Source organism: Phyllostomus discolor, chromosome 3 (assembly GCF_004126475.2).
Source record: "Phyllostomus discolor isolate MPI-MPIP mPhyDis1 chromosome 3, mPhyDis1.pri.v3, whole genome shotgun sequence".
NCBI classification, from domain to species: Eukaryota; Metazoa; Chordata; class Mammalia; order Chiroptera; family Phyllostomidae; genus Phyllostomus; species Phyllostomus discolor.
Genome location: NC_040905.2, coordinates 125,556,768 through 125,845,125, shown reverse-complemented (window position 1 = coordinate 125,845,125; position 288,358 = coordinate 125,556,768). Strand labels below are relative to the sequence as shown.

At 38.8% G+C, this 288,358-nt stretch overlaps 2 protein-coding genes and 2 pseudogenes across 2 annotated transcripts; 2 read left to right on the top strand and 2 right to left on the bottom strand.

The window, feature by feature from the left end:
• Nucleotides 1-148,927: 148,927 nt before the first annotated feature.
• On the bottom strand, nucleotides 148,928-273,872 carry LOC114508265 (tRNA-uridine aminocarboxypropyltransferase 2). Its single transcript, XM_028526244.2, has 6 exons — nucleotides 273,550-273,872; nucleotides 218,061-218,151; nucleotides 205,475-205,569; nucleotides 203,135-203,327; nucleotides 157,786-157,914; nucleotides 148,928-149,208 (listed from the first exon to the last, which is right to left on the bottom strand). The coding sequence occupies exons 1-6, from the start codon at nucleotides 273,762-273,764 to the stop codon at nucleotides 149,038-149,040; spliced, it is 894 nt and encodes a 297-aa protein (XP_028382045.1). The 5' UTR covers nucleotides 273,765-273,872; the 3' UTR covers nucleotides 148,928-149,037.
• Nucleotides 181,561-182,063, top strand: LOC114508281 (60S ribosomal protein L27-like). The gene has a single exon (XM_036021405.1). It carries the CDS (start codon nucleotides 181,623-181,625, stop codon nucleotides 182,031-182,033), a length of 411 nt encoding a protein of 136 aa, XP_035877298.1. The 5' UTR covers nucleotides 181,561-181,622; the 3' UTR covers nucleotides 182,034-182,063.
• On the top strand, nucleotides 206,163-207,825 carry LOC114502750 (annotated as a pseudogene).
• On the bottom strand, nucleotides 232,047-234,114 carry LOC114502816 (annotated as a pseudogene).
• Nucleotides 273,873-288,358: the final 14,486 nt, after the last annotated feature.

Below are 288,358 nucleotides of genomic sequence, written 5' to 3'. Positions count from 1 at the left end.
ACATGTGTACCTGGCTTCCATGGACTGGTGAGCTCAGTGGGACAATTAATTAAAGATGATCGATATGCCTAGGGTACATATCTGTGCATCACTTTTACCACGTGAAATACTGGCATGCCTTTTTTTTTCCTGCTTCTCAGGGTAAAGGAATAGTAGGATTAATTATAAGAGTACTCAGAAAATAAAGCTCCATGTCAATGCGTCACCGAGGAAAACTCTCTGGGCTTGGCCATTTTTTGCATAGACTCCCATCCCAAGACTTCTTCTTGAATCATCTTGATTCAAAACAGCTGTAGCTGACATTTCTCAACATTTCTGAGGGAAGGGAAAAATTGCTATTCCACCAGAGGCTTAGCTAAGGACCAGCCAGCATTGGCTGATGTACTTCCCAGCTGCTCAGTCCTTTCATCTTAAATGCACTCTGATGCTTACATTGGACAGAGCTTTCCATTTTGCATTTTTCTCTGAGAGCTACTCAGTGCTGCTGGTAAATTTAATTTATAGCTGGCTGGTTTGGTCAATTAGAAAAAAAAAGCTTCATGCTCGAAGATTATGTAAGCCATAGAGCACTACAAAGTAAGCATCTCCCAGATTCCACAGTCAACCCAGGGAAATATGACAACTGTCCTTAAAATGCTTGAAAGTATTTTATGCTGTGAACTTTAAGTTTGGGATATATGTCATGGTAGTCTTCCTGCTGTTCAAGTAGGTAGAGACACAGTGCTACCCAATCCATAATATGGTCTTATTATGGAAATGGCTCTGGTGTCTTCAACAGAGTGAACCATTCTGAATCATTTTCTCCTTGTGATGCAAAAGATACTTGCAGCTTTAATGCTGTCTTGGCTGCCTGTGGGAACCCTTTTAAGACTAGCCATTTGATTTTACACTAATGAGATTAAACCCAGCAGGGGCAGATATTTTTCCTTTTTAATTTTCATTCCTGTTACTTAATTGTCATTGCATGCACATTATGATACTAGAAAAAACATCCTGTAGCAACCTGTTCAATACAAATAACTCAGGCAGATGCAACCAGCTATATCCATGGTGACCTTCTTGACTCTCTCAGTACTCACACATTAAGGAAGATGGCCCAGAACACTTAACTCTGTTTGCTGAATGTGTCAGAGATGTACTTTCTCCTTTACTTTTCCCACAAAAAAGGACATTTACTCAGGTCCATGTGTTTTTCCATAACAGGAGTTGTTTCCTCAGCATCTGTATAAGTGATATATAGCTTGGGGTGCTGAGTGGGTACTGGTTCCTGGTGTTTGTACAGGCTGACTGCCCTGTGGCACCAGTGTTGTAGACAAAGATGTTCTCCATCGGCTCCCAAAGCCCTATCTTAGTAAATATTCTCAGTAGAGGAGAAATGTTGAACCGTAGGAGAGGCCATCAAAACAGGTAACCCACATGAAAACTTCCTTCTTGAGCACCAGTTTTCTGTATGAAAACCAACCTTCTCTTCTGAAAAAAGGTACTATTTTTCAGGGACATTCAGAGGATAAGTTCCTTCTCTCTAATGGGCCACAGTAATTTTAATCTTTCAGTACCTTTCCTGGATTGAAGATCCCAGGATCAGTTTCTTAATCCACTGATGTCCAGCTAAGAGCATCATCGCATGGTGATAACCATGAGGTTTCCTTCAAAATACTGTAAGTCATCCTTTCTTCCAAAATATGTCAAGTGACAATCATTTTAAACTCCACATCCCATGAAACAAATGGGGTGATTCTACAATGTGTCCTATAAGTTTCCATACCTGTGACATACAGGACATTAACATGATATTGTTCATTTTGCCACTGAAAGAAAGGTGCAAAGGAAGGCTCACTCCACATCATAGGAAGCAACTTGGAATTTCCTCTTATAAATGCATTTACTTATTTTTATTTCCACTGTTACCACCATGACCAAGCACCCACCTATAATTCAGTACCAGGATAATAATCATCCTCACTTTTAAAATTCTTGACCCTTTGCTGTTCATTTCAGTAGCTAGATTGCTGTTTTAGAAACATAAGTTAGATCAATTCACTCTAATATTTGTGACCTTTCAGTGGCTTCCCAATTGTACTTTAGCAAAACAAACAGAAAACCAAACTCGACCCAAACCCAAACCCATATCCATTAAATCCTTACCACAGCATGCAGGGCCCTGTGTGAGCTGGAATCTGGCTCTTGCCTAGTGAGATGCAGACATCTCTTGTTTGGATTATTGCAATAGCCACCTCTTCACTGGCTTCATTTCACTCTTAGATGAAAATATCATCAACATCTCTCCATGGCTGTGTATTGTCTGCTGTGACTCTCCAGCCTCATCTTTTACTGCACTTCTCTTTGTACCTGAGATCCAGCCACAACCTATTTTCATCCCCCAGCACTGAATGTTTGCCTGGCCTAGGATTCTGTAGCTGCTTGTGACTTCATCTGGAACATTCTTTCCTCTATTCTTACTCACCCTTTATCTTGTCAGCAGCTTAAGTGGTAGTTCTCAAGAGCAGCCATCCTGAATCTCAAGGTCACATGATGTGCTTTGTCATATGGGCTTATAGGACTGTGGTCCCTTCCTATTTACCACTGTCTTCAAACCTCCATCTGTAAAGTGACCCTGGTCTTCTACTTTCTGCATGAGAAAATCTAATTTTGTTTTCAAACATGAGTAAGAAATCTTTAAGAAATATCATGAAAAAGTTAAGAGCCTATTATACTTAATTTAGGTGTACAACATATTCAAAACCACATTATGTAAAATAGTGTGAATTTACAGACAAGCTTTTTTTCCTTTCATGTTTTTCCATGCTCTTCACATTCATCTTTGACATTGTGTCTTCATCTCCACTGAAACCATTTTTTGAATTCTCTAATGTAGTTTTTGTAAGACATATCCCCTTCATTTCTCTCTAAGTTGTTTGAGGTACAGCTCTTTTGAATCATGCTTAATTCTATCATTGGAACTGTATCCCAAGACACTAGAATCAATTTGTGTAACATTAGGACATATTTTAAATTTTATTTGTCCTGTGAGTATATGTTTATGATTGCCATACCCTAATCACTCATTGTATCACTTTAAAGGTGATCTTTGAAAGGCTTGTTTACAATGACATCCAACATTTGCAATTGTTATGTCATCCCCTCCAGAAAAATTACTAAATCTTAATTAAATTCTGTTCCTTCACTACCAATTATGTCCATTCTAGAATTTGCTGAATGACAATTTAGTGAACAACCAATTTGCTTAATCTGTTTCTTTTTACTAATTTTAATCAACAGGCTTTTATTTTGTCTTCCTAAAAGCATTTTAAGAAAGATGAAACTGATCTCTGCTTCAGTTCCCTGTTACTTGTGTTGTGGAAAATCCACCCACACTCGGCGAGATAACGAAGCACAAACCTTATTATGCACATGGGCTCAAGGGGGGTTAATTCCCAAATTCTGAGCACAGATCTTCACTCTCCCGGGGTTTAAATAGTCCTGGGCTTCCTGCTTACATGGCAAAGCAAGGTTACAGAAGCTAAATGCAGAAGTTAGGTCTAGCTACCTTATAGGGGAGACAAAAGAGAAAACGCAGGAGGAAATTTGCAGAAGCTACAAGCACAGGAGCTTATCATGGGAGTTAGTATACGACCTTGAGATAACTGGCCATTGCCTTGGTGACGACTGGTCAGCTTCTACAGTCCTGTGTGAAATTTTGCAAGTGTTACAGTTACAGAGGAACTTTTGGAGTTTTTCTTTTCCTGCCACACTTGAACTACACACTTTGCTAACTTAGTATCCACTTTCCCTTCCCCACACAGTGTTTTCTGAATAGAACCTTCATTTTCTTTAAGTATCCTTCCCTCTTTCCCAGCCATGGGACCCTAGGAGACTGCCTCTGAATCCACTTTGTCTATATTAGCTTGTATTGTGGCAGGAAACAAAAAACTCCAGAAGTTCCTCTGTAACTATAATACTTGCAAAATTTCACACAGGACTGTAGAAGCTGACCAGTTGTAACCAAGGCAATGGCTGGTTATCTCAAGGCCACTGACCTTGCTCCTGCTTCTGAATGCTTGCTTTCAGCAGCTGGTTCCCCCTCCCTTTCTGCCTGTGTAACTGGTATATAAAAAGGACTCCAAACCCAGCTTTTTTGGCTCAGGATTTGGGAATTAACCCCCCTTGAGCCCACGCATGTAATAAAGTTTGTGATTCATTATCTCCGTGAGTGTGGGTGGATTTTCCACAACATTTTGATGCATTGGCCAGGAAATCCCTCATGCGAGCAGGCATTTTGCCTCGGGTGAAGGTGACTGGGGAAGTTGGCGTGGGAGCCCTGCCGCAGGGGAGGAGCACGTGCCCTGGTGATTCCCCGACTGCTTTAACACCCAGGAGGAGGAGAGAGACTAACCACCAACTGTTGGAGGTGCCAATCAGGAATCGGTGAGCCCCGGGGACCGAACCCGAGACCGGGGGGCCTAATCACCCCCCAACTGGAAAATTCAGGAGTCTGGGCCAAGACCCAGACCATCAGACTCCTTCTCGGGGGAGAACTGTGTGACTGACTGTGTGTGTGAATGTATCCACAACTCCATGAGCTGGCCAGGCTTACAGAGTCTGATTGGGCCCTCACCTGCGGCAGGAGTGTGAAAGATCCCCTTTTCCTTTGTTTGTCTGTGTCAGTTGGGAGAATTCATCATGGGTTGGGGGTGGTTTCTGACACAGTACTATATTGCATGTATGTGGGTGCGCCACCATTTTGGGTAAAATGGAGGACGAGCCATGTGAGTGCCCCAGCCCCAGGGTGGAGGTGCGTGGTTGTCGTCATCTTGGATGATGGGTCATGTGAGAGCCCCTCCATCTTGGAACTGGGCAAGGTGCCAGGCTAAGGGCTCTCTCTCCAGACTGCATCAGTCTGGTTCTCTGTGTAACTGGTTCTGATAAGAATGGCTCTGAAGGACATGTACTGAAGTTTAAGAAAAACATCTGGCCTGTAGGGTGTTTGCAGGGTCTGAGCTTCAGAAAACTGCAGAATGTCCCTGCAATCTAGAGAATTTTAGTGGAAGGTACCTGCAGTGCCAGGGACTTTTGTCTGTCCTTCCCAGAGTGGGAAAGAAACCAGGATTAAAAGAATAATGGTTAAATCTGAATGAGTAAAATTATGTATAAAGAATGTAAAGTTTTAAACCTAGAGTAAAAGAAACCTCAGCTATTTGTTTTCTGGTTTTGTGGGAAAAGAGCAGTGTTGTTTCTGATCAAAAACCCTCTGTACTTAAAATCCGTTTAAGGTTGCCTGTAACCAGCTGGGGAGGATGCCTTTGCCACTCGGGACCCAGAAAGGGTCATTTGGGGCTGATGAGTGCTTCAGCCAGAGGCAAAGCAGCATGTCTCTGCCAAAAGACCGGGCCTGAACGAGTATGTCTCTGTGCAAGAGAATGCCCCTACCTGTGTACTGTTCTGGAAACTCTGTGTTTTGGATTTTGCTCTGCATCTGCTCTGAAAAGGAAATTAAGGATTCCAGGGAAGGTTAAAACTTCATATTCTGTAGAAAAGTAAATTTTATATATATATACATATATATATATATATATGTATATATATGAAGAAGGTCTGTGGGAAACTATAAAGATAAATGGAAAAATGAAATTTTTAAAAGGAATTATGTGGTGTTAGTTAATAATAAAAGGTATAAGACATGGAAATACACTTTTGGTGGATATCAGAAAATGTATGAAAAAATAAAAGGGTTGTAAATGTTGCATAAGTCTGTGGAAGTAAAGGTTTTAAAAAGCCCGGTGGATATCAGAAGGGAAAATATTTTCCTTCAGGCTTTGTATTTTTCTCCCTACCTGATCCCTCCAGAATTTGGCATTCTTAAGGAGTAAGTGAAAACATATGGTTTCTTTGCATAAGACCAATAAGACCAATAGTTAATAGTGGTTTTGTTAACCAAGACTTTGACTGGAACGTCACATCTGATGGAGGAATGTATGGGTTCTGGTTGTCACCAGAAAGCCCTGAGGAACTGGGATTGACTTGTGAAGCTAGCGTAAGCCCACGGAAAAGCCTGGTACTTTGGTTGGTTGTGCAGTTCATGTCAGTCTTTCCAGGAAAGGAACGAAGGTTGCTTTCATGAAAGATGGCCAAAATGAACCTGTGGGCACAATGAAAACCTCAAGGATCTGAGTAAAACAACTGGTACAGGCTAAGCCAGATGGCGGATGTGTGGCTCTGCTTCTGTGTCCTGAGGGGCGGACTGAGAGGTCAATCTGAAGGTTCCCTGTGTGAGTTCCAGCAAAGCAGAATTAAAGATCATAAGTAATCCAGGCTGCTCTTGGTGTGTTTATGCAAACAAACAGTCAAAATGAAAAACAGAACTCAAAGTAGTTAATAACAGTGAGGGTGATCTTAAGGAGAAAAATTATGGTTCAAGGAAAACCACTGTGCTCAGTATTAAACATCAGAATAGCGCAGCTATCTTAAAAGTTTGTTTTCATTTGAGGTTAAAACTGGTTTTGTAATATCATCAAAAATGTACAATTTAAAGGTATAAAGGACCTGTCAAATTGCCATTGCTGAATGTCATTGCAGGAAAGACCTCACAACTGAATGCCTTCCCAAAAGACAGTCTCACAGGCACAGAGACTGGTTTGGGGACTATTGTGTAAATTAACCTGTGTGTTTTTCTGTTTTCATAGGACATATGCCTATGACTTCATTACCTGAGTGATTGGTTGCAATATAGGCCTCACTTAAGGAGCCCATTTTTCATCATCGCCCCCTGGAGCTCAATGGTTTGGCTAAACTAAGTGGTTGGGTTAGTAAGCAGTTTGGGCGATCTGTGGGCTTCACTTTAAAACTGATTTTCCCTTTTCTGTCTTAATGGCTTGAACAGGAAAGGTTTCGATATCTGAAAGGAGGGAAATCATAATATATTCCCCTCAGCCTGAGTAAGTATAATGGACCACAAAAGCTTTGGATAGGTGTAGCATGCCTTGTACACCTTCCTCCAGATAAGCCATACCTAAGCCCCTGCCTTTGTCATTTAATGGTTATGATTTAATTGTGCCTTCCAACTCTTTCCAAATCTGTCACCTCCAGAATATAACCAGGGTGCCAATGGTCCAGTAATGCCAGCCTTTGGACACCGAGCCTGCAACTTCCTGGCAACAGCCAACTGACCAGGATTCTGTAAGGCCCTTCCCCTTACAGGAAGGACTCCCTCTGTGCTGCACCCCCTTTCAGGGCACCCCAGACCCACGGGTAGGTAGAACTACGTCCATTTCCAGCCGGAAGCAGTTACAAGAAGATGAGACCTTCGTCCATTGTCCTTTGAAAGAATTTAAAGTGGGTATATATCTAAAATGAAAAACTGTTACAAAGTGCAGCCAAGAGGGGGGACCCCAAGTGGGCATTTGGGACGGGGTCCATAACTCAAAGTGTCCAGGAAATTTTAAGATGTCTTCACCCCTCCCCCCACAGGTGCGAGTTGGGGAGGGACACACAGAGCAAAATATGCGGGGCTGTTTTCTACAGCAACAGCTTTGCAGCTGACCCATGGCGGTGTCATTTAGCATACCTATAGCCTTCGGCTGGTTACTTGGATATGCTTAATGGCTGTGGCCATCCTCTGGGCCAGGGAGATAAAGAAAGACTCCCTTGCCCAGGATGTGACTGGGAGGCAGGTCCCCTGAATGGGAGCTTAAAAAAGATTGGCTTCATAACGTGGGGCCACACCTGCCCAGAACCATGATAGCAGCCAGACGGGAGCGGGTACCAGCCTGTCCAGGATCTGTGGGCTATCTACAAAGCAGCCAACAGCTGCCACCCAATGGTCCCGAACCTGTACACCCTCCTAAGACAGCTTCCCCCAACAGCAACATGGTTTACCTGCCTTGATCTGAAGGATGCCTTCTCCTGCATTCCTGTGGCACCTTCCAGCCAACCCATTTTGCCTTTGAATGGAAAAATCCACGCACAGCAGTCAAGAATCAGTTGACCTAGACTAAACTGCCCCAGGGGTTTAAGAACTCCCCAACCCTATTTGGGGAAGCCCTAGCAGGAGACCCCTCGCTAAGGGGGGATGGACCTGACGATTCTGCAGTACATGGACGACCTCCTCCTGGGGGCCCCATCCCAGGAACGGTGCCAGGAGGGAACACACATGCTGCTGAAATGCCTGGCTGAATTAAGGAAAGAACACCAGAAGCACATCCCCGAACACACTCCTGCTCTTCATATCGAGTTGCAGAGGGCACGTGCTGTGTATCTGAAATGCCCCTACAGCCATCTGCGCAGTCCTCTGTCATGGCCCTTCACGGTGCTCTGTCTGGTTCGCCTGCCCCAGTGGCCTGCAAGCTCCCTTAGGGCTCCAGCAATGTCACCAGGTGCAGAGCTCAGCAACCAGGCTTGCTGGAGGTACTCACAGTGTGATCAGGGGCGAGGACAGAAAATGGCAGAGTTGCCAATGCCCTCCAGAACCTTGTCTAATTTCTGAGAAAAATGCTTGTTCTCCTGAGGAAAAGCCAGCCTGCACCCTGCAGCTATGGAACTCGGCCCTACTACCAGGCTTTGAAGGGTCCGGGCATTAAGAGAAAGCCTTCCAAAATATTAAGAGGTGCCTCAGTAATGTTCCTGCCCTTGGGCTGTCAAAGCCAGGGTGGCCTTTTAATCTGTATACCCACAAGAGAGACAAGGTAGCCCTTGGGTCCTGACCCAGCCTGTCGGACCATGGCAACACCCGGTGGCTCACCTGTCTAAGCAGTTGGACCATGACGCCACTGGCTGGCCACCTTGTCTGAGGGCACTCACTGCTGCCATAACCGTCTTGCAAGGGGCATAAGTGGCTATTGAACCCCAGGCTGACTCAATACCAGGGCATCCTCCAAGGAAACCCGAGGGTGCATGTTAAGACCATGAAACAAATCAATCCAGCCACCTACTTACCGGCAGAACTTAGAAAGCTGGACCGTGATTATCTTAGAGTAACTGAAGAGGTCCATGTCAGCTGGCCAGACCTCCAGGACCAGCCCCTGGCCCAACCTGATGTTGATGTCACCCACTACGTGGATGGAAGCAGCTATATGGTTGAGGGCAGGAAAGTCACTGAGTATGCAGACCAGAAAACTGGACTGCCCTGGACAAACTTACTGGTGCAGGAATCACCCCTTGGATCTACTACAGCCAGGCCAAGACAGCAGCAGATCCCGAAAACCTGAGGACTAGGCCTGTGCCAAAAAACCCACACTAAGACACTGAAGGATGCCAACCAGTAAAAAAGACACCAAGGAATAGACTGTTGTTCCGCAGGGTACCTGACTTTAATTGGCACGTCGCAGAAGCATTGACAATTAGACTAGTGACTGTGGCCCCTGAGGAATGGAATCCATGCAAAGCGGGTCACCCTAGAAATAGTTTGTCTCTGTTTAATCTCTGTATTTGGATTTATTGTATGCTTTGCTTAACAAATGCGGCCCCTGTCTCAGCCCCAGCCTGCAAATGTAATACCTCCAGGCATAAGATTATGCTCAGAGATAAAGTGGCCTCTTACTATCTCTCAGGGTCAGCTTTCAGCTCCTCCACTGACATGCCATTGGGTTGCGTTCAGTCACAGCAATCCCTCTGCACTTGGGGAGGGAAGGTATACCGGACTGGAGTAACATCCAGGACCATGAAGTACCAGACCCGGAGGTGTCAGGCATATAGGACCCTGCATCCTCCGGACCTTAGTCCAACACCTAGGGGTACAGTGACTCATAGGACAGCTGCCACAGTGCTAGCCCTCCATGGTACCAACACCAGTATCAGCAGTTGTAACCCTCCCAAGGACCTCAGCCTTATAACCAGGTATTAGTGATGTTAAAAGGAATAAAACACCTTATAGCATCAAAGGGGGGAATGTGGCAGGAAAAGAAAAACTCCAGAAGTTCCTCTGTAACTGTAACACTTGCAAAATTTCACACAGGACTGTAGAAGCTGACCAGTTGTAACCAAGGTAACGGCTGGTTATCTCAAGGCCACTGACCTTGCTCCTGCTTCTGAATCCTTGCTTTCAGCAGCTGGTTCCCCCTCCCTTTCTGCCTGTGTAACTGGTATATAAAAAGGACTCCAAACCCAGCTTTTTTGGCTCAGGATTTGGGAATTAACCCCCCTTGAGCCCCCACGCATGGTAAAGTTTGTGCTTCGTTATCTCTGTGTGGGTGGATTTTCCACAACGTTATAAGATAAAGTGAGCCCAGGTACATGTCAAGAAAGAGAAACTAGAAAGAGTTTTACAGTTTTGTTAGACTTGCAAACAAAACTGTACTGTGAACAGTTTTTTTTTTTCTTGGGAGGGGGGCGAGTAGAGAGCACAGTGTACATTCAGGGGAAGACTCCAGGTATTTCAGAAGCCAGAGACAGGGAACAGGACTTCATACCAGTGCCTTTACTTTGGTTTCCATAGGAGTTAATAGGAAAGGTAGGGCAGGCAGTCTTAGGTTTGAAAGGGGTGCCCCCATGATATGATTTGGGGCTATCTGAAGTTTCCAAATGTTTTGGGAAGAGCCAGGGTTTATCTGTGGACTAGTTAGTAACCATTTTGTAGATGGCAAGCATTGATTTACAGAAATTAAAAGAATGGTTAATATAATCCCCACTTTAAGTGTGAGTCTAAGCCATATATAGCACTCCCCTGGTGTTGTATAACACAGTTTTCAGAGTCCCACCTTAAACTGAGAAAAACTCAGAGAATATGACCTGGCCATCTGAGGCTATGCAGATTTGCAGACTTCACACTGGATGCCAGTATGGAATACTGAGACCCAGGTGAGCCAAATTACATCTCAGCAGGCCAATGTAGGCAGAGAATTTTCATAAACAAGATGCCCCATTCCTCCTTATGCCAGCAGACCACACACAGACCACAGATCACCTATAAAAAGAAAAGAAGGAGTAGGAGGAGTGGGAAGGGATAGGGACAGCATGTTTATCCAAATGAGTCTGTGGGTGGGGGAGTGGGAATAATCCTCTAGGACTGACACAATTCGTTTGAATTGACATGATCAGGTTTCCACCACAAAGGTCTAAAAGCTAAATTGAGATATTCACAGATATAAAAGCAAGAGTGTCAAATTCATCCCTCTTTTGTAGCAAATATTGTATTTCAAACTCTTCAAATGGTATTTTATGCAAAAGTTCATAGCCACATTTCTCCTTTGTAAGTTCAATATTTCAGTTGGCTCTACCTATATGTTGGCCTGCTCACTGTTTTTTTAGTATATTACCTCTTGTGGGTAAGCCTACTGTGAGTTGTGTTACATTAGGTATATTGGTTTGCATGTAGTAAGTAGAAGTTGACTAAAGATGGCTTTTCAAAGGGTTTAATTTTATACCAGATTATTTGACATAAAAATACCAAGGTAAAATTACTAGACTAAATGGCCACACTATTTTAACCTCTAAGCAGATGTTACAGTTGATCTGCCAGTCACCTTACAGATATAGATGCTTGCAAGTCCTTCTTCTATTCCCTCTTTTCTCTCTCTCATACCTAGATGTAGTGTGACAGTACTGTTTACATCACATACTACTTTCCCAATTTTTACATTGTCACTTAAAATTTTACATTATATATTTAATTCTTTCTTTTTGTTAATTTTTAAAATTTTTTCACACTTTTTATTGTTGTTCAAGCACAGTTGTATCCATTGCCCCACCAGCACTCCCCCCACCCCAGCCATCCCCACTTCCCACCCCTGATCCTATCCCCCTTTGATTTTTTCCATGTGTCCTTTATATATGTTCCTGAAAACCCTCACCCTTTTCCCATTCTTTATTTGCTCCCACCTCCCTTTTGGTTATTGTTAGTTTGTTTTTAATTTCAATGTCTCTGGTTATATTTTACATGTTGTAAAGGATGTAATTTTCAGTATTTGGTAAATATTGACAAAATAAAGCTTTTAGATGGTCTTTTAAATAAATTCAACTAATATGAATTTCATAGTAATTTGGTTCCCACAATTATCATTTTCAACAAAGAATAAAGATGCTTTCTTATTTTTTATTTTTATTTTTAGACTCTTCTCTATATATTTTCCTCTTATTTTTTAATGATTTTTCAAGTACATTTGTCTCCAGTTTCCCACCACCACTCTTGCCCTACCAGCCCACCCTTACCTCCCACCCTCGATCCTAACACCCCTTGGATTTGTCCATGGGTCCTTTATACATATTCCTTGATGACCCTTCCCCTTCTTTTCTACATTATCCTCCTTACCTCTCCTTTCTGGTTACAATCAGTTTGTTCTTTATTTCAATATATTTGTTTACAGTTTGCTTGCTTGTTTGTTTTGTTGGTTAGGTTCCAGTTATAGGTGAAATCATACAGTATTTGCCTTTAACCACCTGGCTTATTTCCCTTAGCATAATGCTCTCCAGATCCATCCATGCAGTTGTGAAGAGTAAGAGCTCTCACTTTTTTTTTTGTTGCATAGCATTCCATTGTGTAAATGTACCATAGTTTTTTAATCCACTCATTTACTTGTGGGCACTTGGGTTGCTTCCAATACTTGGCTATTACAAATTGTGCTGTTATTAATATTGGGGTGCATAAGTACTTTTGAGTTGATGCTTCAGGATTCTTAGGGTATAATCCCAGCAGTGGAATTACTGGGTCAAAAGGCAGTTCCATTTTTAGTTTTCTGAGGAAATTCTGTACTTTTTTCCTTAGAAGAGTGGCTGCACAAGTCTGCATTCCCACCAATAGTATACCAGGGTTCCCTTTTCTCCACAACCTCACCAGCATGTCTTGTTGATTTGTTTATGATGGCAATTACGACCAGTGTAAAGTGATATCTCATTGTGGTTTTAATTTGCAACTCTCTGATGGCTAATGATGCTGACCATCCTCTCATATGTCTCTGGGCCCTCTGTATTTTCTCTTTGGAGAAGTGTCTGTTTTGGTCCTTTGCCCATTTTTTAACTTGATTGTTTGGCTTCATGGAGTGGGCTTCTGTGAATTCTTTACGTATTTTGGAGACCAAACCCTTATCTGAGGTATCATTTGCAAATATATTTTACCATATGGTTGGTTCCATTTTCATTTTGCTGATGTTTTCCTTAGCTGTGCTGTAGCTTTTTATTTTGATGACATACCATTTGTTGACTGTTTCCTTTATGACCCATGCTCTAGAAAATGTATCAGTGAAAATACTGCTTTGTGGAATATTTGAGATTAACTTGCCTATGTTCTCCTTTAGGACTTTTATGGTGTCACAACTTATATTTAAGTCTTTTATCGATCTTGAGTTTATTGTTTTTAATTTTTTACTCTTACTTTATGAATATTTATTTTTTCTTCTTAAAAATGTACAAAAAATAAAACAATTGTATTTGCAGTTTATAGATTATCCCTCTCCAATTTACAAAACTATTAAGTTACATTAGCCTTTTTTTTTATAATGACACTTTTTTTTAACATTTTATTTATTTATTTTTAGGGAGGGAAGGGGTGGGAGAGAGAGAGAGAGAGACATCAATGTGCAGTTGCTGGGGGTTATGGCCTGCAACCCAGGAATGTACCCTAGCTGGGTATCGAACCTAGGACACTTTGGTTCCCAGCCCGTGCTCAATCCACTGAGCTACACCAGCCAGGGATTTAGCCTTTTTTTTTAATACAAGAGCAAATTGTCCATCTATCAATCTCCCTTGCTTACCTTTAAGAAAGTGCTGTTCATAAAATTTGTCACCCTCTGTTTTTGTTGCATTTTATGATTTTAAATAAAAAGGAAAAATAAATTTGTGTCACACTTTCTAAGTCTGTGGCATGGGATGTGCCTTATATAGGAAAACATGCAGCTACCACATAGTTTTTAGTTTATTTTGGTATAAATTGGTGGTCAAGTTTCATTTTTTTGCATGTAGCAGTCCAGGTCTCCCAACACGATCTGTTGAAGAGGTTATTTTTACTCTATTTTGTGCTTTTGCCCCCTTTGTCAAATATTAATTGAACAAGGAGATTTAAGTTTATTTCTGGGTTCTCTATTCTTTTCCATTGATCAGTGTCTGTTCTTATTCCAGTACCAGATGAGTTTGATATCATGGCCTTATAATATAGCTTGATGTGAGGTAGTGTGATCCCTCCAACTTTGTTCTTCTTTCTCAAAAGTCCCATAGCTATTTGGGGTTGTTAATGGTTCCATATAAATTTTTTGAAATGTTTGTTCTATATCTCTGAAATTTGTCATTAGTATTTTAATAGGGATTGCATTGAATCTATAAATTGCTTTGGGTTGTATGGACATTTTAATGATATTAATTCTTCATATCCATGAACACAGTTATTACTTCCATTTATTTGTGTCTTAATTTCTTTCTTCAGTGTTGTGTAGTTTTCTTTGTAAAGGTCTTTTACCTCCTTGGTTAGATTTATTCCTAAGTACTGTATTTTTATTGTTGCTATATCAAATGAGATATTTTTTCTGGTTTCTCTTTCTGATACTTCATTGCTCATATGCAAAAATGGCTTTCATTTCTGAATATTGACTTTGCATCCTGCTGTTTTGCCAAATTCACTTTTTAGGGTGAGTAGTTTTTTGGTGGAGTCTAGGATTTCCTGTGTACACTATCACGTCATCTGCAAACAATGACAGTTTTGCTTCTTCCTTTCCAATTTGGATGCCTTTTATTTCTTTTTCTTGTCTGATTGCTGTGGCTAGGATTTCCAATACTATGTTTAATGCAGGTAATGAAGTGGACAGCCTTGTCTTGTTGCTAATTTAGTGGGAAAGCTTTCAGTTTCTGCCCATTGAGTATAACATTGGCTGTATGTTTCTCATACATGGCCTTTATTATGTTGAAGTATGTTGCCTGTATCCCCAGTTTCCTGAGTGTTTTTATCATAAATGGTTGCTGTACCTTATCAACTGCTATTTCCACATCTATTGATATGATCATGAGGTTTTTGTTTTTCCTTTTGTTTATGTGGTGTATTATGTTTATTGATTTGGGAATATTGTACCATCCCTGCATCCCTGAGATGAATCCTGGTTTATTATGGTGTATAATCTTTTTAATGTATTGCTAAATGCAACTTGCCAATATTTTGTTGAGAAATTTAGTGTCAAAGTTCATCAGTTATATTGGCTTGTATCTTTCTTTGTTGTGTTTTTATCTAGTTTTGGGATTAGAATCATGCTGGCCCCATAAAAAATGTTTGGGAATCTTCCCTCATCTTGGATATTTTGGAATAGTCTGAGGATAGGAGCTTCCCTCCCTACATATTTTGTAAAATTCCCCTAGAAAACCATCCAGTCCCGGACTTTTGTTTGCTGGGAGGTTTTTTTTATTACTGCTTCAATATCACCAGCTGTTATTGGTCTCTTCAGACTTTCTGTTTCTTCCTCATTCAGTTTCAAAAGATTATATTTTTTAGAAATTTGTCTATTTCACCCAGGTTTTTAAACTTCTTGGCACATAGTTCTCTGTAGTAATTTTCTATAATCCTTTGTATTTCTGTGGCGTCAGTTGTAATCTCTACTCCTTCATTTCTGATTTTATTTACTTGGGTTCTCTCTCTCACTCTCTGTCTCCCTCCCTCCCTCCCTCCCTTCCTCCCTTTCTCTTTTGTCTTCTTAAAGGCTTGCCAATTTCACTTATCTTTTCAAAGAGTCAGTTCCTGGATTTATTGATGTTTTGAATTATTCTTTCAGTCTCTATCTTGTTTAATTTTGCTCTGATCTTGGTTATTTTGTTCCTTCCACTTGCTCTGGGCTTTGTTTTTTGTTTCTCCAATTCTTGTAGATGTAACATTAGGTTGTTTATTTGAAATATTTATATCTTTCTAGGTAGGTTTGTATCACTAGGAACTTCCCTGTAGGGACTGCCTTCATTGTGTCTCATATGTTTTGAAAGGTTATTTGTTCATTTTCATTTGTTTTCAGAAACTTTTTTATTTCTTTGTTGATCTTGTTGTTTACCCACTCATTCTTTAATAGCATGCTATTCAATCTCCATGAATTAGAGTGTTTTTCAGTTTTCCTTGAGGTTGGTTTCTAGTTTTGGGGCCCTGTGGTCTGAGAAAGTGCTTGATATTATTTCATTTTTCTTGAATTTATTGAGTTTTGTTTTGTGTGCTATCATGTGATCTATCTTTGAAAATATTCCATGTGCTTTTGAAAATAATATGCACTTTGCTTCTTTGGGATGAAAGGTTCTATGTGTATCATTTAAGTCCATTTGATCTAGGTCATTGTTCAATGCCAAATGTCCTTTTCCATATTTTGTTTGGAAGATTTATCCATTTTTGACAGTGGGGTGTTAAAATCCCCTAGTATAAGTGCATTACTGTCTTTATCTTTCTTGAAGTACTTCAAGATTCATGGTGCTTCCATGTTGGGTGCATATATGTTTATGTTTATGTCTCCCTGATTCTTCCATTGAGTGCCCTTCAATGTCTCTTTTAATTGTCTTTGTTTTGAAGTCTATTTAGCTGATGTAAGTATTTCTACTGTGTTTTTTTTTTTCTTGTTCATTTGCTTGGGATATTTTTTTCCCACCCTTCACTTTCAGTATGTGTAGGTCTTTTGTTCTGAGCTGGGTTTCTTGTAGGCAGCATATATGTGGGTCATGTTTTCTTATCCATTCAGCTACCTTATGTCCTTTGATTGAAGTGTTTAACATTATTATTGATAGGTACTTATTCATTTTTCTCCCTTCATACCTGCATTACTCTCTCTCTCTCTCACTCTTTTTCTTCCTTTTCTTAAAGAAGTCCCTTTAGCGTATATTGTGGCGCAGGTTTGTTGAAGGTGTATTCTTTCCATCTCTTTTGTCTGGGAGACTTCTTATTTCACCTTACATTTTGAGAGCTTTGCTGGGTAGAGTAGTCTTGGTTGTAGGCCTTTGCTTTTTATTACTGGGAATATTTCTTGCCATTCCCTTCTAGCTTGTAATTTGCCTGTTGAGAAATCAGCTGCTAGCCTTATTGGAGCTCCCTTATATATTAATTCCTCTTTATCCCTTGTTGCCTTTAAGATATTCTCCTTGTCTTTAAAAATTTGGCATTTTAATTATGAGGTGTCTTAGAGTAGACCTCTTTAGTTCATCTTGATCATGACCCTTGGTGCTTCCTGAACTTGTGTGGCTTTCCTCCTCTCCATGTTAGGGAAGTTTTCTGTCATTATCTTTTTCAAACAGGGTTTCTATCCCTTGCTCATTTATCTCTTTCTGGTATTCCTATGGTTCAAATGTTGTTGCTTTTCATGTTATTTTGCAGTTCCCTTAATCTATCTTTATATTTTTTGTTTTAGTCTTTTTTTTTGTGCAGCTGCAATGCCTAGGCATTTCTTTGAACCTGGTCTTCCAGTTCACTAATTCTGTCCTCTGCTTCATCCAGCCTAATTATAATCCTTTCTAATGTATGCTTTATTTCAGATGTTGTATTCTTCATTTCTTCTTGGTTTTGTTAATAAATTCTATTTCCTTTTTCATGCTGTTGTAGTTCTCGCTCAGTTCCTTATAGTTTTCAGTGAGTTCCTTGGACATCCTTATAGCCATTCTTTTGAATTCTATATCTGATAGTTTACTTGGTTCCATTTCATTCATCTCTTTTACTGGGTGGTCTTCCATTCCTTTCAATTCTGGGTTGTTCCTTTGTCTCCTTATTTTAGGTGACTCTTTTTGTTTGTTTCTACAATTGTAGATGCTCTGCTTTGCCAGCTGTCTTTGTCAAGTCAACTATTGAGGTAGGAATTTGTAGGACTCTGAGGTGCAGCCTCTTTTATCTTGTTGTCTGGATGCTGTAGGGTTGCTTTTTCTTCCACTTGTGTGGGCTTTTTTTTTTTGGCTCCTTTGTTGGTGGATTCTCCCCTCTGGCAGGTTTATTGATATTCACCACTCCCACCTTGTCTTGTATGCTTATACCATTGTTAGTTAATAAAGCAGTATTAGCAGACCACCAAATGTATGCCTGCAAAATGAACACCCCCTACTATGTTAGCAGTCTATGACACAATAGAACTAAGATTAATAAATATGAAGAGGGATTGTGCATATAATATGAAATGACAAAGGGAATATGCAATGACTCTAAGAGGTGAAAATGTTATGTGGTAAGAGGGAACAGAATTGATAATAGTTGGGGTAAAACTGAAGTGTAGAAAGAGAGAGAACAAAATTTACGATGTAAGTATAACATGAAACGGCTATGGGAACAGTGTGGGGAGATGGGAGGAGAGTATACTATGAGGTCTGGAATGAAATTGAAAGGTACTGGATCAAGCAGAACAAAACTGCAGAAAACCCACAGCAGGGTTGATAGTAATGACAGTTGAATGAAATTCATGTAAGTAGAATGGGGATAAGAATATTGTAGAAAAGTGAAAAGTGAATATGAGATGTCTACAGTAATGAAAAATGATTTTGAGAGGTTGGGGGAAGGAAACTAGTAAGAGAATGGAGTGAAGCCCAGGTTGAGAGAAGGGAAAAAAAGACAGGGAAATAAAGAAGAAAGAAAAAGAAAAAAAGGGAGAGGAAAAAATGAGATAAAATTTTTTACTCAACTGTACAGGGGCAGAGTGAAGGCAAAATGGAGTAAGACAGCAGGAGAGTATTTTATGGTATTTAAAATACTAACAAGTAGTGAACAAACAGGAGATCCTTTAGAGAAGTGCAGCAATAACTGTGGTATTTCACCCAAGTAGTCACTTTTTATAAAAGATTAAAAAGAGATAAAAGTCTTATTAGAATGGAAAAAGAATGTGAGCTATCTAGAAAGTTAGATAGATGGAAGAGACATAGTGAGAGTAAGGTATAGAAACTTGGCATAGTGTGTGATAGAATAAAGTTAACCACAACAGTAATAAAGCTCAGGAGGATGACTAAATGGATTAAGACCAGGGTAGGGTGCTGTGTGGGATTTGGAATAACAATAGTATGATAAGAAATATATCATCTGCATAGAAAGAATAAAATGTAAAAATCCAAGAGTAGTGTATTATTGGAATACAAGTGAAATGAGAGAAAAATTAAAATGAAATACGAAATGAAGAATAAAAAAACAAATGAAATGATGAAATCCAACGAACAAAATGAAAAAAAAAACTAATTAAACAGAAAGAAGAGAAAAAACATGCAAGTTCTGAAGGATAGCAAAGTGAAATTTGCTATCCTTCAGAACTGTTGGTGTTCACCTTCTGGCTTCCTTCTGGATGTCTCTGCTTTTCTCACAGCTCTAGAGTATTGTCTTACTCTGTGGAGGGTGGGAGGTTGGAGAAAGCTTCATCCTGACTTTAGAAATGCCAAGTAGGTTTTGTGATCTTCCAGGATCCTGCAGAAGGGGTCTGGGCTCTGTTTTCTTTCCTTTCCAGTGCTTCCACAAGAATGGGAATTGGTCTGGGCTACAATAATTACAGGTGCCCAGTTTCCAGCCCATGCTCTCAGAGAACTCTGCAGCCTGCACTCTCCACTCTATTTCTCTGTGCCAGGATGGTGCCAACAATCCACCTCATTTTGTATCTCTTTGATCAGTCTGTGAAGTGCACTAATTGGGAGCACACCATACCCCCCACCTTAGTTGCCCTTGGTATTGCATGCCCACAAGTCCCTGCAGGGCAGCTTGGTTTTCCTATTGGCTGTTCACTCTGTTCTTTGGAAGTATCTCTGGGCATTGCTACATTTTTGAGCCCCTGCTGTCCCCCTTTGATCAATCCATGAGGCACCCAAATTGCACTCCCACTCTTTCCTCTTTGCTGTTCCAGCCACATGAGGACCCTCTGTGCACTAGGTTTCTGTGCACATGAGGTCCTTGCACAGTAGCTGAGAACCCCTTTTGAGAGAAGATCCCTTGGGTGAAGTCTGCCATTCCTAACAAGTGCCCAGCTTTCCACACAGGCCAACTCTCTGAGCAGTCAAGAGCCTATCTGGGTCATGGCCAGTAGTGGACCAGTAGTCCAGTAGTGGTCCATTTCTTCTCCCAGCTCCAGGTGTAACCCATCTCCCCAATTACTCTGGTACTGTTCCAGCCAGTGACCACCATCCCAGCAGGGGTATGCCACCAGCTGTGTGTCTCTTCCTGCCTCTTTATCCCACCCCCCAGTGACTTTTAAGCACTCAGGTTCCTCTTGGCATGGGTTTGTGACTTTCTGGCTCAGTGAGGGGAGAGAGCCACTAAATTACAATCACTGACCTGGCTTTCCTCCAATGCTCCTGTGGTAGCTATGTAAGCCTCAGTCTCCAGCACAAGGCCCAGGGACATTCCTGTGGGCCTACAAAATCCCCTTACTGTCCTTTCTTAAGCATCCTCTGCAACCTTTGGCTTCCAAACTTCATGTCAGCTGGGATTCTGTTGGCTGTTCACTCTGTTCTTTGGAAGGTCAGCTAGGTGTTCCAGTTTGGTGCATGAGCAAGTGGATTCAGCTCCCACCTACTTTGCCATCTTCCCCTCGTCAAGAAGCTCTTTTTTAAGAGTAGGAAATCTTGCATCATTTCTTTTTGTCCTAGAAATTATATTTCTATTTCATTTTCTACACAGAAATGTATTCTAATGTAACATGTTATTATTTGTGAAAGTCTTTTGCCTCATCATACTTCTCTAGAACAAAAACAACTATATAAATTTAAATTTAAAAATTTTTCTGTCACCTTAAATCTCTTAAGTGTGAATATGTTCCATCTATCATTACAATTATAATTGTATCATTACAATTATAATGCATATTCAGTGGATCAAACAACATGCATTTTTACAAATTACAGTCAATTATTGCATACAAAATTAAAATTTTTATTGGGGATGCATTTCATAATGAAATGAATTGAGGGAGATTGTTAAAATGCCTTGCTTAAGAATATACAATGGGGGTAAAGAAAACCTATTAAATAAGTGGTGTTGGAGAAATTGGACTGGTATATGCAAAAAATGAAACTAGACCACATTTTCACACTATACACAAGAATGAACTCTTAAATGTAAGACTCTAAACCATAAACTCATAGAAGAAAACACAGGTAGTAAAATGTCTGACACATTCATAGCAATATTTTTTTCTGACATGTATCTTGGGCAAGGAAAGCTAAATAAATAAATAAATAAATAAATGCATCAAACTAAAAAGTTTTTGAACAGCCAAAGAAATTATCAACAAAACAAAAAGACAACCTACAGAATTAAAAAAAAAAAACAATTTTCCAATGATACATCTGATAACGGGGTAATATTCAAACTTTATAAAGAACTCATACAACTCAACACCCCACACCCCAAAACCAAACAATCCAATTAAAAAAAGGGCAGAGGTCCTGAATAATCAGAGGACCTGTACATTCTCCAAAGAGGATAGACAGATGGTCAATAGACATATGAAAAGATTCTCAATGTCACTAATCTTGAGAGAAGTGCAAATTAAAACCATGGTGAGATATCACCTCACAACTGTCAGATGACTTTCATCAATGAATCAACAAACAACAAATGTTGGTGAGGATGTGGAGAAAGGGGAACCCTTGTGCACTATTTCTGGGAATGCAGACTGGTGCATCCACTGTAGAAAATAGTATGGAGGGTCCACAAAAAATTGAACATATAACTGCATTAAGACCCAAATGATTCCACTTTGGGGGTCTAGATTCTTTTCTTTCACGTTTCTTATTGTTGTTCAAGTACAGTTGTCTCCATCACCCCACCACTGCTCCCCCCTCCCCAGCCATCCCCACTTCCCACCCTTGACCCTACCCCCCTTTGGTTTTGTCCCTGTGGTTTTCAGGGACATGTATGGGGATATATTCAAAGAAGCTCAAAACACTAAATGAAAAGAATATATGTACCCCTGTGTTCATTGCAGCATTATTTACAAGATTTGGAAGCAACCTAGTGCCAATAAGTGGATAAAGAAGTGGTGGTACATATATAAAGTGGAGTATTACTTGGTCATAAAAAGAATGAAATCTTAACATTTGCAAGAGCATGGATATATCTAAAGAGTATTATGCTAAGTGAAATAAATCAGTCAGAGAAAACCAAATACTATATGATTTTACTTATATATAGAATCAAAAAAACAAAAGCAAACAAAATTGAAACAGACTCATAGACACAGGGAACAGACTGATGATTGCCAGAGGGGAGGGAGTTTTGGGGACTAAGTGAAAAAAGATGAATAGATTAGGAAATACAAGTAGGTAGTTACAAAATAGTCCTGAGATGTAAAGTGCAGCTAGAGAATAAAGTCAATAACATTATAATAACTATGAGATTTGTCTGGAAAAGGTATAGCTATTGTTAATATAACAAGAATGGCTTGTGTGACATCGATGTTACCTTGCAGGCAAAGAGAGTGGACTGGAATGTGCATACCTGAGCAATGATGACTTCACTGTACTAGTCAGTAGGGGTAGTAGACACCATTGAGTGAGCATGGGTTCTGTATGGCTGTCACATTCAAAATGAATAAACAAGTAGAGCAATGAATCTGCATCAAATTTTGCATTAAGCTTAAACAATCCACTTCTGGCCAAGATGGAGGCATAGGTAGACACACTGTGTCTTCTCACAGAACCAAAAGAAGGACAACAACAAATTCAAAAACAAAAAAACAACCAGAACTGACAGAAAATCACTGTATGAAAGTCCGACAACCAAGGAGTTAAAGAAGAAACATTCATCCAGACTGGTAGTAGGGGTGGAGACAGGCAGCTGGGCAGAGAGGACTCATGGCAAGGTGGCGGGTGGCAGACCAGGTGGTCCCACATTCAGGTGTGGATAAACCAGGAGGAACAACTGGGGAGTGAGATAGATCATGCTACTCAGGGTTCCAGTATTGTAAATAAAGCCTCAAAGCCTCTGACCGAAAACTGTGGGGGTTGAGGCAGCAGGAGAAACTCCCAGCCTCACAGGAGTGTTAGTTGGAGAGGTCCACAGGGTCCTCGAAGGTATACAAACCCACCCAGCCAGGAACCAGCACAAGAAGGGCCCAATGTGACTGTGGGTAGTGGAGGAAGAGACTAAAATCCAGCAGAGAGCAGAGCAAGCAGCACTGTTCCCTCTCTGACCCCTCCCCCACATACAGCATCACAATGCAGTGTTGTGGGTTGCCCCACCTGGTGAATGCCTAAGGCTCCACCCCTGACTACAAAACAGCCATGCTGAGACAAAAAAAAAAAAAATGGCCCAAATGAAAGAACACATCAAGTCTCCAGAAAAAATACAACTAAGCGATGAAGAGATAGCCAGTCTATCAGATGCACAGTTCAAAACACTGGTAATCAGGATGCTCACAGAATTGGTTCAATATGGCCACAAATTAGAGGAAAAAATGAAGGTTGTGAAAAATGAAGTAAAGAAAAATGTAATAATGGAGAACTTCCCGAATCTGGCAAAGGAAATAGACTTTCAGGAAGCCCAGGAAGCTTACATAGTCCCAAAGAAGTTGCACCCAAGGAAGTACACACCAAGGCACATCATAATTACATTAGACAAGATTAAAGATAAGGAGAGAATCTTAAAAGCAGCAAGAGAAGAGGGCACAGTTACCTACAAAGGAGTTCCCACTAGACTATCAGCTGATTTCTCAAAGTCAGCCTTCTTACAGGCAAGAAGGGCCTGGGAGGAAGTATTAGAAGTGATGAAAGGCAGGGACCTACATCCAAAATTACTCTATCCAGCAAAGCTTTCATTTAGAATGGAAGCGCAGATAAAGTACTTCTCAGATAAGGTCAAATTAAAAGATTCATCTTCACCCAGCCCTTTTAATACAAAATGTTAAGGGGACTTATTTAAGAAAAATAAGATAAAAAATATGAATGGTAAAATTACAACAAACTCACAGCTATTAACAACCATACCTGAAAAAAATTAAGCAAACAACTAGAACAGGAACAGAATCACAGAAATGGAAATCACATGGAGGGTTATCAGTGGGAGAGTGGGAGGGGGAGAGAGCGGTAAAATGTACAGAGAATAAGTAGCATAAATGGTAGGTAGAAAATAGACAGAGGGATTAAGAATAGTATAAGAAATGCAGGCTAAAGAACTTACATGTATGATCCATGGACATGAACTAAAGATGGGGAATGCAGGTGGGAAGGGGTATACAGGGTGGAGGGAAATAAAGGGGGGGAATGGGGCAACCATAAAAGCATAAATAATAAACTATTTTTTTAAAAAAAAGGCTTGAACATTCCTCTGTGAAAACTATTTGGATGGTTTAGAAGGCCACAGCTATGGGCAACTGGTGATCCGCAGCTTCATTACCATGTCATGCCTGCTCATGCATCACATCTTGTGCAGATGCTTTTTGTTGTTGTTGTTATTTTTGTTTTGTTCTGTTTTGTTTTAAAACATGAAATCACCCAGGTGACTCAGCCCCTCTACAGCCCAGATTTTTTTTTCCAAATGAAGTTTTCCAAATTTTCCAAATCAAAATTTCCTAATCAGATCTGGTTTCCCAAAACTAAAATCACCTTTGAAAAAGAAGAGATTTTAGAACGTTAATGAAATTCAGGAGAATATTATGGGGCAGCTGATGGTGGCTGGAAGAACTATGTGAGGTCCCAAGATGCCTACTTTGACAGGGATTGGAACATCATTGTCCTCTGTACAGTGTTTCTTATATCTTGTATCTTCAATAAATATCTGTATTTTGCACATTACGTGGCTGAGTACCTTCTGGACACACCTTGTATGTATGGGGCCAGACAGGTACTGGAAATATTGAGGGGAACACTTTGTAAAATATGATTGTCTAACCACTGTGCTGCACACCTGAAACTAATAAAAATAATATTGAATGTAAACTATAATTGAAAAATAATTTTTACAAAAGAAAAAATTAACTTTAAAATGTTTTGCTTAAAAGTGTTCATCTTGTTCCTTTGTTTAGATACACAGTTTGGCCACTTAGGAAAATGAACAAAGGTAGGATTTGCCATAGATATTTTTCTTTTAAGTAACTTTTAATTGTATTGTGAAAGGGGTGAGGACTGTTATGACCTCAGGTACTGTCTTAAGAAGATCAGTTTTAGAAATTTGTACATAGGGAAGCTGAGGATCTACACATTAGCCTCACATGTTTTAGAATGTCTTTGTATTATCCTCAGGAGTATCTATACCCTGCTTTGTACACCACTGTCATTCAGTTCAGCATGGGAATTGGGAAAGAGGTGTATTTCAGCAAAATATCATCCCATTTGTCAAGCTAACACTCAGGGAGAGGGGGCTGCAGAACAATCTTGTAGCCCACTCTGCAGCCTTGGGGTGCTCACTCTGGCAGTTAGGTACCTGAAATAAAATGGCAATTCTACCCTGGCTGAAAGAAGAAACTCATATATTTTTAACATAAAAAAATCTGAAAAACAAGTTAAACATGATACATCACAAGTCCTTGAAAAACAACCAATATTTTCAGGTTCTAGAGAATTAGAATTCAATGAATACTGAAACTGAACTTATTTTTAATAATTTATAGATATTTGTTGTGATACACAGCAACTACATTATTATGAAGGGTAAGATAATCTCAGAAATAACAAGATCTTCTGAGGTCCAAATGAACAAATACCAGACCAGGTATTAAAAGAGAATATGAAATGAGTTATTATAGAAGTCATGAATACCTCTGGGGAAGGTTTCTTCCCCCCCCCCCCCAGGTTAGGTCATATACAAGCCAAGTGGATATGTCAAATATGAGAAAAATAATAGTCTTTTTAAAAAATTACTTTATTGTATTACTGAAATAGAAGACAAACTGACAGTGACCAGAGGGGAGAGAAGAGGGAATTTCAGGGGACAATGGGAAGGGTTTACAGGAACAAATTTAAAGGACACATGGACAAAAACTAGGGGGAGGGTGGTAATGGGAGGGAAGTGGGGAGGATTGGGTGGGTGGGCTGGAATGGGAGTAAAAGGGAGAAAACTGTACTTGAACAATGATTAAAATTAAAAAAAAATACTTTATTGTTGTTGAATTACAGTTGTCTGCATTTTCTCTCCACCACTGCCCCCAACCCCAGCCAAACCCACCTCCCTCCCTTGATTGCACCCTCCCCCTTGGCTTTGTCCATGTGTCCTTTATGGTAGTTCCTGACAACCCTGAAAAAATAATAGTCTTAATAGAATGGCAAAACTGAACCACTTTGATGGAATTGGATCAAGGGAAAGCAGAAGGAACACATTTGTACAGGGTGAAGTATTGTCCTGGTGTTCAGTGTCTCATGAAATTTAGCTTTCAAAATGGGCTCAATTTAATTTTGAGAATACCCATTTGAAATGAAAAAAATAATATGAAAAGGAATAATAATAGTACTGGGTTGGATGAGCTGCAGACAATCTGGGGTTTTATTAAGGTTTGGTGGCAAGCTTGGGTTGACCTGTCCCTTTCCAGTTCCCTGGGCAGGTCAGGTGTCCCTACTTGTGACTTTGACAATGACAGACCACTATTCCAGAACTCATCTGCCAGGTCCCAATCACAGGACTCTTTTCCTGATAACTTTGTTACTGGGCAAACAATTATATAACAGCAAAAATTGCCAGTGATCTTCTGCTTTCACCTTGGTTTTTGGCAGGTGTGATATCCTATTTTAATATAGGAAGTGTTATAGGGTGTGAGGTTTTGGACGCTTCAGCAAATTTTTTTGAGGGCAAGTGTAAGAGTTTTTCCTATATACTTATTTATGCTCTGGCTTCCTGATGATGCACCTTTATTGAAAAGATGTAAACACCTCTGATTCTGTTTATTTATTTTCTGATATCTCTGGTAGGTGTTTATTTATTTTTGCCTCTAAGGAAGATAGTTGTTTTGAGGCTGTTTGTTTATTTACTTATTTACTTATGTATGTATGTATGTATTTTTTTAGAGGGGAAGGGAGGGAGAAAGAGAGGGAGAGAAACATCAATGTCTGGTTGCCTCTCATGTGCCCCCTACCAGGGACCTGGCCCACAACTCAGGCGTGTGCCCTGACTGGGAATTGAGCTGGTGACCCCTTGGTTCACACACCAGCCCTCAATCCACTGAGCCACACCAGCCAGGGCTTAAGACTTTTATTTTCTATCTTTGGGGTCCTGTGACAGTTTTAGATGATATCATTAAGTAGTTGGAAGGAGAAATAGGTCATGGTTCACATTTAAAATGACATACTTAAAAATATTGTAATTGTATGTAATAATTTATGCACTTTTAAAAATCTTGAACCAATATATATGAAAATAGTTTAAAATTCAGAAGTTAACAATCAAGGGGAAGTGGGTTATATTTTTCTAATATCATATTTTATAGAATCCAAGGCTCTTATTGGCAATGCCATAAATATTAAATGAAAATATCATTGATCCAAATACTATTTACTCTTTAATTCCATGCCTATTTTAGCTACATGCATATAAATATATAGTGTCATCATATTTATATCCAAAGTAATTATGAAAGTCATAGATATATGACCTGAATTACTCCCCTCAAAATTTTGCATATTTACACCAACAAATCACCTCAAGCAATAGTCATTAGAACATTTCAGTTGCGCGTGCCATAAGTACAGATCTAAATTTTGAGGTACGCCAAGAAAACATACAGGGAATGGGTAAAAAGGGTGGTGGAGATGGGAGAGCTCAATATTTAGTAAAATGCCAGTTGGAATTAAGTAACCTTTCCTATAAATCAGAAAGAAAGTTGTTGGTTGAATACTTTCTCATTTTCAGCATGTGTAAGCAGCAGAAAAATGAGGCAAAGTATTCACTGAAGCAAAACATTACATTTAATGCAGTTTGTTCTCACCATTGTCTTTCTTCTCCAAGAAGCTATTACTAAAGATAAATCAGGCAAGTGTCCAGTACATCCTGTTCCTTCATGGGCAGTTCCTGTTAGCAGCAACTTTATTTTCCTACCTGAAGCAGTCTTGCCCTTCCAAGACACAGGAGTTAGATAAGGTGAGTGCATGCTGAGTTAGCTCCCCTAATAAGGAAAATGATGTTTTGCAATATTAAACACAAAAAGTGCTTGGGTCACATTATTCCAGAGTATGGTTGTGAGATACTTTTAAATGTCTCTAAACAAACTGCAAAGTGTCAGTGTTCTACTGTATCTGGAAATACTGTGTATTGGTTTGGAGTCATAGGAACTCTTCTAATATACTCAGAAGTCCCAATAATCCTGGTCATCCAGCAAAATGTCAGCAATCCCAATAACCATAAAACAACTGCCCTAAATGTCAAAATTCCCTCTTTGTTCTCAGAAAGAAAAAAATTCATTCTAATTTACTGCTCATTTTCATCTGTCCCACCCTACCCATTCCAGCTTATTTCTTCTGACATCCAATTTGTTTCTGTACCAATCAAGTTGACCTCTTTTCTGGGCAGTTCACTTGTTATGCTCTTCCCAACTCTGCTCCTTCTTCATACCTCCCTTCTCACTGACTTCCTCAGTGTCATTCAGTTCAGGATGTAAAAGGAGAATAAAAGTCCTAGAGAGTTAAGGGTGAATCTTACCGAAAGAGGACAGTAATGAGGTGTCATGGTAAAAGCCCAAATCAGATTTTTCACTTATCTTCCTTTGGTTCTGCCTTTGAAATCATGTCTTTGCATCCTGTAGCCCTGCTTTGGCAATTCATAACTAGAAAGAGTGTCTGAATGACACGCTCTTTCTAAAGATGTTTATACCTAGGGCAGTCACCTTGCCTGTGTTTTTATGTCCTTAATTTTTTAATAATATTTAGTAAGAGCATTCATGTCCCAAGCTGAGCAAGATGCTCCCCAGTACAAGAAAATTAAACATCAAGCTTGCCTCCTAGAAACTCTCTTATCTCATTCATGTCAATATGCTATTAGGGCAAAATCAGGGAGGGTATTCAGGGACCCTGACTGTGGTCTGGGTAACATGTGGAGGTCTGAGTGCTGTACTTAGCATATGGGGATGTGTGGCAGGAGGACATTATAGTTGCTGCCCTGCATGTGGAAAACCCCACTCTGCCCCCACTTCAGCTGCTGCTGGCAGGATTTCTAGGATTGCACGGATTCCACTTACTCTTTGGCTATCTTTGTCTATGGACAAGCACATAGGACTTAAGTTTCTGCACCATGTGTTTTGGCAATTGATTAATATAATTGTGAATTCCCTTCTAGATAAGGAATTGGCAGAAACTTATAATAGGATTGTGTTAAAAGAATACCATTGCTAACATTTGGTGATGTTTTCTGACATGTTGTAACTTGTTTGCATTATCTCATTTAATCTTCATGATGACAGAAGAAAAAGATGTGTTACAGAGAAGGTGAGTGATTTGCTCAAGATCACTTGACCACTGAGAAGTGAGGCTGGGATCTCTCTAACAGATCAACCTAACCCCATAGCCCATGCTCAGACCCATTGAGCCCTCTTCCTAGTGTATTTGGTGGTTGGAATTAGTTTAATGACTCAAGCATGTCAGGGTCAATACCTCTGTCAGTTTCCTGAGCTTTTGCTCCAGGGTGGCTGCTGTAGTTTAAACTATCACATTATACCTTCAATAAGAGGAAATAGGGGAAGGTTGTTCTTATGAGACCTCCAGGCAGGTCTCCTTGGCTAGAGCACAGCCACATGGCTATCTCTAGTTATAGAGGAATTTGGGATAGTATTTAGCTTTGTAAACTTTACAGTTAAAAAGGCATGAGCAGTGGTTTGGGCTTGATTGTAGGGTGAAACAGTTGACAGTGTCTTTCATTATCCCTGATTTTGTGGAAGTCTCTATTACTTGGCTTTGGGGCAGGTGCCAGGAAAAGGACATTCTCTTTCCATGAACATTACTATTCCCTGTGAAAGACTGAAGGATGTCCCCTATATATACCTAGGTCCTCATGTCAGGAGCCTATCCTTGAATCCTTGTAGTCCTTACATGGATAAAAGACTTTGAAGATGTGATCAAGTTAAGGATCCTGAGATAGGGAGATTACCTGGATAAACCACATGGGACCTAAACGTAATCACAAGTGTTCACCTAAGGGGGGCAGAGGAAGATTTGACTGGATAGACAAAGATAATGTGATGACTGAAGCAAAATGATATGCTTTTGGTCTTGAAGATGAAAGATAGACCATAAAGACAAGAAATGCAGCTCAAAAAGCTAGAAAAGACAGGGCAGCAGATCCTCCCCTGGAGCCTCTGAAAGGAGAGTGGATTTGCTGGCACTCTGATTTTGGCCCCATAAATCTGATACGAGGCTTCTGACCTCAAGAACTATAAGAGAGTATATGTGTGTTGTTGGAAGCTACCAAATTTGTGGTAATTTGTTCTAGTAGCCTCTGTGTGTGTTGATGTGTGTTTGTGTGTGTGTGAGAGAGAGAGAGAGAGAGAGAGGAAGAGAACAGGCAAAGTGATGTAGGGCTGGACACAACTAATGGAAGTTCTCTGCATGGGTTGTTTGTGTCTTTGTTCATAGTAATGATCCTTAGTAATTAAAGCTGGAAAAACAGGGGGGAAATCCCATTAGATTTTGTTAGACACTGGATGCTATCCTGTGACATCGGTAATGGTGAGGTCTAAAATAATAGGACTCAGAACTCCTTCAAAAGCAAGAAATTTCATATGTAAGTAGAAGGTATTTGTTATGTAAGTAAGATTGCTTTTCATACCCACCTTGGCTCAAGTAAGGCATCCATTTGACATCAGGGAAATATTATGATTGTGCAGTCAGTTGTCAAAATAAGATTTTTTCCCTCTCAGTTTTGCTGAGGTCTTAAAGGCTGGGAACAAAACAACAGAACCCACATTTCAAAATGAGTGCCAGATCTCTCATGAGGGACTGGCATAGGAAGTGGCTGAAAATCCATCCCATAACCTTACCTGGAAAATACTGAAAGGATTGGGGCCAAAATGGAGAAAATGCCTTTGAAAAAAAGACCATCAGAGAGCTGTGGTTTTCCCCTCTTTCTATATTGCCCTCATCCCAAGCTAAGAGAGAGAGACTGTAAGAAGTCCACTTGTGGAATGGATTTCTCCTGTGGAATTTGTAGGGGCATAAAGGACAGATGTCTGACACAATTCAGAGGAGGCAGCTGGATCTCTGTGTCTGGCAGTAATGACACACATGGGAGCTATTTCACCCTCTTTCAATAGCAGAACAAAAATGTACAAGTTTTTGCAGGGGACATGTGGATCTATGATGATGTTGGTAGAGGGTAGCTGATTTAGACTCGGTCCAGGAAGCCCACTGAGGTGTGACAATACATGAGAGTCTATATGAGGAGTCTGTTGGAGGCCCAGGAGTGGGAGGAGGCATCACCACCATCCAGGTGACTCCATTAGAGATCACCAAAAGGGAGCCTCCGCATTGCCCTCCAAATGTTTCAGGAGATGAGGAGCTGGAGTAATGCTTGCCAAATGCCAAATCGCAAAATAACCAGTCATGCTAAGACTTTGTCCTTTTTGTAATGTCTTTCTGTCTTGAGGCCAATCCTGGAGGCAGGAGGAATGGAAGTACAAAGTTAAGAAACTGAAAGGCAGCCCACCAGACTCCTCCCTCTGTCTTATGTTTCTAGGCCTAAAACAGTAACATGCTAGAGAAGGAAAGAGACTCTAAATTAGATAAGAGTTTGTGGTTTTTATTTTCATGTTTGACTGGGTAATTATTTCCAAAATGAAACTGTTCTTGTGCCTAAAACAAATTAAAAAAAAAAAATCAAGGAATCTGCCGGATATTTCATCCAAGAGGCAGAAAAGAATGAGTCTACAGATAAGGTTTGAAAGGGTAGAAAATGTAAAAACCAGTTGTTTTCTGCTTTACTCAATGGCGTGTGGCTTGTTCCATTAAATGGCTATAGCTGTTGCTGTCCAATTTCTGATACAGGCATACCTCATTTATTGTGCTTTGTTTCATTGAGCTTCACAGATATTGTGTTTTTAACAAATTGAAGGCAAGACTTTCCACCAGCAAAAAAGATTATGACTCTCCTTATTTAGATACTTGCATTATTGCAGTGGCCTGGAATGAAACCAGCAATATCTCTGAGGTGTGCCTGTGTACCAATGCATAGTAGCTATAGATGAGGCCCTAGGTAATCTTTTAAAACATGTTTAGCCAGTCTTAGGAAAGGTGGAACTTTCTTCCTCACAATAACTCAAGGTTAGAGTGGATCAAAGCCTTATTTGGGGATATTCTCCCTCACTAAGCCCCTCATCCATATTTGGCTTCTCTCCTTGTTCATGTTTACTGGAATGTGGGCTTAAGGCCTTAGAGTGTTTTGCCTCTGATTCCAATAGCATTCTCAAGGGTAAATTCTGTAAACATTGCTTCTGTTCTGCCTTCTACTTTAACCCCATTTTTCTCTTTTCATCCTCAAATCTCTCTTCCAGTTGTTGCCTGAAGTGTTTTTAGATATAAGAGCAAGGACTGCAGTAAGAAGTAGAAGTGGGTTAGGCACCATAGTCAAATATACAGCCTGTTGTTATGGGGGCTATTGCCGAAATAAAGAAGGGATGATGTAGGGTGAAATTCAGGAAGCAGTCTGACTAAAATTTTGGGATCCATTTTTGTCTCGGACTGTGAGTGCATTTCAGGAAAAGACTAGCTTCCCTATTTTCAAGCTGTACTTTTTAGAGGGAAAACATTGAGTCAGCGAGTCATTTCTGGAATACACTGAAACATGCATTTGTAGGCTCAGAACTGTGCCATGAATTGACCCTGACTTAATGTAGTTCAACAATGCTTATTGAAGCAATCACCCTTAAGAGGATGCACTAGCAATGCTGAAAAGCTGAGGGTTGCGTGGATTTCAACTTTTTCTCATCACTCGCCACAAACTCATTTGCTTTCTTTTTCTGAGAATCTCCTCATGCTATTCAGACAAGGTGACAACCATGTCCAAAGAAGCTCTGTTAAGCCAATTGACCTCAGGCATGTGGTTGAAGATTTTAGAGGAAAGCTATGAGTGATGAGAAATCATTTTCTTAGCTCAACAAAGCTTTCCAGTGACCAAATAACTGAGTTATTCCTTTAAAAGAGTCATGAAGTTAACCTAGTAGCTCTAGCTCCCCTTCTACCTATATGAGACCCTAGCAAGTTACTTATAAATCATGTGAGCTACAATTTCACAGCTTTCTGACTTATTTCATGTTGGTGGACAGTCAGTGTGGACACATGGATGATTTTAATCTTACTACGGGCCTGGCTTTATGATGTCATAGTCAAGCCTTGGTGTCCAAGATGGCCTTGGCATCTGAAGACACACCATGGTTTCAGCACTTCTGTTATTCTGCTTCTCACTGCCAAAAATCAACCGGAACTGCACGCAGATTGCTTAGTCAAAGAAATAGAGCTAAGAATACTTTCTTTGGGAATTAAAAAAACAGATTTTGGACTTCTTGTTTCTAAGTATTTAATATGTCCATTCAAAATTTCAATATTTGTATTAATTCTTAAAAAGAATGATATACTTGTCGAACCAAGATGATGGCAGAGTAGCTGGCAGCCCTGTTCACATCCACTTGCTCCAAGACATGGACAGGACTAGCAGTCAAAACAGAGTTGAGAGCAAGTGAGAAAATCTGTGAGTAAGCTCATACAAGGACAAGTATGTGGGGAGTGTGCTGAAGTGAGCAAGAAGTGACCTGGGAGCCAGTGGCCCAGGCTTTCTAAGTGAACTGGCAGCCCAACCTAGCCCAGCACTTCTGGCTGCACAAAGTCATGGCAGTGTTAGCAGACCAGCTCAGTAGCCATGAGCTCCTTAATCTGAGAGAGAGAACTGCTGGGAGGTGCTGGAAGGTGTGGGTCACAGAAGCAGTGCTGCACGAGCAGGCCAGCTGGAGACTGGAGGGCTCTAAAGGGAGCAGGTTTTCTATCATAGCCCTGTGTTATAATATAGCTGCAGGGCTCTTCCCTTCTGGGGAAAGATCCAAAGAGAAACTTTATCTAAAGCTGGCTGAGGCCCTGAAAGGTGGTGGCCAGCCCTGATAATAAGAGGTTGTGTGATTTTTGGAAAGGGAAGGCATGTGGAGAACAGGTCCCCCACCGACTGGTGCTACAGCATGGAGATAACACAGAAACTCTTTCAAAAAGGGAGCCGAGGTGTGACCTAGACTCAGTGAGGACCCGGGACTCACACACCTGTGTGCTGGCACAGCAGCTTTGCTAACCAAAAACTCAGAAGGCTATATAGTACACTGAAGGAACAGTAGGACCTGACCCAGCACAGCTCGCAAGCATGGGGCTGATCAGAGCGGAGAGTTTGGACCTGAACCTCCTGCAAGAGAATGGCAGGCTTGGGACTGGAATGCAAGAACTGAACTCCTGAGATTTACTGCAGCCAGCCAGATCCCCTCACAGACGGGTGAGCCTAACCCCCCACCTGCAGCATTACAGTCTCTGCACATCAGCGAGTCCAGGTTCAGGAGTTTCCTTCTTCATACATTTCTGCAGGAAAAAAGAGAAAACCCTCTGCAAGACACTACAAGCCACTCAATTCCTTGGGCCCTGATCTACTAAACCCAACAGAGCAGAGAGAGTACAGACAGGCACAACAAAGCACTATCTTCTTTTGCATAGGTTCTTTCTTGTTCCATTTTTTTCTCCTTGTGTTTTCCTTTTTTTTAATTGTTGTTCAAGTACACTTGTCTCCATATTCCCACCACCACTTTATTCTGCCCCACCCATCTCCACTTGCACCCTCAACCCTATGCCCCTTTCGCCTAGTCCATAGGTCTTATTCTAATTATTGTTGTTCAGTTACACTTGTCTACATTTTTCCCCACCACACCCCTCATCCCCGCCATCCACACCGCCTCCCCTGTTTCCACCTTCTTTTGGTTTTGTCCATGTGTCCTTTACAGTTGTTCCTGAAAATGCTTCCCCATTCCTCCCCTTATAACCTCCCAACTCCCCTCTTGTTACTGTCTGATTGATTTTTGTTTTTTTGGTTTTTGTTTTGAGAGGCAACAATCACTTATTTCAGATCAAAAAAAGCCTAGCTTTTGGGGAAGCATGGATTCTGGGAGAAGCCCAAATACTGTACTGATTAGGAAACAAAGACAAGAGGTATCATGAGAAAGGGAAGGAGAGCAATTATATAAATAGAAGGAAAGTATTCCTATTGGTGCAAACTAACATAGTGACACTAATTCTAAAGAATGTTTTTGTAATTTTCAGTCCAATGGTCATCAGTCCATTGATCATAATATCTGCTTTGCAAATGGCTGTTTGTGACACAATGTTACTTTAGTCCATGCCCAAGGGTTATTTTGCCCTGTTTTAACATTCCAAGGTTTGAGGCATAAGACATGCAAGGCAGTCTTGGCCTGGCAGTTTCAGCTCTATTTTAAAGTAGCTTTGTTCATATTATATTTTTATAGCATGTAGGGCTTTATAGCCCAGATGAGCTTGAACTATGTGTCAGGCAGTCACCATGAATTATTTATCCTTCACAACAGCCCTGCAAAAGAAAATTTATTATTCCAACTTTATAAACAAAGAAACTGAGGCTCAAAAGTTGACATTACTTGCTTATAATACAACCACTAAAAAGTGAATGCAGGCTTCAAACTTAAGTCTATCCAATTCCAAAGCTTGATCTCTTTTATATATGCTAGACTGCTTTTTGAGTGTCATTATTTACCAGCCCCCTTCCCATTCACCACAGAAATGTCTCTAGTCTATTTCACATAATTTATTTTTCTTTTTTCCCATAAATAATTTTATTGTTGTTGGATTATAGTTATCTGCATTTTCTTCCCACCACTCACCCCTTACCCAATCCAAACCAACCTCCCTCCCCTGCTTCCACCCTCCCACTTGGCTTTGTCTATATGTCCTTTACAGTTGTTCCTGAAAATGCTTCCCTCTTCCCCGCTTTATGCCCTCCCAACTCCCCTCAGCTTACTGTCAGATTTTTCTTAATTTCAATGTCTCTGGTTATATTTTGCTTGCTTCTTTGTTTTGTTGATGAGGTTCCAGTTAAAAATGAGATCATATAGTATTTGTCCCTCACCACCTGCCTTATTTCACTTAGCATAGCACTCTCCAGGTCCATCCATGCTGTCCCAAAGGGTAGGAGCTTCATCTTTCTTTCTGCTGCATACAATTCCACTGTCTAAATATACCATAGTTTTTTAATTCATTCATTTACTGATGGGCACCTAGGTTGCTTCCAACATGGCTATTGTAAATTGTGCTGCTATGAACATTGGGGTGCATAGGTTCTTATGGATTGTTGTTTCATGGTTCTTAGGATATAATCCTAACAGTGGAATTGCTGGGTCAAAAGGCAGTTCCATTTTTAATTTTCTGAGTAAATTCCATACTGTTTTTCACAGTGGCTACATCAACCTGCATTCCCACCAACAGTGTACAGGGGTTGTCTTTTCTCCACATTCTCTCCAACACGTTTTGTTTGTTGATTTGTTTATGATGGCCATTCTGACCAGTGTGAAGTGGTATCTCATTGTGGTTTTAATGTGTATTTCTCTGATGCCTAGTGATGCTGAACATCTTTTCATATGTCACTGGTCCCTCTGTATGACCTCTTTGGAGAAGTGTCTGTTCAGGTCTTTTGTCCATTTTCTAATTGGGTTGTTTATCTTCCTGGTGTAGAGACATGTGTGTTCTTTATGCATTTTGGAGATCAAACTCTTTTCTGAGGTATCATTGGCAAAAATGTTTTCCAATACAGTTGGTTCTCTTTTTGTTTTAATGCTGTTTTCTTTAGTCATGCAGAAGCTTTTTAATTTGATGAAGTACCATTTGTTTATTCTTTCCTTTATCTCCCTTCCTCTAGGGGACATATCAGTAAAAATGTTGCCACGTGAAACATTTGAGATTTTCCTGCCTATTGGTGAAAATCACATGTGATTTTCCTTTCCTATAGGACTTTAATAGTGTCACAGGTTATATTTAAACCTCGTATCTACCTTGAATTATTTTTGTATATGGTGTAAGTTGGTGCTCAAGTTTCTTTTTCCTTTTCTCTTTCTCTCTCTCTCTTTTTTTTTTTTTTTTTTTTGCATGTGCCTGTCCAGTTCTCCCAACAACATTTATTGAAGAGGCTACTTTTACTCCATTTTATGTTGCTGCCCCCTTGGTCAAATATTAATTGACCATAGAAACTGGGGTTTATTTCTGGGCTATCTGTTCTGTTCCATTGATCTCTGTGTTTTTATGCCAGTACCAGGCTGTTTTGATTACAGTGGCCTTGTAGTACAGTTTTGTATCAGGTATTGTGATCCTTCCTACTTTCTTTTTCTTTCTCAAAATTCTAGCAGATATTTAGGGTTGCTTTTGTTTCCATATAAATTTTTGAAGTGTTTGTTCTATGTCTGTTAAATATGCCATTGGTACTTTAATAGGTATTGCATTGAATGTGTAAATTGCTTTGAGTAGTATGAAAATTTTGACGATGTTAATTCTTCCAATCCATTAACATGGTATATGTTTCCATCTGTTTGTGTCTTCCTTGATTTCTTTCTTCAGTGTTGTATAGTTTTCTGCATACAGGTCTTTTACATCCTTGGTTAGATTTATTCCTAGGTATTTTATTTTTCTTTTTGCTATCTCAAATGGGATTTTTTTCTTGATTTCTGCTTATGCTGTATCATTGTTGGTATACAACAATGCCTTTGATTTCTGGATATTGATTTTGTATCCCACTATTTTGCCAAATTTATTTATTAGGCTGCACAGTTTTTGGTGGAGTCTATAGGACTTTCTATGTACATTATCATGTCATCTGCAAACAATGACAGTTTTGTTTCCTGCTTTCCAATTTTGATACATTTTATTTCCTTTTCTTGCCTGATCACTGTGGCTAAAACTTCAAATACTATGTTGAATAAAAGTGGTGAAATCAGACATCCTTGTCTTCTTCCTGGTCATAGGGGAAAAGGCTTAAATTTTTGCACATTGAGTATGATGTTCACTGTAGGTCTCTCATATATGGTCTTTATCATGTTCAGGAATGCTCCCTCTATTCCCACTTTGCAGAGTGTTTTTATCATAAATTGGTGGTGTGCCTTATCAAATGCTTTTTCTGCATCTATTGATATGATCATGTGGTTTTTGTCTTTGCTTTTGTTTATGTGATGTATTACATTTACTGATTTGCAAATATTGTGCCATCCTTGCATTCTTGGGGTGAATCCCACTTGGTCACGGTGTATGATCTTTTTAATGTATTGTCGTATGCAGTTTGCCAGTATTTTGTTGAGGATTTTAGCGTCAATGTTCATCAGCAATATTGGCCTGAAGTTTTGTTTCTTTCTTGTGTCTTTATCTCATTTTGGGATTAGGATGACATTGGCTCCATAAAAACAGTTTGGGAGTCTTCCATCTTCTTGGAATTTTTGGAATAGTCTGTGAAGGATAGGGGTTAGCTCTTCCTTAAATGCTGTGTAGAATTCTCCTGTGAAACCATGTGGTCAAGGGCTTTTCTGTGTCAGGAGTTCTTTTATTACAGTTTCAATTTCATCTGCTGTTATTGGTCTTCAGACTTTCTGCTTCTTCATTGAGTTTTGGAAGATGATATTTTTCTAGAAATTGTCCATTTCACCTATGTTTTCAAATTTCTTGGCATACAGTTCTTTGTAGCAATTTCTTACAATCCTTTGTATTTCTGTGGTATCTGTTGTAATCTCTCCTCTTTTATTTCTGATTGTGTTTATTTGGGTATTCTCTCTTTTTTTCTTCATGAGCCTGCTTGAAGGCTTGTAGATTTTGTTTATCTTCTCAAACAACCAGCTCCTGTATTTATTGATACTTAGAATTGTGCTTTTAGTCTCTATGTCATTTAATTCTGCTCTAATCTTGCTTATTTCCTTCCTTCTGTTTTCTCTGGGCTGTCTCTGGTGTTGTTCCTTGAGTTCTTGTAGTTGTAGGGTTAGGTTGTTTGTTTGAAATGTTTCTTTCTTAGGTAGGCCTGCATCACTATGAACTTCCCTCTCAGGACTGCCTTTGCTGTGTCCCATAAGTTATGGGTTCTTGTGAGTTCATTTTTATTTATTTCCAGAAACTTTTTGACTTCTTCCCTAATTTCATTCTTGACCCATTCATTGTTTAATAGTATGCTATTTAATCTCCATGATTTTGAGTGTTTTGGGTTTTTTTTTCCTTGGGGTTTGTTTCTAGTTTCACTCCCTTGTGGTCTGAGAAAATGCTTGGTATGATTTCAATTTTCTTGAAATCATTGAGGCTTGTTTTGTGTCCTATCATGTGGTCTATCTTTGAAAATATTCCATGTGCATTCAAAAGGAATATGTATTTAGCTTTTTTGGAATGAAGTGCTCTGTATATATCAGTTAAATTCATTTCATCTATGGCATTATTCAATGCCGCAATATCTTTGTTGATACTGTGTTTGGAAGATCTACCTATTTTTGACAGTGAGGTGTTCAAATCCTCTACTATAACTGCCAATATCTTTCTTGCAGTCCTCCAAGATTTTCTGTATGTATTTGGGTGCTCCTATGTTGGGTTCATATATATTCACAATGTTTATGTCTTCTTGGTGGATTCTTCCCTTGAGTATTATGAAGTGACCTTCTAGGTCTCTCTTTATGGCCCCTTTTTTCAAGTCTATTTTTCCTTATATGAGTATTACTACCCTGATTTTTTTTTCCCTGTACATTTGCTTAGAAAAATTGTTTGCAGCCCTTCACTTTCAGTCTGTTTATGTCTTTTGTCCTGAGGTGGGTCTCCTGTAGGCAGCATATGTGTGGTTGATGATTTCTTATCCATTCAGTTATTCTATGTCTTTTGATTGGAGCATTTAATCCATTTATGTTTAAGGTTACTCTTGATAGGTACTTATTCATTGCCCTTTTTCTGCCTCTGTTCCTCTCTCCCTCTCTTTTCCTTCCTTTCCTTAAAGCAGTCCCTTTAGCATATCTTGCAGAGCTAGTTTGGTGGAGGTGTATTCTTCGAGGCTTCTTTTGTCTGGGAAGCTTCTTATTTGGCCTTCTATCTTGATTGAGAGCCTTGCTGGGTAAAGTAGGCTTGATTGCTGACCTCTGGTTCTCATTACTTGGAATATTTCTTGCCATTCTCCTCTGGCTTGGAGCATTTCCATTGGGAAGTCATCTGCTAACCTTAAATGGGGCTCCCTTACATGTTACTTGCTGTTTCTCACTTTCTGCCTTTAAGATTCTGTCTTTGTCTTGGTATTTTGCTATTTTAATTATGATGTGTCTTCACGTGGGCCTCTTTGGGTTCCTCTTGATTGTGGCTCTCTTTGTTTTCTGGATTTGTGTGACTTTTTTCCTCATCAAATTAGGGAAGTTTTCCATCATTACTTTTTCAAATAGGTTTTCTATCCCTTGCACTTCTTCTTCTCCTTTTTGTGTCCTTAATATCCTAATATGGATATTATTATGTTTCGTATTGTCTTGCATTTCTCTTAATCCCTCTTCATTCATTCTAAGCATCTTTTCCTCTTCTTGCTCTTTCTGGGTGTTTTTTTCTGCTTTGTCTTCTAGCTTGCTGATTCGATCTTCTCCTTCATCAGTTTTGCTTTTGATTCCTTCTACTGTGTTCTTCAGTTCAGAAATTTTATTCTTCATTTCCTCTTGGACTTTGTTATAAGTTTCCATTTACTTTTTTTCCCCTAAATTTTATTTTAATCATTGTTCAAGTACAGTTTTTTCCCTTTTCCTCCCATTCTAGCCCACCCACCCATTCCTCCCCACTTCCCTCCCATTACCACCATTCCCCTACTTTTTGTCTATGTGTCCTTTAAATTTGTTCCCGTAAACCCTTCCCATTTCCCCCTGAAACTCCCTTTTCTCTCCCCTCTGGTCACTGTGAGCCTGTCTTCTACTTCAGTGTCTTTGACTGTATTTTGCTTGTTTCTTTGTTTTGTTGATTAGGTTTCTGTTAAAAGTGAGATCATATGGTGTTTGTCTTTCACTGCCTGGCTTATTTCACTTAGCATAATGCTTTCCAGCTCCATTCATGCTGTTGCAAAGAGTAGGAGCTCCTTCTTTTTTTCTGCTGCATAGAATTCCATTGTGTAAATGTACCATAGTTTTTTGATCCATTCATTTACTGATGGACACCTAGGTTGCTTCCAACACTTGGCTGTTGTAAACTGCAGTGCTATGAACATCGGGATGCAAAGGTTCTTTTGTATTGGCGTTTTAGTGTTCTTAGGATATAATCCCAGCAGTGGAATTACTGGGTCAAAAGGCAGATACAATTTTAGTTTTCTGAGGAATTTCCAACTGTTTTCCATAGTGCTTGTACCAGTCTGCAGTCCCACCAACAGTGCACTAGGTCTCCTTTTCTCCACAACCTCTTCAACACGTGTTTGTTTATGATGGCTATTCTGACTGGTGTGAAGTTGTGTCTTGTTTTGTTTTTAATTTGCATTTCTCTGATACAGTGATACTGAACATTGTTTCATATGTCTTTGGATTCTCTGTATGTCCTCCTTGGTGTAGTGTCTGTTTGGGTCCTTTGGCCATTTTTTAATTGTGTTGCTTGTCTTCTTAAAGTGAAGTTGTGTAAGTTCTTTATATATGTTGGAGATTAAACCCTTATCCGAGGTATCATTGGCAAATATGTTTTCCCATACAGTTGGTTCTCTTTTTATTTTAATACTGTTTTCTTTAGCTGTGCAGAAGCTTTTTATTTTGTTGAGGTCCCATTTGTTTATTCTTTTGTTTATGTCCCTTGCTCTGGGGGACATGTTAGTAAAAAAGTTTCTGCATTAAATATCTGAGACTTTCCTACCTATGTTCTCCTGTAGAACATTAATGGTGTCACAGTTTACATTTAAGTCTTTTATCCACCTTGAATTTATTTTGATATAACGTGTAAGTAGGTGCTCTAGTTTCATTTTTTGCACGTAGCTGTGCAGTTCTCCCAACACCATTCGTTGAGGAGGCTATTGTTACTCCATTTTATGTTGCTGCCTCCTTTGTCAAATATTAGTTGACCATAGAGACTTGGGTTTATTTCTGGGCTCCCTGTTCTGTTCCATTGGTCCATATGCCTGTTTTTATGCCAGTACTAGGCTGTTTTGATTACAGTGGCCTTGTAGTATAGTTTAGTGTTAGGTATTGTGATCCCTCCTACTTTACTCTTCTTTCTCAAAATTGCAACAGCTATTCAGAGTCATTTATGGTTCCATATAAAATTTTGAAGTGTTTTTTGTATGTCTGTGAAATAAGCCTTTGGTACTTTAATAGGTATTCCATTGAATGTGTAAATTGCTTTGGGTAATATGGACATTTTGATGATATTAATTCTTCCAATCCATGAACACGGTATATGTTTCCATTTGTTTGTGTCTGTCTTGATTTCTTTCATCAGTGCTATGTAGTTTTCTGCATACAGGTCTTTTACCTCTCTGGTTAGGTTTATTCCCACTTTTTTTTTTTTTTTTTTTTGCCATTTCAAATGGGATTTTTTTTCTTGATTTCTGCTTCTGCTGTTTTATTGGTGGTGTACAGAAATGCCTTTGATTTCTGCATATTGACTTTATATCCCGCTTTTTGGCCAAATTCATTTACCAGGTCAATTAGCTTTTTGCCCGAGTCTATAGGATTTTCTATGTACATTATCATGTCATCTGCAAACAGTGACAGTATTGTTCCCTCCTTTCTGATTTGGATGCCTTTTATTTCTTTTTCTTTTCTCATCACTGTGGTTAAAACTTCCAATACTATATTGAATAGAAGTGGTGAAAGTGGATAGCCTCGTCTTGTTCCTGATCTTAGTGGAAAAGGTTTTAGTTTTTGCCAATTGAGTATGATATTGGCTGTAGGTCTCTCGTATGTGGCCTTTATTATATTGAGGAATGCTCCCTCTATTTCCACTTTGCTGAGTGTTTTTATCATAAATGGGTGCTGTACCTTATCAAATGCTTTTTCTGCATCTATTGATATGATCATGTGTTTTTGTCTTTGCTTTTGTTTATGTGATGTATTACATTTACTGATTTGTGAATATTGTGCCATCCTGGCATTCTTGGGATGACTCCCACTTGGTCATGGTGTATGATCTTTTTAATGTATTGTTGTATGCAGTTTGCCAGTATTTTGTTGAGGATTTTAGCATCAATGTTCATCGGCAATATTGGCCTGAAGTTTTGTTTCTTTCTTGTGTTTTTATCTCCTTTTGGGATTAGTATGACATTGGCCCCATAAAAACAGTTTGGGAGTCTCCCATCTTCTTGGAATTCCTGGAATAGTCTGTGAAGGATAGGGGTTAGCTCTTCCTTAAATGCTGTGTAGAATTCTCCTGTGAAACCATGTGGTCCAGGGTTTTTGTGTGTTGGGAGTTTTTTGGTTACTGCTTCAATATCATTTGCTGTTATTGCTCTGTTCAGGCTTTCTGCTTCTTCACTGAGGTTTGGAAAATTACATTTTTCTAGAAATTTGTCCATTTCACCTATGTTTTCAAATTTCTTGGCATACAGTTCTTTGTAGCAATTTCTTACAATCCCTTGTATTTCTGTGGTGTCAGTTCTAATCTCTCTTTCATTTCTGATTGTGTTTATTTAGGTATTCTCTGTATTTTTCTGGATGGGTCTGCTTGAGGGCTTGTTGATTTTGTTTATCTTTTCAAAGAACCAGCTTTTGGATTCATTGATCCTTAGAATTGTGCTTTTAGTCTCTATGTCATTTAATTCTGCTCTGATCTTGCTTATTTCCTTCCTTCTGCTTGCTCTAGGCTGTCTTTGTTGTTGTTCCTCAAGTTCTTGTAGATGTAGAGTTAGGTTGTTTGTTTGAAATGTTTCTAACTTTTTTAGGTGGGCCTGTATCACTATGAACTGCCCTCTCAGGACTGCCTTTGTTGTGTCCCATAAGTTTTGGGTTGTTGTGAGTTTTGATTTCTTCCTTACTTTCATTCTTGACCCATTCATTGTTTAATAGCATGCTATTTAATCTCCATGATTTTGAGTGTTTTGGGTTTTTTTTTCCTTGGGATTTGTTTCTAGTTTCACTCCCTTGTGGTCTGAGAAAATGCTTTGCATGATTTCAATTTTCATGAAATTGTTGAGGCTTATTTTGTGTCCTTTCATGTCATCTATGTTTGAAATTGTTCCATGTACATTTGCAAAGAATGTGTATTTAGATTCTTTGGAATGGAGGGCTCTGTATATATCGGTTCAGCCCATTTCATCTAGGGTATTATTCAATGGCACGGTATCTTTGTTGAGATTTTGTGTGGAAGATCTGTCCATTTTTGACAGTGGGGTGTTAAAATCCACACTATTATTGTGTTGCTGTCAATATCTTTATTGGAGTCTTCTAAGAGTTTCTTTATGTATTTGGGTGCTCCTATATTGGGTGCATATATGTTTACAATGTTTATATCTTCTTGGTGGATTCTTCCCTTGAGTATTATGAAGTGACCTTCTGGGTCTCTCTTTATGGACCTCTTTTGAAAGTCTATTTTGTCTGATATGAGTATTGCTACCCTGGCTTTTTTTCCCTGTCTGTTTGCTTGGAAAATTTGTTTGTAGTCTTTCACTTTCAGTCTGTGTCGGTCTTTTATCCTGAGGTGTGTATCCTGTAGGGAGCATATGTGTGGCTCATCATTTGTTATCCATTGAACTATTCTGTGTCTTTTGACTGGAACATTTAATTCATTTACGTTTAAGGTTATTATTGATATGTACTTATTCATTGCCATTTTCATACCTGTGTTCCTCTGTTTCTCTTTTCCTTCCTTTTTTTAAAGCAGTTCCTTTAGCATCTCTTGTAGAGCTGGTTTGGTGGAGGTGTATTCTTTTAGACTTCTCTTTTCTGGGAAGTTCCTTATTTGGCCTTCTATCTTGATTGAGAATCTTGGTGGGTAAAGTAGGCTTGGTTGCTGACCTCTGGTGCTCATTACTTGGAATATTTCTTGCCATTCTCTTCTGGCTTGGAGTGTTTCCATTGAGAAGTAAGCTATTAGCCTTGTTGGCACTCCCTTGTATGTTACTTCCTTTTTCTCCCTTGCTGCCTTTAATGTTCTCTCTTTGTCTTGAAATTTTGCCATTTTAATTATGATGTGTCTTGATGTTGGCTTCTTTGGGTTCCTCTTGATTGGGAGTCTCTGTGTTTCTTGGATTTGTGTGACTTTTTCTCTCATCTAATTAGGGAAGTTTTCCATCAACTTTTTCAAATAGGTTTTCTATCCCTTGCTCTTTTTCTCCTTCTGGTATCCCTATTATATGGGTATTGTTACATTTCATATTGTCTTGCATTTCTCTTAATCCCTCTTCATTCTTTCTGAGCCTCTTTTCCTTTTCTTGCTCTTTCTGGGTGCTTTCTTCTACTTTTTCCTCTAGCTTGCTGATCCGATCTTCTGCTTCATCAATCCTGCTTTTCATTCCTTCTACTGTGTTCTTCAGTTCAGAAATTGTATTCTTCATTTCCTCTTGGCCCCTGTTGATAGTTTCTATTTTCTTTTTCATATTGATATATTTTGCAGTGAGTTTGTTGTAGCTTCCCTGTAGTTTCTGGTAGCTTATTGTGAGTTCATGGAGCTTCCTGATAATCATTGTTTTCAACTCAATATCTGATAGTTCAGTTGCTTCTATTTTATTTAGCATTCTTTCTGAGGCTTTTCCCTTTCCTTTTATTTGGGGATTGTTTCTTTGTCTTCCCATTGTTTGTGAGACTCTTCTTGTTAGCCTCTGTTTCTTAAACTGATCTGTTCCTGTTCACTGGGTTCATGGTGTGAACTTCTGTTGTAGAATATCTGTGAGATTCAGTGGTGCAGTCTCCTTCGGGTATCCTGGTGTTCACAGTACCCCCCTGCTCTTTTGTGATCAGTCGGAGGAGTAAGGCAAATGGTTTAAGACAGCAAGACATTATTGTATGATATTTACAGTACCAGCCAGTAGAGAAGAGATGGGAGATCCTTTGGCTATGTATAGTGTTAAATGTGATCTTCCACCCTACTAGCCATGTTTTAGAAAGGATGGAAAGAAGATAAACCTCTTATTGGGGAGGTAAGGATTGTTAGTTGGTTCTAGAAAGTTGTGAGGCTATGAGAGGTCAGATTCTGAGGTACGGTGGGAATAAAGAATAGTAAATAGGAGTAGTGTGTAAAAGAATAGAGATAACCCCTACAATAACAGAATTCAGGTAATTGCGAAGTGGGCTGAGATCTGGGAGGGGTGTTGTGTAGTATTTACAATTGTATAAAATAGGTCTTATTTACAGTAATATTAAAACAATAATCATGTGGCAAAATCTATGAGATCTAGATAAGAAGAATAAGGAGTATAGAACCTTGAGTGATATACTAATGGAACACCAATGAAGAACAGTACATTATCAACACACTGTGAATGAGATAATGGGGAACCTATCAAACGACAGTATAACCAGCCAAGCAAAGAAGATTATACAGAAACAAAAAGAATACCAAAATACTATTAAAATAATAAATGTCAGAAAAGAGAGAAAAAGATAACACAAATTTGTAGTAACTTGCAGGCTCAAAAATAAAAGCAGAAGATGGAATGCAGGAGAGATAAATTTGGAGTGGAACTAACAGCACTAGGATGAATGGAAGAGAAACATAAGGAAGTGAGAGATATAAAATTAATAAAAATTAAAAATAAAGTTACTTTAAAAAAAGGTAAAATCAAACAATCAAATAACAACAGCCAAAAAAAAAAACCCCCAAAAAACAAAACAAAACAACCCTCTAGTTGGTTTCTAAGTGGCCAAACCAGTTTTTCTGCTGTTTCTGGATTCAGCAGGCTGATGAGCTATTGGAATGCTTTTCACCCTTCCCAGTCAGAACTCAGTCAGTCTCTGGAGTACTGTCCCCATGGCTGATCAGATGCTTAGGGTTCAGGGTGTAAGCTCTGGGGATCTCAAAGGGTTGCGTCCTTCCTCCAACTTCACCACAACGGACTCTATGTTCCCACCAAGCACCCACCTCTCCTCCTGGTTCATAATGCAAGCTCCAGGGATCCAAGGCATTGTGCTCTTCCCTGAATTTCCCCGCTGCGGGCTCCAGGAGCCCAAGAAGCACTCCGTCTTTTCTGGATTCACAGTGTGAGAGTCAGGAATCCTGAAGGTGCACGCACTTCCCCAAGTTCTCTGCCGCAGGCTTCAGAAACCCAAGAACACCCATGCCCTTCTCTTGTTCAGGGATGTGGGGTTTGTGTTTTCCACAAAATCATACTCTCACCAGGTTTGGGGTATGAGCGCAAGGCCAAGCTGCCCTTGGTCGTGCAGGCTGGGTCACTTACTCTTCCCAGGGCTATGCCTGGGTGCTCGCAGCCCCTGTGAGATTGTCCCTCAGTCTCACTCCCCTCTCTGTGAGTTCAAGCAACAATGCCTCCCCCAGGCTGCTCCATCCTTGTTGTCTGGGGAGGGAGCAGTGACTCAGCTCTCCTGGGTGCCCTGAGGCAGACTCAGGAGCACCAGGCCTGGGGGCTGCAACCTCCCTGGTCCCTGCACTGATCCCTGGGCCCTTATTATCCTTAAGCAGTCTCCTTACCGCCTGGTTTTTCAACATCCGCTATAATTTTTGATGTCCTATTTTCATAAATGGTGCGATATCATTGGCCCCTTGCTCTGTTCCTCCTCAGATCAGCCAGTTTCTCTCCCATGCACTGGGGAAAGGGATTACGCTCCCTACAACAATGCTGCCATCTTAGAGTGTACCTATTTCCTTTTTCATGCTGATATAGTTTGCAGTGAGTTCATTGTAGTTTCCCTGTTGTTTCTGGTAATTCTCTATTCCTTTATGCACACTGTCCCCAGAGCTAGCCTGGTGCCTCTCCCCGGCACCTTGGGTTTGTGATCCAGGTCTTCCTCAGAGCACACTTCCCCCAGAGTTACTGCTGTGGGCTGGGGTGCGGGCACTCGCACAGTCAGCCAGGCTGCCTTGGTCCCACAGGTTCGGCATGCACCCTTACCAGTGCTATGGGGGTGCGCAGGGCCTTCCGATCAACCTTACCTGTAACCTCAGGATAGCTGCCCAGCTGGGTTGGGGGTGCCTGGAGAGGCTGCTGCAGGAGAATCCCCCAAACAGTATCTCTCTTTTCACTTTTTCTTTTTGAGAAATTCTTCCTACTCAAGCCTGCCACTCCATACAGTGGCCTAGCCTCTCACACAACCCAATTCCCCAGCCAGACCAGGGACTATCAGGGTCAGGGCCCATCACTGTGAAACTCTCAATTCTCTTCAACCCTGGCATCCACAGACCCTGTGGGTGCTCACAGCCCCTGTGTGTTTGTCACTTAGTCTTCATTCCCCTCTCTGCAACTTCAAGCAACCAGGTCTCTTCCAGTGCTGCTCAAACCTTGTGTGGCCAGGGAGGGAACAGTTGCCCCAGCTCTCTCCAAAGGACCCTGTGGCAGACCTAGTGAGCATTGGGCCTGGAGCTGCAGCTGCCCTGCTTCCCTAGCTGATCCCTGGGTCTTTATTGTCCTGAAGCACTCTCCTTACTGTCTGGTTTTTCGGTGTCTGCTACAATTTTTGGTTTCTTATTTTCATGTATGTGTGGTACTGTTGGCTGTTTGCTCTGTTCCTCCATAGATTGGGTAAGTTTTCCTCCCGTGTGTAAGGAGAAGTGGAATCTGCTCTCTCCTACCTTGCCACCATCTTCCTCCTTAGTAGCCTCTGCAATTTTGAGAAAGAAGAACAAAATAGGAGGGATCACAATACCTGATATCAAACTGTATTACAAAGTCATGATAATCACAACAGTCTGTTACTGGCAAAAGAACAGACATATAGATAAAAGGAACAGAATAGAAAGCTCAGAAATAAACATATGTCTTAATGGTCAACTAATATTTGACAAAGGGGGCAGGAACATAAAATGAAAAAACAATACCCTCTTCATTAAACGCCATTGGGAGTTGGACAGGTGCATGGGGAAAAAAAATGAAACTAAACCAGCAACTTAGACCACACACCAAAATAACCTCAAGATGGATAAAATACTTAATGTAAATCATGACACCATAAAAGTCCTAGAGGAAAACATAGGCAGAAAAATTTCAGATATCCCACACAGCAATATTTTCACCAAATAACTCCTATGGCAAGGGATATAAAGGAAAGAATAAAGAAATAGGACTCCATCAAAATAAAAAGACTCTGCATGGCTGAAGAAAACATCAACAAAATGAAAAGAGAACCAACCATATGGGAGAACATATTTGCCAATAACACCTTGGACAAGCGTTTGATCTCCAAAATGTATATAAAATCTCATATGGCACAATTCTAGGAAGACAAACAATCCAATAAAAATGGGCAAAAGACCTCAACAGACACTTCTCCGAGGAGGATATACAGAGAACCCAGAGATATATGAAAGAATGCTCAGCATCACTAGCCATCAGAGAGATGCAAATTAAAACCACAATGAGATCCCACTCTACCAGTCTACCAGTGAGAATGGCCATCATAAACAAATCAACAAACAAGTCCTGGCGAGGTTGTGGAGAAAAGGGAACCCTAGTACACTCTCGGTGGAAATGCAGACTGCTGCAGCCACTGTGGAAAACAGTATGGAAGTTCCTCAAAAAAAAAAAACTAAACTAAAAATGGAACTACCTTATGATCCAGTAATCCCATGGCTGCCATTATACCCTAAATATCCTGAAATACCAATTCAAAAGACCTATGCACCCCTATGTTCATTGCAGTTATTTCCAATAGCCAAGTGCTAGAAGTAACCTAAGTGCCCATCAGTAAATGAATGGATGAATGGATCAAAAAACTGCAGTACCTTTATACAATGGAATACTGTACAGCAGAGAGAAAGAAGGAACTCCTACTCATTGAGACAGCATGGATGGAACTGGAGAGTATTATGCTAAACAAAATAAGCCATGAGGCAAAACATAAATACCATATGACCTCAACTATAAGTGGAACCTAATGAACAAAACAAACAAATGAGAAAAATAGAACCAGAGGCATGGAAAGAAGGAAAAAACTGACAGTGACCAAAGGGGAGAAGGGAGGGTGACAATGGGGCAAAGAAGGGGAAGGCTCTAGTAAAGGAACATGTATAAATGACCCATGAACATGGACAACAGGGTGGGGATTAATAGTGGTAGCAGGGGGTGGGTGGAGCATGGGAGAGCAATGGAGGAAAAATTGGGACAACTGTAAGTGAACAACAATAAAAAAATTATATAATTAGATTCAACTCATTATGCTTAGTTCAGCTATCAGGCTATGTGTATTAATGTACCTTTGTTGTCCTCAAACATTATTTTGGGTGTAGATGGGTAAAGGAGATTATTTGGCTTCTTCCTTTCTATTAAAAAAAGATTTTATTTATTTATTTGTGGAGAGAGGGAAAGGTAGGGAGAAAGAGGGAGAGAGAAACATCAATGTGCAAGAGAAACATCAATAGGTTGCCTCTTGCACACCTACAACTGGGGAACTGTCACACAGCCCAGGTATGTGCCCCAACAGGGAATCAAACCAGTGATCTTTCAGCTCACAGGCCAGCATTCAGTCCACTGAGCTGCACCAGCTGGGGCTGCCTTCTTTCTTATGTTGGATTTCATGGCATGTGGCAAAACAGATAAAACATTACTCCTTTTTTAAAGGAGAGTTGGGGATAAGACATACGAATAAGAAAGAGTTATATGATACATAAATAAGGTTTTTCACAAATAAACATAAGGCTCTCAAGTGTGGAGGATGCAGGTGAGGACTGGGTGGTATGTAAGTAGGTGAGATGTTCTTTATAGCCTGTATCAGTACATATGGTAGAGCATTTGTCTGTGAGGCTTTGGTATCTGTGGTCTGTGGCTCATTTCAGTCTAGAAATCTCTGTACATTATTCTTCATGGCCTCTGGATGAGAGAAGGAGCTTCGTCTGCATGTTCCATATTTCCTTGTACTTCCCAAGGGAAGTTAATATATATATGATTCCTTATTCATTTACAGGTATGCATTACATAATGATGTTTTGGTCAAGGACAGAATGCATATACAATAGTAGTTCCATAAGATTATAATGGAGCTAAAATATTCCTATTGCCTAGTCATGTCTTAGCCATCCTAACATCATAGGACAACACAATATTTGTGTGTTTATGGTGATGCTGGTGTAAATAAACATATCATGCTGCCAGCTGTATAACATTATAGCACATACAAAATGTACATTGCATAATACTTTATAATGGTAATAAACAACTACTCACTATACTTTTAGTTGTTATTCTAAAGAGTAATCTTTTTTAAAAATTATCTTTATTTAGAGTCATGTATACAGAGCAATCTTTGCACTTACAAAAGTTTGCTGTAAAAAAGTAGGCCGTGTTACACAGGCAGCCTCATACATCTTATGCTTACTGAATCTCCTGGTTGCACCTTTTTTTCTTGTGCTTGATTTAATTTCGTGGTGGTTTTTTTTTTATTATGGCCCCTAAGCATACACACTTCATTGCTTATGTTGCCAGTAAGAGACCATGTCAAGTAATTGACCAGGAAACAAAATTAAAATTAAGGACTAAAAAGGTGAAAAACAATCAGTAGTGGTTCTAATACTCTCCAGTCAATAATGTCCTATTCCACCACAGCTATGATCTTGAAGAACCAAGAAGAAATTGTTGAAGCTGTTAAAGGATTTTCTGAAGACTAACAAAAATTCAGGAAGGGAAGCAGACTAACAAAAATTCAAGAAGGACATATATCTGACCTGGAAAACCTTCCAATGATTTGGATTGAAGACCAGGCACAGAAGTGTATCCCTCACAGCACCATGATGATCATGGGCAGAGCAACATTTTGTTTGTGATGTTGAAAGAGTAGGCTAGACCTGACTATGGTATTGAATTTACTGCTAGCTCTGGATGATCCAAACTATTCAAAAATTGTTATTCATTATATAATGTGAAAGTGAGCAGGGAGTCTGTAAGAGACCAGCTGAACTGAAGGCAGCTGAAGAATTTTTGGAAAGTCTAGATGACCTAATTGTGGAGGGAAATTACTTCCCAGAGAAAATATTCAGCATGGACAAAACTTCCCTATTCTGGAAATGGATGCCTAAAAGGACTTTCATCCATAAGGAAGCAAGTTGTGGCGAGGTTTTTAAGGACAAGGTAATTTTGCTTGGGAGCAATACTGCTGGTTACAAATTGAAACCCTTTGCCATCTGGCAAAGTGAGAACAAAAAGATCTTCAAGAACATCAATAACCACAAGCTGCAATAAGAAGTCATGGATGACCCGGCTCCTCTTCCAAGATGTCCTCCTGAATTACTGTGCTAGTGAAATGGAGAAGTACTGTTTGGAAAATAACATACCTTTGTTTATTGTTGATAATGCTCCCAGACATCCTCCTTTAATTGGTGATTTTCATCCCATTATTAAAGTGGTGTTTCTCTTTCCAAACACCATCTCTTTGATCCAAACAATGGACCCAGGAGTTATAACAGCTTTTACAGCTTACTACCTGAGGAACACATTTGCCAAGGCTATTGCTACAACTGATGATGACACTGAGAAGGCATGTGAAACTGTAGAAGAATTATAACATCTATGACTGCATCCAGAACCTTGCTTGGGCCTTGGGTGGTGACTCCATGGAGTGTATGAATGGCATCCAGAATAAGACACTAAAGAAATTCATCCATGACTTCAAAGGATTTGCCAAAGATGAGAAGTTTGCAAAAATCAAAAAACCTGTGGTTGAAATGGCAAACAACTTTACCCTGAGTGTCAGTGAGGATCACACTGAGGAGCTCCTAGAGGTGGCTCCTAATAAAATAACTAATAAGAAGTTGTTGGAATTGGAATACACAGCTGAAAAGACAAGAGAATAGGAAACTGAAGAACCATCAAGAAAATTCAGTGAAGAGTTTATCAGAAGCTTGTGCAGCTCTCAAAAAGCTTCATTAAAAGTTTGAAAAATGAAGGAAAACACTGAAAAGTTTTCATTAGTAGAAAGTAATGTTCTTCCTTTATATGTTTTGGAGATCAAACCCTTGTCTGAGGTACAGTTTCCAAATATATTTCCCATACAATTGGAACACTTTTCATCTTGTTGATGTTTTCTTTATACATGCAGAAGCTTTTCATTTGATGAAATCCCATTTGTTTATTTTTTCCTTTATGTCCCTTGTTCTGGGGAACATTTTGGTGAAAACAATTCCGCATGGAATATCTGAAATTTTCCTCCCTATGTACTCCTCTAGGGCTTTTATGTTGTCACAACTTATATTTAAATCTTTTATCTATCTTGAGTTTATTTTGGTGTCTGGTGTAAGTTGGTGGTAGAGTTTCATTTTTTTTACATGTAGCTGTCCTGATCTCCCATCACCATTTGTAAAAGAGGCTACTGTTACTTCATTGTTGTCCTTCTGTCCCCTTTGTCAAATACTAATTGACCATAGAGACTTGGGTTTATTTCTGGGCTCTCTATTCTCTTCCATTGATGTATCTGTCTGTTCTTATGCCAGTAACAGACTGTTCTGATTTCCATAGCCTTGTAATATAACTAGATATTAGGTATTATGAATCCTCTTACTTTGTTCTTTTTTTCTCATAATTACTGCAACTATTTTAGGATCATTTAAAGCTCCATATAAATTTTTGTAGTATTTGTTCTATATCTGTGAAATATGCCATTGGTACTTTAATAGGGATTGTGTTGAATCTATAAACTGCTTTGTGCAGTATGGATATTTTTAATTTAATGTATTCTATTGATTATGCTATTACAGTTGTCCCATTTTCCCTCCTTTATTCCCCTTCACCCAGCACACCCGCATTCCCCCACTTTAGTTAATGACCATGGGTCATACATATAAGTTCTTTGGTTTCTACATTTCCTATACTCTTCTTAATTGCCTGACCCCTGACTATTTTCTACCTACCATTTATTCTACTTATTTTCTGTACCTTTTCCCCCTCTCCCACTGCCATTCCCCCAATAATAACTCTCCATGTGATCTCCATTTCTGTGATTCAGTTCCTGTTCTAGTTGTCTGCTTAGTTTGTTTTGTTTTTGTTTTTGTTTTCGTTTTAGGCTTGGTTGTTAATGACTGTGATTTTGTTGTCATTTTACTGTTCGTATTTTTTATCTTCTTTTTCTTAGATGAGTCCCTTTAACATTTCATATAATAAGGGCTGGGTGATGAAGAACTTCTGTAACTTGACATTATCTGGGAAGCACTTTATCTGCCCTTCCATTCTAAATGATAGCTTTGCTGGAAAGAGTAATTTTGGATATAGGTCTTTGCCTTTCATGATTTCTAATACAGTTGTCCCTTGCTATATTGCAGTTCACTTATTACAGCTTCACTATATCATGGGTTTTTTTAAAAATATATATCTAATGCTGTATCACAGAGTTTTCACTATATTGTGGGATTTTGTAGTATATAGTAGGTATTTATATAATATTTATTATTTTAATTATCTTTGCCTAAAAGTTTTAAAATATAAAAATATTAAAAATGTTAATTCAAACATATTAAAAGAATATTAAGTCAAAATAAAATACAATATGCATTTTATCAGTGGACGAATACCATACTGTACACAATGGAAATGCAGTATGCCACTACCGCTTGCACAAGTTTGCCAGAGTGAGATTGTACACAGCACACTATTGACTGATGGAATGGAAGGCGATCAACCACAGCACTGTGTTCTGTATACTGGGCACTGATTGGCTTAGCAACCATAGAAGCAGTCTGTTTACTCTCCCACACTGCGCACATACATTCAGCATCTCTCCTTGTCCACTTCACAACAACATCTGATTGCTGTGTGTAGTGTTGCTCTGCACTGTTGTATTTTTGTGAAATTTTCATAAAAGTTTGAGTTTATTTCAAGCCCTACAATGCCCAAATGTTCTGTACCTTCTAAGGCTTCTGGCAGTGAACCCAAGTGCCAGAGGAATATTCTTACCATCAAAGAAAAGGTGGAACTACTCGACATGTTAAAGGAAGGCAAAAGCTACGCAGCTGTAGGCCACCATTATGGAATCAACAATTCTACTGTTTGCTACATAATGAAAGACAAAAAGAATATTACGTCTACGGCAACAATGACTTTTAACAAGACTACAAAGAGGGGGGTCACTTCCCACAATAAGGCCATTGTGAGGATGGAGTCTGCATTGGCCTTGTGGATAAATGACTACAGGAAGAATATCTCGCTGGATACCAACATCATCCATATGAAGGCCAAGAAACTTTATGATAGTTTTGTGGAAAGCACAGATATTCACAACACTGACAAGGATGAAGACAAGGACAATCATGCAGAAGTAGGACCGTAGAGTGCTTCTCCCACCAGACCAAACCCATTCAGCACCAGCAAGGGCTGGTTTGTCAAATTTCAGAGATGCTTCAGACTCAAGAGCATTTCTCTGCATAGAGAAGCTGCCTCTGCAGATAAAAAGCAGCGCCAGCAACTCCCCACATCTAGGTTCATCACTTGGACGAAGAGATCAGTTATGCCTACGCCTTTAGTGGAAATAGAAGTTACGGCCCAGGGCAAAGATACTGTACCACCTGATGAAGCGCCTGATAAAGTGGTGCCTTCAGAAGAGCTGGAATGCTCTTCTTGGCTATGCAGTATATTCATCTCATCATCATCACCTTTATCGGCATCAGTACTGCACAGCTACATAATTCATGATCTTCATCATTCAAGTTGTAGTATACTTCACTGGTGAGTACCCATATAGAATTTTATGTTAAAATTACATACGTTTAGAAGTGTAGAAAGTGTTTAAGAGCATATGAAGTGTTTATAAGAGTGTGGGAAAGGGGGACTTCCGGCAAGATGGAGGAATAGGTGGACGCACCGTATCTCCTCGTACAACCAAGATTAGAAAAACAATAATTTACAACAATAATTTACTATCAGAATAACACCCAGATCCGGCAGAGGATTTATCTGAATGGAAGTTGGGCAGCCAAGAAGTTGAAGTAGACGCGTTCATCCGGACTGGTAGGAGAAGACGAGCTGGCGGGCGCGGGGCTGGCTCGGGTGGGCGGCGCGTGGAGGTCGGGGGAAGGTTTGGCGCAAAATCGGCGCAAAAGCCATCTGGGGGCGCAAGAAGGCAGCGGTGATCCCTGAGTACGCAAGCTGTGGCTGGCAGACCCAGAGGGGTAGCAATTGTGGACCAGGGCAGAACTCACGGCCCAGAAGCCCAGACAAGGGTCTGAGTCCAGGAGAACGGAACTATCGCCAACTATCGCCATTGTTTTCTCCCATCCCGCTCCCGCCCCCACCCCACCCCCACATATAATGTCACAATCTAGCGACCGGGGTGCCCAGCCCCAGTGAGCACCTAAGGCTCCGCCCCCCACCATAACAAGAGCAACCAGACCGGGGGAGGGCGGGGGGGGGAAAGGAGAGAAAGGGGGAAAAAAATATGTTTTCAACAGAGCAGATCAGTCCCCCAGGACTCATCCTTTTGAGCGACCAAGAATTAGCCAATCTATCAGATGCGCAGTTCAAAACACTGGTGATCAGAAAGCTCACGGAACTGGTGGATTTTGGACGAAATTTAGATGAAAGAATGCAGATTACCATAAAACAGATGCAGGAAGACACGTGGAGGAGAGCCAATAGTGAAAGGAAGGAATATGAGTCCCAAAATAATACGGTGGACCAGAAGGAAGATAGAATCAACCAAGCAGGAAAGCATGATGAAATAAGAATACAAAAAATTGAGGAAAAGATTAAGAGCATCCAAGACACCTTTAAACGTTCCAATATCCGAATTATAGGGGTACCAGAATCGGAAGGGGAAAAGCAACAGATTGAGCACGTATTTGAACAAATAATAAAGGAGAACTTCCCCAATCTGGCAAAGGGAACAGTCTTCCAAGAAATCCAAGAATCTCAGAGAGCCCCAAAGAAGTTGGACCCAAGAAGAAACACACCAAGGCACATCATAACTACATTAGCCAAGGTAAAAACGAAGGAGAGAATCCTAGAAGCAGCAAGAGGTAAGGGGACAGTAACCTACAAAGGAGTTCCCATCAGACTGTCAGCTGATTTCTCCAAAGAGACCTTACAGGCAAGAAGGGGCTGGAAAGAAATATTCCAAGTCATGAAAGACAAGGACCTACATCCCAGATTGCTCTATCCAGCAAAGCTCTCATTTAGAATGGAAGGGCAGATAAAGTGCTTCTCAGATAAGGTCAAGTTAAAGGAGTTCATCATCACCAAGCCCTTATTTTATGAAATGCTAAAGGGACTTATCTAAGAAAAGAAGATAAAGAAAAGACATGTATAGTAAAAGGACAGCAAACTCACAAATATTAACAACCACACCTAAAGCAAAACTAATAGAAACTAAGTACACAATTAGAACAGGAACAGAACCACAGAAATGGAGGGCACATGGAGGGTTAGCAGCAGGGGGGTGGGAGGAGGAGAGAGGGGGAAAAGGTATAGAGAATAAGTAGCATAGAATGTAGGTTGAAAATAGATAGGGGGAGGGCAAGAATAGTACGGGAAATGTAGAAACTAAAGAACTCATAAGTATGACACATGGACATGAACTAAAGGGGGGAAATGTGGGTGGGAGGGGGGTACAGGGGGGAGGGGAGAGAAGGGGGAAAATGGGACAACTGTAATAGCATAATCAATAAATATATTTTTTTAAAAAGTGTGGGAAAAGTTAATAAGACAGTGGGAAAGGTTTATAGGAGTGTGGGAAGGGTTTATAAAGCCTTAATAAAATAAATATAATGCTGCTACTTCACAAATTTTCACCTATCGCAGGAGTCTCTGGAATGTAACTCCCATGATAGGTGAGGGATTACTGTACTTCTTCCAGCCCCTTCTTGACTGTAAGGTCTCTTTTGAGAAATCAGCTGAGAGTCTTATGGGCACTCCTTTGCAGGTAACTGTCTCCTTTTCCCTTGCTGCTTTTAATCCTTATTAAGATTCTCTCCTTATCTTTAATCTTGGCTAATGTAATTATGATGTGCCTTGGTGTGTTCCTCTTTGGGTCCAACTTCTTTGGGACTCTCTGAGCTTCCTGAAAGTCTATTTCCTTTGCCAGATTGGGGAAGTTGTCCTTCATTATTTATTCAAATAAGTTCGATTTCTTGCTCTTCCTCTTCTCCTTCTGGCAGTCTTATAATTCGGATGTTAGAATGTTTAAAGATGTCCTGGGGATTCCTAAGCCTGTCCTCATTATTTTGAATTCTTGTTTCTTCATTCTGTTCTGGTTGAATGTTTCATTCTTCCTTCTAGTCCACGCTGTTGATTCGAGTCCCGGTTTCCCTCCTGTCACCATTGGTTCTGCATATATTTTCTTTTATTTCACTTAGCATAGCCTTCAGTTTTTTCTCTAATTTGTGACCAAATTCAACCAATTCTGTGAGCATCCTGACTACCAGTGTTTTGAACTGTGCATCTGATAGGTTGGCTATCTCTTTGTCACTTAGCTGTATTTTTCCCAGAACTTTGATCTGTTCTTTCATTTGTGCCATTCTTTTTTGTAGTAAGGGGTGGAGCTTTAGGTTTCAACTGGGCGGGGCAAGCTATATTGCTGCCTTGTGACACTGTATGTGGGGGAGAGGCCCAAGAGGGAACAATGCCACTTGTTCCTCTCCCTGACAATTTTCAGTCAATTCCGCACTACCTGCAATCAAACTGGGCCCTTCTGGTGCTAATTCCTGAGTGGGTGGGTTTGTGTACATTCAAGGACCCTGTGGATCTTTCCAACAAACTCTCCTGTGAGGCTAGAAGTTTCTCCTGCTGCCACCTCAACCCCCACAGGTGTTTTTAGTCAGAAGCTTTGAGGCTTTATTTCCCTGTGCTGGAACCCTGGGTTACACAGTCTGTCTCCCTCTCCAGTTGCTCCTTCTGGTTTATCTGCATGCGAATGTATGACCGCCCACTCCACCAGTCACTGCCTTGCCCTGTTCACCAGCAGCCACCTTGCCATGAGGTCTTTCCACCTGGCTGTCCATCTCTGCCTCTTCTACCAGTCTGGGTGAATGTTTCTTCTTCAACTTCTTTGTTGTCAGACTTCCCTACTGTTCAATTTTCTGTCAGTTCTGGTTGGGTTTTTTTGTTTGTTTGTTTTTAAATTTGTTGTTGTTCTTCTTTTGGTTGTGTGAGGATGCACAATGTGTCAACCTTCGCTTCTATCGTGGCTGGAAGTCCAAGTATAAATATTTTAATGAGGTTAATTCTTCCAATTCATGAACATGATACATGCTTCTATTTGTTTGTGTCTTCCTTAATTTCTTTCTTCAGTGTTGTGTAGTTTTATGAGTACAGGTCTTTTACATCCTCAGTTAGGTTTATTCCTAGGTATTTTATTTTTTTTGTTGCTATATCAAATGGCATTTTTTTCCTGATTTCTATTTCTGATATTTCATTGTTGGTGTACAAAAATGCCTTTGATTTCTGAATACTGAGTTTGTATCTCACTGTTTTGCCAAATTCAGTTACTAGGTCAAGTAGCTTTTCCATCGAGTCTATAGTATTTTCTATGTACACTATCATGTCATCTGAAAACAATGACAGTTTTATTTCCTCCTTTCTAATATGGGTACCTTTTATTTCTTTTTCTTGTCTGATTTCTGTGGCTAGGACTTCCAATACTATGTTGAATAGAACTGGTGAAAGCAGACATCCTTGTCTTGTTCTTGACCTTACTTTGAAAGCTTTTAGTTTTTGCCAATTCAGTATGATGTTGGCTGTAGGTTTCTCATATATGGCCCTTTTTATGTTGAGGAATGCTCCCTCTATTCCATTTTGCTGAGTGTTTTTTATCATAAATGAGTGCTGTACCTTATCAAATGCTTTTCAGCATATACTGATATGATCATGTGATTTTTGTCTTTCCTTTTGTTTGTGATGTATTACATTTACTGATTTGCAAATATTGTACCATCCTTGCATCCCTGTGATGAATCCCACTTGATTGTGGTGTATGATCTTGTCAATTTATTGCTGGATGTGGTTTGCCAATATTTCATTGAGGATTTTAGCATCTATGTTCATTATCTATATTTTCCTGTATTTTTTTCTTTGTTGGTCTTTATCTGGTTGTGGGATGAGAATAATGTTGGCTTCATAAAAAGTGTTTGGGAGTCTTCCTTCTTCTTGGACTTTTTGGAATAGTCTCTGAAGGATAGGGGTTAGCTCTTCCTTAAAAGCTCTGTAAAATTCTCCCATGAAACTACGGTCCAAGGCTTTTGTGTGCCAGGAGATTTTAGTTTATTGCTTCAATTCTATCAGCTGTTATAAGTCTCTTCAGGCTTTCTGTTTCTTCATTCAGTTTTGGATGTTTTTTCTTTTCAGAAATTTGTCCATTCCACCAGGTGTTAAGTTTTCTGGCTTAGTAGTTCTTCATAGTAGTTTCTTACAATCCTTTATATTTCTGTGATATTGGGTGTAATTGGTTCTTTTTTTATTTTATTTATTGGGAGTCATCTCCTTGTTTTCTTGATATCCTGGTTCAAGGCTTGTCGATTTTGTTTACATTTTTTAATATCCAGCTCCTGGATTTATTGGTCCTTTGAATTGTTTTTTTAGTCTGCATGTCATATAATTCTGCTGTGACCTTGGTTATTTCATATCTTCTACTCTGTCTGGGCTTTATTTGTTGTTCTCTAACTCTTATAAGATGAAGGGTTGGTTTTGCTGTTTATTTGAAATGTTTCTATCTTTTTTAGGTAGGCCTGTATTGCTGTGAACTTCTCTCTCAGGACTGCCTTTGCTTTGTTGAATAAGTTTTGGACTATTGTGAGTTCATTTTCACTTGTTTCCAGGAACTTTTGATTTTTTCCTTGATCCCATTCTTAACTCATTCATTGTTTAATAGCATGGTATTCAATATCCATGAATTTGAGTCTTTCTGAATATTTTTTCTTGAGGTTGGTTTCTCATTTCAGGCTCTTGTGATTGGAGAAAATGCTTAATATGATTTCAAGTTTCTTGAATTTGTTGAGGCTTGTTTTGCATTTTAACATGTATTTTATCTTTGAAAATGTTCCACAGTCATTTGAAAAGAATGTTTATTTTGCTTCTTTGGGATGAAAAGTTTATACACACACAGACATACACACACATCAGTTAAGTCCTTTTAATCTAGGGCATTATTCAATGCCGCAACATCCTTGTTGAAATTTCATTTGCAAAATCTGTCCATTGTTGACAGTGGGGTGTTAAAATCCCCTAGTATAACTGCTTTGCTGTCTATATCTTTCTTGAAGCCCTCCAAGGTTTTCCTTATATATTTGGGTGCTCCTATGTTGAGTGCATATATGTTTATAATATTTATGTCTTTTTGATGGATTCTTCCCTTCAGTATTATGAAGTGTCCTTCTATGTCTCTTTCTTTGGTCTTTGTTTTGAAGTCTATTTTGTCTGATATAACTATGGAGATACCAGCCTGTTTTTGCTGTTGATTTGCTTGGAATATTTTTTCCAACCCTTCACTTTCAGTCTGCGTAGGTCTTTTGTTCTGAGGCGGGTCTCTTATAGATAGCCGCCTAAGTGCAGGTCATGTTTTCTTATCCACTCAGCTACTCTCTGTCTTTTGATTGGAGCATTTAGTTAATTTACATTTAAGGTTATTATTGATAGGTACTTATCCATTGGCATTTTACTTTCTTGTACCTGTGTTCCTCTCACTTTTTTTCTTTCTTGAAGCAGTCCCTTTAGCATATCTTTCACTGCGAGTGTGGTGGAGGTATATTTTTTCAGCCTTCTTTTGTCTGGGAAACTCCTTATTTTACCTTCCATTTTAATTGAGAGCCTTGCTGGTTAGAGCAGTCTTGTTTGCAGGCCTTTGTTTTTCATTACTTGGAATATTTCTTGCCATTCCCTTCTGGCTTGTAGTGTTTCCATTGAGAAGTCAGCTGCTGACCTTATCAGGGCTCCTTTGTATGTTGTTTTCTCTTTCTGGGCTGCTGCCTTTAAAGTCTCTCTTTATCTTGGAATTTTGCCATTTTAAATATGGTGTGTGTTAAAGTGGGTCTCTGGGTTCTTCTTTATTGGGACCCTCTCTGATTCTAGGATTTTTGTGACTCTTTTTCTGAACAAATTTGGAAGTTTTCCATCATTACTCAGTCAAACAGTTTTTCTATACCTTGCTCTTCTTCTTCTCCTTCTGGTATCTCTACTATATGGATATTATTATGTTTCAAGCTGTCCTGTTGTTCCCTCAACCCTCTTCATTCTTTTTTAGTCTTTTTTCTATTTCTTGCTCTTTCTGGGGGTTTTTTTCTACCTTGTCTTCCAGCTCACTAATTCGATCCTCTGCTTCATCTAGCCTGCTTTTGATTCCTCCTACTTTGTTCTTTAATTCAGAAATTGTATTCTTCATTTCTTCTTGGCTCTTGTTGAAAATTTCTATGTCCTTTTTCATGCTGGTGTACTTCACAATAAGTTCCTTGTAGGTTCCATGTAGTTTTTGGTAATTCTAAGTGAGCTCATTGGGCTTCCTTATAATCAGTGTTACAACCTCAAATCTGATAGTTGACTTGTCTCTATTTCATTTAACACTCTTTCTGAGAATTTCCCCTTTCCTTTCATTTGTGGTTTGTGTGTCTTCCTATTATTTGTGAGACTCTTCTTGTTTCCTCTGCTTCTTAAATTAATATGTTTTGACACCCAAGTGTGGTGTAAACTTCTTTGGTAGAACTGTGAGATTCAGTAGTGCAGTCTCCTTCATCTCCTGAACTTGATGCTCTTACAATGCTCTTTATGCCATTTATGTTGGCTCTCTGGATGTAATTGAATTTTTATTGTAATTGGGCCTTTCTTTGGTGATTCCTTCCCTCCACTTTGTTCGTTGAGGGCCACTCTTCCCACCACATCTTGTATACTGTTGTGCTGGTGCTGCCAGAACAAAATCACAAAGCCCCGGGAAAAAACACACACATCAGCAAAAATATCTCCCTGCTGCAATCCCACTAGCAACAGCTAATGGACCAGTATTAATTAGAGTGTAAAGAGATTGACTATTATAAGAAATGAGAGAAATAAACTACAGTATAAAATCTAGTGACTTAATATGCACAAGCTAGCTAGACAAGAAATGAATGCTAAAAAGCTATACAGGAAAAAATATCATTAATCATGGAGAAGACCACACTTGATTTCATCTTGGTAGCCTTTATTATTTACCACTATTTTTCTTTTCTGGATCTGCCTCTGGTGATATCAGATGTTGACTCCATCTGACCTTAGGCAGCCTGATCTGAGACTGCCAGGGATCTACCATCTGTGGCTCTCTCCTTCAGTTGTTAATCTAGTCACTCTGAACTCAGCAGTCAGACTTAAGTACCACAGAGCCCAGGCAGAGTCTCTCCTAGTGTCAGGGCTCTTATTTCCCATCAGGCTGCTGCTGCCCTGAGGATAGTGGTGTTCCTGAGAAGAATAGCACCTGCCACATTGGGCATGCCTCAGCACTGGGATCCCAGCATCTATTCTCTCAACTTTATCCCAAAAGCTTCCTTCCCCAGTCTCTCCTTAGGCATCTCTAGCCCTCTCTGTCCCCACCTTTTCAAGAGCCATGGGTAAGTAAAAGCAAATGAAAATTGTTCATTGGCCCTTTAAACAGCTCTTTGCATCTCCAGCCACCCATCTCTTGCAGAGAACGACCCTCTGTTTCTCACTGCAGGTTTTTATCTGTGTACTTTTGGGCTCTGGTATTCTGGGCTGAGTATCACAGGTTAGGATTTGGAGCCCATTCTTTTCATGGGATCCAACCAGCCACTTAATTACCCTTCTGGCACTGCCACCTATGGTGCCAGCCAAACCTCTCAAGTCTACACTGCATTCCCTACCAGTCAGATAGTGCTGAAGCTGATTCTTCTGTCTGCCTGAATTTATAAGGCTTGTCTCTTGCTTTTGTTCAGTTGTTTGTTCTGGATGACTTCTCCACAATTTAGTTGGTATTCCAGATTTTTCTGGGTAGGACGTTAGTGTGGCTTCCATTCATTCCTCCACCATTTTCTCTTCTAGCATTCTTTATCCCATGCCTTCTGTTTCCTGTTGGCTTCCATTGCCTCATTGCTTCTGCTTATTCTCTGTGAATCTCATAGTATATCTCTTTTGGTTTCCCCCATTCAGACATCCTGGGAAGGAGGATCTTATTGTATCTGTCTGTCACTACCCAGTGAAGTATGCTTTTGATGTGCAGAATGCTTGACATAAAGTCCTCTCTCAGTAAGCAGGCCAGTCTATTGATGACTATTATGGCAGGGAGAAAAAACATGCCTGAATAGTGACCTGTTACCCCCATTTGAGAAGTATTTGCCCTTAGTCACCTATTAATATCCTGGTCTGTAAATATGTACCAGTATATGAACATCCAGTCATCAGGGACACTGTTCAAAACTACAAGTGTCCTCTCCATTATTGAGGTAAACCGCCAAATGATACCTACTTGGTGAATCAATATGGTGAAGAAATGCTAGCTGTGGACCACTCACTAGGAGCTGACTATAAGACATTTTAAGAGGAAAATAAATGCTGGCATCATTGGACAATATCCAGATAAGCTGAAAGGAGAACAAGTTAGGATAAGGCAAGTTTGAAATATTCAATTATGGCCAGTGTGTGACCCTTAAAGTGAAGCTCCATATAGCTTAGCTCAAGCCTATTTACATATCTGAAATTTTATGCATCTACAACAAAAATTTAATTTTTATTAAGTTCATTGACATATGTAAGGTCCTCATTTCACATCAGGAAAGTTGAACGTTTAAAATAAACCAATTGCATTTCTCTTGTTTTTTCAAAGACTTTATTTATTTATTTATTTATTTATTTATTTATTTATACACAGAGGGGAAGGGAGGAAGAAAGGGAAAGAAACATCAATGTGTGGTTTGTTTTCACACGCCCCCCACCAGGGACCTGGCCCACAACCCAGGTGTGTGCCCTGACTGGGAATCAAACTGGCAACCCTTTGGTTCATAGGCTGGTGCTCAATCCACCAAGCCACACCAGCCAGGGCCCAGTTACATTTCTAAACTCCAGACCTATTTATTTGCTCCTGGACCCATCCCTGTCTCCACCGTTATCATTATCACTTGCACGTTTTCTCCCATGGTTTTATTTAAACATTTTTAATAGAGTCACAGTAAAATAGAACATAATAGAACACTTGTAGGGAGAGATTGCTTTGTCCTAAATGAGCTTTGAGGATATACAGAAACAAAAGTGACCTTAACCCCTTGTTGACCCAGCCCTCTGGCTCTGCCCAGGCAGTAATTGCTCATTATTCACTTCTCTGTGACAGTCACATCTGCCTTTCTAAAGCATCTAGAACACTCCACTGTGGTGTAAATGGGATTTTCTCTAGAGAAGTCAGCTCTTTTTATGACATTCTCCTCCCAAAACTTGGGTCTCCAGTTCTGGGAAGGAAAAGAGTTAAAGGCTGTGGCCATGAACTCTTTGATCTTGGTACTACCTCAGGACCAAGTGACTGTGACTGGACAACCTGGGAAATATAAAAGGTGGATGTCTACCAGGATTACTTGCATATTAGAAATTAAGAACTGAAAATCCTTGTTAGGTTTTTAGCAGAGACAGACAGATACATTCTGGGAAGGATGAGGAAAGAGGATCTTTATTCTTTTATGAAATATTTATTGATTACTTTTTATATGTCTATTATCATCTTTCTTTTTACTGTTTTCCCTTCAAGTGACTTTGCCTTTTCCATTAAATTCCTGAGTTATCTAAAACTATAGAAGTTAACTTCGAGTGGCTGCCACCTTCTGCTCCACCAATTAGTTACCACCTAATTGCTTCTCTTCTGAGAGAATAAAGAAGAATACTAAGTCATCCCCTTTGCCATACCCGTTTGTGTCTGCAGGAGCATATTAGAAAGCAATTGCTAAGGGAGAGTTTGATGTCTGGCTAATAGCATAGCTTCACAGTGTGATGGGGGAAGTTAATTGACCCATCCAGATAGGTTACAGAAATAAGAAGTGCATTTCAGAGCTCCAGACAGTTTTGAGCACCAGATTCATTTTAGAGAGAGTAAAATATTTTGAAATTATACAGTGACTTCTATTAAAGTGATAATAGCTGGAACCAACTTGACAAATCAAGGACTTTTATGAGAATGATAAACTGTATACTTCCTATGAAACCCAACCAGATGCATATCATAGGGATTATACCAAAAGCACTTAATACTGTCAAGTCAACACGCAGCCTAGGAGACATTTTATAAACAGATGAACATAAGTTCAGCAAAACCCAGCAGGGCATATTGATAGATAGGCTAGATGTGAATATATCTGAGGTCTGAGCAATTTTACTAACCAACTTGTCCCCTGAGAGCAAGGGGACAAAAGTTCCTACCAACTGGTGAGCCTACTCATTGCTTGGAGAGTACTTTATTGACTGTAATTGCTGGGATATTTTGGTATTTTCTTCTCATAAGCTTTAACAATAATACCCATGAATCTGAACCTCATGGCTGGTAAAATGTTCTTCGGCCTTAACAATAAGCATTTCAGCTTTGCTTTAGCACTTGTTTTCTGGCAATGACATGGCCTTGATGCCCTGCAGTATCTATCTTACAGCCCAAGAACACTATCAGCATCATATTTCCATTTCCTTGAACATTTTCTCTTTAAATACTTCTCACTGGAAATGAGCCATTTTGAGTAGATTACACCACATCAACATCTTTCTGTGGGCACCATAAACAATTTTGTCAGTGTATGTCTAGGTTCGGTCCCTTGTTATTTTCTTTTCTTATGGCAGAGATGTACACCAGCCTGGTGTCTTACTGGTGTTTGTGTATAATTCTTTAATCAGTGACCACTTCATTTTATTTTTCCTTACCTTTACCGAAAAAAAAAGTCATTTAATCATGTCCAATGGTATGAAATCTATTTCTCAAATGTGAGCCAAAACACATTAACTGATCACAGAGCTCAGAGAATTCCCTGAGTAGCTCCCCAAGGACACTCAACACCAAGGGCAATGGGACCAAGCTCTCAAGATGAAGTGCAGATGCAGATGTTCTTATCTCTCTCTGTGGCTAAATAACAAGGCCATTATTTATAGTGCCCTCTCTGCTCACCACCTCTGTTAGCTTTCTTTTTTTCAATTTGTATCTTGGCCTGTATTGTGCCCCTCTCATGAAGCACATACCGTTATGATTTTAAAATAATGGGAAGAAGGCTATGGCACTGCTCCTTAGTGATATGACTCTCAAACTCTCTACAGATTGCCAAATAAGTGAAATGTTTTGACAGAGAGAAATATGTGTTGTCACCAGTGCTTTACGCATCATTTAGAAAGGAAAGTGAAACTGTATTTCAGCGGGGTTCAGATGCTGATGACTAGAACGGGACCCTCAAAATAAATGACTACAGACGATTTTGTTTTCATTTATGCCTCATTCTTCTCTAATGAAATGCCCAATTACAATATAGCTAATGTGCATTAAAGAAAGGCTTAAGGAAGATTCTGGGAAGGAGCAGTGACAGGAGTAATTCCTCATCACAGAGAAATCATAGTACCATTGTGAAGAAATGGTCTGCATTGTGGCCTCCAGTGTCCCATGTGGAGATTTTAAAGGAGACTAAAAATAAATATAATATTTTTAATTTACAGAGAGGAAGAGAGGGAGAATACAGGAGAAGAGAGTGAAAAAGAGATTTGGATTATTTGTAATACATCAAACAGACAGTAGCTAGAAATAGGGGGAAAAATCCCCAATAGAGTGATCCATTTAGGACAACTTGTGAATTTATCGCTGGTATTAAGTGGTGTATAGAACTGTGCAGCTGTGTGTTGTCTCCTAGCAAAATGAGGTTCTTTCTGTTTCCCTGGCAGGTGTGTTCCTGTCAAGAGCTTGTTTGAATTGAGAACATGAGTAGTTCCCAGAGTCCTGCTGACCCTTATCTTCATATTCAAGTCTGCACTGGGGAAGCTCTTGTCTATTTTCTTCCTTAGAAAACATCCTTGATAAGAGAAAATGTTGACAATTTGCTTTTCCTGAGACTCACAAAGAACACATTTATTTTTGTCAATCTCCTTTCATGTGCTGTGCAGGAGAAAGGAAAAGGGATATTGCTTTGGGGAATAACATTGACTTTCAGCATGCATTTAACAACCAATGTTTTCTTGAGCACATACCATGTGCTTAATTGGGAAAGGATAAGGGTTGAACTTTCTATAACTCACTCTAAGGGTTCTGGAATTAGGCAGATCTGAGTCTGAACACTGACTCCAACACCTGTTGCCTATGATATTGGTTGGCATGGTGTATTTTAAGCTCTCTGAGTGTTCATTTCTCTGCATTGTTAAATAAGGATAATGATAACTACTTTATGGGTTGTTGGGGTGAGTAAATGAGATGCCATGAATGCAGTATCTAGTGCAATCCTGGCACAAATGAGTCTTCTTAGAATGTCAGCTAGCTTCCCACATATTTTATGCTATGCTGCATACCCTGTCAGCTGTACTGATACCTGTCACAAACCTGCCTGTACCTCACATGTGACCTACAGGCATTATGGTAACTTCAACTGTGTCATAGCTCTGCAATATAAAGAAGTCCAACCCAGGGAAGTGACCATGTAATAGTGAGCATAGTTTTCTGCTAACTAAGTTTCCAAAGCTTATAAGGCCACATGGTTCTTGTCCTCGTCAAAGAATGATCACACAGGGAAGGTGTAGTAGAGGCTGGCCTATTCACCAATATTCTGACATTCCTCCCTCCAGGAGCATGGCAGTGTTATATTCCTCCATCACCTTTGGAGTTGGGCACACCATGTGATTTGTTGTCACTTCCAAAAGATTTAGAAGATTCCATTCTCACTGCCACCATCATAGTGGAAACAAAGGTTGAAATGGGGCTTGTGTAAGCCTAGGCCCATAAAATACTATAACGAACAGGATTCCTTTGATAATCTATGTTAAAAAAATTCCATGAGCAAGAAATTAACTCTTGTATCACACCACTGAGACATATGGTTATTCATAATAGGCTTAGACTAATAGAGGAGATTGTACACATATTCCACTAATTCTGCCTTTTCTCAAAATGTTTCAATGATCCTCCTGATAGAATTGCTTTCAGAGGCAGCATATGACAACTACAGTGTTAGTGTAAAGTCATCTTTGCTCTCTGACCTATGACAGTATTGCCTGGCTTGATCCTTGACTTTCCTGCATTTTATTCATTGGACTCAACTCTGCATCTGCTACAAAGAATTGATTGAACACCACTGAGCCTATTGGAGTAAATGTGCCCCTCAGAAGAAGTGGCAGGGGTGGGTGTGGGATTTGGAGGCAGTTCATCCAAGGGCAAACAATAAGAATATGTCTTGTTTACAAAAAATTTAAAAGTAATAGAACCACTAATACACAATCTACTTTTTATTATCACCACAAATACTCAATTCCTAACAACATATGGAACAAATACTCCTCCCCCACTCCGAGCTTCCCCCTTTGTTATGCAACTTCTTTGAAAGAAATTACAAAGAGGAGCTTTCAGAACTTTTGAACGGCAAAAATATGATTGGGATGTGTTGTTTTCACTAAGGTAAATGTTTCCAAAGAGATAACATTCATTTGGAATATTTACTTAAAAGAATAAAGAGAGGTCATTCTACTTTATAGTTGTCCTTTGTATATTAATTTACATGCGGGCTTATAAATTTATATCTAGTCATATGTGCATTTTCCTAAATCCTAGGCTTCTTTCGTTCTTAGGTATCACAGGGTCTGACCAGTACTGGACACATAATCGGGCCCCATGACTCAAACTAGGTTAGCAGCAAAATAGTAAATTTCTTTTTTTAATCTGTCATATGTATAAGGGAAAGCTCTGGCTCACTATTTTGAGGGGTCAAGTTGTTGATGATGAGAAACGCCAAAAGTCTGCTGTTTGAAGAGAGATAAGTTCCAGCTGCTGGTGCTGACAGAGATCTGAGGCTTATACACACATGACACAGAGCCCACACACACCAGAGTTAAGGAAAATCAGGAGAGTCTGCCTCCCCTGTGCCTATACATATGCCCAGATTGCTCTTCAGCAATTCTCACTGTTTCTTTTACATTCTTTACACCACCTATTGTTTGCATGCAATTAATCTCAAGAAGGAGGATGGGAAAATTTAAAAAATTAACTTGTCTCAGGAAGTATATTCTAAGTGAGAATCCTTATTGCAGATAGAATTCTATACGAGGTAAGAAAGGAAACAGGAACTGGAGAACAATTCAAATGTTGGCTAACTCCAGACTTCAGTTTTGTAAAATATGAATGGATATAACAGTTGCATAGAGAGTCGTTGGGATCAGTCCAAGGCAGTCAATAATCATAGGCAGTTGCTGGATACCAGGTGATAGGGAGTTAGGCCTTGTGAAAATATTAACCTCTTGAACTCTCTTTTATGAAAAAGTTATGATGGTAAGAACTGGGTTTGGGGAAGCCTTGGTGTCAGGAGTGTTTTTACCATTTTGAATGCCCACTTTAACATTTTTCTGGGTGAGGGTCTAAGTTTGAATGGAGCATGTATAGCCTCTGGCGTGATCGGACACCACCCACCCTCCAAGGAACCTTCCAGATGGAGAGTGGCCTTGGATATACCATCTTGTGAAGTAGAGCAGGTCTCTAGGGATGAATGGATTTTATTTGGAACTTTAAGATATGGCCCAGGTTCTGGGAGAATGAGGCTGGGTAGGAGGGAAACAACAATTGTTTTCATTTCTTCTTTTTCCAGGAAAGTGTAAGGCCATTTTTGAACTCCTAGGATGAGATGGCAGAGTGCAGAGAAGCTGGAAAATATCCACATTTCTCTATTTCAAGCTCTCTACATCAGGGTTTGTCATTAAGAATTTAGTTGAATGATGTGCAGGTGCTTTTGCATTTGTAGACTTGACATGAAATCCAAATGAAAGAGGTACCTAAATGTTTGGCTTCATTTTGCTTCCTGAGAATAACTGCTAGATTTTTTCACTACCCTTTCTGGAAAGAACAACTGGATGACCAACCCTAAACTGATACTGAATAAAGTAGGTATACCTGTCAGAATGTCTGAGTTTTAAAAAATAATTATTGCAGTAGAAAACATGGTGTATATATGTCTCTTGTATTTCTGATAATATACTTTGGCAGATAAGTGAATTTAGGGACCATTGTTACCACCTTTCTCCTTATAGGGAGTCTATGTAATTTGTAACATGATCTTTTTTGCTCTTGTCCATTTGCCATTTGTTACTCAGAGAATAAAAAGAATACAAGTCTAAGCATGACTTTGGGCAAGTTGCCCAACAGTTTTAAGGCTGACATCTATGAAATGTCAAGGTTTGCCCAGGCTGGCGTAGCTCAGTGGATTGAGTGCGGGCTGCAAACCAAAGTGTCGCAGGTTCGATTCCCAGTCAGGGTACATGCCTGGGTTACAGGCCATAACCCCCAGCAACTGCACATTGATGTTCCTCTCTCTCTCTCTTTCTCCCTCCCTTCCCTCTCTAAAAAATAAATAAAATCTTTAAAAAGAAAAGAAATGTCAAGGTTTGACCCAGGGACTTCTGAGGTCTCAGCTAGCACTAGAAGTCTTTGAGCTGGACATAGGCAGTTGAAAGTAAAGCTACATGTGCACCTGGCAACATTCCCTTTTCATCAATTATAATTCTTTATGTTTGAGAAATGCTGCTTCATAGATGCAGACCTTAGAGTAGTTTTATCTCTAACGTAAGGTTTTAGACTTTGCAAAAAAACCTTTTTGGATAAAATGGAATAATTAAAAACATTATCAAAACATTATTTTTAGGTTTGCTCATTATTTCACAAACCCCATTCCCTTTGTCTCTTCTTCATCAAAGAATTTAGGCAGTTTATTTCTCTGGCTTTCAACAAACTTCTTTTTTCCTTCTTATTCAAAATAAGCTGTTTCCTTTTTCCTGGATGGATGAAAGATTGTGTGTCCTGCTCTTCCTGATATCAACCCAAAAATGGTATTACAGTTCACATCACTCCAGATTGTCAATTTCAAAAGATAGTTTAGAGAAAAAGCAAGTTTCAGTTTTCCTCTTCAGATCTCTCCAATATACACAGTCTGTGTACTATTTCAGAAAACCCATTCAAAAGTAGACTATTTACATCCCTGATCTGGCGCTGAATCAAGAAGTGACATATAATGTATTCTGTTTATTATGCATAATTTTTCTGCTGATACTGGAACCATCAAATATTGGGAAATTTATAGCAAGAGAGGTCCAGCCATCATGGCTGTAGTGAAACACAAAGTGATATTATTCCTCTCCAGCTCTGGCCTGTTATGATCAGACAGTGAGTAATATATTTGTCAAAGTCAAAATAACCTTTGCTTTACAAAACACACTTGTCCTTGATTGCTAAAATAAAAATGCATAAGCAGCTTCTCTCTTGGTAATAGAATAGAGGTGGAGTTGATGTAAGTTTAGAGTATTTTTTAATTTGCAAATAGTGGTGTGCTCAGTTAAGTTTTAATTCACCAATTATGTGTATATCACACTGGAGGATTTGCAAAACTTTTAGAGTTTATTTATACAGTTTAAATACATATCATACTTAAGATGTACATATACATACTTAAAATATGCATATTTATTATATATTTTTTTCCTTTTGAGTTGAAACAAAGGCCAATAGTTCTATTTCTACATTCTAGTTCCCAGCAGTTAAGAGGGTGGGTGCTAGAGGCAGAAGAATGTGAGTCTCTGACTACCTTTATGACACAGGCATACATCTCTTTACTCCTTGTAACAGTGTAATAATAATAGCACCTACCTCAAAAAAGGTTAATCAGGATTAAATGAGACTGCATGTATGCAAAAATGCTAATTATGGTGCCTAATAAAAAGTGAGGTAAGAACTTGAAAAACATTTATCATTATTACTATTGCCCCTCCTTCCATTTGTGTTAAAAAAAACAGTAGTCCATAGAAAACACATACTGTCAAGTCCTTTATATAGAAGAGATAGGAAGGAAATGTTATTCTCACTTTACAAATATACTCGTGTATGTGTGTGTGTGTGTGTGTGTGTACATAATAGATATATTTTGCCATGTATAATGTGCCATACATAATGTGCACTTTTCGACCCAAACTTTTGAGGGAAAAGTAAGGATGTGTATTATACATGGGCATAATGATTACATACCATGGGTATAATAAGGCCATGTATAATGTACACAAAAACATAGGTGTGCATGATACATGGCAGAATATGGTATATATACTTAAATGTATGTATGTATGCAATGAAACTAGATGGTCCTTGGGAGGCATATAGTTTTGAGAACCTGTCTGGGATGACTCAGAAAGCACAGGAAAGCAGTTAAAATAATTCTTACTTAATAAAGTACTTTTTTGCTGTACTTGCTACCTTGAGGAATACCCTCCCTCTTAAAAAGGTGCCATGGTTTAGAGTCAGTCTAATCTATGTAGTGACCATCTGAGCATTTAAAGGTAGGAATTTTGTTTGCAAACAGATTCTGCAATGTGACAGTAATCCTTGTGCCTATGGAGTGGCAGAGTGGCCAAATGTAAATGACAAAACACAATTAGAAAATGTCAAGGAACATTTATAAAGGACCCATGGGCAAAGACAATGGGACAGTGGGGCGATAATTGAATGTGGGAGTGGGTAGGACAGGGGAAGAGTAATGGGGGGAAATGGGGACAACCATAATTGAACCACAATAAAAAAGAGATAGAAAGAAAGCATACTCTGGTGCTATTCTGAGAAGGACAGGAAGAATCTATGGAATTTGGTCACTTCCTGAGACCTGGGAATAACATTAATTGAAAAACATCCTTTGAGCAGTAAAGTCAGGGTGACAGTGTTTGCTTTCTTGGGTTGTTAGATGGTGAACTGAAAAAATGGACTCGAGAACATAACTACCAGGAAATAAAATGACTGGTCATCTAATTACAGAAGAGTTGGTCTGAGAGTCTTTTGTTTTAATTTTGCTACTTTCTCTGGTGTCACCATAGAACTCAGTTTAGGCAAATTAAATGTTGGTGGGCTATAATTCCATATCAAGAGTCCATTCAAAATTCATAAGAAAAAACAGAAAGGCAAGAAGTGAAAATGATAGCGAGATAGGTGGGAGCAAAGTCCATTACCCTCTGTGCACAGGTGTAACACCTACCCGATCTTCTGAGGAACAGAGTGAACAGCCAATGGTATTCCAGCATATATGAAGGTTGTAGGCCAAAATTGTAGAGGACATTGAAAAATCAAATGGTAAGGAGATTGCTTTGGGATGATAAGGTCCCCAGGACCAGGGCAGCTGCAGCCCCAGGCCCCGAGCCTTCAGGGCCACCTGTAGGATTCTTGGAAGAGAGCTAGGTCGATGGATTCCCCCCCCTCCCCTGTCAAACAGGGAGGTTATAGCAGCACCAGGATGAAACTGGATGCTTGAAGTCACTGGGGCAAATAAAGATGAAGTGGCAAATGCACAGAGGCAGTGTTCACCAGCTGAGACTGTGGATGCTGGCTGGGTCATTACCAGAGAAATTGGGCAGCCAGGTGATGCCTGGAGAAGGAAGAAGAGTTAGGCCGTAATGGACCGTGACCCATATAGTCTCCAGTCTGGTTGGAAAGTAGGGCTGTGTGAGAGGCTGGGTGCTTGTTAGAAGAAGCAGGCTTGAACAGGAGGAATTTGTTAAAAACAAACAAAAAAGGCTCTGGGTGGCTGTTTAGGGAATTCTCCCAAAGCAGCTCCCCTGCCTACCCCTGGCTGCTACCCTGCCATGACCAGTGTGGAGTAGAGATACCTGAGTGGGGGCAATGGGAGATTAGAAAAGACACAATACAGTTTAAGGAAAAGTGGGGACCAGGTGGGACATTGTCCTCTGATGGAGAGACAATGAGCCCTGAACACGGTCTCCACATTTATTTTTTAGGGGTTTAGATAGAGCTCAAGGACATTTTTCAAACTTAGGGAGATACTGCAGGCACAGATTGTTCCATTCCCAGGCTATCTAACTGATACATATGTCTTCTGCAAAAGTTACAGCGCATATAGTTGAAACTTGCAGTTAATCTATCTCCTGTTCAACCCTAGTGGTACCGGCTGTCATCAGTTGCTGGGTTGTTGCACCTTGCAGATGCAAGCAGTCAAGTGTAGCTTTGTTAAGCACTCAACCTTAGCTATAATGACAGCTTTCACCGTCTCCCACACACCCCTACATCTTCTGAGGCCTGAGATGCAGGCCTGCCCCTGACACCATGGACCAGGTCACAACATAACCCCTAACCTCCCCCAGCCACAGCAGCGGAGAAAACCTGCCCTTGCTGGGGCTCCAGTGGATTGCGCCGGACCCCGCCTCCACCAAAGTTGTGCCCCCAACCCCTACCGCAGCAGCAGAGGTCACATGCCCACATCTCCAGCCCCAGCAGCCGGACATCACAGCCCACAGTTGTGGCTCTGCCCCGGCCGCCGCAACAGCGGAGACCACCCCAGAGGTGCACGCAGGATCTCGTCACCACCACTGCTGCTTCCCCGTCCCTGCCTCAGCAGTAAAGACCACGTTACCATGCCTGTTGCCCTAGAAACACATGCCAGCACCCACCACCATAGCCATCACAGCACACCTGCCCTGCAGGCCAGACTGGCATGCTCTGAGGAAGGAGACACCACCTACAGAGGAGAGCAGCAGGGCTCAAGGGAGTTAGCAGTTCCTAGAAAGGCTTAACTCAGTGGGGGAGCCGAACTACTCTGAAGAGACTTTGAGAATGCCTAGCACCTAGGACAACAAAGAGTGGGAAGCAGGTGTGTGACTTGCCCCTAATTGGTGCACCTCAAGGACAGCACAACTGGTGGACTGAAGGTTTCTCCTGGTGCAGAAGGGAACTGGGGACCCTATGGTGAACTGAGAAATTCGACTGGAGGCTGAGCAACTGTGAACAGTGTGGCCCAAACCTTGCCCCCATCAGTGTAAAACCGCAGGATGGAGTAAAGTAAAACCCAACTCCCCTTAACCTGGTGCAGCCAGGGTGACCAGCAGAGCTCCCTTGGCTGGTTTAAAGTCAGCAGGAGGCTTTTTTTTCTCTCTTTCTTTTTTTTTTCTTTTTGCCACAAATCAGACAATAAATAAGACCTAGAGCTGTGAAACACCAGAATCAGACCCAAAGAGGAATCATCCCAACAACTGAGAAACTGAGTCAAATTTCACTTTGCTATTCCAGAGAACTTGCAAGTTATAGTTTATTTGTATTATCATTATTTGTTCATTATTTCTCCTTTTATTTTATTAGTATTTTTATTTCTCTTCTTGCTTTTTGGTTTTCTTTGTTTTGTTTGTTTAATTGCATTGTTTCACTGATTTTCCTTGTTCTTTCTTTCATAGAATATTTTTAATTTTCCTACTTTCACTTCGCTTGTTTTTTTTTGTTTTTTTTTTTTATTTTAATCATTGTTCAAGTACATTTTTCTCCCCCCTACTACACTTCACTTGTTTTCCAATAGCACACTACCCTAGGTCGTGTACTTCCTATTTTTGTTATTCAGGTCACATAGATTCTGTCATATGATTGTTGTTCCAGTATAATTGTAAATAATTGTTCCAAACAATTGCAAATACTACAAAGCGCCCTTCTGGATCTTAGCACAGGTCACTGTCTGCTGGAACTTTATTACTGTTGTGGTTAATTCTATTCTCCTGCACACTATGCCTATTTTCTGTCCTTTACTCTCACTATATCTCATAACCTGACCCCCCCCAAGTTCACTGTTTTCTGGATTCAACTCACAATCCTTCCCCCCTCTAACAAGAGTCTTATCTCTTTTCCACCTTTTCTAAAAAGTGGCTAGTTGGATGAAATATCATGGTTAGCAATACACTTATCCAAAGGATCTCCTATGTCTTCTGTAGGTATTGGTACTTTAAATCCCATAGAATACACTCCCACTGACTGAGTCCACTTTGCCTTCCCCTTCCAATTACTCACATAAAAGAGTACACGGGAGCTGTGAACACCAGTATACCTGCTGGAAGAAGGAACCCACCAACAAAGGAACCACCAATAGATAATAACAGGAGAAGGTGAAGGAGTGAGTGGAAGCCACACTACCTCAACCCAGGACAAATCTGGAAGTACAACTAAATGGTGGAGAAATTTCCCAGAACAATAACAAGAGAGAACCCTCAAAACTTTGGACAGACACAAAAACCAATTTCAACACAACTGTCTGAACCTGTACAAAGCATACAAGATGTGGTGGGTGGAGTGACCCTCAGTTAACCAGCTGGAGGGGAGGACCCACCAAAGAAAGACCCAACAACAATAAAAACCCAAAGAAATCCAAAGAGCCAACATAAACACCACACCAAAAGCAGTAAGTTCAGGAGATCAAGGAGACTGCACAATTATATCTCACAGGTCTCCTATCATAGAAATTCACACCACAAAACTAGGAAGTGAGAGCAGATCAATTTAAGAAGCTGAGGCTAAAGAGAAGAGTCTCACAAATAATGAGAAGACAAGAAACAGACCCCAGATGAAAGGAAAGGAGGAAGTCTCAGAACAAAGGCTAAATGAAATAGTGGCAAGTCAACTATCACAAACTGAGTTCAAAGAAATGGTTATCAGGAAGCTCAATGAGCTCACAGAGAATTGCCAAAAGCTATAGGGAAACATCTAGGAACTCACCGCAAACTATATCAATATGAGAAAGGAAATAGAAACTATCAACAATGGCCAAGAGGAAATGAATACAATTTCTAAATTGAAGAACACAGTAGAAGGAATCAAAAGCAGGCTAGATGAAGCAGAGGATCACATGAGCAAGCAGAAGGACAAGGAAGAAAAAAAAACACCCAGAAAGAGCAAGAAAAGGAAAAGAGACTCAGAAGAACAAAGAGTTGTTAAGGGAACTGCAGGACAACATGAACCATAATAATATCTGTATAATAGGGATACCAGAGGGAGGACAGGAAGAGCAAGGGATAGAAAACTTGTTTGAAAAACTAATGACGGAAAACTTCCCTAATTTCATGAGAGAAAAAGTCACACAAATCTAGGAAAAACAGAGGTCCAATCAAGAGGAACACAAAGAGGCCCACCTCAAGACACATCATAATTAAAATGACAAAATTCCAAGACAAAGAGAGAATCTTACAGGTAGCAAGGGAGAAATGGGACATAACATACAAGGGAGCCCCAATCAAACTAGCAGCTGACTTCTCAATGGAAAAGCTCCAAGCTGGAAAGGAATGCCAAGGAATATTCCCAATAATGAGAACCAAAGGCCTGCCACCAAGACTACTTTATCCAGCAAGGCTCTCTATTGAATGGAAGGCCAAATAAGGAGTTTCCCAAAGAAAAGAAACCCAAAGAATACGCCTCCAGACCATCCCTGCAAGAGATGCTAAAGGGTCTGCTTTAAAATAAAGGGAAAAAAGAGTGTGAGAGAGAACACAGGTACTAAAAAATGGCAATGAATAAGTACCTATCAATAATAATCTTAAATGTAATTGTATCAAACACTCCAATCAAAAGACATAGACTAGCTGAATGGATAAGAAAACATGATCCACACATATGCTGCCTACAAAAGACCCACCTAAGAACAACAGTCTTACACATACTGAAAGTGAAAGACTACAAAAAAATATTCAAAGCAAATAAAATGGGGAAAAAGATGGTGTAGCAATACTTATATCAGACAAAATAGACTTCAAAAAGAAACTATATAAAGAGACCCAGAAGGTCACTTCATTACACTGAAGGGAAAAAAAACCATCAAGAAGACATAAATATTGTAATTATACATGCACCAAACATAGGAGCACCAAAATACATAAAGAAAATCTTGGAGGACTTGAAGAAGGATATTGACAGCAAAACAACTTGTTTCTGGGTTTTTAACACCCCATTTTCAAAAATGGATAGATATGCCAAACAAAATATCAAAAAAGATATTGCAACATTGAACAATATCCTAGATCAAATGGAATTAACTGATAGATATACAGAGAGCCTTTCACCCCAAGGATTCAAAATACACATTCTTTTAAAATACACATGGAACATTTTCAAAGATAGACCATATGGAAAGACATAAAACAAGCCTTAACAAACTCAAGAAAACTGAAATGATATCAAGCATTTTTTCTGAATGCAAGGGACTGAAACAAGAAACCAACCTAAAGGAAAAATATCAAAAACACTTAAATTCATGAAGATTGAATAGTGTGCTATTAAACAATGAATAGGTCAGGAATGAGATCAAAGAAAAAAATCAAAAATTTTCTTGAAACAAATGAAAATGTTCTCACAACAACACAAAACTTATGGAACAGAGGGAAGGCAGTCCTGAGAGGAAAGTTCACAGTGACACAGGCCTACCTAGAAAAATAGAAACATTAGGAAAAAAAACATAGATCCACACTTTAAGAAGTGGAGGAACAAAAACAAAGACAGCCCAGAGCAAGTAGAAGGAATTAAATAACCAAGATCAGAACAAAATTGAATAATGAGAGACTAAAAGCCCAATTCTAAGTATCAATAAAGCCAGGAGCTAGGTCTTGGAAAAGATAAAAAAAAATTGACAAGCACTTAAGCAGACTCATCAAGAAAAAAAAAGAGAGAGGACCAAAATAAACACAATTAGAAAAGAAAGAGGAGAGATTACAACTGATACCTCAGAAATATGAAAAATTGTGAGAAATTACTCTGAAGAACTCTATGCCAAAAAAATTGAAAACCTCGGTGAAATGGACATATTTCTAAAAATATAATCTTCCAAAACTGAATGGAGAAGAAGCAGAAAGCCTGAACAGACCAATAACAGCTGACAAAATTGAAGCAGTAATCAAAAAATCCCAACAAACTAAAGCCCTGCATGGCATGGTTTCACAGGAAAATTCTATAAAATAGTGAAGGAAGAGCTCATCCCTATCCTTCACAGACTGTGCCAAAAAATCCAAGATGGAAGACTCCCAAACTCTTTTTATAAAGTCAATATCATTCTTATCCCACAGCCAGATAAACACCCAACAAAAAAAGAAAACTTCAGGCCAGTACTGCTGATGAACACAGATGCTAAAATCCTCAACAAAATATTGGTAAACAACATCCAGCAATACATTAAAATGATCATACATCATGATCAAGCGGGATTCACCCCAGGGATGTAAGGATTGTACAATATTCACAAGTCAATAAATGTAATGCATCACATAAACAAAAGGAAAGACAAAATCCTCATGATCATATCAACAGATGCCAAAAAGCATTTGATAAGATGCAGGACCTATTTATGAGAAAAACACTCAGCAAAGTGCTAACAGAGGAGCATTCCTCAGCATAATAAAGGCCATAGATGAGACACCTATACCCATATTATTCTCAATGGGCAAAATCTAAAAGCTTTCCCATAAATTCAGGAACAAGACAAAGATGTCCACTTTCACCATTCTTATTCAACATAGCATTGGAAGTTCTATCCACAGGAATATGACAAGAAAAAGAAATAAACGCCATCCAAATTGGAAAGGAGGAAGCAAAACTGTCATTGTTTGCAGATGACATGAGAGTATACATAGAAAATCCTATAAAGTCCACCAGGAAACTGTTCAACCTAATAAATGAATTTGACAAAACAGCAGTACAAAAAAATCAATATTCAGAAATTGAAGGCACCTTTGTACAACAATAATGAAATCTCAGATAAATCAGGAAAAAAATCTCATTTGATATAGCAAGAAGAAAAATAAAGTACCTAGGAATAAACCTAACCAAGGCTGTAAAAGACCTGTACTAAGAAAACTACACAACACTAAAGAAAGTAATTAAGGAAGACAAAACAAATGGAAGCATGTGTCATACTCATGAGTTGGAAGAATTAACATCATCAAAAATGGCTATATTATCCAAGACAATTTATAGATCAATGCAATCCTTTATTACAGTACCAAGGACATATATCACAGATATGAAACAAACATTTCAAAAATTTATATGAAAGCATAAGCCACCTTGAATATCTGCATCAATTTTGAGAAAGAACAGGGTAGGAAGGATCACAATACATGATATCAAACTGTATTACAAGGCCACTGTAATCAGAATAGCCTGGCACTGGCACAAGAACAGACACATATACCATTGGAACAGAATAGAGAGCCCAGAAATAAACTCAAGTCTCTACAGTAAATTAATAATCAACAGAGGGGGCAGAAATACAAAATGGAATAAAAGTAACCTCTTCAACAAATGGCAGGAGATATGAACAGCTACATGCAAAAGAATGGAAGTCAATCGCCAACTTACACCATACAAAAAAATAAATTCAGGGTTGATAAAAGAGTTCAATATAATTTGTGACACCTTAAAAATCCTAGAGGAAAAAAACAGGCACAAAAATCTCAGACATTCCTTGCAGCAATATTTTCACCAAGATGTTCCCTGGAGCAATAGACATAAAGGAAAGAATAAACAAATGGGACCTGGTCAAATTAAAAAGCTTCTGCACAGCTAAAGAAAGCAGCATTAAATGAACTGGGAACCAACAGTACTGGAAAACATATTTGCCAATGATACCTCAGACAAGATTTTGATCTCCAAAATATATATAGAACTCACATGACTCCATTCCAGGAAGACAAACAACCCAATTAAAAAATGGGCAAATGTCTTGAACAGACACTTCTCCAAAGAGGACATACAAGAGCCCAGAAACCTAGGAGAAGATACTCACCATTACTAGCCATCAGAGAGATGCAAATTAAAACCACAATGAGATCCCACTTCCCATCAGTGAGAAGGGGCATCATAAACAAATCAACAAACAACAGGTGTTGGAGAAAATGTGGAGAAAAGGGAATCCTAGTGCACTGTTTGTAGAAATGCAGACTTGAGCACCCACTGCCTTTCCTCATTGGAGGAATGATGCAATTCCTCGAATTTCCTCAGAAAACAAAAAATGGAACTGCCTTTTGACCTGAAAATTATTGGGAACCGCCCTGACTGGTATCAGGAGCTGAAACCCCTGCCTAGGCTCAGGCTAAGGGAACGCCCTTGGAACCGTAAGCCAGCAAGGAGACAAAAGCTTATCTCCCTGGCAGGAATGCTGCTTCTGCTGCTTTATTCATAACTGAACCCCAAAAAGCTTGGTCGGTTAGCCAAAAACAGGTAAGATTCCCCAAGGGGGGAATGACCTAAGACAGGCACGATCACTTTGGGAAGCCCCCCCAAAAGAAGGACTTGGGGGGCTGCAGCAAAAGGGGGTGATGGACCCTCACTCCTCGGCTTTGACATAGCCTGAGTTCTCATCGTCTGGGAGAAAATCTCCTTATCTCTTGGTTGCCTTAGTTCCCTTGCTCCACCTAAGCCTGAAACAATGACACAGGGTGGTGCAGCTCTGTGCTGAAAAGGGCAGATTCCCAGGGTGATCAGGCCTAAGAAAGAATATGTAAATTACTGTGAAACTTTCTTTGTTTAGAATGCTCTCAGTTGAATGAGAAGGGTCCAAGGAGGAAGTTAGTTTGTTCCTCAAAGTCTTACAGCTCTTTTACCCTGGCTCAAAATAGACCCTCAGACCTCCTTGTTTTCTATGGTTCCTTACTTCCCCCTAATGAGTACTGAGTACTTTACCTGAATTATTATGCAAAATGAGCCTAATAAAAGCAGGTATGGATGGTAAATCTGCGGGCTCCCCACTAGGGGGGGTGGCCATTCCGTCCCTACTTCTCCACAGAAACTGGTCTGTCTCTGTGCGTGTTTTTTCTCACATGTTTTCGGCAAGCCATCTGCAGCGTTCCGTTCCATGGTCACTGCTGGCCAGTGACCCATGCAACAGCAAATTTCACTTTTGGGATTATAGCTGAGTTGGGGAAGCAACCTAAGTGCCCATCAGTAAATGAATAGATTAAAAAGCTATGTGGCATTTACACAATGGAATTCTATGCAGCAGAAAGAAAGAAGGAGCAACTACCCCTAGTGACAGCATGGATGGAACTGGAAAGCATTATGCTAAGTGAAATATTCCTTGTGGTGAGGTACAAATACCATATGAGTTCACCTCTAAGTGGAATCTAATCAACGAAACAAACAACCAAGCAAAATATAATCATAGACATTGAAATTAGGACAAACGAACATTAATCAGAGGAGAGGTGGGAGAGGGTAATGGGGAGGAAGGTTGGAAGAATTTTCAGGAACAACTATAAAAGACACATGAACAAAACCAAAGCAGATGGAAGCAGGGGAGGGAGGTGGAGATGGCTGGTGTGGCAGGGAGTGCTGTCGGGTAAATGCAGACAACTGTACTTGAACAACAATAAAATAATTTTAAAAAAAACAAAAGCAATGAACTCTGGCATTTTGATATCTTCGCCACCTTGTACAAAGAGTACAGTTACTACAAACAATAGATAGACAAAAACATTAGTGAGGGGGAATCTTTGGTGAATAAGGGCTTCTACACATAACAAACAGGTAATCTAGAAAGCCTCACAAAAACCTAAAGCAGAATGCATGCTTGAAAACCAAACAACACACAAAAGTAAGTTGTTTTACTATACACTAGCCATAAACAATCAAAATTAAGAAAACAATATCATTTATACTATCATCCAAAATAAAACACTTATGAATAAATTTAACCAAAGGGGAATAAGACTCGTACATTGAAAACCACAAAACATTGTTGAAAGTAATTCAAGAAGACAAGAAAGAACTCTGCTATGTTGCCAAACAATATATGTGACAAATAGTTATATACATATATATGTGTAGTATGTATATAAAATACCTAAAATTTACCTTTTACCATAGACTGTAAACCTGAGAAACAACTATACCTCACGGTATATATTTGCCAAAATTAGTGAAATAAATGTCTAAAATCAGTGAAAAAAACAGAATTAGAACTATCGGTATGAATTAATAATTCAGAGAAAATAAGAAAAAAAGAAAAACTTTTGTTTCTCCTGGAGCTGATAAATAAAAGAGGCTAGAAACAATAACAACAAAATAGCACATCTAGTGCTCAGACTTGTTTTCTAAATGCTCTTCACCATTAAAAGTCTATAAGGAATCTTAGATCAATCATTTATTCCAAAGATGAAGTGGGAAATTACAAGATGACTCTGGAACATCTTGAGCTAAAATGTGAGGAAGTGCTCAAAAAATACAGAGAAATCACAAAGGTTACAAGAGACAGTTAGAAGTGGCTCTCTATAGACAAAGTGATTCAGGCAAGAATCATCAAGGAATATTAAAAACCCTTGATATAGGTTTGTGTGTGAACAGTATATTTCACAACTCACATGAGAGGGGCACTGAGAGTGTCCTTCTCAGGTAACTGGGGAAGATGTGCAACTGGATGCTACAGGACATCTGCTATATTAGGCCACTCTATGAAGCCTGGGAGATGAAGCAACCCTACTTAATACATGGAAATAAACAAGGAGGCAGCCTAAATGAGGAGACAAAGAAAGTCTCGAATGAAAAATAGAACAAAACTCCAAACAACAAAATGGAGACAAGCAATCTACCAGATGCAGAGTTCAAAAAACTGGTTGTAAGGATGTACAATGAAACTAGGGAGAGAATAACTGAAATTAGTGAGAACTATTTCAATAAACAGATAGTAAACATAAAAACAGAGATAAAAAACATTTTAAAAACAGTCAGAAATGAAGAGTACATATACATCCATATATTCATTGCATCATTATTCACAACACCCAAGACATGGAGACAACCCAAGTGTCCATCAACAGATGAATGAATAAAGAAGCATTGTGTATAAACAATGGAATATGACTCAGCCATAAAAAAAGAATGAAATCTTGTCATCTGTAGCAACATGGGTGGACCTAGAGGGTATTGTGCTGAGTGAAGTAAAGTAGACAGAGGAAGAAAACGCCAAAGATTTTACCTATATGTGCAATCTGAAAAACAAAATAAATTAACAAGCAGAACAGAAATAAACAAATCATAAGACAAACAATGGAAAACTCTATTTGAAATGAAATAAAAGTTTGTTTTGCATTTTTATCTTTTTTCCCTCCTTTCTTTTGACTAAGTAGAATGGATAGAATCTGTTTATGATTCACATCTCTCTCTCTTTCTCCCTATCTCTCCCACACACACACCAAAAACACAAAACAAAAGTCTTATCCAAATCCACTGAAAATTTTCTATTCAAGATACACATGTATTGCATAAAAAGTGCTTGGTATTCACAAGAACCAAAAAGAAGAACCATGATACCTATAAATAGGTGAAGAAAGCTTTCTTGGGAAAGACCATAAAATCTTGGAGGCCATAAACTCAGGAAATGGATTCCAGAATAAAAGTGTTATTGCTATGAAAGCCCAGAGCACAGGCTAAATATGTGTGAGGCTGAATAAATAAAGTTTTTTGTCCTGAACGGTAAAGGTAAAGTACAGTTGGTGCATTCTCTTCTGGGTTCATTCACCTCCACCTCTTCCTCCAACCTTTAGCTAATTTTTTACTTTTTTGAGTGTGACTTGCAATTAACAGAGAAATTACTTTTTACAAAATATTTTTATTTAATGGTTGTTCAAGTACAGTTTTCTCAATTCTACCTCTCCACTCCCTTCACTGCAGCCATTCGCACTTCCCACCCTTGATCCTACCCCCTTTTGGTTTTCTCCATGTGTCCTTTATAGATGTTGCTGAAATCCTCCCCCCACTTTTTCTCCCATTATCCCCTCCCACTTTGCCACTCGTTACTGGCAGTTTGTTCTTACTTTAAAAGTCTCTGATTATATTGTGCTTGCTTGTTTGTATTGTTGATAAAGCTCCACTTATAGGTGAGATCATATGGTATTTGTCTTTCACCACCTGGCTTATTTCCCTTAGCATAATGCTCTCCAGTTTCATCCATGCTGTCACAAACGGTGGGACCTCCTTTTTTCTTCCTGCTGCATAGTATTCCATTGTGTAAATGTACCATATTTTTTTGAACCCTTCATTTACTGATGGGCAGTTATGTCAGTTCTAGCACTTGGCTTTTGTAAATTATGCTGCTATGAACATTGGGGTCCTTAGATACTATAACGTGGTATTTCACATTTCTTAGGGGATAATCCCAAAAATGGAATTTTCAGGTCAAAAGGCAGTCCCATCTTTTACTTTTCTGAGGAAATTCCATACTGATTTTCACAGTGGCTGCTCAAGTCTGCATTCCCACCAACAGTCCACTAGGGTTCCCATTTCTCCACATCCCCTCTAACACCTGTTATTTGTCGAATTGTTTATGATGTTCTTTCTCACTGGTATAAAGTGATATCTCATGGTGGTTTTAGTTTGTATCTCACTAATGGGTAGTGAAGCTGAGCATCTTTTCGTATGCCTCTGGGCCTTCTGTATGTCCTCCTTGGAGAAATGTCTGTTTCAGGTCCTTTGCCCATTTTTCAACTGAATTGTTGTCTTCCTGGAGTGGAATTGTGTGAGTTCTTTATATATTCTGGAGGTCAATCCCTTCTCTATGGTATCATTGATAAATATGTTTTCCCACAATGGGGGTTCCCATTTCATTTTAATGCTGTTTTCTTTAGTTGCAAAGAAGCTTTTTAATTTGATGAGGTCCCATTTGTTTATTCTTTCCTTTATGTACTTTGCTTTAGGGGACATCTCAGTGAAAATATTGCTGCATGGAATATCTGAGATTTTCTGGCCTATGTTCTTATGTAGGTCTTTTATGGTGTCATGACTAATATTTAAGTCTTTTTACCCACCTCAAATTTATTTTTATGTATAGTGAAAGTTGGTGGTCAGGTTTCTTTCTTTCTTTCTTTCTTTCTTTTTCTTCTTCTTTTTTTTTTTTTTTTTTTTTTTTTTTTGCATGTAGCTGTCCAGGTCTCCCAACACCATTTATTGAAGAGGCTATTTTTACTCCATGTTATGCTTCTGCCCCCTTTGTCAAATATTTATTGACCATAGAGACTTGGGTTTATTTCTCAGCTCTTTATTCTTTTCCATTGTTCTCTGTGTCTTTTCTTATGCTAGGACCAGGTGGTTTTTTTTTACAGTGGCCTTGTAATACAGTTTGATATTATATATAGTGATCCCTCCTACTTTTTTCTTCTCAGACTTGCTGCAGCTATTTGGGATTGTTTATAGTTCACATAAATTTTTGAAGTGTTTGTTCTATATCTGTGAAATATGTCATTGGTCCTTTAATAGGGATTGCATTGAATTTATGAATTGCTTTGAGCAGTATGGCCATTCTGATGATGTTAATTCTTCCAATCCATAAACATGGTATATGCTTCCATTTGTGTTTCCCTTAATTTCTTTCTTCAGTGTTGTGTAGTTTTCTGAGTACAGGTCTTTTACATCCTTGGTCAGGTTTATTCCTAGGTACATTATTTTTCTTGTTGCTCTATCAAATGGGATTTTTTTTCCTGATTTCTGTCTCTGGTATTTTACTGTTGGTGTACAAAATGCCTTTGATTTCTGAATATTGACTTTGCATCCTCGTGTTTTGCCAAAATCAACTATTAGTATGAGTAGTTTGTTAATCAAATCTACATGATTTTCTATGTATACTGTCATGTCCCCTGCAAACAATGACAGTTTACTTCCTCCTTTCCAATTTGGATGGCTTTTATTTGTTTTGGTTTTGGTTTTGTTTTTTTTTGTCTGATTGCTGTGACTAGGACTTCCACTACTATGTTCAATAGGAGTGGTGAAAGCAGACATCCTTGCCTTGTTCCTGATCTTACTGGGAAAGCTCTAAGTTTTTGTGCTTTGAGTATGATTTTGGCTATAGCTCTCTTATATATGGCCTTTATTATTTTGAGGAATGTTCCCTCTATTCCCACTTTGCTGAGTGTTTTTACCATAAATGGGAGCTGTACCTTATCAAATGCCTTTTCTGCATCTATTGATAAAATCATCTGATTTTTGTTTTTCCTTTTGTATATGTGATGTATTACATTTGTTGACTTGGGAATACTGTACCACCCATGCATCCCTGGGATGAATCCCACCTGGTCATGGTGCATGATCTTTAAACTATTGCTGGATACACTTTACCAATATTTCTTTGAGGATTTTAACATCTATGTTTATCAGCAATATTAGCATGTAATTTCATTGCTTTGTTCTGCTTTTATCTAGATTTGGGATTAAGATGATGCTTCCTTCATAAAAAGAGTTTGGGAGTCTTCCATCTTCTTGGATTTTTTTGAAATAGTCTCTGAAGGATAGGGGTTTGCTCTTCCTTAAATGTTTTGTAAAATTCTCCTGTGAAACTATGCAATCCAGGGCCTTTTTTGTGATGGAAGGTTTTAAGTTACTGCTTCAATTTCATCAGCTGGTAATTGTTCATGCTTTCTGTTTCTTCTTTATTCAGTTTTTTAATATTATTTTTCTATAAATTTGTCCCTTTCACCTAGGCTTTCAAATTTCTTGGCATATAGTTCTTTGTAGTAATTTTTTTTTTACAATCCTTTGCATTTCTGTGCTATCAGTGGTACTCTCTCTTCTTTCATTTTTTATTTTTTTTATTTGAGTCCTCTCTATTTTTTTTGATGAGTCTGCTTAAAGGCTTGTCTATTTTGTTTATCTTTTCAAATAACCAGCTTCTGGATTATTGATCCTTAGAATTGTTCTTTTAGTTTTGCTTTCATTTAATTCTGATCTGGTCTTGGCTATTTCCTTCCATCTATTTCCTTTGGGCTGTCTTTGTCCTTGTTCCTTCAGTTCTTGTAGATGTAGGTTTAGGTTGTTTATTTGAAATGTTTCTATGTGTTTTAGGTAGGCTTGTATCACTATGAACTTTTCTCTCAGGACTGCCTTTACTGTGTCCCATAGGTTTTGTGATGCCCCCTCTGACCAGTGGTGTCCAACATGTTGTGGATGCCAAGAACAAATTCACACGGACTGTAGAAATCCTGTGCAGAAAAAGGGATGGAATGGCCACTCTCTTAGTGAGAGAACACCCCAACCCTTGCCTGGATAGGCTTTTTATTGCTTTCTAGTAACATACATTAAAGAAGGGTTTCATTCATTATGCTCAGGTTTGTTTTACATGATTACCTTTTACAGATAACAAGGGAAAGTATGTTGCTGATTACTTCTTACAGATAACAAAGAAAAAATGCTGCAAATGCAAGGGAATGATAAAAGTGATCCATCTGGTTACACTCTGTCCTCAGGTGGATTACCACAGACTTTAGGAAGCTATTTTAAGATATGCAGTAAACATTTGCTGCTTCAATTCAGGATGAGGGAGTTTTAGCAAAAGCAAGCCTCAAAGCAGCCTAGCTAAAATGCAGGCCTGATTTCCCATGGGAAAGCTGATCTGTGGGCCTGGCTCCTGTGTGCCGCCTAGCACATGCTGGTTTTCCAAATCAGGGCTGAGCTACATTTGCCACTGCCATACTGATCAATTTCCTATAATTCCACCCTTGTTTTAGGACTGCTACAGTGGTGGATCCCACTAAGCTTGCTACTTGCTGGTCTCATATGACCCTTGGAAAATAATTTGCAAATGCATCCAAGTACACAAAGCTTTATTAGAATCAGTAAGCAACCAGAGGCTCCAAAGACCCACACTCTCAGGTTAAGCCCATCAAACCAGTTTTGTGGGTTTAGCCACTGAGAATGGAACTGCCTTTTGACCTGCCTTTATCACAGAAGGTTTGATAAACCTCCTGCTTGGTCAAGGGTTGAATATCCTGTAACTGCTGATGCAGCTCTAGCTGCAATTTATCAACTTGTCCCTTTATATTGAAAGAAAAAGCCCCTCTTAGGTGAAGTTGAATATTGCTCCAGGAGTTCTGGCTGGAGTTCCACTGAAGTGGAATGATTTACAGCTTGGAAAATCCAGTATCATAGGTCAGCTGTTGGCAGGTCACTAATGCATCCTGGTTCTCACTGACCCAGTCAAGTGCTGATTCAACCACAGAAAGGTGAGTCAGGATCTCTTGATTAATTGGGGCCTGTTGAAGCATTTCTAAAGTAGTATTAGTTAAGAGAACATCAACAGTATGAGCAGTTTGAACTGAGTTAATGAGAACAGCGGTTTATGTGGCAGCAGAAGCTGCAACAACTATAGCAGAGACAGTAAATGCAATTAGGATGCTGACAAACCATCGGACTAATAAGGAGGACAGTGCATTGTTAAGCACTATTATGCCATTGGGATCCTCCTATTCTCTGGTTACATCAACTGGCACCCACACTTGAGTTTGTCTTCTAACTATATAAATCATAGTGAGGCTTAACTGAGTAATAATGAGATGGTTAAGGCAGCTAGCATATATAGAGCCTGCAGGGACATGCAAAGAATTTTTTTGCTAATTTATTAAATACCTGGGCTGTCCCTGGGGTTGCTAAAAACAGGCAGGGGTGAGAAGTACAAACCATGACCCAATCTTGTTCTGGAGGGTCAATCTAGTAGAAACATTCCAGAACACCTTTAGGGTCACAACCAATTTTTATATACAGATGCTTCCCAGTAATAAAGGGCAAGCCCATTTTCTAAGAGTTATAATGCCATGAGCTAGTGTAGTTAGGAGAAAAAATTCTGAGAATAGGTGCCCCAGTGCCCAGCTCCTCCCACCACATATTAGTATATAGTTGTTGAGGCGGAGCTGGAATTATTGTTCTGTCAGACTTAGCTAATATTCTTCAGCGAGCTCCCCAATTCTCTACTACAAAAAGACTTTTGGGGAGAAAAGCAATAGTGGCATTTAGTCCTTGACATAAAGACCAGAGGACTGAGTCTTTATGGCTAGTGTCTAAGGTACAGGGAGGAACCACAGGGGGATTGAAAGTATGGCAAACTCCCTCATGGGTATACAGGCCAACCATGGATACCATGGAAAGCTGATAGTAATCACTGCATTGCTCCTTGTTTGCAGCATAATGTTGTTCTTTCAAAGGAAAGCACAAAGTGTTAAGAAGGACAGAAAAACAAACTGGTAAATACTTAGCAACATAAACACTATTTTTTGACACTGGTATTCAGTGTTTGTTTTCTTCTAGTGGGCCATCAGGGGACATCCACACTCCTCCAGTCCACAGAGTATCATTAGTGAAAAAGTGAGGTTCAACATTCCACCAGGTATGTAGCTTATATGCTGGTGGATCAGTAATGTGGCCCCAATAGATATAAGAGGAATTAACCTCATTAGCTATGCCTTGCCCCCATAGGAAAAGTATAATGGCAATTAAAAGCAAAGTTTTAGCCAAATTGGCTGACAGCACTGCTAGGTAAATGATAAACCTGCTTTCTGGGGTGTCTTCTATCCTCATTTCAGCAAGAATTTCCTCAGCTTGAGCATTAAGAGTCTTGATGTCCCCCATGTAGTGGGGGCATGCCTAAGGGGAATATTATGGGACATTAGGGGGTTGTTGCCCTCTGCAGGACCTGTCTGAGCCTCAGCTCCTGCCATTGGAGCAGGCACCCCTTCCTCCATTCCTGGTCCCAGACCCATGTGTGATGCCGTGGATGTCCCATTTCCTTCTCGTTGTTCAGTGTTAGCTGAGCCACCTGCCCTGCTAGTTGATCAGTTCTCACCTCCAGATAGCAGAGTTTGATGTCTATCCCACTCATGGTTAGGCTTTACAGTTTTTGCTGGTAGCCAGACAGGACCTGCGGGAATGGAAAAACATGCATACTCTGTTCCCCATGTTAAGAGATCTACAGGGCCCTGCCAAGAGCCATCTCCCAACAGATCTCTTTTTAAAGCTTGTGGGTAAGCCCTGGCTGGCATAGCTCAGTGGATTGAGTGAGGGCTGCAAACCAAAGTGTCGCAGGTTCAATTCCCAGTCACGGTACATGCCTGGGTTACAGGCCATGACCCCCAGCAACTGCACATTGATGTTTCTCTCTCTCTCTTTCTCCCTCCCTTCCCTCTCTAAAAATAAATAAATAAAATCTTTAAAAAAACTTGAGGGTAAGGCAGTTTTGACTATTTGTCTGAAAATGCTTCTCAATTGGAGTACAGAATAATTCATCACAATTTAGAAAATTATAGGTAAACATGGCTAACATAGTTGAATTTGGGGGGAGCACTCATGACCCCCCCTTTTATGTTTTTTAAGATTTTTAAAAGTATGATGAGCCAATTCTACAATTTTCTGACTGGTTAGATTGCAAGGTATTCCTGTTTTATGCTGGATATTCCAATGCTGAAGGAAAACCTGAGTAGAATAGGCAAGGTATCCAGGGCCATTATCAGTTTTAATTTGCTAAGGCTGTCCTAAATGACTAAAGACGTCAAGCCAATGGGCTTGCATATTTCTTGGGAATTCTCCTGTTAAAGCAGATGCATGTTGGGTGCCAAAATAAGTATCAATAGAAATATGAATATATTTGAATTTTCCAAAGGGAGAGTAATGAGTGACATCCATTTGCCAAATTATTTGAGAATAATAATTCTCAGTTAGTTCTCGAGGATTAACTTCCATAGATGGAGGTGCCTCAATGAGGACTTGGCAGTAAGATCATTCTTTAATAATTTGCTTAGCTTGGGAGTGAGGAATGTTAAATTGGTTTTGGAGTGTCTGGCTGTTTTGATTAAAAAACTGATGAGAAGCTGTTTCTTGCTGGAAGGCAATAAAGACACTAACTAAGGCATCTGCCTTATTGTTACCATCAACCAGGGGGGCCAGGCAGGCCTGAATGGGATCAAATATGAGTAAAGAAGGGGGGGGGGGGTTCTAGCTTGTCAAGGAGGGGCTATAAGGTCAAAAATAAGTTAAGTAAATTGGGGTCAATAGAAGTCTTAATTAATGCCTGATCTAGATGCAGAAGAGTATAAACAGTATATCTTGAGTCACAGACTACATTCAAAGCTTCCTGAAGCCATTGCTGCAGGGCCATGATTGCAGCGAAAAGCTTGGCCTTTTGAGTAGAGGAATGCCCTGAGGATACAAAATTTCTCCAGTTTACCCTCTTGCCAGGCAACAGCAGCTTGTCTGGTTTTTCCAGACCCATCAACATATACAGTTCCCACCCTAGTTATTGGTGTTGGGATGACTTTTTCTGCTAGCCTTATTTGAAGGAGTGGAAAGTTTTGAAGCAGTCTGTCTGAAGGCAGATTAATTTCTAGTCCTCCTACAAAGTCAGCTATGGCACACTGAAATTCTAAAGATCAAGCTGTTAATTGTTGTAAATAAACCTGAATTAAGGGGACATGAATAAAGGAAGGGTCATATCTAAATAACTGCTGCTGGGAACCTCCCTGCCTGGTATCAGAAGCTGTAACCCCCACCACGGCTAAGGCTGAGGGAATGACCTTGGACCATAAGCCAGCAAGGAAACAAAAACTTATGTCTCTGGCAGAAGCACTCCTTCTGCTACTTCATTCATAACTGATCCCCAATGCTTGGTCGGTTAGCCAATGATGGGTAAGATTCCCCAAGGGGGGAATGACCTAAGACAGGCATGATCATGTTGGAGGCCCCCAAGTAAGGACTTTGGGGGCTACAGCAAAAGGAGGTGATGGACCCTCACCCCTCGGCTTTGACATAGCCTGAGTTCTCATCATCTAGGAGAAAATCTCCTTATCTCTTGGTTGCCTTAGTTCCCTTGCTCCACCTAAGCTTGAAACAATGACAGGGTGGTACAGCTCTGTACTGGAAAGGGCGGGTCACCCAAGTGATGAGGCCTAAGAAAGAATATGTAAAATCCTGTGAAACCTGCTTTGTTTAGAATGCTCTCAGTTGAATGATGAGGGTCCAAGGAAGAGGTAAGTTTGTTCCTCAAAGTTTTACAGCTCTTTGACCCTGACTCAGAATAGGCCCTCAGACTTCCTTGTTATCTATTGTTTGATCCTTACTTCCTAAAAATTTGTAATGAGCTTTACCTGAATTCTTATGCAAATGAAACCAATAAAAAGCCTCTCTGGCGGGGGAATGGCACACTCCCCACTAGAGAGAGTGGCCATTCTATTCCTATTTCCCCACAAGACCTGGTTGTCTCTGTGTATGTTTTTCTAAAGTGTTGACAAGCCATCTGCAGCATTCCGCAGTCACTGCTGGTCGGTGGTCACATCAAACGGCTATGTTTGCTCATGTCCCTTTAAAATAAGATGGCACAATGCAGTTATATAGGCGGTAATAGTGCGTTGTGGCTTATGAGAGAAGAAAAGTCACTCTATCATAGCTAACTGGGGTGACGGCTATCATATAAGATCTATTCAGGTACCTAAGGTTGGGAAGTAGAAAAGCCGGACAGGAGACTGTGGATCAATTCCAGCTAGTTGTCACTGCTGAATGTGTGGATTTACTATAGTTAATACTTGTAGAGTCTCTGGGGATAATTTTCTGGGGTAATTAATATCAGGTTCCCCTTTAAGAGTGTTAAATAAATGAGTTAATTGTTGGGTAGGTATTCTAAGGCTGGGTCACATCCAGTTGATTGCTCCCAGGAGTTGTTGGGGGTGATTAAGAGTCACATCCTTGGGTGGATTAATTTGAAAGACTTGAGGCTGAATTGTCATATTAAAAAGAATATAGCCCAAATATTTCCAAGGCTCTGAATGCTGGATTTTTTCTGGAGCAATTTATTAGTGTAGCAGAGGCCACAGAGTTTTTAAGAAAGAAGGTAGTTTTTGCTAGAACATCTTGTGAGGGAGCTGCAATCAGGATGTCATTTATGTAATGATAAATAACACTTTGGGAAAATAAATTTCTTACTGGCTGAAAGGCTGGATGAACAAAATGCTGGCAAATAGTGGGACTATTTAACATCTCTTGAAGATGAAATCTCTCCAGGTTGTAAAATCTCTAAAGGTTGTGAAATGTTAAACACAGGGCCTGAAAAAGCAAATTTCAACAACAATCAACCCCCCCCTCAAAAAAAAGGGGCAGGGAGAAGATGGTGGTGAGGTAGGTGGGAGTAGAGCCCAGTCCTCCCCATGCCCAGCTGGAACACCTGGCCAATCTTCTGAGGAACAGAGTGAAGAGCCAATGGAAACCCAGCCTATATGCAGTTTGGAGACAAAAAATTGCAGAGGACATTGAAAAACAGATGGTGAGGAAATTGTGCTGGGATGATAAGGTCCCTGGGATCTGCACGGGGACCAAGGTTGCTGCAGCCCCCAGCCCTGAGCCTGCTGAAGGATATGGAAAGGAGAGTCAGAGCACCATCACACTTCCCTACCAGAACAGTGAGGGCAGCCCAGTACCAGAAAGGACCTAGATTCTGGAAGTCACTAGGGGGAATAGAGATGGAGTAGGACACACACAGAGGCAGTACACATCCACTGGGACTGTGGACGCTGGCACCACAGAAATTTGGGTGCCAGGTGACACCTGGAGATAGGAGGAGTTGGGCCACATCAGACCTTGACTCGGATAGTGTCTGGACTGGTTGGAAAGTTGGCCTGTGTGAAAAGTCAAGTACTTGTTAATAACTGCAGGCAGCTGCTTTGTAAGGAACTCTCAGCAGAAGCTGGCATGCCCCAAGGGAGATTTCAGCTGTTCTCACCGAGAGACTTTGTAGTTGAGCAGAACCACACATGCCCAGCTTGTCTTGGTCTCACACCCGAGATTAATCATGCTGGCCAACTGGAGGCTGAGTGGCTAATTTGAGCCTGGCAGCTCATGCAGGACCTGAGCTTGTGGATGCCAGGGAATTGTGACTCAGACCAGGTCCCCATCCTCTCAAAACCATTGGAAGGGAGAAAAGTGAAGCCCAGGCCCCTTTTCCTGTGACTTCTAGGAAGACCAGCAGAACTCACTGAATATTAAAGTAATCAGGAAGTTTATTTGTTTTTCTTTTTGGATCCTCTCTCATTTTTTTTTCTTCCCCCAAATGAAACAATAAGACTTGGAGTTACAAAGGGTCCAGAGACAGATAGAAGGGGGAGCACAAGGATAATCCCAAAATCTGAGAAACTGAGACCAATATCACTTCACTATCCCATACAGCTGGCATTTTATTCTGTATGTGTATTATTATTATCTTTTCATTATTTTTAGCACCTTTATCTTATTAGTACTTTTTCATTTCTCTTCCTTATGTTTAGGTTCCCTCATTTTATCTCCCTGTTTAATCGCATTGTTTGACTGATTTTCCTTATTCTCTCTTTACTGTATTTTAATTTTCTTTCTTTCACTTCACCTGTGTTCCAATAACACACAACTCTTGATCAGGTACTTTCTATTCTGGTTATGCATATTATATATTTCTTGTCATATGACTGTTATTCCAGTACTACTGTAAATAATCGTTGTTCCATACACTTGTACATACTACACAGCTCCCTCCCTGATTTTAGCCCACTTCAATTCAATCCAGAGCATTATTATTATTGTAGTTAATTCTACCGTTTTTCACACTACACATACTTTCTATACTTTACTCTCACTATATCTCATCATCTAACCTTGCACAACTGCTCTGTTTTCTGGATTTAGCTCACAATCATCCACCCCTCTAGCAAGAGTCTTATCTCTCTTTTACCTTTTATAAATAAGTGGCTAGTTGGGATAGGAGGAAGATGGCATTAGGGTAGGAAGGAGCAGATTCCACTTTTCCATACACACAGGAGAAAATCCTAGCCGGTCTAAGGAGTAAAAGAGCAAACAACCAACAGTACCTCAGCATATATGAAAATAAGAGACCAAAAATTATAGCGAAACCGAAAAACCAGATGGTAAGGATAGTGCTCCAGGACAATAAGGTCCCAGGGACCAGTGAGGGATCCAGGGGGGCTACAGCCTCAGGCCCAGCGCCCACTGCCGGCTTTGCCACAGAGTCCCTGGGAGAGAGCTGCAGCAACTGCTTCCTCCCCAGCCAAACAAGGTTTGAGCAGCACCAGGAAAAACCGGTTGCTAGCAAACACACAGGGACTGTGAGCACCCACAGAGTCTGTGGATACCAGCAGAGTTGAGAGTTGCACAATGCATAACCCCAATAGTCACCAGTCTGGCTGGAGAATTGGGCTGTGGGAGAGGCCAGGCCACTGCATGGAGTGGCAGGATTGAGTAGGAGGAATTTCTCAAAAAGAAAAAGTGAAAAGACAGACACTGTTTAGGGAATACTCCTGCAGCAATCACTCCAGCCTCCCCACCACCCAGCCAGGCAGTGAGTGATTCCACAGTTGCGCAGAAGGTTATGTGGAAGACCCTGCACACCTCATAGCACTAGGAAGGGTGAGGCAGCCTGGCCAAGCACGCACCCCAACCCACAGTGATAACCTGGAGGAAAGGCCTGGATCCCACACCCAAGGTGCTGGGGAGAGGTGCCAGGATAGCTCCCCAGAGAGTGCATGTGGCTGACTAAGGGCAGATCTGGAAGGAAGAAAAGCCATACCAATGGCCCCTCAGCCTGCTGCAGCCAGCAAGACCAGAAAAACCAGTTTGGCCACTTTGAAACCAAGAGGCTTTTTAATTTTATTCTATTTTTATTTTTGTAATCATTTTTTTAAATTTTTATTATTTTTTTCTCTTTCAATTCCTTGTAACTCTCTTTCCTTCTTTCTTGTTTTATTCCTTCTTCCTTTCTTTCCAATTTTATCTCTTCTTCCTTCCTCTGTCTGCCTTTAAAAAAAATACCTACAAGTGAGACAAAAAAAAAAAAAAAAAAACAAAGCACTGAAACTGTGAAAAGACCAGAGTTGGACCTAAAGAAGGAGCATCACAACTGCAACAGTGACACAAATTTCACTCTGCTATTACAGAAAACCTGCAAGTTATTGCATATTTGTATTATTATTTTTTCCATTATTCTTACATCTTTTATTTTAATAGTATTTTTTTATTCCTCTTCTTTCTGTATACCCTGCTTTGCTAGGATGGTTATATTGTATCATTTGACACAGTTTCCCCTGATATCTCTTTTATAGTGTATTGCTAATTTACTCTCCTTCACTTCACTTGTGTTCCATTAGCACACTGCTGAAGGTCCTATACTCCCTGTTCTTGTTATCTCGATCACATACATTCTGTCATATGCTTGTTGCTCTAATGTTATTGTAAATAATAGCTGTTCCACACAATTGTAAATACTTCACAACACCCCTCCCAGATCTTAGCCCACTTCACAATTTCCTGAACTCTATTACTGTAGTGGTTAACTCTATTCTCTCACATACTACACCTATTTACTATCCTTTACTCTCACCTTACCTCAGAATCTGACCTCCCACAACCTCACTGCTTTCTAGATCCAACTTACAATCCTTCCCTCCCCAACAAGAGTCTTATCTTCTTTCCATCCTTTCTAAAAAGTGGCTAGTTAGGTGGAAGATCACAGTTAACACTATATATAGCCAAAGGATCTCCTATCTCTTCTCTACTGGCTGCTACGGTAAATACCATAAAATACCCTCTTGCTGTCTTAAACAATTTTGCCTTCTCCCTCCAACTGATCACAAAAAAAGAGTAGTTGGGGTGACTTCTGGCAAGATGGAGGAATAGGTGGACGCACCGTACCTCCTCGCACAACCAAGAATAGAACAACAATAATTTACAGGCATAATTTCACTCAGAACTGTCAGAGGATTTATCTGAATGGAAGTCAGACAGCCAAGAAGTTGAAGTAGACCCATACATCCAGACTGGTAGGGGACGACGAGCCGGGCAGGCGCGGGGCTGGCGCGGGTCGGCGGCGCGTGGAGGACGGGGGAAATTTGGCGCAAAATGGGCGCGACAGCCAACTGGGGCGCAAGAACGCAGTGGTGATCCCTGAGTACGCAAGCTGTGGCTGGGGGAACCAGTGGGGCAGCGATTGTGGACCAGGGTAGAGCTCATGGCCCAGGATCCCAGGCAAGGAAGTGTCTGAGCTCAGGAGAACGGAACTGCCGTCACCGTTCCCTCTCCTCCCCGCTCCCGCCCCTGCCCCCACCCCCACATATAACGTCACAATCTAGCAACTGGGGTGCCCAGCCCAGGTGAACACCTAAGGCTCCACCCCCCACTGTAACAAGAGCGAACACACCGGAAAAGAAAGAAAATAATAATAACAATAATAATAGGAGAGACAGGGAAAGACATAAGACATATTTCCAGCAGAACAGATCAGTCCCCCAGGACTCATCCTTTTGAGCGACCAAGAATTAGCCAATCTATCAGATGCACAGTTCAAAACACTGGTGATCAGAAAGCTCATGGAACTGATTGATTTTGGGCGCAATTTAACTGAAAGGATGCAGGTTACCATAAAAGAGATGCAGGAAGATACGCAGAGGAGTACCAATAGTGAAAGGAAGGAATCTGAGTCTCAAAACAATACAGTGGACCAGAAGGAAGATAGAATCAACCAAGCAGGAAAGCATGATGAAATAAGAATTCAAAAAATTGAGGAAAAGCTTAAGACCATCGAGGACACCTTGAAACGTTCCAACATCCGAATTATAGGGGTACCAGAAGGGGAGGAGCAACAAGTGGAAAAGTTATTTGAACAAATAATAAAGGAGAACTTCCCCAATCTGGCAAAGGGAACAGTCTTCCAAGAAATCCAAGAAGCTCAGAGAGCCCCAAAGAAGTTGGACCCAAGAAGAAACACACCAAGGCACATCATAATTACATTAGCCAAGGTAAAAATGAAGGAGAGAATCCTAGAAGCAGCAAGAGATAAGGGGGCAGTCACCTACAAAGGAGTTCCCATCAGACTGTCAGCTGATTTCTCCAAAGAGACCTTACAGGCAAGAAGGGGCTGAAAAGAAATCTTCCAAGTCATGAAAGACAAGGACCTACATCCCAGATTGCTCTATCCAGCAAAGCTCCCATTTAGAATGGAAGGGAAGATAAAGTGCTTTCCAGATAAGGTCAAATTAAAGGAGTTCATCATCACCAAGCCCTTATTTTATGAAATGCTAAAGGGACTTATCTAAGAAAAGAAGATAAAGAAAAGACATGTATAGTAAAAGGACAGCAAACTCACAATTATTAACAGCCACACCTAAAGCAAAACCAAAAGAAACTCGGTAAACAACTAGAACAGGAACAGAACCACAGAAATGGAGGGCACATGGAGGGCTAGCAGTAGGCGGGTGGGAGGAGGAGAGAGGGGGAAAAGGTATAGAGAATAAGTAGCATAGAATGTAGGTTGAAAATAGATAGGGGGAGGGCAAGAATAGTATGGGAAATGTAGAAGCTAAAGAACTCACAAGTATGACATATGGACATGAACTAAAGGGGGGGGCGTGGGTGGGAGAGGGGGTACAGGGTGGAGGGGAGTGAAGGGGGAAATGGGACAACTGTAATAGCATAATCAATAAAATATATTTAAAAAAAAAGATTAGTTGGAAGTGGTGACCACCAGGATACCCACTGGAAGAGGAAACCCAACAACAAGGGAACCACTAACAGATAACAACAGAAGAAGGTGAAGGAAGGAGTGGCAACCACACAAACCTCAATCCAGGACCTATCTGGAAATACAACTAAATAGTGGAGACACTACCCAGTACAAACACTTGAACAAGAGCAAGAGAGAATCCTCAAAACCTGTACACATGGAAGAACCAGATTCAACAAAACCTACCCTCACCAGCACAACAAAATACAAAAGGTGGTAGACAGAGTGACCCTCACTTAACCAGCTGGTGAGAAGGACCCACCAAAGAAAGGCCCAACAACAATAAAAACCCAAAGACAAACACAGAGGCAAGTTAAATGACAGCCCAAGAACAATGAGCTCAGGAGATCAATGAGTCTGCACCACTGAATCTCACAGGTATTCTACCACAGAAGTTCACACCATAAACCCAGAGAATCAAAACAGATAAATTTAAGAAGCTGAAGCTAGCAAGAAGAGCCTCATAAACAATGGGAAGACCAAGAAACAATCCCCAAGTAAAAGAAAAGGAGGAAACCTCACAAAGAATGCTAAATGAAATAGAAGCAACTCAACTATCAGATACTGAGTTCAAACCAGTGATTATCAGGAAGCTCAATGAGCTCATAGTGAATTAACAGAAACTACAGGGAAGCTACAATGAACTCACTGCAAACTACATCGACATGAAAAAGGAAACAGAAATTATCAATAAGGGCCAAGTGGAAATAAAGAATACAATTTCTGAACTGAAGAACAAAGTAGAAGGAATAAAAAATGGATTGATGAGGCAGAAGATTGGATCAATGAGCTAGAAACACCCAGAAAGAAACACCCAGAAAGAGCAAGAAAAGGAAAAGAGGCTCAGAAAGAATAAAGAGGGATTAAGAGAAGTGCATGATAATATAAAATGTAATAATATCCATATAATAGGGGTGACAGAAGGAGAAGAAGAAGAGCAAGGGATAGAAAAACTATTTGAAAAAGTAACGATGGAAAACTTCCCTAATTTGATGAGAGAAAAAGTAACACAAATCCAGGAAGCACAGAGAGTCCCAATCAAGAGGAACCCAAAGACACCCACTTTAAAACATATCATAATTAAAATGGCAAAATACCAAGAAAAAGAGAGAATCTTAAAAGCACCAAGGGAGAAACAGGAAGTAACATACAAGGGGGCCCTGATAAGACTAGCAGACATCTTCTCAATGGAAACAAAACAAGCCAGAAGACAATTACAAGAAATATTCCAAGTAATGAGAACCAGGGACACACAACCAAGGCTACTTTACCCAGCAAGGCTCTCAATCAAGATAGAAAGCCAAATAAGGAGCTTCCCAGACAAAAGAAGTCTAAAAGAATACATCTGCACCAAACCAGCTCTGCAGGAGATGCTAAAGGGACTACTTTAAGGAAAGGAAGGAAAAGAGAGGGGGCGGGGGGACACAGGTATGAAAATGGCAATGAATAAGTACATATCAATAATAACCTTAAAAGTAAATGGATTGAATGCTCCAATCAAAAGACATAGAATAGCTGAATGGATAAGAAATCATGACCCACACACATGCTGCCTACAAGAGACCCACCTCAGAACAAAAGACCTACACAGACTGAAAGTAAAGGGCTGGAAACAAATATTTGAAGAAAATGGACAGAAAAAAAAAGAAGGTTAGCAATACTCCTATCAGACAAAACAGACTCCAAAAAATGGAACATAAAAAGAAACCCAGAAGGTCACTTCATAATACTCAAGAGAAGAATCCATCAAAAGACATAAACATTGTAAAATATACATACAGCCAACAAGGGAGCACCCAAATACATACAGAAAATCTTGGAGGACTGCAAGAAAGGTATTGACAGCAATGCAATTATAGTAGGGGATTTCAACATCTCACTCTCAAAAATGGATATGTCTTTCAAGCAAAATATCAACAAAGATATTGCAGCATTTAGCAATGTGCTAGATCAAACAAACTTAACTGATATATAGAGAGTCTTTCATCCAAAAGAAGCAAAATACACATTCTCTTCAAATGCACATGGAACATTTTCAAAGATAGACCACACGATAGGAGACAAAACAGCCCTCAACAAATGCAAGAAAACTGAAATCATATCAAGCATTTTCTCTGAGCACAAGAGACTGAAACTAGAAACCAACCTCAAGGAAAATCCTCAAAAACACTCAAACTCATGGATATTGAATATCATGCTATTAAACATGGAAGGAAGAAATCAAAACGTTTCTAGAAACAAATGAAAATGAACTCACAACAACCCAAAACTTATGGGACACAGGAAAAGCTGACCTGAGAGGAAACTTCATAGTGATACAGGCCTACCTAACAATGATGTAAATATTTCAAATAAACAACCTAACCATACACCTATAAGAACTCAAACAACAACAGAGACAGCCCAGAGCAAGTAGAAGGAAGGCAATAACCAAGATCAGAGCAGAATTAAATGACATAGAGACTAAAAGCACAATTCTAAGGATGAATAAATCCAGGAGCTGGTACTTTGAAAAGATAAACAAAATAGACAAGCCTTTAAGTAGGTTCATCGAGAGAGAGAGAGAGAGAGAGAGAGAACCCAAATAAACACCATCAGAAGTGAAAGAGGAGATATTAAAACTGATACCATGGAAATACAAAGGATTGTAAGAAATTATGATGAAGAACTATATGTCAAGAAATTTGAAAACCTAGGTGAAATGGATAAATTTCTGAAAAAATATAATCTTCCAAAACTCACTGAAGAAACAGAAAGCCTGATCAGAACAATAACAGCTGATGAGATTGAGGCAGTAATCAAACAACTCCCAACATTCAAAAGCTCTGGACTGGATGGTTTCACAGGAGAACTCTACAAAGCATTTAAGGAAGAGCTAATCTCTATCCTTCACAGACTATTCCAAAAAATCCAAAAAGACAGAAGACTCTTTTTATTAATCCAGCATCATTCTAATCCCAGAACCTGATATGACACAACAAAGAAAGAAAACCTCAGGCCAATACCACTGATGAACATAGAAGCTAAAATCCTCAACAGAATATTGGCAAACTGCATCTAACAATACATTAAAAAGATCATACACCATGACCAAGTGGGATTCATCCTCAGAATGCAAGGATGGTACAATAATCACAAGTCAGTAACTGTAATACATCACATACAAAACCAGAAAGACAAAAATCACCTGATCATATCAATAAATGCAGAAAAAGCATTTGATACAGTACAGCACCCATTTATGATAAAAACACTCAGCAAAGTGGGAAAACAGGGAACATTCCTCAATATAATAAAGGCCATATATGAGAGACCTACAGCCAACATCATATCCAATGGGCAAAAACTGAAAGGTTTCCCATTATGATCAGGAACAAGACAAGGATGTCCACTTTCATCACTTCTACTCCACATAGTATTAGAAGTCCTAGCCACAGCAATAAAACAAGAAAAAGAAATCAAAGACATACAATTTGGAAGAGAGGAAACAAAACAGCCATTATTTCCAGATGACATGAGAGTGTACATAGAAAATTCTATAGAATCCACCAAAAACTGCTCTACCTAATAAATAAATTGTGCAAAACAGTGGGATACAAAAATCAATATCCAGAATTCAAAGGCACTTTTGTATACCAACCATGAAATATCAAAAACAGAAATCAGGGGGAAAATCCCATTGATATAGCAGCAACAAAAATAAAATACTTAGGAATAAACTTAACCAAGGAGGAAAAATACCTTTACTCAGAAATCTACACAACACTGAAGAAAAAAGTTAAGGAAGACACAAATAGAAACATTTACTGTGTTCAGTGTTGTTCAAACTGAACACTCCAACTCCTGTGTTGTTCAAACTGAATGCCTATGTCAAGGTGAACTAAATTTCACCAAAAATTTTGGCATAATTCATGCCTAGGAATGAAAAATGAGTATTATATTTGAATTACTGAGATAATTTATACTTTGTCCACTTGCAGTAACATATTTTTAACATGTGTTTTTCATCTTTGATAGCCATTAAATCTAAGTATTGAGTCAATTCAACTTAGAACTCAAGCACTCAATATTATATCACTATTATAACCAAGATTAAAATAAGATTATCTCACAAAAAGCAAAAGAATTTATATCAAATGAACATAATAAAATATCACTTTCATTTAAAAAACTATATATATCACTGAACTTGTAAAGCAATATCTGACAGAATAAGAAACTTAAAAGCAAATATAGCTGGCCCTTGAATAACATGGCTGTGAACAGTGCAGGTAGACATATATACAGATTTTTTTCTCCTGTGTGTAGGAGGAAGTGGAATCTGCTCCCTCCTACCCCATCGCCATCTTCCTCTCTCAGTCTTTTTTCAATACATACCTGTACTGTTTTCAGTTCACACTTGTGAGTCCATGAATGCAGAGGGCCAACTTGCATGCATTGATCAGAGACATTTTATACCAGGAATTTGAGAATCCATTATTTTTGTATCTACATGGTGTCCTGGAACTAATACACCCCCCCCCCACGGGGACACAAAGGGAAATTTTAAGTTTGGGGAAGTCAAGAGTTATATGTGGATTTTTGACTCCTCAAGAAGTCAGTGCCTCCAACTCCTGTGTTGTTCAAAGATCAACTGTGCCTAATACAAGACCTGAACTTGGCACATATATCTTCATATCATATAGCATTTCTGTGGAAAAAATTAAGTAAGGAAATAAGCTTGTATAATAGGTTTTTAAAAGAATAATTTAGGCTAGTGAACATTTACTATCCTGGTATTTTTAGTTCCACAATGACACAGACTTTTACCACAACTGTGATAGCCATTATCATAGAAAATCTATGCACATAGATCAGTCACAAAATTCTCCCAACCAATGGGCTTTATCCAAGGAACATTAGGTATCCTAGGGTGCTAAGTTAACTCTGTAAAACTGAATTCAAATTTTACGTGATATTACTATGCCATCCCCTTGGTGAAAATTTCTTAGCTGGCTCAAAACCCGTATCTGCACATTTTTCAAAATATCTGAATGTGCAGTGATAATAATTTTGCATCCTGAGCATGTGGTCTTATCATTCATTGAGAAGAGAGGCCCTATTTGTGGCAGTCACTGTACCCCAACAGTAATTTCTCCTATCCTCCTTAATAACGGACCCCAATGTTTTTCAGGTAATCATACATCCAGTCCCATGGAATGAGCAATGATCCATGTGAAATCAATCAGGGAAGCCACATTGCTCTTGACCAGTGATTGGCCTACAAGTAAGTATGTGCCCTACTTCTGACCAAAAAAAATAAAAAGACAGTATTTTCTTCCATGATACTGGGGAAAGTGCAAGGACAAAGCTCTCTCAGCCTGTATCCTCCATTCCTATTTTTGTGTGGAGATATGCTGCCTAGAACTGTGGCAGCCAGCTTGCAAATATGAGGTGACATGCCTGAGGGGAAAAAAAAAAACAAGGCACAGAGCTTTCGATGCAGACAGATGAAAGGGCCTGGGTCCTTGATGATATCACTGAGTCACTGGACCTATGCTAAGATGGTTTATCTCCATACTTTTTAGTAAGTGAATAACAAAAGTCCTCATGGTTTATAGCCATAAAGTAGGGTTATTTGATAAGTGCTTCCCAAAGCATCCTAACTGACTCATTTCAACAATTCTTAGATGCTTAGACAAGGATGTTTTAAATTTTTTACCTGTCCTGCTTTTCATCTATTTTCTCTAATCCAACCATTTCTTCTTTTCAACTTTCCTAATGGCCTAGATCACATGACCTATCATTTAACCATATGCTTATTAATATTTTCAACTTCTTTGTACAATTCTCCTTCTGCTGCATGTGCCCAGCAAAACCTCATCCTGGATCAATCATCCACATTGTCCTTCCATATCATGATTCATGAATATTATCAGCATAAGTCATGGAATCAGCAGATTAGTGTCACCATGAATTCATAGACTGTATCCTCACTCAGGTTCTTAGAAATAACATACAATCTTCTGTATCTCTAATTAGTTCCTCTCCCAACAACTGTTTCAAGATTTCATCAACTAATTCCTCTCCATAAATGTGCACCTCATTTTCTCAGAAGCCGATCACAGAGTTACTTAAATTCACTCTCATCATTTTCTTTACTTGTTGTAGTCATTAAGTTGTTCACCAAATACCCCAGCTATTCAGCTTCCTAGCACTTTTTAAGATCACACTCTGATTCCCCTAGTACTTGGAGAGTGGTTTACTAGTTCTTACCAATACTTTGTGTGGAAAAATGACACATGTTTCTCTGGGGTCAGAGAATTTAATTGCCAATGGGAGACCTGCCAGAGTTCTCTTCACCTCGGCATATAAACTAACAATTTTTGAGTTCCATCAAAGTTATTACAATGAGCAAAGAAAGGTAGAAATGTAATATGAGTGAGCATTAAGCCTTTTTTAAAATTGACTTAAGATTTTAGAGTTGTTTTTTATTGCAGCGTAGTCTAGCCTATTCTCAGTGATATGTCATTTCTTCTACATCACAAAATCTGCTCTCTCTCTCCTGTCATTTTAGATACATCCCTCCATCTGGCTGTCTCCCCAGCAAACTTGTTCCATTGATCATCTTCTCTTTCTTTTTCTATTTTCAACATATCCTTCATTACATTCAAGAAAAAAATCTAAAATTACTCCTATATTTTCAATCTTTTAAAAATGCCCTTTATCAAGTTTACATATTGATGCTTCCTTTAGCTTCCATATTTATTCTTTCTATGATATGCCAATTCCCACTGGCCTGCCTGAAATAATCTTTACTCACTGTGTTCACTTGTATAGCTCCCATTTACTTTTCATTCCATTAAAATCTGATTGCCACTCTGTACCATTCTACTCAAAGCATGCTTTCCAAAATTATGTACAATTCAGTAGCTCAGTTAAACAAATCCTATACTTGACATGCTAATCAATTTACCTACTGAAAAAACTCCCCTTATGACTTAAAATAGCCTGTACACACCTTTCAGAATGAACCTGCTATGCCATAGCCTGCTGTGTCAAGTAGACTGGATGATGTCTCTACCATGAGATCCCTCCAGGCAACTCCCCAACCCAGTCACAATGATTAGCCATAAGACAACTGATCTGAAGACAGCCAACCTATAGGATGGGCTAAAATTTGTGATTTGTGTGTACAGGCAGTAAAAGAAGTTTCACTATGTTTTCTCATGAATGTGGACTAAGATCAAAGAATACTTGGCAGTTGGTGAAGAGGCAATGGACCTAGGAGGTCACTGTGGTCATATATAAGAAGTCACAGAGAAAGGTGTTGGCTGAGAACAGATAACTAAGCAGCTGCTCAGAGATGGCCACTGGGAGAGGGAAGGAAGGTATGGCTTTGGTTCCTGGTGGCTTTCCAGATCTCAGCAGCCAGTCCTTTTGTTGTCCAGTTGTGTTTGAATTTTTATTTTTATTTTTTATTGGTGTTCAAGTACAGTTTTCTGCCTTTCCTCCCTACCTCTTCCCGTTACCCCAGCCCTCTCACCTCCCTCCCCCATTTCCACCCCCTTGTTATTGTCCATATGTCCTTTATAATTGTTCCTGTAAACCCTTCACCTTTTTCTCCCATTATCCCCTCCTCTCTCTGTTCTGATCACTGTCAGCCTGTTCTCAATATCAATGTCTTTGGCTATACTTTGCTTGCTTGTTCATTTTGTTGATTAGGTTCCTGTTAATGGTGAGATCATATGGTATTTGTCTTTCATTGCCTGGATTATTTCACTGAGCATAATGCTCTCCACTTCCATCCATGCTGTCGCAAAGGGTAGAAGCTGTGTTTGGATTTTTATTTTCCAATTTATATAAAATTCAAATAAATTATCCTTAAAATAAATCCCAATTACTATAGCTTGAGTGGATTTCTTCCTTGCAAAATATCCTTTTAAGTGCTTATTATATTTTACCTCCTGAAAACATTTTACACTATGGCTCAGTTCCTCTTTTTTTGAAAGTTTCTTACTCCCAGATTCTCTGACTGGATGGAGGCTCCCTCTGCTTTGTCTCCTACCTCTCATTTCTCCTCAGACTCCTTTGAGAGCTCCACTCCATCTACCAATCCTTTAAATGTTGAGGGTGCCTGAGGTCTTTTCATTGGTCTCAGCCTATTCTCCCCAGGAGCCCCTCTACTTATTCCCATGTCTTCAACTTCACTCTAACTGGAAAGTCTCAGGACTTGCTTTTATTCTGTACAAGTAAATGCATTTTTTTTGGAATGCCACATTTGCATTTACTAAAATAATCACTCAGTTACCAGTCATTTGATTTCACATTTTTTCATTTTGAAGGTAGCTTGTAATATTTTAGGGAAGTCCATGAACACATTCTCAACACTGTAATACATTAATGTGTAATGACAACTCTTCAACAAACATCTCATAAAAACACTTCAGTAGAAGAATCTAGGGATTAATATAATATAATTTGGCCAAATCTTTTGTTTAAGTTTGTTCAAAGCATTCTGGTTATATGCCAAAATATAATTTCAATTTTTATGAGGAAGAGATTATAAATCAAGGTAATGACTGCAGTCAATGAGTTGAAGAAAACAATTGCTACATATACAGAGATGTACAAAAGTAGGTTTGCATTTATTCATATTGAAAAAGACATGCAGGTTATGATTATTACAATAGCTTTATTAACTGTATTTCATGTGCCCACAAGTGTGAACCTACTTTTGCCCTATCTTGTATGTAAGATTAATATGACAAGAAGAGTGTTAAGAATGAATAAAATGATCTTGTTTAAAAATATCATAAAGTATCATAGAACTTTAAAGAAATTTAAGGTCATAATATCCCATTGTCTCATTTCATAGATGAATTAGAGAGTTAAGCAGTGGCCTTGGCAGTCCCCTGGATCTGTATCTTGCTTCAACAGTGTTTGGATGGAACAGAACCAAGATACCCTTCTTCCAGCCACCAAGCACCCTCCAATCTCTTTTTCAGTCACCACCTTCAGAACTACCTTAGCCATCCGTAGCCTCTGAGACAAGCCAACACCATTTTTTTAAACTTAACTCCTTATTGCTGAACTACCATGAGCTCCCATGTCAGTCCAAATTATCCAGTGAGGTGGAAGCCACTATCAACCACATGGTCAACCTGCATCTGTGGGCCTCCTATACCTACCTCTCTTTGGGTTTTTATTTCAGCCATGATAATGTGGCTCTGAAGGGCATGGGTTACTTCTGTGATCTGGCTGAGGTGAAGTACAAGGGTGCCAAATGTCTCTTAAAGATGCAAAACTAGTACATCAGGCTACTCTCTCTTCCAGAACATGCTGAAGCCTTCCTAAGATGAGTGGGGTGACACTCAGGATACCAGGGAAGCTACCGTGGCCATGGAGAACCTGAACCAGGACCTTTTGGGTCTTCATGCCTTAGATTCTGCATGCAAAGACCCTCAATTCTGTGACTTCCTGGAGAACCACTTCATAGATGAGGAGGTGAAACTCATCAAGAAGATGGGCAACCACCTAACTAACCTCTACAGGTTGGCCAGGTCTGCAGGCTAGGGTGGGTGAATATCTCTTTGAAAGTCTCATCCTCAAGCACAAGTAGGAGCATTTGGAATCCAGAATCCTTTGAGGGGTTCCTTTGCACTCATCTTGTATGTGGTTTTTGCCTGACGCCCTCCCTGAAACCACTAGACATCTTTTTAACCACTCTGGAACCTTCTCCTATGTATTGAATCAATTGGAAACAAAGTTTTTTGTGTGTGCACGCACACACACACACACACACACGCACACAAAGAACTGGAGAACCAGAGAACCCATGATTTGCCCAAATGACACAGTTACCTCATGGCAGAGTTAGATAGTCATTAAGATCACCTGACTCCTTGCCAGTACGCTATGATTAATCAACTGCTCTCAAACACGTAAAGAGCAAAGTGGCAAGACAAACTTTGAGGACTGAAGAAGACCTATACAGGAGGTCATTTATCCTCTCAATAGAACTGCCCTCTGTTACAGCAGTTTCTTCTCCTTAGCTACAGCACATGGTAGAGAGGAAGCAGATGTTCTGAGAGCAGGGGTATGAGAAAGTCTAAGTAACACCTCTCTTTGATGAGATTGGGAGGACCAAAACTACTCTCTCTAGAGTAGTTAAGACAACTGCAGAGATGTAACAAAGTTTTGATCTAACAGCTTGAGGTTCCAGAGTCATGAAATCACCCCCAGGAAGAGAAATAGAGTGAGGCTTTAATTAGGTTCTGCAATACAAGGCTGGGTATGAAATATATTAAAATTATTTTTAAAATGATAACAGACAAAGGACACATGGACAAAGCCAAAGGGGTAAGTTCAAGTGTGGGAGGCAAGGATGGGTGGGGCAAGGGGCTGAGGTGGGGTGAAAATGGAGAAAATTATACTTGAACAACAATAAAAACTTTAATAAAATTGTGACTTTATTGTGACAAAATTGTGACAAAAATATTTAAAACAGTAATTTTTTGATATCAGTAAAATACTAATTTGCCAGTTAATAAAAAAGTGAGCCTCTGGAAGAAATGGTGACAGATAAAAGGTTAGTGAAAAATACATAAAATTATTCCATCAGAATATTGCTCTAAAATTATGTATTTAAATATATTGAGGCTATATTTTTCAATGTTTCCTATGTTCAACTGGTTTTTAAAAGGTATATGAATGAATATGTATGTGTGCATATGTAAGAGTATATATATGTATTTGGGGGTATATATTATATATGTGTGTGTATTTTATTTATTTATTTACTGATTGAAAGAGAGGGTGAAGGGAAACTAATGCTGGAGCTGGACAGAAAACCTCACCTGAACTGGGCAAAAGTAAAATCCTGTGGCTCAAACACCAGGCATCTGCCATTTGTGATAGCATGTCCAAATTGTGAATTTAGTTTTTTTAAAGGATAAAATGAATCTTTTAAAAGCACATGAAATATTTTAAAGTTATGAAATACTATATACTTTTTATATATGTAGTTATATATACCGATATACATATAACCTATATTGTCTTATTATATATGGGTATATTTATATATGCTATATACAACTATAAGTGCCTATAGTCACACACTATACAATGTATAGTTAATGGACACACACACAGTGACGAGAAAACAAAATCTGTGGGTTCTAATTGAACTTTTCATATATTATGGCAAGAGAAAACATTCTGATTTCTCAGTGAATGACAAAAACAAAACCAAACAAAAGGTGAGGGAGCCATTTGCTGCAGCTTTGATTCAGTGACTACATTGAATCCAAAAGTACAGAACCATTTTGAATGCTGACTCTGTGCAGCCAGTCTATGTCAAATCATTTATATCCTGAGATACCACACCTAGGATAAACTCAACATCTCTAGAACAGCAGTGTCACGGCCAGAGCATGGCACGTATTTTAGCAGCTAATTTTTTACCTTTTAGGTATGAATTAAAATGCATTTCAATTTCTTAGGCCTTCCCTTTCAGAACCATCTGCTGAGCCCAACACTCCAAATCCACCAGATCCATCTTCTTGGGAGCTGCTAAGCCATCCTCATGCTGAACAGACACTGATCTATATTAAAGCCAATTCACAAGATAATCTTAGCCTACCAGATGACAGTCTTCTCAATCTGTACACATTTCAGGAAGTCTTCTGTAAAAGGAAAAATTTCAAAGGTCAACAGAAATTAATCTTTTTCCTTGGAGTTGGGCACTAATTCCAAGTTCACTATGGTCCTTAGCCTCAAGAAAGTAAAAAATCCATTCATCTGCCATATTTTTAATGTCTTTACCTCTTGTCAGTGTGCTGATATGTTTATAGCTACAAAATGTTTGGGATCAGATGTCTTCTCCTCAAATCTGCTACTTTTGGCACTGTTTTCAGTAATACCTATGGGTATCATTTTGAACAATTTCAGGAATTCTCTATGTAAGTGAAAGGGACCCCCATCCCATGGAGCTCAGGGATGAAATGAGTTGGCCTGGACACAGTCTGTGTGGCAGGAAAGAGGGTGGCTATTCCCTCTAGTGGAGAAAGCCCTGAGTCCTTCTCCAAAATGGCTTTTCTTGGGATCAGTATGTGTAGGGGTATGCAGTGTGCATGCATAGCTCATCAAACAATGTCCAAAGGCAATAGTTATAGAAAACAGGTATTATCTATAGATAACAATTAAAGAAACACAGAGATCTGCCTCAGGTCAGGGTCTGTTAGACCTGCTGATGTCAGAGGGTCATGAGATTAGGAGTTCACTCCCTGGTATTTTGAACTTAAACATCTGGTTTATACCAACAGGGCTCTACCAAGCAAATTGACCTTCATAAAGTACAAGGCATTGTTCAGGCCTGATTTCCCATGAAAATTTTTGGTGCGAGCATTGGGTCATGCCTGCCTCCTGCATTCCTGGTTTTCCAGTCAAGTCTTACAGGCCTCTTTCAGGGCCTAGCTTGCATGGGGCTACAGTCTCTGATACCACAAAAAGTAGTCCCCAATATGTAAGGTTACAAAAGGCTATTATCTTAAAATACACTGGAATGCATTCTCATTTGGTACATTTTTTGAATACAGGCAGACTCCCTCTTTCCCTATGTTTAATGTGTCCAGGAAACAAAAGAATGTTGTGTCTCTTCACTCTGAGATGCCTACCAAATCACTCCCTAGCACACTGTACTTTGTAATGTATTGTGTTTATTGTCTATCCACCAGCTAGAAGGTAAGCTCCAAGAAGGGCAAGGATTTGTCTTTGCTCTCTAATTAATCCCAGTGTCCTGTAACAGTGCCTCGCACAAAATATAAGTTCAATTTATTTGTTGAGCTTATTAAGTAATTACTGTCCTGCTAAAAAAGCTTAACCTAAATGCTTTGGAAGTTGACATATTGAAAAGAGATGTACATTTTTAATGAAGAAATATATTGTGTGTTTTGAAGAAAAACTAAAAGGAAATCATGCACATTCTATCCGTTCATAATGTTATGAATAATTCCATGAAAGATAAGAAACATAGCATTTCTTTGTTTTCCAAAATAAATAAAATCTGGTTAAATACCCACAAAAAAGGGTTTTTTTGAGAAATAAAATAAAACCCATCTTCTTGGATTACTTCCCCCTCCATTTTTTCAAATAAGATATATAGAGCAATGGAGTTCAGAAAAAATGGGATAGGGGCTGCTATTCTATTTTGGTCCCTGATGTATGGTAAGAAAAATGGCTCTACCTATAAATCTTTCTCAATCTCATGCTCAGTCATGGGAACCCTCACTGAAGCTCCCAAGACTTTTCATCTAGTGCCCTGTCTACAGGGGCACCTATATGACCATCTCCAGATGAATTTCCTGTAGCCACAGAGGCTTTGCTTTTCAGTGAGATCAGATTCACCCCCACTACTAACTGAAACTGTAAACCCCAATTTCTTTTCCAGTCCTCAAGTATCCATCCAATATCTCAGAATTCCTTTCATTTTTCTCTTAAATTTATTCCCTTCCCATTCCTCAGAAAAAGTTATTTGTACCTGTTTTTCTATCTCTCACTTTGTTTCATGTCTTATCCTTACAGACAGATAGACCCCAGGCCTTATAAACACAAAAAGACCTAGTTTGTCTTTCTCAGAGAATAAAAAAAGCTCAGGCTTTAGAGCATTCCTATTGTGATAGAGTGGGGGCATTCAGCTTAGATTGGGTTCATCTGCTTTGACATAAACCCCAAAACGACAATGACCTTGTAAAATCAAATTTTTATTTTTACTTTACCTCCCTTAAAAGAAGTTCTGAGCCCACAAAGCTGACATGGAGGCCTCAATCCTAACACTTAACCAGCTGTAATGTACCATCGCATGATCTAAGATGACTGCTCAGACATTAACCATATGGTATTAAGAGGGTAAATGGTGCATGTCAGATATGTTTTAAGATTCTCCAGTATTGTCATAATCTTTCCTTGTATCTCATTAGCCAGTATATAGTTACACAGTCAGACTGATTATGCAGGAATCTGGAAAACGTTGTCTTTATCCCGTATGGCCAGATTTGAAGTACATCATTTTATGAGATAGGGGAAGGTGAGAGGTGAGTAAAGAGGACTTGTAAATTTGAAAAAAAAAAAAATAGAATAGGTTTAAAAAGTCACTGAGGAGTGTGAGAATGAGGAACAAAAAACATAGCAGAGATGCCAGGCAGGACTGAGAGCCCAACTGGAAGCACCTTTTACATTCCTAAATATTACCCCAAGAAGGTATTTTGGGCCAGGAAATACCTTTGTATTCATCTATGTGTAAACAAATAGTGGGTGCTTGACATATTCTCATGGTTTGTTTACTTTCAGGCTTCAGTACCAAGGATACCTATGTGTCTCTTAACTTACTACTCTGTTTCTTAGGAACTCTGTGAGTTCTATAACATTTAAATCAATTGTTAGAAATGTTGTGCTCAATTTGTAACCCACTTATGACGAGGTGTCCAGGCACTTTGACACTTATGGTATATATTTAGGTAAAGCATTACTCTGATTTTATCTTCTTAATATATTTGTGTTTTCCCTTTTCTCCAATTTTCTCCTTTTTTATCACATATTGCTGGGTAAATACATTTAAGCCACTTTAAGTTCCTTTTGTGGAATGAGGTAAGATACAAATGATAAGTCAACAATAAGACCAAAGTGTCACTGGGAAGTTAATTTAAAAATACAATGACTAATATAGATATAGATATGTAAGTGTATAGAAACAGATATAGATACATATGTATAGGTAGATATAGATATAGTAATGTTTGTTGACAATTCCTGTGGAAACAAGGAATGTAAAACCTAGCTGAGCTTGTACTTTAGTGAATAGTAAGAATTAAGCATTTTGTAGAAAAGGAAGACATTTATCTATTTATTGGCTTAAACTTTTTCACAAAACTAGAATATCTTTATTCATTTTTCTTTACACTATAAGCAAGAAAAATTATAATCCAAGGTGATTTTATAAAATGGTGAATGTAAGGAAATAGAATTTTTGTTTCTTGTAGTAAGTTTGTCACTATTATAAGAACTAGGGGAAATATTTAAAATAATAGTCTCCAAAACTGCTCTTAGGAAAACAAGTACTTTAAACTCAAGCTTCTTCTATGACAAAATTTCCTTATTTTCAGTGTACTTCAGAATAAGTAATACCAGTGCTTTCTTGACTTTGATTTTAAATTATCTAAAAGAGAATCAGGATGGTGTAATGTTTAAGACTGTAGATGCAGGCTGGATTGGGAGTAAAAGGGGGAAAACTGTACTTGAACAATGATTAAAATAAAATTTAAAAAAAAAAGACTGTAGATGCAAATCTCTATTTGACCTTTCTCTTCCCTTGTGATCTCATGAAAGACCCTAATCATGTTTTACATCTAGATCATTATGAGGCTTCAATGAGATACTATATGGGAAACGCATAGAACAATACATGGTATATAATAAGCATTTCTCAAGTATTAATTGTTTCTATTATTGTTGTGGTTGCCATTATTGTTTTCATTTGTCACAATCTCCATTATCTGAAAGATGTAGAAACTGTCTTTGCTGGCATTTCTCCCAAGTGCCACCAGAAGCTTAACATACTGCAGGTAACTAATTTAATGTAAGTGATAATGACTGAGGTTGGCCCTTTGGCTTTAGGAACATCCTATCTGCATTATCAATGCAGCAAAGCATACCTTCCTTTATATTCAAAAAGCTAAACAAAAAAAAATTAATGATCCCAAGTTCATGTAAAGGAGAGTCAGACTGGACTAGGAGCCAGATGGCCTTAGAAGCATCCAAGCAGGAGTGAGAAGACCCCATTCCCTAACCTGTTTCATACTTTTGTGTCAGCACCAGTGACACAAAAAGGCATATTTTCACTAGGCCTCCTCTGCCTGCAGCCCAGGTCTCTGAGCCCTAAGGTGGTTTCCAGGAACCTTCAAACAAACTTCTAAATGCCAAAATGTTCCCCCCAATGAAGGCCTGTCATGTGGGAATCATTCAGACTTGTTGGCAATTTAAAAGCAAATGTTAAATGAAAATTGTCATCAAACTGAATTCCTCTACTCTTCAGTTCTGCCACTCCATAACCAATGACTTTTTCAAGTTCCTAACACTTTCTGAGGTCATTTCCTTAGCTGTAAAGTGGGGGTAATTAATTAGAGAAGACTTGTTTATGCCTGACCAGTGATAAAGCATCTGGGTTACCTTGGCCTGATGGTCTTTAGCAGACACCTCCCACATCACAGTGTCTTCTGGTCCAGGACCCAAATCATCTTAGAAATTCTCACCCTGGCTGGCGTAGCTCAGTGGATTGAGTGTGGGCTGGGAACCAAAGTGTCCCAGGTTCGATTCCCAGCCAGGGTACATGCCTGGGTTGCAGGCCATAACCCCCAGCAACTGTACATTGATGTTTCTCTCTCTCTCTCTCTCTATCTCCCTCCCTTCCCTCTCTAAAAATAAATAAATAAAATTAAAAAAAAAAGAAATTCTCATATATCACCCAGAGTCATATGTCACAATAGCAACCATTAATATATTCCTTGTATTATCAATAGTCAAATGTTTCTGATATCAATTCTCTTGTTACTCCTTCCAGGAGTCTGAATTCCCAATCTTCAGCTATAGCAGAGGGCTTTAGGGGAATTCAAGGAAAAAGCAAAAGCACTGGTGGGTGATAAGGCTACATGGTTCTGGTCAATTTTTTATACTACCTACAATAAAAGCATGGAGGAGGGGGGAATCCTTTCACTGAGGCACACTACAATTTTTAAGAATTTGATTAGTAATTACCCTGGGAATAAAAGTATATTACAAGTAGTGAGGACAGTGAAAAACTCTTGGGCTTTTTAAAATTTATTATGATAAAGTATTATGATTCTTTCTTTTTTCTTTCTCCCTCTCTCTCTCTTTGTCTGTCCTTCCTTCCTTCCTTCCTTCCTTCCTTCCTTCCTCCCTCCCTCCCTCCCTCCCTCCCTCTCCCTCTTCTCTCTCTCTCTCTCTTTCTCTCCTTTCCTGCCCACCGTAGCCACTTTATTGACAGCCATTACATCACAGTGGACTAAAATCCCTAAGTCTTTTTCTCATTAATTGCCAATACTCAGGTCTTCTCAGTTGAGTTTGAGATCCTGGAGTCATATATATTATATTATACTTGTTAACATTCTTGTCCATACCCCCCTCACCGCTATGATGGGAGGGAATTTTATTTTTTATTTTGGGAGGTTTCTAGTTGTTTATTTATTTTTTAATTTAAATTATATGTTTTACTAAAAATGGAACTGTCTCTTGACCCAACAATTCCCACTGCTGGGATTATATCCTAAGAATCCTGAAGCACCAATTCAAAAGAACCTATGCACCCCAATGTTCATAGCAGCATGATTTACAATAGCCACGTGCTGAAAGCAAACTAAGAGCCCATCAGTAAATTAATGGATCAGAAAACTATGGTACATTTACATGATAGAATACTACATAACAAAAAGAAAGAAGGAGCTCCTACCCATTGTGACAACTTGGATGGGTCTGGAGAGCATTACGCTAAGTGAAATAAGCCAGGCAGTGAAAGGCAAATACTATATGATCTCACCTATAAGTGGAACCTAGTCAACAAAACAAATAAGCAAGCAAAATATAACTAGAGACACTTAATTTAAGAACAATCTGACAGTAACCAGAGGGGAGGTGGGAGGGGATAATGCAGGGAAAAGGGGGAAGGGTTTTCAGGAACTTGTATAAAGACACATGGACAAAACCAAAGGGAGGTAGGATCAAGGGTGGGAAGTGGGGATGACTGGGGTGGGGGAAGTAGTGGGGAAAAAATGGAGACAACTGTACTTAAACAACAATAAAAAAGAATCAATGAAAAAAAGAAAGAAAAGTATATCCCTGTCATACTTGTTGCAGCTGTCATAGAGACTGACACCTTAGTAACACGTTTTACTTAAAAAGTATTTGTATGCAGACAAAAGAAAACAAACAGACCAAGGGGAGGTAGGATCAAGGGTGGGAAGTGGGAATGGCTGGAGTGGGAGGGAGTGGGAGGGGGAAAGTGCAGACAACTGTACTTGAACAACAAAAAAATGTGAAAATAAATAAATTATATGTTTTATTGTTGTTCAAGTACAGTTGTACCCATCCCTCCCCCACAATACTCTCCCCCTGCCTTACCCACCCCCACCTCCCACATTCAATCCCCCACCCCATTATCTTTGTCCATGGGTCTTTTATACATGTTCCATGATGACCCTTCCCTTATTTCCCCCCATTATCCTCCTCCCTGCTCCCCTCTGGTCACTGTCAATTTGTTCTTCATTTCTATGTCTCTTGTTCTATTTTGCTCACTTGTTAGTTTTGTTGTTTGGGTTCCACTTATAGGCAAAATTATATGGTATTAGCAGAGCAATTTATGATAGCCAAGTGCTGGAAACAGCTTAAGTGTCCATCATTAAGTGAGTGGATAAAAAAAACTGTAGTACACTTACACAATGGAATACTACATAACAGAAAGAAAGGAGGAAATGTTGCTCTTCGTGACAGCATGGATGGAACTGGAGAGCATTATGCTAAGTGAAATAAGCCAGACAGTGAAAGATAAATTATATTTTATTGTTTATGCTATTACAGTTGTCCCAAATTTTCCATCTTTGACCTCCTCCACCCAGTCTGCAGCCAGATCCCTCAGCCAATCCCCACACCATTGTCCATGTCCATAGGTCATGCATATATGTTCTCTGGCTTCTCTATTCCCTGTGCTGTACTTTACATCCCCATGACTATTCTGTAACTACCAATTTGTATTTCTTAATTCCTACACCTTTTTCACCTGATCCCAAAACCCCTCCTATATAACACCCATCAAATATTTTCTGTATTTTTAATTCCATCTCTGTTCTGCTTGTTTATTTCGTTTTTTAAATTCAGTTATTGATATTTGTTTTTTAAATTCAGTATTGATTACCATCTTATTGCCCATAATTGTGATCTTCTTCTTAAAGAAGACTTTTTAACATTTAATATGATAATGGTTTCGTAATGATAAACTGCTCTAGCTTTACTTTATCTGGGAAGCAGTTTATCTGCCCTTCCATTCTAAATGATAGCTTTGCTGGATAGAGTAATCTAGGTTGTAGGTCCTTGCTTTTCATCACTTTTACTACTTCTTACCAATCCCTTCCAGCCTGCAGTTTCTTTTGAGAAATAACCTGACAGTCTTAGGGAAACTTCTTTGTAGGTAACTCTTTGCTTTTCTCTTGTTGTTTTTAAAATGCTTCCTTTATCTTAAGCCTTTGGCATTTTAATTATGATGTGCCTTGGTATGGTTCTCTTTACATTCATCTTGTTAAGAACCCTCTGTGATTCCTGGACTTGTACACCTATTTCTGTCACCAAATTATAGAAGTTTTCTTTCATTATTTTTTCAAATAGATTTCCAATCTCTTGCACTTTCTCTTTTCCTTCTGGTACCCCTATGATTCCATTGTTGGTACATCTGAAGTAGTCCCAGAGGCTCCTTAAATTGTCCTCATTTTGGGGGTCATTTTTTCTTCTGGTTGATCTGATTGGGTGTTTTTCCTTCCTTATATTTTAAATCTCTTATTTGATTCTTGGCTCCATCACCTCTACTGTTGACTCCCTGTAAATTGTTCTTCATTTCAGTTTGTGTATCTTTTATTTCTGACTGGATCTTTTTCATGGTTTTCATCCTATTTTTTATGTTGTTTAGGTCCCCACTAAGTTCACTGAACATCCTTATAACCGGTGTTTTGAATTCTGCATCTAGCAGACCACTTGTCTCCATTTTGTTTAGTTCTCCCTCTGGAATTTTGCTCTATTCCTTCATTTGGGCCATGCTTCTTTGTCTCCTCATTTTAGCAGCCTCCCTGTATTTCTTTCTACATATTAGGTAGAGCTGCTAGACTCCCGGCTACAGAAAGTAACCTAATGTAGCAAGTAAGGACTTGCACTAACTACTGACCATCAGCCTCCAACAACCACAGAGGATCATCTCTGCAAGGACCCAGTCTACAAAACAGGGCTTACTTGAACAGTGCTCTGGTGCCTATGAGTCCACCTCTTGAGTGTGTCACCTGTAGAGGTGGTTGAGTAGTGGTACTCTGACATGGTCTGTAGCTGTCCACTGGGCACACAAGTTCTGGGGCCTCCCAGGAGGTATAGGCCAAATTCAGCCACCCTTGCCTTCTTTCTGGGGCCACACAAATAAGCTACAAAGCAATCTACAGTTGGCTGTTACTTGTGATAGTCTTGGAGCTGCCCAAGCAAGTCCAAGCTGTAAACCAAGGCTGGCTGCTGCTAGTGCCGGCCCTAGGACCACTTAGTCATGGGGCATGTTGAGGTCAGATGGTGTCTGTTTAAGAGGATTTAGGAAGATCTGAAGCATGAGTCAAGACAAGCCATTTATTTGGAAAAGCTACTTGAAACAGCCTGGGTGGGCCCAAACTTTGGGTGGGGAGGAGCCTCAGGGAATCACCAGGACAGGGCAAACAGTGTGAGTCAGGTTCATGAAATTCATATATGGTGCCTGCCTGCTGGCTCTGTGGCTCTGTAGGGGGAGGGTTAAGAAAAAGAAACAATGACCTCTGCCAGCCCTTCTATCTGGGAGAAATCTGCTCCTCAGCTCTCACCCTGATGCTGAACAATTCAATTCCTCTCCATATGTATCTGATGCCTTTCAAGCTGCTACACTTGTGCTGGAGATCAGAGGGAGTGAGTCTGAGTAGGTCTGTGTGTGGGCCCTTTAACAGGAACTGCCTGAGAATCTAGCAATTTGTCTTCCACAGTCTCATTCTCTGCTGGTTTTTGCAATCAGAAGTTCACTTATCTTCCTGGCACTGGAACCCTGGGCTGCAGGGCCTGGTGTGGGCTTGGGATCCCTCGATCTTGAGATATCCTTTCCGATTTTTTATCTGCCACACGTGGGTATGAGTCCAGCCCATTCAGTGTCTCTGCCCCTCAACCAGTCTGGATATAGTTTCTTCTTTTATTCTGTAGTTGTAGGACTTCCATTCAGCCTGATTTCTGAAGGCCCTAAATGATGGTGGTTCTGTAGTTTAATTGTAATTTTGATATGGTTGTATGAGGAGGTAAGTCATGTTTACCTACCCCTCCATCTTGAATCCCCCCCTCACTGTGATTGTTTCTGACCAACAAAGCCCTGGAAAACTACAAACACAATCAATTTCTAGGCAGGTATTTTTCCCCATCTTTGTTGTTGAGCATTGCTGAGCATGAGTGATTTCTGAACTTGAATGGTATATCAGCACTGAAACACAAGCTAATGCATTTTACTTTTACATAATTAACTTAGGAAAGCTAAATTCCTCTTTAAATTTGTCAGGGTTTCTTGTCCCAAGTTTGGTAAAACTCTCATAATAGTTTGAGAAAATGAAAAAAACTCTCATAATAGTTTGGGGTTAGTAAAAGTTTGGAGAATGCCAAATGTCTTATTATTTATGTTATCCTTTATTTTTAAAATTATTTTTTTAGACAGGAGAAGGGAGAGAGAGAAAGAGAGGGAGAGAAACATCAATGAATGGTTGTCTCTTGCATACCCGCTACTAGGGACCTGACCTGCAACCCAGGCTTGTGCTCTGACTGAGAATCCAACCAGTGAATCTTTTGTTCTCAGGCAGGTGCTCAATCCACTGAGCCACACCAGCCAGGGCATATCATCCTTTATTTTATAAGGTGAAAGATAACATCTTTGTGTTGTCTAATAACAATTTAGGTAAGAAGTGGGTGTGCTCTCTCCCTATAGTTTTCCTCAGTCCATTGGCTTTGTGCAAAGGACTTTGAGAGTTGAGGAGATGGCAGAGCCACAAGACAAGAGGAGCCTAAGGCCTTAAATTACCACCTGAAGGAAAGTCATTTGCCTATATACAAGAAAAACCTACTGTATTACACAACTGAAATATTGTGGCTTATTTGTTTGCTGTAGCTGTTACTGTAACCAATACAAAAGTTAAATTCCTAGTGTAAATACTCAAACACAGTTACCGATCTTTCCCTAACACACCTACAATTTAGAATGAGATATAAGGGAATGGTACAAAAGGGAGAATGTTAAGATATTCCCAAGCAAGCTGTCATGTATGATTATTCTGCTGACAGAATCATTCTGCTGACAAATCATTCTCCGTTATTTTGCCCACACATCTGAGAACTAGGATTAAATTCCCAGATGTAATAGTGGGTTTTTAAAAAAAAGGACGAACAGGTAATTATGACTGCTCTCAGGAAGAGGAGTGATACAGCCTGCTCCCCACAACAGTCCAACTGAGAATTCCCTTCTTGAACCCAAATATATTTTCCCTCAATCTTTCCTAACATCCAAAAATGCTTCCAGGAAATCTGTATCCTAGAAGTACACCAGAGCAATTTTTTTCAAAACATTGGAAGCAGTTCAATTTTAGCCTGTGTTTCAATTTGTTTAAATTTATCATGAGGGGTAATTTTTTAACACACCTACACTTAGAAATCACAACATCCATCCCTTTGTTTGCTTTGCATCATTTTACTCTTCATTTCCAACCATTTTTTAAGCCAGAACTATGAGAACCCTCTGAACATCTTCTTCTCATTAGAAAATTTCTTCAGTGCCTTGTCTTATGAATTTTCTAGACTTCTCTCCAGACTCTGAACTTCAAGGAATCATATTTAGAAATTACAGAATTAGAACAAGACACTGATTGAACCAGCCCTATCCTTCCAAAACTTACATCTTGAACATATTTGACCAGTTTTCAATCAGCTAAAATGTGGTTTCTTCATATTCAGCAATAAAAACTTTATGTAAAATAGAATTCTTGTTCATTTGAAAAAGGATTTAACCCACTGAAGAATTCAGGATGAGATAAATGTAAAGCTTGGCTGTTGATTATTCCTGGGATTTTTTGTTTCATTTTGTTTTTTTCCATGAAAGGATAAGATACAGCTTTATGTGTATAGGAGAATATTACTCAATTTACTGTAAATTCCTGAATGTTTTATACTTACAAGCAGGTCATCATAAAGGATATAACCTATATATGAAAAATCTATTTACATAATTTCCTGGAAAAGGAAAGGATGTCATCAATAACAGAGGTAAAAATTACTAACTGTACCATAGGCTTCCTTTCATTTACATAGGTAACATTACAACAGCTTTTTTTCTATTTCCCTCTGCTAAATGTAAATGCAGTTTAACAAGTATATTGAGTGTCTATATGAAAGGTTATGGATATTCAAAAATGAGTAAGTCATGTTCTCAGCCTTCAAGGGGCTTCTGGTCCAGATATTAAATGAAAAGGAATTAGATTTAGAATGATGGAAAAGTTCTGGAAAGGAAGAGTGGCATGGCTTCACAATAGTATCAATGTATTGTTCTTTTAAAATATATATATTTATTTATGCTATTATAGCTGTCCCACATTCCCTCTTTATTCCCCTCCACCCTGTAACACCCCTCCCACCAGGACTCCCCCCTTAGTTCATGTCCATGTTTTGTACATGTAAGTTCTTTGGCTTCTACATATCCTCTACTATTCTTACCCTCCACTGTCTATTTTCTACCTACTATTTATGCTTTTTGTTCCCTGTTCCTTCCCCAGCATTTTCCCCTCTGCCAGTCCCTGCTTATAACCCTCCATGTAATCTCCATTTCTGTGATTCTGTTCCTGTTCTAGTTGTTTGCTTTGTTCATTTTTTTAGGTTCTGTTATTAATAGTTGTGAGTTTGTAGTCATTTAACTGTTCACATTTTTTTATCTTCTTTTTCTTAGATAAGTCCCTTTAACATTTCATATAATAAGGATTTGGTGATGATGAACTCCTTTAACTTGGCCTTATCTGGGAAGCACTTTATCTGCCCTTCCATTCTAAATGATAACTTTGCTGGATAGAGTAATCTTGGATGTAGGTCCTTGCCTTTCATAACTTGGAATACTTCTTTCCAGCCCCTTGCCTGTAAGGTTTATTCTGAGAAATCAGCTGATAGTCATGGGAACTCCTTTGTAGGTAACTGTTTCCTTATCTCTTCCTGCTTTTCAGATTCTCTAGTCCTTAAGTTTGGGTGATGTAATTATGATGTGCTTTGGTGGGTGTTTTCTTGGGTCCAGCTTCTTTGGAAATGTCTGAGCTTCCTGGACTTTCTGAAAGTCTATTTTCTTTCCCAAATTGGGGTCTCCTTCATTATGTTTTCAAATAAGTTTTCAGTTTCTTGCTCTTCCTCTTCTCCTTCTGGCACCCCTATGATTCAGACGTTGGAATGTTTAAAGTTGTCCCAGAGGTTCCTAAGCCTCTCCTCATTTTTTTGAATTCTTATTTTTTCATTCAGTTTTGGTCGAATGTTTATTTCTTCCTTCTGGTCCAAACCATTGATTTGAGTCCCAGTTTCCTTCCAGTCACTCTTGCTTCCCTGTGCATTTTCCTTTATTTCACTTTTCATAGCATTCACATTTTCCTCTATTTTGCAACCATACTCAACCATTTCTGTGAGCATCCTGATTACCAGTGTTTTGAACTATAGATCTGATAAGTTGGCTATCTCTTCATCACTTAGTTGTATTTTTTCTGGAGCTTTGATCTGTTCTTTCACTTGGGCCATATTTTTTAGTCTCAGCACACCTGTTATGTAGTAAGGGGTGGAGCCTTATGTATTCCCCAGGGCAGGGCAACAAACACTACTGTATTGTGGTGCTGTGGGGGAGGGATCAGAAAGAGAACAATTTCACTTGCTCAGCTCTCTGCTGGCTTTCAGTCACTTCTGCCACTACCCTACCCCCGGAAGGGTCCAATTTGCTTATCAGCTGATTCCCAGGTGGATAGTTTTTTGTACATTCTAGGACCCTGTGGATCTCTCCACTAAACTCTCCCATGAAGTTGGGAGTTTCTCCTATTGCCACAATTCCCACAGGTTATTGTAACCAGAGGTTTTGAGGCTTTCTTTTCCTTCACTGGAACCCTAGGTTGCACAGTCTATCTCACTCCCCAGTTTTACATGCAAATGTAGGACTGCCCAGTCCACTAGCTACCTCCTTGCCAACCTCGGTCCACCAGCTACCACCTCTCCCACCCAGTCCTCCAGCTGCTGCCTTGCTGTGCATCCTCTCTACCCTGGATTCCCATCTCTGTCCTTTCTACCAGTCTGAATGAATGTTTCTTCTTTAAGTCCTTGCTTGTCAAACTTCCGTACAGTTTGATTTTCTGGAAGTTTTGGTTACTTTTTGTTTTTAAATTTTTTGGCCTTCTTCTGGTTGTGTGAGGAGGCAAAGTCTATCTACCTACACCTCTGTCATGACCAGAAATCCTGTAATTCCCATACAGCTCAATTTTATGGTGTTGTGTGTTATTAGTTTTGAGATCTGGTTGTAATTCTTTCTATGGTTGTGCAAGGATGCAAAGCATGTCTACCTACATCTCCATCTTGACCAGAGGTCTTGAAATTCTTAATAATTTTTTCAACAAGATGTCCCACCTTATCATTATATACAAGGCTCAGGAAATTATGTAAGTCACCAGTCCTCCAGAGCTTGTGTGAAGGGAAGAAAAAGGAGCAATTCTCAAGAAGACAGAGTTTAAGACATTTCTCAAATTGTGAGAAGCCAAAAGGAACCCAGAGAGAGAATTCTTTCATGGAAAGGAGCAAAGATGTCCTGTCAGACTGAGAGACCAAAGATGAGGTTTCATGAGTGTGTATGTGTGCGTGTGTAGGATATGAAGCTGGTCATGAACGGGGACACCATACACAGGTCATAAGCTCAGAATGCCTTCCCTGAGGGAGTAAAAGACAACTTCTGAGTTAACTAAAACTTTGACCTCTGTAAAGTCTTTCTTACAATACTCAAGGAAGACCTTTATATATTGACATGAGAGCAACTCATGAGGGTCTGATGGAGGCTGAGGGGACAAGCACTGGGATAGGCTACTTTGCTTTGTCCCTTTCTTTTTGTGTCCCACTGGAGAAAAGTACTGGTACCAACATCTCTATTACCTCACATGCTAGGCTAGCAGGAGGGCTTACTGAAATAACAGTCTCCCACAGTGCAGGAAGCAACAAAGAAGCTCTGAACTTGGCCTATAAGACCACAGGATCCAAGGCCCCAGTGTTACATTGCAAAAGAGACTATGTCATTATGTCATAATTATTTTATCTTTTGGTACTACTTGAAGTTTTTATCATGTATATACAAAACTGACTTATTGAGGACTGTTAACTCATTAGGATATAAACCTGATTTTTTTTGCCAATATCTATTCCTAGATGTCTTATATAAGTGATGTCTTCCTTAATCTCATCTTAACCCAATTCCATAAGTTTTCATACATTCTAACTTATACAAACAATATCTTTTCATTTTCTAAGACCCAGCACCATTAAAAAAAAACTACAGTATTACATTTGATTCAAATCTCTTCTCTCTATCTACACTTCCCACACCAAGCATAGACCACAGCTTTGTCTGGATTGACTTGAAGTGGAGGGGTGGGTCACACAGTCCAACTGTTTCTTCTCTCCTCTGCACTTCCTCTACCCACTACTGCTTCCTTTCCTGTCAGGATGGGGCTAAAGTAGCAGATAAAACAACAAAAATTACCACTCTGACTGGGCCAGTCACAGTGCTGCTTGAGGTTGGTGGTTATGCTGTTCTGGCTCATTGTGTCTGTACTCTACATAGCTAGCATGGATGGTGGCTCCAGCATGGTCCACAAGTAAACAGTTCACTGCCCCCATCTAATTCTCCCCAGTTCTCTGAAAAAGCAGACAACCAAAATAAAAATAAAAGTGACAGTCACCCTTTTCACTGGTTTGTCTTTTTTTTTTTAAACAGGAATTCATTTGGGACCCCTACTTGACCTTGAGAAAAGAAAGGATGTCCTCCACAGATGTGTGAGTGGGGAATAGCCTGTCATCTTGCATTGACTGTGTGGAGGGATGGTGGTTGGTATAGAGCTTGTTTCTGATTTTTTTTCTTTATCATACCTGAGAGGAGAGAGCTGAACCACCTGTTGGCTTTGCTCTCAGTCAGGAATGTAGGATTTAGAATCATTCTAGGACAATTTTGAAGTCTGTGTTACTGTCTCTTGTATTACCTTTATTCATAATATTACATGACCTGTGCAGTGATAATTGAGTTATAATTAGAGGACATTTTCATAACACAGTGGAGGGCACTTCATCAAGCCTACAAAGAAGGATCAAGAGCAGTTTGTTAGAGGAAAGGATATCTTTCCTATGTCATAATAGGAAAGCAAAAATTATCCTGATGGAAATATAGAGATGAAGCAAGGTTTCTCAACCTTGGCATTATTGCCATTTATGCCAGATAATTTTTATGCCATTCTTTTTTTGTGGGAAGCTGTTTGTGTGACCCTGGTCTCCACCAACTAGATAATAGTATCACCCCTCCCCAAATTATGACAACAAAAAAATCTCCAGACATCAAAAAGCATCTCTCAGAGAGGCAAATTGTCTCTGGTTGAAAACCACTGGTGTACATTTTTATAGGTAGATTGGAAATCATAGCCAAAATCTCAAGGTATGAAAGAGCATGACATTTCTGAAAACTGCACATAGTTCCCTATTTCTGAAATATGGAGAACAATCCAGAGAATGGTGGGAGGCAGAGATGGAGAAGCAGGAAAGCCAGGGACAAAGCCTTGTACAGCCTGTAGAGATGAATGAATGTCACCTTTAGTAGTGATGAGCCTCAGAAAGAGAACAACATAGGGTGTGTTCCAGACAGATGGAAAGAGAAGACAAGAAGAATGAGACTTTAGGCGCCTTGATAACACAGGAGCTATGTCAGAAGTGAAGACATCATGTGATGAAAAGCACCTGAAGGAGGAGGGGCAAGAGGAAAAGGAACAGGTCAGAATGTGTGTAGGAAGCCTGCGTGGGTCTCCCTGCAGCAGATGATAAGAACACACAGAAGGATAGGTGATCCCATTCCAGAACTGGGAAGAAGACAAAAACTTTGCATGTGTTGAATTGTGGGTGCCTTCTTTTTCCTCTTGTTGGTTAATTTAAGAGCTTAGCCTATGGAAATCTATCTCATTTTGACAGTTTTCTGGTGTTTCCAAAGATGAAATGCTCTGATGTCAAGCAGCTGGGATGCTTATATTTTTATCCTTCTTACCATCTTAGGCAACTTATTAAACACACAGTGTATCACAAACAACACAGTTGTGCTTTGTCAATAGTTTAAAATCCCTCATTTCAAATACCACTGTGAAATTACTCCAACATTGGCCCATTTACCAGAGAAAACTTGTCATGGCTTCGATGTTTTCTCTAGTAAACTACTAAAAAGAAAACACAGGAGAGGCGAAAGTACTATAAGGAAAAGAGACCTCCTAACAAAGAATTCAATACAAATGATTTTGCCCCAGGTTGGTACTTTATCTTAGAAGAGAATATTACTACAACTTGATTGGATGCATTATGAATGAACTCCAATGGAAACATTTATGAAAAAAGAAAACTATGTTGCAACAGTATGCATGCACAAAGCAATGTTTGTTTCAGAACTGATTAGCAAACATCATCAGCATATTTAATGTAATATACGGAGTGAATATTGTAAGATTTGACACCTAAATCAATGTTCATGGTAAGCAACCTAGGAAGTCTTTTTTAAAATTATTTTATGGTTGTTCAAATACCGTTGTTTGCAATTACCCCTCACCACTACCCCTCACCCCAGCCACCCCACCTCCCTCCCCTGCTTCCACCCCTCCTTAGTTGTGTCGATATGTCCTTTGTAGATGTTCCTCAAATCCCCCTTCCCCTCCATTGTCCCCTCCCACCTTTCCTTTGGTTTCTGTTAGATTGTTCTTAATTTCAATGTCTCTGGTTATATTTTGCTTGCTAGTTTGTTTTGTTGATTAGGTTCCACTTAAAGGGGAGGGACAAATACCATATGATCTCAACCTAGGAAGTTAAGCTCCCTTTATGAGCCACTTTTCAGTTCATTTGGCCCAGATCATTTAAACAGAGAAGTAGCAGCTGAACTACACAGAAAACTCCTGAGAAACAGTAGCTAAAAGAGGGGAGGACACCTATAAAATTCAGCTCTGGTGACAGAAACCTCAATGCAGGAGATGGAGAAAATGGTGGTGAGGTAGGTGGGAGTAGAGCCCAGTTCTCCCTGTGCCCAGCTGGATCACCTAGCCAATCTTCTGAGGAATATAGTGAACAGTCAACAGAATCCCAGTTTATATGGAGTTTGGAGGCCAAACATTGTAGAAGACATTGAAAAACAGACAATGAGGAGATTGTACAGGGATGGTAAGGTCCCTGGACAGGAACTAAAGCTGCTGCAGCCCCCAGCCCAGTGCCTACTGCAGGATATGGGGAGGAGAGGTAGATCACCAGCTCTCTGTCCTACTGAGCAGGGAGGGCAGCTCAGCACCAGGAGGGACCAGGAAGCTGGAAGTCACTGTGGGGAACAGAGATGAAATGGGAGACATAGAGGCAGTACATATCCACTGGGACTGTTGATGCCAGCACCACAGAAATTGAAGTGCCAGGTGACAACCGGAGAAGGGAGGAGTTGGGCCAGTCACACCCTGACTCAGAGAGTCTCTGGGCTGGTTGGAAATTTGGGCTGTGTGAAAAGCTTCAGCACTTATTAAGAACAGTCACTGCTTTTAAGGAACTCGTGAGCAGTGGCTGGCTCATCCCAAGGGTGATTTGAGTTTTGAATGCCCAGATACTCAATGGCTAAGTGGAACTGTGTACCTGACCTTGTCTCACGCTGTATGCCTAGAGGCTGATTGGAGCCTTGCCTGAGACTGGGTGGCTGAGTGAAATGGCAGACCTAAGACTGACTCACGCTGTATGTCCAAAGACTAAGTGGATGATTTGAGCCTAGCAGCTCATGCAGGACCTAGGCTGGAGACTGGGAAACTGTGAATATTACAGCCCAGACCTGGTCCCCATCCTCCCAAAGCCATATGAAGTAAGAAAAGTGAAGCCCAGCCCCGCTCTTCCTGTGGCATCCAGGAAGACAAGCAGAACTTACTATACAGGTTTAAAGTCAGCAGGAGGCTAATTGTTATTTTTTTCTTTCTTTTTTGTTCCTCCTTTTTTTCTTTTCTTCCCTCAAGTGAGACAATAAGACCTGGAGTTACAAAGAGTCCAGAGACAGATTCAAAGGGGGAGCACAAGGCTATCACCTGAAATTGTGAAACTGAGACAAATGTCACTTTGCTATCCCTAAGGGCTGGCATTTTATGCTGTATGTCTATCACTATTTTTTCATTATTTTAACCACTTTTATCTTATTAGTGTTTTTTTTATTTCTCTTCCTTATGTTTAGTTTTCCTCATTTTATTTCTCTGTTCAATCGCATTGTTTGACTGGTTTTCCTTATTCTCTCTTTACTGTATTTTAATTTTCCTTCTTTTACTTCACCCATGTTCCAATACCACACAACTCTTCATCATATACTTTCTATTCTGGTTATCCAAATCATATATTTCTTGTCATATCATTGTTGTTCCAGTACTACTGTAAATGATTATTGTTCCATACACTTGTACACACTACACAGCATCTCTCCCTGATCTTAGCCCACTTCACTTTAATCCTCATTGTTGTGGTTAACTATGTTCTCTCTCACACTATGCCTACTTTCTATCCTTTAATCTCACTGTATCTCATCATCTAACCTTGCACAACTGCTCTGTTTTCTGGATTTAGCTCACAATTATCCTCCCCTCTAACAAGAGTCTTATCTCTCTTTCACCTTTAATATAAAGTGGTTAGTTGGATCAAATATCACAGATAATGTTATACTTATCCATAGAATCTCCTCTCTCTTCTCTACTTGCTGGTACTTCAAATCCTATAAAATAATCTCCCACTATCTTGATCCATTTTGCCTACCCCATACCATTGATCACATACAAGAATAGGTGGGAGCTGCAAACATCAGTATACCTGCTAGAGGAGAAAAACTACCAACAAAGGAACAACCAAAAGGCAAAAACCCAAGTACAACAAGAGAGCCCCACAAATAGAAGAAAGGGAAAACCTACAGCATCCAGACAAGGACGTCAAAGAGACCAACACCACTGAACCCCACAGAATTCCTACCATAGAAGTTCACCCTACAAAGACATCCAGTAAACCAAAACATCAGGAAGCACAAAAACAAACAATAAAGTCACCAAAAATGGGGAGACAAAAAAAGAACATGCAATCAAAAGGAATGGAAGACTTCCCACTAAAACAGCTAAACGAAATGGAGGTAACCAAACAATTAGATATAAAATTCAAATTAATAGTTATAAAGATACTCAGGAAATTCACTGACAACAAGGAACTGAGAACTACATCAGCATGAAAAAGGAAATAGAAACTATAAACAAAAACCAGGAAGAAATGAACAATAAAATCTTAGAAATAAAAAACATACTAGAAGGAATTCCAAGCAGGCTGGATGAAGGAGGGGATTGAATCAGCGAGTTGGAGGACAAGGTAGAAAAAAAAAACCACTCAGATAGAGCATGAAAAGGAAAAGAGACTCAAAAACAATGAATACATGGTAAGGGACCTGCAAGACAATGTGAAACAAGATAACATCTGTATAATAGAGATACCAGACAAAGAAGAAGAAGAGCAAGTGGTAGAAAACCTGTTTTTAAAAATGATGGAAAACTTCCTTAATTTGATGAGAGAAAAAGTCACAGAAATTCAGGAAACACAGAGAGTCCCAGTTAGGAGGAACCCAAAGAGGCCCACTATAAGACACATCATAATTAAAAGAGCAAAATTCCAAGACAAAGATGAAATATTAAAGTCAGCAAGGGAAAAACAAAAAGTAACATACAAGGGAGCCCCCACAAGACTAGCAGCTGACTTCTCAATGGAAATGCTCCAAGCCAGAAGACAATGGCAAGAAATATTCCAAGTAATGAAAACTACCGGCCTGAAACCAAGACTACTTTACCCAGAAAGGCTCTCAATTAAGATGGAATGCCAAGTAAGGAGCTTCCCAGACAAAAGAAGTCTAAAAGAATACACCTACAGCAAACCACCTCTGCAAGAGAGCTCTGCAAGGGACTTCTTTAATAAAACAAAGGAAAAGAATCAGAGAGAGAACAGAGGTATGAAAAAATGGCAATGAATACGTTCCTATCAATAATAACCTTAAACATAAAAGGATTAAATGCATCAATCAAAAGACACAGAATAGCTGAAAAGATAAGAAATCATGACTCACACATATGTTGCCTACAAGACACCCACCTCAGAACAAAAGACCTACACAGACTGAAAATGAAGAGCTGGAAACAAATTTTCCAAGCAAATGGACAAGGAAAAAAACCCAAGGTAGCAACACTCATATCAGACAAAATGGCCTTCAAAACAAGGGTCATAAAGAGACCCAGAAGGTAGTTTATAATACTCACAGAAAGAATTCACCCAGAAGACATAAACGTTGTAAATATATATGCACCCAACATAGGAGCACCCAAATACACTAAAGAAAATCTTGGAGGACTTCAAGAAATATATTGACAGTAACATAATTGTAGTAGGGGATTTCATCACCCCATGTCAAAAATGGATAAATCTTCCAAACAAAATATCAACAAAGATATTGTGGCATTGAAAAATGCCCTAAACCAAATAGACTTAACTAACACAAAAGAAGAAAATACATATTCTTTTCATGGAACATTTTCAGATAGACCATATGATAGGACAAAAAATAGCCCTCAAAAATGCAAGAAAATTGAAATCATATCAAGCATTTTCTCTGACCACAAGAGACTGACACTAGAAAGCAAACTGAAGGAAAAAAACAAACAAACACTCAAACTCATGGAGATTGAACAGCATGGTATTAAATAATGAATGGGTCAAGAATGAGATCAAAGAAGAGTTCAAAAAGTTTCTGTAAACAAACAAAACTGAACTCACAACAACCCAAAACTTTTGGGAAACAGTGAAAGCAGTCTTGAGAGGTAAGTTCATAATGATATAGGCCTACTTAAAAAAGATAGGAACATTTCAAGTAAAAAACCCAACCCTATATCTACATGAACTGGAAAAATAACAACAAAAACAGCCCAAAGCAAGCAGAAGGAAGGAAATAACCAAGATCAGAGCAGAATTAAGTGACATAGAAACTAAAAGCACAATTCTAAGGATCAATAAATCCAGGAGCTGGTTCTTTGAAAAGATAAACAAAATTGACAAGCCATTAAGTTGACTCCTCAAGAAAAAAAAAAGAGAGGACACAAAAAATACACAATCAGAAATGAAAGTAGAGAGATTACAAATGGCGCTACAAAAATACAGAGGATTGTAAGAAATTACAATGAAGAACTATATGCCAAGAAATTTGAAAACCTGGGTGAAATGGGCTAATTTCTAGAAAAATATAATATTCCAAAATTGAGTGAAGGAGAAGCAGAAAGCTTGAGCAGACCAATAACAGCTGACTGAAGTGAGGCAGTAATTAAAAAACTCCCAGCAAACAAAATCCCTGGACTAGACAGATTCGTAGAATTTTACAAAGCATTTAAGGATGTGCTAACCCCTATCCTTCACAGATTCTTCCAAAACATTAAAAAAGATAGAAGACTCCCAAATTCCTTTTATGAAGCCAGCATCATCATATTCCCAAAACCTGATAAAGACACAACAAAGAAAGAAAACTTGAAGCCAATATTGCTGATAAACATAGACACTAAAATCCTCCAAAAAAAATATTGGCAAACAGCACCGAGCAACACAAAAAAAGATCATACACCATGATAAAGTGAGATTCATCCCATAGATGCAAGGGTGGTATAATATTCACAGATCAATAAATGTAACATATCACATAAACAAAAAAATCACATGATCATATCCATACATGCGAAAAAAGCATTTGTTAAGGTACTGCACTCATTTATGATAAAAAACACTTACCAAACTGGGATTAGAGGGGGCATTCCTCAACATAATAAAGTCTGTATATGCAAGATCTACAGCCGACCTCATACTCAATGGGTAAAACTTAGAGATTTCCCACTGAGGTCAGAAACAAGACAAGAATGCCCACTTTCATCACTCCTATTCAACATACTATTGGAAGTCCTAGCCATAGCAATCAGACAAGAAAAAGAAATAAAAGGCATCCAAACTGGAAAGAAAGAAGCAAAACTGTCATTGTTTGCAGATGACAAGACAGTGTATGTAGACAATCTGATAAAATCCACCAAAAATTACTCGATCTAATATGTGAATTGGGCAAAACAGCAGGATACAAAGTCAATATTCAGAAATCAAAGGCATTTTGTACACAAACAATTAAATATCAGAAACAGATCAAGAAAAAATTGCATTTGATATAGCAACAAGAAAAAGAATGTACCTAGGAATAAACCTGACCAAGGAGGTAAAAGACCTGTACTCAGAAAACTACACAACATTGAAGAAAAAAAATTAAGGAACACACAAACAAATGGAAGCATGTACCATGCCCATGGATGGAAGAATTAACATCATCAAATTGTCCATACTACCCAAAGTAATTTATAGATTCAATGAATTCCCATTTAAAGTGCCAATGACATATTTCACAGATATAAAACAAACATTTCAAAAATTTATATAGAACCATAAATGACCTCAAATAGCTGCAGTAATTTTGAGAAAGAAGACCAAAGTAGAACAGATCACAGTACATGACATCAAACTGTATTACAAGGCCACATTAATCAAAACAGCCTGGTACTGGCATAAGAATGGACACATATCAATGGAACAGAATACAGAGGCCAGAAATAAACCCAAGTCTCTATGATGAATTAATATTTGACAAGGGGAACAGCAGCATTAAATGAAGCAAAAATAGCCTCTTCAACAAATGGTTTTGGGAGATCTGGACAGCTACATGCAAAAAAATGAAACTCAACCACCTCACTTATAGCATGCACAAAAATAAATTCAAGGTGGATAAAATACTTAGATATAAGTTGTGACACCATAAAAGTCCTGGAGGAAAACATAGGCAGTAAAATCTCAGATATTCCATACATCAACATCTTCACTGATATGTCCCCTAAAGCAAGGGACATAAAGGGAAATATACACAAAGGGACCTCATCTAAACAAAAAGCTTCTGCATGGCCAAAGAAAATAGCATTAAAATAAAAAGAGAACCAACTATATGGGGAAACATATTTGCCAATGATACCTCAGACAAGGGTTTGATCTCCAAAATATATAAAGAACTCACATGACTCTACTCTAAGAGGACAAGCATCCCAATTAAAAAAGTGGGCAAAGGACTTGAACAGACACTTCTACAAGGAGGACATAAGGATGGCCAAGAGACATATGAAAAGATGTTCAGTATTGCTAGCCACTAGAGAAATAAAAATTAAAACCACAATGAGATACCACTTCATACTGGTCAGAATGGCCATCATAAAGCAACAAACAAGTGTTGGGGAGGTTGTGGAGAAAAGGGAAGCCTAGTGGACAGTTGGTGGGATTGCAGACCAGTGCCACCACTACAGAAAACAGTATGGAATTTCCTCAGAAAACTAAAAATGGAACTGCCTTTTGACCCAGCAATTCCACTGCTAGGATTATATCCTAAGAACCCTGAAACACCAATCCAAAAGGACCTATGCACCCCAATGTTCATAGCAGCACAATTTACAATAGCCAAGTGTTGGAAGCAACCTAGATGCCCATTAGTAAATGAATGGATAAAAAAACTATGGTACATTTACATGATGGAATACTACACAGCAGAAAGAATGAAGGAGTTCCTACTCTTTGTGACAGCATGGATGGAACTGAAGAGCATTATGCTAAGTGAAATAAGCCAGGAGGTGAGGAACAAATGCCATATGATCGCACCTTTAATTGGAACCTAATCAGCAAAATGCACAAGCAAGCAAAGTAGAGCCAAAGACATTGAAATTGAGAACAGGCTGGCAGTAACCAGAGGGGAGAGAGGAGGCAATAATGGGAAAAAAAGGGTGAAGGGTTTACAGGAACAATTTTAAAGCACACACGGACAATAACAAGTGGGGGTGGAAACAGAAGAGGAGGTCGGGGGTTTGGGATGGTGAGGAGGGGTGGGGAGAAAAGGCAGAAAACTGCTTGAACAATTATACAAATATATATATACATAAAAGAAATTTTAAAAAAAGAAATCTCAATGAAAATTCAAAGTCTGGCATATGTGACTACAATAGTGCTCCCAAATAACACAAAAAGTTATTTGCATTGCCTCTTAAGCATATTTTTTGCAAGTTTATATTACAAGAATGTAAAAAGAATTCCATTTCCTACTTGAGGTATTCTTTCCCAATATCTTGCTGGTCCTAGTGAAGATCTGGAGACTGTCCAAACAACACATAATAATGTGAGGGGAGGAAGGAGGTGGAATGAGAAAGAGGCAGGGAGGTCAAGAGTTATTTGCATCTCTCTCTATCCCACACTTGTTTAACAGGCTATAATCAATATCACTACTGATTTGGTTTCAGCTAATGACATGAACACTAGGAAAGTGGATTTCCGGATAACTATTATGATGGGGAAGGAGAAGGATGCAATTTATTCAACTTCCCTTGGTCAATAACATCTGCATTTCATTCTTTGTTGCCCATTGCAAAGTGCTTCACTTCTCTATGTAATATAGTTCTTATCAGTCAAGTGGGAATCATGCAGCCATCACCATTCTGTGAGTAGAGCCTATCTCTGATGCCTAATTTGACTGCTTTAGAAATACTTCTAGAGCTGTTCCTCTCAAAGTGTAGCCCACAGACCAGCAGCATCAATATCATCCAGAAGTTTGTTAGATATTCTGAATGACAAGCTCTACCCTAGATTTACTAAATGCATCAAAATCTGCATTTTAACAAGGTATTTAAGTGAAGTGGATGGCTTGTTGCCCTCTCAGTAGCACTGCCCTAGAACCACACTACTGATCAACAACCTGCCTGGTCCCTAGTCTACTACTAGATTAAATACACACTTTGGGTAAAAGCATTTAAAACTTTCATAGTTATTTGACATTGTACCCCATTCAAAGCACATGAATGTGAACTCATATCCTTCAAAAGCAATGGACCAATGTGGGTTCTCAGCACTTGTATGGGGAATGACATGCAATAAAAGCTTCTACTAGTCATGGACAACAGAACTCCACACCATCATAAGTTCTGAAACAGAAAAGAAAGAATAGTTCTTTGACGGAGTCTGAAAAGTACTGCTGTAGAGCACAGGCCAGGAAACTTTTTCTATAAAGGGCCAGATGGATAATATCTTAAGTTCTGTATGTTAAAAAGTCTCTGTAGCAACTACTTGACTGTCATTATAAAGCAAAAGCAGCACTGTATGATGTGTAAGCAAATGAGTATGGCTGTATTCCAATAAAACTTCATTTACCAAAACAGGAGGAGATGCAGATTTGACCCACAGGCTGTCCTGTGCCAACTCTTATATTAGCGGATGACTGTTGGTCAGACATGATGCCATCAGGTTATGCTGAATCCACTTGACCCACAACTCTTGCTTTTAAGACTTGAGGAGGAGATGGAACAAATGGCCACTGTCTCCTATTTTTGTCAGTGATTTTCTCTACTTGCAGTGGCCAGAGAAACAGAAACTGCTCCTCCCCTTTTGTTCTTATAATACAGCAAAATCTGTGAGAACAAGGCCAAACATATCTAGACAACCCTCAGCTATACCCTAGGAAAACAAGAGAATCAAAGGAAATGTCTGTATCAGAGAAGGAAAAGCTATGTGCCCTTCCTCCAGTTCAGGAGTCTACAACAATGGCCCATTGAGAAATACCACTGAATGGCATTTCCCAAATCAGTCTGCCATCTGTTTTTGTAAGTAAGGTGTTATTGAAATAAAGCCATGCCCACTATATTACATATTGTCTGGCTGCTTTCAAGCTGCAATGGCAGACTAGAGTAGCTGCAAATGAGACCTTAAGACTCACAAAGCCTAAAATATTTACTATTTGGATATTTGCAGAAAATTTTGCAACCTCTGCTGTACTTCCTCCCATGACTGGCAGGCCCTTGTTCCAGGGGATAAGAGGACAGGTTTCTATGTTGCCATCAGTAGGACTGACCCCTCTACTTTGGAAGATCTTCTTCTGCTGATCAAGGTGCTCACAGTCATGGAGACTTCTTGCTGTATTTCTCCCAAGTTTCTTGGTGGCTTCCAAGTTCCTTTTAAGTAAGTTCTTATACTATTATAAGTATGTAGACAGAGTTGCTCATTCGTGAAGTTGTCTATTATGGAAAGGCAGCATTAACTTGGTGCCTTTTACATTAAACTCATAAAAAGAATGTTAAAAGCCTTGAGCACAAAATTTGACAGGATGGACAATAACCACCTTACATCTACACTCCTAGAACATTCCCTAAATGAGAAAACCATTGCTAAGCAAATGGATTTTCTTACTTCCCAGAGAACTGGGGACTGTTTTTGTCAAAATTTCAAAGAATAGAAAGCACCATAAATACATGAAGCAAACAAACTTCAACAAACAAAACCTTACAGCCTTTGAACTCACTGTAAGTAATTCTCCTAACAAAGCAGAAAAGTAGGCTGCAGTGCCGTGAGTAAAGGCAGAAATCCACAAAAAAGCTTCTTTGTAACAGTGTTAACAAAACACTGTTGTTTCACTTTTAGTCAGTTGGAAAGAAGAAACTGCTGCATCAGTTACCTGGTGTTCTCCAGTGGCACCGTATAAATACTACTAGTGCCATCTTCTGGTTATCTGTTTCAATTGCATGTCACCTGTCACATGCTGGCCTCATTTTTCCAAGCCAGTGAGGAATGCGTCATTGTAGAATCATGAGGCCCCTAAGGAAAAGGATCTGCAGAGGTCTCTATAGATCTTTACATATTATAAGATCCTAGACCAAGTTGCCTTTTTATTGACTTTTAATGTTGGAAATACTTCTTCGAAACCATAGTTTGGCCACATTGCAAAGACCAGACTACTTCTATCACTAATTTTTGGCCCCAAAAGCTTGAGAATTCTCTGTCAGCAAGAGAAATACCACTGTACTACTAGGCTTCCACTCACAGCTATCTCCAGGCCCCAAAGATAGCCAGGCAAAGGGCAGTCCTTGGAGAAGACAGAAGTACATTACTATTTGAACCCACATTCCCCTCATAAGGAAAGACACTCTCTGAGGCTCTGGACCAAGTTTCTTTAGCCAGGCTGCCATATTCCCTATAAGTATATTTTAGGGGTCAATGATTGGTAGGTAAAGTAGTTGCCCTTCTGTTTTGCAATTCTTGCTACAGAAGTTACATGAAGTAAACAGAAAGCACACAGACCTGCTGGACAAAGCCCACCTACACCACTGTAAGAACAGAATTGGGCCTGCTCCTCATAGACAGGAGCTTCCTGCCTTGCCTATCTTCATCCCAACCACATTGTGGACAGAGAACAGAGCATGACCTGGCCAAAAGGTTTATAGGCAATCAGGAAAGAAAGACTTAAAACATGACAGGGGGCAGGGATTGGGGTAGGACCCAGTGGGGAATACACAAGGGTGTGGAAAGTCAGTTTCCTCTCTCTCCCTTGACAGACATATGGGCCAGACTTGCCTGTGCTAAATAAATTATTTTGCTTCTGAATTGAGAAACATTTGACTTCCTAAAAGTAAAACTATTAGAGGCTTTCTCTTAATCCATGTTACATATCCTCAGAGTTGATATCAATAAGCCACAAAGGGAGCTTCTACCACTCCTCCCTGGACCGATTAATGATGGCAAATATATAGGGCCAGTGTGTCCCAGCATTCCAAGTGGGGGCAGGGGGCAGGGAATGTTCACAAGGATCTTCTGGGCCCTGACAAGAAGTGGAAGAAACACATCCCTCTGAAGAAAAAAGGCGTTTGTCTAAAAAAAAATTGGTTGCATTGGGGGGAAATGTCATACATAACAGTCAATGGTAAAGGAAACAAGCTGACATCTCTTCTGAATGTTAGAAAAACTTAGTGTACAGAAGATATTATGATTTAGAATTATAGCTGTCATTTATTGATGGACAGTTTTTCTTTATCCAGGCATTTACACTCGTTTTATTTTGTATCAAATATTTTATTGTTGTTCTATTAAGTTGTCCCAAATTTTCCCTTTGCTCTCTCTCCTCTACCCATCCCACCCCCCACTCCCACAGCCAATACCCACCCTGTTGTCCATGTTCATGGGTCATTTATACATGTTCCTCAACTAGAACTCTCTCCTCCTTTCCCCATTAATACTCTTACCCCTCCCCTCTGGTCACTGTAAGTTTGTTTCTTATTTTTATGTCTTCAATTCTATTTTGCTCATTTGTTTGTTTTGTTCTTTAGTTCTTCTTATATGTGAGATCATACAGTATTTGTCTTCTACCGCCTGCCTTATTTCACTTAGCATAATAGTCTCCAGTTCCATCCATTGTGTCAGGAAAGGTGGAAGTTCATTCTTTGTTTCTACTATGTAGTATTCCAGAGACTTTTGATCCACTCACCTACTGATGAACACTTGGGCTGTTTCTAGAACCTGGTTATTGTAAATAATGCTACTATGAACATAAGGATGCACATGTTCTTTTGAACTTGTGTTTCAGGATTTTTAGGGTATAATCCCAGTAGTGGAATTGCTGGGTCAAAAGGCAATTCCATTTTTAGTTTTTTGATGATGAACTCATAGTTTTCCACAGTGGCTCCACCAGTCTGCATTCCCACCAACAGTGTACTAGTTTCCTTGTCTCCACAAACTGGACAGCACTTGCTTTTTGTTGACTTGTTTATCATGGCCATTTTGACAGTGTGAGATAGTATCTCATTGTGATTTTAATTTTTATTTCTCTGATGACTAGTGATGTTGAGCACTTTCATATGGATACAGGCCCTCTGTATGTCCTCTTTGAAGTGTCCATTCAGGTCCTTTGCCCATGTTTTAATTGGATTGTCATTCTGATGTAGAGTCGTATGAATTCTTTATCTATTTTGGAGGTCAAATCCTTGTTTGAGGTATCAATGACAAATGTGTTTTCCTATATGGTCAGTTCCCTTATTATTTTAATGATGGTTTCTTTAGCTGTGCAGTAGCTTTTTAATTTGATGTAGTCCAATTTGTTTATATTTTCCTTTATTTCCCTTGCCCTAGGAGATGTATTGAAAATATACAGTACATGAGATATCTGAAATTTTACTTCCTGTGTTTTCCTCTACAACATTTATGGAGTCATGACTTATATTTAAGTATTTTTTTCCCCTCTTGAGTTTAGTTAGGTGTATGATGTAACCTGGTGGTCTAGTTTCACTTTTTTGTATGTAGCTGTCCAGATATCCTAACACCATTTATTGAAGAGGCCATTTTTCACCATTATAAGCTCATGCCCTCTTTGTCTATTATTAACTATACTGATAGGGGTTTATTTTTGGGCTCTCTATTCCATTCCATTGCTCTATGTGTCTGTTTTTATGCCAGTACAAGACTGTTTTGACTACAGTGGCCTTATAATATAGTTAGATAACAGGTATTGTGACCCCTCCTACTTTGTTCTTTCCCAAAATTGCTAAGGATATTTGGGGTTGTTTATGGTTCCATAACAGTTTTTGAAATATTTTTCTATATCTGTGATATATATCATTGGTATTTTCAACTGGATTGCACTGAATCTATAGAATTCTTTAGGTATTATGGACATCATGATGACATTAATTCTTCCAATCCACGAACACAGTATATGCTTCCATTTATTTGTGTCTTCCTTCTTTCTTTAGTGTTGTATACTTTTCTAAATAAAAGTCTTTTACCTCCTTGGCTAGGTTTATTCCTAGATACTTTATTTCTCTTGTTGCTATAGCAAATGGGATTTTTTTTTCCTGATTTCTGTTTCTGATATTTCTTCATTGGTGTACAAAAATGCCTTTGATTTCTGAATATTGACTTTGTGTCTTGCTGCTTTGCCAAATTCATTTAAGTAGGTTGAGTTGTTTTTTGGTGGAGCCTATAGGGTTTTCTATGTACACTATCATGCTATCTGCAAACAATGACAGTTTTACTTCCTCTTTTCCAATTTGATGCCTTTATTTATTTATCTTGGCTGATTGCTGTGGCTAGGACTTCCAATACTATATTGAATAGAAGTAATGAAAGCAGATATCCTTGTCTTGTTCCTGATCCTAGTGGGAGAGCTCTTAGTTTTACCCATTGAGTATGATGTTGGTTGTAGGTCTCTCATTCACGGCCTTTATTATGTTGAGGGATGCTTCCTCTACTCACATTTTGCAGAGTGTTTTTATCATAAATGGGTGCTGTACCTTATCAAATGCTTTTTCAGTATCTATTGATACAATCATGTGATTTTTGTCTTTCATTTTGTTTGTGATGTACTACATGTATTGACTTATGAATATTTTACTATTATTACATCCTTGGGAATGAATCCCACTTGATCACAATGTACGATCTCTTTAATGTATTGCTGGATTTGGTTTGCCAATATTTTGTTGAGGAATTTAGCATTTAGGTTCATCAGCGATATTGACCTGAAGTTTTCTTTCCTTGTTGTGTCTGTATCTGGTTTAGAATTAGGATGCTGGCTTCATAAAAACAGTTTGGGAGTCTTCCCTCTTTTTGGATTTTTCAGAAGAGTCTGGCAAGGATAAAGGTTTTAACTCTTCCTTATTTCTGTGTAAATTTTCTCCTGTGGAATGGTCCTATCCAGGGCTTTTGTGAGCCAGGAGTTTTTGATTACTGCTTCAGTTTCATCAGCTGTTATTGGTCTGTTCAGGCTTTCTGCTTCTCCATTGGGTTTTGGAGGGTTATATTTTTCAAGAAATTTTTCCATTTAACAGAGGTTTTCAAATTTCTTGACACATACTTCTTCATAGTAATTTCTTACAATCCTTTGTATTTCTGTAGTATCAGTTGTAATCTCTCCTCTTTCATTTCTGATTGTGTTTATTTGGGTCCTCTGTTTTTTCTTTTTTTTATTAAGATTTTATTTATTTATTTATTTTTAGAGAGGGGACAGGAAGGAGATAGAGACAGAAACATCAATGTGGTGTTGCCTCCCATGTGCCCCCTACTGGGGATCTGGCCTGCAACCCAGGCATGTGTCCTAGACTGGGAATCACACCTGTGACACTGTGATTCACAGGCCACCACTCAATCGACTGACTAACATGAGCAAGGGCATTCTCTTTTTCTTGATGAGTCTGCTTAAAGGCTAATTGATTTTGTTTATCTTTTCAAACAACCAACTCCTGGATTTATTGATCCTTAGAATTGTGCTTTTAGTCTCTATGTCATTTAATTCTGCTCTGATCTTGGTTATTTCCTTCTTTCTACTCGCTCTGGGCTGTCTTTGTTGTTGTTCTTCCAGTTCTTGTAGGTGTAGAGGTAGGTTGTTTATTTGAAATGTTTCTATCTTTTCTAAGTAGGCCTGTATAACAATGAAGTTTCCTCTCAGGTCAGCTTTCACTGTGTCCCATAAGTTTTGGATTGTTGTGAGTTCATTTTCATTTGTTTCCAGAAACTTTTTGAACTCTTCTTTGATCTCATTCTTGATTCATTCATTGTTTAATAACATGCTATTCCATCTCCATATTTTGAGTGTTTTTGAGTTATCTCCTTCAGGTTGTTTCTAGTTCCAGCCCTTTGTGGTCAGAGAAAATGCTTGGTATGATTTCAATTTTCTTGAATTTGTTCAGGCTTGCTTTGTGTCCTATCATGTGGTCTATCTTTGTAAACATTTCATGTGCATTTGAAAAGAATGTGTATTTTGTTTCTTTGAGATGAAAGGCTCTATATATATATTAGTTAAGTCCATTTGGTCTAGGACATTGTTCAATGCCACAATATCTTTGTTGATATCTTGTTTGGAAGATCTATCCATTTTTGACAGTGGGGTGTTAAAATCCTCTACTATTACTGTGTTGCTGTCGATATATTTCTTGTAGTCCTCCAAGATTTTATGTATTTGGGTGCCCCAAACATGGGTGCATATATATTTACAATGTTTATGTCTTCTTGATGGATTCTTCACTAAAGTATTATGAAGTGACCTTCTGGATCTCTTTTTATGGCCTTTGTTTTAAAGTCTATTTTGCCTGATATGAGTATTGCTACCTGGCTTTTTTTCCCCCCTGTCCATTTGCTTGGAAAATTTGTTTCCAGCCCTTCATTTTCACTCTGTGTAGGTCTTTTGTTCTGAGGTGGGTCTCTTGTAGGCACCATATGTGTGGATCATAATTTCATATCCACTCAGCTATTCTGTGTCTTTTCATTGGAGCATTTAATCCATTTTCATTTAGGTTTCTTATTGATAGGTATTTATTCATTACCATTTTACTTCCTTCATACCTGTGTTCCACTCTCTCTTACTCTTTTTCTTCCTTTTCTTAAAGGAGTTCCATTAGCATCTCCTGCACTGCTGCTTTGGTGCAAGTGTATTCTTTCAGCACTCTTTTCTCTGGGAAACTCCTTATTTCCCCACCCATTATAATTGAGAGCCCTTCTGGGTAAAGTAGCCTTGGTTGCGGGCCTCTGGTTTTAATTACTTGAAATATTTCTTGCCAATCCGCTCTGGCCTGGAGCATTTCCATTAAGAAGTCAGCTGCTAGTCTTATTGGGACTTCCTTATATGTTACTTCCTGTTTCTCCTTTTCTGCCTTTATGATTCTCTTTGTCTTGGAATTTTGCCATTTTAATTATGATGTGTCTTCACGTGGGCCTCTTTGGGTTCCTCTTGTTTGGGACTCTCTGGGTTTCCTGGATTTGTGTGACTTTTTCTCTCATCCAATTAGGGAAGTTTTCCATTGTTACTTTTTCAAGCAGGTTTTCTATCCCTTGCTCTTCTTCTTTTTCTACTGGTATTCCTATTATATGGATGTTATTATGTTTCATGTTGTCCTGAATTTCCCTTAATCCCTATTTAATGTTTCTGAGCCTCTTTTCCTTTTCTTGCTCTTTCTGGGTGTTTTTTTCTACCTGTTCTCCAGCTCGCTCATTCCATCTTCTGCTTCATCTAGACTGCTTTTGATTCCTTCTAGTGTATTCTTCAATTCAGAAATTGTATTCTTCATTTCCTCTTGGCCCTTGTTGATAGTTCAACAAGTTTCTATTTCCTTTTTCATGTTGATATAGTTTGCAGTGAGTTCATTGTAGTTTCCCTGTAGTTTTCGGTAATTCTCTGTGAGCTCATTGAGCTTCCTTATAACCATTGCTTTGAACTTATTATCTGATAGTCAACTTGCCTCTATTTCATTTAGCATTCTTTCTGAGACTTCCTCCTTACCTTTCATTTGGTGATTGCTTCTTTGTCTTTGCGTTGTTGGTAAGACTCTTCTTGTTAGCCTCTGCTTCTTAAATTGATCTGTTTTGACTCTCTGGGTTTATGGTGTAAACTTCTGTGGTAGGAGTCCTGTGAGATTCAATAGTGCAGTCTCCTTGATCTCGGGAGCTTGCTGGTCTTGCACTGTCATTTATGTTGGCTCTCTGTACATCTTTGGGTTTTGATTGTTGTTGGATCTTTCTTTGGTGGATCTTCCCCTCCAGCTGGTTAACTAAGGGTCAGTCCATCCACCACATCTTGTATTCTGTTGTGCAGGTGTGCACGGGTTGTGTTGAAGCTGGTTGTTCTGTCTGTTTGAGGTGTCGAGGCTTCTCGCTCACTATTGTTCAGTTGTTTTTTCTGGGTAATTTCTCCACCATCTGGTTGTATTTCCAGATGGTCCTGGGTGGAGGTTATTTTGGCTTCCACTCACTCCTTCACCTTTTTCCATTATTATCTGTTGGTGGTTCCCTTGTTGGTGGGTTCTCTCTTTCAGCAGGTATACTGGTGTTCACAGCTCCCTTCTACACTTTTTTGTGATCAGTTGGAGGGGGAAGGCGAAACAGAGTAAGACAGCAGGAGTGTATTCTATAGTATTTAAAGTACCAACCCATAGAGAAGAGATTGGAGATCCTTTGGGTAGGCATAGTGTTAACCGTGATATTTCACCCAAATAGCCACTTTTTAGAAAGGGTGGAAAAAAGGTAAGACTCTTGTTGGGGCAGGGTGAGAAGGATTGTGACTTGTATCTAGAGAGCAGTGAGCTTGTGGGAGGTCAGATTATGAGATATCGTGAGAGTAAAGGATAGAACATAGGTGTAGTGTGAGAGAAAACAGAGTTAACCACAACAATAATAAAGTTCCTGATATAGTGAAGTGAGCTACGATCCAGGAGGGGTGCTGTGTAGTATTTACAATTGTACGGAACAGCTATTATTTACAATAGTAATAGAGCAAAAATCGTGTGACAGAATCTATGTGATCTGAATAACAAGAGTGGGAAGTAGACAACATAGGGTAGTACACTATTAGAACACAAGTGAAATGAAAGAAGGAAAATTAAAAACACACTGTGAGAGACAGAACAAGGAAAACCAGTCAAACAATGCAATTTAACAAACCAAATGAAGAAGACTAAACAGAAAGAAGAGAAATAAAAAAAATACTAATAAAATAAAAGATGTACAAATGATGAAAAAATAATAATACAAATATATGATAACTTGCAAGTTCTCTGGAATCACAAAGTGAAATTTGTCTCATTGTCTCAGTTGTTCTAATGGACCCCTCTTTGGGTCTAACTTTGGTCCTTTCTCAGCTCCAGGTTTTGTTGTCTGACTTGTGGGGACAAAATAAAAAAGAAAGGAGGGAGGGAAGGAAGAAGGAATTTTTTTTTAAAAATAAGCTCCTGCTGGGTTTAATCCGGCCAAGCAAGTTCTGCTGGTCTTCTTGGCTGCAGCCAACTGAGGGACATTTGGTTTCAGTCTTGTCCCTTCCTGTGGTTTTGCGGGGATGGGCACCAGGTCTGATCAGCACTCTTCACAGTTGCCCAGTCTCCAGCCCAGTTTCTCAGTTCACTGTTGGGCCCCCAGTGCCTTTCTGTTCCAGGTCTATGCCTTCAATCCACCAGTTGTGCTATCCTTGAGGTGTACCTATTAGGGGCAACTCACACACCACCTTCTTGCTTTTGCTGTCCTAGATGCTAGGGACTCTCAGAGTCTCTTTGGGGTAGTTTGGCTCCCCCACTGTGTTAGGCCTATCTGGGGACTGCTGACTCCCTAAGCCCTGCTCTCCTGTACTTAAGCATCTCTGCCTCCCTCTTTTGAATCAGTTGACCTGCAGGGCAGGGGTACAAACATGACTGCCACTAAGGATGCCTCCTCTGCTGTTGCACCCAGGGAAGTAGGTTTGGCATGTGCTGTCCTCCTCTGCTGTGGGAACAGCTGAGGCGGGATGGAGTTTGGCTAGTTCATTGGCACACACTGGGGTCACTGGCACAATTGGGTGCACTCTGTTGCTATGGCTGGGGTAGGGGTGCAGTTTCATTCTGGCAGCACAGGTACAGACCAGGACAGCAGAGGCGGCTGCTACAGGAGAATTCCCTAAATAGCCACTGAGTGCCTCTTTATTTTCCTTTTCGAAAAATTCCTCTGATTCAAGCCTGCCACTCCAAACAAGCACCTGGCCTCTCACACAGCCAAAATCTCCAACCAGACCAGAGACTATCAGGGTCAGGGTCCATCATGGCCCAACTCTTCCTAGCTGGTGTCCACAGTCTCAGTAGGTGCACACCATCCCTGTGTGTTTGCCACTTCATCCTTATTCCCACCCCCCCCACCCCCACCATGACTTCAAGCATCCAGGTCCATCCTGGTGCTGCTCAAAGCTCCTTGTTTGGCAGGGGAGGGTGCCATTGACTTGGCTCTCTCCCAAGAATCCTGCAGCAGACCCGGTGGGCTCCGGGCCTGGGGCTACAGCCATCCTGGTTCCTGAACTGGTCCCAGGGACCTTATTATGCTGAAGCACTCTCCTTACCGTCTGATTTTTCAATGTCCTCTACAGTTTTGGCCTCCAGCCTTCATATATGCTGGGATACTATGGGCTGCTCACTCTGTTCCTCAGAAGATCAGCTAGGTGTTCTACCCATGTGCAGGGAGAAGAGGACTCCACCATATATCACTTATATGTGGAATCATTAAAAAAAAAAAAAGCTCATAGATACAGAAAATGGTGGTTGCCAGAGATGGGGTTTCAGTGTTGGCAAAATGAGTTAAGTGGGTCAAAAGGTATAAGCTTCCAGTTAGAACAGAAATAAGTGATAGGGATATAACATACTACTTGATGATTATATTATAGCTAATAATACTGTAGTGAATATTTTAAAGTTGCTAAAAGAGTAAATCTTAAAAGTTCTCATCACAAGAAAAAAACTACGTATGGTGACAAATGTTAACAAGATGTATTGTGGTGATCATTTCATAATATACAAATATCAAATCAATATGTTGTACACCTGAAACTAATATAATGTTATATTCCAATTACACCTTAATAAAAAAAATTAGGGGCATTAACAGAACATTTAATCACATTAGCTAAGTTTAAGTTTAGTCTCCAAAGAATACTTAATTTCTTTATTCTGTTGTTGTACTGTTTTATGAAATAAGTAAATTCAATGTAAACTGCTTATTATTTTTGTTACTTATTTCAAACTATAAAGTTTGTGTATAACACTGCAAATTGATACAAGTATCCTCTAATATAGGTCTACACTTAATTATCTATAAAATATTAATGAAAACATTACTGTTCTAATCAGGCACAACAATTTTCTTCTACTTTAAACTAAAAACTTCTAACCCAGCTCAACAACTAATCACATCTCAAATTATGGATTTGAAGAAATTAATAGAGGCACATTTAAAAAATAAATACAGTATAAAACTGCTTTTTCACTGAGTCAGTATAATTTATATTTGTTTGCTTTTATGGCTATTTGATTTGCATTGTTCTTCTGGGCAAGTTCAGTACGCAATCCTCATTCTTTAGACACTCAAAAAACCCCACAGACTTAAATTGTATGAGAATTTAATCTGATACTGTCTGCCAAAGACACCATAAGTAGCACTGTAAGAAACTTTGTACTAAATTTTAACACTGCTCATTAACAGTTCCATTTTCCTGAGTTTGCGTTTGTTCTTTGGCATTGATTTAGGATATAATCCATTTTTCAGAAGGTGTTCCTTGCTGAGGCGAATTCGAGCACCATGCTGAAGCTGGAAAGAGCATAAAGCTTGAAGAGGACGAAGCAAAGTCTGTTAAGATAAAAAAAAAAAAAACCCTAAAAATGTGTCTCTGACAAGTCATGGTTTTCTATCTAGAATTTTTCTTCAGAAACAAGCATGATGATGATGATAATGATGGTGATGATTTGCTCTTAACTATGAAGAGCAACAGTTACCCTAAAATATATAATGATTTCTAAATTAATAACTTATTTAAGTCCATACCTTATATATACCACTAAGTAACTCCAGTGAAAAGACACAAATTGATTTTCCATATAGGTGACAAAGTCCAAATTTAGCTTTATACATTAAAATATTTAAACCCCACTAAAAGCCGTTGCCATTATAATTTCACCTGTAACAAGGAGACTGCAAGAAATTTTTAGATAATCACAATTAGTTGATTCATTTTTCAATCACAGAAGGCTGCAAGCTTCCCGCTACCTGATAACAATTAGATGATGACAGTATGGGTAAGTAGTTTACTAATGCACAGTAGTCCATGGGCCACATACAAGTTAGATATCCAGGTTTTGGTGCATTTGAAATAATTCTAACTGTATATGTACCAGTCTAAATTTAAATACCTACAGGGCCAGCGATTCATTTACTGTAAGTATGTAAATACTGGGTGGATTCACACAGTAACAGAGAATAGTGGAGGTTGTAAAAAAAAAGTGGGATCATTATGCCTTTCCTAAAGTTATTCAAATTAAAAATTTTTTAAATAAAAACAATATACTAGTTTTTTATACCAAACAGAAATGTCAGTGTTTTAAACACATTTTGAGTCAGATTCTTTTTTTAAGCCTGGGAACCCTTATCTAAATTTTTAAGATAACAACAGCAACAGTTGATTAAGCAGATTGTTAAAAAAAAGAGGAAGAAAAAGAACAAAGGAAAAAACTGATATATTTAACTACAAAAACTTCAAAATGTCTGAAAATTTATTCCCTCACATATACAATACAAGAAGTAAAAAGGGCTTAATAGCTTTAATGTACAGTAAATTCTTACAAATTTTAGCAGTCACTGGTAGTTGCTTCTTCATAATTCATCCATTCTTTTCTTCTTTATTAAAAAATCAAAAATTTTATTCAAGGTAGCAATGTGTCTAGCTAGTAATATGACATTGGGTAATGACACAATCTATCCAATGAGATGTAGGTGGAAGTCCTTAAGTGGGGCTTCTGGAGAGTCTTTAAAATGGGACAGACTCAGCAGGCAGAGGCTTGCTCTTTCTTCTTGACTGGAACAGTATTGTTAGAGGTAGAATAACCTCTAACATGTGTCTACATGGCAATAAATATGAACATTAAAACCAAATATATATGATAATGAACATAAAGACAGGAAAAATTTGGGTCTCTGATGCATCCCAGCCCTGGCAGTTCTTACTTACAGGAAAAAAAGAAATTCTTATATGGTTCAACCACTACAGTAAGTGCTCTATTACATAAGAAAAAGACAAATACTTTGGAAAATCTGCATGACACTGCTGTAGAAAGTCCCTTAGATATGTACTCATAATTGTCAGGATGGGCAGGGTAGGACAAGTGAGAATCTAGTTACAATTAGCATTTTGGACTACAAATATGGCCACCGTTTGGACTACAAGTAATATGGCAACTGAACTCTAACCCAGAAGAGGTGACTGGCATCAGACCAGGAGCCACCAATGCTAAGTAGCTTCTTTGTTCACCAAGAACCAATCCTTGGTTCCCGAGAGAAGTCAAGCCGGGTAAAACTCCCAGCCTTTCCCTTCTCCCTCGCGCAGTTTTTTCTTAGCCCCTTCTCCGGGCAGGGAAAATGTCGCCTGGGAGCACAAACTTCCAAAATAAAGCTCATCTGCCTGTTTGCATGGCTAATTGGCTGTTTATTTCCTCGGCGGGGTCTAAGAAAACCTTACAATAATTTCTTTTAATATCTTCATTTCTTCAAACAAGAGAGAAAATGTGGAAGTGATATGGAATCACTGGATTCTGAATCGCCTTACTTAGGAAACGTATCTAGGACTGTAGCAGGGAGCAGCCAGAGGGTCCCCAAAAGAAGGATTTGTAATGGGGTCCAGAACTCAAGGTGTCCAGATTATAGGATGTCCTCAGCCTCCATCCCAGGTGTGGGTTGGGGGAAGGGACAAATGAAGCAGGGCCATTGAGAGCTGTTTCCCATAGCAACAGTCTTGGGACTACCCTCTGGTGTGGTCATTTAACATATCTATGGCCTTTGGCTGGTTATGTAGATATGTTAAATAGCTCTGGCCAAGCTCTGAGCCAGGGAAATGGAAGTAACTTCCCCTAGTTACAGCGTCTGGGAGGCAACTCCCCCTAGTTACAGCGCCTGCACCTGCGTAAGAACTTGGAGATGAGTGGCTCCATAACATGGGGCCATGCCTGTCCAGACTCAAGAAGGCAGTCCAATCAAGCTGGAAGGATGTAAGTTCTGGCATGTGAGGCTGACTGTGGGAGGAGTCGGAAATGGGACTGCAGAGGAAGATTGGGGGATTTAAACTCAGGCTTGGCAGCCTTTGGGGAGAGAACCATGCGGTTTTAGCAGAGTGGGGACTCCTGCAGCCATGCAAACACTGCCCATGATGCAGCCACTGCGGCTCCTCTACCACCTGGCTCTGAGCCCCAGCCGGCTCTGCAGCAGCAGCTGTGAGAAGGGGCCACCAGTAAGTGACTCAGGAGCACCGGGTCACCTCTCAGCCGCTGCAGCTGCCACCACCAGGCCTCCACGCTCTGCGCTCATGCTCTCACTGCTGGGGCTCAGCCAACCTTGAAACTACCTGCTCTAGGCCACCTGCTCTGGGCCAGGGCCAGAACACGATGATCTCCACGGCTAGCCCTTTCCACACTGCTGCTGCTGCTGCTGCTGCTGCATCGCTCTCCCAGAATGGGGGATCACCCCCGCCCCCTGCAGCCACGAGAAGAATCACCATGGGGCTTCAGCAGAGAACCTCCATGCATCAGCTGGAGATTCCGGGAACACAGCCAATGGTGCTGGGAACTAAAGAAGGCCTACCAGCTGAGCACAAATTACTGGAAAGAACTGGGTGTTGCCTGAGCCATGGACTTCTATTTCTTTTCCTGAGATACGGTACCCCAGACTGGGCAAAGAGGGGAGGGAAGGGCTGTGTGTGTTTGTGGGTGTTTCAAGGCACTTTGGGATTTTGACAAAGACATTAAGTCATTACTTTTAGTCTGTATAACTCGAATAAATAACTCCTTTCCTTTTCACCAATCTCTAGCATGGAGAGCTATAATTCTCTGGCTTAGGGAAAGGTGAACCTAATACAGGGGGACCCCAGGAGAAATGGGGATCAGTTCGGTAGCACTGTGGGACCCTCTTCCCTGGTAGCCAATTGGGGAGGATCATGGGAAACCACATGCACAGTAGCTTTAAAGTAATACAACTACTTGTACTTGCACAGTAAAGCCCACCAAAACTAGCCAGAAAGGATCTGCCCTATAAGAATAGAGTCCCTCCAGCCCACGAGGTCAATCTCTGCTTGGAGTTGGCCTGCTCCCATGTTCTCTTCTATGAACTCTGGGTGTTCAGTTCAATTCTTTGTCCTCATCACTAAGAACCTGGTTACCTGTGCCCACCTGTGACAGGACCATATACAGACTGAGACAATTGAAGGTTCCATTGTAATTTTATGACATCAAATTCTTCATGGACAGGAGAACACTAATATTCCTATGGTTAAGGGCCTCCAACTTTAACCTCCTGAAGATACGCATCTATTAATTTTCTGAGGTAATTAAGAGAAAGAATTTTGGAGATAGATCTGAATGAGATTCCTCACTCCATCTCTGTGGTCATCACTAGGGCTATTCACAAATACTCCAGTGCTCCCTGGTACATGATCAGACTGGATTTTCTAGCCTCCTTTGAAGTTAGGCATGGCTATATAAGTAGCTTTGGTTAATGACATGTGAGCACAAATAATGTGTGCCACCTCTGGGCAGAAGCTTTAAACTCAGTATATGATTCACCACCTCCCCTTACTTTTTCCTTGAAGGAAGTAGAATGACATGTCTCAAGAATACCTCCATCAGCTTGGGTCCCTAAGTGATTGCAATGAGCAGAGATCCTCCTGGAAATCCCACTGGACAGACAACATTGGAGGCATAAACCTTTGTTGTACTATGCCATTCTTTATTTGGGGTTTTAAATTACTGCAGCCTAATCCGCTTCATCTTTTTTTTTTTTTAACTTATTTAGGTGACATTGAAAAATGAAATTATACAGGTTTCAGGTGTACAATTCTGTAACGTATCATTTGTATATTGCATTGTGTGTTCATCACTCCAAGTCAAATCTCCTTCCATCACCATTTATCCTCTGTTTTCCCATTTATCCTTTTTTAACTCCTCCCTCCCCACTTCTCCTTTGGTAATCACAATGCTGTTGTCTGTATTTTTTTAGGGTTTTTTTTTCTTTTTTGGGGGGGGGCTTAATTCCTTCACCTTTTTCACACAGCCCCACAACCTACTCCTCTGACAGCTGTCACTCTGTTCTCTATAAGTCTGTTTCTATTTTGTTTGTTTATTTTGTTCATTAAATCCCACATATGAGTGAAATTATATGATATTTGTCTTTCTCTAACTGGCTTATTTCACTCAGCATAATGCTCTCCAGGTCAATCCATGCTGTCACAAAGGGTAAGATTTCCTTTTTTACAGACAAGTAGTATTCCATTGTGTAAAGGTACCACAGCTTTTTTATCCCCTCATCTCCTGATAGACATGTGGACTGCTTCCAAATCTTGGCTATTGTAAATAATGCTGCAGTAAACATGGGGGTGCATATATTCTTTTAAATTAGTATTTCAGATTTCTTCACATATATTCCTGGAAGTAGAATTGCTGGGTCATAATAATCTAGCCTATCTTAACTGATGTAATCATGTACTAGTTATATGTCCCCAGACATAACCTCTCTTTGCCTCATTTTCTTCATTTTTGAAATGAGGAAAATAATGTCTACCTTATAAGGTTGTTACTAAGGTACACTAAGATGATACATTAAAATGTTTGGCATACTACTTGATAATAAATGACAATATTTCTATAACATATCTGAGGCAATGTGAAGCTACATGAGACATGAACTTGTTCCGAGGAACAAAAAAAAACCCTCTTATAAAATTAGCAAGTTACAAAAAGGTTACTTGAAGGGAATGTCAAAGTTTTGTAAATCCTTTTGTCTGTAGGTACAAAGTGAGTTTTCGCAGGACCATTATTACCAACTACTGGTGTTGAGTAGAGCTAAGGCCCTTAGGCTAAGGAACAAAGCTTTGCCACATCTAGTTATAAAAGTTCACAAGGGCCCTGGCTGGTGTAACTCAGTGGATTGAGCACAGGCCTGCAAACCAAAGGGTCTCTAGTTCAATCCCCAGTTAGAGCACATGCCTAGGTTGCAGGCCAGGTCCCCAGTAGAGGGCACATGAGAAGCAACCACACACTGATATTTCTCTTTCTCCTTCCCTTCCCCCTCTCTAAAAATAAATAAATAAAATCTTTTTTAAAAAGCTCACAAGGTAAAACTTCATTAAGTATTGATAGCTCTGTAATAAAAAAAAATTCCCAAGCTCAAGGCTTCAAGGGTATAAAAAGCCCTAGTAAATATTACTGTAGTTGAATTAAAATCACCAACTTTCAGCTCAAAATTTTTGTTAATCCAATAAGCAAGGCAAGAAAGAGCAAAAGGATTAACTATTTGAGTGTCTGGTGTCACGCAGTTAACACACATTATCCCATTCAATTCTCACAACAATACTATGAGGTTAACTATTATTATATTATAGGTAAGAAAACAAGCACAAAAAGATATGAATTGCCCACTGGCAAAAAGGAATGACGATAAATGATGAAGTTTTAATTCAAACTTAATTCAAGACATATCGTGCTACTTCAAATGTTTGAAAAACTGCTCAAGAAAAAAGGATGAGGATGAATCAATAGACTAAGAAAGCTATTATTTTCAGGAGCCCTACCTCTACAGAATGAAGCCAGTTGAAAAATTACTAATTTCCCCATCATCTTAAGGTTTTTATGATGATGCTACTAATTAAAGGTTATTGGGGAAAAATGTATGGTATAGATTTCCTTCCTAGAAAAAAAAGAAAACACCTATGACTAGAACAGATAGTATTTGTGTTTCTCAGAGGAATGTACCAATTTTTTTTTATTATAGCTAGATTTGACTAGGCTGAACTTGGGGTTCTCTCACTAAGAAAGCTAAATTTTTGCCATCTGTAATAATAAGTAACTTGGGATATTTCATTCTGCATTTCTTCAGCTCATATTCCAGCCGACTATCTTATTAACACCTCCCAAATCATGCATCTGATTGTCAAACATCCTTTTCCTACTCCTGATGACTATAGTATGACTATTCCTGCAGACAAAAGCAAACAGAATGAGAACTCTAGGACCTCACCATTACTTGGTGATTTTATGTTCAATTTTATTCATAGATAACAATAACAGAAGCGGAAGAGATGAAGGGTCATGTCTGCATTCTGTATCTTAAACTTTATCTTTTTGTCAGATGCTATACTCAGAACATAAGATAGGTTTCCTGCTATGATGGTACAATTAATACCAGAATAATATGTGTTACAAAACTGGGAAAAGGAGAAGCAATAGCAGCATTAGTTAGCAGTAGCACTAGTACAAACCCTATCCTGAACCCCGCCCTATTAGTTATCAAACCATCAATACCAACATTAAAGCTTCTGTTTAGGATTGTAGTAAAGATTGAATTCTAATTGTGAGAATAAAGGATGTCTGTCCATAGAGGTTCTTTCCAGAATCCAAAAGGTGAGGAAAGTTTCAAACCTTGAGTCAAAGAATATTATATTTTTCCCCTCAATATCTGAACTTTTAATGGGTCCTTGGTTTGATGGTGGCTAGCCATAGAGCTTTCCATTAATAACAAGGAAAACAGAGACTGTATGGGAAACAAGCTTAAACAATATTAAGACACCTAAATATAGTATAGTCTTTTTTTGTTTTTTGCTCTCTCATGAAATTATAGAAATAATGGTAAATAGGGAAAAAAGGACAAGTACGGTAGTATATTAAGTGTTATATGTTGATGGCCAGATACACAGAAGAAGGTAACAAGGTTAGAATGGAGGTAGAAAAGTCTGAAAACACTTTCCAGTCATTTGGGGTAAGGATCTAGGGTCCCTCATGAATATTGTTCTCAAATAAGAGGAACAGAGAAAATGAAACTGCCTAGGTCCAAAACAAAGTCAACTTACATTGACACACATATAAAGAAATCCTACACATGAAAGTCTACATCTTTCATCAGAAGAAATGTCTCCAACTCCGGCATTTTCCATGTCTTAGGATACAGAAAAGTAGAGGCAAAGACAAGTAAATGCTTGCTCCTGGCCTTCTTTAATTCTCCTTGCTCTGAAGGCCTTTTGCTATTCTGCTTGGTAACTAGACCAGTTACTCTGACCTGAGCTTTTATCCATTATTGAAATTCCCTTCATGGCTAAGGCACCTTCTTATATAATAGTAACTACAATGTATAGTGAGTGAGAGGTAGAGAGAGAAAGAAGCCAGGAAAGAATACTTGGTGTCTGTGTGTGTGTTAGTTAAAAACTTCATTTAGTTATATTCATTATCCTCTGACTTTTTTTTAAGTTGTATTTATCAAAACATTTCAGTGATTAAAAAACCCTAATAACAGCCCTGGCTGGCGTAGCTCAGTGGATTGAGCACGGGCTGCAAAACAAAGTGTCGCAGGTTCGATTCCCAGTCAGGGTACATGCCCTGGTTGCAGGCCATGACCCCCAGCAACCGCACATTGATGTTTCTCTCTCTCTCTCTATCTCTCTCCCTTCCCTCTCTAAAAATAAATAAATAAAAATCTTTAAAAAAAAACCCTAACATAAGTTTTATTTTGCCGTTTTTTTTTCTTTTGCTAGAAGTGCAAAGCTTCTTACATGTTCCAAAGTTTGATATGTTAATGGGCACAATAAAACATTATTCTTTAGTGATGATTATTAATTATATATGAATCATCAGGCTTTCATGGAAAATAAAATGATGATTGTGGGTTATAATCTTTTCATTTATGCAAGTGTTTTTGTCAAAAAGTTTTATATTTTTTACACTTTAAGCATGGCTGATAAGAAACAGGAAGTTGGTATAACTCCTCACAGAAAAGAAACACTGCAAAAAAGGATATCCTTTTAATTAAAAAGAAAAAGTTGTGTACAAAAGAATGCATATTAAAAAGGAAATACAAAACACTAGAAGAAAAATCTAGTTCCCCCTAAAACCTATACTTAGTGTTGTGATACTTAAGTGTAATTTAGCATATTGCAAATGTTTTGCACAGCTTAGAATAAATATATAAATAATTTTAAATAATGGGATTGGGAATGCTAAACTAACAGAAAAACACCAGAGATGAAAAGGTTATAAACATACATAAATCTCTATCACAGATACATTCTACTTTTCACTTGAACTACAAATTTAACAAGCTGTGCATTTCTAAATTTTCTACATAAAATCTAACTGAACTCCTACTTTCAAAAACTACATAACCTTGCAAAGTCATACATACCTCTTGTATGTAATTATTTTTCTCCAAAATGGAAAGAGCAACAGCTGCACATTCCAGGGTAGACAGGCATCTGTTAGTTGGTTGCATCCGAATTACATACTGACTGGAAATGCTAGATTTCAACTGCACCTGAAACCAAAAAGAGAGTAGAATGTAATATTTGTATTAAAATTAAGCTATAAAGTCTGTGTTTTAAATACTAATTACGTTCATTTCCTTACAAAATTGCCAGTTTAGAAATATTAAATGTACCAATATTTTCTATACATAATATCCTCATGTTACTGTCAAATAGTAGAACAAAGAAGATATTTTTCACATATATCTGACAAAAAAATATATTCAGAATGAACACAAGTTCCTAAAAATCAAAAATGGATTGGCTAATAACCCCCTCTTAATGGGTGAAAGAACAAGATACAAGAATGGCAAATAGGTATGTGTAAAAGGGCTCAACATGATTTAATGTAAATTGAAATCACAGTAATATAACATTTCATACTTACCAGGACAGTTAAAATCAAAATTACTAACAACACCACATGGGGAAGATATGGGACAAATGAAACTCCTGTACATTGTTTAATGGTTTAATCACTTTGGAGAATTTATTTTATGGTTTATCTTGCCATTATTTCTTAATGTAAATTGGTAAGTGTATGTGTGGGTGTGAGTGTATATAAACATAAAGACATATACACATACACATTATGTATAGATATATTTCTTTATCCATGAAGATAACATTTTAACTGAGACAATGACTGAGTTGGACATGAGAAAGACAATACAAATGTGTCAACAATTTGGCCTTTACATTCCTATTTTAATTAAATGAAATTCAAGTAATCTTATGCTCATAAAGCCATATTCCTAGCCCATACTCTAAGAATCACATTTAAACATGTGTGGGTAGGTGAAAATTTCAGTTTTTACTAACAAAATATATAAGAATGGGGGTTGAAGATAGTGGTGTCTAAGTATAAACACATAGCACCTTCCTAAAGTCAGGTGTTTTCTCTTATTTTCTAGTACCTCTAAAGTCCCATGAGTCTCTCTTTCCTTTACACCATTAAAACTTTATCACCACTGCATCTTGTCCCTCAATCGCTTCCCTCCTTTGTTTCTCATTCAGTCCCCCAAGGATGAGAAACATGGGTCTTTAATAAAAGTGCTTTTTGTTCAAATAATTCTCCTACAACTTGTTTCCTTGTTTTCCTCAGACAGAGGAAAAGAGAAGAGGAAATGAGGAGGAAAGAAGGTGAGAGGGAGAGAGAAAGAAACGGATGGAGGGAGGAAAGTAAAATGGGTATCATAAAAGATTCACAACAGAATGTATTTGGTTTCAGAATACATCCTTTAAAGCATGCTTGACTAATAATGTTTTCAATACCATCATATTAAAATTATTCTGCATTTCTACCAATAGACAAGATGAAAAATAGATGCACGGAGGAAAAAAGATGAAGAAAAATGATTGAGAAACAAGTATAATGCTCAAAGAAAGCCTATGATTAACTAATTGTAAGAATAATTCATAATGTTGATTAACTGTAATTACTGATGGTTTAATATTTCATCAGGTCCATCTGTATAGACAACTACTATTTTAATACTCCATTTCAAGTCATCACTGGACGAATTTATAATAGACATCTGATTATAGCAAAACCTTTGGAAAACATGCAAAATTCACAGTAAATTTTGTTTATTGGACTGAGTTTGATTTTTAAAATAAATTTCTTATCTCAAAGAGTTATTTCATTCTTATCGTGACCCACATGGCTATATGACAATTTAAAATTTGAAACTTATCATATGTTACACTTCAGAATATCCTATACAAATCATCTCTCTAGGAAATATCCAGTAACCAGATATATTAAAAGAGTACATAATATCTGTCATATCATTAATATACATTTTATTAGAATATGCTAATATCTCACAGCTCCTCCTTCTATGCCTATGTGCTAGTTCACTTTCATCCATATTTGATTCAATGAGTAAATGAACAAGTGCAAAAAAGAAACACTGTTGATCCATCTTTTTGAGAAGTCACAGGTATCATAACACATAATTTGTTGGAAATTGCCTTATCTTCTTGAATAAAACTTTAAGAAAATCCAAGGCAAAATTACTCAAAGAAAAAATTAATATATAGTAACAGGTTGGTATATAGGAATAAGATTTATTGAAAGACCAGGATTATTATAACAAACCTGACAATAATTAGCCAATCAATCTCAGTCAAGTAATTTAGTTTTTAGTTTCTCCTCTCCTGCAGAAATCAGACACCTGGTCTGATTTCCACCGTAGTTGCAGCCAGTCTTTGTAGCAGATCAGCTGAGGGTCAATACCTCACAGTAACATAGCAACAGCAATTTAGGCTCCGCTACAACAGTGGAGTACACACAGCCCACAAGGAGGGACACACCTAGCACAACCAGCTCAGGTGACTGGGAAGGCTGTGCCACTGGGCCCTACAGGACACCTACTGTATAAGGCCACTCTACCTAGCCCAGAAGATGTAGCAGCTCAACCTAATGCATAGAAACAAACACAGGAAAACAGCCAAACTAAGCAGAAAAATAGGTCCCAAATGAAAGCACAGGAGAAATCTCCAGAAAAAGAAATAAATGAAATGGAGATAGGTAAACTACCAGATACAGAGTTCAAAACAATGGTTACAAGAAAACTCAAGGAACTTAGTGAGAAATTCAACAGCCTAAAAAGGGCATAAACACCATAATAAAAAACAGCCTGAAACAGAGAATACACTAACTGAAATGAAGAATACATTACAGAGAATCAACAGATTATCAGCAATTTGGAAGATAAAAAAGCAGAGAACACCCAATTGAAAGAGCAAAAAAAAAAAAAATATGGCTTTGGGTTTAACATTTAAGTCATTAATCCATTTTGAATTACAAGGCTTCCGAACTTCAAATCAGCTAAGATTCTGATGCTGTTCCCTTTGTGTTCTGGATGATCAGCTAAGTGCCCCAGTTGGGTTCATGAGCAAGTGGGCTCAGCTCCTACCTACTTTGCCATCTTCTTCTTCTGCAATAAGTAATTTTTAAAAGTCAGAAAGTTGATTAAAGCTAGCAGTAAAAAAAGAAATTAAAAGAATGTTAATAGACCCCAACAATAGTCTCTACTGTGCTACTAGGTGAGTAATATTTCCTATCTGTGTAAGTTCTTTCTGACTTAAGAATATGTGTGGATGTACTCCCATTTTTATAATATTGGGTTTTCTGCCTCTTACTGATTTATATTTTAGATAATGACATTTTTACATATTTATATTGCAAGTATCTGGTCAAACTGCATTTTCACTTTCCTAAAATTTTTTGATAACTAGAAGTTCATACTTTCAATAAAGTATAATTTATCAAACTTTTACTTTATGGTAACTACTTTTCATATTGTGTTTAAAAAAATATTAAACACCAAAGTCACCTAAAAGAAGGAGTGATAATTGAGCCTGGCAGACACACAGGGCCTGGAAAGTGCCTATTCCAACCAGCCAGACTAGGCAATCTCATGGCCCATAAGGTACTGAGTAGAGTACACAGAAGGATTTTTCCTCTATACTTGAGGAATAGACTGAGCACTTGAACAGTATTTATACATTTGTATTTACTTGCTTCCTCTTACATATCTGCAACCATTATGAGATTATGCCTGAGACAGACTACAGGAGGATGAGAAGCAAGTGAAATAGAGCTTAATCACATTGGTAAACTATCCAACAGCCAGTCCCAATTATAAAAGTGAGGCAAGCCAAAGCAGCAGAGTTGCCTATGGGATACCCAGCTAATCCTATGAGCAATAAACTTATTGTTATATGCTACTAACATATTTATGGTTGTTTATTGCACAGAATTAATGCAACAATAGATAACTGATACACAGTATAACTTTCAAATGACAAAAAAGATTTTTGGTCTTAAAAATGATCAGAGCTTTGCAATCATTTTGATCAGAGTTCAAAATGAGATCTTCTGCTATGTAAAATAAAAGTGTTGAGGGGTCTAAGATGGTGGCAAAATAGGTGGGAGCGGAGTCCACTTTCCCCTGAGCACAGGTGGAACACCTAGCCGATCTTCTGAGGAACAGAGTGAACAGCCAATGGTATCCTGGCATATGTGAAGGTTGTGAGCCAAAATTGTAAAGGACATTAAAAAATCATATGGTAAGGAGAGTGCTTTGAGATGATAAGGTCCCTGGGACCAGTGCAGGAACCAGTGCAGGAACCAGAGTGACTGCAGTTCCACATCTAGCACCTGCCAGGCCACCCGCAGGATTCTTGAAAGACAGCCATGTCAACAGCACCCTCCCCTGCCAAACAGGGAAGTTTCAGCAGCACCAGGATGGGCATAGATGCTTGAAGTCACTGGAGGGAATAAAGACAAAGTGGCAAATACAGAGGGGTGCTGTGCACCTACCGAAACTGTGGATGCTGGCTGGGTCTTTACCAGAAAAATTAGGGAGCCAGGTGATACCTGGACAAGGGAGAGGAGGTGGACCTTAAGGGACCCTGAGCCTGATAGTCTCTGGTGTGGTTGGAAAGTTGGGCTGGGTGAAAGACCAGCGCTTTTTTAGAGTGGTAGGCTTGAAAAGTAGAATTTTATGGGGGGGGGGGGGCGGGAGTAGGAATGGCTCTTGGTGGCTATTTAGGGAATTCTCCCACAGAGGAATATTTCCACAGCAACCACCCTCACCTCCCCCAGTTGCAACCCTGCAGCCTCTGGAACCTCTGCTGCAGGTTCGCCCCTGCCACTGGGACTACAGCCCCTCCCTACACTCCCCGCAGCTGCAGCAGCTAAGGGAGCCTGGCCAAGCCCACAGCCCCAGCAGCACATGCAGGACCCACCCTCTGCTGCAGCTGAGGAGGCCAAGTGACCACTCTGCCACCCAAGAGGCATCACTGACCCCTCCATGCCCGTGACTGCACCCATTGCTGCCACCCCCCCACTGCCCCCACCATGGTGGTTGTGCACCCAACCCCGCAAACCCAGAGGCACCAGGCACCTGATTCCACCACCCCACATCCCCACAGGAACAGAGAGAGGCCATGCACACATGCCCACTGCCCCAGAGAGGCTTACCACATCCTCCACTGCAGCCACTGAGGAGTGCCCACCCTGCAAGGCTGAACTGATTCACTAAGAGGAAAGAGGAGGCGCCCCCCCGCCCCCCGCCACCACTCCCACAGAGAAGAGAGGCAGGACTCAAGGAGTCAGCAATCCCCAGATAGGCCTAACACAGTGGGGGAGCCAAACTACCCCAAAGAGACTCTGAGAGTCCCTAGCATCTAGGACAGCAAAAGCAAGAAGGTGGTGTGTGAGTTGCCCCTAATAGGTACACCTCAAGGATAGCACAACTGGTGGATTGAAGGCATAGACCTGGAACAGAAAGGCACTGGGGGCCCAACAGTGAACTGAGAAACTGGGCTGGAGACTGGGCAACTGTGAAGAGTGCTGATCAGACCTGGTGCCCATCCCCGCAAAACCACAGGAAGGGACAAGACTGAAACCAAATGTCCCTCAGTTGGCTGCAGCCAAGAAGACCAGCAGAACTTGCTTGGCCGGATTAAACCCAGCAGGAGCTTATTTTTAAAAAAAAATTCCTTCTTCCTTCCCTCCCTCCTTTCTTTTTTATTTTGTCCCCACAAGTCAGACAACAAAACCTGGAGCTGAGAAAGGACCAAAGTTAGACCCAAAGAGGGGTCCATTAGAACAACTGAGACAATGAGACAAATTTCACTTTGTGATTCCAGAGAACTTGCAAGTTATCATATATTTGTATTATTATTTTTTCATCATTTGTACATCTTTTATTTTATTAGTATTTTTTTTATTTCTCTTCTTTCTGTTTAGTCTTCTTCATTTGGTTTGTTAAATTGCATTGTTTGACTGGTTTTCCTTGTTCTGTCTCTCACAGTGTGTTTTTAATTTTCCTTCTTTCATTTCACTTGTGTTCTAATAGTGTACTACCCTATGTTGTCTACTTCCCACTCTTGTTATTCAGATCACATAGATTCTGTCACACGATTTTTGCTCTATTACTATTGTAAATAATAGCTGTTCCGTACAATTGTAAATACTACACAGCACCCCTCCTGGATCGTAGCTCACTTCACTATATCAGGAACTTTATTATTGTTGTGGTTAACTCTGTTTTCTCTCACACTACACCTATGTTCTATCCTTTACTCTCACGATATCTCATAATCTGACCTCCCACAAGCTCACTGCTCTCTAGATACAAGTCACAATCCTTCTCACCCTGCCCCAACAAGAGTCTTACCTTTTTTCCACCCTTTCTAAAAAGTGGCTATTTGGGTGAAATATCACGGTTAACACTATGCCTACCCAAAGGATCTCCAATCTCTTCTCTATGGGTTGGTACTTTAAATACTATAGAATACACTCCTGCTGTCTTACTCTGTTTCGCCTTCCCCCTCCAACTGATCACAAAAAAGTGTAGAAGGGAGCTGTGAACACCAGTATACCTGCTGAAAGAGAGAACCCACCAACAAGGGAACCACCAACAGATAATAATGGAAAAAGGTGAAGGAGTGAGTGGAAGCCAAAATAACCTCCACCCAGGACCATCTGGAAATACAACCAGATGGTGGAGAAATTACCCAGAAAAAACAACTGAACAATAGTGAGCGAGAAGCCTCGACACCTCAAACAGACAGAACAACCAGCTTCAACACAACCCGTGCATACCTGCACAACAGAATACAAGATGTGGTGGATGGACTGACCCTTAGTTAACCAGCTGGAGGGGAAGATCCACCAAAGAAAGATCCAACAACAATCAAAACCCAAAGATGTACAGAGAGCCAACATAAATGACAGTGCAAGACCAGCAAGCTCCCGAGATCAAGGAGACTGCACTATTGAATCTCACAGGACTCCTACCACAGAAGTTTACACCATAAACCCAGAGAGTCAAAACAGATCAATTTAAGAAGCAGAGGCTAACAAGAAGAGTCTTACCAACAACGCAAAGACAAAGAAGCAATCACCAAATGAAAGGTAAGGAGGAAGTCTCAGAAAGAATGCTAAATGAAATAGAGGCAAGTTGACTATCAGATAATAAGTTCAAAGCAATGGTTATAAGGAAGCTCAATGAGCTCACAGAGAATTACCGAAAACTACAGGGAAACTACAATGAACTCACTGCAAACTATATCAACATGAAAAAGGAAATAGAAACTTGTTGAACTATCAACAAGGGCCAAGAGGAAATGAAGAATACAATTTCTGAATTGAAGAATACACTAGAAGGAATCAAAAGCAGTCTAGATGAAGCAGAAGATGGAATGAGCGAGCTGGAGAACAGGTAGAAAAAAACACCCAGAAAGAGCAAGAAAAGGAAAAGAGGCTCAGAAACATTAAATAGGGATTAAGGGAAATTCAGGACAACATGAAACATAATAACATCCATATAATAGGAATACCAGTAGAAAAAGAAGAAGAGCAAGGGATAGAAAACCTGCTTGAAAAAGTAACAATGGAAAACTTCCCTAATTGGATGAGAGAAAAAGTCACACAAATCCAGGAAACCCAGAGAGTCCCAAACAAGAGGAACCCAAAGAGGCCCACGTGAAGACACATCATAATTAAAATGGCAAAATTCCAAGACAAAGAGAGAATCTTAAAGGCAGCAAGAGAGAAATAGGAAATAACATGCAAAAGAGTCCAGATAAGACTAGCAGCTAACTTCTCAATGAAAATGATCCAAGCCACAAGAGAATGGTAAAAAATATTCCAAGTAATGACCGACAAAGGCCTACAACCGACATTACTCTTTACAGCAAGGCTCAATCAAAATGGAAGGCAAAATACGGAGTTTCCTAGACAAAAGAAGGCTCAAAGAATACACCTCCTCCAAACCAGCTCAGCAAGAGATGCTAAAGGGTCAGCTTTAAGAAAAGAAACAAAAAGAGTGAAAGAGAGAACACAGGTACACAACAATGGGAATGAAAACTACCTATCAATAATAACCTTCAACGTAAATGGATTAAATGCTCCAATCAAAAGACATAGAATAGTTGAATGGATAAGAAAGCATGACCCATACACATGCTGCCTACAAGAGACCCACATCAGAAAAAAAGATCTACACAGACTGAAAATGAAGGGCTTTCAACAAATATTCCAAGCAAATTGACAGGAAAAAAAAAAAAGCCAGGGTAGCAATACATCACACAAAGTACTTTATATCACTCAAAGTACACTTTTTAAAAAAGGCCATAAAAAGAGACCCAGAAGATTACTTCATAATACTCAAGGGAAGAGTCCATCAAGAAGACATAAACACTGTAAATATATATGACCTAACAAAGGAGCGCCCAAACAATAAGAAAATATGGGAGGACTTCAAAAAGATATTGACAACACAATTATTCTGGGGGATTGCAACACCCCACTGTCAAAACTAGATAGATCTTCCAAACAAAATACCAACAAAGATATTGTGGTATTGAAAAAATATCCTAGATCAAATGGACTTAACTGAAATATACAGAGGCTTTCATCCCAAAGAAGGAATGTACACATTCTTTTCAAATGTACTAGGAACATTTTCAAAGAGAGACCATGTGATAGGACATAAAACAAGCCTCACAAAGTTGAAGAAAATTTAAATCATATCAAGCATCTTCTTGGACCACAAGGAACTGAAAGTAGAAACCAACCTCAAAAACATTCAAACAATCTCATGGTGATTGAATAGCATACTAATATACAATGAATAGGATAAGAATGATATCCAGGAACAAATCAAAAAGTTTCTGGAAACAAATGAAAATGAACTCATAATAACCCAAAACTTAGGAGACATATCAAAAGCAGTCCTGATGGGGAAGCTCATAGTGATATACAGGCCTACCTAAAATAGATAGAAACATTTCAGATAAACAGCCTAAGCCTAAACCTACAAGAAGTCAAGGAACAACAAGAAAGACAGCACAGAGTAAGTAGTAGGAAGGAAATAACCAAGATCAGAGCAGAATTAAAAGACATAGAGACTAAAAGCACAATTCTAAGCATCAATAAATCCAGGAGCTGGTTGTTTCAAAATATAAACAAAATTGACAAGCTTTTAAGTAGACTCCTCAAGAAAAAAAGAGAGAGGACACAAATAAACACAATCAGAAATGAAAAAGGACAGATTACAACTGGTACCACAGAGATAGAAGCATTGTAACAAAACACTACAAACAACAGTATGCCAAGAAATTTGAAAACCTGGGTGAAATGGACAAATTTCTAGAAAAATATCATCTTCCAAACTAAATCAAGAAGAAGCAGAAAGCCTGAAGACATCAATAACAGCTGACGAAATTGAAGCAGTAATAAAAAAAAAAAAAACCTCCCAAAATACAAAATCCCTGAACCAGGCCATTTCAAAGGAGAATTTTACAAATCATTTAAGGATGCGCCAACTCTAATCCTTCACAGATTATGCCAAAACATCTAAGAAGATGGAAGACTCCCAAACTCTTTTTATGAAGCCAGCATCATCCCTATCCCAAAACCAGATAAAAACATAACAAAGAAAGAAAACTCAGGCCAATACCGCTGATGAACATAGACACTAAAATCTTCAACAAAATATTGGCAAACTGCATCCAGAAATATGATAAAAATATCATACACCATGATCAAGTGGGATTCATCCCATGGATGCAAGGATGGCACAATATTTACAAATAAATAACTGTAATATATCTCATAAACTAAAGGAAAGACAAAAATCACATGATCATATCAATAGATGCAGAAAAAGCATTTGATAAGGTACAGCCCCATTTATGATAAAAACAATCACCAAAGTGGGAAATGAGGGAGCATTCTTCAACATAATAAAGTCCAATAGGAAAGATCTACAGCCAAAATCATACTCAGTAGGCAAAAATTTAGAGCTTTCCCACTAAGATCAGGAACAAGACAAAGAAGTCCACTTTCACCACTCCTATTCAGCGTAGTATTGGAAGTCTTAGCCATGGCAATGAGTAAACAAAAAGAAACAAAAGGCATCCAAATTGGAATGAAGAAAACAAAACTGTCATTGTCTGCAGATGGTATGATAGTGTAAGAAGAAACTCCTATACACTCCACCAGAAAACTACTTGACCTAATAAGTGAATTTGGCAAAACAGCAGGATACAAAGTAAATATTCAGAAATCAAAGGCATTTTGTACACCAACAACGAAATATCAGAAACAGAAATCAGGGGGAAAAAATCTCATTTGATATAGCAACAACAAAAATAAATACCTAGGAATAAACCTAACCAAGGATGTAAAAGACCTATACTCAGAAAACTACACAACACTGAAGAAAGAAATTAAGGAAGATACAAATAAATGGAAGCATGTACCATGTTCATGGATTGGAAGAATTAACATCATCAAAATGTCCATACTACCCAAGGCAATCTATAGATTCAATGCAATTCCTATTAAAGTACCAATGACATATTTCACAGACATAGAACAAACATTGCAAAAATTTATATGGAACTATAGATGACCCTGAATAGCTTCAGCAACTTTGAGAAAGAAGAACAAAGTAGGAGGGGTCATAATATCTGATATCAAACTGTATTACAAGGCCTTAGTAATCAAAACAGTCTGGTACTGGCATAAGAATAGACACATAGACCAATGGAACAAAACAGAGAGCCCAGAAATATATCCAAATCTCTACGGTCAATTAATATTTGGCAAAGGGGGCAGAAGCATAAACTGGAGTGAAAATGGCCTCTTCAACAAATGGTGTTGGGAGAGCTGGACAGCTACATGAAAAAAAATGATATTCAATCACCAACTTCCACCATACACAAAAATAAATGCAAGGTGGATAAAAGACTTAAATATAAGTCATGACACCATAAAAGTCCTACAGAAAAACATGGGCAGGAAAATCTGAGACATTCCACACAGCAATATTTTCACCCATATGTCCCCTAGAGCAAGGGACATCAACAAAAGAATAAACAAATGGGACCTCATGAAACTAAAAAGCTTCTGTACAGCTAAAGAAAACAGCATTAAAATGAAAAGAGAACCAACTGTATGGGAAAACATATTTTCCAATGACAGCTCGGACAAGGGTTTGATCTCCAAAATATATAAAGAACTCACAGGAATTCACTCCAGGAAGACAAACAACCCAATTTAAAAATGGGCAAAGGACTTGAACAGACACTTCACCAAGAAGGACATACAGAGGGCCCAGAGACATATGAGAAGATGCTTAGAATCACTAGCTGTCAGAGAGATGCAAATTAAAACCACAATGAGATACCACTTCACACCAGTGAAAATGGCCATCATAAATAAAGCAATAAATAAGTGTTGGAGAGGATGTGGAGAAAAGGGAATCCTACTGCACTGTTGGTGGAATGCAGACTGGTATGGCCACTTGGAAAACAGAATGGAATTTCCTCAGAAAACTAAAAATGGAGCCGCTTTTTGACCCAGAAATTCCACTGCTGGGATTATACCCAAAGAACCCTTAACACTAATTCAAAAGGACCTATGCACCCCCATGTTCATAGCAGCAGTTTATAATAGCCAAGAACTGGAAGCAACCTAAGTGCCCATTAGTAAATGAATGGATTAAAAAAAAAGTATGGTACATTTATACAAGTATGGTACATTTCCTTGCACTATACAGTGCAAAGAAAGAAGGAACTCCTACCCTTTAAAACAGCATGGATGGAACTGGAGAGCATTATACTAAGTGAAATAAGTCAGGCAGTGAGGGACAAATAACATATGATCTCACCTTTAAGTGGAACCTAATCAACAAAACAAATAAGCAAGCACAGTATAAGCACAGACATTGAAATTAAGAACAATCTGACAGTAACCAGAGGGGAGTTGGGAGGGAATGAAGCCGGGGAAGGGGGAAAGGGTTTTCAGCAACAACTATAACGGATACGTGGACAAAACCAAGGGGGACTGGAATCAGGGGATGGAGGTAGGGATGGATAGTTTGGAGGGTAAATGCAGACAGTTGTAATTGAACAATAAAATATTTTTTTAAAAAAAGAGTTGAATACCTTAAAATGTAATAATTTAAATTGGTTGGTTAAGATGGTAAATGTGTGTATTTTAACACACTAAAGAATGAAAAGAATCTTTCCATTAGATGATACCAGGCGTTTGTACCAAAAATGACATTAAGAAGTCCTCCCCAACCTAACCCCTATCCTACTTTATGGAGTATTTTCTTGCCATTTTATTACTTGCATCTTATTTTCCAAGAATCTTGATCCTTATATACACAATGATCTTTCTCTTTTCTGAGACTGTGCTCCTACTTTGCGCTCTTTATAGACATATCCTTTCTTTCTTTTGCAGCTTTCCTCCTCAGTATCTCTTAACATATTCTTCAGGTCGGTGACACCCTCCTACAGGAAACATGTGTAAGCAAACAATCAGATAAACAAACCAGTCGCACTACATTACCAGGGCAAATAGCTTTACCTTCTATGTCTTTCTGTCATTTTTTTTCTCCACTGAGGAAAATACTCTGGAATAGGATCTTGTTAACTGTCAGAAAAATGCCTAAGATTTATAAAGAAGACAAAAAATACGGAAGTGTTTTCTGTACTACGATACTTAGTGTAGTTTAGAAAAAAGAATTATACCATAGCACAGCTCTGCAGAAGAATTTTGAATCAAAATATTCTGCATAACTAGGAATTGGCCACCTAACAACCACCCAGTAAGTATGAAAATGTAATTTCAGTGAGCAGATTTGCTTATAAAAGATGTAAATTGACAATAAATAAAATTTTTAAGTGAAACTGCTATACAAGTTAAAGAAAGGCTAGAACTGCTTCCCACATTGATATTCAGTGATATACCAAAATTTATACTTCTTGGGAAAATTTTTATTTGCTGTTGAAAACAGTCACTTTGCATGAACAGAGACACATAAAGTAGAAAAAAATTCTAATTAAACTTGGTATAAGACTGAGGAAATAATAAATACTGTGACTTATTTACTTGTGGCTCACAAGTAAAGGTTTATTTATTTAAATAAACCTTCAGCACTGAAACTATGAGGTATTCAAAACTATAGAAAAATTAAGCTAAACAAAATTCTCTACCTGCTCTTGGGATTATATCATAAGGATACTGAAACATCAATTCAAAAGAACCTATGCATTCCCATGTTCATAGCAACACAATTTACAATAGCCAAGTGCTGGAAGCAACCTAAGTGCCCATCAGTAACTGAGTGGATCAACAAACTATGGTACATTTACACAATGGAATACTACCAGCAGAGAGAAAGAAGGAGCTCCTACCCTTTGTAACAGCATGGATGGTACTGGAGAGAATTACGCTAAGTGAAATAAGCCAGGTGGTGAGGAACAAATACCATATGATCTCACCTACAAGTAGAGCCTAATCAACAAAACAGACAAGCAAGGAAAATACAACCAGAGACATTGAAATATAGAACGAACTGACAGTAACCAAAGAGAAAAATGGGATAGCGGGGGAACAGCCATCAAGGAACATGTATAAGAACACATGGACAAGGCCAAAGAGGGTAGGTTTGATAGTGGGAGGTGGGATGGGTGGGGCATGGGGGCATGGCGGGGTGAAAATGGAGACAACTGTACTTGAACAACAACAATGAAAAATTCTCTACCTGGATCGGGAAATGAGTTCCTATTAATTAAAAACAGGTACAAGTAGAAAAAATGGTTTTCTTCATGATTCTCTTTACTTTTCCTATCCTTAGATTTCAGCAATAATACTCTCTCATTCATGACAGGCTAGCTATTATTAAAGAAGGTAAAATGGACAAATAAACACAATAGATTTCTTCATCCATACAACTCTATTAAATCTAAATAATGATTATCTAAAAATATTATTACAATGGTACTATCTTTTAATATTGGTTATATCTGGACTGTTAAATGTATTAAAAATGGTACACATGCGATAATAATGCCATTTTAAAGATACATACTTCAAAAAACAAAATGTCACTTCCAGTCAAGATGGAGGCATAAGTTTGCCTCCATGTACAACCAAAAGAAAGATAACAACAAATTTCAAAACAAAAAAACAACCAGAACTGCCAGAAAATCACACTGTATGGAAGTCCAACAACCAAGGAGTTAAAGAAGAAACATTCATTCAGGCTGGTAGGAGGAATGGAGATGGGCAGCCAGGGAGGAGAGGACACGCTGCAAGGCAGCTGGAGGACTAGGAGGTCCCAAATTTGCATGAAGATACACCAGGAGGAAAAACTGGGGAGCAAAAGAGACCACACAACCCAGGGTTCCAGCACTGGAAAATAAAGCCTCAAAACCTCTGGTGGTAAAAACCTATGGAAACTGCAGTGGCAGGAGAAACTCCCAGCCTCACAGGAGAGTTTGTTGGAGAGACCCACAGGGTCCCAGAATGTACACAAGCCCACACACCCAGGAATCAGCACCAGAAGTGCCAAATTTGCTTGTGGGAAGTGGGGGAAGCTACTGAAATCTGGCTGAAAGCCAAGCAAGTGACATTGTTGCCTCTCAACTCCTCCCCACATACAGCTACAAAAAAAAACATGGGTTGCCCCACCCTGGGAATTGCATAAGGCTCCACCCCTTAGAACGTAACATGGGTGCTGAGACAAAAAAAGATGGCCCAAAGAAAGGAACCAAGCTCTAAAAATAAAACTAAGTGATGAAGAGATAGGCAACCTATCAGATGCACAGTTCAAAACACTGGTAATCAGGATGCTCACAGAAATGGTTGAGTATGATCAAAAATAAAGGAAGAAGGGAAGGCTATGAAAAGTGAAATAAAGGAAAAAGTATAGGAAACCAACTGTGATGGGAAGGAAACCAGGACTCAAATCAATGGTTTTGAGCAGAAGGAAGACAGAAACATTCAACCAGAACAGAATGAAGAAGAATTTAAAACATAAGGAAAGGCTTAGAAAACTCCAGGAAATCTTTAAGCATTCCAACATCTGAATCATAGGGGTGCCAGAAGGAGAAGAGGAAGAGCAAGAAATCAAAAACTTATTTGAAAAAATAATGAAAAACTTCCCCAATCTGGAAAATAAAATAGACTTCCAGGAAGTCCAGGAAGCCCAGAGGACCCAACAAAGCACACACCAAGGCACATCATAATTACATTAGCCAAGATTAAAAAGAAGGAGAGAATCTTAAAAGCAGCAAGAGAAACAGAGAGAGTAACCTACAAAGGAGTTCCCATAAGACTATCAGCTGATTTCTCAGAAGAAATCTTTCAGGCAAGAAGGGGCTGGAAAGAAGTATTCCAAGTCATGAAAGGCAAGGACCTACATCCAAGAATACTCTATCCAGCAAAGCTAACATTTAGAATAGAAGGGCAGATAAAGTGTTCCCCAGATGAAATCAAGCTAAAGGAGTTCATCATCACCAAGCCCTTGTTATATGAAATGTTAAAAGGACTTATCGAAGAAAAAGATGATAAAAAATATGAACAGTAAAATGACAACAAACAACTATCAACAACTGAACCTAAAACAATAACAAAAACAAACTAAGCAAACAAGTAGAACAAGAACAGAATCACAGAAATGGAGATCATATGGAGGGTTATTAGCAGAGAAGGGGAGGGGGAATGGGGAAAGGTACAGGGAATAAGAAGCATAAATGGTAGGTACAAAATAGACAGGGGGAGGTTAAGAACAGTATGGGAAATGGAGAAGCCAAAGAACTTATATGTACGACCCATGGGCATCAGGGGGGATGCTTGTGGGGATTGCAGGGAGGGGAAGAAAAAAGAGGAAAAAAAATGGGACAACTGTAATAGCACAATCAAGAAGAGATATTAAAAAATGACTATCACTATATCCTGGAAATCTTATAATGGACACACAATGAAATATTTCTTGAAATAAAAGCTACAAAGGGTTTCTTATATTTTCCTGCCAATATTTCAAGTTACCATGCAATATATCATTATTTGATGTAACACCATACTTTTAATAATTAATGATTAAAGATAAAATAAGATACAAGATGGCTGTAGAGTAGCTAGAAACTCCGTCCACTGCTCTCAGACCCAGACCAGTCTTACAGCTAAACCACAGAGCAATCAAACTGAAAATCCAACTGAGAGTGACAGCGTATGTCAATATATGAAGACAAATGTGTGGGGTATGTGCATGAGTGGGCAAGGGTCTGTCCTATAAGGCTCTCAGAAGTGGGCAGCCAGGGATCTCCTAGCGGAGCAGCAGCAGCTGCCACTAGCTAACCTAGCCCTTTTTGCTGTGTAGATTTGGGGCAGCAGCTCTTTTGAGGAACCTGAGATATCCCCCACAGGAAGAAGCCTCCAGAATGCCTGCACCTCAGTGCCCGGAGTTGTGTCCCACCCTGGAAGCACCAGGCATCCTGCCACCACCAGGATCCAGGAACTGGGGACTATGGTACTTACAAGGGAAGGGGCTCTCACCTCCCTGACCCCGGGTGCCATGGGAACCACGAACAGGGCAGACTCTGACTAAGGAGGTTGTGGTTGGCTCAGGAACCATGAGCTCCAGGCATGGAAAGAGACAACTAGAGTGGTGCTGCCTGCAGAAACAGCATGGCAGAAGCAGGCCTTCCCGAGACCGAAAATCACTGGAAGGAACAAGAGCACTCTGCCACTGCCTATGTTATAGGATCACTGCAGAGTCCTTCATAGCACCATCTGGGATAGATCCAAAAAGAAACTTTATCTAAAGCTGTCAGAGGTTCTGGCAGGCAGAGGGAAGCCCTGACTGAGAAAGACTTTGTGCTTTGGGGGTAAGGAGGAGTACGTGGAGAACAGGGCCAACAGGGCTCAGTGCTGCAGTGAAGGGGCCACACAGAAAGTCTTTTATAAGAGGAGCTGAGACAAGACTAGAGACTTGGCAGGGACCTTGAAATGGAACGTACACAGGACAGGAGCTGAATGCCTGAGATTCATAGCAGCCAGGCAGGACCCATCACAGGTAGGAATGCCCAACCCCCACCTACAGGATTACACGCTCTGAAGATCAGTGAGACCAGATTCAGGAGTCCCCTCCTGAGCACAAATCCACAAGGGAAACCTAAAAGTTCTGGGAGAGCCCTTTCTACCAGACATTACAAGCAACACTGTTCCTCAGGCCCTGACCCACTGAAACCAGAAAAGCAGACAGATTAGAGACAAGCATAACAAGGGGTGGTCAGGGCCCTGCCCACCCTCTGTGCCTAAACAGAACTGATGTCTGCACCAAGCAGAAAAGAGCTGCCCCTTTTACACAGATTGGCCCCTAATAGGAAATGGACAGCTTAATCACCAGACCAAATCATGTGGCAAGGGAGCAGGACAAAATTCCCATCATCTTCCCTGAAAACGGAAAAGTACCCCCTCAGGGGTGACCCAAGGTTCCCACCCTCTTGATCACGCCAAAGGCCCCCTCTGGAGACAGGTGGAGAAGATACTGGCAGTTCTCTCCAGTAATTAAACAAACCACGCCTGGGCCCTGGGCTGATAGAAAACCAGCAGGGCAGAACAGTGAGGTCCAGCCAAATCAGAAGGAGATAGCCACAGACGAGACCATTTGTAGTCTCAAATAGGCTGCCTAGGGTCAGACTAAATCACCATCTGACATTACCAGAGCCAGATCAAGAAAGAGAAGACAGTGGTAAACACTGGAGTCTACTGAGACAAATTCCACTGTGGACTTCATTATATGCATTATTTTCTCTCCCACATAGCTTTTTAGCGTTCATTAATTTTCCTTCATTTGTGCCTATTATTTCACCAGTTTTTCTACTTTAGTTTATTTCAAATCTCATATTTCATTCCTCCCTTCCCTTATTCTATTTTACCTTCTTCCTTCTTCTTCTTATTTTTGTTTTAAATTTTATTTGTTCTATGGCTACAACTTGTTTCTATTCTGTACTCATATGTTTTCTGCCCCCACCAGCCTCTCAAAACCATTTTTCTTGACATTTGTCATCTCATATTTTTCCCTATTCTTAAAATACCCTTATTCTCCCTCCACCTTTATCAATCTTTGCTTGTTGCTTGTTGATATGATGGTTGTTTCATTCCTTCAATTTTATATCTAGATCCTCACTATTTCTGTATTTCAATCTAAATTTTACTGTTCCCCTCTCCTACTCTATTTTGTCTTCTTCCTGCTCTTTGTTCTTTCACTTTAAATTTTAATTTCTCCACATCTTAGCCAGATTTTCAATCCTCATTCTTAGTATTTCTTCTCCCTTTATCCTCTCAAAATCATTTGCCTTTCCCCTAGACCACAGGTGTCAAATTCATTTTCATTGGGGGCCACATCAGCCTCATGGTTGCTTTCAAAGGGCCAAAATAATGTTAGGACTATATAAATGTAACCACTCCTTACCTGTTAAGGAGTTGAAACTACATTCAGCCCTTTGAAGGCAACCACAAGGCTGATGTAGCCCCAGTGAAAATGAGTTTGACACCCCTGCTCTAGACATCTCTTAAGTTTTCTTACTTTTTACCTTCTTATTCCCATTCCATCTATATTAATCTTTGCTCATTTGTCATTGATATTACAATGGCAGATCTTTTCCTCCAATTTGGTTCTACTTTTTTCACTATATTTTAAAAAACTTTTTTTCAGATGTCATACTATACTCTTCCTTTTTCTTCTTTCCTCCCTTTATTATTTAAAATGTAAATTTTATTTTCCTTCTTTCTTTGATGCAGACACCAGTCCACAGTGTCCACAGCATTATGTATGAGATATGAGATAAATTCACACAGACTATCGAGTCCTGTGGAGGAAAAGAGATGGCACAGCAACTCTCTTAAGAGGAGAATGCCCAGATCCTTCCCTTCACAGGTTTTTTATTGGCTTCTAAATTGCACAGGAATACAGGTAAAGTTCATTAATCACTGTCAGGCAGTAAGGATCAAACAGTAGATAATATACAAAGAACTATGAGGGTTTATTCTGAGTCAGGGTCTATCAGCTAAAAGGCTACAAAACTTTGGGAAACAAACTCATTTCCTGCTTGGATCTTTATCATTTAATTGAGAGCATTCTTATTGAAGCAGGTTTCACAGGAGTTTATGTATTCTTTCTCAGGCCTGATCACCCGGGGAAACCCACCCTTTTCAGCACAGGGCTGCACTGCCCTGTGTCACTGTTTCAGGACTAAGTCAGGCAGGGGAAGTAAAACAGCCAAGAGATTAGGAGACTTCTTGAAGACATAATGAGGACTCAGGCTTTGTCAAAGCTTAGGGGTGAGGGTCTATCACCCACTTTCTCCATAGCCCCCCAAGTCCTTCCCTGGGGCCTCCATGTGATCATGCCTGTCTTAGGTCATTCCCCTCTTGGGGAATCTTATCCATCATTGGTTAACTGAACAAGCATTGGGGACCAGTTATGAAATAAAAGGAGCAGAAGTAGCACTCCTGCCAGGGAGATAAGCTTTGTCTCAGTGGCTTATGGTCCAAAGGTTGCTCACTCAGCCTTAGTAATGGAGGGGTTACAGCTCCTGAAATGAGGCAGGGTGGCTCCCAACATTTCTTCACCTTGTTTCTATTCCCTCCTCTTACTATTTCTTCTCCCTCTACCATCTTAAAATCATTTTTCTTTCAGTTAGTCATCTCGTATTTAATTCTTTTGTTATAATAGTCTTAATGTCTTTACACCTTTATTAATATTTGCTCATTTGGTGTTGATAGTGTGATTTGGGTGGGGGGTTATTTTTGTGGGTAAGATTGTTTCCTGGGTCATATGGTTTTGTTCTAGCAGCACTTGTACACCACATACAAGCTGTGGTGGGCAGTGTGACTCTCAGTCAGCCATCAGAGGGAAGGACACACCAAAGAATGACCCAAAAACAACCAAAATGCAATTACAACTAGAGAAGCCATCTAAACAGCATAAAGGGCATGCCAAGAGCATACAGCTAAGAAGATCAAGGAGACTTCCACATTGAGTAACACAGGTCTCCTACCATGGGTCACACCATGAAGACAAGGAGTCAGAGAAGATCTATCTAATACAAGAAATAAACAGGAAGAGTCACCTAAAATGGGGTGACAAAGAAAAAAATCCCCAAATGAAAGGAAAAGAGGAATACCCAGAAACAGTGCTAAGTGAAATTGAAGCAAGCCAACTCTCAGACATTGAATTCAAAATAATAGCTATAGAATGCTCAAAGAGCTCAGTGACAACTAAAAGGAACTCAGAAACCTATGAGAAACTTTCTGGGAATGACATCAGCATTAAAAAGGACATACAAACTATTAGAACCAAGAGGAAATCAAGAATACACTATCTGAAATGAAGAATACATTAGAAGGAATTAAAAGCAGGCTAGATGAAGCAGAGGACTGAACAAGTGGGCTGGAGGACAAGACATACACAAACTCACAGAGGAACAAAACAAAAACGTATGCAAAAAGAATGAAGAGGGTTTTGGAAAGCTGCAGGACAATATGAAATGTAATAATGTTGATATCACAAGGATACCAGAAAGAAAAGAAGAGGAGCAAGGGATAGAAAACCTGTTTGAAAAAATGACAGAAAACTTCCCAAACTTGATGAGGAAAAAATTCATGCAAGTTCTGGAAGCACAGTTTTGGTTCATCCCTATCAAGATGAACCAAAGGAAGCCCAATTAAGGATATATCATTATTAAAATGGCTACTTTTAAAGACAGAGAGAGAATCTTAAAGGCAGCAAGGGAGATACAGGAAGTAACATACAAGGGGACTCAGATAAAGCTATCAGCTGATTTCTCAACACAACTGTTAAAAGCCAGAAGGCAATGGCAAGAAGTATTCCAAGTAATGAAAAGCAAAGGCCTGCAACCAAGATAACTGTACCTAGAAATTTTCTCACTTAAAATGAAAAGTGAAATAGGGAGTTTCCCAGACCAAGAAGAAAAGACTCAGAGAACATATCTCAACCAAACCACCATTGCAAGAGAAGCTAAAGGGATTGCTTTAACAAGATGAAGGGAGGAAGGAAGAAAGAGAGGAGGGAGCACAGGTACAAAGAGGAAAAAAGGCAATGAATAAGTACCTATCGATAATAACCTTAAATGTAAGTGGATTAAATGCTCCAATAAAAAGACAGAGGGTAGTTGAATGGATAAGAAAATATAATGCACACATATGCTGCCTACAAGAGACCCATCATAGGACAAAAGGCCTACACAGACTGAGAGTGAAGGGCTGGAAACAAATATTCCAAGCAAATGGACAGGAAAAAAAAAAAAAAACCAGGATAGCAATACTCATTTCAGACATAATTGATGTCAAGACAAAGACCGTAAAAAGACAGAGAAGGACACTTCATAACGCTCAAGGGAAGAAACCATCAAGGAAACATAAACATTATAAATATATAGGCACCCAACAGAGGAGCACTCAAGTATATAAGGAAAACCTTGGAGGACTTCAAAAAGATATCGACAGCAACACACTTATACTAAGGGATTGTAACACTTCACTGCCAAAAATGGGTAGATCTTCCAAACAAAATATGCACAAGGGTATTTTGGCATTGAACAATATCCTACATCAAACAGACTCAACTGCTATATATAGACACTCTCATACCAAAGAAGAAAGATACAAAATTTTTTCAAATGGACACGAAACATTGTCACAGACAGACCACATGATAGGACACAACAAGCCTCAACACATTCAAAAGAGCTGAATTCATATCAAGCATTTTCTCATATGACAAGTGTTTGAATCTAGAAACCAACATCAAGTAAAACACTCAAAAACATTCAAATTCATATAGTATGCTATTCAATAATGAATGGGTTAATGACAAGATCAAGGAAGAAATCAAAAAGTTTCTAGACACAAATGAAAATGAACACACAACAGTCTAAAATTTATGGAACACAGCAAGGCTGTCCTGAGAGGGAAGTTCATAGTAATACAGGCCTACCTAAAAATAATAGGAACATTTCAAATAAACATCCTAACTGTACATCTACAAGAACTGGAGGAAGAACAAGAAATAAAACACAGAGTGAGTAGAAGGAAGGAAATAACCAAGATCAGAGCAGAATTAAATGACATAGAGACTAAAAGAACAATCCAGAGGGTTAATAAATTCAGGAGCTCTCTCTTTGAAAAATCGACTACCCTTTAAGTAGACATATCTAGAAAAAAAAGAGAGAGGACCCAAATAAACACAATCAGAAATGAAAGAGGAGAGATTAGAAGATACCATATAAATACAAAGGGTTGTAAGAAATTACTACAAACAACTGTGTACAAAGAAATTTGAAAACCTGGGTGAAATGAGCAAATTTCTAGAAAAGCACCATTTTCCAAAACTGAATGAAGAAGAAACAGAAAACCTGAAGACACCAATTACAGCTGGTGAAATTGAAGCAGTAATCAAAAACTCCCAGCACACTAATCCAAGGACTGGACAGTTTCACGGGAGAATTTTACAAAATATTTAAGGGAGAGCTAACCCCTAGCCTTCACAGTCTATTCCAAAAAATCCAAGAAGAGGGAAGACTCCCAGACTCTTTTCACGATGCCATCATCATCCTAATCCCAAAACCAAATAAAGACACCAAAAAGGAAAGAAAACTACAAGCCAATATCACTAATGAACCTAGATGCTAAAATCCCCCCCCCCCCAAAATATTGGCAAAACTTATCCAGGAATACATGAAGAACATCATACACCATGATCAAGTGGAATTCATCCCAGGGATGCATAGATGGTACAACATTCTCAGATCAATAAATGTAATACATCCTATACACAAAATGAAAGAAAACAACCCCATGATCTTATGAATAGACACAGAAAAAACATTTTATATACTCCAGCACCCATTTATGATAAAAGCACTCAACAAGCCCTGGCTGGTGTAGCTCAGTGGATTGAGCATAGGCTTGTGAACCAGAGTCATCAGTTCAATTCCCAGTCAGGGCTTGTGCCTGAGTTGCTGGGCAGGTCCTCAGTAGGGGATGCATGAGAAGCAACCACACACTGATGCTTCTCTCCCTCTCTTTCTCTCTCCTGTTTCTTCTCTCTAAAAATTAAATAAATAAAATCTTTAAAAAAATACTCAGCAAAGTAGGAATAGAGGGAGAATATTTCAATATAATAAAGGCTATATATGAGAAACCGACAACCAATATCATACTCAATGGGCAAAAGCTAAAAGCTTTCCCCTAAAGATCAGGAACAAGACAAGTGTTCAGTTCTCACCACTTTTATTCAGCATAACATAAGAAATTCTAGCCCAAGTGATCAGACAAGAAAAAGAAACAAAAGGTATTCAAATTGGAAAGGAGGAAGCAAAACTCATTGTTTGCAGATGACATGAGAGTGTACAAAGAAAACCCATAAATTCCACCAGAAAACTACTGAACATAATAAGTGAATTGGGCAAAACAGTGGAGTACAAAATCAATGTTCAGAAATCGAGGGCATTTTTGTACACCAACAGTAAAATTACAGAAACAGAAACTAGGATAAAAATCCCATTTGATATAGCAATGAGAAAAATAAAGTATTTAGAAATAAACTTAAACAAGGAAGTAAAAGATCTCTACTCAAAAAAAAAAAAAACTAAGAACACTGAAAAGTAAATTAAGGAATATACAAATAAATGGAAGCATATTCCATGTTCATGGATTGGAAGAATTAGCATCATTAAAATGTGCATACTCCCCAAAACAATATATAGATCCAATGCAATACCTATTAAAATACCAATGAGGGGGTGAAGGGTTAGCGGAAGTGTGGTTCTTTCTTTTCTGCGCTAGGCCCTAGTGGCTGCTGTCGAAATGGGCAAGTTTATGAAACCCGGGAAGGTGGTGCTGGTCCTGGCTGGATGCTACTCTGGATGCAAAGCGGTCATCGTGAAGAACATCGACGATGGCACGTCAGACCTCCCCTACAGCCACGCTCTGGTGGCTGGCATTGACCGCTATCCCCGCAAAGTGACAGCTGCCATGGGCAAGAAGAAAATTGCCAAGAGGTCTAAGATCAAGTCTTTTGTGAAAGTGTATAACTACAATCACCTCATGCCCACAAGGTACTCTGTGGATATCCCCCTGGACAAAACTGTCGTCAACAAGGACATCTTCAGGGACCCTGCTCTGAAACGCAAGGCCCGACGGGAGGCCAAGGTCAAGTTCGAAGAGAGGTACGAGACCGGCAAGAACAAATGGTTCTTCCAGAAGCTGCGGTTTTAGATCGTTTTTTGTTTCAGTCATTAAAAATCCAAAAAAAAAAAAAAATATCAATGGCATATTTCACAGATCTAGAACAAATATTTCAAAAATTTATATGGAACCAAAAATGACCCTCAATAGCCTTAGCAATCTTGAGAAAGGAGAACAAGGTGGAAGGGATCAAAGTACCTGATATCAAACTATACTACAAAGTCATGGTAATCAAAACAGTCTGGTACTGGCATAAGAACAGGCATATAGATCAATGGACAGAATAGAGACCCCAGAAATAAACTCATGTCTCTATGGTTAACTAGTATTTGACAAAGAGGGCACAAGCATACAATGGCATAAAAATAGCCTCTTCTATAAATGGAGTTGGGAGATCTGGAAAGGTACATGAGAAAAAATGAAACTTGACCACCAACATACACCATACACTAAATAAATTGAAAATGGATAAAAGATTTAAGTATAACTCAGGATATCATAAAAGTCCCAGAGGAAAACATAGGCAGTAAAATTTCATATATCCCACACAGCATTACTTTTGCTGATATTTCTCCAATGGACATAAAGGAACAAATAAACAAATGGGATCTCATCAAAATAAAAAGCTTCTGCAGGTATAAGGAAAACATCATTAAAATGAAAAGGAAACCAATCATATGGGAAAACATATTTGCCAATGGCACCCTGGACAAGGGTTTGGTCTCCAAAATATATAAAAAACTCATGCAACTCTATGCCAAACAAACAATCCAATTAAAAAAAAAGTGCAAAAGACCTGAATAGACATTTCTCCAAGCAGGATAAACAGAGGGCCCAGAGACAATGAAAGCATGCTCAGCATCACTAGCCATCAGAGAGATGCAAGTTAAAACCACAATGAGATACCACCTCACATTGGTCACAAGGGCCATCATTAACAAATCAATAAACAAGTGGTGGTGAGGATATGGAGAAATGGGAAATCTAGTGCACTGTTGGTGGGAATGCAGACTGGTGAAGCCACTGTGGAAAACACTATGGAATTTTATAAAAAAAAAATGGGACTGCCTTTCTTGACCCAGCATATTTACTGCTGGGATTATACCCTAAGAATCCTGAAACACCAATTCGAAAGAACCTATGCACCTCTATGTTCATAGCACTGTTATTTAAAATAGTCAAGTGCTGGAAACAGCCTAAATGCCTATCAATAAATGAGCAGATCAAATTACTCTGGTACATTTACACAATGGAATATTACACAGCAGAAAGAAAGGAATTTCTACCCTTTGCAACAGCATGGATGGAAGTAGGGGATAAAATACTAAATGAATTAAGCCAGGCAGTAAAAGACAATACCACATGATCTCACCTACAAGAGGATGCTAATGAACAAAATACAAATAGAACCAGAGGCATGGAAACAAGGAACAGACTGACAATAACCAAAGTTGAGTGTGGAGGGGGATAAGGGTGGCAAGAAGCGGAAGGGACTAGTCAAGGAATATGTATGAATGACTCATGTACTTGGACAAGACAGTGGGGATTGACTGTGGGTGCAGAGTGACTGTGGGAGCAGAGGGAAGGCTGAGCAGAGGAGAGCAAAGGGGAAAAAATTGGGACAACTCTAGTATAACAACAAAATATTTAATAAAAAAAGAGAAAGTTCATTAAAATTCTAAGAATTAAATATAATAAAAAATAACATCAGTGTTACTGTTAATGCTTGAGAGACACAATAGTTTATTTGTAGGAGAATAAAAAATATGGAAATTTTTCAAATAAAAAATACAGAAAAAAAGTGATATAAAATAATCTCCCTGAATGATGAGATAAAATGGACATGGCCTAAGTAACTTGGGAAAATGGTATTTTAACATGATACTGTTAGGCTAAAGACAAAAAGAACTGACTTACAGCCAAGATGCAGGCATGGTAGATACACTGTGCTTCTTCACAAAACCAAAAGAAGGATAACAACAAAATTAAAAACAAACAACAACAACAACAAAAAACAACCAGGACTACCAGAAAATCGAACTGTACAGAAGTCTGACAACTAAGGAGTTAAAGAAGAAACATTCATCCAGACCAGTACAAGGGGTGGAGATGGGCAGACAGGGGCAGAGAGTACTCTCAGCAAGGTGGCAGCTGGTGGACCAGGGTGGGCAAAGTGGTGGCTGGTGGAGCAGGAAGTCCCACATTTGCATGCAGAGAAACTGGGAGAACAACTGAGGAGAGAGACCACACAACCCAGGGTTCTAGCGAAGGGAAATAAAGCCTCAAAACTTCGGCCTGAAAAAAACCTGTGGGGGTTCAGGTGGTAGAAGAAAGTCCCAGCCTCAATGGAGAATCCCTTGGAGAGACCCACAGGGTCCTAGAACATGCACAAACCCACCCACCAGGAAATCAGCACCAGAAGGGCCCAATTTGCTTGTGTATAGTGGCAAAAGTGACTGAAAACCAGCATAGAGCTAAACAAGTCACATTGTTCTTTCTTGGACTCCTCCCCCACATACAACAACACAACACAGTGACTAGAGATGTTCAGCCCTGGCCAATACCTAAGGATCTGCCCCTTACTATGGAACAAGTGCACCAAGACAAAAAAAAAATGGCCCAAAAGAAAGAACAGATCAAAGCTCCAGAAAAAAAAATACAACTAAATGACAAGAGATAGCCAACCATCAAATGCACAGTTCAAAACACTGGTAATCAGGATACTCACAGAAATGGTTGAGTGTGGTTGCAAAATAGAGGAAAAAGTAAAGGTTATGCAGAGTGAAATAAAGGAAAATATAGAGAGAACCAATAGTGACAGGAAGGAAACTGGGACACAAATCAGCAGTTTGGAATAGAAGGAAGAAATAAACATTCAACCAGGACAGAATGAAGAAAGAAGAATTCAAATAAATGAGGAGAGGCTTAGGAACCTCCAGGACAACTTCAAACATTCCAACAGCCAAGTCAAAGTGGTGCCAGAAGAGGAAGAACAAGAAATGAAAACTTAATTGAAAAAATGATGAGGGAGAATTTCCCCAATTTGGCAAAGAAATAGACTTCCAGGAAGTCCAGGAAGCTCAGTGAGTCCCAAAGAAGTTGGACCTAAGGAAGCACACACCAAGGCAGATCATAATTACATTAGCCAAGATTAAAGAGAAGGAATCTTAAAAGCAGCAAGAGAAACAAAGAGAGTAACCTACAAAGGAGTTCCCATAAGACTATCAGCTGATTTCTCAGAAGAAACCTTTCAAGCAAGAAAGGGGCTGGAAAGAAGTATTCAAAGTCATGAAAGGCAAGGACCTAGATTACTCTATCCAGAAAAGCTATCATTTAGAAAGGACAGGCAGATAGAGTGCTTCCCAGATAAGGTCAATTTAAAGGAGTTCATCATCACCAATGCCTTATTAGATGAAATGTTAAAGGGACTTATCTAAGAAAAGGAAGAAGATAAAAAATATGTACAATAAAATGACAAGAAACTCACAACTATCAACAACAGAACCTTAAAAAAAAAAACAAAAACAAAAATGAACTAAGCAAACAACTAGAATAGGAGCAGAATCACAGAAATGGAGATCACATGGAGGGTTATCAGCAGAGAAGGGGAGGGAGGAGTGGGGGAAAAGGTACAGGGAATAAGCAGCATAAATTGTAGGTAGAAAATAAATAGGGGGAGCTTAGGAACAGTATGGGAAATGTAGAAGCCAAAGAACTTACATGTAATGACCCATGGACATGAACTAAGGGTAAGGGGGAATGTGAATGGGGGGTGTATGCAGGTAGGAGGGGAATAAAGGGGGAGAAATGGGACAACTGTAATAACATAATCAATAAAATATATTTTAAAATTTTTTAAATACAAAAGAACTGTATATAAACATAGTACTCTATTTGGTAAAAATGTTTCTTAAGGGAATAGGAGTTAATAATTCTGAAACTTGTATAAATGTATCATCAGGTTCAACAAATAAGTTGTAGATCAGGTTTCTCCAAGTGAGAGAAAGAATATATAAATAAGAAGGGGGAAAGGCTGGAATGAACCCTGTGGTGCTGGATTACAGTTGGAAATATTAGTAAGAACTCATTTGTTTTAATATTTATGCAGATACCTAAATACCCTTTGTAACAGCATGGATGGATCTGGAGAGCATTATGCTAAGTGAAATAAGCCAGATTATGCTAAGTAAAATAAGCCATATGATCTCACCAAAAAGTGTAACCTAATCAACAAAATAAACAAGTGAGAAAAACAGACCCAAAGACATGGAAATACAGAACCAATTGGCAGTGACCAGAGGGGAGGGAGATGGGGATAACAGGGGAAAGAAGGGGAAGGATCAATTCCAGGAACCTGTATAAAGGACCAATGGACAAAGACAACAGGGTAGGGGAAGACTGAATGTTGGGGCGGGGGGTAGGGTAGGGGAGAGTAGTGGGGGGAAAGTGAGGACAACTGCAACTTAACAACAATAAAAAAAATTGGGAGATATACCTAAGAACCAAAGGGTCCCAGCCTAACACCACATCCCATGCCCAGGGTTTCAATGCCAGGATAAGAAGTCTCCATAACTTCTGGCTGTAAAAATATGCAGGGATTGATGCTGTGGAAGACAGAAACTGCTATACTCCAAGATAGATCCTCCTAAAGAGCCCACACAGTCTTAATCAGACTCACTCCCTCTAAGCTCCAGTGAGGGGGCAGCAGATGAAAAGATACCAGAGACATATGGGGAGGAACTGAACTATCCAGCAACAGGGTGAGAGCTGGGGTTGGGGGGATCTTTCTGCCAGAAAAAGTGCCTGCAAAGGCCACTGTTGCTTTTCTGAGCCCTCCCCCAACAAAGCCATAGAGCCAGAGGGCAACATATCTGAGACGCCATCAACCTGTTTGCTCCACACTGGTGATTCCCTGAGGATCTGGACCACCCAATGTTTGAGCTCACCCTAGCTTCTTTCCATATGAATGGCTTGTCTTTGCTCATGTTTCAGACTTTCCTAATTTATCTCAAGCAAGCAGCATCAGGCTTCAGCCAGCCCAGAAACTCACCAAGGTGACCCAGGCCTAGCACTAGCAGCAACCAGCCTTGGTTCACAGCTTGGCTTTGCTTGGGCACCTCCAAACCAGCACGTGTAGCAGCCATCTGCAGATTGTTTTGTAGCTTGTGTTGTGTGACCCCAGAGAGAACACTGGTGGTGGATGAATTTGGTTGTGCCAACAGCAATCAAAGCTCAACTAAAACAAGACAGTATACACAGCTACACAGTGATTGCACCAGCTTGGGTAATAGGGGATGCTGTGCCACTGGACCATGCAGGACACCTACCAAGATTGAGAGACTTAATACCTTTACCTAATACATATAAACAAACATAGGGAGGCTACCAAAATGAGGAGATAAAGGCACAGCCCAAATGAAAGAACAGAACAAAACTCCAGGAAAAGAATTAAACAAAATGAAAGAAGCAACTTCCTAGATGCAGAATTCAAAACACTGATTATAAGCATGCTCAGTGAATTTAGTGCAATGTTCAACAGCATAAAAAGGGGATGGAATCCATAAAAAAGAAAGTCAGAAATGAAGGATATAGTAATAATTAAAATGAAGAACAATTTATAGGTAACCAACAGTAGAGTGGATGAAAGAGACAATCATATCAGCAATTTGAAATATAAGGAAGCACAAAACACCTGATCAGAACAGCAAAAAGAAAAAGGAATCTGAAAGAATAAGCATAGATAAGGAGGCTCTGGGACCACTTGAAATGTACCAACATTCACATGATAGGGGTGCTAGAAAGAGAAGGGAAAGAGCATAAATTTCAAAACCTATTTTAAAAAATATTTACAGGAAACATCCTTAACTAGGTGAATGAAATAAACATAAAGGCCCAGAAAGTGTAGAGAACCCCAAACAGGATGAGCCCAAAGAGGCCCATACCAAGACACATCATAATTAAAATGTCAAGGCTTAAAGACAAAGAGAGGGTCTTAAAAGCAGCAAGAGAAAAGCAGTTAGTTACCTACAAGGGAGCTCCCATAAGACTTCCAGCTGATTTCTCAAAAGAAACTCTGTAGGCCAGAAGGAATTGGCAAGAAATATTTAAAGTGATGGAAAGCAAGGACCTACAACCAAGATTACTCTACCCAGAAAAGCTTCCCAGAATTGAAGGACAGATAATGAGCTTCCCAGACAAGAAACAATTAAAGGAGATCATCATCACCAAACCAGTATTATATGAAATATTAAAAAGTAATTTTTACAAAAAAGGGAAGAAAATATCAAAGCAATGAACAATAAAAGTACAATAAATACTTACCTATCAACAACTGAATCTAAAAAACAAAATAAATGAACAAGCAGAACAAAAACAGAGAGCACTTGGACAGTTGTCAATGGGAGGGGAGTTCGGTGAAAAGAAGTGAAGGGATTAAGAAGTATAAACTGGTTGTGATAGAACAGTCATGGGAAAGTAAAGTAAAACTAGGAAATACAATCCACAATATTCTAATAATGATGTATGGTGACAGATGGGTGCAAGATTTATCAAGATGATCACTTAGTAAGTTATTTAATGTCTAACCCCTGGCGTGTACACCTGAAACAAATATTGGGTTGGTTAAATAGTCCATACAGTTTTTTTCCAGAATATAATAAGACATTTTTCATTTTCACCACTAATTTTATTGATTTGGATAATTTTTTAGTATGTTAGCTACCTCCTGCTATCAGCTTCTGGTAGGTACAGGCCAGTGGTGCTACTAAACATCTTCCTGTGCATAAGACAGCCTGACAGCAAGAATATTTGGCTAAAATGTCAAGAGTACAAAGAAACTTTGCTAACGACTTTTGACACATTTGATCAGTTATGGTGTCTTCCCCATACACTGCACAAATCTTTTTTTGTGCTTCAGTTGCATTTTTACATTGCTTGAAAAAATAATGTATAATACACCAAAAATGTTGCATACTTTCTCCCAAAATTCAAATTTAAAATGGTGCACCATTTTAATATCCTCGGTTATGTAAACTCAGACTGATAATGACAGCTGTCACAATACAATCTAACGAAAAGATATTTTATCTTTTTAACTATTTTATTGTTGTTCAAGTAAGTTGTCTGCATTTACCCTCCAAAACTCCCCCTGGGCCATCCTCACCACCCTCCACTGATTCCACCCACCCTAGGTTTTGTCCACTGTCCTTTATACCTGTTCCTGAAGACCCTTCCCCCCTTTCCCTTCATTATCCCCTCCCACTGCCCTTCTGGTACTGTCAGATTGTTTTTAATTTCAATGTTTCCAGTTATATTCAGCTTGCTGTTTGTTTTGTTGTTAGGTTCCATTTAAAGGTAAGATCATATGGTATTTGTCTTTCACTGCCTGGATTATTTTATGTAGCATAATGCTCTCCAGGTCCACTGATTCTGGTGCAAAAGGTAGGAGATCCTTCTTTCTTTCTGCTGCATAGAATTCCATTGTGTAAATGGATCATAGGTTTTTGATCCATTCATTTACTCATGGACACTCAGGTTGCTTCCAGCACTTGGCTATTGTAAATTCTGCTGCTATGAACATTGGGGCGCACAAGTTCTTAAGGATTGGTGTTTCAGGGTTCTTAGGATATAATCCTAGCAGTGGAATTGCCAGATCAAAAAGCAGTTCCATTTTTAGTTTTCTCAGGAAATTCCATAGTTTTCCACAGTGCTTGCACAGTCTGCATTCCACCAATAGTGAGCTAGGGTTCCCTTTTATCCACAGCCTCTCCAATACTTATTTACTGACTTGTTTATGATGGTGTGAAGAGGTCTCTCGTGGTTTTAATTTGCATCTCTCTGATGGCTAGTGATGCTGAGCTTCTTTTCATATATCTCTAAGCCCTCTGTATGTCCTCCTTGGAGAAGTGTCTGTTCAGGTCTTTCGCCCAGTTTTTAATTGGGTTGTTTGTCTTCCTGGTGTGGAGTTGTGTGAGTCTTTACATATTTTGAAAATCAAATCCTTGCCTGAGATATCATTGGCAAATATGTTTTCCCATACAGTTGGTTCTCTTTTAATTTTAATATTGTTTTCTTTAGCCAGGCAGAACCTTTTTATTTGGATGAGGTCCTATTTGTTTATTTTTTACTTGATGTCCCTTGTTCTAGGGGACATATTGGTGAAAATATGGCTGCGTGGAATATCTGACATTTTCCTGCTTATGTTTTCCTCTGGGACTTTTATGGTGTCCCAACTTGTATTTAAGTCTTTTATTAACCTTGAATTTATTTTTGTATATGATGTAAGTTGGTTATCAAGTTTCATTTTTTAACATGTAGCTGTCCAGATCTCACAACACCATTTGTTGAAGAGGCTATTTTTACTCCATGTTACACTTCTGCACCTTTTGTTAAATATTAATTGAACACAGAGTCTTGAGTTTATTTCTGGGATGTCTATTCTGTTCCATTGGCCTATGTGTCTGTTCTTATGCCAGTACCAGACTGTTTTGATTACAGAGGCCTTGTAATAGACTTTGATATCAGGTATTGTGATCCCTCTACTTTGTTCTTCTTTCTCAAAGTTGCTGAAGCTATTCAGGGTTATCTATGGTTCCATATAAATTTTTGAAATGTTTGTTCTATGTCTGTGAAATATGTCATTGGTACTTTAATAGGAATTGCATTGAATCTATAGATTGCCTTGGGTAGTATGGACATTTTGATGATGTTAATTCTTCCAATCCATGAACATGGTACATGCTTCCATTTGTGTGTTCCTTAATTTCTTTCTTCAGTGTTGTGTAGTTTTTTTAGTACAGGTCTTTTACCTCCTTGGTTGGGTTTATTCCTAGGCACATTCTTTTTCTTGTTGCTATACCAAATGTGATTTTTTTCCTGATTTCTGTTTCTGACATTTCATTGTTGGTGTACAAAAATGCCTTTGATTTCTGAATATTGATTTTGTATCCCACTGTTTTGCCAAATTCACTTATTAGGTTGAGTATTTTTTATGGTCAAATCTATAGGATTTTCTATGTTCACTACCATGTTATCTGAAAACAATGACAGTTTTCCTTCCTCCTGTCCAATTTGGATACCTTTTATTTCTTTTCCTTGATTGTTGTGGCTATGACTTCCAATACTATGTTGAATAGGAGTGATGATAGTAGACATCTTTGTCTTGCTCCTGATCTTACTGGGAAAGCTCTAAGATTTTGTACATTGAGTATGATGTTGGCTGTAGGTGTCTCATATATGGCTTTTATTATACAGAGGAATGCTCCCACTGCTTCCACTTTGCTGATTGTTTTATCATAAATGGGTGCAGTACCTCATCAAATGCTTTTTCTTCATCTATTGATATGATCATGTGATTTTTGTCTTTCCATTTGTTTATGTGATATATTACAGTTATTGATTTGTGAATATTGTACCACTCTTGCATCCTTGGGATGAATCCCACTTGAACATGGTGTATGATATTTTTAACATATTGCTTGATACAGTTAGCCAATATGCTGTTGAGGATTTTAGCATCTATTTTCATCAGCGATATTAGTCAGTAGTTTTCTTTCTTTTTTATGTCTTTATCTGGTTTTGGGATTAGGATGATGCTGGTTTCGTAAAACGAGTTTGGGAGTCTTCTGTCTCCTTAAATGTTTTGGAATAGTCTGTGAAGGATAGGGGTTAGCTCTTGCTTAAATGTTTTGTAAAATTGTCCTGTGAAACCATCTGGTCCAGGGCTTTTGTGTGTTGGGAGGTTTTTTTTATTACTGCTTCAATTTCATTGGCTGTTATTGATTTCTTCAGGCTTTCTGCTTCTAATTGATTTAGTTTTGGAAGATTATATTTTTCTAGAAATTTGTCCATTTCACCCAGGTTTTAAAATTTCTTGGTATATTGTTGTTTGTAGTATTTTGTTGCAATGCTTTCTATCACTGTGGTATCAGTTGTAATCTCTCCTCCTTCATTTCTAATTGTATTTGGGTACCCTCTCTTTTTTTCTTGTTGAGTCTGCTTAATGGCATGTTGATTTTGTTTATCTTTACAAAGAACCAGCTCCTGGATTTATTGATCCTTCAATTTGTGCTTTTAGTCTCTATGTCATTTAATTCTGCTCTGATCTTGGTTATTTCCTTCCTTCTGCTTGCTCTGGGCTGTCTTTCCTGTTGCTTCTCAACTTCTTGTAGGTGTAGGGTTAGACTGTTCATTTGAAATGTTTCTAATTATTTTAGGTAGGACTGTATATCACTATGAGCTTCCCTCTCAGGACTGCCTTCACTGTGTCCCATTAGTTTTGGATTGTTGTGACTTCATTTTTATTTGTTTCTAGAAGCTTTTTGACTTCTTCCTTGATCTCATTCATTGATTTCTTCCATTGACTCATTCCAAATCATTCATTTGACCCATTCCAAGTCATTCATTTTGGAATGACTTCCAAATCATTCATTTGATTTCTTCCATTGACCCATTCATTGTTTAATAGCATGCTATTCAATCTCCATGCATTTGAGTGTGTTTGAGTTTTTTCCTTGAGGTTGGATTCTAGTTTCAGTTCCTTATGGTCAGAAAAAATGCTTGATATGATTTTAATTTTCTTGAATTTGTTGAGGCTTGTTTTGCATCCTATCCTGTGGTCTGTCTTTGAAAATGTTCCATGTGCATTTGAAAAGAATGTATATTTAGCTTCTTTGGAATGAAAGGCTCTCTCTATATATCAGTTAGGTTCATTTGATCTAGGACACTGTTCAATCCCACAATATCTTTGTTGATAAAAAATGCACCATTTTAAAATTCACCAAATTTTTAAAATGCATGCTGATATGACAGCTGTCACAATGCAACGTAACAAAAACTTTTTGAATGAAGTCAAACACAGCTAAGCTCTACTAGACCCATCGTATGGAAAAAATGTAATGAAATTTTAGGCCAACCCAATATAATAATATATGTCAACTGTAATTAAAAAATTTAAAAATGATTAAAAAAAAGAGACAGTGAATCAAAAACATACCTAAATCTCTACTGAATTTGGAAGTAGAGGCAAGTTGAAAGATAAAAAAGAAGAAAATAGGAGATAACAAAATAAACAGACAGGATGGGAGAGTGGGGAATAGTAGGGAGAGAGAAGGAAGACAAGGTTGAAGGGAATGAGGGAGAATATGAATGAATATGGCAAAAGACAACAACTGGGAGTATGTGGAGAAAAAACAGGAGCATTAAACATTTAATTTTAAATAGTTCACAGTGTACAACCCTCCCCCCAACCTACAACTTGATCTATCCAAACATTCATTAGTGTCTACTATATATATGAGAGAGGCCCCCGCCCCAGAAAACAAAATTTATAAAAAAATTGTGTACTTATTCTTACATGTTTAAACTTTCATCATTTTTGAAGTAGTCTCCCTTTGATGCAATACACCTATCAAGATATTTTTTCCACTGCTCAAAACAGTTTTTGACCTCATCAATTTTCATGCCTTTTAGTGCTACTGTTTTTTATTTCACCTGTTCCACATCAGCAAAATGTTTCCCTTTGAGGACTTTTATCATACAGGGAAACAAAAATAAAGTTTTTCAGGGGGAGGGGAGTAAACAGGTAAATAAGGGGGGTGGGGCATGGAGGTCATGTTGTTTTGGGTCAAAAACTGTTGACTGCTCAGTGCAGTGTGGGCAGATGTGCTTGTAAATCACCCATCATCAAAATGGGCAAACACATTCAAAGAGTCTTCAAAAAATTCAACTGAACACGCATGCAGCCTCTCACAACACCAGCTGGCACACCAATATAAATGGATTCTTAGAACAGGGGAAGCCTGTATTACAAGGGGCCTGCCCTGCAGAAGATAATTCCAGTTTTTTTGGGGGGGTGCCCCCTCATACACAGAAATAGTTTGTGTGACTGACATGGGATAAATTGTAGGAAAGAGGCAAAATTCCACATCTGTAAAGACAGGAAGCCAAAAGAACATCCATGGGAGGTAAGAGTACAGCAGAGTAGGAACTGAGACCACGAGGTGAGCATCACATTTTTGCAGAAACTTCTACAGCATATTTGATAAGAAATATGAGACAACTTTATTTAAATTTCAAAAGATAAAGCAACCTGTGCTTTAGCAACTGCATTAAATACATTTGTATCTTTATAAATATATAAATATATATGTATTTATAGGTATATTCATTTGCACATAGTTTAAAAACAAAAATTCTTTATCCAAATTTGATTTGTTAAAATAAATTTTCCCTCTTTCATTTTCACATTGTAAACATTTAAGTTTCTCAACTTTGCTCTTTTCTCCAGGGAGCTAATAATCAGTGTAATTTCTGGTTTATCTTTGAGACCACAGATCCTCAGAATTAGTAATTGCTAGTGAAAGTAATCTCAGAAAGATTTAAAAAAGGTACTTGAGCTCTATCACCTATAGAGGACAGAACATTATGATTTAGAAGGCCTGCCAGACAACATTCACAAGAATACAACAGGTCTAGTGTAGAGGCAGTACAGTAAGTTACAACCGTAATTTTTCTTATCTATATTCTTTTTTTTTCTGCCTTTTATTTTTTCTCTTACTAGATAATGTGTGTATATTTTTAATTATTGTCCAAATACAGTTGTTTGCATTTTCCCCCAACCAGTGCCCCTTACCGCACCCATCCTCACCTCCCACCCTCAATCCTGCCCCCCTTTGGCTTTGTCCATGTGTCTTTTATACATATTCCTTGAGGATGCTTCCCCTTTTTGTCCCCTTATCCCTTCACCACACTTCTGCTTACTGTCAGTTTGTTCTTTAATTCAATGTCTCTGGTTATAATTTGCTTGCTTGTTTGCTTTGTTGATTAGGTTCTACTTATAGGTGACATCATATGATATTTGTCTTTCGCTGCCTGGCTAATTTCACTTAGCATAATGCTCTCCAGATCCATCCATGCTCTCATGAGGGAAAGGAGCTCCTTATTTCTTTCTACCGAATAGTATTCCACTGTATAAATGTACAGTAGGTTTTTGATCCACTCATTTGATCCACTTATTTGATCCACCACTCATATGATGGGCACTTAGCCACAGCAATTTTGAGAAAGAACAACAAAGTAAAAAGGATCACAATACCTGATATCAAAGTATATTACAAAGCCTTGCTACTGGCTTTGTAATCAAAGCAGTCTGGTACTGGCATAAGAACAGACATATCGATCAATGGAACAGAATAAAGAGCCCAGAAATTAACCCAAGTCTCTATGATTAATTAATATTTGACAAATGGGGTAGAAGCATAAAATGGGATACAAATAGCCTCTTCAACAAATGATATTGGGAGAACTGGACAGCTACATGCAAAAAAAAAAAAAAATGAAACTTCACCACCAACTTATACCATGACAAAAATAAACTCAAGGTACATAAAAGACTTAAATATAAGTTGCAACACCATAAAAGTCTTAGAGGAGAACATAGGCAGGAAAACCTCAGATATTCCACACAGCAATATTCTCACCAATACATCCCCTAGAGCAAGGGACATAAATGAAAGAATAAACAAATGGGACTTAAAATAAAAAGCTTCTGCATGGCTAAAGAAAACAACAGCAAAATGAAAAGGGAACCAACTGTATGGGAAATATATTTGCAAATGATACCTCAGACAAGGGTTTGATCTTCCTTTTCTATTTTCTATAATAAAACCATCCTTCAAAGTGTTTATTTGTAACAAAGAAGTCTCTTAAGTTATCTGGATAAAAGAATCCTAGTATGTCCTTTGACTCTAACCTGTATCAAAAAAATCTGTCTTTTTAATTGTTCGTCCCACTTAACCATAAAAGCTTTAGGTGTTTCCATCCTTAATGCACACAGGTAAAATAAGCTGATTTTTCTGATAGCTTATCTTAAAAATCATGTATGTAAGTTTAAAAATGGATTAATTGGATTTCACCACAATAAGAAATTCTCCACTTCCAAAAAGAATGCTAAGAGGATGAAAAGATAAGCCACTGATAGGATAAAATGTTTGTAAATCACATACATGAAAAAGGACTTGTATCTGGCATATATAAAGAATTCTCAGACTCATTAATAAGAAAACAAAGAAGTGTACACTTTACCAAACAAGATACATTAATGGCAAATAAACACGGTAAAAGATGCTCAGCATCATTAAATATTAGGGAAATACAAATTAAATCCACATGAGATATCCCTATACTACAATCAGAATGTCTGAAATAAAAAATACTGCCCATACTAACTGTTGTCAAGGATATAAAGAAACAGAATTTCTTATAAACTACTGGTGAAAATGCAAAATGGTACAATCATTTTGAAAAAAAGTTTGGTGGTTTCCCAAAGTTCAACACACACCTATTATATGATTCCAGGGATTCCACTCCTAAATAAAAGGCAAGAGAAAAGAAAGCATATGCCCATACAAATATCTGTGATGAATGTTAATAGCTACTTTGTTTGTAACAGCCAAAACCTGAAAACAACCTAAATGGTCATTGACAGATATACAGGTAAACAAAGTGTAATATATCCACACAATAAAATACTATTGGGCAATAAGAAGGAATAAACTTATGAAACATCCAATGAGAATGAATTTCAAAATAATTATGCTGAGTGAAGAAATCATATTGTACCAAAAATACACACTATATGGTTTTATTTAAATAAAGCTCTAGAAAATGCAAATTAATAGGGACAGAAATAAAATCACTGTTTGCCTAAAAATGGGGTAAAAATGGGAAGAAAGGATTACAAAACTCAAGAAAATTTGTTAAGTGATGGATGTATGTTATTATCTCCATGGTGGGGATGGTTTCACAGCTATACACACATGTCAAGACTTGGCAAGCCATACCCTTTAAACATGTACAGCTTATTGCATGAAAGTTAAAAATTTTTAAAAAGAAAAGGATTCTGTATTTTCAAAATCAATACAGAGCAATGATATATGAAATTTTTAAGAGGTTTTATGGGAAGAAAAATAAATGTGTAAAGATTATTCATATAGGCACTTATACACCAGAATAATCCAAACTATGGAACTGTAATAATGATATGTTTACTGGGCTACTAATGACAAGTCAATGATGTCAGAATAGACCAGTTCATTATCCTGTGGGCAGGATAATGCAAATCATAAAGAACAATTTAAAGATTACTTTTGGAAACTATGTAGCTACCATTAAGTAGGAGATACTCCAACATGGTGCAAAAAATGAAATTCAAAAAGGAAAAGCAAGGATAGGTAAACCAAATGAAATTCTGTATCATTCTCTTCTTTTGTATCTACAGAAAGTACTGTAACAAATTTTGATGGAAAGTTATCTTGCTATGTATTTCTAAAAGAACAACAAGAAACTCCAGATAAATTAAAATTTCAATTTATTTTATTACTGACTGTTTTTGTCATTCATTTCTCAGGAAAATTTCTGTGTATCAAAGAACACAATCAACAGTAAAAAAGCAACCAGTTGCTTTTCTTCCTGTTTCCAGTTCTGTATCTAAAGAGCTTGGAAAGTTATACTCTGGTTTCTCTTCAGATTGTATAAATTTTTCGCCTTTTTAAAGAGCTTAAAAAGTTGCCACTCATCCTAACAATGACCAAAAAGAAGCTTAAAAAGCTCTTTTTGAATGAATATATATATATATTTGAATACACACACACACACACACACACACACACACACATAGTCACAGTCCCATTTTTCTTTTCATAGGGGTATGTCTCCATGTTAATTCATAGAGATTTGTCCTAGATCAGGCTGCTATAACAAAATACCAGAGATTAGATGCCTATCATTATCTTCTGGGAAGTCTGTTGTTAATAAGTCTTAAACATGAAACCTAGAGCTCAGGTAATAACTATGTATGGGGTCAGCGGGGTACTAGACTTATGGGATCACTTTGTAAGTTATATAAATGTCTAACCACTAAGCTGTACACCTGAAACTAATATTATGTCAATTGTTTACTATAATTAAAATATTTTTAATTTTTTTTAAAAGAAACTTAGAGCTCAAAATTTAACTCACCAGTATTGAAAACAATGTTCTGTGAATATTTTCATATTCTGCATACTCAGGGCTTTTTGGGCACAGAGCACTGGCTCATTATTTAAAGGAAGTTTGAATCAGACACATGTCTTAGAAGTGAATACATATATGTTATTGTACATGAACATAGAAAAAACTGGAAGCAAACACAACACACTTATAATTCTAAATATCTGAAGGCTCAAGGATGAAAGCACAGTTATGGGGTTACCTGGAAAGGAGGCAATGGCAATTATTAACTTTTGCTTTAAACATTGATTTGTTTCAGCAGTTGATAGGCACAATATTATCACACATGTCAGGAATCATCAGTTTCCCTATCCTCTTTCTAATGTAAAATATTTGGTTCATAAAATTATACTTTTTTATGGATATAATGAGTTGTCCAAAATATATAAAGAATGCATAGTCCATAATAAAAGTTTCCATGCATAATACCATGTTAGCTGATAATTACCAGTTAGATATTGGTAAGTGTATGCCACCATTTCTAATCTCTCATAAGAAAGGTACACAAATTATATGTAAAAATTATGAGGGCAAGTATAATTTAAAATAACAAAAATTAAGTCTATTTAATGAATTCCCAGAGACAAAACACTTCAAAAACATACTGGTACAGCATTAAATGCTTACCCAAATTTCAGCAGAATTTTCCAAACCAGCCCTAACCCATTCTGAACATGCTTCCATACAACATCTTCTTTGTCCTTCTCTGTGATTAAAATTAGGGATTAGTCTTAAGCTCTTAATATCAACATTATATTTCATATAAAAACCTCAAAAATATGTTATAACTCTTTACCAGTTCCACCAGTTTCTAGCTATGTGACCTTGGACAAGTTATACTTAACATCTCTGTACCTCAGTTTCTGCTTCTACAAAATGGAAATCATAAAAAAAAACTTTATGAAATTTGTTATGACAATTAAATGACTTAACATTTGTATTTAGAAAAGTGATTCACATAATAACCACTATAAGAATGTCGGGATGGGAGTAAAAGGCAGAAAACTGTACTTGAACAACAATTAAAATAAAAAAAAAAAGAATGTTTGGAAAAGTAAATAAAAATAAATTAATAGAGAACAGAGTAATGGGTTTTTGACTTCTGAAAATATTTCTAGCATTTGGTGCCCAGGGAATCTTAAGCACTTCTTCCAAATCTGAACTTTATTTGACTTTATACTCAAAGCCTACAGTATTTTTCTCCTCACTTCTTTTCCTGTGAGCATTAAAACATCTAACAGTCAAGAAACAAACAACAAAAGATAAATTGCACTTCATCAAAATTAAAAGCACTTCAAGAAACACAATCAAGAAAGCAAAAAGACAACTCACAGAATGGGAGAAAATAATTGCAAGTAATATATCTAATTAGGGGTTATTCTACAGATACAACTCAACAATAAAAAGAAAAATAACTAAATTTAAAAATCAGCAAAGGATTTGAAAGCTATTCCTCCAAAGATACACAAATGATTAAATACATAAAAAAACATTCAGCATTGTTAGTCACTAGGGAAACACAAATCAAAATCATAGTAAGCCCTGGCCAGTGTAGCTCAGTTGGTTGGACATCATCTTGCAAACCAGGAGGTATAAAGGTTCAATTCCCAGTCAGAGCACATGCCTAGGTTTTGCAGGTTCAGTCCCCAGTCAGAGCGTATAGAAAGGCAACTGGTTGATGTTTCTGTCTTACATTGATGTTTGTCTCCCCTTCTTTTTCCCTCCCTTCTCCTCTCTCTAAAATCAATAAGCATGTCTTTGAGGATTAAAATAAAACACAATGAAACATTACTTCATACCCACCAGGCTGGCCATATTAAAAACAAAAAAGGACATAACTAATGTTGGCCAGGATATGGAAAAGGTGGATCATTCATATATTGCTAGAGGAAATGTAAATGTAAAACAGTGTAGCTGCTTTAAAAAAACAGTTTGGCAGTTTCTCAAAAAAGTTAAATATAGAGTTACTAAATAACCCAACAATCCCAAGTCTAGGTATATACCAAAAAGAACTGAAAGCAGGTATCACACAGCAACTTGTACACAAATATTTACAAAAACATTATTTGCAACAGCCAAAAAGCAGAAACAAATCAAATGTCCATCAATGGATGGATGATAAAATATGGTATATGCATAGAGTATATTAGCCATAAAATATAGCCATTAGCCATATTTCTGATATGTGCTACAACATAGATGAACTTTGAACAAAGGCCAAAAGAGTTAATCACAGATAGAGTAAAACTCTGACATTCCACATTTTACATTCAATTGTTGTGACCCTGCCCTATGGACATTGAAGTTCTGGGACATGAAATACTTATTTTGTGTGGTATACTTATTGGAAGGTAAAGTATAGACATCACTTAACAAAGAGTAAAAACAAGCTATTCAGATTTCATATCTCAATGAGGCTCTATTGTTCCATAGCTCTAGTTCTCCAGAATCTTTTTACATATTCTAAATGTAAAAAAAATCCTTCTCAGGAGAAAAAGGCATTTAAAAGTATGCTAATTCCCTATAGAATTGTACAACTGAAATCCATATAATTGTATTAACCACTATCACCTGAATAAACTCAATAAAATTTTTCTTTTTAATAAATCTTTTATTTATTTACTTATTTTTAGAGAAAGGGGAAGGGAGAGAGAAAGAGAGGGAGAGAAACATCAAAGTGTGGTTGCCTCTCGCATACCCCCAGGTGGTGACCTGGCCCACAACCCAGGCATGTGCCCTGTCTGGGAATCAAACCAGTGACCCTTTGGTTCGCAGGCTGGCACTTAATTCACTGAGTCACACCAGCCAGGGCTCAACAAAATTTCTTTTAAAATTGCTGGTAATAGAAGTAAACAAAACTAAAGTTTTGAATAAAATTAAAAGGTTAATCTGAAGAAAATGAAAACACTGACTCAAAAAGATATCTACACTCCCAACCCATATTCATTGCAGCATTATTTAAAATAGCCAGATATGGAAACAACCTAAGTATCCACAGATGAATGAATAAAGAAAAGGCGGATTTTATTATTTTTAACAACATGAGAGACACCTTGAGGGCATTATGCTAAATGAAATAAACTAAAGAAAAACAAATACCCAAATACTATATGATATCACTTATACTTGGAATCTAAAACCAAAGCAAAACAAACAAGTTCACTGATACATAGAATAGATTGCTAGCTAAAAGAGGTTGGGGGTAGGGGGTAGGCAAAATGGGTCATGGCAGGTCAAAGGGACAAACTTCTAGTTTTAAAATAAGCAAGTCCTAGGGATCTAAGAATAATGACTATAGTTAATAATATAGCATTATATATTTCAAAAGTTACTAAGAGAGTAGATCTTAGAAGACATTGAAATTAAGAACAAACTGACAGTAACCAGAGGGAAGGTGGGAGAGGATCATGCGGGGAAAAGGCAGAAGGGTTTTCAGGAACATCTATAAAGGACACATGGATAAAAGCAAAACAGGGTAGGATCAAGGGTAGTAAATGGGGATGGCTGGGGTAGGGGGTAGTAATGAGGGGTTGAACAACAATAAAAAAAGTTTAAAATATAATAGATAAAATGATATAAAAAATGTTCTCATCAAAAGAAAAAATGATAACTATATATGGTGATAGATGTTAAATGGACTTATTGTAGAGATTATTTTGCAGTATATGCAAATATCTAATCATTATGCTATATACCTGAAACCAATATAATGTTATATGGCAATTATAACTCAATTAAAAAATTGAAAGGAGAATGATAAATCTGACTTTCTTAATAGATTAGATATGTAATATAAATCAGACCATCATAGCTCTATGTACACAGACATGAGAAAGTTTTCTGGGAACTGTCTCAGCCAGTGAGTATCCCCAACAGTGTTCTGCTTCGCAAGTAAGAAATTGAGCTTTAAGTAGTTTAAAAGGCAGTAGGATAAGGAAAGGCAAATACTCACAAAAAACAAGTTTATGAAGAAAGCCAGGAGAATCTACAAATATTTTCATGTTCACCTTGGATTTACTCCTAGCAAATATCAAGAGTCTCCTGTGTGAGATTCCTCTGAGGGAAGAGATTCACTGCCAAATGGTCTGGATGTATTAGAAATCCAGATTAAAAGGAGGCCAAGTAATGGGTTTGCATTACAATTCTTTCACTCCTTAATTATGTAAGTATAAATTCACATATGGTTACATATTTAGTAAAAAAACTATATACTTTTCTGTAAAAAAAGCAATATTGGATTTTAATTCTTATTTCTGTTTTTTTTTCTGCTGTTTTCTCTCATGCATATGGACCAAAATTTTTATACTACTACAGAAATTGAATGGATCAACTAAATTAAGCAGCAGCCAAGATAAATTTATACAAAAAGCAGTATATGAGTATACTTATATGGAAGGGGTGGTAAAAAAATTACTAATTACATTTAGCAATAAAACCTAGTTAACTTAAACTATAAGTTTATATCTAAGTTGGAAAATATAGATAAGAACTGACCTAAATTTTCATTTTATAATTTTATTTTTTCCCTTGGTGAATAAAACTGTAAGAGAGAATTATTAAAATATTTATATAGAAGCAGTCCAAGTTCCCATCAGTAATTGAGTGGATATTACAAAAAAAAGCTGTGGTACATTTATACAATGAATACTACATGGCTATAAAAAAACAAGGAACTCTTACCTTTTGCAACAGCAAGAATGGACCTGGAGAGTATTATACTAAGTGAAATAAGCCAGTCAGAGAAAGACAAATACCATATGATCTCACTTATATGTGGAATCTAATGAACAAAATAAACTGATGAACAAATAGAAACAGAGGCGTGGAACCATGGAACAGACTGACAGCTGTCAGACAGGAGGGTTGTGGGGGAGGGACTAGATGAAAGAAGGTGAAGGGAATAGCTAAAGAACATTTATGCATAGCCCATAAACACAGAAAACAATGTAGTAATGGGCAGACGGGAGCCAGGGCTGGGTGGAGGTGAGCAAAGGGGAGGGGAATGGGGACATCTGTAATGGTGTCAACAATAAAAATAAAGTTAAAAATAATAAAATAAATTTTAAGACATACTACTGGTTTACCTGTTTGGGCAGTCGAAACAAGGAATTCTTATAGAAAATGTCCTTAGCCTGGCTCCATGTACCATCGATGATGATGATTGTGGAAGGATAAATAGGAGAGTCTAATACAAATTCTTCCAAATTAGCAGCTTCGGCCCCTGGATATAATATTAATGTACCAGACTTCCGACAAACCATTGAAAGTTCAGGATCTCTAAAACATTTTTTTAAAAAGAAATCTTTATTACTTTGTAGGTTAACAAAAGTTTCATTGAACTTCATTCAAAAATACAGATAAAAATACATATCAAAGCATTTTTGGACTGGAGATGTAATAATAAATGAGATAGCCTCTGTCTACCAGAAACAAAATAAGCTTGAGGGGAAAGGAGACAAGTTAAAAAATCAATTAAACACAAACAGCATCTTCTTCAAACCAGTAAAAGGCATCTACAAAAATGTACTGCCAATATATTTAACAATGTTCTCTGAGATTGGGATCAAGGTAGAGATGTTGTCTTTTACCACTCCTGATTCACATTAGACTGAAGGTCCAATTATTACAATAAGGCAAGAAAAAAATAATTAAAGGCATAAAGATCTGAAAGGAAGAAGTATAAATGACCCTATTTGCATATGAGAATGCTACTTACACAGAAAGACCTAAAAACAATTTCTACAACTGAAAAATCAATTTAGAAAGTCACTGGATACAAGGCTTGATATGTAAAACCCAGTGTTTTCTTACATAATAGAGGCAAAAAATTAAAAGTAAGTATTTTTAAATTCCATTTATAAAGAATGCCAAAAGTAATATGTCTCATAATCATTTTCCTATAGTTATATCACATACTCTAAGATAAGCTTAAATTAATAATTACCAAATTAATATTAAGTCAATAGTCTTAATGAGCTTTAGTTTAAAATCCATCATTGTATAATAATTTACTGAGTAAGCACTATATTAGGCACCATGGCAAAAAACTGAACTAGTTAATACAAGAGCTCAAAATAGGATGAGCTATTTGGAAAAGTGTCAAACTTCTCATCCCCAAGCACATTCATGAAGGGGTTAGATAGCCAGATAGTTTCCAATTTTACCACCATAGATGCTCATCATTTTTGCAATAGAATAACATAGATCCAAGATGGCAGATTAGATGGAACTTTGTTCCACCTATATATCACACCCACCCAAGAATTATAGAGAAACTATTGTTATAAAGAGCCTCTGTGTGAAAGAAGTGTCACAATGTAAATGATGTGGCTGCTCCCCATGTTATGAGCTCTGAATCTCACTTGTATTCTCAATAAAAAGGCAAAATTCCCAATAGCAGCACCTCTGGGCAAGGCAATGCAAAATCTACAAAAGAAAATTCTGTATGAGAAAAGTGTGCCTAATCAACAGTTTCAGAGAACAGAAAAAATGATTATATAAAGTTCTAACATTATATTATTTTTATAACATGAAGCTAAATTACACAAGGAAGCTAAAAAATAACACAGGAAAGAAAAAGCTTAATCAATTCCCTAGGTTTCCTGCTAGTACAAGCCTTACTTTGCATTTTCATAAGTGAACTGAAAAAAGAAATCTCCATATTTTCAAGAGAAATTAAATTTTGCATCTAAAAATATATGTAACTATGTAGGCAGGATCAAAGCAATTTGTAAAGCCTTTATGAGTGGATAGAAAAGCAACAAAGATTATTCAAAGGTATAAAAATACTTGTAGAGAAATTTAAATATATATATTTGTATATATTTATGATAATGGTTATGTAATAGAATGTGAAATAAGATCCAAGAACACTACAGATCTGTTCATGAAGATATCAACTAATGGCTGCTACACATAAATATACTGGGTCTCATCAAAAAAATATTTTAAATATGACAAAAGGTGTTTTATCCTTAAAATATATATATGATGTGCCTATAACTAAATATAGTAGTAGTTACTCACTGTATCTTATGAAAGCTTTAATGGACTAAAAATAGATATGTGTTTACTTATATAAATGTATATCATATATAAAATAAAAAAAGAAAAAACTAAACTAAAACTAATAAAGTACCCCACCATCCTGAAAAAAAACAAAATAAACAGTAAAGATACATGTCCTTTAGGCTCAACATATATTAGTATGGAATTCAGGTAATGCCATCATTCCTTTGTTTATTCCACTTTGGTCTCTTGTGGGGAGGTGTTTTTGTTTATGTTTTGCTTTGTCTTGTATTATTTTGAGAGAAAAGGCAAAACTTAAATTTTGGGGCTACTTCCAATGTACCTTGTTCTAGGTCTAAATAAGTTTTAAAAAATCATATTTAAAAATTTATGTGGAAAAATTTATTTTAAATTACCTTTCTTCACTGAAGCGACGACCAATCTTGACTCTACATTTGTCCTGAGGGAGGCATGCTGCCAGTAGAGGAACTGTCCGTAACACTCTGCTTTCCTTTAATTAAAAAATTAACTAAAATGTACATTTTTACTCAGAAAAACACACTTTAAAAACTTTTATGATAAATATTTGATTCACAGCATTATACATAATTTTCATAAATCTTTTACTACAGACCACAATGTCATTTAAATATATATATATATATATATATATATTCATCCTGACTGGTGTGCCTCACTTGGTTCAGTGTTGTCCCACAAAGCAAAAGGCTGCAGGTTCAATTCCAGGTCAGGATACATGACTGGGTTGTGGGCTCAATCTCAGTCAGAGCGTGTACAAGAGACAACAGATTGATGTTTCTCTCTTGCATCAACATTTCTCTCCCTTTCTCCCTCTCTTTACCTCTTTCTAAAATTAAATAAATAAATAAAATCTGTAAAAAAACACTATAGTTTCCCTGATATCTCAGTAGTAAATATACTACAAGTGTATATTTTTATTACACTTAGGTATATTTAGAAGTTCACTAAGTATAGGTGGAGAGGACAAAGAGGGAAAAATTGGGACAACTGTAATAGCATAACCAAAAATATATATATATTTTTAAAGTTTACTGATCAAAACATTAAATCATACTTAAAATAATGAAAATGTAAATTTGTGTTTAACTGAATTGAATCATTGATTCTGACAAACTTTTTATTCTAATAGTAATTACATTTTGTACTACAGTATGTCAACTTGAAGAAAATTGACTGGCTCTTTATGCCCAGAAAGCAAGGAAGTGTCCAAAAACACAATGGGGCATATCCATGGCACACAGAAACCAATCTTAAAGAGCTCCCAATGGCCAAACTGGAACAACTTGAACAACAAAATAACTAACACTGTATTCAGATTATAACCCAAAGTATAAAATAAATATAGAGTCCTGACTGATACAAATAAATTCATGGGAGAAAAGAGACAGATCTTCCTTAGAAGAATTCCTAGGAATACCAAATACTACTTTCTTTACTTTAGGAATATCATTTACCTAGCAAATTAATACAAAAAACAGTAATGTTACATATGAGTTTACTAAAATAGTTAAAAATTAATAAATTTATAATTAAATTATTTGTTTATAACAGAAATAAAATGGATTATACAGCACATCATCCCGCCCCCACTGGAGCTGTGCTGGGCCTGCAGGTCTGGGGTGAGGCATGAACGTGAGTCTCTCTTCCACAGGATGGGGTTTGTTAAAGTTGTCAAAAATAAGGCCTACTTCAAGAGGTACCAAGTAAAATTTGGAAAACAATGGTAGAGGAAAACTAATTTTTATGCCCAGGAACTCTTGGTAATCTAGGACAAAAATAAGTACAACACACCCAAATACATGATGACAATTCATGTTGTAGCCAACAGATAACATTTCTTAGTTTGCTTATGCCCATGTAGAAAGATATATGATATTTTGTGAAGATTACACTCATGAACTTCCAAAGTATGGTGTGAAGGATGACCTGACAAATTATGCTACTGCACATTGTACTGGCCTGCTGCAGGTCTGCGGGCTACACAGTAGGTTGGGTATGGACAGGAAATATAAAGGCCAAGTGGAAGTGACTGAGATGAACACAATGTGGAAAGCATTGATGGTCAATCATCTGCCTGTACCTGCTATTTGGATGTACAGCTGGCCAGAACTACTACTGGAAATAAAGTTTTGTCATCCCTGAATGGGCTATGGATGGAGACTTGTCTCTCCCTCACAGTACCAAACAATTACCTGGTTATGATACAGAAAGCAAGAAATGCAATGCAGAAACATATTAGAAGCAAATCATAAGTCAAAATATTGAAAATTAAATGCATTACTTAATGGAAAAAGATGCAAATGCTTATAAGAAACAAGTCTCTCATTACATAAAGAACAATGCAACTTCAGACATGATGAAGGAGATGTATAAGGAAGCTCATGCTTCTGTAAGAGAGAATCCATGGCTTTGGACACTTCTCTCCATCACCTTCTTGCCTGAAAGGTTTCTTTTGAGAAATCAGCTTATAAGTCTTAATGGGCACTCCTTTGTAGGTAACTCCCTCCCTTTCTCTTGCTGCTTTCAAGATTCTCCTCTTACCTTTAATCTTGGGTAATGTAATTATGATGTGCTTGGTGTGTACTTTCTTGGGTCTAACTTCCTTGGGTCTTACTGAGCTTCCTGGACTTCCTGGAAGTCTATTTCCTTTCCCAGACTGGGGAAGTTCTCTTTCATTATTTTTTCAAATAAGTTTTCAATTTCTTGCTCTTCCTCTTCTCCTTCTGGCCCCGCCTCTATGATTCAGATGTTGGGAGATTTAAAGGTGTCCTGGAGGTTCCTAAGCCTCTCCTCATTTATTTGAATTCTTCTTTCTTCATTCTGTTCCGGTTGAATGTTTATTTATTCCTTCTGGTCCAAACTGCTGATTTGAGTCCCGGTTTCCTTCCTGTCACTATTGGTTCCCTGTACATTTTCCTTTATTTCACTCTGCATAACCTTTACTTTTTCCTCTGTTTTGCAACCATACTCAACCATTTCTGTGAGCATCCTGATTATCAGTGTTTTGAACTGTGATTCTGATAGGTTGGCTATCTGTTCATTGCTTAGTTCTATTTTTGGAGCTTTGTTCTTTTCTTTCATTTGGGCCATATTTTTTGTCTCAGCATCTGTTATATTGTAAGGGGTGGAGCCTTAAGTTTTCCCAGGGTGGGACAACCCACACCACTGAGGTGTGGCACTGCATAGGGGAGAGGAGTCCAAGAGGGAACAATGCCACTTGCTTGGCTCTCTGCTGGCTTTCAGTCACTTTCCCCACTATACACAAGCAAATTGGGCCCTTCTGGTGCTGATTCCTGGGTGGGGTGGGTTTGTGTACATTCTAGGACCCTGTGGGTCTCTCCAGTGAACCCTCCTGTGAGGCAGGGAGTTCCTTCTACTGCTGCAACCCCCACAAGTTTTTTTCATTCAGAGGTTTTGAGGCTTTATTTCCCTGCACTGGGACCCTGGATTGTGTGATCTGTCTCATAAAATGGTCTTAAATCAAAGCTTTTTAACTAAAAGCATTCATGGTGGGTAGTCATGTCCTAAGCCAGAATCTTCCCTGACAAAAGTAAATCTTTACGTTAATTGAGCCTATGCATTGTCTATTTGTATCTATGATAACATATCTTTGGAATGTCAAGGTACCGTCCCTTTTTCTGACTTACAACCATGCACCATGTAAGAGACTACAAATCCCCTCATTACTATTGTAGACCATAAATCCACTCATTCTTATTGTTTCCATGTTAATTGTGGACTATTAACTATCCTGTATCCACCTGTGTAAAGAAGTATGTGCCTATCATTTTACTTTTTACCCAATCCCAGAGGTTTCCCTGCTTTGCTTTTCCCACCTACGTAATCTATCATCAGTGGATTTCATGTAACCCCTTTATGCCTCCTCCTTTAATCATAATGTGTTAAAAAAGGTGCAAAACTGCTGCTTTCTACAGCATATTCTCATCAACATCTGGTGATGTTTTAAATTCCTGGCAATTCTCATTACTTTGGCTCAAATAAACTGATACAAATTCTTTAAAGTAAAAAGAAGCAATCAGAAATGAAAAATGCAATAACTGAAATAGAGAATTAATTACAGGAAATCAACAGTAAGTAGATGAAGCAAATAATCAAACCAGTAATTTGGAATTAAGAAAGCAGAAAACACCTAATCAGAAGAGCAAAAAAAGGATAAAAAAAATGAGGATAGTTTAAGGGCCTCTGGGACAACATCAAGAATACAAATATTCACATGTTAGAGGTACTAGACGAAGAGAGAGAGCAAAAAATTGAAAAACTATTTGAAGAGTTATTGATAGAAAACTTTCCTAACCTGGCAAAGGAAACAGACATACAAGTCCAGGAAACACAAAGAATCCCAAACAAGATGGATGATCCCAAAGAGGCCCACACCAAGACACATCATAATTAAATGCCAAAGGTTACAGAAGCAAGAGAGAGCAGATATTTATGTACAAAGGAGCTCCCACAAGACTATCAGCTGCTTTCACAACAGAACCTTGGTAGGACAGAAGAGACTGGCACAAAATATTCAAAGTATGAAAACCACAGACTTAACAACCAAGATTATTCTACCCAGCAAAGCTTATCATTTATAATCAAAGGGAACTTCTGGCCAAGATGGAGGTGTAGGTAGACACACTGTGTCTCCTCACACGATCAAAAGAAGGATAACAACAAATTTAAAAACAGAAAACAACCATAACTGCTAGAAAATCACACTGTATGGAAGTCAGACAACCAAGGAGTTAAAGAAACATTCATCCAGAACAGTAGGAGGGGTAGAGGCAGGCAGCTAGGGCAGAGAGGACATGCAGCAAGGTGTCAGCTGGGAAACCTGGGTGGGCAAGGCAATGGCTAATGAAACGGGCAGTCCCACATTTGTGTGCAGATAAGCCGGGAGGAATAACTGGGGAGTGAGACAAACTGCTCAACCCAGGGTCCCAGTGCAGGGAAATAAAGCCTCAAAACCTCTGAATGAAAAAAACTTGTGGGGGTTGCAGCAGTAGAAGGAACTCCCTGCCTCACAGGAGGGTTCACTGGAGAGACCCACAGGGTCCTAGAATGTACACAAACCCACCCCACCCAGGAATCAGCACCAGAAGGGCCCAATTTGCTTGTGTATAGTGGGGAAAGTGACTGAAAGCCAGCAGAGAGCCAAGCAAGTGGCATTGTTCCCTCTTGGACTCCTCTCCCCTATGCAGTGCCACACCTCAGTGGTGTGGGTTGTCCCACCCTGGGAAAACTTAAGGCTCCACCCCTTACAATATAACAGATGCTGAGACAAAAAATATGGCCCAAATGAAAGAAAAGAACAAAGCTCCAAAAATAGAACTAAGCAATGAACAGATAGCCAACCTATCAGAATCACAGTTCAAAACACTGATAATCAGGATGCTCACAGAAATGGTTGAGTATGGTTGCAAAACAGAGGAAAAAGTAAAGGTTATGCAGAGTGAAATAAAGGAAAATGTACAGGGAACCAATAGTGACAGGAAGGAAACCGGGACTCAAATCAGCAGTTTGGACCAGAAGGAATAAATAAACATTCAACCGGAACAGAATGAAGAAAGAAGAATTCAAATAAATAAGGAGAGTCCTGGCTGGTGTAGGTCAGTGGCTTGAGCTAGGGCTGCAAACCAAAGGGTCGCCAGTTCAATTCCCAGTCAGTGCACATGCATGGGTTGTGGGCCAGGTCCCCAGTAGGGGGCCACATGAGAGGCAACCACACATTGATATTTCTCACCCTCTCTTTCTCCCTCCCTTCCCCTCTCTTTAAAAATAAATAAATAAAACCTTAAAAAATACATTTAAAAAAAAATGAAGAGAGGCCTGGGAACCTCTGGGACAACTTTAACCATTCCAACATCTGAGTCATAGGGGTGCCAAAAGGAGAAGACGAAGAAGAGCATGAAATTGAGAACTGATTTGAAATAATAATGAAGAACTTCCCCACCCTGGCAAAGGAAATCAGCTTTCAGGAAGGCCAGGAAGCTCAAAGAGTCCCAAAGAAATTGGACCCAATTGGACATCAAGGCACATCACAGATACATCACCTAAGATTAAAGATAAGGAGTGAATCTTAAAAGCAGCAAGAGAAAGGGAGAGAGTTACCTACAAAGGAGTTCCCATGAGACTATCAGCTGATTTCTCAAAAGAAACCTTTCAGGCAAGAAGAAATACTGGGAAAAAGTATCTGAAGTGACGAAAGGCAAGGACCTACATCCAAGATTACTCTATCCAGCAAAGCTAGATGGAAGGGCATATAAAACGCTTCCCAGATAAGGTCAAGATAAAGGAGTTCATCATCACTCAGCCCTTATTATATGAAATGTTAAAGCGATTATCTAAGAAAAAGAACTTAACCAACATTATGAACAGTAAAATGGCAAGAAACTCACAACTGTCAACAACTGAACCTAAAAACACAAACAAAAAAAACAAACTAAGTAAACAACTAGAATAGTAACAGAATCACAGAAATGGAAATCACATGGAGGGTTATCAGTGGGGAGGATGAGTGGGGAATGGGGGAAAAGGTACAGGGAATAAGAAGCATAAATGGTAGGTACAAAATAGACAGGGGGAGGATAAGAATAGTACAAGAAATGAAGAAGAAAAAACTGATATGTATGACCCATGGACATGAACTAAGGGGGGGGGGTAATGCAGGTGGGAGGGGGTGCAAGGTGGAGGGGATTGAAGGGGGGACATGGGACAACTGTAATAGCATAATCAATAAAATATATTAAAAATAAAGAATCAAAGGACAGATAAAGAGCTCCCTAGACAAGAAAAAGCTAAAGGACTTCATCACCACCAAGCCAGTATTAAAAGAAATGTTAAGGAGGCATTTTTAAGAAGGAAAAAAAAGATTTAAAATATGAATGAACTGTATGTAAGTATGTATTTATCAACAATTACTTTAAATGTAAATCAATTAAATTCTCCAATCAAAAGACATAGGGTGGCTGAATGGGCAAGAAAATAAGACCTTACATATGGTCCCTAGAAGAGACTCACTTCGGATCAAAAGACACACACAGACTGAAAGTAAAGGGATGGATAAAAGATATTTCATGAAAATGGAAATGAACAAACAAAAAAAGCTAGGGTAGCACTACTTATACCAGACAAAACAGAGTTTGAAACAAGGGCCATATAATAGACAAAGAAGGACCCAGCAATTCCATTTCTGGGTATTTACCCAAAACAAATGAAAACACTAAATTGAAAAGACATATACAACCATATGTTCATTGCAGCATTATTTACAATAGCCAAGATATGGAAGCAATGTAAGTGTCTATTAGTAGGTAAATGGATAAAGAAGTGGTCACATATACAATGAATGGAACGTGATTCAGCCATAAAAAAGAATGACATCCAATACTCTGGTTTCTCTTTAGATCATATAAATCTTTCACCTTTTTAATAAAGAATGACATCTTGCCATCTGCAACAACATGGATGGACCTAGGGGGTATTATTATGCTCAGTGAAATAATTCAGACAGAAAAAAAGAAATGCCATATGATTTCACTTATATGTGGAGCCTAAAAAATAAAATACACAAACATAGAAAACAAAGACAAACTCATAGATAACAGAGGACATTTTGATGGTTGCCAGACGGTGGCAGATTGAGGGGACAGATGAAAAATGGAAAGGGAGTAAGAAATACAAATTGGTAGTTACAAAATAATCATGGGGATGTCAAATATAACACAGGGAATATGGCCAATAATATTGTAATAACTATGTATGTCATCAGATAGGCACTAAATATATATATCAGGGTGATCATTTCATAAGTTAAATAAATGTCTAATCACTATATTATACACAGAAAACTAACACAATATTGTATGTCAACTAACTGAAAATAAAAATTATTAAGAAATAAAAAGACTTCCAGTCAAGGTGGCAGCACGTAAACACACCTCACCTCCTTGCACAATCACATCAAAATTACAACTAAATTACAGAACAACCATCACTCAGAACCATCAGAAATCGAGTTGAGTGGAAGTCTGACAATTATGGGATTAAGGAAACCACATCCATCCAGAGTGGTAGGAGGGATGGAGATGAGGAACAAGCTGGTCTCACACCCCTGTGTGGTGGATAAAAATCAGGAAAAGATATCTCGGGAGCAAGGAGTCCCAGCCCTACACCAGGGCCCCAGCCCAGGATTCCAATGACAGGAAAATAAGTTTTCACAACTTCTAGCTGCAAAAACCAGCAGGAACTCAGTTGGTGGAAGAAACTGCTGGAGTCACAAGCAGTTCCTCTTAAAGAACCCACACAGGGACTTACTCCCTGTCAGCTCTAGCACCAGGATAGCAGCTTGAAAGGCACCAGTGACATACAGGGAGGAAGTGAAGGATCTGTCATCAAGGCAGGAGCTAGAGGGCAGCTTTCTCCCAGACAAAAAGACCATTGTCCCTTTTCTGGACTATCCTACCACAAAGCCACAAAACCAGCAGGTAGGTGCCATATCTGAGACTCCATTACCTGGCTAATACTCTTTGCCCCTCCCTGGAGATCCCCCGAGACCCTGTCTGACCAAACTTACAGGCCCACAAAGTTTTTAACAGAAACTTTTCCATATGAATGGTTGGTCTTGGCTCATGGTTCACAACTTCCTGAATCCTCTCAAATAAGCAATAGCCAACCTCAGTGAGCCTCTAGTACCTCTCGCTAAGTGGTCCCAGGCACAGTACTCACAGAAGCCAGCCTAGATTCACAATTTGGTTTTGCCTGGGAATCTCCAAGCCTAGCACAAGTAGCAACCATCTCAGATTGCTTTAGAGCCCAGGCAGGGTGGTTCCTGACAAAACACAAGTAGGAGCTGACCTTGGTGTACACCACCCAGGAAACCACAATGCCTGCGCACTGTGGACAGCTATAGACCATGTCAGAGAACCATCACCCTGCTTTGGCACAGCTTGTCCTCCACAGAGGGCAGAGGTTGGTGGTCAGTGGTCACAAGCCACTCCTTACAGCTGACTTGCCTGGGTAAATCCCTCCCACTGATCGGCCAATAAAAACCAAGGCACCACTACAAGGCTCAACTACAACTCTCAAGTACCCAGAGGGCGCACCTCGAGCACCCAGCTTGGATGATAGCAGAAGCTAGGCCACTGGCTTCTACAGGACACCTACTACTTTAGGCCATGCTACCAATACATGGTAGCATGTACATGTAACAATACAGAGTCAAAGTAGCTCTACCTAATACATAGAAACAAACATGGGGGACTGCCAAAATGAAGAGAGAAAGAAACACGGCCTCAGGGAAAGAGCAGATCAAAACTCCAGAAAAAGAAATAAACAAAATGGAGAGAAGCAATCAATTAAATACAGAGTTCAAAACATCGGTTATAAAACTTCTGGCCAAGATGAAGGCATAGGTGGATGCACCATACCTCCACATACAACCAAGACAGGGACAACAACAATTTAGAAACAGAATAACATCCAGAAATGACAGAAAATTGATCTGAATGGAAGTCAGACAACCAAGAAGTTGAATTAGACCCGTGCATCCAGACAGGTAGGAGGGGTGGAAATGAGCAGCCAGGTGCGGGTCGCTGTGTGGAGAGTGGAGAGCCATGGAACCGGGCACATAAGGCATCCGGAGGTGTGTAAAGCATCCGGGGTGGGCAAGACTGCAGCAGGTGGACCCTGAGTACGCAGGCGGCAGCTGGCAGACCCCAGCCCAGGGGTGGCAACAAGCAACCAGCAGACCCAGTGGGGAAGTGATTGTAAAGCAAGGCAGTGTGGCAGTGCGCACAACCCAGGATCACAGCGCTGGGAAATAGAGCCTCAGGGCACTGATTGAGGACACCTGTGGGAGTTGAGGTGCACAGAGAGACACCCAGCCCCACAGAGGAGGTCCTTGGAGGGTCCTACAGCATGCACAAGCCCACCCACATGGGAATTGGCACCATAGGGGCACAGTTTGCTTGGGGGAAGCAGCAGAGGGGACTGAGGTCCCACGGAGAAGGGAGCAATCACCATTGTTACCTTTCAACCCCACCCCCACATACAACGTCACAACCCAGCAACTGGGGTGCCCTGCCCTGGTGAACACCTAAGGCTCCTCCCCTTACGGTAACAGGTGCAACAAGACCAAAAGAAAAAGAGAGAGAGAAAGAGAAAGAGAGAGAGAGAGAGAGAGGGCTCAAACAGCAAATGAAAGCCCCAGAACCCATCCTTTTAAGTGACCTAGAGATAGCCAACCTATCAGATGCACAGTTCAAAACACTGGTGATCAGGATGCTCACAGAATTGGTTGATTTTGGTCTCAATTTAGATAAACAAATGCAGGCTACGATAAGAGAAATGAAGGAAAATGCACAGGGAACCAATAGTGATGGGAAGGAAACTGGGACTCAAAACAATAGAGTGGACCAGAAGGAAGAAAGAAACAACCAAACAGGAAAGAATGGAGAAATAAAAATTCAAAAAAATGAGGAAAAGCTTAGGAACCTCCAGGACATCTTTAAACATTCCAACATCCAAATTATAGGGGTACCAGAGGAGAAGAGGAAGAACCAGAAATTGAAAACTTATTTGAACAAATAATAAAGGAGAACTTCTCCATTCTGGCAAAGGAAATAGACTTCCGGGAAGTCCAGGAAGCTCAGAGAGTCCCAAAGAAGTTGGACCCAAGAAGGAACACACCAAGGCACATCATAATTACATTAGCCAAGGTAAAAATGAAGGAGAGAATCCTAGAAGCAGCAAGAGATAAGGAGACAGTAACCTACAAAGGAGTTCCCATCAGACTGTCAGCTGATTTCTCAAAAAAGGTCTTGCAGGCAAGAAGGGGCTGGAAAGAAGTATCCCAAGTCATGAAAGGCAAAGACCTACATCCCAGATTGCTCTATCCAGCAAAGCTCTCATTTAGACTGGAAGGACAGATAAAGTGCTTCTCAGATAAGGTCAAGTTAAAGGAGTTCATCAATACCAAGCCCTTATTTTATGAAATGTTAAAGGGGCTTATCTAAGAAAAGAAGATAAAAAAACATGTATAGTAAAATGACAGCAAAGTCACAATTATTAACAACTATACCTAAAACAAAACCAAAAGAAACTAAGCAAACAACTAGAACAGGAACAGAACCATAGAAGGGAGATCACATGGAGGGTTAGCAACAGGGGAGCAGGAGGCGGAGAGAATAGGCAAAGGTACAGAGAATAAGTAGCATAGATGGTAGGTAGAAAATAGGAGGTGGGCAAGAATAGTATGGGAAATATAGAAGCTAAAGAACTTATGACACATGGACATGAACTAAAGGGGGGGAATGTGGGTGGGAGAGGGTGTACGGGGTGGAGGGGAGTGAAGGGGGAAATGGGACAACTGTAATAGCATAATCAATAAAATATATTTAAAAAAAACATTGGTTATAAGTATGCTCAAGAAATTTAGTGAGGATCTCAACAGCATAAAAAAATGCAGTCAGAAACAAAGTATACAGTAATTGAAATAAAGAACAATTTGCAGGGAAACAACACTAAAGTGGATAAAGCCAAAAACCAAATCAATGATTTGGAACATAAGGAAGCAAAAAGCAACCAATCAGAACAACAAAAAGAAAAAAGAATCCAAAAAACTGAGGATCGTGTAAGCAGCCTGTGGGACAACTTCAAGCGTTGCAACATTAGCATCATAGGGGTGCCAGAGGGACAAGAGAATGAGCAAGAAATTGAAAACTTATTTGAAAAATAATGAAAGAAAATTTCCCTAATTTGGCGAAGGAAATAGACATCTAAGTCCAGGAAACAAAGAGTCCCAAACAGGATGGATGCAAAGAGACCCACTCCAAGATACATCACAATTAAAATGCCAAATGTTAAAAATAAAGAAAGAATCTTAAAAGCAGAAAGAGAAAAGAACTCAGTTACCTACAGGGGAGTTCCCATAAGACTCTCAGCTGACTTCTCAAAAGAAACTTTGCAGGCTAGAAGGGATTACCAAGAAACATCAAAGTCATGAAAAACAGGGACCAACAGCCAAGACTTTTCTACCCAGCAAAGACATCATTTAAAATTGGAAGGCAAAAAAGAGCTTCCCACACAAGAAAAAAACTAAAAGAGTACATCATCATCAAAATATTATTAGATGAAATGTTAAAGGGACTTATTTAAGAAAAAGAAGAAGATCAAAACTATGAACAATAAAATGGCAATAAATATATATCAACAAAAGAATCTAAAAAATAAATTAAGCAAACAAGAAGAACAGAGACAAAATCATGCATGTGGAAAGGGTTTTGACAGTTACCAGTTGGAGGGAACTATGGACAAAAGGGTGAAGAGGTGAGGAGATTAAAAGTACAAATACGTAGTTACAGAATGGCCAATGGGACATAACATACAGTATAGGAAATGGAATAGCCAAAGAACTTATACACATGACCCATGGACATGAACAATCCCCAATGGTGTGGGGATTTCCTGATGGAGTGGGGGGGTGTTGGGTAGACACCCCCCATGACACAATGGGGAAAAAATTGAGACAACTGTACTAGCATAATTAATAAATTATAATTTAAAAAATAAAAACAAATAAAATAAAATGCTGAGAGTTACTTCTACTTTAACAAGAAAAGACATCAATGAATATAAAATATAATCAAAATCTTAAAAGCACTGATTTTCCTAGCTCTTCACTTACATAAATCTCATTTTTTCTTCAAATGAAATTATTGGAGTTCTAAACTTCTATACTATTCAACCACATAGTTTTTATAAAATGACATTTTATCTATCTCCAAAGAATATGACACTACATGTAACTATGTTTTCCCAAGGAAAAAACATATACCATCATTTTACTTCCAGAAATACTAAAGAGCTGGGAGGAATGAGTATGTTCATCTGTGTGTTTCCTCTTATGTACTAATATTCTATTTGAACTTGTGTATTTTACAAAATCTTACTCACCTCTGCTGGATGCTGAACGATGTACAAGTGGGTAGAGATGTGCAGAGGATGCACTGGTAGAAATGGACACAAACACACTTTCTGAGGCCGGCTAAAGGGCAGAAAGAAAAAAAAGCCTGTAAATGTTTAGAATACAATGATATGACAATAACCTAAAACTTGAACATAACCCAACCTCATTTTCTAAAGAGATTTGCTAAAGGCATTCTTTTAAAATTAAACACTGAGAATGAATTTAATCACTCAGACTTTGAAAAAAGCTTCAAGTAAACTTTTTACCTTCTTTTTTTAAATTTTTTTTAAGAATTTTTTATTTTTTTTTAAAGATTTTATTTATTTATTTTTAGAGAGGGAAGGGAGGGAGATAGAGATAGAGGTAGAGAGATAGAGAGAAACATCAATGTGCGGTTGCTGGGGGTTATGGCCTGCAACCCAGGAATGTACCCTGGCTGGGAATCGAACCTGGGACACTTTGGTTCCCAGCCCGCGCTCAATCCACTGAGCTACGCCAGCCAGGGCACTTTTTACCTTCTATATAGATCAAAGTACCTCCAAAAATCTTGTCTTAGTTATCTGTAGTAAAAGAATACTCACAAGTCAACACCACGGTCTTTTTATTCATGAAGCAACACTTCTACTAACTTGTATTTCAAATCTAGAATAGATCTCATGTTAAAGAGAAACCTAGCAACTTTTCTAAATCATCTGAACTTGGAGGGAATGATACGGTAATAAAATATTAGAAAAGAATTTTTACCACCTACAAGGGCATTCTAATCAAATTTAGCCATTAATCAACATGGAGAGCTTACAAACTGTGAAAAGAAATCCAAACAGCAGTCCCAAAAATTACATTTGGCAAGACTTGTAGCCACAGATTGTCTGCCTATTTTCCCTTGTGCCATTGTTTAGTGCTTTACTACTGTTTCGGTAACATTTACACTCATTACAAAACTCAGATGGAATAAAAGAGTACACTTCCCCTCTGAGTCCTCCAACCTAGGGTATTCTCTTCTTTAGGGGCAATCAATGACCAGTTTCTTGTGTCATTCCCAAAACTACAGGCACATACATGGATATTTTAGCACTAAATCCTACATTTGATATGTTCAATTACAGTATAAAATTCATCAAGCAGCCAGACACAGTATATCATGAAAGTAAATTTTCACAACAGATCACTATTACAGACAGATGTTATATGACATTACAATAGCATACAAGTGGATGTTACAAAAAAGGGAATTCACAACAGCTTACTACTATAAAACTGACCACTATCTACTCCTTCTGTAACTTTGCTTCTGCAGAATTATAGGCAGAGGTAAGCAATGCTTATATTAATAAGTGTTTGTAAATTGGTTCAATTATAGCTACCACCTCATTCTGCAAGAAACTGTCAAACCTATGCTCCTGCTGAAGAAATTATCTACATGATAATCTTAGGCAGAGGTATAAATGTATTTTACAACATGACCCCACTCCCTCTCTACCATCAAAACTAAAAAGGCTGATTAACCCAAGGAAAACCAATATACTTTCTTTGAGTGACATATGGAATGATTTGGTATGATCACTCTGCCCTACACTGTATTCCCTCTCAGGAATGTGGGCATATTTTAGGAAGGGAGTCATTCAGTGGTCACAAAAAGAGTAAACACAAGTAAACACAGAAAGGAGACAATGATCAACTGAACTAGGTATACTGACAAACATATCAAGAGTGACAATTGGAAAGAATTCTTCGTTCAATGCAATAAAAAAATGAGGCACATTCAACTTCTAAAATTTTAAGTTTCTGATGCTCTTATATGAAACTTTGCATATAACTGAAATGCATAGATGTCAGTAAAATTCTTTTATAAAACATAATTTCAGATCAGATGAAACCATTTAAAAGTTTAGAATTTAACTTAATATCAATTTAAACACCTATAAATTATATGATGCTAATAATATGAAAGAATGTAAAAATATCAAATGTACGGGACTTCCGGCAAGATGGAGGAATAGGTGGACGCACCGTACCTCCTCGTACAACTAAGATTAGAAAACCAATAATTTACAACAATAATTTACTATCAGAATAACACCCAGATCCGGCAGAGGATTTATCTGAATGGAAGTCGGGCAGCCAAGAAGTTGAAGTAGACGCATTCATCCGGACTGGTAGGAGGAGCCGGCGGGCGCGGGGCTGGCTTGAGTCGCGCGCGCGCACGAGCGCGTGCGCGGAGGTCGGCGGGGGGGGGGGGGGGGGGGGGGGGGGGGGGGAGGTTTGGTGCGAAATCAGCGCAAAAGCCATCGGGCGCGTAAGAAGGCAACGGTGATCCCTGAGTACGCAAGCTGCGGCTGGCAGACCCAGAGGGGTAGTGATTGTGGACCAGGGCAGAACTCGCGGCCCGGAAGCCCAGACAAGGGTCTGAGTCCAGGGGAACGGAACTACCGCCATTGTGTTCTCCCACCCGGCTCCCACTCCCACCCCGCCCCCACATATAACGTCACAATCTAGCAACTGGAGTGCCCTGCCCCAGTGAGCACCTAAGGCTCCGCCCCCCACCATAACAAGAGCAACCAGACCGAAAAAAAAAAAAAAGGAGAGACGGGGGAAAAAAAAAAAAAAAACCATGTTTTCAACAGAGCAGATCAGTCCCCCAGGACTCATCCTTTTGAGCGACCAAGAATTAGCCAATCTATCAGATGCGTAGTTCAAAACACTGGTGATCAGAAAGCTCATGGAACTGGTGGATTTTGGACGAAATTTAGATGGGAGAATGCAGAGTACCATAAAACAGATGCAGGAAGACACGCAGAGGAGAGCCAATAGTGAAAGGAAGGAATATGAGTCTCAAAACAATACAGTGGACCAGAAGGAAGATAGAATCAACCAAGCAGGAAAGCATGATGAAATAAGAATTCAAAAAACTGAGGAAAAGATTAAGAGCATCCAAGACACCTTTAAACGTTCCAATATCCCAATTATAGGGGTACCAGAATCGGAAGGGGAAAAGCAACAGATTGGGCACGTATTTGAACAGATAATAAAGGAGAACTTCCCCAATCTGGCAAAGGGAACAGTCTTCCAAGAAATCCAAGAAGCTCAGAGAGCCCCAAAGAAGTTGGACCCAAGAAGAAACACACCAAGGCACATCATAATTACATTAGCCAAGGTAAAAACGAAGGAGAGAATCCTAGAAGCAGCAAGAGGTAAGGGGACAGTCACCTACAAAGGAGTTCCCATCAGACTGTCAGCTGATTTCTCCAAAGAGACCTTACAGGCAAGAAGGGGCTGGAAAGAAATATTCCAAGTCATGAAAGACAAGGACCTACATCCCAGATTGCTCTATCCAGCAAAGCTCTCATTTAGAATGGAAGGGCAGACAAAGTGCTTCTCAGATAAGGTCAAGTTAAAGGAGTTCATCATCACCAAGCCCTTATTTTATGAAATGCTAAAGGGACTTATCTAAGAAAAGAAGATAAAGAAAAGACATGTATAGTAAAAGGACAGCAAACTCACAAATATCAACAACCACACCTAAAGCAAAACCAAAAGAAACGAAGTAAACAATTAGAACAGGAACAGAACCACAGAAATGGAGGGCACATGGAGGGTTAGCAGCAGGGGGGTGGGAGGAGGAGAGAGAGGGAAAAGGTATAGAGAATAAGTAGCATAGAATGTAGGTTGAAAATAGATAGGGGGAGGGCAAGAATAGTACGGGAAATGTAGAAACTAAAGAACTCGTAAGTATGACACATGGACATGTACTAAAGGGGGAAATGTGGGTGGGAGGGGGGTACAGGGTGGAGGGGAGAGAAGGGGGAAATGGGACAACTGTAATAGCATAATCAATAAAATATATTAAAAAAAATCAAATGTACTATGAGGAAACATAAACATATCAATAGAGACAAAGAACTACAAAGTCCAATCAAGTAATCATGCTGGCAGGAAGCTGCAGATTTCTGTGGGAAGCAGAAAACTAGGTAAATAAACCTGAAAATAACATCTGTAGCTCATGATATATATAGTGATTATGTAGTCTTTAGTATGAGTTAGGGTAAAGACTGCTCTGATATTTGTAGCTCTGAGTTTCATGTCTGATTAAAACCTCTGTTTAGAAAAGTACAAAAAGAAAAACAAATACTGAGTTACATGGGATGGTAATTTCCTTACTGAGAAGACATCTTTGAACTTCAGGAATATTTAGAATTCAGTAGTTTGGAGATACCAGTGATACCAGCAAAACTGACAAAACCTATTTTTTAAAAAACAACCATTTAAAGTCTAGAAATTGTCCTGAGGATGTATTTGAATAAAGAAATATTATTTGAGAAGATCTACTAAAATTTGGTAGTTTATGGCATATGAGCCATAACCCATTTCCTACCTTGCCCCAGCTCAGGTTAACAAGAAGCTCTGTTTCAGGCAGGTGTGGCCAAGAAAACGAAGAGCCTTTCAGCTCTTAACCAAGGCTTACCTTAAGTCACAGAGAACGGTAAGCTATCAGTATTTCTCATTTCCACCAACTCCAAGTTAAAGAGGCTAAATTCCTCGTGACTGTGGCTAAGAGAGCAGAAGCTCCCTTCCTTTATCCAGTCTCCACCTATAAATCAGAAGTTTTACCACAGAGTGGTAGGCTGAGATTGCTGGGGCCCCACTGTCCTCACCAGAGTTTGTTCATAGGATACCAGAAGCAGCAAGTCAGAGGCCACTGCCCAGTCCTGTGCCCAGAACAGTGCTCAGAGACTTTGCCCTGGAGGATAGGCAGACTATAATTTGAACTCAAACTCTCCCAAAAGTAACTGACTTTATTTGAAACAGTGTGAGGAATGCCTTAAAAAGCAACAAGCTAAATCATAAGCCAGCTAGTTCCTCAGAAAAAAAAAAACAAGGATAGCTGAGACAAGCATACCTGCAGTCATAACAAACCTTAAAGAGTAGCCACAAAAACTACCCCTACCAGAATTTAATATCAGACTGCTGAGTAATTTATGCCTTAGTACACCATACCAAAATGGAGAACAGTAATCTGGTAATTAGTGAAGCCAAATGAGTAGGAGGTTGAAAGAAGAAGGCAGCTCTGGCTGGTGTGGCTCAGTGAACTGAGTGCCAGCCTGCAAACCAGAAGATTGTTGGTTCAATTCCTAGTCATGGCACATACCTAGGTTTCAGGCCATGTCCCCAGTAGGGAGCATGCGAGAGGCAACCACACATTGATGTTTCTGTCCCTCTCTTCCACCCCCTCCTTTCCCCTCTAAAAATAAACAAAATCTTTTTTTAAAAAAAAGAAGGCAGCAGCTTTCAGAGAAAGATGTGGAAAAGAGACACTCAAAGAGAACCCTGCTGAAATTCGGCTAACAAGACCAAAAAAACCCCTCTAAATTGAACAATTTAAAAGGATAAATGTCATAGTGTGTGAATCATATTTTAATAAAGCTGTTATTTTTTAAAATGTAAAATGCATGGAAAAAGAATGTTCAATGTTCAACCTAATTAGTAAGAGAGAAGCATTTTTATCACAATTTGACATTATGCCAGGGTGGGTTTCCTTCCTACATTGTAAGCTACATGAGAGCAAGAACTTGGCCTACTTTTTTCACTTTTATATCCCAGCCTCTAGCATAGTAACCTATCAATAAATACTGCTGAATGCCTTCTCCTCCTATATAATTTCCTATCCTATCCCTTCATTTTCTTACATATCAAATGTTGACCTCTCCTTCACTTCCTAATACTTAGCAGTTTCTATTATAAAGGAGTCTCAGATCTTGGTTATAATTTGTGGCCATTCTAGTAAGCAAACACATAAGAGGTAAAAATATTTACTAAAGAAAATATTTACTAATAAAAAACAGCTAGGCACTTTATGTAACTTTATGTATAAACACTAATTTTTCTGGCTTATGCTTTGACATGCTCATTAAAACATCATTGCCTATTTATTTTAAAGCTTCTCTCCTTTATTAACCAAAGTCTAATTATATTACCTCAAACTAATAAAAATATAGTTGTTTAAAACATTTTGCATTACAATTGATCAACTTTATATTTAGCAAGTTACTTTACAATATGAACTTGTATTTATTTGTTTCTACTTTAACAGCAAGTTTCCTCACATATTCCTCTTCCACAGTGGTCTGCACACACTGTGCTTGTCCAAATGTTAAACCATCTCTTAACAAACTAGTGGGTAAGTGTACAGTAATTGCTCACCTCATTCTAAAATCTTTTTCCAAAAAACAAAAGTTCTTCTTACATCCAAACTTAACTCCTAAAGATTTAAATACTTCAAATTGATAATAAATTACATAATTTATAAATTCAGCAAATTTTTATTCAAATACTTACTGTACACCTACGTGCCAGATATTAGGCACTTGGGACAACAAAACAAAAATCCCTACTCTCATGGAGCTTATTTGTTCTTGATGTGCCAGAAAATTCCTTCCTTCCTTTGAACTCTTGTGGTTGACAGGAAAAACAAATACCAGAAAACTACATGTCAAAACATTATTTATTGCAACAGCATGGATGGAACTAGAGAGCATTATGCTAAGTGAAATAAGCCAGGTGATAAAAGACAACTACTATATGATCTCACCATTAACAGGAACCTAATCAACAAAACAAACAAGCAAGCAAAGTAGAGCCAAAGACACTGAAACTGAGAACAGGCTGACAGTGATCAGAAGGGAGAGGGGAAGGGATAAAGGGAGGAAAGGGTGAAGGGTTTACAGGAACAACATATCAAGAACATATGGACAACAAGGAGGGGGTTGAAACAGGGGAGGGAGGGAAGGCTGGGGTGGGGGAAGGGGGGAGGGTAAAAGGCAGAAAACTGTACTTGAAAAACAATTTAAATACATTATTTATAAATAAGGAACAATCACTTTTTAATTTTTTTTATTTTTATTGCTGTTTAAGTACAATTATTTCCATTTTCACCCCACCACACCCCCCTTCCCACCCACCTCCACCCTCAAACCCACTCCCTCACATGTTCCTCACATGTCCCCCATTATCCCCTATTATCCCTCTCCCTCCTCCTCTCTGATTATTGTCAGATTCGGACAATCATTTTTTTAAAAATCAAACTACTTTTAGAATTTGTATAGATCTAAGAAAGAAAACTTGGGTATAGGTTTGGGGAATAACTTACTAAGATATGTCACTGACAATGTCATTGCCTTGCTATATGATCTTGAGCACATCACAGGTCTTACAATTTCATCCTTCATAAGCTAGTAATAAAACACTGAGAAATTTCTGGGAAATGACTACTGCATGTATTATAGACAACTATTATAAAATTGTAATCATTTATGACTATTATATTTCAACTAATGTATAACAGAATGAACAAAGTAAGCTGAGTTTTTTTCCCTCTTCCATATGTATAATGAATTGGAAATGTACTATAAATACTGTTTTCCAACATTGTGGTTCATCTTCTTAAAATATAAATAAAATTTTTAAATAATTTCCCTGAGGAAACTTTATAAAATATGCTTTTTATCTTTTATCATTAAGGATTATAGGAATAAATATGTAGGATTACTATCAGACTAAGAAACATTAGCTTCTGAAGTGACTGTTATAACACAAGGGTAATCTGTCACTCTAGGCATGCTATCTCCAACAGTCTGTAGGCAACTGAAATTATAGTTGGAATATGGCTGGAACCTACAAAACAAATGTTTACAAAGTTAAATTGAATTTCTAACAATACTCACTGAAAACTATTTTTCTTTAAGAAAACTATTTTACTGATTATGCTACTAAAGTTGTCCTACTTTTTTTCTCCCATTTATTCCCCTCCATCCTGCACCACCTGCTGCTACTTTCCAGCATTCCCCTCCACTTTAGTTCATGTCCATGCGTCATTACACATAAGTTCTTTGGTTTCTACATTTCCTATACTATTCTTAACCCCCTGTCTATTTTGTACCTACCATTTATACTTCTTATTCCCTGTACCTTTTCCTCCACTCTCCCCCTTCCCTATCCCCTCTGATAACCACCCATATGCTCTCCATTTCCCTGATTCTGTTCCTGTTCTAGTTGTTTGCTTAGCTTGTTTTTCTTTTTGTTTTTTAGGTTCACTTGTTGATAGTTATGAGTTTCTTGTCATTTTACTGTTCATATTTTTTATCATCTTCTTTTTCTTAGATAAGTCCCTTTAGCTTTTCATATAATAAGGGGTTGGTGAGGATGAACTCCTTTAACGTGACCTTATCTGGCAAGCACTTTATCTGCCCTTCCATGGTAAATGATAGCTTTGCTGGATAGAGTAATCTTGGGTGTAGGTCTTTCTCTTTCATGACTTAGAATGCTACTTTCCAGCTCCTTCTTGCCTGTAAGGTTTCCTTTCTTTCTTAAAAAAATTATTTTATTGTTGTTCAATTACAGTTGTCTGTCATTTCTCCCCACCCCTCCCTGCCACCCCCTCCAAACCCAATTAAAAATGGGCAAAAGACTTGAACAGACACTTCTCCAAGGAGGACATACAGAGGACCCAGAGACACATGAAAAGATGATCAGCATCACTAGCCATCAGAGAGATGCAAATTAAAACCACAATGAGATACCACCTCACACCTGCCAGAATGGCCATCATAAACAAATCAACAAACAAGTGTTGGAGAGGATGCAGAGAAAAGGGGACCCTAGTGCACTGTTGGTAGGAATGCAGACCGGTGCAGCCACTGTGGAAAACAGTATGTAATTCTCTCAGAAAACTAAAAATGGAGCTGCCTTTTGACCCAGCAATTCTACTGCTAGGTTTATACCCTAAGAACCCTGAAACACCAATCCAAAAGATTCATCCCAGGGATGCAAGGATGGTACAACATTTGCAAATCAATAAACATAATACACCACATAAACAAAAGCAAAGACAAAAATCACATGATCATATCAATAAATGCAGAAAAAGCATTTGATAAGGTACAGTACCGATTTATGACAAAATCACTCAGCAAAGTGGGAATAGAGGGAGCATTCCTCAACATAATAAAGACCATATATGAGAGACCTACAACCAACATCATACTCAATGAGCAATAACTAAAAACTTTTCCACTAAGATCAGGAACAAAACAAGGATGCGCACTTTCACCACTCCTATTCAACATAGTACTGGAAGTCCTAGCTATAGCAATCAGACAAGAAAACGAAATAAAAGGTGTCCAAATTGGAAAGAGGAAACAAAACTGTCACTATTTGCAGATGACATGATAGTATACATAGAAAATCCTATAGACTCCACCAAAAAACAACTCAACCTAATAAATGAACTTCCCAAAACTGCCAGATACAAAGTCAATATTCAGAAATCAAAGGCATTTTTGTAAGGTTTCTTTTGAGAAATCAGCTGATAGTCTTATGGGAACTCTCTTGCAGGTAACTGTCTCTTTTTCTCTTGCTGCTTTTAAGATCTCTCCTTATCTTTAATCTTAGGTAATTTAATTATGATGTGTCTTGGTGTGTTCCTCCTTGGGTCCAATTTCTTTGGGACTCTCTGAGCTTTCTGGACTTCTTGGAAGTCTATTTTCTTCACCAGATTAAGGAAGTTCTCTTTCATTATTTTTCTCAAATAAGTTTTCAATTTCTTGCTAATTCTCTTCTCCTTCTGGCACCCACATGATTCAGATGTCAGAACATTTAAAATTGCCCCAGAAGTTCCTAAACCTCTCCTCATTTTTTTAAATTCTTATTCTTCATTCTGTTCTAGTTAAATGTTTATTCCTTCCTTCTGTTTCAAATCATTGATTTCATACTGGTTTCCTTCCATTCACTGTTGGCTCCCTATATATTTTTCTTTATTTCATTTTGCATAGCGTTCATTTCCTCTATTTTGCATCTGTACTCAACCATTTCTGTGAGCATCTTGATTACCAGTGTTTTGAATTCTGCATCTGATATGTTGCCTACTTCTTCATCACTTAGTTCTTTTTCTGGAGTTTTTGATCGTTCTTTCATTTGGGCCATATTTCTTTGTCTTGATGCACCTGTTACATTGTAAGTGGCAGAACCTTAGGTAGTCGCCAGGTAGGGCACCCCATGGGCCCGTGTGTGGCACTATATGTGGGGGAGGGGCCAGAGAGGGTACAATCCACTTGCTCGGATCTCATCCCACTTTTGCTCACTTCCCCCCACTACCCAAAAACAAATTGTGCTCTTCTGGTGCTGATTCCTGGGGTGGGGTGGGTTTGTGTACATTCTAGGACCCTGTGGGACTCTCCAACAAACTCTCCTGTGAGGCTGGGAGTTTCTCCCACTGCTACAACCCCCACAGGTTTTTACACCAAGAGGTTTTTAAGCTTTAGTTTCCCATGCTGGAACCCTGAGTTGTGCAGTTTGTGTCACTCCTCAGTTGTGCCTCCTGGCTTATCTGCACACAAATGTGGGATACCCTGGTCCACCAGCCACTGACTTGTCCTCTCCACCACGGCTGCCTGTCTCTGCCTCTCCTACAATTTTGGATAGATGTTTCTTTCTTAACTTCTTGATTGTTGGATTTCCATACAGTTAAACTGTCTGGCAGCTCTCACTATTTTTGGTTTTAAATTTGTTGTTGTCCTATTGGTTGTGCAAGGAAGCAAAACATATCTACCTATGCCCCCATCTTGGCCGGAAGTCTATTTTTCTCATAATACTAATTTTAATCAAGAAAATCTCACACCCTTGCTGATGTGGCTCAGTTGTTGGAGCATCACTTCATACTTCAAAAGGTTGGTGGTTCAATTCCCAGTCAGGTCACATATGGGAGACAACCAATTGATGTTTCTCTCTCACTTGTCTGTCTGTCTTTCTCTCCCTCTTCCTTTCCTCTCTCTCTAAAATCAATAAACATATTTTAAACCTTTTTTAACAAAGAATGAAAATCCCACATAGACAAACTGTAAAGATTAGTGAATAGATTTGTAAGAAATACTATTTTAAAAGGGTTTCTTTTACCCGTTAAAAATAAATAAAAGCAAATGAAGAATAAAGAAAAATAGTGCACTCCATTTCCAAATACTCAACAAACTTTTTATAGTCCCAACAGAGTGAAAAAGCAAAGAACAAAGAGTTTCATGACTTCAGTAAGTTGAATAGACACTCCATTACACATAAAAATGCCAACAACTTGGTAATTTCAAAACAAGCTTTGAAAAACTAAATACTACAGTGCCCTCTACTGTCATGTTGAAGAAACTTAATCTCTATAATAAAATTTAGTTTTTACATGTCTGAAACTATATTCAATATAACCAATTAAAAAAGAAACAGGTCTTCTTAATTAATATATTATAGCAAACTTTTACCTCATAAAGAGAAGAAAAATAGGTAACTTCTATGTCTGATTGCTTCAAATATATATAAAAATAATATGCTCATACCCCCCAAAGTGTTTTTCTCACTATATTATTGTTTTATAACTGCCTTCAGGAATAGAAGGGTAAGCTTAAGACATAAAATCATGTTATAGGAAAGGAAGCAACTCTATAAAGGGAATAAATATGTTCAGTGAGACCTTCGGAGACCAGTGCCCCAGAAGACATGCCTAAAGCAGTACTCTCCAAAGTGGGTTAAGTAAAATGACACAATGGGGTGCAAAAGAAAATATTAATACTCCCTCCTTGGGTTGATATATTAGACAATAATGAATACGGATGTGTGGTATCCTGATAGGAAAGGAGAAGTTCCATAACATGGAGTGTTAACAATGGCACTCACAAAGAAACTATATATACCCACAAAGAATCTATATTGAGGAAGGTTGAATTACAGAATCACAATGAACAAGTACATGACAGAACTGTTTCTTTTTTAATCCTAGTTCAAACTCTTCATTACAATTAAAAATCTAACCAGACATGACAGTAACTTTAAAAAGTAGAAATTATAAAGATTAATTGTCCTGCAGAATCACATTTCACTATTGTTAACTATGAAGCTTACCATAAAGATATATAAATGCCTCAAAATAATGGATAATGATAGTATAACTCCATCAATTAGCAAGACATTTTTTTCATCCTCATGTGAGGGCATTTTTTTTTCATTGCCTTTAAAGAGATAGTAAGGGAGAGAGAGAAACATTGATTGGTTGCCTCTCATACATACCCAGACTGGGAATCAAACCCACAACTGAAGTATGTGCCCTGACTAGGAATTGAACCTCCAACCTTTTGGTTATGGGACAACACTCCAACCAACTGAGTCACACTGGCCAGTGCATGACTATTTTAAGTAGTTTATTTATCTCTTCCTTTTTTATATCTATCTTTGTATATGCTTTATGAGGCACATCATATATTAATATATAAGAATGGTGTATAATCACAGATAAATATATAGTACACCCATTAGAATTAAATCTGTGTTTTAAAAATCAGCTATGGTATGTAATCAAAATAATTTAGAATTCAATGACCTAGAGATACACTTGTCCATTCTATAGGATCCATAGTTAAGAAAAATGTTAGTAAGTGTTATTACAATTAAAGAAGCCTTCAGAGGAACCAGATGCTTGAAAAAAGCCTTGTGTACTGAGAGATGACTATAAACAGTAGCTAAAGAAAGCCCTTATTGTCAATGTAAAAGTGACAGATCAACAGCTGAGGAGCTTATCATAAAGTTATCACCTATATTGTTAGGCTATTATTGACTTTCTCCTCTTCTGTATAAATATAAATATAAAAAATAGCAAAGATCTTTCTCTTTTTTCCCAAATAGTCATATTTATTACTTTTACAGTTAAATATTTCTACCCACTGTGGCATTTAATTTTTTACTTAATTTTTCATTTTATGGAACCTATGTTCCATAAACTCCATATGAAAGCAGCACTAGTGAAAAGATAATTAAGGTGGGAGAAAGGAAATTTTAAAGTAAATGTTTATACAAATACAATAAAAGAGAAAAAATGGCCACAAATACTTGCATTCCTATGCGCATGGTATTTTCAAATCACCTTCTGCTATTAACATGAAAAGTAAAGTGGTAAAACCCTAACCTAGTGATCTAAACAAAACAGGAGATAATTTACCTCAGGAACTCACTATACATTGCAATATATTCAAGTGGTGAAAAGGTATAAATTCATTCAGAAATGTCATACTATCTGGCTGTCAATATAGTCTCTTGAATAATTACTATAATTATTAAACATATTACTATAAAATGTACCAAGAAGCAGAGAACACTACTATATTTGTAAACTGCAAATAACAAAAGAAATCAGAGGCCCAACAAAGCTGTAACTACATGATGTCTATGTTGAAAGCAGTCAAAATGTACAGAAATGTGACAAGTAATCCAGATGTGTTAAAAAAAAACACAGTCTGCAGGAGGGAGAGGAATAAAGGAGATAAAATGGGACAACTGTAATAGCATAATCAATAAAATATATTTTAAAAATATGAACAGTAAAATGACAACAGACCCAACTATCAACAACTGAACCTAAAACAAAAACAAAAACAAAAACAAATAGGACAACCAACTAGAACAGGAACAGAATTACAGAAATGGTTCAGGGGACAGTGGGAAGGGTTCACAGGAACAAACTTAAAGGACACATGGTCAAAAACTAAGGGGAGGGTGGTAATGGGAGAGAAGTGGGGAGGGGGCCTGGATTGGGAGTAAAAAGGAGACAATTTGTATTTGAACAATGATTAAAATAAAATTTTAAAAAAAGAATTACAGAAATGGAAATCACATGGAGGGTTATCAGTGGGGAAGGGGTGGGGGAGGATAAGGGGAAAAGTATAGGGAATAAGTGGTAGGTAGAAAATAGACAGGGAGAAGTTAAGAATAGTGTAGGAAGTGGAGAAGCCAAAGAACTTGTATGTATGACCTATGGACATGAACTAAGGTGGGGGAATGATGGTGGGCCGGGGTACAGGGTGGAAAGGAAGAAAGGGGAGAAAAAATGGGGAAACTGTAATAACAATCAAAAAATATATTTAAAAAATAAAATGACAGACCATTAAAAAAAACATAGCCTGTTTTTCTCAGATTATATCCAGTCTCCTCTGGTAGGTTTCTCATAAGTCTGTTACACGAAGTGTATTTCCCTACTGCTGATAAGAAGCAGCGTGTGAACATCCATAAATTTGTTAAGGAGTGAGCCTAACTGGCAATATTGATAACTCCATAGTTTCCTATTAAATTCACTGGTCTGAAAACTGAAAACAACTCGTAACAAAAATGTTTTTTTTCTAAATCCTGTACCAGTTTTTCACGTTTTAAACCAAAGGAAAGTTGGAATGTATTGCTTTTTATCATCAACAGGCATTTCAAAAAGAGGTAATTAACCAAAATCAAGAGTTTTGGTCAAGTTAGTAACAGGCTTTCCATTTATTTCAAACCCTTTCATAATCTTTTTTTTTTCTTCAATTTTTCCAGTATGGACTGGACTTTACAAACAGCCTTTTTCCTGGTCTGTCAGACAGTCCTGGCCCCCAGTTTCAACTGAATCCAATTCCAAAAGTTCCTTGGTTAGCATCTCTTCCAAAAGCCAGTATACTTTGTCTTTTTTCCTACAAACTCTTCTACTTATTGCTCAAGGTACTGAACCTTCTCCAGCATGTGTATTTTTTTTAACACTTAGGGAAGTACCTTCATCTGAAGATAAACTCTCTTCAGGAAGATTAGTAACTTTGCTCTTGATTGATGGGATGTTTGCTGGTGACATTACCACACAGCTGCAGATCAGCACTAGATTGGACTTGGGAATCCAAAAGATCTGAATTATCACTGTCCATTATGCCTGAGGACTTGTATTAATGGACATTGCAGGGAAAGGTGTGCCGGTTCATGCCTTGATCTGATTGGATATAGGGGTATGAGGAATCGTTGGGCTCCTGGGGTAGTAGTGATGGAGGTGGCTAAGGACCAACTGCTAGGCCATGATGAAGTTCTTTCAATCATGCAGAGATTCCCAAGTGGTGCTGAAGGCACAGATGAAGGCCAGGTTCCTATTCCATAAGTACCAGGAGAAGCCCACAAGTTCTCTTGTGGTCATATAGATGGTCCTGTGGAGCATGATATCCTATAAGCTGCCCCGTAAGAGGAGATGCTTCAGCGAGGCAATCCCGCTGGGGATACATCCAAAGAGAGACTGGGTTTGGGATGTTGCCACGTGTATAGTAGGTGCTTAGAACCTCTGCGAAGTAACTGGTCTGAGAATATCCAAGTGTATAAGAAGCCCCAGACTATGAGGCAGTATTTGCCCCAGGGCCAGATGGGTATGGTGGGCCATATGCTCCATTAGTGTAAAAATTCAAACTTTGGCCTTGCATTTCGGTCTCATGGGATATGTACTTGGGTAAGGAGTCCTAGATCAAACAGGAGAACACCAGTAGATAGAATTGTAGCTAGGATATGGTGGCTACTCCTGGTGGGTTTGTCCAGCTCAACCCAGCTTCATTCATGTGCCTCCAGAAGGATTGTAGCCATCACTTCCTCCACCTTCTTCCAGCAACATGGTCTCAGCTGGGCTGCACTAGGAAATTGGAGGCTGGAGAGGCTCAGGGAGAGGAGGTTATATGAGTGGAGGTGGGTACATGGGCACATCTCCACCCTCATGCCCATAGTAGCAGCCATAAGATGGACTATCACTGGGGCCATAGCCCAAGCACCTTAAGGCCAACATGCAGTAAACATCTTTCTTAATAACAAATTAAGTTTCTCTTTCCTCTGCAAACTCCTGTTTTATATTTTTATAATTTATCTTAAATCTAGTTATTTAGGTATATTTTCTTTCACACTCAATTCACTATAAATTCTAAAGAAAAAAATTTCCTGCTTATTTTTCTATAACCCAAATTGTGTACTTATTGGATATTGGCTATTAAATAAATAATGATTGAATTAATAGAGACTTTCTATATGATTCATCAAAGTGAGATTCCAGGTCCATGTATAACAGAATTCTATGCTCCTTATCCACTGACAAACTAAAGGGAAGAGCATAAATGTCCATCCTGACAATCAAGAAGTCAAAGGTTACAGTGGTCCCAAAAACCAACTATCCCCTCAGTAGAAATATTTTATAAAGAATAGCATATAGCCCTGGCTGGCGTAGCTCAGTGGATTGAGCTCGGGCTGAGAACCAGGCATTGCAGGTTCGATTCCCAGTTAGGGCGCATGCCTGGGTTGCGGGCCTCGGCCCCCAGCAACCCCACAGTGATGTCTCTGTCTCTGTCTCTGTCTCTCTCTTTCTCCCTCCCTTCCCTCTCTAAAAATAAATTAAAAAGTAAAACCTAAAAAAAAGAGAAAAGAATAGCATATAATGAAGGGACCATGTTACTAGGAAATATTTTTTCTTTTTTTTTAAATCTTACCCAAGCACATTTTTTTATTGTGTTTTTAGAGCAAGAAGGGAAAGAAACATCAATGTGAGAGAGAAGCATCATTTGGTTGCCTCCCATACACATCCAATCTGGGGATCATATGCACCCGGACCAGAAACTGAACCCCCAACCCAGGCATGTGCCCTGTCCAGGAATTGAACCCGCAACTTTCCTGTTACAAGACAATACTCAAACCCACTGAGCCACAGCAGCCAGGGCATAGATGATATTTTCATTTATCTATTTTTTCCTCTCCTTTCTCTTATCTAAAAATTGTATTTTAAAATACAGACTTTGTATAGTTGATTTATTAAGGAAGTGTTCCTCCTGATTTTATATAAATGTCCATTTCTCCAAAACAACAAAAGGAGATTGAGAATTTTCTTTGATAGGAAGAAAGAGAATATAAGACTTAAATTACCATTACTTGAAGACATAAGAGACCACAATATACAAGGATAGAATAATGCAGTGAATAAGCCACTGATTTTGATGGCCTTAAAAGGAGTGATTTTCATCGACATAACATTTATTTGTGGCTTTCAAAAGCCCCAGAATGAGGCAATTTATTTATGGTGATCTACAGCATTAACACATACAAAATTATTTACTATAGAATAAATAGAGCTATAACATGCCCCAATTTGAAAATCTAGAAAAACTACTACCTTAATATGAAAAAAAGACCAATTTCATGAATAATAATAATAATAATATTTCATAGAAGGTAAATAAAAATGGGAAAATGAAGAAACAAGAGGGAAAGAAGAGAAGGAGAAGAGAGAGGAGGAAAAAGAAGAGAGGAAAAGATAGAGGAAAAAATTAACATTAATTGAATACTTTTATGTTAACATGCACTATGCTAAATACTTTACCTTCAGTTAATTCCACAAAACCTGTCAAAGAAAGTAGTATTATTATCCTAATTTATAGATGAAGAAACCAAGGCTTAGACAGGTTAAGTAAGTTTCTCAAGATAAAATAAAGCTAGGGCTACAACACAGTTCTGTCTATTAAAAACTACATGACCTTAATCAATACATTTTGTTGACTCCAAAGAATCAACAAAATGTTAATGTTCAAGGAAAAGTTTTAACACATAATTCTATGTAGCTTTCCTAGGTCGCAGAAGGCCCTAGGCTGGAATTAAAACATTTGGTGATAAACAAATAAACCTAAGCATCAGGCAGAAGATGGCAGCAAGGTAGGTGGGAGCAGAATCCACTTCTCCCTATGCACAGGTGGAACACCTAACTGATCTTCTGAGGAACAGAATGAACAGTCAACAATATCCAAGCATATGTGACAGTTGTAGGCAAAAATTGTAGAGGACATTGAAAAACACGACAAGGAGATTGCTTTCAGACGGTAAGGTCCCTGGGACTAGCACGGGGACCAGGGCTTCTACAGCCCCAGTCCTGGTGCCTGCCAGGCCTACTGCAGGATTCTTGGAAGACAGCCAGGTCAATGGCTCCCTCCCCTGCCAAACAGGGAGGATAGAGCAGCACCAGGATGGACCTGGATGCTTGAAGTTGCTGGGGGGAATACAGGTGAAATGGGAGACACACAGGGGAAGTATTCACTCTCTGAGACTAGACGCCGGCTGGGTCATTTCCAGAGAAATTGGGGGAGCCAGGTGACGCCTATGAGGCAGGAGATAGGAAGGAAGGAAACTCCGGAGGCCCTGCAGGGCTGAGGTAGAAAATATCTATACATGACAAAGACCCCCTAAGACGAGTTGTTCCTGTTTTCTGGGATAACTCTGAATCATGGAATGAGCCTGCGCATTACCCGATTCATTATAATATCATTATAATGAAATAACATTGTGGGACTCCCTTCTCCAGTAGCCAGTCAAGAAAATCATGGGAAACCACACATGCGCAGTAGCTTTGAAATCCAACTCCTTCCAAGGAGGACATACAGAAAATCCAAAGACACATGAAGCGATGCTCAATATCGCTAGCCATCAGAGAGATGCAGATTAAAACCACAATGAGATACCACTTCACACCAGTCAGAATGGCCATCATAAACAAAGCAACAAACAACAAGTGTTGGAGAGGATGTGGAGAAAGGGGGTCCCTAGTGCACTGTTGGTGGGACTGCAGACTGGTACAACCACTATGGAAAGCACTTTGGAACTTCCTCAGAAAACTAAAAATGGATCTGCCTTATGACCCAGCAATTCCATTGCTGGGACTCTATCCTAAGAACACTAAAACACCAACACAAAAGAACCTTTGCACCCCGATGTTCATAGCAGCACAATTTACAATAGCTAGGTGCTGGAAGCAACCTAGATGCCCATCAGTAAATGAATGGATCAAAAAACTATGGTACATTTACACAATGGAATTCTATGCAGCAGAAAGAAAGAAGGAGCTCATACCCTTTGCAACAGCATGGATGGAGCTGGAAAGAAGTGTGCTAGGCAAAATAAGCCAGGCAGTGAAAGACAAATACCACATGATATCACCTTTAACAGGAATCTAAACAACAAAACAAAACAAAACAAAAAACTAGCAAAATATAACCAAAGACACTGAAATAGGGAATAGCCTGACAGTGGCCAGAGGGGAAAGAAGAGGGAATTCCAGGGGGGAATGGGTAGGGATTACAGGAACAAATTTGGAGGACACATGGACAAAAACTAGGGGTGGGGGGTAATGGGGGGAAGGGGGGAGGGTTGGGTGGGTGGGCTGGAATGGGAGTAGGGGGGAGAAAAATGTACTTGAACAATGATTAAAATAAAAAAAAAATGAATTAAAAAAAAAAAAAAGAAATCCAACTCCTTGTACCTGCGTAGGCAAAGCCCGCCAAAGACTAGCCAGGGAGCTTCTTCCTTATAAGAATAGAATCCCCCCAGCCCATGTGTTCCTTCTCTGCTCAGAGTTGGCCCACTCCCATGTCCTGTGGAGTGTACTATCGCTTAATAAATCTTCCCTCTTTCTTTATGCTATAAACTTTGTGTGTTCAGTTCAATACTTTGTCCTCAATCAATAAGAACCTGATTACCTATGCACACCTGTGACACCTAAAGAAGGGAGAAGAGCTGGGCCACAATGTACTGTGACCCATATAGTCTCTGGTCTGGTTGGTAAGCTGTGCTGTGTGAGAGACTGGGTGCTTGTTAGGAGGAGCAGGCTTGAACAGGAGGATTTTGTTAAAAAAAAAAAGGCTCTTGGTGGTTGTTTAGGGAACTCTCCCACAGTGGCCACCCTCATAGCCACTATAGTAGCAAGCTCAGCCACATATCCCCCACATCAGTAGCAAGGCCATCCCCCACTGCCACCATAGCATCAACTGCACACCTACCCCCTCCCCAGGCCCAGCCACACTGGCTAGCTAAGGGAACAGAGGAGCCACACCCCCCCCAGCAGATGGGAGCAGCAGGGCTCGGAGTGAGCAGTCCCCAGAAAGACTTAACTCAGTGGTGAAGCTGAACCACCCCTAGGAAACTTTGAGAGTGCCTAGCACCTAGAATAGCAAAGAGAGAAAAGGTGGTATATGAGTTGCCCCTAATTAGTGCACCTCAAGGACAGCACACCTGGTGGACTGTAGGTGCCAGCCAAGCACAGAAGGGAACTGGGCTGGAGGCTGGGCAACTATGAAGAGTGCAGCCCAGAACTGGCCCCTGTCCTCCCTAAACCATAGGGAGGGAGAAAAGTGAAACCGAACCCCCATCAGCCTGCTGCAGTCAGGAAGACCAGCAGAATAAGCTTGGCCAGTTAAAATAAGCAGAATACTTTCCTTTCTTTCTTTTTTTTTTTTCTTCCCACCTCCCCCAACTGAGATAATAAGATCTGGAGCTCTGAAAGGACTAGTGACAGACCACAGAGGGATTACGAGGCTAATCTCAACAACTGAGAAAATGAGACAAATTTCACTTTGCTATTCCAGAGAACTTGCATGTTATCATTTATTTGTATTATTATTTTTTTCATTATTTTTACTATTTTATTAGTGTTTTTTATTTCTCTTCTTTCTGATTAGTACCCTTTGTTTTGTTTGTTTAATTGAATTGTTTGACTACTTTTCCTTCTCTCTTTCATAGTGTATTTTTAATTTTCCTTCTTGTATTTCACTTGTGTTCCAATAGCACACTACTCTAGGTCATGTACTTTCTATTCTTCTTATTCAGATCATATAGATTCTGTCATACAATTGTTCCATGACTACTGTAAATAATTGTTGTTCCATACAATTATAAATACTACACAGCACACTTCTTGCATCTTAGCCCATTTTACTGTCTTCTGCAACTTTATTATTGTTGTGGTTAACTCTATTCTCTTGCACACTACACCTATTTTCTATCCTTTACACTCAATGTATCTCATAATCTACCTCCCGCCAGCTCTGTTTTCTGGATTCAACTCACAATCCTATAACAAGAGTCTTATCTTTTTTCCACCTTTCTAAAAAGTGGCTAGTTGGGTGAAATATAGTGGTTAACGCTATGGTTGTAGGGGACCAGTTTATTTGGGTCTGGCAAATGTGACTCAGCTCTGTATGGAAAACCTACAGAAGCGAGGTGGTGGGCAGGAGCCAGACCTTCAAACCAAGTTTTCTGTGGGAATCAGGCATAGAAAATGTATACAGACTGTTATGGCTTCCTCTTGCTAAAACTCCATCACCCTGGTCTAAAACAACAAATGTGTATTGTCTATATTCAAGGTAATTTCCAAAGCCTGTGTGAATTTCTCCAAGGACAGAGCTAATCAGCTTGCTACCTTTCCCCTCTGCATGTTATTTTCATTTCCTTGATTGTACCAAAAATGTAGACAATAATATTCCATGCAATAGATAATAAATCGTTCTTTGATGTAAGACCCAAGAAAAACAATAAAAGCCTGTCTGGGCAAGGGTCGGGGCACTCTCCTCTTGAAAGAGTGGCCATGCCATCCCCTTTTTCTCCACAGGATTGCTGTAGCCTGTGCATTTATTCTCATCTTTAGTCACAAAAGGCGGACACTGCTGGCGGAAGTCCACCACAAATGGTTACCCAAAAAATCTCCTATCTCTTTTCTATGGGTTGATACTTTAAATACCAGAGAATATACTCCCACTGTCGTAACCCATTTTACCTTCCACCACCAAATGATCACATAAAAAAAGGAGGTAGGAGCAGTGAACAAAGTATACGTGCTGGAAGAGAGAAATCATCAATAATGGAACCACCAACACATAGTAAAGGAAGGTGGTGAAGAAGTGACTGGAAGCCACACTAATTTCCACCCACGACCAATCAGGAATTACAACTAAACAGTTGAGAAACTACACAGAACAAACAACTGAACAATAGTGAGAGAGAAGACTCAAAACCTTGGACAGATAGAAGAACCACCTTCAACACAACCTGTCCACACCTGCACAACAGCATACAAGACGTGGTGGGCAGAGTGATGCTCAGTTAGCCACCTGGAGGAAAGCACCCACCAAAGAAACACCTAACAACAATCAAAACCCAAATATATAAAGAGAACCGACATGAATAACAGTCAAAGAGCAGCAAGTTCAGGGAATCAATGAGACTGCACACTGAATCTCACAGGTCTCCTACCATAGAAGTTCACAGCAAAAAAAAAAAAAAAAAAAAGAAGTTCACAGCAAGAACACAGGGGATCAGAATGGATCAACTTAACAAACAGCAGCAAACAAGAAGAATCTCACAAATAATGGGAAGACAAACAATCAAATCCCACCTTAAAGGAAAGGAGGAAGCCTCAGAAAGAATGCTAAATGAAATGGAGGCAAGTCAGCTATCAGATATTCAGTTCAAAGCAATGGTTATCAGGAAATTCAGAGGGCTCACAGAGAAATATCAAAACTACAGAGAACTATAATGAACTCAATGCAAACTATATCAGTGTGAAAAAGAAAATAGAAACTATCAACAAGGACCAAAAGGAAATGAACATAAAATTTGTGTATTGGAGAGCATAATACAAGGAATCAAAAGCAGGATAGATGAAGCAGAGATCAAATCAGTGACATGGTGGACAAATAGAAAAGACAACCAGAAAGAGCAAGAAAAGGAAAAAAACTCAGAAAGAATAAAGAAGTATTAAGGAAACTGCAGGACAACATGAAACATAGTAATATCCATATAATTGGGACACCAGAAGGAGAAGAATAAGAGCAAGGGAATAGAAAACCTGTTTGACAAAGTAATGATGGAAAACGTCCCTAATTTGTTGGGAGAAAAAGTGACACAAATCCAGGAAATACACAGAGTCCCAACCTAGAGGAACCCAAAAAGGCCCATTTCAAGACATGCCACAATTAAAATGCCAAAATTCCATGACAAAGAGAGAATCTTAAAGGCAGCAAGGAGAAATCGAAGTAACATAAAAGAGATCCCCAGTAAGATGAGCAGATGATTTCTAAATGGAAATGCTCCAAGCCAGAAGAGAATGGCAAGGATATCCAAGTAGTGAAAAACAAAGGCATGCAACCAAGACTATACATACTATCCAGCAAGGCTCTCAATTAAATGAAAGAGAAATAAGGAGTTTCCAAGACAAAAGAAGTCTAAAACAATACACCTCCTCCAACCAGCGTTCAAGAGATGTTAAAGGGTCTGCTTTGAAAAGAAAAGAAAAGAAAAAAAAGAAAAAACAAAAGAAAAAAAAAAAAGAAAGAAAAGAAAAAGAAAAGAAAAAAAAAGAAAAGAAAAAAAAAAAAAAAAAAGAAAAGAAAAAAGAAAGAAAAGAAAAGAAAAGAAAAGAAAGAGACAGAGAAAGACAGAGAGGAACACAGGTATGAAGGAAGTAACATGGCAATGAATAAGTACCTATGAATAAGTACCTTAAATGTAAATGGATGAAATGCTCCAATCAAAAGATATAAAATAGCTGAATGGATAAGAAATCATGACCCACACATATGCTACCTAAAATAGACCCACTTGAGAACAAAAGACCTACACAGTCTGAAAGTGAAGTGCTGGAAAAAAATATTCCAAGCAAATGGACAGGAAATAAAAGCCAGAGTAGAAATAATCATATCAGACAAACAGACTTAAAAAAGGGGGGCCATAAAAGGAGACATGGAAGGTAACCTCATAATACTCAAGGGAAGAATCCACCAAGAAGACATAAACATTGTGAATATATATGCACCCAACATAGGAGCACCCAAATACATAAAGAAAATCTTGAAGACTTCAAGACATTGACAGCAACATAATTATTGTAGGGCATTTCGACACCTCACTCTCAAAAATGGATAGATCTTCCAAACAAAATATCAACACAATATTGTGGAATTGAACAATGTCATAGATCAAATGAACTTAACTGATATATACAGAGCCTTTCATCCCAAAGCAGCAAAATACACATTGTTTTCAAACGCACATGGAACAAATTCAAAGACAGACCACATGATAGGTCACAAAACAAGCTTCAACAAATTCAAGAAAACTGAAATCATATCAAGCATTTTCTCTGACTGCAAAGGACTGAAACTAGAAACCAACTTCAAGGAAAAAACTCAAAACACTCAAACTCATGAAAATTGAATAGCATGCTATTAAACAATGAATGGGTCAAGAATGAGATCAAGGAAGAAATCAAAATGTTTCTGGAAACTTTCAGGGGAAAAGGGTGAAGGGTTTGCAGTAACAGTTATAAAGGACACATGGACAGTAACAGGGGACATGGAAAAAGAAGGGAGGGGGGAGGGATGGGGTGTTGGGCTGGGGTGCGGGGGGAGGCAGAAAACTGTACTTGAACAACAATGAAAAAAGGTTTCTGGAAACAAATGAAAATGAACTAACAACACCCCAAAACTTATGGGACACAACAAAGGCAGTCCTGAGAGGGAAGTTCATAGCAATACAGGCCTATCTAAAAAAATAGAAACATTTCAAATAAACAACCTAACCCTAAACCTACAAGAACTCGAAAAACAACAATAAAGATAACCAAGAGCAAGTAGAAGGAGGAAATAACCAAGATCAGAGCAGAATTAAATGAAACAGAGACTAACAGCACAATTCTAAGGATCAATGAATCCAGGATATGATTCTTTGAAAAGATAAACAAAATTGACAAGGCTTTAAGCAGACTCATCAAACAACAAACAAACAAAGACACAAGGCCCAAATAAAAAGAATCAGAAATGAAATAGGAGAGACTACAACTGATACCACAGAAATACAAAGGATTGTAAGAAATTACTACAAAGAACTATAGGCCAAGAAATTTGAAAACCTACGTGAAATAGACACATTTCTAGAACAATGCAATCTTCCAAAACTAAATCAAGAAGAAGCAGAAAGCCTGAACAGCCCAGTAACAGCTGACAATGTTGAAGCAGTAATCAAAAAACTCCTGACAAACAAAAGCCCTGGGCCATACAGATTCACAGGCGAATCCTACAAAGCATTTAAGGAAGAGCTAACCCCTATCCTTCACAGACTATTCCAAAAAATCCAAGAAGATGGAAGACTCCCAAACTCTTTTCATGAAGCCAGGATCATTCTAATCCCAAAACCAGATAAAGACACAACAAAGAAAACAAAACTTCAGGCCAATATTGCTGATGAATGGAGATGCTAAAATCCTCAACAAAATACTGTCAAGCCAAATCCACAATACATTAAATAGATCATGCACCATGACCAAGAGGGATTCATCCCAGGGATGCAAGGATGGTACAATATTTGCCAATGAATAAATGTACTACATCACATAAACACAAGTAAAGACAAAAAATCACATGATCATACAAATATATGCACAAAAGCATTTGAAAACATACAGCACCCATTTATGATCAAAACACTCAGCAAAATGGGAGGACAGGGTGAATTCCGCAATATATCAAATGCCATATATAAGAGACCTACAGACAACATCATACTCAATGGGCTAAAACTTAAACTTTCCAACTAAGTTCAGGAATAAGACAAGGTGTCCACTTTCACCACTTCTCTTCAACAATGTATTGGCAGTACTAGCCACAACAATTAGACAAGAAGAGGAAATAAAAGGCATCCAAATTGGAAAAGATGAAATAAAAACTGTCATTGTTTGCAGATGACATGATAGTGTACATAGAAAATCCTATAAACTCCGCCAAAAAACCACTTGACCTAGTAAATGAATTTGGCAAAACAGCAGAATACAAAGTCAATATTCATAAATCAAAGGCATCTTTGTACACCAACAGTGAAATATCAGAAACAGAAATGAGGAGAAATAATCCCACTTGCTATAAGCAATGAGAAAAAAAGAATATACCTAGGAATAAGCCTAACCAAGGAGGTAAAAGACCTGTATTCAGAAAGGTACACAACACCAAAGAAATAAATTAAGGAAGACACAAACAGATGGAAACATATACCGTGTTCATGGATCAGAAGAGTTAACATCATCAAAATGTCCAGACTACCCAAAGCAATTTACACATTCAATGCAATACCTATTAAGTACTAATGGCATATTCACACACACAGAACAAACGCTTCAAAAATTTATATGGAATCATAAATGACCACAAATAGCCTCAGCAATTTTGAGAAAGAAGAGCAAAGTAGGAGGGATTACAATACCTGATATCACACTGTATACAAGGCCACTGTAATCAAAACATCCCGTACCTGGCATAAGAACAGCCACATGGACCAATGGAACAGAATAGAGAGACCAGAAATAAAACCCAAGTCTCTATGGTCAATTAATATTCAACAAAGGGGGCAGCAGCATAAAATGGAGTAAAAATAGCCTCTTCAACAAATGGTGTTGGGAGAGCTGGACAGCTACATGCAGAAAAATGAAACTCGATCACCAACTTACACCATACACAAAATACACAAAAATAAATTCAAAATGGATAAAAGACTTAAATACAAGTTGGGACATCATAAAAGTCCTAGAGGAAAACATAGCAGGAAAATCTCAAGATATTCCATGCAGCAATATTTTCACCAATATGTCCCCCAAGGGACATAAAGGAAGAATAAACAAATGGAACCTCATCAAAATAAGAACTTTGAACCGGTTAAAGAAAAACAGCATTAAAATGAAAAGAGAACCAACCATATGGGAAAACATATTTGCCAATGATACCTCAGACAAGGGTTTGATTTCCAAAATATATAAAGAACTCACACGACTCCACTCCAAGAATAGAAAGAACCCAATTAAAAAATGGGCAAAGGATTTGAACAGACACTTCTCCAACAAAGACATATAAAGGGCCCAGAGACATATGAAAAAGATGCTCAGCATCACTAGCCCTCAGAAATGCAAATTAAAACCACAATGAGATACCACTTCACACCAGTGAAAATGGCCATCATAAACAATCAACAAACGAGTGTTGAAAAGGATGTGGAGAAAAGGGAACCCTACTGCACTGTTGGTGGGAATAAAGACTGTGCAGCTTCTGTGGAAAACGGTGCGGAATTTCCTCAGAAACCTAAAATTGGAACTGCCTTTTGACCCAGCAATTCCATTGCTGGATTATATCCTAAGAACCTTGAAACACCAATCCATAAGAAACCTATGCACCCCAGTGTTCATAGCAGATAATTTACAATAGCCAAGAGCTGGAAGCTACCTAAGCGCCCATCAGTAAATGAATGAATCAAAAAATCTTGTACAGTTACACAACGAAATTCTATGCAGCAGAAAGAAAGGAGGTGGTCTACTTTTTGCACCAGAATCAGTGGACCAGAAGAGCATTATGCTAAGTGAATAAGCAGGCAGTGAAGGACAAATACCATATCACCTCACCTTTAACTGGAACCTGATCACCAAACAAAACAAGCAAGCAAAATATAACCAGAGACATTGAAATTAAGGACAATCTGACTGTACCAGAGGGGAGGTGAAATGGAATAATGGGGAGGAAGGGGGAAAGGACTCTCAGGAACAACTATAAAGGACATGTGGATAATACCAAGGGGGGTGGAATCAGGGGAGAGAGGTGGCATGGATGGGTGGTGGGAAGGGGGGGGATAAATGCAGGCTACTGTACTTGAACAACAATAAAATAACTAAAAAAAAATAAAAACAAATGAACCTATGCATCTGAAAGAGATGATCAAGAAGTAAAAGATGAAAGCCAAACATTCATAAAATTCTCCAGTATAAAATGGCTACAGATAATTAAGGATATGTGGTTAAAGATTCAAGAATAAATACAAAAAGGGAAAGCCAGAGAAATCAATAGTATTGCAGAGAAAATTAGCAAAAGAAATATTTCAAACTTGTAAGACAGCCCAAAGGATAATAAAGGTATTTGAGCTAGACCTGGATATAGAGAAAGATTTCAGATAGCAAAAATGAGGAAAAAGTATTTTATACAGAAAGAATAATAGAACAAAGGCATACAACAAAACATTAAAAAAATACCTGTTTTAAGAAGGAGTTCAGTGTACCTGCAGAAAGGGGTTTATAAAGGTTATGGTAGAGAAAGATATGAGCAGGCAAGCTGAGGTCTGACCTTCAGGGATTTGGATGCCACACTACAGTCTGAAATCCATTCTTTACCTAAAAGTAACCATGGAAGGTCTGCAGAAAAAGAACACAACAAGCAGACCCAGATGTTAAAACTCTAATTAACTTTCTGAAAGGAATTGATGGCAAAATGAAGGTTAGAAAACTACAATTATTACACAGCTATAAAAATCCAGGGCAGAGCAATAGCACAGAGAAAATCCAGGTACTAAAGAGCAGTTTAAATACGATCTCCAGTACCAGGCTGTTTTGATTACATTGGCCTTGTAATACAGTTTGGTATCAGGTATTGTGATCCCTCCTACTTTCCTCTTTCTCAAAATTGCAGCAGCTATTCAGAGTCATTCATGGTTCCATATAAATTTTTGAAATGTTTGTTCTATGTCTGGGAAATATGCCATTGAAACTTTAACAGGTATTGCATTGAATCTGTAAATTGCTTTGGGTAGTATGAACATTTTGGTGATGTTAATTCTTCCAATCCATGAACACGGTGTATGTTTCCATTTGTTTGTGTCTTCCTTGATTTCTTTCTTCAGTGTTGTGTAGTTTCTGCATATAGGTTTTTTCTTCCTTGGTTAGGTTTATTCCTGGGTATTTTATTTTTCTTTTTGCTATATGGAATGGGATATTTTTCTTGTTTTCTGCTTCTGCTGTTTCATTGTTGGTATACAAAAATGCCTTTGATTTCTGGACATTGACTCTGTATCCCGCCGTTTTGTCAAATTGGTCAATTTGGTTGAGCAGTTTTTTGGTGGAGTCTATAGGATTTTCTATGTACACTATCATGTCATCTGCAAACAATGACAGTTTTGTTTCCTCCTTTCCAATTTGGATGCCTTTTATTTCCTTTTCTTGTCTAACTGCTATGGGTAGGACTGCTAAAAATTGTTGAATAGAAGTGGTGAAAGCAAACATCCTTGGCATGTTCCTGATTTTAGTGGGAAAGCTTTTAGTTTTTCCCATTGAGTATAATGTTGGCTGTAGGTCTCTGGTGAATGGTTTTTATTATGTTGAGGTATGACTCTTCTACATGCACTTCAATGATTTCTTTTTATCATAAATGGATGTTTACCTTATCAAATAGTTTTTCTGCATCTATTGATATGATCATGTGATAGTCTTTCCTTTTATTTATGTGACGCATTACATTCATTGATTTGTGAATACTGTGCCAACCTTGCATCCTTGGGATTAATTCATCTTGGTCATGGTGGATCATCTTTTTAATGTATTGCTGGATTTGGTTTGACAATATTTTTTTTGAGGATTTTAGCATCTATGTTCATCAGCAGTATTGGCCTGAAGTTGTCTTTCTTTGTTGTGTCTTTATCTGGTTTTGGGATTAGAATGATCCTGGCTTCATGAAAAGAGTTTGGGAGTCTTTCATCTTCTTGGATTTTTGGAATAGTCTGTGAAGGATAGGGGTTAGCTCTTCCTTAAATGCTTTGTAGGATTCTGCTGTAAATCTGTATGGCCCAGAGCTTTTGTGTGCCAGGAGGTTTTGGGGGTGGGTTTGTGTGTGTGTGTGTGTGTGTGTGTGTGTGTGTGTGTGTGTGTGTTTGATTACTGCTTCGATTCTGTCAGCTGTTATCAGTGTGTTCAGGCTTTCTGCTTCTTCTTCACTCAATTTTGGAAGATTACATTTTTCTAGAAATTTGTCCATTTCACCTAGGTTTTCAAATTTCTTGGCATACAGTTCTTTGTAGTAATTTCTTACAATCCTTTGTATTTCTGTGGTATCAGTTGTAGTCTCTCCTATTTCATTTCTGATTCTGTTTATTTGTGTCCTCTCTCTTTTTTTCTTGATGAGCCTGATTAAAGGCTTGCCAATTTTGTTTATCTTTTCAGAGAACCAGCTCCCAGATTCATTGATCCTTAGAATTGTGCTTTTAGTCTCTATGTCATTTAATTCTGCTCTGATCTTGGTTATTTCCTTCCTTCTACTGGCTCTGCGTTGTCTTTGTTGTTGTTCCTCCATTTCCTGTAAGTGTAGGGTTAGGTTTTCTATTTGAAATGTTTATCTTTTTCAGGTAAGCTGGTATCTCTACGAACTTCCCTCTCAGGACTACCTTTGCTGTGTCCCGTAAGTTTTGGATGGTTGTGAGTTCATTTTCATTTGTTCCAGAAACTTCTCCCATTTCTTCCTTGATGTCATTCTTATCACATTCATTGTTTAATAGCCTGGTATTTAATGTCCATGAATTTGAGTGTTGGTGGGGTATTTTCCTTGAGGTTGGTTTCTAGTTTCAGGCCTTTGTGGACCTAGAAGATGCTTGATATGATTTCAGTTTTCTTGAATTTGTTGAAGCTTGTTTTGTGTCCTACCATGTGGTCTATCTTTGAAAATGTTCCATGTGCATTTGAAAGGAATGTGTATTTTGCTTCCTTGGGATAAAAGGTTTTATATATATAACTGATTATATATATATCAGTTAAGTAGATTTATCTATGGCATTTTGCAACACCACAATATAGGGATATCAGGGTCAATATTTTATTTGGAAGATCTATCCATTTTTGACAATGGGGTTTTAAAATTCCCTAGTGTAAGGGTGTTCCTGGATCTTTCTTGGAGTGCCCCAAGATTTTCTTTATATATTTGGGTGCTCCTATGTTGGGTGCATGTATGTTTATAATGTTTATGTCTTCTTGATGGATTCTTCCCTTGAGTGTTATTAAGTGACCTTCTGGGTCCCTTGTTATGGCCTGTGTTTTGAAGTCAACTTTGTCTCATAGAAGTATTGCTACCCCATCCATTTTTTCCTCTCCGCTTCCTTGGATATTTTATTTCAGTCTTTCACTTTCGGTCTGTGTAGGTCTTTTGTTCTCAGGTGAGTCTCTTTTGGCAGCAACTCTGTTGGTCATGTTTTCTTATTCATTCAGATACTCTATGTCTTGTGATTGGAGCATTTAGTCCATTTACATTTAAGGTTATTACTGAAAGGAACTTATTTTTTGCCATTTTACTCCCTTCATATCTGTGTTCCTCTCTCTCTCTCTTCCTTCCTTTCCTTAAAGTAGTCCCTTTAGCACCTCTTGCAGAGCTGGTTTGGAGGTGGTGTTTTCCATTAGACTTCTTTTGTCTGGGAGCCTCCTTACTTGGCCTTCTATCTTGATTGAGAGCCTCGCTGGATAAAGTAACCTTGGTTGCAGGCCTCTGGTTCTCATTACTTGGAATATTTCCTGCCATTCTCTTCTGGCTTGGAGTGGTTCCATTGAGAAGTCAGCTGCTAGTCTGATCAGGGCTCCCTTGTATGTTACTTCCTGTTTCTCCCTTGCTGCCTTTAAAATTCTCTCTTTGTCTTGGAATTTTGCCATTTTAATTGTGATGTGTCTTGAAGTGGGCCTCTTTGGGTTTCTCTTGATTGGGACCCTATGTGCTTACTGGTTTTGTGTCACTGTTTGTCGCATCAGATTAGGGAAGTTTTCCATCATTACTTTTTCAAACAAGTTTTCTATTCCCTTGCTCCTCTTCTCTTTCTGGTGTCCCTATTATACGGATATTATTACATTTCATATTGTCCTGTTGTTCTCTTAACATCTCTTCATTCTTTTTGGGTCTTTTTTTTTTTCTGTTTCTTGCTCCTTCTGGGAGTTTTGCTGTACCTTATCCTCCAGCTTGTTGATTCAACCTTCTACATCATCCAGCCTGCTTTTGATTCCTTCTACTATGTTCTTCAATTCACAAACTGTATTGTTGGTTACCTCTTGGCTCTTGTTGATAGTTTCTATTTCCTTTTTCATGTGATATAGTTTCCAGTAAGTTCCTCATAGTTTCCCTGTAATTTTTGGTAATTTTCTGTGAGCTGATTGAGCTTCCTAATAACCTGTTGTTTATAACTGAATATCTGATCATTGACTTGCCTCTCTTTCATTTAGCATTCTTTCTGAGGATCTCTCCTTTCCTTTTGTTTGGAGTTTGTTCTTTTTCTTCCCATTGTTTATGAGACTGTTCTTGTTTTACTCTGCTTCTATTTATCTGTTTTGACTCTCTGAGATTATGGTGTGAACTTCTATGGTAGGAGACCTATGAGATTCAGTGGTGCAGTCTCCTTGATCTCCTGTCCTGGATGCTTTTGGGATGCCCTTTATGCCATTCATGTTGGTTCTCTGGATGTAATTAGGTTTTGATTGTTGTTGGGTCATTCTTTGGTGTGTCCTTCCCTCTAGCTGGTTGACTGAGGATCACTCTATCCACCACATCTTGTATGCTGTTGTGCAAGTGCTGCCAAAACAAAACCACAAATCCCAGGGAACAAGCCCCTATCTCCAAAAATATCTGCCTTCCGAAATCCCATCAACAGCCAATGAACCAGTACTAATAAGGGTGTAAAGAGATGCCTTCCATTCACACCCCCGCCATCTTGCCTTTGAATTTAAAAAAAAAAAAATTCTTAGGATGCCTTTGTCCATTTCATGATCAGTTATTTACAAGTGTAGCTGCCCACACCACACTGAGTGTCGAGCACTTTCTGACCTAAAATGTCATGCCTCACCTTCCCAATTCACCTGATCTCACCCTGAGTGGCTTTTTGTTTCCCCAGATGATAAAATTCCTCAGAAGAAAACGTTTTATTGATGTGGGAGAGGTGAAACAAAAAACAGTAGAAGCACAAAAAGGTGTCAAAATTGATGAGTTCAAACTGTTTTGAGCAGTGGAAAAAACATCTCAATAGGCATACTAAATCAAATGGACAGTACTTCAAAGGTGACTGAAGTTTAAACACGTAATAATAAATACACAAATTTTTATAAATAAAGTCCAGATTTTTGGGGTCCCCCTTGTACTTGGATTGAGCAAATAATATGATGTAGATATGTCATATATGCTATAGATAATGCAATATGCTATATGGTATTGATAATGCCATAGATATTGAGAGCCAGGTTTCTCACTATCAAAGGAAGAAGTTACAAATAAGGAAAGGATGAAGGCCAAATTAAATCCTGTGGTGTCTGGTGAACTCGTGGTTTGTATGTATATATATATATTAGTCTATGTGTATACACAGACACAGAGATTCAGAAAAGAGATGCAGAACTATACATGGGTCAGTATATATACATAGATATCCTAGCTCTGTCCACTGATAAGTGGACTTCTCAGTGATAATGAACAAACGTAGAGCCCAGGTCTCAGTTTCTAATATCATTCTCTAATTAAGCAGGTCTTCCTGGAAAAGTGGTGGTTTCTAGTTCTGGGATAGGGAAAAATACAAGGTGGTCTGGACCATCTTGGAGTGCCAGAAAGTAAGTCCTCAAGAAAAGATAAGTCTGTCAAGGAAGTCCAAGAGCTGACCTAAAAGAGCTCCCAATGGCCCAAAAGAATAATCTGTGCAACAAAATAAATAGCAATACTGTTGAATTATAACCCAGAGAATAAAATAAATACCCACAATTCCATACAGCTGTAAATAAACTGATAAATAGGAGGAAACAGCTTTTCCATATAGAAAATTGCAATCAATAAATGTAAAACTAATGATGTAAATAGAAAATCGTCATTACAACACCACAAAAAAATGACTATTACAGGCAAGATCTACTAAAGGATGCAAAAATTAGCAGGTAAAAATTTGCAGAAAGACAGCATATTTGGATAATCTCAAAATAACCCTCCTTCCAAGGTATTTATTAATTACAAAGGGGAAAAGGATAATTCTACAGTAGAAAAACTCAGCAGATACCCTTCACCAAGTGATCAGGGTTAATCTCATCAAGGCACAGCCACATCACATGCCTCTGTACTAACAAGGACACATCACACTGCAGTTATTTCTGCCAAAAGTGTATAACCTCATTCTAATCATGGAGAAAGTGTGAGTCAAACCCAAACTGAGAGACATTCTCTAAAAATAACTGACTGGTATTCTTCCAAAGTACCAAGACCATGAGAAATAAGAAGGGCCTAATGAGCCATCACGAACTAGAGGAAACAAAAAAGATCCAATGGTTAATACAACACAGGTAGATCCTAGACCAGAATAAAAAGACATTAGCAGGAAACCTAGTGAATTCTGAAACAATTAATAGTGTTGTATCAATGTTCATTTCTTAGTTTAGATAACAGAATTCATTAGGAGATAATTCTCCATAGGTCTTTTGCATTTCTATATGTCTTATGAGTAAGGCACTAGCTACACTTTTGTTCTCGACTATTTTTTCAAAAATGTTTACATGGGGAACTGTCTTTGAAGATAAAAATCAGTCTTCCAGCTGAAGCAAAGGGCAGGTTTTCTTGCAACCATTATAAAATATTCAGGAACCCTAAACTCAGTGTTCCTTAATCAACATGCAAAACCACTGGGTGCACATCCACTTATGCCCCTCTGTGAAACCCCTACAGGACTTGGGATAGGAAAGGAGAGCAAGAGAAAATGCCAAGCATGAAGCTCACACTAGATGCTGTACCATGTTTAGAAAAAATCTTTGTCTTTGACCTAAGAATCTCATGTCTTTTGCCAACACCCATGAAATTGTAGCAGACTAACATGTTTACCTGCAAATAAGATAAAACCTCAGAGCCTTTATAGTTCATGATAGTACTACAAACTATATTGAGTTGTTGGGTGAAGGGTATATGGGAACTTCAGTACTATTTGTATAACCTTTCAATAAGTCTAGAATTATTTTTAAATTAAAAATTAAATCAATTAGTATCCAAATACCAACTCCTCCATTCCCAGTAATAATAATAATTGAATCATCACTGCCTTTGTATAATTTGTATATATTATATTAGGTTATCCTCTCAAAGAATTCACAATTTGCTGAGGAGAGGGAGATAGGAGAAATGGGTGAAGGGGATACAAGGTACAAAATTCCAGTTGCATAATAAAGAAATCATGGTGACATAATGTACAGCATGATGACTATAGTTAATAATACTGTATCACATAGTTGAAAGTTGAGAGTAGATCTTAAAATTTCTCATCATGAGAAGAAAAAAATGTAACTATGTAATGTGAAGAATGTTCACTAGACTTATTGTGATCATTTTGCAATGTACACAAATATCAATCATTATATTGTACACCTGAAACTAAGGTAAGGTTATGTGTCAATTATATCTCCATTTAAAAAAATTCATGATTTGCTAGGGAAATGGTAATACCTGCATTTTTTTCCCATCATTTCTTCTGTTTGGGGGTTTACTTTAAACATGCAACTTCAAGTACAATTCATTAATGGTCATATATATGCCCTGCTAGTTAACTGTGTGCTGTCAATTTTGTGGAGAAATTACCACCCTTGTGGATTGCTGGTGGAATGTAAAGTGGTTGAAGCTTCTATGGAAAACAGTTTGGCAATTCCTAAAAAGTTATACATAGAACTACCATATAACACAGCAAGTACACTCTTAAGTGAGTATGAATGAATAATGAATAATGAATAAACAAAAGAACAGATAATGGATAAACAAAAGTGTTATACAATTCAGCCATTAAAAAGAATGAAATTTTTATACATGCTATAACATATACAGACCTTGAAAACATTCTAAGTGGAAATTACAGCCATAGAAGGACAAATATTATATGATTGATTATATGAAATATCTAGAATAGACAAATTTATAGAAACAGAAAGCAGAATAGAAGTTATTCAGGTGCTAGGGGTGAAGGGAGATGGGAAGTTATTATTTAACAGTTACAGAGCTTATGTTGGGAATGTTTTAAAATTCTGGGTATAGATAGTAGTGATGGTTACATAACATTATGAATGCATTTAATACCACTGAATTACATGCTTATAAATGGTTAAAATGATAAATATTATGTCATGTATATATTATCACAATTTTTTAAAAAAAGATTAGCCTGCCAAGTAACATGTTCACACAAACAGATCAGACATATTTCTATCAGGCCAATCCCTCTAACCCTTTGCGAGGAGACTCATTTCCATACCTTTTCCACTTTTTTTTTCTTTGAGTACTCATGGAATACTTCTGCTTACTACACTTCAATCCTCCCTCTTTTCCCACAACATTTACACTAGGCTTCCAACAGAGAAAATAAAAAGTAAGCAAACAAACAAAAACTCAACAGAGGGAAAAATTCCCACAGCAGTATCTTTTCATATTATTTTCTTCTTAAATTACAGTTTACACTCAATTTTATCCTGTATTAGTTTCAGATTTACAGCATAGTAATTAGAAAATCATGTATTTTAGAAAGTGGTCCCCACCCAGTGTTTCAAGCACCCACCTGGCCTCATATATAGTTGTTACAACATTACTGACTCTATTCCTTATACTGTAATCTACATCTCTGTGACTATTCTGTAACTACAATTTTGTGTTTCTTAGTATCTTCACCTTTTTCACCCAACTACCCAACCCTCCTCCCCTATGACAAATTTGCCTTTCTAAATGAAAAGTGAGAAGTCAATAATACAAATAAGAAGCTGACCATAAGCAGGTAAAGGATTCAGGAGATAAAAGCTCTATCTTAAAAACAGAGAATAAACAAATGGGATCTCACCAAAATAAAAAGCTTCTGCATGGATTAAAAAAAAAAACAGTATTAAAAAAAAAGAGAGAACCAGCTGTATGGGAAAGCATATTTGACAATGATACCTCAGACAAGGGTTTAATCTCCAAAATATTCAAAGAACTCACATGAATCCACTCCAGGAAGAGAAGGAACCCAATTAAAAAATGGGCAAAGGACTTGAACACACACTTCTCCAAGGAAGACATACAGAGGATCCAGAGACACATGAAAAGATGCTCAGTATCGCTATCTATCAGAGAGATGCAAATTAAAAACACAATGAGATACCACTTCACACCAGTCCAGAATGGCCATCATAAACAAAGCAACAAACAAGTGTTGGAAAGGTTGTGGAGAAAGAGAGACCCTAGTGCATTGTTGGTGGGATTGCAGACTGGTACAACCACTATGGAAAACAGTATGGATTTCCTCAGAAAACTAAAAATGGATCTGCCTTTTGACCCAGCAATTCTACTGCTAGGATGATATCCTAAGAACCCTGAAATACCAATCCAAAAGAACATATGTACCCCAATGTTCATAGCAGCACAATTTATAATAGCCAAGTGTTGGAAGCAACCTAGGTGCCCATCAGTAAATGAATGTATCAAAAAACTATGGTACATTTACATAATGGAATTCTATGCAGCAGAAAGAAGGAGCTCCTACCCTTTGCAACAGCAATGGATAGAACTAGAAAGCATTATGCTCAGCGAAATAAGCCAGGTGGTTAAAGACAAATACCATATGATCCATATGATCTCAGCTTTAACAGGAACCTAATCAACAAAATGAATGAACAAGCAAAATATAACCAAAGACAGTGAAATTGAGAATAGGCTGATAGTGACCAGAGGGGAGAAGGGAGGGAATTTCAGGGGAAAATGGGGAGGGTTTGCAGGAACAAGTATAAAGGACACATGGACAATAACAAGTGGAGGTGGAAACAGGAGAGAGGTGGGGAGGTCTGGGGGGTGGGCTGGAAAGGGGGGTAAAAGGCAGAAAACTGTACTTGAACAACAATTAAAATTTTTAAAAATTAAAAAAAAACAATAAGGTTAAAAAAGAGAGAGACAATAATTAAAATGGCTATCCAAGAAAAAAAGAAAAGTAGCCAATGACAAAGGAAAATAAAAAGAATTCATGAATTATAGACACTTTACTTAAAATATTTATCATATGCAAAAGAAAAATAAAAGCAGTCATACTATCAATTTCAATATAATTCATTATTATGTGGTGTACTAATAAATATATAAAAGGTACAGCAGCTGTACCTCTTACTAGTCACTTGACCTTGAAAGTCTATAAAGGAAATAACTATTTAAATCACTAAGTAATGCCAAATTTTAGATGATACAATTTCTGAATGTTTTCTCACTAGATAAGCACTAGCAGAACTATAAATTATTAATTTCAGGTAAATGTACCTTAAAGAATTAATGTGCTTTGATGTTCACTGGAGAAAACTTCTACCTATCAGAGAGTAATGATATAATTCTTTTTCTTGGGGAAGATAAATGAAACATTTAGAAAGCTCTAAAGTGATTTTTATAATTGGTCACTCTTCTTTGGAAACTTAATTAAATTTAAGAAAAAAATCACTTTCGACATATATTATCTTTGCTCCACTTTGAACATATTAGTTTGCAAAACAATCTGTAAATCAGTCCATGTTCCACAAATATTACAAATGAACTACTTCAAAGAATAAACATATTTTCTATACTAACAGAAAAGAAAAAAATTAACTTAATTTTGTCTGGGGAATACAATACTTTTGAAATGAACAAAAAGTTAAATTTGTAGATTATCTAAGTGTTTACCCTAAAAATTATCATCAATAACCTAGCTGATTTTAAGTTTACCAAAACAGTTTGTTTTCTAATTCTAAATTTTGATAACAATTCAACAATCTTAATTATTCTAAACTGCCTTGGGAATTACCATTTTTCACTTTTACCTACCAAATATGCAGACTAGCCACAATGACACCCAGGATCAGAAACAAATGCCTACAAGGGTCAGGAAGTGAACCATAGATGGATTAAGCAGGAATGACTGGGAGCTATGGTGCCCTACCAAATCATACTCAATCTAAGGGTACAGCCAACACATGGCTGAGCCAACTGTTACTCCAGAATTGACCCCCAAGCTGCTAGATATTCCCGTTCTCCTATTAGCCAGAAACCTGGATTTTTATATAAAATATCTTGATTTTTAACTCTTAGAAACTGATTTAAAAACTGATAAAATACCTGGCTGGTGTAGCTCAGTGGATTGAGCGTGGGCTGTGAACCAAAGCATCAGTGGTTCTATTCCCAGTCAGGGCACATGCCTGGGTTGCAGGCCATGGCTCCCAGCAACCGCACATTGATGTTTCTCTCTCTCTCTCTTCCTCCCTCCCTCCCCTCTCTAAAAATAAATAAATAAAATCTTTCAAAAAACTGATAAAATACAGTTGAAAATATGTGGGGGCTGGTGTGTGATTCCTGCATTCTTCTTAAACACTCACAGTCTCCTCTCCTTCCCTCCTGATTTAATCCCAATCACTTTTTACTCCAGAATACCCAAGTCTTAAAGAATAAGGAAAAGGTTAAGATGTGGAGTAAAGGAGCTAGATGTTAAAAAAATGCAAACTTAAAACTAGAAAATGAATAATGATAGTGATTTACAGTCAATACTGTAGCATACACTTCCAAACTTCTAAGAGGCTAGATCTTAAATCTCACTTCAAAAAAAAGAATTGATAATTATGTGAAGCTAGCTAACATTCCCAGTGGTAATCGTACTACAATATATAAATGTATCAAATCAACACATTATAAACCTTAAACTTACATATGTTATACTTCAATTATATTTCAATTTTTTTAAAAGAAGAGCTAGCGAATACTGAAGTTCAGGCAATTTGTCTAAGCTTCAAAGTAAATATAATTCAGCTTAAAAAGTGCAAAAATTAGAGATATTACTGTAGGCTCAGTGTCTCCACTTAACTGGTGACTACAACTACATGGCAAAGAAAATGTCTTCTTCAGCGAAGGTGAAGTGTGGAGCAAGGTCTAAGTTCGTGCATGAGCTGGGAACCAAATACAATGGAGCTGTACTTCATTTAAAAATATCAACTCTAGGGCCATGATGGAGGCATAGGTAGACATACTGTGCCTCCTTGCACAACCAAATTAAGGACAGGAACAATTTAGAAACAAGATAACAACCAGAACTGACAGAAAATTGAACTGTACGGAAGTCAGACAACCAAGAAGTTAAAATAGACATTCATCCAGACCAGTGGGAAGAGCGGAGTTGGGCAGCTGGGCGGAGAGGGGTCGGGGCACAAAAAGCAGTGGCACTAGGTGCATAAGGCATTCTGAGCACACAAGACTGCAGTGGGCAGACCTGGGAGGGTAGGTGGTAGCTGGAAGACCCCAGGCCTGAGGTGGCAACAAGCAGACCCAGCAAGGTGGCAATTGTGAAGCGAGGCAAGGCAAATGGCTGACCGGGCAGTCCCAGGGTCTCAGCGCTGGGAAATAGTGCCTCGGGGCACTGATTGAAAACACCTGTGGGAGTTGAGGTGTTGGGAGAGACTCCCAGCCTCACAGGAGAGTTTGTTGAAAAGACACACAGGGTCCTAAAATGTGCACAAGCCCACCCACATGAGAATTAGCATCAGAAAGACCCAGTGTGCTTGGGGGAAGTGGCAGAAGGGGCTGAAATCTGACAGAGAGCAGAGCAAGTGCCATTGTTCCCTATCAGACCCCACCCCCACATACAGCATCACAACCTAGTGACTGGGTTGCCCCACCCTGGTGAACACCTAAGGCTCTGCCCCTCATAGGTATGTAACAGGTGAGTCAAGACAAAAAAAAAATGGCCCAAACAAAAGAACAGATCAAAGCTCCATAGCAAATACATCTAAGTAACCAAGAGATAGCCAACCTATCAGATGCACAGTTCAAAGCACTGGTGAACAGGATGCTCACAGAATTGGTTGAATTTGGTCACAAATTAGATGAAAAAAATGAAGACCACACTAAGTGAAATGAAGGAAAACATACAGGGAACCAAGAGTGATGGGAAGGACACTGGGACTCAAATCAATGGAGTAGACCAGAAGGAAGAAAGAAACAACCAACAGAAAAGAATAAAGAAACAAGAATTCAAAAAAATGAGGAGAGGCTTAGGAAGCTCCAGGACATCTTTAAACATTCCAACATCTGAATTATAGGGGTACCAGAGGAGAAGAGGAAGAGCAACAAGTGGAAAAGTTATTTGAACAAATAATAAAGGAGAACTTCCCCAATCTGGAAAAGGAAATAGACTTCCAGGAAGTCCAGGAAGCTCAGGAAGTCCCAAAGCAGTTGGCCCAAGGAGGAACACGCCAAGGCACATCATAATTACATTAGCCAAGGTAAAAATGAAGGAGGAAATCCTAGAAGCAGCAAGAGATACGAAAACAGTAACCTACAAAGGAGTTCATTTCAGACTGTCAGCTGATTTCTCAAAAGAGTTCTTGCAGGCAAGATGGGGCTGGAAAGAAGTATTCCAAGTCATGAAAGGCAAGGATCTACATCCCAGGTTGCTCTATCCAGCAAAGCTTTCATTTAGAATGGAAGGGCAGATAAAGTGCTTCTCAGATAAGGTCAAGTTAAAGGAGTTCATCATCACCAAGCCCTTATTTTATGAAATGTTAAAGGGACTTATCTACAAAAAAGAAGATAAAAAACATGTATACTAAATGACAGCAAACTCACAATTATGAACCACTACACCTAAAACAAAAACAAAAACTAAGCAAACAACTAGAACAGGAAGAGAACCACAGAAATGGAGATCACATGGAGGGTTAGCAGCAGGGGAATGAGAGGAGGAGAGAGGGGTTAAGGTACAGAGAATAAGTAGCATAGATGGTAGGTAGAAAAGAGACAGGGAGAGGGCAAGAATAGTATGGGAAATGTAGAAGCTAAAGAACTTATGACACATGGACATGAACTGAAGGGGCGGAATGTGGGTAGGAGAGGGTGTGCAGGGTGGAGGGGAATGATGGGGGGGAATGGGACAGCTGTAATAACATAACCAATAAAATATATTTAAAAATATCAACTGTAAAATGCTGTTGTTTTTTTAAATTGCTTTATTGTTATTCAATTACAGTTGTCTGCATTTTCTCCTCACCCCTGCTACCCTTTGCGACAGCATGGATAGAACTGGAGAGCATTACACTTGAAATAAGTGAAATAAGCCAGGCAGTGAGGGACAACAATAAAATGTTGTTATAAGATATATCCTAAATAAAATACCTAGGCCTAGTAGGTAAGCTGCAGATGGTCAGTGCTTAATAAATTGGTGCTAGCCCTGACTGGTGTGGCTCAGTGGATTGAGTGCCAGCCTGCAAAGCAAAGGGTCACTGGGTCAATTCCTAATCAGGGCACATGCCTGGGTTGTAGGCCAGTTCCTCTGTATGGGGTGTGTGGGAGGCAACCACATACTGGTGTTTCTCTCCCTTTCCTTCTCCATCCCTTCCCCTTCTCTTAAAAATAAATAAATAAAATATTTTAAAAATAAAATAAATGGGTGCTAAATACATTGGTGCAGTTAATTAGAATCCTTACAACTTTATACTTTTGGGGAAGAAAACACTGGAGAAAAATTTCTGTCTCAAGGTCTGTGTCAGTTTGTGTGTGTGCTCTCCTTCCTTCAGACAGAAAATACTCTGTATTTAGATATTATTCCATTATTTTTTGACCAATGGGTTTGAAACAGCTTCTACATCTTGTCCTCAGGCCCAATATCCAGAGAAGATACAAAAGTATAATTAAGATGTCTAGCATATTTACTGGAATGAGGCCCTAACTCTTCCTAGTCAAGACTTTCACCACTGTATCACCTTCCAGTTTGTATTTTTTAAAAGAACTGAGTATAAATTATAATAGGTAAAAGTCCTCTGTAGAAGTCAAACTAGTTATCCCCATCAAATATAAAAACACTTCAGTAACTAGTTTGTTGGATTCTAGCGCATTAGGCTCAAACTACCTAACAAAGCTTATTTGGCCCTTCCCAGTGCAACTACAACTAACTAATCTCTGCAGCCCTGTCTCTCATTTCATGTCTGCCAACCTCTCAAAATACATTAAATTCTATACACTATACCACTGTACAGGTTGTTCCCTCTAACAGGAACACACTTTTTATAAAAGCTACATCTTACAATAACAAAATAACGTGGGATCTTTTAAAAATTACTCCATTCATATTTAAGATATGTTGTATTTCCAAAGAGCATGATTTTGCTGAGAAGTTAACATGACTTTGAACTTTGAATTTTTTTAACTCACTAGGCTGTAACAATCATAGTAATGTGTTTAGAAAAATGAATACTGCTTTAAATAAGTGGCCAAATAAAGGTATCTTAGTGATCACTCAAATCCAAGAACACTTTTTAGATTTCATTTTATTTTTTTCATCCTCACTCAAGGACATTTTTTCATAACTTTTTTAGAGAGAGTGGGAGAGAAACATCCATGCAAGAGGGAAGCATCAATTGGTTGCCTCTTGGACATGCCTGGAGCTTAAGCACTGAGACTGGGACCGAACCCGGAACCACAACCAAGGTATGTGCCATAACCAGGAATCAAACCTATAACCTTTCAGTTATCGGGCAACACTCCAACCAACAGAGCCACACTAGCCAAGGCACAATGCTTTCTAGATTTTAAAACTATTATAAGCATAAAGGTAAAGAAGTTCAGCCATGAGACTAACAAAACCCTAAAGGCCTAATGAAATAAAATATAAAGAACCATCAATTAGTTTATATTTTATTGATAAAGCCAAATAGTCTCCATATTTCTAGAAATGTATTCTAACCAATTAAAACAAACAAAATGCATAACAAGCCAACAGGGAGAAAAGCTTTCACTAGATAGAAAATTTCACTAGAAAAAGTAAAATGCAAAAATATTAGCACCAATCATGACCCTAAAATATTAACTAAATGTAACTGAAAACAAGCTAAACTCCAGCAAGCCATTTTTATTTTTTAAAAAGCAGATCGGGTTAGGTAGTGTGGAGGGATGACTATGCAGAGCAAAGAGGATTTTTAGGGCATGAAAGTACTCTATTATATTAGATGATAATGTTGGATATATATTATTGGAAATTTATCCAAACTTAAAATATGTGCAAGACCAAGAGTTAACCCTAATGTAAACTATGAGCTTCGAGTGATAATGATGTGTCAATGTTGTTCATGAACTCTAACAAAGTGCCACTCTGGTGGGAAATGTTGATAATGAAGGAAACTGTGCATGAGTGAGAGCAATGGGTATATGGGAAATTTTGATACTGTCCACTTCAATTTTGCTATAAATCTAAAACTGCACTAAAAAATAAAGTTTATTAAAGAGGGAAAGCAGATCAGAAAAATCATAAACCTTCGCTAAACATAGGAAACGAATTTTTAAAGTATATAAGCACTTATAATTAGTAGTTTTATATGGACTAAAAACTACATGATAAAGCTAGCATGAAAAGTTAGCCCTGGATTTCTATTTGAAAAACTTTTCCTTCAGCATTTTTAAGTGTTACCTCCTAACACATTTAGATAACTTGTTTAAATAAATTATATTCAACATCCAGTTTGCTCATATATACAATCCCTTCTAGAAACAAATTATTCATTCTCCTCAAAAGTCTATTGAGTGTCTGCTTATTATATTGAGTTGGCCAAAAAATCTGTTTAGTCTTTCCTGTAAAATAGGAGACATATTTTCATTTTCACCAGTAACTTTATTAATTTGGATATTTTAATATGTTGGCTACCTCCTGTGTAATATAATATTGATTGTTCTCAATGAATGTCTCAGTTTGATTGCTATCAACTTCAATTGGTCTACCAACCATGGAACATCCTCCAGAGAGAAATATCCAGCACAACACTTCACAAAACACTTTTGACACATTTGAGCAGTCACAACACCTTGCCCATATACTGCACAAATCTTTTTTTGTGTTTCAGTTGTGTTTTTACCATTCTTGAAATAATAAAGCATAATATGTCAAAAATGTTGCATATTTTCTTCCATCTTCAACATTAAAATGACTACACAAAAATTCACCAATTTTGATTTTTTTATTTTGTAAATGCAGCATACTGATATGACAGCTGTCATAATACAATCTAACAAAACTGTTTCAAATGAAGTTAAAGACAACTAAGTACTGCTAGAGTCATCTCAGAAAAAAACAAATATTTTGTCAACCTAATACACAGTACACTTAAAAAATATAAAAAGTTCCTCACACTCAAGATCCCTACTTCTAAGGTCTCACAATCCAGTCAAAAAGTCAAAATGCCCAGAGTAGGATACTCCGAGCATTCAAGTGGTACAGACCTTCAACCAATCTTCTCCATACACCTTCTTGGAATGCTTTTCTCCTGTCTGGATCCTTCTTATCTTACAAATTTCAATATAAATGGTATATCCTCAGAAATCTTTCCTACCCTCCTGCTACTTTCTCTCATAGCAACCCATTTTCTTACTTCATTGCTGTTTTTTTTTTTTCCAAAACTGTAATTACATATTTGGTTTCTTGTTTCTTGGTTTATTACCTGTATCTAATAACAGAGTGAACACTTCATATGAACACAGATTCCACTGTGTTACCAGTGATTATCAAAGCACTCAATAAACACTGGTTAAAGGATTGTACAGGTCTGGTATTCAGGAGAAGCGTATGGACTAGAGCAGCAATTTTCAACCAGGTACCATCCCTTAGAATGTCAAATGTAAAAAATGAGAATAGGGGAAGATGGTGGTGAGGTAGGAGGGAGAAGATTCCACTTCCCCCTACACACAGGAGAAAAACCTAGCTGATCTACAGAGGAACAGAGCAAACAGCCAGCAGTACTTCAGCATATATGAAGATAGGAGACCAAAAATTTTAGCGGACGTTGAAAAACCAGAAAGTAAAGAGAGTGCTTCAGGACAGTAAGGTCCCTGGGACCAGGGCAGCTGCACTCCGGCCCAGCACCCACTGGGTCTACCACAGGGTTCTTGGGAGACAGCCGGGTCAACCGGTCCCTCCCTGGCCAAACAAGATTTAGCAGTACAAGGGGAGACCTGATTGCTTGAAGTCACAGAAAGGGGAATAAGGACCAAGTGGCAAACACACATGGGCTATGAGCACCCACACAGTCTATGGATGCCTGCTGGGGAGAGTTGAGAGATGGGCCATAACAGGCCCTGATGTGGATAGTCCCCAGTCTGGTTGAAGAATTGGGCAGTGTGAGAGACCAGGCCTGTACAGAGTGGCAGGTTTGAGTAGGAGGAATTTCTCAAAAAGAAAAAGTGAAAAAAGAGACACTATTTGGGGAATTCTCCTGCATCAGCTGCTCTGGCCTCCTCCCCACCCAGTCCAGCAGCACTCCTGAGGTGGCACAGAAGGCCCTGCACACACTCCCATAGCCCTAGGAAGACTGGGCACCTGAAACTAAGAGACCTAAGGCGGCCTGGCTGACTATGCACGCCCTCAACCTGGAGAGAGTGCACTCTGAGGAATGTCTGGAACCCGCACCCAAAGCCCCTGGGAGGCACCTGGCTAGCACTGGGGAGAGTGCTGCTCGACTGACTGGAGATCGGGAAGGGAGAAAAGCAAAACCAATAACCGCTCAGCCTGCTGCAGCCAGGAAGACCAGCAAAACTGGTTTGGCCACTTTGAAACCACCAAGAGGTTTTTTTAAAAGTAATTATTTATTTTTTTATTTATATTATTTTTTTTATCTCTTAATTCATTTTTCTTCTCTTTCCTTCTTTCTTGTTTCATTCCTTCTTCCTTTCTTTCCAATTTTATCTCTTCTTCCTTCCTTCTCCTTCTTCTTTTTTTAAATACCCACAAATGATACAAAAAACCCTGGAACTGTGAAAAGACCAGAGTTGGACCCAAAGAGGAGTCATCCCAACAGCTGAGACAGTGACACAAATTTCACTTTGCTATTACAGAGAACCTGCAAGTTAATGCATATTTGTATTATTATTTTTTCATTATTCTTACATCTTTTATTTTAATAGTATTTTTGTATTCCTCTTCTTTCTGTTTACTCTTCTTTGCTTGGCTGGTTAAATTGTATCACTTGACAGGTTTCCCCTATTCCCTCTTCATAGTGTATTGCTAATTTACTGTCCTTCACTTCACTTGTGTTCCATTAGCACACCACTCAAGGTCCTATACTCCCTATTATTGTTATCCAGATCACATAGATTCTGTCATGATTGTTGTTCCATTATTAGTGTAAATAATAGCTGTTCCATACAACTGTAAATACTACACACACCCCTCCCAGATCTTAGCCCACATCAAGATTTCCTGAACTTTATTACTGTAGTACTTAACTCTATTCTCTCATACACTATACCTATGTACTATCCTTTACTCTCACCTTACCTCAGAATCTGACCTCCCACAACCTCACTGCTTTCTAGATCCAAATCACAACCCTTCCCTTCCCAACAAGACTCTTTTCTTCTTTCCTTCCTTTCTAAAAACTGGCTAGCTGTGTGGAATATCATGGTTCACACTCTTCATAGCCAAAAGATCTCCTATCTCTTCCCTACCGGCTGCTGCTGTAAATATCATAAAATACACTCTTGCTGTCTTAAACCATTTTGCCTTCCCCTTCCAACTGATCACAAAAAAAAGAGTAGATGGAAGCTATGAACACCAGGATACCCACTGGAAGAGGAAATCCAACAACAAAGGAACCACTAACAGATAACAACAGAAGAAGGTGAAGGAGGGAATGCAAACAACACTAACTTCAACCCAGGACCTATCTGGAAATACAACTAAATAGTGGAGAAATTTCCCAGAACAAACTGAACAAGAACAAGACAGAATCCTGAAAACCATGGAAGAACAAGCTTCAACACAACCTCCACATACAGGCACAACAAAATACAACAGGTGATGAACAAAGTGACCCTTATTTAACCAGCTGGTGGGAAGGACCCACCAATGAAAGATCCAACAACAATCAAAACTCGAAGACAAACACAGGGCCAACTTAAATGACATCCCAAGACTAGTGAGCACAGAAGATCAAGGAGACAGCACCACAGAATCTCACAGATATTCTACCATAGAAGTTCACATCATAAACCCAGGGAGTCAGAATAGATCAATTTAAGAAGCTGAGGCTAGCAAGAAGGGCCTGAAGAATAATGGGAAGACAAAGAAACAATCTCCAAATGAAAGGAAAAGAGGAAGCCTCAGAAAGAATGCTAAATGAAACAGAGGCAACTAAACTATCAGATACTGAGTTGAAAGCAACGGTTATCAAGAAGCTCAATGAGCTCACAATGAATTACCAGAAACTACAGGGAAACTATAATGACCTCACTGCAAACTATATCAACATGAAAAAGGAAATAGAAACTATCAACAAGGGCCAAGAGGAAATGAAGATTGCAATTTCTGAACTGGAGCACAGTAGAAGGAATAAAAACCAGGCTCAATGAAGCAGAACATCAAATCAGTGAGCTGGAAAATAAAGCAGAAAAAAGCACCCAGAAAGAGCAAGAAAAGGAAAACAGGCTCAGAAACAATGAAGAGGGATTAAAAGAAGTGCACGACAATATGAAATGTAATAATATCCACATAATAAGGATACCAGAAGGAGAAGAAGAAGAGCAAGGGATAGAAAACCTATTTGAAAAAGTAATGATGGCAAACTTCTTTAATTTGTTGAGAGAAAAAGTCACACAAATCCAGGAAACACAGAAAGTCTCAATCAAGAGGAACCCAAAGGGGCCTGCTTCAAGACACACCATAATTAAAATGGCAAAATTCCAAGACAAAGAGACTATTAAAGACAGCAAGGGAGAAACAGAAAGTAACATACAAGGAAGCCCCAATAAGGTAAGCAGCTGACTTCTCAATGGAAGCAGTCCAAGCCAAAAGAGAATGGCAACAAATATTCCAAGTGATGAAAACCAGAGGTCTGCAACCAAGGCTACTTTACCCAGCAAGGCTCTCAATCAAGATAGAAGGCCAAATAAGGAGCTTCCCAGACAAACAAGTCTAAAAGAATACACCTCCTCCAGCTCTGCAAGAAATGCTAAAGGGACTGCTTTAAGGAAAGGAAGGAAAAGAGAGAGTGTTGGGAACCGCCCTGACTGGTATCAGAAGCTGAAACCCCCGCCTAGGCTAAAGCTAAGGGAACGCCCTTGGAACCGTAAGCCAGCAAGGAGACAAGGGCTTGTCTCCCTGGCAGGAATGCTGCTTCTGCTGCTGAACCCCAAAAAGCTTGGTCGGTTAGCCAAAGACGGGTAAGATTCCCCACAGGGGGAACGACCTAAGGCAGGCACAATCACTTTGGGAGGCCCCCCCAAAAGAAGGACTTGGGGGGCTGCAGCGTAAGAGGGTGATGGACCCTCGCTCCTCGGCTTTCACATAGCCTGAGTTCTCATCTGGGAGAAAATCTCCTTATTGCCTTAGTTCCCACCTAAGCCTGAAACAATGACAGGGTGGTATAGCTCTGTGCTGAAAAGGGGCGGATTCCCCGGGTGATCAGGCCTAAGAAAGAACATGTAAATTACTGTGAAACCTGCTTTGTTTAGATTGCTCTCAGTTGAATGAGAAGGGTCCAAGGAGGAAGTTTGTTCCTCAAAGTTTTACAGCTCTTTTACCCCGACTCAAAATAGACCGGCAAAGTTCCTTGTTTTCTATAGTTCCTTACTTCCCCCTGATAAGTAATGTACTTTACCTGAATTATTATGCAAAATGAGCCCAATAAAAGCATGTATGGACGGTAAATTGAGGCCCTCCCCACTAGGGGGGGTGGCCATTTCCTCCCTACTTCCCCACAGAAACTAGTTTGTCTCTGTGTATGTTTGTTTCTCGCGTGTTTTTCGGCCAGCCATCCGCAGCGTTCCATGGTCACTGCTGGCCGGTGACCCACGCGCAACAAGAGAGAGCAAGAGGAATACAGGTACAAAGATGTCAATGAATAAGTACCTATCAATAATAACCTTAACACAAATGGATTAAATGCTCCAATTAAAAGACATAAAATAGCTGAATGAATAAGAAATCATGACCCACACATATGCTGCCTTCAAGAGACCCACGTCAGGACAAAAGACTTACACAGGCTGAAAGTGAAGGGCTAGAAGCAAATTTTCCAAGCAAATGGACAGAAAAAAGAAGCCAGGGTAGTAATACTCATATCAAGCAAAACCGACTTCCAAAAAAGGGCCATAAAGAGAGACACAGAAGGTCACTTCATAATATTCAAGGGAAGAATCCAACAAGAAGACATAAACATTGTAAATATATATACACCCAACATGGGAGCACCCAAATACATATAGATAATCTTAGAGGACTTCAAGAAAGATATTGACAGCAACACAATTATAGCAGGGGATTTTAACACCCCACTGTCAAAGATGGATAGATCTTCCAAACAAAATATCAACAAAGATAGTGTGGTATTGAACAATGCTCTAGATGAAATTGACTTAACTGATATATAGCCCTTCATCTCAAAAAAGCTAAATACACATTCTTTTCAAATGCACATGGAACATTTTCAAAGACAGACCACATGATAGGACACAAAACAAGGCTCAAAAAATTCAAGAAAATTGAAATCATATAAAGCATTTTCTCTGACCACAAGGCACTGAAATTAGAAACCAACCCAATGGAAAAGAATCCAAAACACTCAAAATCATGGAGATTGAATAGCATGGTATTAAACAATGAATGGATAAAGAATGAGATTAGGAAAGATATCAAAAAGTTTCTGGAAACAAATGAAAATGAACTGACAACACCCCAAAACTTAGGGGACACAGCAAAGGCAGTCCTGAGAGGGAAGTTCATAGCAATACAGGCCTACCAAAAAAAGACAGAAACATTTCAAACAAACAACCTAACCCTATGTCTACAAGAACTTGAGGAACAACAACAAAGACAGCCCAAGCAAGTAGAATGAAGGAAATAACCAAGATCAGAGGAGAATTAAATGACATAGAGACTAAAAGCACAATTCTAAGGATCAATGAATCCGGGAGCTGGTTCTCTGAAAAGATAAACAAAATTGACAAACCTCTAATCAGGCTCATCAAGAAAAAAATAGAGAGGACACAAATAAACAGAATCAGAAATGAAATAGGAGAGATTACAACTGATACCACAGAAATACAAAGGATTGTAAGAAATTACTACAAAGAACTGTATGCCAAGAAATTTGAAAACCTAGGTGAAATGGACAAATTTCTAGAAAATGTAATCTTCCAAAATTGAGTGAAGAAGAAGCAGAAAGCCTGAACAGACCAATAACAGCAAAAGAAATTGAAGTAGTAATCAAACAACTCCCAACAAACAAAACCCCTGGACCAGATGGTTTCACAGGATAATTCTACAAAGCAATTAAGAAAGAGCTAACCCCTATCCTTCACAGACTATTCCAAAAAATCCTAGAAGATGGAAGACTCCCAAACTCTTTGTATGAAGCCAGAATCATCTTAATCCGAAAACCAGATAAAGACACAACAAAGAAAGACAACTTCAGGCCAATACCGCTGATGAACATAGATGCTAAAATCCCCAACAAAATATTGCAAACCGCATCCAACAATACACTAAAAAGATCGTATACCATGACCAAGTGGGATTCATTCCAGGGAAGCACAGATGGTACACTATTCACAAATCAATAAATGTAATACATCACATAAATAAAAGCAAAGACAAAAATCACATGATCATATCAGTAGATGCAGAAAAACCATTTGATAATGTACAGCACCCATTCACGATAAAACTCAGCAAAGTGGGAATAGAGGGAGCATTCCTCAACATAATAAAGGCCATATATGGGAGACCTACAGCCAACATCATATTCAATGGGCAAAAACTAAAACCTTTTACACTAACACCAGGAAAAAGACAAGGTTGTTCACTTTCACTACTTCTATTCAACAGAGTATTGGAAGTCCTAGCCACAGCGATCAGACAAGAAAAGGAAATAAAAAGCATCCAAATCAGAAAGGAGAAAACAAAACTGTCATTGTTTGCAGATGACATGATAGTGTACATAGAAAATCCTATAAACTCCACCTAAAAACTGCTCAACCTAATAAACCAATTTGACAAAATGGCGGGATACAAAGTCAATGTCCAGAAATCAAAGGCGTTTTTGTATACCAACAATGAAACAGCAGAAGCAGAAATCAAGAAAAATATCCCATTCAATATAGCAAAAAGAAAAATAAAATACCTAGGAATAAACCTAACCAAGGAGGTAAAAGACCTGTACTCAGAAAACTACACAACACTGAAGAAAGAAATCAAGGAAGACACAAACAAATGGAAACATATACTGTGTTCATGAATTGGAAGAATTAACATCATCAAAATGTCCAGACTACCCAAAGCAATTTACACATTCAGTTGAAAACCTAGTAAAGTATCAATAGCATATTTCACAGACATAGAACAAATACTTCAAAAATTTATATGGAACCATATATGACCCTGAATAGCTACTACAATTTTGAGAAAGAAGAGGAAAGTAGGAGGAATCACAATACCTGATACTAAACTGTATCACAAGGCCACTGTAATCAAAACAGCCTGGTACTGACATAAAAACAGGCACATGGACCAATGGAACAGAACAGAGAGCCCAGAAATAAACCCAAGTCTCTATAGTCAATTAATATTTGACAAAGTGGGCAGCAACATAAAATGGAGTAAAAATAGCCTCTTCAACAAATGGTGTTGGGAGAGCTGGATACCTACATACAAAAAAATGAAACTCAACCACCAACTTACACCATAAACAAAAATAAATTCAAGGCGGATAAAAGATTTAAATATAAGCCATGACACCATTAAAGTCCTAAAGGAAAACATAGGCAGGAAAATCTCAAACATTGCACGCAGTAACATTTTCACTGATATTTCCCCTAGAGCAAGGGACATAAAGGAAAGAATAAACAAATGGGATCTCATCAAAATAAAAAGCTTCTACACAGCTAAAGAAAACAGTATTCAAAAAAAAAGAGAGAACCAACCATATGGGAAAACATATTTGCCAATGACACCTCAGACAAGGGTTTAATCTCCAAAATATATAAAGAACTCACGCAACTGCACTCTAAGAAGACAAGCTACCCAGTTGAAAAATGGGCAAAGGACTTGAACAGACACTTTTCAAGGAGGACATACATATACTTCACTGGTGAGTACCCATGTAGAATTTTATATGTTGTTAAAATTATGTAGGTTTAAGAGTGTAGAATGTGTTTAAGAGCATAGGAAGTGTTTATAAGAATGAGGGAAAGGTTAATAGGAGTTGGGAAGGGTTTATAAAGCCTTAAAAATATATAAATAATAAAATAAATGTAATGCTGCTACTTTGCAGATTTTCAACTATTGTGGGAGTCTCTGGAACGTAACTCCTGAGAAAGGTGAGGGATCACTGTACAGAGGATCCAGAGACACATGAAAAGATGCTCAGTATCGCTAGCTATCAGAGAGATGCAAATTAAAAACACAATGAGATACCACTTCACACCAGTCCAGAATGGCCATCATAAACAAAGCAACAAACAAGTGTTGGAAAGGTTGTGGAGAAAAGGGAACCCTAGTGCATTGTTGGTGGGATTGCAGACTAGTTCAACCACTATGGAAAACAGTATGGAATTTCCTCAGAAAACTAAAAATGGATCTGCCTTTTGACCCAGCAATTCTACTGCTAGGATGATATCCTAAGAACCCTGAAATACCAATCCAGAAGAACATATGTACCCCAATGTTCATAGCAGCACAATTTACAATAGCCAAGTGTTGGAAGCAACCTAGGTGCCCATCAGTAAATGAATAGATCAAAAAACTATGGTACATTTACACAATGGAATTCTCTGCAACAGAAAGAAAGGAGGAGCTCCTGCCCTTTGCAGCAGCATGGATAGAACTGGAAAGCATTATGCTGAATGAAATAAGCCAGGTGGTTAAAGACAAATACCATATAATCTCAGCTTTAACAGGAACCTAATCAACAAAACAAACAAACATAATATATGTTGGCAAAATATAACCAAAGACACTAAAATTTGAGAACAGGCTGATAGTGACCAGAGGGGAGATGGGAGGGAATTTCAGGGGAAAGGGGGAAGGGTTTGCAGGAACAAGTATAAATGACACATGGACAAAAACAAGGGGAGTGGAAATAGGAGGGAGGTGGGGATGGCTGTGGGGGGTGGGCTGCGATGGGAGTAAAAGGCAGAAAACTGTACTTGAACAATTAAAATAAAAAATAAAAGAATATAGTATAAAATAAAAAAGAATGGGACAATAATACGGTTATATGCATTGTATACCTTGCTAAAATGGTAATTTCTTGGCATACAATTAATTTTATGCTTAGTTTATAGATACAATCTACAGGGACATATTTATATATTCAACAGCTTTAAAAATGGCATGTATGTTTGATTAGTTTGTAGGATATGTCTATACTTTAACTATATAATCATAAAATATTTCATAGCATATTTTCCAGTAAGTCATACTATATTCTAATAAACTCTCTTGAGAAGCATTCAGTATTATTTTGGATGTCTTTGATATGAACATAAACTTATCTTTAAATAATTATCAGCATCAAATAATCAACAAAAATGTTCTTTAGGGTTAAAAAATATTACTATTTAGTGTATGTTATAAATGAGAACTAACCATTCTATGAGAGTAAGCATTATGCCTAACTTCAGTTATTACTCTTAATTTTATTGTATCAGTGTGAATTTGATTTTGCTTTGACTTGTACAGAATCTTTAAATAATAGTGACTTAAATAAAATTAAGGTTTCTTTCACAAGCTAACAAAAAAAAAAAATGACAACAGCTAACACAATAGCCACCCCATGTGAACAGATCAAAATTATATCTATTTTTTGTCAGGATTGGCAAAAAACATTTTTCTTTTTGGAGTTCAGCGGAATTTCAGTAACTAGTTTATGTGTGTTGTAAGATTTTTTTCAAAAAATTGAAAATCAGTAGGCTAGATATATTGGGGTAGAGGTAATAACTTTCCCATGGAAACTGATGAAATCACCTGTGGGATTAGAAGAGAAGACAACCTAGATTCAAGACCTGAAGCAGCTCAACATTTAGAGTTTGAGTAGAACAAAGAAAGATGAGTAGGGCAAAGAAGTCAGATAAACCAAAGGGAAGCCAAAGAAAGACTGTTCCAAGAACAGAATATTCAACTGCAGAATGCTGCCAAGAGTTCTAGCAAAAAGTGAACAGAAAAGGATCCACTGGATTTCATCTCACGGAGATTACTGGTGACTCGAGTGAAAGCCTTTTCAGGAGAGTGCAGGATCTGATGACAAATCACAGAGTGATTCTGAGGTGAGGAAATACAGCCACCATCTAATAGTTAAAATTTTGAAGGGCAGCAGTGAGACTGGTGATAGATGGAGACCTTCAGCAACCAAGGAAAATGACCCTGACCACCCAGGAAGTAAAGAGAATGGTACATGTGAATAGCAAAAATTCAAACAAGCAAGGAAAGCAATACTCACAATCCTTTAGTGCACCAGCACAATGGGGTAATCCTGAAAAGTACTTATACAATCAGGCACACTGTGAGCATTCAATCATGTTAGTTGCTGGTTTAATAAGTTGTCTTTTCAATAGACTGTAAGTGCACCAAGAAGGACAGAGACCATGTCTGTTTTATTCATGTTTGCATTCCCAGGACCTAGCACAGTGCCTGGCACACAATAGGTGCTCTATAAATATTTCTGAGTGAATTCAGAATTCTGAATACAATCTTAACTACTGTAATAACCATTTTGTAGCCTATAATTCATTTTTTTAATTTGTAAGACGACTGTCATTTAAGCACACTCTGAGTCTTACGGGAAGTAACGCTAAATAACAACGAACCTAGATAAATGACTTTTTACTGAAGAACTATTGACAAGTATTTCACAGGCATAGCAAGGTCAACCAGTGAAACCGCCACCCTCCCGAGTAAAATGCCAGAGCCAGAGCTCCTCCGGACCGGAACCGCAGCAGTCGCCTTCCCAAAAGGGGGCGCTGAAGCTTCACCGTCCCCCCGCCTGAGGCCCTGCCCGTAGGTCACCTGCAGCGACTGCACTCGGGCCTCCGATCAGACGGCTCCACTGGCAGGTCCCATAGCCCTTCCACACTGGCGCTGCCCACCTCCTCGCCTAGAGCAGCTACCACAGGAGCTGCGCCACTCTCCCGCCGCCCCTCCTCTTTAGGCGTCTGAGACTTGGCGGCTGGCGGCCGCTCGCCCAGGTCCCTGCACGTTCGTGCCTCTTTCTGCGGCTCCATGGCAGGCACTCAGAACTGGCTGTCACATTGGCGCTTCGCTACCGCCGGAGGGCGCCACACACTGGAGAAATAGTTCCGCGCTGCCAGGCGTCACGTAGGCACGCCACGTACAGGGGCGGGCCTTCGAAGCTTATGCTCTAGGTCCCGCCCCACAGCGAAGAAGAAGCTACCCCATTGGTCAATAGCCCTTGAGAGTTTTATCCGGAACCAGATTGGGACGTGTAGGTCGGCCTGGGAAACCTGAGACGTCGTTTTCGTAGGTGAGGCACGTAAGGGGTTACTCTTTGAAAACACCGCAGGTATCAATGAACCTTCTTTAAAGTCTTTAAAAGTGAAAGTAAAATGGAATTTTACTTCCCGCCTTAGCATGGCACTTTAAGAATTAACTCGGTGAGTGAACACAGCAGTTGCAGCAACTGATGTACCATAGGTGATAGGTAACGGCCAACGCGGGAGAATTTGTACCGCCTGAAAATTGGATTCACGCTTGTCTATTAAATGTGAATTTCTTGCTCTAGAAGAGCAGAGACCTGTGTCCCTATCTTGTACTTCTTGGAATTTCTCCCAAAATCAAGGATATTGTTATACAGTAGACACCAAATGAGATTAATATTGTTAAATGAGATTTTAAATTTTCCGAGGCCCGTAAGAACACGAGGCAATAGGAGGGCTGAAATTTTATGGGTGAGAAAAAAAAAAAAAGCCATAGAAAGAGAACTATCTTGCTGAAGTTTTTAGAACTCCTGGATAATAGCAATAGAGCCCACAGTTTGTTTTTGTTTTGAAAGCCAAAATGAAGTTCACTTTAGAATGATAGCAGAAATTCTACTTTCCCAAAATTGCTTCCATTCATTTGTTAATACTTTGTTACTGATACCAATAAAGTAGATTTACCACTAACAGTAAGAAAGCAGTATTGTATTTCTAAAAATAAACTTTCTTTTCACTATTAGGTTCTCATTTATCTTAAAATCAGGCTTGTGAATAGAAGACAAGACTACTGTTTTCAACTATCTTGCATTATTTCCCCCTGCAAACAACACTCATCATTTCTTTTGGACTAGTATAAGGGAGGGATAAGAAAAGGCTGAAACAGCCACAGGTGATGGATGTAGGATGGGAGAAAGAATAGGCACTTATGGCAGCTGGAATTGGGAGAGAATCAAAACCCAGAGACTATAGAAAGGGAGATGAATCAGATAATAAATACTGACTGCAGATTTAGGTTGAAGAACCAAATCTTTAACTACCAGAATTTATTTCTCATGTGACAACTCTTAAACTCATTTCTAGTTTCAAAATGTAAAATGTTCTCAAGTCATTTATGGTCCCTCTAGACTCCCAACTAAGGCCTCTTATATTTGACTTTAACACTCCATGTTAGAGGACTGACTCTACCCTTGAAAGCATTCAAAATCCAACCATTTATTACTTCTACTGCTTCTGCCCCGGTTCAAGTCCCATCACCTCTTCCCTAGAATTTTACATAGGCATAAAAGTGGTCCCCTGTTCCATCCTTGTTTTTGTATAACCCATTTTCCCCAAGGTTGACCAGAAGCAAAGAAAACCATGCAGAAGGGATACAGGTAAGGTTGGGGGGGGGGGGGGATTTTTTCTTGTGGAAAGCAAGAAATTCACTCAATATCTAGGTTTATAAACCCTGACCTTGAAAGCCTGAGGAAATGTATTCATCCATCCAGCTGCCGCAATATGTAAGGTTACCAGCCTGACACAGACTGTGATCTAAGAATAAAGACCATCAGTGACCTAACCTCTGGGAAATGCCAAGATGACCAAGAAGAGGGCCAAAAGATCCTCGAAAAGGTACAACCAACTTACCAGTGCAGAAATGATGCAAAACAGTCTATTGAGGTATTGATCTATGTTTTATCTCCCAACTCCTAGTAGGTAGCCAAATCATTATGATTCTTTGCCTCAGGAGAGTTTGAGTGGTATAAACTGATTAAAATATTAAGCCCATGTGTATCTTGGGGGCAGGGGTTAGGGGAGAAGATGGGTAAGTGACATTGGGGTAAATGCAAAAATTGCTATGGGGAAGTCTTCTCCTAAATGGGAAGAAGACAAAGGAAAACAAAAACCCCACCCCTGTGGTGCCCTAAACTCCAGGTTTCCCAGCATTGTGAAAACACTGCTGCCACTATGGAATACATGGAACCAGGATGGCAGAGACAACAGCATCTCATTAGCAAGTGATAGCAGAAAGTCGGAACAGCTTCCCTGATGTTTTAGCTGTGAAAAATAATGTAAACAGTCACTTTTAAGTGGAGTTGGAGCTGCCATCCCAGAGGAACTGCCTTGCACACCTTACTCTTCAAACTTTTGGAATGTTAAAACTGCTACTGCTGGTATTTAGCTAGAAAAGGGGAGCAAAGGCAATTAGACATTGAGTTTAATAATTCAGAAGCATAAGCCTGTTTGCTCACTAGCCAAGAAGCTACAGCTTCTTACTCCAGGGGATTACAGCATTGCTCTGCTAACAGGATTAATACTCCTCCCTCTACCCCTTCAGTACTGGATTATTGGAAGGTGGGGGTGGAGGCACTGGACCGAAGAGGCCTGTCAGTCTAACTAGGGGGTGGACCTATCCAAAGCCCAACTTGGGAAGTTGATTGGTCATTTTGAGAAAGCACCTGGTCTACCCCAAACCCAAGCTCCTGGTTATAACTCCATGGGAACATAAACTCTCTCTCTCTTGCTTTTGGTCCACACATAGTGCATGCACCTGTTCCCTCCATCGTCTCCAACACAGCAATGGACTAGTGCTGGAAACACATACTAAACAAGCTGGGTGTGAACTGTACTATCCTTTAACACCAAGCATGAACTCTGGGCAGTGGTTTCACTGTGCCCCTACTAAATACAAAATTGCACTTTTTCTATGGCAAGACAGATGGAGAGGAGACATTGGGAAGTCAGGGAGGGGAACTCCCTTAATTGTACATAATCACTAAAACGTACCACAGAGCCACATTCTCCTATGTTGGTCTCAGGAAATTCTTTCCTTTAGAAGGAAAGAGCCCCACTGCAAAAGCCCCACTTCCACTGACCAAAAAGAAAAAACAAACTGAGCCAAATAACCCCTGGAGTAGGCCTAAATTACCACTGTATCCCAAATAATTGTTTGTAAAGATAACAAGAGCGCAGACATTATGACTGCAGGACTGAAAATTAAAGACCTTTAGCTCTGGTCAGTGTAGCTCAGTTGGCTAGAGTGTTGTCTCATAACCAAAAGTTTGTGGGTTTGATTACTGGTCAGAATACATACCTAGGTTGCGGTTTCGATCCCTGGTCTAGGCACATACAATACCTGGTCTGGGTGGGCGTATGGGAAGCAACCAATTGATGTCTCTCTCTCACATTGATGTTTCTCTCTTTCCCTTCCCCTCTCTCTAAAAGCAATGAAAAAAATGTCTTTTGGTGGGGAAGGGAGGGAGGGATGGAGGGATAAAGGAAGGAAGGAAGGAGGGAAGGAGAGAAGGAAGGAAGGAAGGAAGGGAGGGAGGGAGGGAAAGAAGGAGGGAAAAATTACACCTTGTTATTTACTTGTGGCTATCAGCAGAGAGTTGTTCCAAGCTTCTAGAGGGCACCCATGTTCCTTGACTTTCAAGGAAGGCAAACAATTATCTTTATTAAACCTCTTAGGGTTTCTTTAGTCCGGGCCTGAAAGTTAAATTGACATAATACAAATCAACATAAGAAAAGCATACCCATTTATTTAACAAGCTTTTCATTACATGGGAGCCTTCATAAGGAATGAAGACCCAAAGAAGTTATGAAACCAATTGGCTTTCATGTCAGGTAAAACAAAGAGGCAATTGTATAAAAGTGAATCAACTATGTGGGCAGGCTAAGAGAAGATAAAAATTATTTTAACAAGGTCTGTCTGTATATAATCTCTTGATCTCATCTTCCTGGCCTTAATAATTCGAAGGGTTTTTTCCTTACAGTGTAAGAAGGACATCTTTTATATAGGTATTTCATCTCCTGCTTTTAAGATAAATAAGGAAGGTTAAAGTGTTTTTCTTGTATTTGCTATTTTTCAAGAGCCTTTAACACAAAATAGTCAATATGTCAGAGCAGCATATATTTGGGAGGGCATATTCTGAACCTCAGGCACATGGTCCCCATGCTACATCTTCAAAGCTGGTAATGACAGGTTGAGTCCTTCTCATGATATGAATCTCTCCTGTTTCTTCCCCACAGTCACATGTCTCTGACTTCCTTTTCTACTTCCATTTCCACCCAAATAATCCATGATAGTTTCCCTATTTTGTTAACTGACTAGCAAGCAAATTCCATCTACAACCTTAATTTTTTTGCTGGGTCAAGTAACATAATCACAGGCACAATACCAGGGCATTGCAGATCATGAGGGCCAAAGTCTTGCCTTCCACATTTGCATATCTAAATTTAAGGTTGCACATTTATACAAACTTCATATGAAAAAATGTAAACATATAAGCCAAAAGTATTGATATTTATATCAAGGTGCTGGGATCAGAGGTTTCTCAGGGAGTGTGTTTTTTTCTCTATCTCACAAATGTTCTGCACAATGACCATGCGAACCACATTTATAGAAAAAAAGAATACAGAACATTAACAACTAGACATCAAAGCTTAAAGTGGTCAAAATGTCAAGTAATATAAGGGAGAAATGGTCTCTATAAACTATATTTCTTGAGTTTCTTTGGCTACCTTTCCTTAAAAATATATTTCTGATCTTTTTTATGTGAATTGGTAGTGATTCCAGTGATCCTCATATTTACTGCATGTTCCCTAAGTACATGGGTAATGATTATTGGCGTAAATTGTTCTTAAATGACCTGGTTGATGATAAAGAGGTGGTGGCCTCTCCCTCAGCCCCTAAGCCCCTGGACCATTTGTTGCTCCAACTCTGGTGAATGGATTCTTTTTCTCAGGAAAGGGCTTTCCTTTACAATTCATGCCTTCCACTCAGCTTGTCTCCCAGGTTGCCTGCACCATTTCTTCACTAGTTATATACCATTGGTGATGCGGACCCTGGCCATCAGGGTCCACCACACTGTGGATCGGGGAGAGACATTCACATGGACTACCGAGTCCTGTGGAGGAAAAGGGTGGGCGGCTTCTCTCTCAAGAGGAGCCAAAAGCTTTGGCCCTTGCCATGACTGGCCTTTATTGGGTTTCTCGGCACATTACATGATGGTCTTCATTAACTATGCACAGGTTAGCTTTAGGTGGTTACCTTTTACAAAAAAAACAAAGGAGCCCGATGCTGCTAGTCACATCACAGAAGAAGGATATTTGCAAATGAAAAGGGAAAAGTGGTTGAACTGGTTACATTCATCCATGGAAGGTTTAGCATGGATTTTAGGAAGTTACAGTAAGCACTTGTTGTCTCAATTCAGGGTGAGGGAGTTTTAGCAAAAGCAAATCTCAAAGCAGACTAGGAACTTTGCAGGTCTGATTCCTCACCAGAGAATCTATCCATGATCATGGGTCCTGTGCATCTCCAAGTGGGAGCTGGGCCCATGCCACACAGAATGGTCTCCTACAATTGGTATAATGCCTTTTTGCTTTTTTTATTTATCTTTCCTGACACCAACTCTATATGAAAAATGTCCTTATTTTCTCTCCCTGGGTTTACTCAGGGATTTACTCTAATTTTTACATTTAAAAATATAAAAATTCTGGCTGTGCAGTGCCCCTTTAATATTTTCTTAAAATTCTAGTTTTGATTAACTTGGAAATTCATTATCCCTTATCTACACATATCATTTTGAACCTATGCTTACAGAATCATTTTTAAATATTTTATTTATGAATTATTTTAGACATAGGGGAAGGGAGAAAGAAGGGAAACATGTGTGATTATCTCTTGTGCACCCCCTACTAGAAACCTGACCTGACCTGCAACCCAGGCATGTGCTCTGACTGGGAATCAGTCCAGCGACCCTTTGGTTCACAGGCCTGTGCTCAATCCAGTGAGCCACACCAGCCAGGGCTACAGAATTATTTTTAAGCCATTCTCTGCTTGAATGTATTTTATGAATTATTTGTTATTGAACAGCATTATAACAGGAGACACTTATTTTTACATCTTGACTTGAATATCTCTACTGAAAGTTAAATAATTAAAATTTTTAAATATGTCCTTGCTGGTGTGACTCAGTGGGTTGGGCATTGTCCCACTGTCACAGGTGTGCACAGGTAACCAGGTTCTTAGTGATCGAGGACAAAGAATTGAACCGAACACACAAAGTTTATAGCATAAAGAAACAGGGAAGATTTATTAAGTGATAGTACACTCCACAGGACACGGGAGTGGGCCAACTCTGAGCAGAGAAGGGACACGTGGGCTGGGGGATTCTATTCTTACAGGGGCAGAAGCCCCCTTGCTAGTCTTTGGCAGGCTTTTCCTGCGCAGGTACAAGGAGTTGGATTTCAAAGCTACTGCGCATGTGTGGTTTCCCATGATTTTCTTGATTGGCTACTGGAGAAGGGAGTCCCACAATGTTATTTCATTATAATGATATTATAATGAATCAGGAGTAGCGCTCAGGTGCATTCCATGATTCAGAGTTACCCCAGAAAACAGGAACAACCCGTCTTAGGGGGTCTTTGTCATGCATCGATGTTTTCTACCTCAGCCCTGCGGGGCCTTTGGAGCTTCCTTCCTGACTATCTCCTGCCTCACCACAAACCAAACCATCGACACTTCAGTTCCCAGTCAGGGCACATGCCTGGGTTACAGGACAGATCCTCAGTTGGGGTCATTTGAGAGGCAACAAATCAGTGTTTCTTTCACACATCCATGTTTCTCTCCCTCCCTTCCTTCCTCTCTCTCTAAAAGTAAATAAATAAAATCTTTTAAAAATTTAAAAAGTACAATTCAGAGGACTGGGAATTTTTAAAATTTAACCTATTCGAATGAAACAAAAATTAACTCTATTATTAGAAACAACCAATTTTGAGCAGGAAGGGAATTTAAGGACTATCTAACACAGTATTTCTCCAGTCTAGTTTACATTGGAATCACCTGAGGAGCCCTGTAGTGAGCCAATTAAATCAGCACCTGGGCAGAGGGAAGGCCCCTCCACCCCCAAGCATCACTACTTCCTAAATCTCACTATATTTTACAGCTTGAGTTGAAAACCACTGATCTATTCTAAGATCCTGTTTTTTACAGATGAGGAAACTAAGGCTAAAAGAAACAAAAATGGCAAGGCAGAAAATTCAAGACTCCTAACTTAATTTTTTATTGTTTTTCTTTTCTTTTTTATTTGTATTATTGTTCAGTTACAGTTGTCTTCATTTCCCCACCCCACCGCTCCCCCCACCCCAGCCAAATCCCCTTCCCTGCCTTGTTTCCACCCTCCTCCTTGTTTTTGTCCATGTGTCCTTTATAGTAGCTCCTGAAAAACCTTCCCACCATTATCCCCTCCCTCCTCCCCTCTGGTTACTGCAGATTGTTCTTTCTTTCAGTGTCTCTGGTGATATTTTGCTTGCTTTTTTCTTTTGTTGATTATGTTCCAGTTAAAGGTGAGATCATACAGTATTTGTCTCTCACCACCTGGTTTATTTCACTTAGCATAATGCTCTCCAGTTCCATCCATGCTGTTGCAAAGGGTAGGAGCTCTTCCTTTCTCTCTGCTGTGTAAAATATTAAGTATACGATTATTTATTTTAAAATAAAAATTCTCAATTTTGTCATAAGTGTGCTGTAGTAGACAAGCTCATAAGTTGGAAATGGGAAGGTAATGTCTCATAATCTTTCTGGAATGCAATTTATTTATTTACTTATTTTGCTTTTTTAATTGTTGTTCAAGTATACAACAGCATGGATGGAACTGCAGAGCATTATCCTAAGTGAAATAAGCCAGGCAGTGAAAGACAAATACCATATGATCAAGCCTCCTGACTTTAAGTCTAGTGAGTTTTCCATACCCTCATTGTTCTTAATCACTGAGGTGATTAGAATCCTCTTGGGTTCATTCATAACTATTTGATAAAGTTCTAAGTTCTACATCACACCTAATGAAGTAGAATCTGTCACTCCTTAGATAGTCCGGTTGAGAACTAAAGTTGAAAACCATCACACTTTATATAAAGTAATGATTTTTATCATAAGAAAAGAATATACCGTATTTTGCTATGTATAATGTGCACTTTTTTGCCCAAATTTTTTGAGGGAAAAAAAAGAATGCACATTATACATGGGTAGTACCAGTACCTAAAATTTCTTGTACATTGTATCTGCTCTTGGGTTTTGTAATTATTTGTTACATAAAATTTCTTGTACAAAAATATGTTCAAAAATAAATGCTAAGATGCCTTTATAATACAAAAAACAGGTATCTAAATATAAATAAGAAATTTAATTAGATTTCCGGACAAGATGGACGTGTAGGTAGACACACTGTGCCTTCTCGCACAACCAAAAGAAGTACAACAAAAATTTAAAAACGAGACTTGACTTCCGGCAAGATGGAGGAATAGGTGGGCGCACTGTACCTCCTCGCACAACCAAGAACACAGCAACAATAATTTACAACAATGATTTGCAGTCATAATATCAGAACTGTCAGAGGATTTATCTAAATGGAAGACGGACAGCCTAGAAGTTGAAGTAGACCCGTACATCCAGACTGGTAGGGGACTAGGAGCCGAGCGAGCGGGCGCGGGGCTGGCGCGGGTCGCAGGCGCGCGGAGGTCGGGGGAAATTTGGCGCAGAATCGGCGCAACAGCAATCCTGGACGCAGGAGCAAGCGCAGCGGTGTAGCGGTGATCCCTGAGTACGCAAGCGCAAGCGGCGGCTGGGGAAATCAGTGGGACAGCGACTGGGGATCAGGGCAGAGCTCACAGTCCAGAAGCCCAGGGAAGTGTCTGACTCCAGGAGAACGGAAGGGTCACCATTGATCCCTCCTGTCCCCGCTCCCACCCCTGCCCCCACATATAACGTCACAAGCTAGCGACTGGGGCGCCCAGCACCGGTGAACACCTAAGGCTCCGCCCCCCACCGTAACAAGAGCGACCAGACCGGAGAAAAAATAAATAAATAAGTAAAATAATAGGAGAGACAGGGAAAGACGTAAGATATGTTTCCAGCAGAACAGATCAGACCCCCAGGACTCATCCTTTTGAGTGACCAAGAAATAGCCAATCTATCAGATGCACAGTTCAAAACACTGGTGATCAGGAAGCTCACGGAACTGGTGGATTTTGGATCCAAATTACATGAAAAAATGCAGATTACCATAAAAGGGATGCAGGAAGACACACGGAGAAGAGCCAATTGTGAAAGGAAGGAATCTGAATCTCACAACAACACAGTGGACCAGAAGGAAGATAGAATCAACCAAGCAGGAAAGCATGATGAAATAAGAATTCAAAAAATCGAAGAAAAGCTTAAGACCATCGAGGACACCTTTAAACGTTCCAACATCCGAATTATAGGGGTACCAGAAGGGGAAGACCAACAAGTGGAAAAGTTATTTGAACAAATAATAAAGGAGAACTTCCCCAATCTGGCAAAGGGAACAGTCTTCCAAGAAATCCAAGGAGCGCAGAGAGCCCCAAAGAAGTTGGACCCAAGAAGAAACACACCGAGGCACATCATAATTACATTAGCCAAGGTAAAAACGAAGGAGAGAATCCTAGAAGCAGCAAGAGGTAAGGGGACAGTCACCTACAAAGGAGTTCCCATCAGACTGTCAGCTGATTTCTCCAAAGAGACCTTACAGGCAAGAAGGGGCTGGAAAGAAATATTCCAAGTCATGAAAGACAAGGACCTACATCCCAGATTGCTCTATCCAGCAAAGCTCTCATTTAGAATGGAAGAGAAGATAAAGTGCTTTTCAGATAAGGTCAAATTAAAGGAGTTCATCATCACCAAGCCCTTACTTTATGAAATGCTAAAGGGACTTATCTAAGAAAAGAAGATAAAGAAAAGACATGTATAGTAAAAGGACAGCAAACTCACAATTATTAACAACCACACCTAAAGCAAAACCAAAAGAAACTAAGTAAACAACTAGAATAGGAACAGAACCACAGAAATAGAGGGCACAAGGGGGGGCTAGCAGTAGGGGTGGGAGGAGGAGAGAGGGGGAAAAGGTATAGAGAATAAGTAGCATAGAATGTAGGTTGAAAATAGATAGGGGGAGGGCAAGAATAGTACAGGAAATGTAGAAGCTAAAGAACTTATAAGTATTACATATGGACATGGACTAAAGGGGGGGAAGGTGGGTGGGAGAGGGGGCACAGGGGACAGGGGAATGAAGGGGGAAATGGGACAACTGTAATAGCATAATCAATAAAATATATTAAAAAAAAATTTAAAAACAAACAAAAAAACAGAATAGAACTGTATGGAAGTCTGACAAGAGTGCCAGAATATAGAACCATATGGAAGTCTGACAACCAAGGAGTTAAAGAAGAAACATTCATCCAGACCAGTAGGAGGGGCAGAGATGAGCAGCCAGGTGGAGAGGACTCCCAGGTACTCCGGGCAAGGCATCAGCTGGCAGACTGGGTGGTCCCACATTTGTGTGCAGATAAACCAGGAGGAACAACTGGGAAGCAAGATAGACTGTGCAACCCAGGGTCCCAGGCTGAAAAATAAAAATTCAAAACCTTGACTAAAAAAAACCTGTGAAGGTTGAGGTGGTGTGAGAAACACTCAACCTCACAGGAGAAGTCAATGGATAAACAGGTGGGTGGGTTTGTGTTCCTGGAACCTACACAAACCCACCCACTCAGGAATCAGCACCAGAAGGGCCCAATTTGCTTGTGGGTAGCTGTGGAAGTGACTGAAAGCCAGCAAAGAGCAGAGCAAGAGGCATTATTCAATCTCAGTCCCCTCCCCCATATACAGCATCACAACGCAACAACGTGGGTTGCTCTGCCCTGGTGAGAACCTAAGGAAGGCTACACCCTAACAGCTAAACAGCTATCATTAATAAATCAACACACAACAGTTCGTGAGGATGTGGAGAAAAGGTAACCCTCTCACGCTGTTGGTAGGAATGCAGACGGGTGCAGCCCCTGTGGAGAAAATAGGGAGTTTACTCAAAAATCTAAGAATGGAACTGCCCAGTGATTCCACTTCTAGGAATATATCTGAAGGAACCCAAAACACTAATTTGAAAGAATACATTTGTACGCTATGCTCATTGCAACATTATTTACAATAGTCAAAATTTGGAAGCAGCCCTAATGCTCGTCAATAAGTGAGAAGATAAAAAGCTATGGAATTTTGGAGAGAGACTTCCGGCAAGATGGAGGAATAGGTGGACGCACCGTGCCTCCTCGCACAACCAAGATTAGAAAACCAATAATTTACAACAATAATTTACTATCAGAATAACACCCAGATCCGGCAGAGGATTTATCTGAATGGAAGTCGGGCAGCTAAGAAGTTGAAGTAGACGCGTTCATCCGGACTGGTAGGAGAAGACGAGCCGGCGGGCGTGGGGCTGGCTCGGGTCGGCGGCACGCGGAGGTCGGGGGAAGGTTTGGCGCGAAATCGGCGCAAAAGCCATCGGGCGCGTAAGAAGTCAGCGGTGATCCCTGAGTACGCAAGCTGCGGCTGGCAGACCCAGAGGGGTAGCGATTGTGGACCAGGGCAGAACTCGCGGCCCAGAAGCCCAGACAAGGGTCTGAGTCCAGGGGAACGGAACTACCGCCATTGTTTTCGCCCGCCCTGCCCCCACATATAACGTCACAATCTAGCGACTGGGGTGCCCAGCCCCGGTGAGCACCTAAGGCTCTGCCCCCCACCGTAACAAGAGCAACCAGACCGGAAAAAAAAAAAAAAAAAAGGAGAGACAGGGGGAAAAAACAAAAAACAAAAAACTATGTTTTCAACAGAGCAGATCAGTCCCCCAGGACTCATCCTTTTGAGCGACCAAGAACTAGCCAATCTATCAGATGCACAGTTCAAAACACTGGTGATCAGAAAGCTCACGGAACTGGTTGATTTTGGACGAAATCTAGATGAAAGAATGCAGATTACCATAAAACAGATGCAGGAAGACACACGGAGGAGAGCCAATAGTGAAAGGAAGGAATATGAGTCTCAAAACAATACAGTGAACCAGAAGGAAGATAGAATCAACCAAGCAGGAAAGCATGATGAAATAAGAATTCAAAAAATTGAGGAAAAGATTAAGAGCATCCAAGACACCTTTAAACGTTCCAATATCCGAATTATAGGGGTACCAGAATCGGAAGGGGAAAAGCAACAGACTGAGCACGTATTTGAACAAATAATAAAGGAGAACTTCCCCAATCTGGCAAAGGGAACAGTCTTCCAAGAAATCCAAGAATCTCAGAGAGCCCCAAAGAAGTTGGACCCAAGAAGAAACACACCAAGGCACATCATAATTACATTAGCCAAGGTAAAAACGAAGGAGAGAATCCTAGAAGCAGCAAGAGGTAAGGGGACAGTCACCTACAAAGGAGTTCCCATCAGACTGTCAGCTGATTTCTCCAGAGACCTTACAGGCAAGAAGGGGCTGGAAAGAAATATTCCAAGTCATGAAAGACAAGGACCTACAACCCAGATTGCTCTATCCAGCAAAGCTTTCATTTAGAATGGAAGGGCAGATAAAGTGTTTCTCAGATAAGGTCAAGTTAAAGGAGTTCATCATCACCAAGCCCTTATATTATGAAATGCTAAAGGGACTTATCTAAGAAAAGAAGATAAAGAAAAGACATGTATAGTAAAAGGACAGCAAACTCACAAATATTAACAACCACACCTAAAGCAAAACCAAAAGAAACTAAGTAAACAATTAGAACAGGAACAGAACTACAGAAATGGAGGGCACATGGAGGGTTAGCAGCAGGGGGTGGGAGGAGGAGAGAGGGGGAAAAGGTATAGAGAATAAGTAGCATAGAATGTAGGTTGAAAATAGATAGGGGGAGGGCAAGAATAGTATGGGAAATGTAGAAACTAAAGAACTCATAAGTATGACACATGGACATGAACTAAAGGGGGAAATGTGGGTGGGAGGGGGGTACAGGGTGGAGGGGAGAGAAGGGGGAAAATGGGACAACTGTAATAGCATAATGAATAAAATATATTAAAAAACAACAACAACAAAAAAAAAAGCTATGGAATTTTCACACAATATAATCCTACTCAGCCATAAAGAAGGAATTCTTACCTTTTGCCACAGAATGGATAGACCTGGCAAGTATTATTCTATTAAGCCAGTCAGAGAAAGACAAATACCATGTAATTTCATTTATGTGGAATCTAATGAACCAAATTAACTAACAAAATAGAAACAGGCTCATAGACACAGAAAAAAGACTTCCAGCTATTAGAGGGGATGGGAGTTGTGAGGCAGGGTAAAAAAGTTGAAGGCATTAAGCAAAAAAAAAAAAAAAGAAAGAAAGAAAGAAAGGAACAACAACAAAATCTTAATGGATGCATACATCAGTATGTGATTATAGGAGGAAACGGGGTGGGGAGAGGTAGATGAGGGAAAAGGGAGAATAAAAGGTGATGAAAAGAGACTTGACTCTGGATGGTGAACACACAATATATAGATAATGTATTACAGAATTGTACACTTGAAACCTGTGCAGTGTTATTAACCAATGTAAACTGAATAAAATTTTTTAAAAGAAATGGATTTATATTTTAATTCAAGAAATACCATCACTAAGGAATTTGAAGAGCTTAGTAATAGAATGAATGAGTCAAGAAGAAAAGTATCTTGAACATCTTGTCCCCTTGATCCTTCAGATATCTCCAACCCCAGGTATTATGAGAGACTCCAAGTGGACTTTCTGGCTGTTCCTAGTCAACCAATAAAACCATAGAGTTAATTAGTTGTCATTGTAAGCCATTAAGTTTTGAGGGAGCTTGTCATTCCATAATAGATAACCAAATTCTAATCCAGTTTTGCTTTGTATACATTGAATCAGAGCAGTGAAGCCCTGGCCAATGTGGGTCAACTGGTATTTTGTCCCATAACTAAGAAGTGGTGAGTTCAATCCCCAGTCCAGGCACATATAGAAGGCAACTGATCAATGCTTCTCTCTCATAGTAATGTTTCTCTCTCTCCCTTCATTTTTTCTTTCCTGTCTCTCTAAAAGCAATGAAAAAAAATGTCCTCAGGTGAGGATTAAATTAAAAAAAAAAAAACAGTGAAGATTCACAGTACTATTTTAATGGCCCATAGTATCAGATGAATGCCTAGTGTTCGCAACAGGCATCTCTGCCACCAGAGCATACAAGATGAGGCAGTGTCAATGAACTTTTCTTCTGCACACTAATGGAAGAACAAGTCAACACATTCATCTTTGCTGTCATCTTTCTTAGATCGCAATTAACAATTCTCTGTATGGATTTATTCTGTCTTTGGTTGTAAATGTGTTCCCTCATTGAAACAAAGGCAAACTCTATTACTGAATCTTATTTCTGGCCTATAGAATACTTGGTCTTTGACATAATCTAATCTTTCCCTAGTAACTCTGTAAATTCATGTACCCTATGCCAGTTCTTTTGCCTTATTTAAAGTGTCCATCCTGAGTTCCCAAATTGGACAAATCACCTCCAAAGACAAAACAATGCAAAA

Excerpts from the sequence above, each read along its gene's own strand:
- LOC114508281 (XM_036021405.1), top strand. The coding sequence starts at position 181,623 with ATGGGCAAGTTTATGAAACCCGGGAAGGTGGTGCTGGTCCTGGCTGGA.
- LOC114508265 (XM_028526244.2), bottom strand. The coding sequence starts at position 273,764 with ATGGAGCCGCAGAAAGAGGCACGAACGTGCAGGGACCTGGGCGAGCGG. Across the intron at positions 205,570-218,060 it reads TCGTTCAGCATCCAGCAGAG|GAAAGCAGAGTGTTACGGAC; the intron begins GTGAGTAAGATT and ends TTTTAATTAAAG. Across the intron at positions 149,209-157,785 it reads AAAATAATTACATACAAGAG|ACTTTGCTTCGTCCTCTTCA; the intron begins GTATGTATGACT and ends TTATCTTAACAG.